Source organism: Rosa chinensis, chromosome 3 (genome assembly GCF_002994745.2).
Source record: "Rosa chinensis cultivar Old Blush chromosome 3, RchiOBHm-V2, whole genome shotgun sequence".
Taxonomy (NCBI): domain Eukaryota; kingdom Viridiplantae; phylum Streptophyta; class Magnoliopsida; order Rosales; family Rosaceae; genus Rosa; species Rosa chinensis.
In genome coordinates, this window is record NC_037090.1 from 22,055,571 (window position 1) to 22,342,415 (window position 286,845).

The following is a 286,845-nucleotide window of genomic DNA, read 5'->3' on the forward strand; positions in this document are numbered from 1 at the left end:
GCAAATCAGAAGCAGACACATGTCCAGACCGAGTCACTTTTCTGTCTTTTGCAACTCTCCATTCTTTGAACCGAGGTTGAACCAGTTTGTGAGTGCATTAGGACTAGATAGTGTATTTTCTGGTTCATTTAACACAAGAGATGGACCGTTCAAATTTTCAGGTTTTCTAGTATTTTTGCCCATACCTAAAGACAATAGAACGCAACCCTGAAACAACTATGTAAAAACTAGCAGAATCCAAGAGTAAAGCCCTAACATCTCTAAGATAATTACCAACAATGAAACTATGGTCATGATCTTGAGATTTATGAAGCCAACCATTAGACATTACTTTACGGGAAATGAATAATTCGACAAACTGATCAAAATCATCCTCGTCTCACATCTTGCATTGCTCGCTTAAGCACGCAATTGTGATACTCACAATGCAAACATACTGACACTCATCATAGAGAATGGCAATCATCAGTCCACCTGATGATAAGAACAACAATCCCAACATACCAAAGAACCAATGACCTAATACTCGGCCCAAGCCCAAACAAAAACCCAAATTTTACCTTGACCAAAATCCAAAATTCAAACCCAAATCCAGGCCCGATTTCCACCGGCCCTCTAATCACCCAACCACGACCACTTGTTGTCTTCGGCAGTAACTTGACCTAACCACGACCTCCTGCGGCTGATCGAGGAGATCAAGGACACCAATAATTGCCTGCAACCGCTTGTAGACCACCCAAAAATTACCAAGTCAACCTCCAACCCGGATTCGCTCCACCGCTTTGGCCGATCTAAAATTGAAAGGCAAGGCCACACGCCATGCTCAGTACTCACGACACCATGACCGAGATCGTAGTGCTCCTCTACCAACATGGAGGTAGATGCTAGAAACGATAGCCAAGTAGGCGGCTGCTCTATGGGAAAATGTTGTTTAATTAACGCCAAACCAGTTAAAGTTTTTCTTTTTCTTTTTTAATATTGATGTAGGTGTCATGACATGAGTGACTAATTGAGGGAGGCTTGAATGAGTAAGTTCACTCAAAGGGTGAACCTAAATATTATCCTTTCAAGATTGAAACATTTAGCCACTATAGGTTTAGTCAAACTTTGTTAATTAATCTCTAATTTTTTTTTTTTATCAAATAAACAACTCATATACAACAATTAATCTATTGTGAATCGAACTCGCAACCTCCCATTTATAAAGGGGAGACTTATTTTATATAAAAAAAGGGAAGACTTATGTCACTAGACCGAATTGTACTGGTAATTCCAGCTTGTTAAAGGAAAAACAGATTATGTGCCTTCGTCAAAGCAACTGACGGAGAGGGAATCAAAGAATCAACGATTGCCATCAATCAGCACGATTAAAGATCAATTAGCATTCAATGTATTTAATGTAATTCATATTTCTGTTGTAATTCAATCCCTATATAAAGGGACTATGAAATGAAATGAGTAGACCAATTCCAATTGTCATTTTACTTTTACACATTATCAGCATGCTCTGAGCCAATAGCCAAAGAAAACAAACTTAATTTTCTATTTTTTTCCATCGAAAAAAAAGAAAAGAAAAACAAACCCTAGAAGAAGAAAAACGTTTTCTTCTTTTCTACCGCCATACAAAAAAAAAAAAAAAATTCCTTCTTCCTCTACCAGACCGGCCTCACCTTCACCAGCCAGACAACAGCACCCATCTGGGTTCTCTCCACCGCTGTTGCATGATCCAAATCGGCCTCGTGCTTCGTCCCCGCCAGCCCACACAGGCCTCCAGCCCAACCCAGCAAACTACAGCAGCGCCTCCGCCTCTGCCACATCACAGCAGGGCCTCCGCTTTGCAAGTCCGGCGTTTGCAGTCGCAGCGCAACACACCTTGATCTGCTCTCCTCTCTCGCCTTCCGATCATCTCAATCCGGCGGTCTTCCCACTCGATCCCAGCCCTCCAGGCCGCGCTACAGCCTCCAGCCCCCGCCGCTGCAGTCTTCAGCCTCTAGCCACCACGCTTTGCAGCCGACCAAACCACACCTTGCAGCAGCCTCAGCCTCGACCTCGTCGCTGCTGCAACCTCTAGGGAGCAACCTGTAACCCAGAAAACTAGAAGAAACAAGAACAGGCAGAGAAAGAAGAAGAGAGAAAAGAAGGAGAAGGAAAAAAAAAAAAAAAGAGAAAAGAAAAAAAATATAAGGGGACTGACCCGGCCCAATATCAAAAAAAAAAAGTGTGACCGGGCCAAAGTAAAGACCCGGCCCAAATAAAGAAAAAAATCAACCCTGTGGCCCAAGAAAAAAAAAGCAAAGAAAAAAAAGGCCCTGTGGCCCAGAAAAGAAAAAAGCAGGCCAAGAAACAATAAAAAGATCTTGTGGCCCGCTACTGTAACGAAAGGAGGAAGCGGCTCAGTTTTTTTCTCAAGCACAAAAACATCGCTACGCATGCCTGCATCAACACGCGCGTGCGCTAGGATTGTTTTATTTTCTCAAAACCAAGTATGTTTTATTTATTTACTTTATTTTATGTTTTTTTAAGCATGCTCTATATTTAATTGTTATCTTTTGAGCATGTTTAGTTAGATAATTTTGATCCTTTTAAAGCATGCCACGTTATTTATGCTTTATATGATTATCTTTAAGCATAATTATATATTTTATTGTTTATATTTTATTATATATTATTTTGAGCATGTTTTGTGATTTTTATTTACGCCTATATAATTATTCCTAAGCATGCCTTTATATTATGCTCGTTAGTATTTTATTTTTTACTCATGATATATTATTGCTAATTGTTATGTGTAGCATATAATTTGTTGTTGTACATACTGGGGAGTCTCAACTAGGTTTAGCACTAGCCTCTTAGCCCCATCGGTACTCCCAGGTACTACGCCATGGGCCGGGTTCACGACCCACCATGGCGGGCCTCACATGGGATGCCACCCTGGGCCCCCAGGGCCAGGGGCAAGGCCAGCACAGCCCATCTATTTACACAACAAGAGGGCTGATATGGCATCAGAAGAACAACCTGTGTCCCACATCGAGGATAGGGGAGACTCCCTTCCCATGCTTGAGTATAAAGACATTAGCACAACCACCTTTCACGGGTAATAACTCCTTTATACACAATTTGATCTCTACATCTATTAGTTTCTCACTCAGACATCGGAGAGGTATAAACCGTCCGGTACGGTTTATCCCTCTGACGTTGTGTTCTTGATACAGGATTTAGGAGTTGATCGATGCCCCAGACGGTATAGCATTCTGTGTGAGGTACCCGGAGAAAGCCACCAGAAACATTGGCGCGCCAAATAGGGGTTCGTATCATGGATGAGCCAGAAGCGGCAGGAGAGGGTAGAAGTGTCGCCCGGGCACTGATATTCACTCCGGGAACTTCTTCAGCAGAAGCGCCGAGTGTTCAAGGATCAATGCATGGTCTCGGATCCTTGGACCCCATAGTCCCGGAAGAAGTGACTCCGGTATCGGAGATGGATTCTATGCGAGCTGGGATCGCAGCCTTCAGGGAACAATCCCGGATCGATTGGGAACAAAGGAGTACCGATAGGGAAACAAACCGCCTTGCACAACAGAGAATGCAGGATTTGGAAGATGAAAACACAGCGCTGGCCCGAGCACTGGATAGGAGGCACCAGCACAACGAGGCACTCACCCAGGCCCTGGCTAGAGCATCCTCGGTAGCAACAGGTGTGAACACTGCACCGACAACAGGAGGCCCCAGCACCGCCCCAGCACCTTTTGCGGAGGGCGGCCATCGGATAATCCAGGTACCGGTAGACTTATTCCCGGAAAGCTTGAGGCATCTACCACCACCACCGTTACCGCAGCCAGTTCACAATATCCCACCGGTAACCGACGCAAACACGGCTTTACTCGTACAAATGAGCAACTCCTTACATGCCCTGCAGGAAAGGGTACAGGCCACAGAAAATAGAAACACCTGGAGAGCTATGAACAGTTACGAGGACTGCCCGGGGCCTTTCACCCAACAGGTTAGAGGAGCCATTCGAACGAATACATCGAAACCATTGAAGATTGACTATACGGGAGTTGGAGACCCCTACCAGCATCTCCAGGCTTTCCGATCACAAACAAGCGCCAAGGGATATACGGATGAAGTGTGTTGTAATATGTTCCAGGAGACCTTGTCAGGGGAGGCTTTGAGTTGGTTCTACGAACTGCCGGTCGGTTCTGTAGGGAATTTTAAGGAGCTAGTTGACAAATTTGTCGCTCGATTCATCTTACGCACCGATGTGATACACACACCAAAGGGCCTGTTAAAAGTCCAGCAGGGGGAAGATGAAACTTTGAAGTCTTTTGTAAATCGATGGCAGGCGGCTACCGCTAAGTGCCGGGACCTTAATAAGGAACTGGCTGAGCTGGCTTTCAGGAGGGGCTTAAGGCGCGGAGAATTTCTCTACGGGATCAACCATAATCCTCCAGCTAGCTACGACGAGCTGATGGCCACTGCCATCAGACACGCCCAGGCCGAATTCGAGACTTACGGGGACAACCCCAGACCGGAGCTAAGATTCTCCTCACCGACCTCGACTGTCAGGGATGAAACACGAAAGAGGGAGTGGGTCCATAGCCATGATAGGTCACCCCATACCTCGAACAAAAGAGGCAAAGAGTCCTCGTCTAGGTCAAACAGTTACGGGACCGCCCACCCTCACAGGGAGCCGAGGGCACAGCAGGCCCCACAGACACCACCACCACCCCGGTATGAGGTGTTCACAATCCTCAACGCTTCATAAGAGACTATTTGGAACGAAAACAAGGATGAGATACCGGGACCACCCCCAAGGAAATTCCCGAAGAGTAAACTTACCCAGCAGGATACCGGAAAGTTCTGCACTTATCATGAAGATGCCGGACATAATACCAATCTCTGCGTTGCTTTAAAAAATACAATCGAGTCCCTCATCCAGAGGGGCAAGCTTCAACGATACCTACCTGCTAAGGAGATAGGAGCTGTAGACGTGTACGGCCAGATCTTCACGATCCACAGTGGGGGCCCGAAAGAGTTGCCCCCCCCAGGGGAGGAAACGAAATTCTAGTTTCGGCCGTCCGGAAGTTTTCAACTTCCACAAGGCTCCGCAGCAAGAAGGTGGCACCGGATGGACATCGGTGACATTCCTGCAGGAGGAGGAGGCCGACCTAAGGATGCCCCATGATGATCCCTTCCTAATCACGCTCCAAATGGACCATTATATAATGTCCCGGGTGCTCGTGGACACCGGGGCCTCTGTTAGCGTATTATTTCGCGATGCATACAAAGCTTTGAACAGAGGAAGGTCCAAGCTGTCACAGGATAATGAGCCCCTCATTAGTTTTTCAGGAGATATCGTCCAACCACTCGGATCAGATTACCTATCGATCACGATAGGCGAAAGTCCGAATTGTTCAACCATCAAAACAGAGTTCATTGTAGTGGACTGTGTCTCGTCCTACAATGCTATCCTGGGCCGTCCGGCACTCTGGCGTCTGAAAACCTTCATAGCAGGTCACATGTTGATGATGAAAGTACCAACCCCGGCCGGCACTGCTACGATCCGGGGTGATCAGGCCGCCGCGAGGAAGTACTATTCTCTAACTGTATCACGCGGTAAGGGAAAGTCCGAAATGTTGCACGTAGCTACTAACCCTCTGTTGGACAGGTACGAGGATCCCAGAGCCGATACCGACTCCGACGAAGAACGGCCCGGTGCCGTAGAAGACATTGAAGAGGTGGTCTTATCAAAGCAGTTCCCGGACAGGACTGTTAGGATTGGTACAAGGCTGTCTCCGGTTGTCAGGGAAGGATTGATCTCGTTTCTCCAATCTAACACATCTGCATTCACCTGGTCCTATGAGGACATGCCCGGTATACCACCAGAGATAGCCACGCACAATCTTAGTATTGTTCCTTACTCAACACAGGTAAGACAAAAGCGAAGGGCCTTCACACACGATAAGTACCGGGCTATCCAGGTTGAGGTAAAGAAGCTGATCGCCATCAACTTTATCAGGGAAGTAACATACCCCCGGTGGTTAGCCAACGTGGTAATGGTACCAAAGAAATCCCCAGGATCATGGCGCATGTGTGTGGACTACACAAACCTCAATCGGGCATGCCCTAAGGATAGCTTCCCGCTCCCGCGAATTGATCAATTAATCGACTCCACTGCTGGGTACCGGTTACTCAGTTTCATGGATGCGTTCAGTGGGTACAACCAAATTCGAATGAACCCGGCAGACGAGGAGCACACTGCCTTTACCACAGACAAAGGTCTCTATTGCTACCAGGTCATGCCTTTCGGGTTAAAGAATGCAGGTGCCACTTATCAGCGACTTGTCAACTCCATGTTTGCGGAGGTTATCGGTACTATTATGGAGGTCTACGTGGACGACATGCTGGTAAAGAGTTTAACTCCGGAGGATCATGTAGCCAACTTGTCAATCGTCTTCACCATCATATTGCGCAATGGGATGAGGCTTAACCCACAGAAGTGCATCTTCGGGGTCGAGGTAGGAAAGTTTCTCGGGTACATCATCAGCCACAGGGGAATTGAGGCCAATCCAGAGAAGGTGCAGGCTATATTAGACATGGTGTCCCTAACCTATAGGAACGAGGTCCAATCTCTTGTAGGCAAAGTGGCCGCCCTGTCAAGATTCATCTCCAGGCTGACGGACAAGTGTACTCCTTTCTTCAAATTGCTAAAAACCCAGCACGTCGAGATGATAGCCTGGACAGCGGAGCACGAGGCTGCTTTCCTTGGCTTGAAGTCATACTTGTCAGAGGTACCTCTACTCTACAAACTTGTTCCCGGAGATATGCTCTACGTATATCTGGCGGCATCGTCAACGGCTGTGAGCTCAGTCCTGATTAGGAAGGACCCCGATTGTGAGTACCCAGTGTACTACGCTGGAAAAGGTTACACTGGTGCAGAATCCAGGTACCCGGACATTGAAAGAGTGGCACTGGCTCTCCTGGTATCAGCCCGGAAGCTCAGACATTACTTCCAGGCACACTCGATCACCGTTCTCACTAATCACCCATTGAGGCAGGTTTTTCAAAAACCAGAGGTATCGGGCAGGTTAATTAAATGGGCCATCGAGCTGGGGGAGTTCGATATCAAGTACCAGCCCCGGACAGCCATCAAAGGCCAGGCAGCGGCAGATTTTATTTCAGAATCAATCCCCTCCCATAACCCAAACCAGGAATCACCAGAACCACTAGCCGCAGATCCACCTCCACCAAGCACTTGGCGATTATACGTTGATAGAGCATCCAACAAGAAAACCAGCGGAGCCGGCATCCTGCTAATTAGCTCGGACGAGCAAGTCTACAAGTACGCCCTCAAGTTTGCCTTCAAAGCATCCAACAATGCCGCAGAGTACGAGGCACTTATAGCAGGTCTGCAGATCGCCCGGGAGCTAAAGGTGCAGCACCTTAGTATCTTCACTGATTCTCAGTTAGTCGTAAACCAGGTCAGCGGTAACTTCGAGGCAAAGGAGCCCCACATGTCCTCCTACCAGGCCTTGGCGCAGGCATTAGTTCAGAGGTTTACCTCCTACATTTTTACCCAAATACCGAGGGCAGAAAGCGACAAGGCAGACGCCCTTGCAAAGCTCGCATCAACTTCTCCAAACCCTACCTATGGGGCCACCAAGGTCGAAATACTCGCGGGACCTAGCACTTCTAAGACGGTGTCAGAAATATTTGCCGTGGATCACACAGCTTCATGGATGGACCCAATTTGAGATACATGGTCGACGGCCTAACACCGGATGATAAGGTCGAGGCCAGAAGACTACAGCTAAGGTCAGCTCGATACACGATCATGAATGGCAAACTGTATAGAAGGGGGCATTGCTTTCCCAACCTGAAGTGTGTAACATCGGAGGAAGGTCACAAAATAATGAAGGACATTCACGCTGGTGTATGTGGTAACCATGCCGGAGCCCGATCTCTTGCGCACAAGACCCTAGGGGCAGGATATTTCTGGCCAACCATGTTGACCCTGGCCCAAACAATATCCAGTTCTTGCCACAAATGCCAAATGTATGCAAATATCCCAAGGGCACCGCCCATCGCCCTTTCCATCCTCCTTGCACCATGGCCGTTCTGTCAGTGGGGTTTGGACCTGATTGGTAAACTTCCCACAGCAGTGGGACAGTTCAAATACGCCATTGTTGCCGTGGACTACCAAACAAAGTGGGTTGAGGCAGAACCTCTCGTCGCCATCACCACAGAAAAGGTCAAAAGCTTCCTATAGAAGAACATTTACTGCAGGTTGGGAGTCCCGGATACCATAGTCACGGACAATGGTACCCAGTTTGACAATGATGAGTTGAGGGCTTACACACAGAACCTAGGCACTAGGATCCTCTATGCTTCCTCGGCTCACCCCCAGACCAACGGTTAGGTCGAAGCTGTCAACAAGATAATCAAGAAAATACTGAAAAAGAAGCTTGACGAAGCCAAGGGTCTTTGGGCTGCTAAACTCCCGGAGGTGTTGTGGGCTATCAGGACTATGGCAACAGAGGCTACCGGAGAGACCCCTTTCTGCATGGCTTTTGGATCAGAAGCAGTACTCCCTATTGAAACACAAATCCAGAGTCCCCAGATCGAATACTTTGATGCGGGTACCAACTCATAGGGCCTACACCTTGATGCTGATTTACTCGAGGAACGAAGAGATGTGGCACACATGCATAACTTGGCAAACAAGGGGAGGATAGCTCGTTACTACGATGCCAAGGTACAGTCCCGGACATTAAAATTGGGGGACTGGGTCATGAAGCAAGTCTACCCAGAGCCCCGGGGACTGGATCCATCCTGGACAGGCCCTTACGAGATCATTGAAGAGGTAGGTCCCGCAACCTTTTTCATCCGGGACATGAACGGGGTCGTTTCCAGGCATCCATGGAATACCCAGCGCCTGCGGTATTACTACAAGTAGCTCCGGGAGCATCTTGTCCTAGCTTTTGCTTTTTGAACATACAGCTATAGCAAGCTACCCATCGGGTACTCATTCTGTATTTAACCACCGTGTGGTATTTGAATGGAAAAATGAATTATTCAGACCATTTCTAGCATTTTTTTACCTACCCCGGACATTCTCGGACATAGCTATTGTCAGTTACTCTATTCCGGTAATAAGTGATGCAAACAAATGCTTACGGTACGAAAATCCTAGAAATTTTAATTCCTTTCTAATTCCCATTCAAAGTCAGGATGTTTCCATTCACAAAAAGCCTGGACTACTAGACAAAATAAGACAATTGTTCAAAAAGATAAAAAAAAAAAAAAATTTGTTTACAACCGATTGCCACTGGTACTCTGGGACCCACCGGCACCAGACTTGGCCGCCGCCTCCCGATCTTTCTTCTTTTTCTTCAGGAGACCCCGCCTGAATTTGGCTTCATCTAAATATCCGGCTGCCACCCACTCCTTGAACTTCATGATGACAGCCTTATCTTGGGTAGCAGCCAGCATAGAGATGAGCTCTTCCGAGGACTTGTACTCCTCCACGGCCTCGTGCCTCTCCGCGGGAAGGCGATCCTCCAAGTGGTCTACCTTCTCCTTCCATGAGACGGCAGACTCTGCAGCCTTTTTCTCGGAGTCCCGGGCGTTTTTTACCTCTTCCCGCACCTCAGCGACTTCACCCTCAAGCTCTGCGATCCGCTGCTTAGCGGCGACCATCTCAGTCCTCAATGAGTCCCGCTCCTTCTCCAGCTTGGCCTTCTCGCCATGAAGATACTTCACCTGCCCGGAGAGATTGCTAACCTCCTCCTTCAGATGAGTATCTTCCTCGCTGGCGTCAATGGCGTACACATTGAAGAGTGCTTGCAGATACACCGATTAATGCGTGTATAACAATGAAAAAAAAATAGAGAAAATACAACAAGACGTACCCGCATCATTGATTCCCGGGAAAGACGGCGATTCTTCTGGGGAGTATTATCCTTGGCCTGAACCCGGTCGAGGTCAATATCCTTCAGATCCCCAAGCATGGACCGCACGAACTTTTCATCGGCAACCCCGTACTCACTCAACAGCTGCTTGATGGGCTTCTTGGGGATTACCGGAATGGCGGGAGATAACAGGCCAAGCGAAGGCGACGACTCTGGTCCCAGGTGATCTTTCTTCTGCCTCGTCGCACCAGTACCTTGGACATCCCAGCCAGTGTACGTCACCTCCTTATCAGCCCGATGCCGATGCCTATGGGATCTCTTCTTCTCACTAGGGAGTAATGCCTCATCGCTCCCAGTGGAAAGAGAGGAAATAGGCACTGGGGCCGATACTTTTCCCATCCCAGTGTCATCGATCGTGATAACATCTGCCATGGAGGGCTGCGCGACGTGGGTCACGGAAGCGTCGGGGTCAGGCTCACCATATCCCTCGTCGGTGATCTCCAGAAGGGTTTCTTCAATTGACTGACTCGTACCTTTCGACCCTAGGTCGACTTCGATGTGAAGAGCGTCTTCTCCCTGGCCCATCAGCATGTCCATCAATTAGGCATTATCCATTCTGTCCTCCTCCTTGCCTTTCCGGGGTTTCCTCTTCGGCGCTTTCACTGCAATCAGTTCAAAGATTAGTCGAAAGTAAAAAGGACGAGTGACAAAAAAAAAAAAAAAAAACTACATATTTGTTTAATATTTTAAATCCCTTACCGGGGAGCCACCCTAGCCCTAGCCTATAAAGTATAGAGTGCCGGATGAATCTATAAGAGCTCCTCTCTTTCTCTGACCAAACGGCATATACCCGGGCTATCCTCTTCCTTTCTACTTCAGATAGAGTATAGGACTGGTCCTCGATAGCTTGGAAGGTACCGGTCAGCTGCCACTTCTTATTTTTAATCTGCCACCGCCCCCCAGCTAGGAACACTTTGTTCCTCCACCTTTTGCTCATCGAGGTAGGCATGTCGGTAACTAGTGGCTCGTAATCCCTAGCGGCAAAGGTAACCGTACCCGCACAAGACTGCTTCCTTGAGTACATTACCCGATGTACCGCGCGGAACTCGTTTATGGAAGGCCACCCTTGTTGGCACAAGTCCCACATAGCCATCATACTGTATATTTGACGAACGGCATTCGGGGTCAGCTGCCCCGGTGACAGGTTTAGCATCCGCAGCAGATACTGTAGGCACCGGGGCAGTGGTAGCGATAACCCTTGGTGGAGCTGATTCTCGTGCAGCGCCACCCACCCCGGGGCAGGATTCGCAGCCATCTCTCCATCCCTAAGGGGCCTAAGCTCCACCTCGTCCGGTATCCCCCACATCAGTCGCATGTCGATGATCTCCTTCATCGTCATACTTCTCCCGGGTTCGTTGCATACGGTCCCATCCGCAAGTGTATACCTCGGCTTCGGAATGCCCTCGGGAATGGCCACTGTGACTACTGGGGCCTCCGCGGATCCACCCTCGCTCTCACCCTCGTCGGCCTCCTCACTACTCTCTGAGAACACCCCAGTCGAGGACCCCGTGTTCTCTGCTAATTGATCTACCCGGCCTAAGTACCGGTCGATATCCACTTCAGCTTGCCTGGCAGAAGACTGGTACGACGATCCCGTATCCCCACCCCTGGCTTCTGATTCCATCCTAACTACGGTACCGGGGACCTCAAATCTTGCTATATCTGGAACCAGAAGCACAAGGGTTAGCCTAGCCAAAACCCAGAAAAAACCCAGAAATTCAAGCCAAAACCCATAGAAACCCAGAAATTCAAAGAAAAACCCATAGAAACCCAGAAATTCAAAGAAAAACCTAGAAAAACCCAGAAATTCAAAGAAAAACCCAGAAAGTGAAACAAACCCGAAAATCTAAAACAAAAAGACAACGACACTGACATTGTTCGTTTCTGTCTTTATGCAAACAGGAGGAACAAAAACACAAACAGAAAACTGCCATGGCAGAAACAGAAACAATAGACCTGGCAAATAAATAAATAAAATCATACAGGCAGAGCGAGAGATCTAACCTCTTCTTCGGCAGACGATCGATCTATCACTCCACAGGCACTCACACTTCTCCCTTGGCTCTCCCTTTCTCTTCGCTGCAAATCTTCCAAGTCTTCTGAGCTTCTTTTTCACTAAAGTGAGGGAAAACAGTTGGTTTCCCTCTTAAATTCAATCTTCAATACATCAGGGCCGTCGAAACCGAAAAGCCCTCAATCATAGGATCGCTACACGTGTCCCACGCATTCCCCCATTTCTCGAGGCCTTGGCAGGCGAAGGGACAGGCATTTATTGCACAACCCAGTCTGCCCCACGTGGCCGACATGCACCGCCTACCCCATCAGGTATCGGAGCCAAGCCCTCTCTTTGCCCCATTGGGTACCGGAGGCTCAAATTTTCTACCCCATCGGGTATCAGAGCCACGCCCTCTCTTTGCCCCACTGGGTACGGGAGGCTCAAATTTTCTACCCCATCGGGTATCAGAGCCACGCCCTCTTTGCCCCACTGGGTACCGGAGGCTCAAATTTTCTACCCCATCGGGTATCGGAGCCAAGCCCTCTCTTTGCCCCACTGGGTACCAGAGGCTCAAATTTTCTACCCCATCGGGTATCGGAGCCAAGCCCTCTCTTTGCCCCATTGGGTACTCGAGGCTCAAATTTTCTACCCTATCGGGTATCGGAGCCACGCCCTCTCTTTGCCCCATTGGGTACCGGAGGCTCAAATTTTCTACCCCATCGGGTATCGGAGCCACGCCCTCTCTTTGCCCCATTGGGTACCGGAGGCTCAAAATTTTCTACCCCATCAGGTATCGGAGCCAAGCCCTCTTTTTGCCCCATTGGGTACCGGAGGCTCAAATTCTCCACCCCATCTTATACTAGGGACTCAACCTCACTTGTCCCAGGGAGGTGGCTTACCTACAACGTAGCCCGCTCAAGATTTCTCTTCTGAGGGAACTTGGGGGACTACCTATAGGCACACTAGTGCCAAACCTTGAGACTAAAAAATAATAAGTCCCCACCCAAGAAACATCTTGAACGGGAACTTGGGGGACTTGTACATACTGGGGAGTCTCAACTAGGTTTAGCACTAGCCTCTGAGCCCCATCGGTACTCCCAGGTACTACGCCATGGGCCGGGTTCACAACCCACCATGGCGGGCCTCACATGGGATGCCACCCTGGGCACCCAGGGCCCGGGGCAAGGCCAGCACAGCCCATCTATTTACACAACAAGAGGGATGATATGGCATCAGAAGAACAACCTGTGTCCCACATCGAGGATAGGGGAGACTCCCTTCCCATGCTTGAGTATAAAGACATTAGCACAACCACCTTTCACTGGTAATAACTCCTTTATACACAATTTGATCTCTACATCTATTAGTTTCTCACTCAGACATCGGAGAGGTATAAACCGTCTGGTACGGTTTATCCCTCTGACGTTGTGTTCTTGATACAGGATTTAGGAGTTGATCGGTGCCCCAAACGGTATAGCATTCTGTGTGCGGTACCCGGAGAAAGCCACCAGAAACAGTTGTATATTTATGAAATTTGAGCATGTCATGTAGTTTATTTCTTATATATGCTATGTTTAAATGTGTTATGCTTATTTTTAGAATGCAACATATATAATATTCTTTGCCATGATAATGAAAATTCATGAGCATTATACATACATACTTACCGTGATAATGCATTTTCACGTAGCATCGAAAAAAAAATGTGACCATTACGAATCTTGGTCTTGAAATCTAATTCATATTTTTGAAAAATAATTTACGTGGATGTCTTTATGACTGCGTAATTTATATCTTCTCTCTTGTTTTATGTAGATGGCTGATCCAACTTGACCTGAGTTTGACATCTTGGACTCAGAAGGACTTGAGTACCATCGTTGGGTTTCCGATGTAGAAACTGCCTTTGTGGCAAAAGACTACACTGCCACCATTACCGACCCCAAAGATGATGAACTATCTAATAAGGTGAAAGCAAATGCCTTAATGTTTCTGAGGCGACATATTGATCCTAGCCTACGCTGGGAGTACCTTCAGTTGAAGACACCCAAAGAACTGTGGGATGCCCTTAAGTGACGTTTTGGGAACATTCATGACACATTGCTCCCAGAACTGACCGTTCAGTGGAATGAAATCCGCTTGCTTGACTATAAAAGGGTAAATGACTTCAACAAGGATATGTTGCGCCTAAAAGCACGTCTAAATTTCTGTGGAAAGGAACTCGCAGAAAATGATATGATCCAGAAGACTCTTTCCACTTTTCCTACTTCAGCAATTATACTAGCGAACCAAAATAGGCTGGAGTATGATAACAAAAGAATCATAACCTTCAACAAGCTGATCAACCTACTGCAAGTGGCTGAGAGGCATAATGAGATTCTTTTGAATAACAACGCCAGGCCTGTTGGGATAAAGAAAATTCCTGAGGCTAATTATGGCAAAGTGAAAGGTGGAAAGAACCCCAATGCAAAGGGGGTTGGACGTGCTGATCCCTACCCACGTGGCAACAATGCACTACACATGGCAAGGGACATGGGGGTCGTGATATGGGCCATGGAGGCCCTCCCAATGTATGGTGCAGAGATGGTGGTGCTGGCCCTAGTGGTCATGGAAACAAGGTGCAAAGGGCACCTAAGAACCCTTCAGTCAAACAGAATAGAGTTGGCAATAAACCATGCTATAGGTGTGGAGTCATTGGGCATTGGTACAAGAACTGCCAAGCAAGCAACAGAGTAGCAGCCAATTACAAGAGGTATAGGGAGTCTAAAGAACAAGAGGCTCACTATATGGAAGAAGGAGGCCATGACCCAGACGTCAACCTCACAATTGCAGACTTTAATGGCAACAAGGACCTTGCTCAGTCAACCGATACCCCAGATTTTGACTGATCTGCTTTATTTACTTTATTTTCCAAAAACAGTTGTGAAGGCATAATGCCTCATTTTTGATTAGACTATTACTTGATCTTAAAGTTTATTTCAATAATGGTTTGATGAATTAGAACAAGACCTTGATTTGATTATCGTTGGCTCATTAATAATTTTTGAATTTTATTCTCAAGCACTGAATTTATTCAAATTTATTTACTACACATATTTACATGGTTCGAAATTGCAATATAAAGATGTAAAGCAATACATCTAGAGAAAAAATTATTATTAGAATGAAAAGATTATCATTCTACTAAAATAGAAAAACTCTAAAGAATCTGAGATATATTTAAAGTCAAAGAAGCTCTGTATGCACCAAGAGCTAATCGAACCTTGTTAAGTTTCAAAGATATTCGTGCCAACGGTTATCATGTAAAAACACACTGTGAGAATGGAACTGAATACATTTATATTACCTCTAATGAATGTGGAAGGAAACGCATTTTAGAGAAACTTATGAGTCAATCTAATGGACTGTACCTCATTACGATTCGGATCATTCAATCTTATACTGTAACCAATAGTGAAATGTGGGACACTGACTCATACAGGCTTTGGCATGACCGCCTAGGGCACCCCGGTCGTGACATGATGATCCGTATTTTAACGAACTCATATGGACATCCCTTCTTTCGAGTGAAAAATAAAATGGGACAAAAATCCTTCACACTGCACGGTGTCGGTTCTAGTACTGCTCAAATGCAGTCATTGCCTTCTGAAGTACCAGAAGCACTACCACTCTCCCATTATGCCTCATTGACTATTTCAAAGGCACATCACTCGTTTTGCAAAGCCTGCTTTTTAGCAAAAACAGGATCAAGACCCTCCTATGCTAAAGATATAAAATAAAACATTCCATTCTTACAAAGGATACAAGGAGATATCTGTGGACCTCTCCATCCAGAATGCAGACCATTTTAAGTACTTTATGGTTCTGGTGGATACTTCGACACACTGGTCACATGTCGCTTTATTATCCACAAGAAATGCTGCCAAAGTCCTAGCACAGATTATACATTTAAGGGCTCACCACCCTGATAACCATATCAAGTCTATAAGGCTTGATAACGCTGGAGAGTTTACATCAAAAGCATTTGATGAATATTGCATGCCTATTGGGATCGATGTAGAGCATCCTGTACCCCATGTACATACACAAAACGGTCTCACAGAAGCCACCATCAAAAGGCTACAGATGGTGGCTAGGGCATTGGTTATGCGCACCAACCTGCCTATATCTACCTGGGGTTATGCAATATTGCACGCAGCTTTACTTATTCGTTTCAGACCCACAGCTAGCCAACCATTTTTTGCGTACCAGTTGGTAACTGGATATGAGCCTAACATTTCACACTTACGCATATTTGGTTGAGCAGTATATATGCCTATTACGCCCACAGCGCACCAAAATGGGTCCTCAGAGACGATTAAGTATTTATGTTGGATACGAATCCCAAACAATTATCCGCTATTTGGAAACCTTGACAGGCGATCTCTTTACCACTAAATTTGCGGACTGTTACTTTGATGAGACAGTCTTCCCGTTGTTAGGGGGAGATAGGAAAAAAGATTTTCCAAGGGAACGACAGGAATTGTCGTGGTTTGTCCCCACTCTATCTCATTTTGATCCCCGCACTTCACAAAGTGAAAGTGAAGTGAAAAGAATAATCGATCTTCAGAACGTAGCAGATTCGATGCCTGATGAGTTTACTGATATCGCAAAAGTGACGAGATCACATATACCAGCTGCAAATGTGCCTGCAAGGTTAGAAGTCCCCAACAAGGGGCACGGTGCTCCAGATAGAGGCACTGCAACCGCACTTAGTGGAGGTGTGGTTGAGGCCGTGGCTCCCCAAGGAAGAGGGGGAGGCCACTTGGTTCGATTGACACTTACCCAAGGAAGAAGAGGGTGAGTAAGGCACAAACCAATCATCAATGTATAGAATCCCTCTCATGAGATTGTCTCTGATTATAGTTATGTCCATGAATCAATACTGGAGGACGCTCCGATGTTAAAAATGATTCCAGAGAACAAAGAAATCTCAGAGGATTATGAGAGTGCGTATGAGTTGATAGAAAGATCTTCCATACACATTGATGATATATACTATTGCTCAAGGAATCATAGAGCACGATGATATCGAACCATGCTCTATTGCAAAATGTCAACAAAGAGCAGATTGGCCTAAATGGAATGAAACAATCCAGACCGAATTAGATTCTCTGACAAAAAGACAAGTATTTGGTCCGATAGTGCTAACCCCACCAAGTGTAAAGCCTGTAGGACATAAATGAGTCTTTGTCAAAAAGCGTAATGAGAAGAACGCAGTCCTGAGGTATAAGGCTCACCTTGTGGTGCAAGGTTTCTCACAACGCCCTGAAATTGACTACGAGGAGACATACTCTCCCGTAATGGACGTTACAACGTTCCGCTACTTAGTTAGCTTAGTAATTTCCGAAGGACTGGAAATGCAGCTCATGGATATGGTTACTACATATCTCTATGAGGATCTAGATTCAGAGATATATATGAAAGTGCCTGATGGCCTTACATTACCCAAGTTAAGTGACTCTAAACCATGGAGTGCGTTTGTAATTAAGTTGAAACGCTCACTTTACGGAATGAAACAATCTGGGCAGATGTGGTATACCTGTCTAAATTACTACTTGTGTAACGTCCCGTATCTTAATTTACTTGTTTACTAGTCATTTGGATGGTAAACGACAATTACTTTCACTTTTACCGTCGTTTCGATACTTTTAGTGGCCCTAAAAATTGACTTTTTGTTCGGGTCAAAATTTGAGAAAATGTTCTTCATGAAAGTTGTAGAGAACGTTAAACCGAGCGCGTGCATATGTGGTACGTAAAAATCGGAGCTCGTATGCGAAAGTTATAAGCGAAAATGTGAATGTTACTGTTCATGGTAACTTTCTATATATATAGAAAGTTACTGTGGTAGATTTCCATTTCCGGAAATCTACCTTCTCTCTCCTCTCCCCCGACCTCTCTTCTTTCCCTTTCGGATCCTTCTTCCTCCCTTCGATTCTGTGCATTCCGGCCACCAACCGGCGTGCAGCCGGTCACCACAAGAGCTCCTCCCTCCCCTCTGCACCCTAGTAGCCTTAGGTTGTGGCAATTTGGCCGAGAAACCTTGAATCGAAGCAAAGTTCCTCATAGGTGCAGTTTGGCTTTTTCCGGCAAATCTTCCATTTCCGGCCGTTTCCGACCACCAAATTGGGACCGTAGGAGCGCCTTGAGCCGGCGAACGTTTCCCCTAAGGCCTCTTGCTCCGATTTGCATCGTGGAGGTCGAATCGACGAAGAACATCCTAGGGGCCGAAGCTTGATTTCTGGGTTTTCTTCATCGACTTAATCCGAGCTCTTAAAGGTAAAATTGGGACTTGTTGCAGTTGGGAAGTTTGTTGGATTTGTTGTTTTGCAGCTACTGTCAATTTTTGGTGGCCATCGGAGGTGGTGGCCACCGGCCCACGCGCCAACACTGTGGGTGGCGCGTGGAGGCGTGTTAGGCTGTGTTGTAATTCCAGTTTTTAGCCCATTAAATCCTATAAGTATTGTGGAGCTTGTATGTGAAATTTGGTGAATTTTGGAGAAGCTTGGAATTAATTATGAATTTTTGAAGTTTAGGGTTTCGATTATCGAATTACGAGAATCCGGCCGTCGGATATCTCTCGGTTCTGCCTTGGAACCTTTAAATTAACGTATTGGTATTAGTGGTATAATTTGGGTTGCATCCGAGGAGAAGTGGAGATGTAATTATGAGGAATTGATTTTAGGAATCGTATTAATTTGTTGAATAACTATTCACGGAATATAATTGTGTACAGGACGACGTACCGAGCTATTGCTCGATGACGGAAAACGAACGCGTGATCATCGGAATAGTACTGTGAGTGGACTTTTATTTTTAAATATTGATGCATGCATTTATTTTCTTAAATAATGCTCTAGTTTTAATCATATTACTTATTGAGCAAATGATTTGATTTTCGGAAATTCGATCTCGGTTTATCTCGTGGATTTGCTCTCGATAATGAGTTTCAAAGGTTGATTATGATTTATAATATTATTTGACAAATTGCTTATTTCCGAGGTAATTTTCCGGAATTATGTATATTTCTAATTGCCGATTTAAGTTCCTGGAAGATTCTCGAGATGAGTTTCGATGGAGTTGGATTTTCTTATATATTTATCGACTTTCGGTTTTGGCATTGGGAATGCCTTAATGATGATTTCGAGATTTTTCTGGAATATTATCGGAAATGGGATTTCTTAAAGAAATTATAATGATTTATTAATTCTCGCCCATTTGTTTATGATTTCGAGACTATTTTGGCGTGCGGGGTCACGTCGTTGAATACATGGATTTTATCTTGAGAGATTTTGGAGAAGCCTTATGGATTTACGGATTTACTGGTTTTCGATGGTTTCTCCTCACCATACGCGGGTTATGTGATTAGGTCTCCTCCTCACCGACTTTGTGTTGGTGAGTGGCAGTTGAGGTAGCTTGTTCTCCTCCTCACTTACACTTTGTGTTGGTGAGTGGCAGTAGAGGTGATTTATTCTCCTCCTCACGTGGGTGGCAGTCGAGGTAATGTTCTCCTCCTCACACAATCTATGTGTGAGTGGAAGTCGAGGTTATTAGTTCTCCTCCTCGCACAATCTATGTTTGAGTGGCAGTCGAGGGTAGGTAGAGCCTGGGAGGCTCCATTACCCATATGGTGATATTTCTTCCCCATATCCTATCATTACTTGACTAGCGGGGCCTAGTCTGATTTCCGTTTTAACCAGCGGGGCTGGTCTTATTCTGTTGAGTATCGGAGTTTCCATCATTCCTTTTAGTTGTTTGGGACTAGTGGGGCTAGTCGGTTTTCTTGAGCGGAACTCCTTTTGTTTCGTTTTCCCTAAATCAGTGCATGCATCGGAAGATTTTTAATAAATTAAATGTGGGAAAGTATAAAATCTCTTTTGTTTAAAATTGTTTATTTTTGTCCACTCACACTAACGTGTTTTCAATACTTTTCCCTGGGCCTTTCGGTTTCAAATGCCCAGTTTGCAGGCGAATTAGTGAGGTCGGGCGTACACGGAGTTGAGGCATAGTCAACAACATGGCTTCCGCGTTTGCCTTTGAGTTAGGCTGTCCTTATTTACCTTTCTATTAGAATTGCTCTGATTACCCATGGGATTTATGTTTTTCAAGTTGAGGTTTGTGTTTTGTGAATTGGAGATTGATGTTGAGTTGGGGAGCAGGGTGGCTCCAGAAGTATAAGGATGATTTGATTTAGAAGTGTAAATGCTTTCTACAGGTTTTGGGTAGCCCATTTTAGGGGAAGTTCAGCCAAATTTTTGGTAGAATTTCTTCTAAGGTGGGCCCCGCAGGGCCACTTCGGATTTCAGGGTGAAATCCGGGGCAGGTCCTGTCAACTTGATTGGGAAGGGATATAAGAACGATGAAGTATGCCCCTACGTATTCATAAAGAAAACAAGTTCCTGATTTGCAATTGTAGCTGTATATGTCGATGATATGAACATAATAGGTACTCCTGATGAAATAAGAGAAACCGCGAGCTACTTCAAATCCGAATTTGAGATGAAGGATTTTGGGAAAACTCGATTCTATCTAGGCTTTGAACTAGAACACCGAGTTTGTGGAATAATAATCCACCAGTCTGCGTATGTCCAAAAGTCAGGCGATATAACATGGACAAAGCGCATCCTGCTAGCACTCCCATGATCGGTCGAAACTTGGATGCAAGGAAATATCCATTTCGTCAGGAAGATGACGAAGAAGTGTTGGGAGCTGAAATTCCCTATCTAAGTGCAATAGGCGCATTATTGTACCTAGCCTAATGTACTCGACCAGACATTGCATTCTCAGTGAACTTGTTAGCTAAATTTAGCTCAGCGCCAATGCAGCATCACTGGAATGGTATCAAAAATATTTTCGATACCTAAAAGGAACCATTGACTTGGGACTGTTCTTTCCCTACAGAGAGACAAGAGGGACCGCAGATGGAACTGCAATCCCTAAAGGAAATGTTGATGGCGAAAGCGCCACTCCCTACACCGAAACGCCAAATGACGTTTTGGTTGGTTTTGCTGATACTGGGTACCTCTCTGACCCACATAAAGGTCGTTTCCAAACTGGTTATGTATTTACCATTGGGAACACGGCGATATCGTGGAGATCAACCAAGCAAACCCTTGTGGCTACCTCCTCTAACCACTCAGAGATCATTGCTCTACATGAGGCGGTTCGTGAGTGTATATGGTTAAGAGCTATCATTATACATATTCGAGGGACTAGTGGTTTGAGTTCTACCACTGAAGAGCCTACTTGCATTTATGAAGATAATGCAGCTTGCATCGAACAGATGAAGCTAGGTTATATCAAGGGTGATAACACAAAACACATATCGCCAAAGTTTTTCTACAATTAGCAACAACAGACTCTCCTCAAGATTCAAGTGAATCAAGTAAGGTCTGAGGAGAATGTGGCAGATTTGTTCACCAAATCATCGCCTAAGGCCATATTTGAGAAACATGTGAAAAGCATAGGAATGCGAAGACTTTCCAAGCTCCCTTGATTAATGTAAGTATCAGGGGGAGGTGTAGACATCAGGAGAAGTCTAACACACACATGTCATACTCAAATGTAAAAGGTGCGTTGTGCTCTTTTCCTTCGACCAATGTGTATTTTTTGTCCCACAGGGTTTTTTTTGTTACTTGGCAAGGTTTTTAGTGAGGCAACAACTCATGCACCATTTCGTCTTTGACTTGGCACAAGGGGGAGTGTTAAAGGAAAAACAGATTATGTGCCTTCGTCAAAGCAATTGACGGAGAGGGAATCAAGGAATCAACGATTGCCATCAATCAGCACGATTAAAGATCAATCAGCATTCAATGTATTTAATATAATTCATATTTCCGTTGTAATTCAATCCCTATATAAAGAGACTATGAAATGAAATGAGTAGACCAATTCCAATTGTCATTTTACTTTTACACAGCTCTAATTTTAGTTTTTTTTTTTTTTTTTGTAAAATCAAATGCCTTTCTAATATAATTAAGGGTGAAAATTATTCTATGCACCAACGGTGCAACGTGCAAATGACCTAACACTTATATATAAGAGGATCTTCATTCTTGATATTTATAATTAATATTTTTATTAATAACCTAAGAGTGTATTTAATATAATCTAACCATCCATTTATGTCGGTGCACTGAATCCTCTCCCTTTCCATCTGAATCCTCTCCCTTTCCATATAATTAATTGTATAATTTTGAATTTGTTATTAATTGAAAATCTGATCGATATTAACGCATTGTAATACGTAGCTGGTATGATTCATCTGACCAAATTAACTTTGTAGTTTAATTGTAGGCACTTCATCCTAGACGTCTATCGAGTGTAGTTATATTCAAAGGGCATGGAAGTTGGTTATTCTTGGATCATGGGCGTTTATGGGATCAAGAGTTGGACTCAATTTCAGGTACGCAATCCCCTAAAGTTTGCTAAGCCAAGCCCTCCACTAATAATAGCTACACGTACTTTTCAATTTATTAGATTATTGAGAGACTCATTCCAAGTTCCAATTAACCAATCACTAACTTCAGAAATAAAAAACAAAACTACAAAAGTTTGAATCCAGCTAGCTAGCTGTTTTGCTGGATCAGTTCTTCAAAAACCTGAACATGGTTTCAATTCATGTGGTCTTCATAGATTTGATCATTTGAATACTTCTCGAAAATTTGCCTTCTCATCCAAAAGACAAATAATAACGTACGGCGTCATTCCAAAATGGGCCGAGGGCATCACTTGGACTATATCAACCCTATTCAGTCCTTGATCTTGACCAAGAATTGATTTCTTGCATTATTTACGGGTAGTTTTCGATACTGATTTACACGACGGAAAGTCATTAAGTGCTACAGTAGTTAATATTAAGAAAAGACCAAGAAAACTGAAAGAATTCTGAGAGAAGTTTCTGCAGGTTCTTTCTGACTTTCTGCTACACATGAATGACTATTAGGATATCAGCATCTTTTTTCAACATTAGAATTTGTCTTTGTTAATAGCAGAAGCTTCTTTCATGAGTTCTAATTTGTTAAAGCATGATTCTAACAACTCTAATAGACACTGTATAGGAAAGCAGTTAAAACATACTCTTTGAGAAACATGCAACTCATCCTCCCTTCACCCTGAAACTAACAAGGTAGTAAGGAATAGAGAATGGAGGTTTCTGCAAACCCTAGCCTTCTACAAAGAAGACAGTACAGTACTAGTACATTGGTTGATCCAACAGACCTTCAAAACTCATGTTAATTGTGGAATGACTCAACAATATATATTGAGTTACAATGTTAACAATTGGAAATTTGGAATTATATAGTGCTTAATTAATCTTTTACATATATAACAGTACCGTATGATTCGCATTCCGGATGTCAGCTAAACTGAGGGATGAATTGGTATGTGGTTAGAGTTTTGGATTATGAATCGAGCTGAGACTACAATAAATGTCCCACTTTTTAAAGGGAATACACAAAATTACACATCTGATTATGAATCAGAAGAGAAAAAAAAAGGAAGTAAGAGGAGCATTTATAGATTATTCCATGCATGATAATGATTTTCAATTTCCAGTATTCTATTCTATACAAGAGACCATGAGTAATTATATATTTTAGTATATGCAAAACAAGACTTCAATGAAGAATAATACAAGTCTTCTCTTCACATGATCATGTCCTGGAGAAAGTTCCATTACATGGTAAATCGAATAAGGGGCTCCAATTTAACAGGTTTGGATCATGAGCCTCTGATCCGAGCACAGGGGTAGGTTGCATGATAGGACTAGCCATCATTTGATCGTGAGAACTAGACCACAATACTTCTTGGTCTGGCAATGGTGGCAACCCAAAATGATCAGTTGATTCATGAGTACTACTTGCATATTGTACTAGATCACTGCTATGATCTTGATGCTTCTGATGATGATCGATTAATGGGTCTAACCCACCAAAGTACATGTGGTCATTGATGGTCCCACAATTTTCAGATAGAGTACTGTGACATCCTATTGATCCATTAAGACCATTTTCTTCCACCAACTGAATACTTGAGCCTGAGCCTGCATTGATGTTCATGTTTGCTATGCAGCTTGAAAAATCTAAACCCGGGTTTAATTCCCCAGGAAATTCTGGCAACTGATCAGATCCTGAACTCCTGGAAACTGGCTTCTGATTCAAGAAGTTTGCATAAACGACTGCGAGATCAATACGTGGTGGCGCATCCTGATTGGACTCTCCGGAGCTAGTAGAATCTGGATCCAATGAACTACTAATTCCATATGAATTATGCCCAATTGTGCCACTATTCACATTATTACTCCCGGTAGCCGTGGTGGTGTTGGTGGATAGCCTTAACGACCTTGACCCTCTTCTGTTCTTCCGGCACCCGCCTCCGACGGGGACGTTCCGGAGGGAACCGCCTTTGGTCCAGTATCTCCTACAGCCCTTGCAGAAGTACCTAGGCTGTGTCAAACTGTAGTTGTTATAGTAACAAAACTTGGTGTTAGAACAACCGCACCGGGGGCAATTCGGGCATATGTGATGATGATCATCGTTTGGCTTCCATCCAGATCTCTCCATATATCACCAGTATTGAAGGCTTCATCAAACCCTAACTCTGTCTCCAAGAATATATTGCAGAGACAGAGAGGGGGGCAAGAGGGAGGGAGGGAGGGAGAGGAGGAGAGAGATAGAGAGACAGAGAGAGAGAGATCAATGTAAATTGCAAGACTAGTCTCTCTATGTAGCTATGTAGGTGGTAGTGTAGGGTTTAAGTATGTTTTGGAAATTAATTATGCAGGCGGGCGTGCACATGATGAGTGTGTACAGGGTAATCAATCAATTAGGGTTTTGGTGCCGTTAAGTATGTACAGTTCCGTAGGCTGATAGAGGGTGTCGGTGTTTGCCACACGGAGCACAACGGTAATGGTGCAGGAAGCAAAACCCTCGGAAAGGTCATTTCAGGTTCCTTTGAGTAGCAGACAGCTCCATATATAATAATCAATTAGTAGGATTCACTAATTAAATGAATCATGGATAATACCCATGCCAAGAGCTACAGCTATTCCACGTACCTTCCAATCCTAGAAACTATAAGAATGAATAAACTTAATAACTGTAGTGGTTTATGTAAAAATCTAGTCATTTACCTAAAATCAATTGGTACTAGCTCGAGATGCACAAGATCTATATATTAATTTACAAGACTTAGAGCAAGTCTCTAATGTGAGATTCTATATAAGCCTAAAGCCAAACTCTTTTTTTTTTTTTTTGGCTTAACGATGTGACTTTCAAGCAGATAAACAGTTTTTATTAAGAATCCACTTCCCAAGTATCCTTTATATATATACATACATATATATATATATATATATAATACTTTCCAAGTATCCCTACCATATGTTTTTATGAAAATTCTTCTATGCACCGGTGGTGCAAGTGAACCAGCAGATTCAGTGAATCTCGACCGTTAATATTTATAGGCAACATTAAAAAAAAAAAAATAGTTTATGTTATCCAACCATCTATTTATATTGATGTAAGTGTATGTCGGCGTACTGAAAACTCTCCCATTTTTAACTATATAAACCTAGACCCAGGCATGCTCTTTTGCTAATGTTCTCTGGACTCTAATCCTGATATCTTGGTATTGAGCTCATAAACCAAAAAGAAGAGAAACGTACTGTATGCACAGAGCATGTGTAGCTCTGGAGTCTAGAACTTCTTAAAGTAGGAATGTCTCTTTCGTCGGTGCTTAAATAGTTATATATACAACTTCTACATAGAGAGGATCTCTTGGATCATGGGCTTCTTGGATCGGTAGCTTGTGAATTATATATATTAATTAGTTCTCTTGAATATACGACGATCATGTATTACAATTGTGAGAATGTCAATCGGAAAGTAAACTAATAGAAGCAACTGTACGTAGTCAAGTGACTGACGAAGCAACCACTCATAATTAAAACACTGCATGCCAAGCTTTGGAAACCATTGCAAAAAAGAGAAGAGAAGTTAGAATAACAAACAAAGATTCCTTCCTATATATGTTGACACTAGTTTATAGAATATTCACCGGCCAATGCTATCATTTCATAAACTCCATTTCATATCTAAGTTTGTTACTCTTTTGCCCATACTTTTGCAAATATAGTATAGGGCATTATATAGTTTTCAAAAAAATATTGGCATCTATTGATTCACAGTATCCCTGCTGCACCTGATTGTGCTTTGGATTATGTATATGACAATCAGACAATGTCTATGGGGTTGGAGATTAGACTATTGCTCAGCCATACCACTGCTATACAACTACTATATCTCTTGTAAATGTTAAACAACAGCCAATGAGGCCTGTGACCTACCCATTGTACTGATATTGTCAATATCAATTTTACATTGAGAAATAAATAAGTAAAACAATATGTTCACCACAGCAATACCAGAACAAAGTGAATTGACAAAATGCGACACCAAATGTCAACTCCTAATATCAATTCATGTTTTTTGTACTCACAAGAAAAATGACAAGTGAACTATTACAGAATTAGTATTCACTGTCTTAAATATCTTATGTAGAAATGGAGCTGATTAAAGAGCAAATGGATTATCGCAAGAAAGGGAAAATTAGCACTGTGCAAGTTTAGGCTCAGACCTCCGCTTGACTATTAATACATTTTTAAGAGAACAGTGAGACAAGTCAATCTCCTATGGGCTTTTTCTGACATAAGATGTCGTCTAAGTCCTCAAATCAGGATTTTAATGTTTCAGTTTATTTTCATATTTTTTTTTATTTAATTGGGTTATTTATTTATTTTTGACCCGTGGGTTATTTAATCTGGCCTTTTGTTAGTGCTTTAGGGTTTCTATCTTGTATATTATCATTTATCAATAAAATCAAGTTCTTCTCAATTATCTAGTGGACACTAAATTTTTTATCTTAGCATTTATTGGTTGTAAACCTTATTTACTCGGCTGCATGTTAAAAAATAATATTTTGATAATATTTTTTCTTTAGAAGAAGTAATTTTTAGTAGTAATCAAAAACTCATAATCAAAACACCTACAACGCATTGGAATGATTGGCTGCGGTCTCAACACAATGACACACATTCCTATCCTGAATTACAGTTACAGGGTCTTGACTTTAAATGGAATCATGAGCCGAATAGGCCCAACCCCTAACCAAACTTAGACAAGAAATTTTTATGTACTCCTTTCAAACCACGTGGCAATCTGACGTGGTTTGACTTAACACTTGATTTTATTTATTTAATACAATAAAATGTTCAATTATTTCTAGCCAATTTACTACCCTTATGTCATATTAATTCATCTATTCCTTCATCCAAACATTGATTAGTTTTGAAAATCTAGGTTACCAGATGACTAATTTTGAAAATTTAGGAAAGCAGATTGAATAATCTTGAAAGCCTACCGTAGCAAATTTGACGGAACGATAGCAAATTGACTAAAATAAAACATAGCGTAGCAAATTGTCTACAATAATCTTGAAAACGTAGGGTAGCAACTTGATACTAAGGTGAAACCTCGGATAGCAAATTGGCAATTATAGCAAATGCACTGGTGTACTGATTGACCAACCAATTGGAAAAGAGGCAGAAATTGATGGATGCAGCAGCAACAAATCAATAAGAGCATCTTTAGCAATGCTAACCATTTTTTAGTCAAATTTTAGCCAAAGTAGCTAAAAAGTCATTTTAGCTAGCCACTTTAGAAATACGTCTGTATCAATGCTCTCTATTATAGCTAGTTTTGAATTTATATTATTTTTTAAAGGGAGGTTAAATAGTTTAAATGTATTTAAAAATTTAGCAAATTACCACTAGGTACAATTTCAACCCAGATTTTACCACTAGCAGACCTGTTTTTTTTCATATTCCTTGCGGTACTGTAGCTTACCCATGCACAAAGGCCAAGCCCATGCGGCAATTTCCTTTCATTTTTGAATTGATTTATGTTAACGAGTAAATTACCAAATTGACCTTTACAAAGTTTTCTATAAATTTAAAGAGTTTTGGACAGTTAGTGTGATTTAACGCTACTAACCTTCAATATCATTCTGAAGGATACTTAATTCTTATCTTTGTTCTTTTCTTTGATTGTATTGTTTCTCTCTAGAGTTTAATTTGTTGGCTAATAAGTGATTCTGCATCTACATATAAGCCCAGTTTTCTCTATCCCATAAATTAATCTCTTCCCACCCATTATGACATGAAATAAAGATTGATCATCATTATTTAAGTGTTTCCAACTTGAGCTGAAAAAACTGATATTAGAAATAAATACAAAAATGGGATATACAAGCTCAAAATTTGATCATGATCAACAATAGTCAACCTAAAGTCATATAACTTTAAACACTCAACTAATAGAGCTGAACGTATAATCCTCAAAACAACATTTTCTTTAGCTTTCCCTATATCTTCTTTCCAATTGTTATTCTGTAGATGTCTATGGTAGCCCAGAATGCATGCAAATTGCATTTCTATTGTATGTAATTGGGTCTCTGCATGTGGTCTTATCTTCTTCCATTCAATTGTTGTATCCTCTTCTGTAATTGCAACAACTTTTCTCTTTTGTCTTTCGTTTGAGTACTTGTTGCTTCTTCAACAAGTCCTTTCCCCTTCCTCTTTGCCGTTGCGATTAATCTGTATATATGATATGCGAATATATGAGTATTGACCCTCAATAGAACATCATTATGAACAAATATTGACCTCAGTAGCTTAATCATTAAATACTGACCTTCAGTAGCTTTCTCATTATCCATGTATCTGATCCTAATTATGTTGTGATAGAACATGATGGACAAATTTAAACCAAAAGAAACACATTCTCAAGAATAACAATCACAAACTAATCACACAGCTTGCAACAAACATAGAGGACTAACAAGGAACACAGGCTCACTACTCAAAAATGAAATTCTTACTAGAGATGTTCAAATTTCAAAAAAGATGAGATCTTTTTCTTAAAATACGAACAGAACATAGCAGTAGTCAAGTAAAGTTGCACACATACTTCACCCAAAGCAAGCAAAGCTAAGAAGGCGTGAACACAAAGTAAAGCAAAGCATCCAAACTAAAGCTACTGACCCCTAATAGGCTACTGATCCTCAAAAATTTATTGATAATGTATTTACACTATCATGCGGTACAAAATAATAGAACTATAAGGAAATCATATAATGCATCCCACATTTTCAAAGCAATGAAATATATATATATATATATATATATATATATGCTATAAATCAACAGCTTTAATGAGATTCTGAAGCTATAGAAACACATCAAAAGAATTGATAAGATGACTATATCATATTGCACTAGCTAAACTCACAAACTGAGGCATGCCTTAGCATCAATTCAGATTTTAAAAAGGAAACTCAACTTGCCTTACAAAAAATTACTACTACGATTGCATAAAACACAGTGAATGCAGCATTCACTCAATTACATTACATTAATTATTCCACTCAAGCCTATACCATTCACTCTTTCAAACTAATCTTATAGATAATTGGGCTTTGTGATTAGGTTCTATTGACCCATAATAGGATATTGACCCTCAGTAAGATTAGTAAACCAATAATAAGTTGACTTTTTTCCATAGATAGATGATCTACAAAGGAAAATTAGTAGAGGAAGCTTAGAATCGAACCAATTCACAATGGGATTCGAGCTATATCACTGAAAATATGGTTTTCATTATGTTGAAGTAACCAAGGATAATTCAGTTCAATATATGCATCACTACAGCAAAAAATACACTCGGTACTTCAATTTTCACTAAATAAATAGATGATAAATGCAGTCCAAGACCAGAATATGACAATAAATAACAAGGATTAGCATATGAGATAAAATAATCAACTGAGATTTGAAACCCTAACTTTCTACAGATCGCAGGGCAGAAGAGATAAAGAACTAACCATTCCTGTGGGACTGTAGGTAGTGATGGTGAACTTGAGCTCGCTCCAGTAATCCTCATACAAGAGATCTACAAAATTAAACCAAAAAAAGCACAAAAATCAGAGACTATAGCTACTGACCCTCAGTAACTAGAAATTTCTTAGGTAAATGATCTTTTCTTAGGTAAATGATCTTTAAGGCATTAATCTAAGCTACTTACCCTCAATAGGCTATTGACCTTCAAGGCGTGGCTTCACCGGAGCCTCGTTTTGTAGCTTTGCCGCCGGAGCCTCATTTTGTTGCTTTGTCGTCGGAGCCTTGCTTTGTTGCTTGGCCGTGGAAGCCTCGCTTTGTTGCTTCATCGTCGGAGCCTCGCTTTGTTGGTTCGTCGCCTGAGCCATGTTTATTGCTTCACTGCTGAAATGGAAGAGAGGTTTTGATTTTGGGGAGATATGGCATTGACGAGTTTGGTTTTGGATAAAACTGAAATGAAGGTTGTGGCAACTGTCGTAATTAATTAGAATTTGTTGTGCCCTTTTATTTTTGTACAAATGGGCTGTGATTGTGCTATGACCGCATGGGCTACAAATTATAAATCTTGCTTGTGGGAAGAAACTATAGCCCATTGTAGTTAATGGTAAAAAGCTCTTAAAAATTACATAAAAAAACTCAAAATGAATCTTATAAATTATAGAAAACCTCATCTCGCTCTCTATATTTAGGAGTGAGATAGCTAAAAGTTATAATGGAGAGCCAATTAGGAGTCTGGTGCAGCTGTTAAAATATATAAAAAGCTAAACATGCTCTCTAAAATAGCTAAGGAGTCAAAATAGAGTCTGCTAAAGATGCTCTAAGAGCAAGTTCACATGTGGGTCACCAGGTCACCTATTATTCACTGCTTTTTATGTGTATTTTCACTCTCTAGGTCACTGGCACAGTGTATTTTGTGCCCTGGTGTTAACGTTAGTGATCTGTGGGATCTCTAGTTAGCTTTAGAGAGAGAGAGAGAGTGACATGAGATGTATAGTGGTTCGTCTCCCGTCTTAGCGGGAAACTACGTCCACTTGAATGTGTACTAGTGTGTCGAGCCTTGCGGCCTAACAAGATTACAAGAGATGTAATGGGATTGTGTTTAAGTGGGAGGAGGCATTCCTTTTATAGGTGAAGAAATGCTTCTCATTTACATTGTTTTCGATGTGGGACAAGCTGTAACGCCCCAAGCTGCACCTCACCAGCTTAAGCACGTCACAGTGCCGCGAGCCTCTAAAACATAAACCGAACGCTCGATTTATATTCTAGAGAACCGCTAGGCATTTTGTCTGAAAACTTTTCGTAGAAACACAGCGGAAGCTACAGATATTTTTGAGGTGAAAATAATTGAGTTGCTAAAATTTATTTCACTCATCCAGTACTTGGATAAGGATCACACGAGGTATGAATTTCAATGAAAGAGAATTCAACTAAATTTGACACGATGCTAAATAACCACAAGTTCCGAAACACGGAGTGCGAGAAATAGAATTTAGAATAAGGTACAAACGATGATTTTCCGAACTTGTTTCCGCACACCCAGCTCCTTCCGCTATTGTCCCGTCACCAGTGCACAATACCTGCATCCATACTGTTGTAGGGGGTGAGCTTTCGTCCTCGCTGCTCAACAGGAACTCTACCTCAAATAGACTCAAAACCAATAAACAAATATTTGGGCTGCCCAGTATGAAAACATATTTAAACCAAATATTTAAAAGGAACGACAAACTTTAATGTTTTTCAACTTGAAAACAGATGCATGAGGCTTAAATAAATACGGCGCCAAATCCAAATATTACCTGATGGCCGGTCCCATAGACCCACTACACGACCTTACCTCAAATTAATTTATCACCAGGTAAGCATAGCGAGAGCGTCCACTACCTAGCTACACACACGTACCGGGCTCGTTATTAAGATCGGAATACCCGGACGACCGGCGTAACTAACCCTCCGGAATTTTTGGGGATCGAACCCAAGGAAGTCAGAGCCACCCTTCGCTCTCAAGCCATCCCATTTCTCACATGGTTTGGTTAGTATGCATTGCATTTGAACTTAACCAAACCATACCAACTAACATGCATCATTTAATAACAATATAAGAAAATCACTAACCGAGGAGAGTCCTGAATCCCTACCTGGATTCCGATGCTTACTTTCACGTAGTCCGAGAGTCGCGAACCTTCCGTTCCTCAGGTAATTGGAGTCCTAAATTCTGACATTTCGATAGTTAATATCTTTTGAACAATTTTATGAAATCTCGACAACTTTTCCTGGTTTGACCAGGAGTTGACCAACCTTTCCTGATTTGACCAGGATCGACCATTTTGACAATTGTTTGACCAATCGTAATAGGTTCGATAATTGACCCAAATTACCGAACATTTTACTTAAATCACTATATCGACCATATATATTAGGTGCATCCAAATTTTATCAAGGCCACCCAATATATACACATTTCTTTTCTTTACTCACTATCATTTTTACAAAATGCTTATGCAAACCAATGTTATAACAAATTCCCAACTTCATGAACAAATAAATTCGAGTATCCTTAGCAATTTCGTCACATAGTAATCGGAATTACTATGGACACCCAACCAACCTTATTCCATTCTCAATTAAGGTGTGGGACACCCAAGATCACATTTGACCAATCTCACTCTTCACAGCCATTTCATTAATCACAACAAAACTTAATCCACAATTGCAATACCAACACAGAATCAACAACTCATTCACAAGCTCCAAACACCTAGAGTAAGACAACATGACAGATTCACACAGAGACATCAACATCACCGTACCAAGCCAAACATAAACATTTCCATCTAGAAACTCGAATTTACCTTCAGTACTACAATCTGCAAGGTTAACCTTAACTCCCTTGTAGCAGCCTTCCAAGAACTCGATGTTGAACTGGCAATCCAAGCCTCAATGTCCAAAATTCCAAGTTTCTGAATTTACAACTCCACCAAGACAATAACCCATCAACATCGTAACGAGAATCATAATTCACCAAAGCCGAAAGCAACTCGACTCACCTTGTTTTGATCTTAAACGTTTTTCGGAAACTTGACGAAGCTCGTTTGGTGATGAAGCACAAACTGACAACCACCAACCTGAAATTCCCAGACTTTATCCTCAATCAAGGTCAGCCCTCGCCTATAGGTGTAGTCGAACCAGAGATCAAGCCAGGAAGTGCCGGGGAAGTCGCCGGCATCGGTAACAGCGTCGAAACCGAGAGGAACCCAGAAACACAATAGTCAAAACTCGATCAAATTGAAAAACTAAGTAGGCTGGGCTGTAGCGTATGACGAGGAGAGGAAGTTTCATACCACAGACGGCCCAAACGGTGGCCGAAGTCGCCGGAAGTTGCAGAGATTCCCGGAGAAGTTTCGGAGCTTCCAGTCGTTGCTTCTCCGTTCATCGTCGATGCATGGACGATCTGAGAATGCAGGAAAGTAGGCGACGCCGAGACGAAGCTATTGGTGGCCTTGCACCGTCGGGGGGTGGCCGGACGTGGAAGTTCTGGTCAGGTTTCTCTCTCGGGCCGTGCTGCGTCTCGGGTCAGAGCACCCTCCTCTATCTATCTCTCTCTCTCTCTCTCTCTCTCTCTCTCTCTCTCTCTCTCTCTCTCTCTCTCTCTCTCTCTCTCTCTCTCTCTCGTGTTTTCTGAACTAATCCCCATCCTTGATCTGATCCAGGATTATAAATATCTCAACCTGAATTGTAATCAAGGGCTAGGATCAAGAGGGGGAAGCGGTGGATGGCTGGGATGAAACGGTGGTGAGATCAACGGCTAGGATTGCACCGCGGAAATTCTTTTTATTTAAATGGATTTCCATAATTTCCAAACTTCAGAAATTTATTATAAATACTTTGGGTATCCGAAAAATTCCCTAAAAATTTTCACGAACTCGTGGTGTCGTGTACTTTTTCATCCAACCCTCAAATTGAGGTTTTCACTTTATGAAAATTTCTGAAAATTTCCTCGAGCATCTTGACATTTATTGGGATCGTTGAATAATTTCTCGTACGATTTCCGCTAGGCTTGACATATTTTTCCGGGGTTCACACAAGCAACCACCATTTCTAGTCTAGAAAGCCTATTTGTGAGGGCATGTTGGCAAGGCCGGAAAGGTGGCTTCCCGGCGACGGATTTGCGACTTCCGGATACCGTAGCGCACCTTGAACATAGGGCTACAAGATGCAAGTAGCGGTTGGATCCCATGAGGGTGTTGTTTATGCTTGGTGAGGTAGCAAACTAGCCTTGCTAGTAGAGGTATCTACACCTGGGTTGCCATATGTCACCCTGGGTCACTTTCTGGGTCACCCTGGTGACCTGCAAACTGACCTGGTGATCCAAGTCTTATTGAAAACTGTGTTTGTGACTCACAGAGTAGAAATGAACACTAAAAAACAGTGAATCCTGGTGACTCAACGGGTGAACTTGCTCTAAGGCAATTCATGGGGACCACCTGCCCAGGCAAATGGCTAATTCATTGTTGGTCATTGAATCACCAGATCATTGGTGGTGGGCTCCACAAGCACATGGGTCTATTGCCAACATGCATTTTTTCTTTTTTTTGTCTGGAGGAAATTTTTATGCAATTGTTATTTAATTTCAACTGTTGGATCTAACAATCCAACGGCTGGAATTAAATGACAATGATAATTTTTCACCCTAAAAATTAATTTGGAAGGTAAAAAAATCTTAAATTTATTTTCAAAAATTCTATAAATACCCATTCCCTCACCTTAATTTCTCACACCAAAATTTTTAAAAATTCTACCTCTCCATCTTCTTCATCCATCAATTTATTCTTCAGATCATTTCTTTCAATTATCATCCAACTATGAGAGATTCAGTTCCAATTGGCAAATTGACCAGTTAATTCAATTGTGCAATTTATGAGCGAGTATGACCGTGTGCAGCCCGATCAGCGAAAAACATATAACCTCCTCAAAGTTATAGGAAAAAGTTCTTGTTGATTATGCTCAAAATTCTCAAAAATGGGCACAATTAGGGTTGCCACTTGGTATGATAATTACCAAACTGATCGAATACCAACCGATATTTTAGGTTTGGTATGTCCAAAATTGGCATGCTCTACGAAGAGACTGAATTTCTTAAACCCTACAACTAATTGTATGTGAATAATGGATCTACTGATTATCTAAATATTAACTTTATAAACTATAGTTTTCAAGACACATACATGTATATTAAGAAATAAACATAATTTTTTTTGATAATAGTATGAATATTACTACGTATACTACATTAATAGTACATGCATTTTAAATAACCTGGTCAAAGATAGTTAAATAACCTAGTTTAATTGCTAATGGCTAAAACTTGATGTCATATGTACAAAAGAAATCTATAATAAGTAGATGAATACAAAGTTTACGACTATAATATTGAGATATCTAGTATTGTTCATTCTACTTTATATTACAAAGAATTAGTTGTTCTAAAGTTGGTAATACTGAAAACCGAAATACTGATTGGTATATATAATTAAAAACCGAAAATTTTGGTTGGTAATTGGTAGCTCAATTTTGAAACCAAAAGCTTTGATTTTGAAGTTGCTAATTCCTATAACCGATTCGAACCGACCAAGTGACAGCTCTAGGCACAATGCACAAATGATATCTCGTAATGGTATAATGAGCAGCACCAATCGAATGAACGAGGTTCAATTTTTTCTACAGAATTTGAGCAGTACAATGCACAATGCTTATATAGAATTTGATTTGCTCAAAAAAAAATTAAATCTTTTTAAAAAAAAAAAATTAGTGTTGTATGATTAATCTCATTATTAATTAATTAATCAAATTATGTATATAATTATTTTGAATTATTAATTAATTTTTGAAGTGTAATAGTGGATTGGCAGGCAAATTGCCTTTATTAGTGCGTTGTATAAACTAGAGACAATTGCCAATTTTAGATGAATAGTAAATTGACAGTACCAATTTAGATGGCAAATCATAGCAATTGTTTTTGGTTCAGGAGTGCATTTTGCTCTTATGCTTTTCAGAAAAGACAACCTGAGCTCTGAAGTGTGTTCATCTCTTTGCCTCTTACTCATCAATTATACCTGCAAGTGGAATAACTCCCGGGCAAAATGAGTCTAATTTTATCGTATCTTTGAGTAATTTCCCAACTGATGCTTCGATTTTGAAATTGGAATTTGAATTGAATCTCTTAGATTCAATTTGGGTCCTTTATAATCCCCCTGATTTATTAGATTCATCAAGTTTTGGAATCCAAAGGTGAAACCTAGTAATGAGAACTCAACCCATCAAAGTTACGTTGTCAAACGCTTCTCAAATTTATCTTCATTAATTTCTCCTCTCATGGATGCATCTGCCATCTTGATAGACTCTCAGTCCATGTTTACGATTGTTAATCATTACACCGATCAAGGTTCTAAGTCTACCAACTGTATCCAAGATGCGGCGTTGTTTATCTTCAAGATGGATAAAACTGGGAGAACATTTTTAGCAAATGGAATCAAGATAATTGGACTTTCAGTTGTATTAGGATGATGGAAGTAAGAGGCGCTTGGAGGACAAACCAGAAACGTTTTTCTTGAATTGAGATGGTGGGATTCGCAGGCAAGATTGTAGCCAGTATAGAAGGCACAAAGAGACCTTTTAACCTGGTAATTTGTTTTGAGATGCAGAAACATATTACAGCAATCACTCATTCACATGCAGATACATATTAATCTACAATTATACAATTTTTCACCTTCTAGCTTTGAGTGAAGGCCATATTATCTTAGCATACATACACCAACGCCCTAAAGATCAGACATTTGCAGCTAATAAGCTGGAGCAAGCCAGAAATTATATTACAAGGCTACAAAATGGTAGATGGAAAAATATAATATAATGTACACAAAACACATTTACAGTACATTACACATTTACAGTACATGATGAACAAAATTTCAAGAGACTAAAATTCTAATGATTGATCAAACGAACTCCTGCAAACGTAGGCATCGGGAAAATTGAGTCCATTGGTTCCATGCCATTCTGCTATAGCTGAGCGCCCAACTTCTCCTGTTAAACAACGACAACCAACCAAAACTAGAGGGTCAGGAATCGGGACAGCATAGTATCCAAAATATTCTTACATTGCATGTTTCTAACTTGCAAAAAGGAAAGTTCTTGAATCTGGAATGTTCCCAGCCAATAGCAAAATGAGATTAAAGATATGGAACAGCTCTCCATTCTGCACGGGAATGGAGAGGAGCCCAAATCCAGAAAGAAAGATACCATTATCCCAGCAACATTGTATTAGAGAATATAGAAGACAGAATACAGAAGATATGGAACAGCTCACTCCATTCTATATGGGAATTGAGAGGAGCCCAGATCCACAAGATACCGTTATCCCAGCAACATTATATTAGAGAATAAAGGACAAAGGATACTAGGAAAGATATGCAAAGGCCAACAAAGCACCACAGTACTTCTAAATAAAATTAGAATTTCCCATGAAAGCACAACGAACCACATGGGAGGAGTGACTTTAATTACTCACTCTATTTAGTTTTCAAATCCCATTTAATAATTCTATACTTATTTCATCTCAATTTTCATTATTGTTGGCAAATCCAATTCCTTTCTTTTAAATCATTTCATCCAAATGGTCATCAAAACCCTAAGCTCTTTTTTCCACACTAAAAATCTAAAACCATAAAACACAAATGAAAGTTTGGATGCTAAAAAGGCCAAAAGAAAATACCTGAAGCATCTGCATTAACTTTGGATGCTGCTCCAAAACTTGACAAAGTTTTTCTCGGTCACCCAATAGAGACTGCCATATGAAAGGAAAAAATAATTAGAATGGACCAAAATCAGATTGGTCAAACACTGAAAATTTTCAGTTGATAGTTCAACAGTTCAAAAGCTGAATGCCTGAACCTTCCCCAAAAAGATATTTGCATAAAAAGTTTTCTTGAATGATCTATTCAAATAAACTCCAAAATGAAGGTTTTGCCAACATCGCTTAAAACTGAAGACAAAGCCCAAAGCCCATAAAAAGGACTTTCAGTCTGCAATAGATTGTTCTGTGCCTCCACTAATTTCCAATTGGATAATGCAAAAAATACCTGAATAGCTTCTGGGGACTTGAAATATTCCTGTAATGACATTCCTGGATCTTGTTGCTGTTGGGATGTAGCATCCCCTAATTGAGGCAAAACTTGTGGTTGAGAATGGTCAACTTGCTGCTGTATATGAGCAAACTCTTGTTGCTGGGATTGATAATAGGCCTGCATAGGTGAAACCATTGGCTGTTGCAGCATTTGCAGTGAATGCATTGGAACTGGGCTCTGCAAGGAGCCCTGTTCCAAATGTTGTGAAGCTTGTATAGGTGGCCTAAGATGTTGGGGTGGTTGTGGAGGACGCGGAAGCTGTGGGGGCTGCAGTGGCTGCAATTGACCACCAGTATGAATAGACTGCATCGAAGACTGGGGGGCAGAGAGATTCTGCACCATATTAGGGTTGTCACCTTGCAGCTGAGTTGGGACGTGTCCATAGATAGTCATAGAATTAGAACCTGGCCTACTGAAAACCATATGAGGCACTAGGGCAGGTGGTGAATAGGCATTTACTCTCGCCCCAGAAGGTGCAGTAGAGCCCTGAGGAAGTTCAGTTGTTCCAACACTTGTCTGGTTATATACTGTAGACTGGGCAATAGAAGTTCTGTTGGGTGTCATATTATATGGACTAGATGAAAAAGGAGGTGGTGTAGGAGGGAGCGGTGGAGGGGGCCTGGCACCCCCACTAGGAGAAGAGATGGAACTTCTGGATGTAGAACCATTATTGAATGCAGAAGGATAATCTGAACGAATCTGCCAAAAGCAATCAAGACATTAATATATGCAGTGCAGATAAACCAGAAAGAGAGCTGAATTTGAAATTCAAAGAACATGCCTACAGAATTTACCTGGTACGCTGTGGAGGGCTGCTGTCCCTCATTCATAGAGTTCACAAATGGAGATGATTGACTTGGAACTGAATCAGAAGTCTGAGTTATCAAAGCTGCCACTGTTGAGGGAGGCGGCATTGGAGGTAAAGGAGGTTGATTTGGAAGAAACCTCGGGTCATAAAATCCTGGAGAACCTGTAGCTATAGGCACATTACCAACATGTTGTGAACTGTTCTTTGGAAAGAAATTCTGTGGATTCATTCTTGAATCAACTGGCAACTGTGCAGATGATCCCGATGAATTGTTATAGCCAAACACAGTGAATCTAGGACTATTTGCTGCTGCTGCAGATTCAAACCCACTAGAAGCCTTAACTAGTGTAGGATTTTTCGACTCATCAGAATGCTCAAAATACTTCTTGTCCGAAGAAACACTAGGTTCTCGAGTCAAAGGCATTTCAGGACGTGAACCTGACATCCTGGAAGAAAATTCACTTTGTGTGTTCTCATCCATATTAGATGTTAATGGTGTCGAATGAATATCACTCTCCGTCTCTTCAACAATCGAGTGTGGAGAGCTTTGCTCAACAACCACAGGAGCAGGCTGCTGCAGATTATCATCTGGCTGAGGAAAGGGCAATTTGTCATCAGGTTCAGACTCCTCACCATCAAATACTATGTCAATTCCCTGAAGATCATCATCGGGATCTGCTTTCAATTGTTTAGGTTTGTTGAACTTCTCCATAGCTGAGTCATTTACAGGTGTTGCACTCTTCACCTGTATCGTTGCGTCCCCAACTACCGTTGACAATGGATTCTGGCGTTCCCTTTGCCTGGCCATAAATTCATCCACGTGAATTGAAGGAGGTCTCCCACCAGACGATCCAACTCGCTGGACTGCTATTACATTGGAATTAGAAACACCATCATTTCTTTCTCTTGCAACATAGTCGTCAACATGCATGGAAGGAGGCCTACTAGTATTTGGTTTCCGCTGCCGAAAGGTATCCCTGCGAGTAGGACCAGAGGAGGCAGTAGTAGAGCCCAAACCTCGCACAAATGCATTTTGAGTTGTAATCTCAGCCACAGAATTTTCTCCCCTGGCACGCCTATTTGGGCCATCAAGTGACGACATTTTCCTCTTACCAGAGAGATTTGATTGTGACAATCTATCTGGCAATGTTTCAGGACACTCCCACTGAAACTGATCTCCAAGTGCTCCTTGATAAAGATAATCACCAGTCATTTCAGCACCACCATCTGAGATTAGATGGATCTTTGAAGATACTAAAACATTTGGTAGTACAGGAACACTATCATTAGAAAAGATATCATCCATCTTCAACAAAGAACTCGGCTTCTGCAACAACAGCATTAATGACTTTGCGGATTCTAAAACCTGTATATTGATATTAAAGATGTCAAACACAATCATATTAGGCGAACAAATTTTGAAGCTTCTCAGAATTCTGTTATATAAATCAAAATCAGCTATACCTGATACAAGGGGATCTGAATATCAGAATCGGCAATATGGTCATCAGCTATTGTCTTCAACACACAGATTAGTTCATGAATGTAGTTCAAGTTTTCTTCTGCAACACCATTTGTTGAGGTTATATCATCAGGAAGGCCAAAAAGGAATTTCACTGCAATGACCCTGTCTGGATTCAATCTAATAAGAGCAAACCATAAGTCTAGCTGCTGACATAAATAAAGCATCATACACAATACTAGGAAAAACTGCAGACATGGAGCAAAAGAAATGAAAGTGAATATCTCCAACTCTCCAAGGCCCATGTGGAACAGAGAGAGCCTATGGGCAAATCAAAATTCCATGTAATTACAATAGTAACCTTCTGGCATAGAAGGGTGATCCTAGGACCCAATCAATTAATCCAGACTTTAAGTGTTATACTACTGATTAATGAATATCATGTTGCCATACAGTGAAAAGAACATGAGTTTTTTATGTATGATACTTTAACTTTATCAACACACTATAAAGATGTGTCACACTTGCTCACTCTTTTATAGAGCATCCTCTTAAAGGGATCCCTATAGTATAGATACATATGATGACAGTATATTCATATTCATATTCATATTAAATCTAGGAAATTACTATAAACAATATAATGATGTCAATATACACTCCCTTTGCACATTTCATGAATATGGGTATAGATCGAAGTAATGGAAGTACAAATAACAACTCCCAAGATCTATTGTTAAGTTCTTTCTTATATAGAGCATAGTTACAAAAAAAAAAACTTGCAAAAAATTTGAGATCAACTGTCTACTTGAATAATAAATTAATAATAATTGGTAAAATCCATTTTTGCCGAGTATATTTAAAACGGTATTTAAGTAATCAATCAACAAAATATATTTATTGCAACAAAGCCCATCGACACTTACACCCAAAGACAATTTTAGCCAACTTGTCTTGCTCATCATTCATCTAATATATTATATATATATATATATATATATATAACAATACAAAACAATGCAAATTGAGCGATAGTGTTGTCTAGCATATTCTTTCAATGCCCAAATAATGTTATCTCAATTAAGTGTGAAAATGCCCACTAACACACATTATCTTAGCATCAGTGAGCAACTATAACTAGTATCCCTAAGGGAAATTGTCTTTTATTGCTGTTTAGTCTGGAAGTATATGAAACTGTCCAATAAATTGCAACTAATATTCGAATACTGTATAAACAAACAAGCATAAGAAAAAAGTAGAAAGTTTTATGGTACAAGACGATTAAATGTCGGTGATACGTACACAATAATGACAATGGTAATCTAAAGATATAACAAGTCAACAACAAAAGTATGACTCTTAGCTAAATGAATAAAATAACCAGTAAGGTAAGAGAAATCACCTTTCCCCGTCAAGGCAGAACCAAAAAGATCCCATGCACAGTGCATTGACAGCATCAATTGCATAACTTGATAAACCATTGTTAGAATCAGCTGATCTTAACAAGTTTTTACAGCAACATAACAAGGGAGGGCACTTTCTCCATTCAGATTCATTAGGAAGACCACTATTGCAATTTCCATCCTTTTCATGTCCTTTATATGCTTCATGATCCTCAACAATATAGTGAGGACCATAAAAAGCAGCCGCTAAAGCACTTTGACCCTCATTACAAGAACCTAGTTCTTTGAAAGCAGTAAGGCATGCAAGTAATTCCTTTCCGGCTGAAAGAACCTGGTAAACAAGGCTACAATCAGCATAAACCAAGCATATAAGAAGTTTCAAATTTTTTACCTCCTCTAGATAAAAGTTATATTCTAAAGTTATTCTATTCACTTCTCACAATAATAATTCCAATAAGGCTCATCAAACAAGCAAGTACCCGAAAAACTAAAGTCATATGCAATGCTCAATTTTCCGGAATGTCTTCAACCAAAAAAGGAAACATAGTGCAAAAATGTTACTGCGCTCGAGCACATTGCTTTTTTCCATTAGACACATTATAAACCCAGTGGATCAATGAACTACATGAAGGAAGGTAATTAGCACCTTCATGCTCAAGTGCATTTCATATGTACCAAAGTAAATTCTCAGTTGGATTAATCAACATTAACTAATGCATATTGAACAGCAATCACAACATCAGAAGAAGCAAGTTACCTGACAAAACCTGAGGAGATATTTTAAAATCATGATAGATTCTTCAGTACCCACATTTGCGAACTTGTGCCTGTTAATCCAATGAGGTATTTTAGCAGATTTATGGCTAATCTGTATCGTATGAAATAAATACACCATGACGATATATGTACATATTATCTACTCACAAATCATTGCATAGACTTGGTTGAGAAATAAACATCAGTGAGAAGGACTTGAATACAGGGAGGCACCAACTAAGCAAAGAAAATCCAGATTTAGCTGAACTTCTACCAGCTAGGATCTGTATTTCATCTGTATCAGTGGCACCTAAACAACTATCGAGCACTCTAGTTAGCATTCGAATGGCACCCTCCTTCAACAATAGTGCCTGAAAAGGGAAAAGACAAGTATTAGAAAAGTATATGCTTCTTTACTATATAAAAGAGTCAGGGAACAACATAAATCAAAAAGAAAAGAAAAAAGTGAAAACCTTGGCACGAGGATGCTCCAATAAGCTGGCAAGGAAATCAAGATATCTATAAACCTGAAAAGAGAACATATCAGAAGAAAAGAAACAAACAAACATAATATACCAAATTAGTCCAACTATAAAACAGTTCCAACAAACTTGCCTTATAAGCATCCATATCTGATGGAGAAGACAACTCATAAGCATGATCACGAATCCATGAGAATATGGGCCGTAGAAGTACAGAACAACTTTCACTTTTTTGGCAAGCAACGCGAATAATAAAAACTCGAAGCATGTCTTGAATGACAACCAGTTCCTGTTTATAGTGATATCACCAGTTATGCAAGATGTATGAATAAGAAAGCCCATACTACCCACCCTTTTTTCTTAACGGTTCTAGCTAGAAAAAAAAAGGTAAAATAACCAGCGACTTAATTCAATAGATATAACATACAGATATAGCATAATGTTGGATAATCTGCGCTATTTTGTCCAGATGCTGTGTCAATTGGCTAAGCAACTTCTCAAGATGTGCAGGATTCAGATACCAGTTGACCTGTCTCTCCTTCTCAGGACCCAAAAGTGTCCCAACAGACAATTTTCTTAGGGCACTCAGCAAGGGCATCCCATCTTTCCAAAGCCAGACCCCTTCTTCTGGAAATAAATCATTCTTGCAATGGCAGAAAAAGAAAAAGAAAAAGAAAAAAACATGAGGGAAAGGAATAAAAAAAACATGATAGGCATCCCTTTCCAAAAAAGTTGCAATTAGTAATATCTGAGGATTCAGGCAAACGTATGCCACATTTAATACTTTATTAAATGAAAAAAATTGGAAAGATACCCATGGTAAACAATAGCCAATGTTAACAAAATAGGAGAATAAACGTGTAGTTCTAGAGCCAAATACATTCAATTCACTCCACCTTATACAAGATGAATTATCAATATATCATGATCCTCCACAAAATATTTTCTCTTTGGTGCACCGGGTACATGGAAAACAAAAACCTAGACTAGAGGTGGCACCACTAGTTAAGACTTATGGGTTCATGAGTCAAAGTAATCGCTTACAGAAAATTATATCATGCAACAAGCTTGTTAAGGTAATAGAATGGTCAGGCATGCTAAATCAGAGCTTTCTTGTATGGTCCTGCTACTAGGAAGAGCCTATGATTCACCAACATGAGTACGGGGTACGGGATACAATATGACACGATAAGTGGATACGGCAAAAAATAGATAAATAAAACAAGATACGATACATCATACAACAATTAAAATCAGATTTAATGTGTGTGTGTGTGTATTTATATAGCTCTAATAATTAAGTTTTAAATTGCAACACTGGACGCGTCTATATATTGCATTTATCTTCTCAGCCTCTTTCTATCAGAGAAATGCTCTTTTTCTCTCTACAGCAAAACAACATGAAACAAAGAAAGAGGGAAAGCAGAAGAAAAAGGATTCGACAAAATAACTGCTATGCTGATGATGCTTATCGATAATTATTGCCTCTCTTCTTAAATTCTTTGTTTTCAACTTCAATGGACACAGAAATATCTGTAGCCTCTAAGACAAGCTCCTAGTGAAATGTTCCATATTCCTGTTCCTCATCGATGAATAAAGTTCTACATGATTATCCAAACAAAGAAAAAAACACCGAAAAGAAACCTGGCATACCAGAAGGCATAGCAAACTGCATGTTTCCTTTGGACCCAAGGCCAGCAAGGAAGTAACTTGAACACTAGCAAGGAGAGAGTGGAAAAGCCCAGGAGTCCAGCCATAGACTGGCCAACAAGCAAGTGCTGAAACAAGAAGATGGCAGATAGCTCCAAACCCAAGGGCAGAATCAGGATAAGGAGAAGATAAGTCTGCAGCACATGCGGCTAGTTTTGGACTACAAGCGAATAATTGAGTCAAATTGTATGCAAAAAAAGATAACTATTAAGGAAGGAGGAAAAGGCGCATGATCCAGTTACCTTACTTCTCGGTGCAATCGTAGAAGCGCATTCAACAATTTGGTATTCCTGTGCTGCTCTTGTACCTCCTACAAATTTAAGACCACATTTTAACAGACAACTGATAAAGGATACATAGTACAAATACAATCAGTACTGAAGTCCCAAATGGCCTCAAGCTTAGAAGCCACAATGGTGTCCTGTTCATTTAACCCCGAGATTTCAAGAGTAGAATGAAATGAAAGTTCATGATTATCTAGCATGCATACACCCTAGCCCTAGCATCCTTCCTCAAAATTTAGTTAGAATCAAGGTCGACAGTAGACATCCTACAGCTATCACATAATAAAACCACTTCGTGTAATTTTCTACTTAACCACAACTATCCTCTATCCTAGACATGTAATGTGGTTTTCTGCAATCAAATTATCAACATGTAAGGATCCGGCATATGGGTTATAAGAACACCAAGATTGTAATGATTATTTACAAACTCCGTAGAACAATAATGCTACTTATCTCATTCAAATAAAGCTTCCCATAAAAGAATCAATCATATAGAGGCTAGGATATAACGAAGCAAACCTTCAATTTCTGCAATAAATTGATCAACAACACAAGAGTTGGAACCATAAGATCAACTAAACTCTGCTCACGATTACGTTCCAGCAGTAAATCTGATGTAGAGTTGCATTCTGTGCCCTCATCAACAAGGTAATCTGTTCAAGGCAAAACAAAGACACATTCTCCAAAAGTTAGGAAAGAAAAAAAAAATGGACCCTCTAAAATATCACAAAATGTGGAACATGAAGATCTTGAAACAGTATGCAGTAGTAGTGACAACTGACAACAAGTGTGCAAGACGACAAGTGATACAGTAAGTATAGTGGACACTACAGATCACCACAAAGATCTGTGATAAATATCTGTGCAGAAACAGAACTCAGAAAGTATAGCATAAAGTCATGACAATAGTTTGTTTTCTCCGGAGTCCAGAGTAGAAGACCCAGGAATGTTTTAAAAGTTGTAATTTCTAGTAGATCTCACCCTTTCAAGCAAAGAGAGTATATGGCCAAGAGGGGATCACTATCATAAATAATTCACACTTATTTAAAAGCTTCAAATGTATAGGTCAAAAACTGCATCTTAATCTTTCCTTGTTTCACTGAAAAAAAAAACAGGCAATTACTGGAAATCCCAAATATATATAAGCCACAGAGAAAAATTGCATCTCCCAAATTGAATAGAGCAATGTTTTAGAACCCAGGCCAAACCAGCCAGTCAGACCAGGTGGATCATCAATGGGTTTAATTCTACTCTAGGATGACTAAATTATGCGCTTCCCTAGTTGGATCCCATGCATGACTCAATTAAGAAAAACCAGCGAACTGGATTAAGTAACCCAGTTTGCTGTCTGCTAATTGTAAACGGAAGAAAATGCTACACACACAGTATTCTTCTTCCTTTACATAATTGTTTCTCTCCGTGTGCCATCTTCTGAAAGAGACGACACACCAAGGAGTGAAACATTACAGGATGTATCATTACTCTATGGAATAGACTTTCTCCCCCACTGACGGGTTTTGAGAGAGAGAGAGAGAGAGAGAGTTTATCAAAGGGGCCAATAAGATGACAGAAAAGAGCCAAACCAATACATAACAAAATGCAAAAGTGAATGTTATAGAATGCTAGTTTGGTGCTAAATCATTTGAATTATGAAGAAACTGGGTCAGAGCAAATTGTTTGGCGAGCAAAATTTGTATCGGAAACTGTGTGAAATTCTTATAGTGGTTTTTATAAATCAGCTCACAAAAAAGGGAAAAAAAAAAAAAAAAAAGACATACCATAACTGTTCGAGGACCTCTCAAGCATAAACCTACAGTTGACCAAAACTGCATAGATTATAGCTATTGCTCCCTCATCATATAGAGTAGCAGCAACAGTCTGCATCAACAAAACGATATGAGCCAAACAATCCATCTAATGATACGATACACTCGAAGAATAGAAAATCACATACCGAATTCTCTGAAATGAAAGCCAAAATGCGAAATGCTGTTGTCAACTGTGCTACAGAAGAGTCACGAAGAGTCACACCATCAAAAGTCTTGTCAGAGATGAATTTTCCAAGATTCTCCATAACATTAACATCTGAACCACCACAAGGATCTCCAATAACATTTTCTGCATCTGTTAGATCTGACACTAGAGGGGTGGTTGAAGTCAAGTGGGCATCTCCTCCAGAAGCTATCACAGCAGCATATCGTATAAGACCTGTAACTCCATTTTTATGATATACTACTCCAGCATCTATCCATTCCAACATCCGTGTGGGGGCATCTTTCCTATTTGACCCTGGAGAAGAGGAATGTAAAGCCCTATGGAGCTCCGTAACATGTCCAATCCAGGATCCAAGAGAAGATGCAGTTGAATCAGAAACAATAACTTCAAAGATCTCAGCAGCTGAGTGAAATATCGCAAGATTTAACGGTGAGGCTCCTGAACATCCAGAATTGTTTGACTTAGTAAAGCAGAACTAAGAACACATAGTTTTAAAATTTCAGACTTAGAGATAGAGCAAGTTGATAACCACTATTTTTAGTAAGCGGCTCCGGTTCCTTGGCAGAATGTAATGCTTCAATCAAAATTTTAACAGCCTACAAAAATAACGTACTTAATTGTCAATAAACTGAAGCATGTAAAGAAGTCAAGAACATTATGAACAAGAATAGCTCATATATGACACAATTGTTAGAATCAGTCAATTGTAAAGACGCCACACAAATCTACATTCATGTCTGCAACTCTATGCTAATTTAAAATAACATCAATCTATTGCAGCCTAGCATCGGTATAAACCTAGCAAGGTACCAGAGGCATATGTTCAAAAACTTCAATAAGAGAACTCACCAATCAGTAACCAAATTATAAGTCATTAAATATAAATATTATTACCAAACACAAAAATCACTTCAGTTGCATATGGCTCCAAAAAGACTTTTTCTTCACTTTATTCTCCTAAAAACATATAAACTAAAGTTTATGTTTTCTTCAAATTCCATTCGAGCAATTTATGTACAAAGTATTTACAACACACCCAGATCAGAGGTCTTCCCATCCAAATGCATCTCAAGTAAGAAACGGAAATATTTATATGTTTCTGCATTATTAATCATATATGATCTCAAAAGTATACTCAACAGTACCCCTAAACCCGAAACAGTACCTCTGGAAAATATCCCAAAGCCAACAGTGCCTGGCGTCCACAGTCAGACCTGCAAATCAAACAAAAAGTCGTTAAGACCATTAATATTCATTGAGTCATTAAGTGTTCACAATCAGCAAAATGCATTCAGTTCCACCTTGCAAGAGCACATAGTTCCCACAACACCCATAAAAATTCTTCAGTGTTTGGAGCCGCAGTAAGCAAACGATCTATGGCGTTAACCTGTACAAAAGCATTAGAGTTGTTATCTTAGAGGAAAGTCTGTATTAGAGAAAATAAACCGAAAGGAGAAAAAGGTACCAACCACCCTCAAATGCATCCCAACAATCATTCCAACCTCCTGTGGAATGGAAAAGAATCCTTTGGATATGGAAACAGATGCATATCGAAGAGGAAGACACACATCCTTGTTCACATTATCACCACCCCTTAGGGCATGTATTATAGTTGCGGAAAGTTCAGGGTGCTGTAGCAGGAAAATTAGGCCTGAGCAAGAAAGCATGCAATGTGATTAACTATGACTTGGATTGATGAATATAATAAAGTTGATGATAACAAGCACTTAGAGAGACCTGAGCGACAAAACAGAAGGGAAAGAATAATGGCCTCAATAGATGATGTAATTTCCACAAATAAGTCCATAGCACGTCCTACTTCTGAACGTAATATGGATGACGACAATAGTGCAACTGCTAGAGGAAGAAATCCCCGCTCCTGCATTCAAGGTAATTAAATAATTAAGCATATTGCAAAACAAATTCCTTACATAGAATAGCTAGCTACAAATTTATATTTCTGATGTAGAACCCCATGGAAATAGCGGAGAGAGAGAGAGAGAGAGCGAGCATAAGGCAGAATGATAGAGAAGATTAAAAATAAATAAAATCATTTGATGAATGAAAAAATATTTGAAATGGGAATTGAGTTGATTAGAAATTTTAATTTGAGTTCACTCCGGTTAGGGAAGTTGGAGATTTCATAATGATTAAGAGTTTAACTAAATGAATTTGATTTCATGGCTACCTATACCTATCAATGGCAAGCATATAACTCTTCCTCTTTTTTTTTTCTTTTTTTTTTTGGTGTGTGAAACTTGAGAGTCAAAATCCACAACAGAAAAAACTAAAAAATAACTTGACATGGCCAAGCCACTACAACATATCCTCTAACTAAGGCAGGTTAACAAACTTGACGGAGGGACTCCAGAACATAGTAGTACAAATCCAATAAAAGGCTGTGATTAGCAAGCATAGTATTTCTCCCTCTTTTTTCTTTTTTTTTGTGTGTGAAACTGGAGTCAAAATCCGCAACAGAAAAAACTAAAAAATAACTTCACATAGCCAAGCCAATACAACATATCCTCAACCAAGGCAGGTAAACAAACTTGACAGGGGGACTCCAGAACATAGTAGTACAAATCCAATAAAAGGCTGTAATTAGCAAGCATAGTATTTCTCTTTTACACAACCGGTCCAAGCGACCAAGCCTGGCAAAGGAGGGTGGATTGCAAGCAGAATAATATGTTATTTATCCCATCCATGAGTCCATTAGGGATACACAGATTGTCAGTATTTTGACAAGAACAAAATTTATAACAAAAGGTACGGTGTTATGCTGACCTAATTTAGAATAATAGTAATAAACAAGCAGTAGTAGAAGTGGGAGAATGCTGAGCCTAATTTTAAAGTTACTACCTTTTCCTCTTAAACCCCTTAATCCCACACACACACATATATATATAAGGGATCCCTTCAAGTAAATTAAAATGAACGCCTGATATTTTCCTTATATTACCTATATTATATAAATTAACCATATGTTAGAATCAGAGGAGAATTCTGAAAATCAAAGAGGAAGATATACCTTGAGAAGATCCAACAAATGCAAGTCGATATCCCGATTTGAGAAACAACAATTTGATGAAGCCATCAAGTTACTGGATGCTTTATATGACAACAAACCTTCAGTTTGACCAAGAATCAATTTTCTGGTTGCACGAGCAACAGGGGAAGGATCTTCAATTGGACCACGTGAAGTTATCAATTTCTGCAGTAATTCTTGTCAATAAATATGAACTACACTGACATCTAAATTAGACCTAAAATGATAAACAGGATTCACATAAATAAAAAAAGGTAAAAATAAAAATTATGACTGACCAAGAGCTTTTTAAGTTGCGATTTTGCACAGATAAGCATGTCCAAAGTATCACTTGTGACCCTACCAACAGTAGAGAGACCTCCCAATACAGACAAAGCTGCACACTGCAAAGAATGAATTACCATAAGAAACTAGTTGATTTAAGTCGCAAGTACACATGTGGAACCACAACCAGCCTCACCAAATTAAAAGTATACCTCAAATCTTGAAGTAACCTCATAAAATCTTAAGCGATGAAGGACATAAGTTGCACATGAAGCAACGTCATGACGCTGTTTTTGCAACAACAAATTCAACAATCTACTGTAACCATCACTGACACCAGATGGAATATTTTCATCTTCACGAGGCCACCAACCTAAAAATCCTTCACATCCAAAAGAATGCTGAGTAGCCTTCTCAACAACTCCAAGTAGAAGTAATGTTGTTGCGGTAGTATTCTGCTTATCACGACTGAAGACATGTACAAGCTGCTCCATTCCCCCACCACTTACAAAGTGAAAGCAGCTCACTCTTCCAGAGCACAAAAGAAGAGCCACACTCAATCCCAGCATGACATTTGTATCCTGTTATAAGATCAAAAATTGATCACATTAAATGTAGGCATGCTATCATAGGGAGACCGGGGGGGGGGGGGGGGGGGGGGGATGGGGAGGGAGAGAGAGAGATACGAGCATCTGTCATTGTTTGTATAAGTTGTATGGTTGTATATTGAAAATGTGAAACAATACACAAGTGAAGGAAACTGTTTTTCATTCACCTGTGGAAGTTGGTGATGTCCAACACTTGAAAAGTCCCTATTAAAGCAAAAGTACTGACTTAACCAATCCACCAACTGTTTGGAAGTTACTAAATCAGCCTTAGAGTCAAAAAAATTGCAGTCTTCCAATGATTCATCTGATGCATTCCCTGATTCCTCTTTAAAGGATTTATAGAGTTGAATAAGCTCTGTTCTGGCCTCACTAAGAACATTGTGTGGCTCTTCAGAGTCACTAGATCTGCCCCAGGAGCAAGTCACATAACAAGTGGCAGCTGACACTACAGTGCTAACTATTTTATGCAATGCATCCCCTAGATTGGGTAACTTACAAACCTTCAACATTAACTGTAATAATTGCTTAACTTCAATAGATAAATCTGATGCTGTAACAGGTAAAGATAAAGTATTCAGAGCTGATAGTGAGTCCTCAATTGTCAGATTAGTTGAATGTAAAGCCAGAGGGAGGTCTTCAAGCTTCCCCTCAGCAGAGCTAACAAGATTAGTTATGGAGCTATCATCAAATTCAATGTTGAATTGTCCCAGATCTTCTGCCGTGTTTCCGTATATAACCAAACTCAGACTACGGTAGCTCCCCCTTACAACCAGATGATTAGTTACAACAGCCTGCAGATAAGTATGACTCCTGTGAGCAACGAGATGCTCTGAGAAGCTACAGCATCATGAACATAATAAAAGCAAAGATGTGTGTGTGTGTTTGTGTGGATATGTCTACATACATATGACATTTAATATGGAGACAGTATCAATATTAACAACTAGGTACACCTACCAATCCAAAAAGGTTCAAATAAAAGTATTCCCTCAGAGGGCCTGTACCTCTCTATAATTCCGATATTTATTATACTAAGTGGTTTTTTTTTTTGCCACATCAATGGAAGTCGTTTCTTATATATATATATATATATATATATATATATATATATATATATATATATATATATATATATATATATAGTAGATATAAATACTTGCTATAATTACTACTTATTATGTACGACTGCCTTTTTCTCAAGTAAACAATTGATTAACTCAGATAAAACGAACAAAGAAAAGAAAGGCTTCACTATGGACGTCTTTGGCAACAGATTTTATGCGTCAAGCTTAATTCTTCTTGACTGAATAATAGTTTCTTCCTAGGGTTTCTAGGTTTTTCAGTGTATCAATTGTGCAATTATTTGCTTGAGAGACTTCTCATCCATTTTATCCGTACCTTTTCACATGTCTAATTAAGTATTCCTTTCTTATCAACACAAACAAACTGTCCAGGTATAAGTGTATTTATTATGGCATCCAGACAGGTTTAAAAAAAATGGTACAACAGCATCCACCTTAAACTTGCTAGTAACCCAATCAATCTCTTATGAAAGCAAAAGAGCCAATCAATTCAACTAAACAAAAGCCTAAACAAAATTAAATGTTCATCAGCTCAAAATTAACCATCCACCACCAGAAGGCACTCTATGAGAATAGCATCATCAGGAAAGATAATTGGGTACATAATATTTAATTACCTCTACTTCGAGCACATTTGATGATGAAGGAGAATACAGGAAAGGCTGACAGAGGCGCCTGAACCTTGTCTCTCCCTCACATTGTACAAATACCTCCAAAGCAAATGAAGGAGGTAAAGTAGCCCTGTAAACAGAAGTAGCAATTCAGAATATCGAAAGTAATGCGACATCTATCAAGCATCATTGAAGGTCAGTATCCAAAAGTTAATACCAGGCTTCTACAATTCAATGTTGCATTTCTAGAGATAAAAGCACTATTGTTTCTTTTTAAGAAATGGAAACTTCATTTTAAGAAGCCAGAAAGAATGCGCAAATAATGCTGAATGACAGAGAAGAAGTCCACCACTAATGTCAGCAATCTCCAATACAACTTAGTTTCATTCTGTTTTTCCTAATACAGACAACTACCACAGAAAACATTAGTAAAAAACTGAAGTTCATCCATTGGAAACAAGAAATAAAAAAGAGAGAACAGAAACCCAGCAAGAAAATCCACCCAAAAATACAGCAAGATACACATTATTTCCACCAACAAAATTGCAATAGTTCTTCCATAACCAAAGGCATAAGCGGGGATAAAAGAAAACATTTCCATCAGGGATAATAGGCGGTAAAGCACTTTTATTCACTGCCATTTAGGCTCCATGAAGTTAAAGTTATGTTCCAATCCAACAGATGAGGATGAGAATAGAAAATTGACAACTCACACATTGCGAGTAAAAGACGATATAAAGAAGTGCAGGACGGAGATCAAAGGATAGCCATTTATCTTTCAAAACCCTAGTTATATCCCTTTCCCAAAACCAGAGAAAAGCTTGAGAAAAGCATCATAATCCCGGTGAAATGAAGGCTTCTAAAAGGCCTATCAAGACCACATAGAATTTCCATATATTAGCATCAAGGCCATATGTTCAGATAACGACATTCGAAATGAATTCCCTCTCAAATTCCAGGCTAAGTCAACATTCCTCTTGTTTATTAACCAATTTCCGACACCTAAAACTTAACTTTTCTTAAATCCTGAAACTAATTCCCATTTCATCAACTGCTCCCTTCCCTTCTCTTTAATCCCACAGAAATCTCGCAATAATTTCTCAACTCATTTGGCCACTGGACTAGGAATTTTTTGAATAGATTAAAATGAACAGTAAACATCCAAAACCAACTAGCGACTGCACCGAATCTAAGCCTCCCAAGTCTCACCCGTTGACCATTACTGACATGAAACTTACCTATGAAAAGTAGAAAACTTTCACCGCTTACATAAAACCCAAACATTATAATCAAGAAACAATTTCAAGTGATGCAATGCGATGATCCAAAATGCATTAGATTTATACCATACATTGTTCCTACAAATAATAGGATAGGCACTTTAATCAAATAAAGAACAAAGAATGCATCCAAATGGCGATGACTACGAACGAGCTGAATCCAATTCTCAAATTGTGCCCCAAATATTGCAACTATTTGCGAATTCCGACTATACTGACTAGAATCCACAAACAAACATTAAAGCTAAAGAAATTGCATGAATTAGAATAAGCTCTTACCCCAGAAGTGGCACTGCTTGTGAAGCCGACGAGGTGTTGTGTTCAAGAAACTCGCAAGCAGTGATCACAATCGGCTCAGCAAACAATACCTAACAACCATAATCCAATTCCAATCAGTAACACTCAAATTTGAAGAAATTCAACAATTTATACATATGGCGCAGTTCAATTCATCCAAGAACACCATGGGCATAAGATTAAGAGTCAAAATAGAGCAAAGTTGGCAAACCCTAACTAGTGAAACTAAAATTCAATCGAAAAGGGAGAGGAGAGATTGACCTCGTCGACGTATTCATCGAGATGGGGGTGGTCGAAGGTGTGGGCGAACAAGACGCAGGGCTCCGGCCGACCCATTCTGGTGATTTTTCAGATCCTAAAACGCGGTTTGTCTAAGTAAAACATGGACTTGAGAGTCCCTTGGATTTGAATTCTAGGGTTTTGCAGCAATTTATATTTGAACGTTAAAAGGGGTTTTTCAGGTTTTGTCACCGACCTGAAACGAAGGGAAACAAAAATAGAGGGAGAGAAGGGTTTAACTTTTACTTTGATGGGGGGTTTTGTCAATAACTTTTTCACGTTTCTGAAGGGCAGATATCCTCCTTTCAAACAAAAAAAAAGGAGCAGATATTCTTTTTCTATTGTTAAAAGACAGATGTTATCGACAAAAAATGGTGAGATATTTCTCTTTAGGGGAAATGATAATTAAGGTCGTTATGATAAATTAGATTACATAAAACAATTTATGTTAAACACTCCATCTCTTAGTAACACTAGAAAAGGCAACCGCGCTATGCCGCGGAAATTGGATTGGTTAGTTGTTAACAATTTTTTATGTAGTGAATAATTCTTTTTGTAATTCTGATAAAAAGTATAATAGATCATAGTTACATAAATTTGAGCAATACAATTTTAGATTGTAGCTTAAGTAAATTATGGCCGATTCATAAACAAAGTCTCTATTGAAAATAAGCTGCTTGAACAGATTACACATTTGCGAGAACGACAATTACAAAAATATGATTAATGAAACTTTTCCATTTTTAAGATTTTTTTTTTTTTTAAAAAAAACTTACTTCAGGTATCATTTGTAGAAATTTACAAATATAAAACAGAATTGTTCTCATATAAAAAAAATAATTTAAAAAAAAACTGAAAAGATATGGCAAAATTGAGGGGAAAAAAAAAAAGGACAGATTGTAATTTTAGTTAAAAATTGGGGGCAAAACCGTCATTCCACTATTACATGAACAGTGATGAATAGTGATGAACAGTGTATCTGCTGGGAGGCGGAAGGGAGGAAGATAGAGAAAAAAGAACAGTGGCAGAGTCGTAAAAAAAAATCAAATGAGGGCAAAATTGTCTTTTTAATAATGAACGGTGATTAATGGCAGTTTCGTATTTTTCCATAAATGCAAGGGCAAAATAGACTGTTCACTGTGCTTAGCACAGTGTAACAGTGCATTCATGCTTTATATATGTATAATAACATGACCTTAAACGTCGGCTCCAGTCGATCACCCCAACCTTGGCCGCTGAGGGCATCCCTTCCCACGGATTCAAGATGTACAACGGATTCAAAGACGATCTTGATTGTCTCTCTACTGTGGATGCCGCACCAAACAATTCTTGGATGGCTTTGATGCGGCGTCATCTGCTTGCTGCCCAGACATCAATTGGGATTCCAGTGATGAAGGGCCGTAATTCTCTACCCATGCTTGTTGTCGTCAACCTGGTTTCGACCAAATTCAACGCTCAAGGATTTTGGTTGGGGCATTCAATTGGCGCAACTGGTTTCTATGTGGTTGCAGCAAGAAGATATGGTGATGGCACCATTGACCCAGCTAGGCACAGGCGCAGGGAGCCGAACACTGCCAAACTATGCTATGGAAATGGGCTTGGTGTTGGGCCTCTCTACATAGGATTTTGGGTTTCTGATTGGGCCTGGTTTGGGTATATTCTTAAGCTCTTTAAATCCTTTATTTAGTTTTATTTTACTTTTCCTATCACTATGTCTTTGTTACATAGTTCATAGGCTCGTTTGAATAAGTGAGCATGGGTACCGTCAAATGATTGGACCTAATCTATGTATAGTTGTGGTTCTTGCCACAAACTCTTTATCTACCTATAGATGGTAGAGGGAGAATATGTAATGGTCATTTCTGGCTTGAGTATTAATATATCAACGTGATATTTTCAAAATAAAAATAAAAATAATAGGGCATAATAATAATAACATGACCTTAAAAAGACTAAAATTTATAACTCATGTCATCATCTCTCTCCATCGTCAAAGTCTTGGGAGGCGACATTGTCACTGATCAAGCCCATATCGCCCCTCTCCCTGACGTCATGAAGACCTCGATCCGACCCGATATTGTCACCTTCGTCAGCCATCAGGCCTACATTGTCTCAAAAAAGGCCGGCAACTAGACCTCCGTCGAGTCCTCCATCGAGAACCAGCCACTGTCTCACGTATTCCAGGCGGCGAGACCTACCACGTCAAGCAGGGAGCCTTCAGGCACATGAGCCATGGCGGAAGGATGTTCATTCCAACCATGATCTAGCATCACTAACATCAGAAGACCAACGTGAATAAGAAGAAGTACACCATTATCTCGACATCAAGTAAGGTTCAGTCACCATCATATAAGAACCCGAAAAGGTAAAAAGGTAAAACTGTAAAAATAAAAAATAAAAAAAGTGGAGAAAAATGAAGGAGGGTGAAATTATAGTTAAGTTGCGTGGAGGGCAGATGCAAGAAGTTTGGTCACTACCAGGTCACGGTGCTTGTCACAAGACCATTATATGTCACAGTCAATATATGTTGCATGTGACAATGCATGTCACAGGTTCATTTTATCAGATACATGATTGATTCAGACCCATCATGCCTTAGAAATGCCGTCATAGCCACTGGCCGATGTCCTTCCTCTCCTCGCCAAAATTCGAACGGTGTTTTGATAGGTTTTGCAGATGTAAGTTACCTATCTGACCCTTATAAAGGTCGTTCCCAAACCGATTTTGTATTTACCTTGGGAAACACAGCAATATCTTGAAAGTTTACAAAACCGACCATTATCGCTACTTCTTTGAATCATGCAGAAATTATAGCTCTTCACTAAATGTATATGGTTAAGATCTATGATTGAGCATATTCGAAGTACTTGTGGTTTGAAGTCTACCAAAGATGAACTTATGAGCATTTATGAGTATAATATTGCTTGCATTGAACAAATGAAGCAAAGTTACATCAAGAGCGACAATACCAAGCACATATCGCCTAAATTCTTCTACAATCAGTTACAACAAACTCTCCTCAAGATCAAAGTGAATCAAGTTCGATATGAGGACAATATGACAAATTTATTTACTAAGTCTTTGCCTAAATCCACATTCGAAAAACATGTGCAAAGTGTTGGTCTACGGAAATTATCTGAACTCCCATAATTGTAGTCATTAAAGGGAGACGCAAACGTCAAAGGGAGATGTCTACATGTTTTAGTCTCGAAATATGAAGGGTGTGTTGTACTCTTTTTCCCCCATACTTCAAGATATGCACATGTAATCTTCTGTATAAACATGCCCTTATTATCAATGAAAGCATCCAAGCATTCTCCCAAATTCTCTTGCTCTTGAACATGAATAGTGATTTGAATACATTTGAATAGTGTATAAAGATACTTACTTTTATTAGGTGCTATAGTGGTGCAAGACTTATTTTTAAACTCATTTTTTTTGCTGTTTGATTCTACTAAGCAATGAATCTTGGTCATACAATTCAAAACAAAAGTTAAATTTGTGTGGGGACCACTATGTAGTGTGTGAATTGATGCAAGCAATAGCAGAGTATTTTGTCACATGGTTGGGGCCGGAAATTTGAGTTCAAACTGATTAAGGTCTTTCATTGGATCAAATCTGATTCAACAAATAGGTCTCAGGCATATTTGAGTCCATTTTTTTCCGACCCACTACAACCTAATTCCTTTGCTTTTGGACCCAAATCAGGGTTCCCACTGCTGATGCTCTAAGGGATCCCTTTTTTTGTCATATTAAGGAATCCTTTGTGTGACCTATTTTTCGATCACATATCAGCATCTCAACCGTTCAGTTTTTGAGACTCTATGAATATATCACTTTTGTAAAATTTCAGCCAAATTGATGACCAAGAAGGTATCGAGCTAGATTAAATAAATGGACGAACAAAATCAGTCCAACTTAAATTGTTCATGTTTATAATTGTAAATCACACTTATGGGACACCTTAACAATTATCAATTTGGCTGAAAATTTACAAAAGTGATCTATTTATGGAGTCATAAGTACTGAACGGTCGAAATGCCGATATGTGATGGTAAAGTGGGTCTCACAAATGATCCCTTAAAATAACCAAAACAAGAGAGTCTTTAGTGGAAGGGCCCTATATATATATATAAAGACTTCCTTTTTCGTGACATAGATTTTTTGGGCCTGTCAGATAGAATAGGCTAAGGCGGTAGCCTCTTGGGCCACCCTCAGGTTCAAGCCTCTAAATGGTGTAATTTGTTTGTCTTCATCTGTTGGTTCATATGGATGTGCCAAAATAAACTTATTTTTGAACAAGATGTTCATTTGCCTGTTGATCATGCTAACACTATATATTATTAGAGCAGTTGATGATCAAGTGGAGTATTGCAGGCTAAATCGACTAGCACTAGAATCTATAACGTCACTTATTACTATGTTATCCTGATTATAAAAAAATTAAAATAAAAAAATAAAACCCTCAAGTGCAGATGTTCAAATTGAATACTGATGGCAGAAGATCTTGGGAATGTGGTAAAATTTGGTGCTAGAGGTGTAACACAGAACCATTGTTAGGATTAGATTACAGGTTTTCAGATCATTCTATGCATTGGGGAAATTTTAGATGTTGTAGCGGTAGCCTTGGGTTTTATGGTTTGAAGCTTGCTCAAAAACACGATATTTTGAAACTACAGATTGACACACATTTTGCCATCTTGACTAATTTGGTAAAGGGAAATCGACTTTCCCTCCATCCTCTTGGATCTCTTCTTTCCTCTTGTCATGCATTAGGGGATATCCTTGATGATGTGAGCCTGAGCCATATTTAATGTGAACGTAACATGACTGCAAATGCTTTGGCAAAGAATAATATTGACAATAAATTTGGGATCATTATCTTTGAGGTCTGGACTGTTCAGGCCTAAATAGCTGACATTAACGAAATGCCTAGACCAAAAAGAACCGGGAGTTCTCATGCTTAGTTAGTTTTCTTGTTTTCAAGCCTAAGAGAATCTTTAGCAATGCTAGCAATTTTTTAGTCAAATTTTAGCTAAAGTAGCTAAACAGTTATTTTAGCTAGCCACTTTAGAATTACGTCTGCATCAATGCTCTCTATTTTAATTAGTTTTGAATTTATATTATTTTTAAATGAAGATTATATAGTTTAAATATATTTATAAATTACATAAAATAACTTTAAAGAAATGTTTTAAATTATAGAGAGTCTATATTTAGGAGCGAGATAGTTAAAAGTTATAATAGAGAGCCACCTAGGAGTCTGGTGCAGCTGCTAAAATAGATAAAAAATTAAACATGTTCTCCAAAATAGCTAAGGAGCCAAAATAGAGAGTCTGAAAAAGATGCTCTAAAGCCTCTTTTGTAACCCAAAAAAAAAAAAAAAATCGAGATAAAGAAAATAGTAAATAAAAGACAAGTTGACAAAATGACAAAAAAGTAAAAATAAAAAGCGGTGAGACTGAATTGGCCCCTGCCATATTGTTTTCGAAAGGAATTTAATAACCGTCTCCCTCCCTTCCTTCCCTCTCTTTTCTCTCTCAGTTTCAGTCACCCAAAACCCGTTCATTTCCAAAAGAAAGATAAACGCTGTGCTTTGAATTCTTGATCAACCAAGTTTGAAGATGGACATTCCATACCCGACGAGAAGGATTCGCTTCCAGGATCGGACTGCCATCATTATCCTCCACGGCACCGCTCACAGGCCTCACAGTCCCCTTCTTGCCCTCTGTAAGTGATCTCGAACCCTATTTTAGCGCCATTGATGATTCCGAACTTGATTTCTTTCCCTTCTTGGCCTCTGTCAGTGATCACAATAATTTGGGCCGATTGATTCAGTTTCTTAGTCCGGATCGTTCGTTTTTGGTCAAGATTTGTTGAAATTCAAGCTGATTAGGATTTTGTCTCCGCGGATAGAGGTCTTTGCGTCCTTGATTTGGTATCGGTGTCTTCAATTTTCGACGAGTAATCTAGTTTCCGCCATGGATCCATTATCTCTCTCTCTCTCTCTGTGTGGAACCTCAGTGAGTCCAAGTGCCTGCTTCTGTTATGTGTTAGATTTGTGAGTTTTCTGGATCTCACCAAATAATAAGTTCTAAATTGAGTGGTCATCAGATTGGGGATTTGATCTTATAATAGTTATAGGAGAAGTAGAGTTATGTGTCCGCTGTCAATAGCCTCATGCTTATAAAGCATGTCATTGTGGTTATCATGCAAGTCAGTCATCAGAACAAGGTAAGGGGAGAGAGGCTCTCATTTCCCATTAACACCTAGATGTCTCATTCTTCATTTTGGTTTTGCCTCTAATATCATGTTGTTAGGCTGAAGCGCCTGTTGATGAGTGACTATGCTTCAACAGCAAGTGATAAAATACATTTTCAACATTCTGTTTGTCAACGGTTGCTAAGCCGTAGATTCTTACCAAAGTGTTGAGGGCTAGGAAACCTCACAGTGGTCGCCTATCTTGTTCTAGTGTTTGTTAAAATGAGACTATGTTTGCCCAATCTATATGTGTCTGTCTATAATTCAGTACCTTTTATGGTTATCTCTGGTTTGAATGTCTTGAATTTCCCTTTGAGTTATTAGTAATGGAAGGCAGGAAACTTGCACATTTGACTCACCAGAATAATTCGAATTCTTACTCTTGCACATGATGTTATGTATCCATCAATACAGTATTCCAACTAGCAAATATTTTCTCAATTTAGTATCTCCATGGTCTTCGCTTGTGACCAGATTAGAGATTTGATCTTATCATGACGGGTGGTATGAGATAGTGATTCGTTCAAAACCATCAACTGGCCATCATGCTTACACTAAGTGAGATCGAGGCTCTCATTTCCTATATGATTGTTACTTGAATACTTTTTGGCTATCTGGTACTTCTTTTTTGTTTTGCATGTATCATATATATATCGTATTCTTTATCGGGTGAAGCCTGGTAGTAGATTCATGACATCATGACTGTTTCCAAAGCCAGGCTAATATAACTAATGTTCTTATTTAATCTAACATTGTTCAAGTTCTTATTTTTATAGGTAATGTTCTTTCTCTCAAGAACAACTTGGGGTTGAGTCCAGATAAGGATCAAGTTTCCCATCAAGAGTTGCTTGAGCTTCTTGCCTCTCGACTACATGCTGCAATTGATATCCCTGTAAGTTGTGATCTTGTTTTTTAAGTTGAAAATAATGAAGTTCTTCTTGTAGTGTAGGATGTAAGTGTAATTATCTATAATGTAGTTTGAGGATCACTTTTGAATTTTAATTATTGGCGTCTGGTTTTGTTATTTGGAAAATATATTCGAACTAAAGAAGTTACTTGGTTTTGTAGGGAAACAAGTTGAGGGGGGAAAAATATATACAAGATGCTGTTAACCTGCTTCCAACTCTTAATCAATGCCATCCAGACATTAGATTCCGATGGTATGTTGTTGTCTTTCTTTAGTAACTATTTATATTTTGGTTGTAGATAAAATTGTGAGGTCTATCTTTACCAACAATTTTTCTGACCGCAATTTGTGCACGTACTCGTGTTGAAGGTATATATTGCTGATATTGATTAAGATATTGATTGCATTGTAAAACTTAATATTTGTTATTTGTGCACCTTCTGCCATCTTATGTAGTGGTTAATGCGTCAACGCCAACATATTGCACTCATACATAAGACATGCATTTTTTACTTTATATATCTTTGTCATCCCTCAATCATGATTGTATATATTTTAATCCTAACAATGCTACCGGAGCTCGCCCTAACTAGTTTCTGTCAGTCTGTGTGAGTCAAGAATATTCATTGAGAATCTACTGTCCTTTATCAGCCTAAACTTTCAATTGCATGCACATCATTTTGCTAGGAACTTGTTAGGTTAATTATGATTCTATCTATTCAATGGTTGCTAGCTGTAGTTCTTTTTGCTCGTACACTGAAAAATGGTTGTCTTGGTAGCTTCCTACTGCCAGAAAATAGATGGGGATACCACAGATTAGATCATTGGTCTTGAGTGCTTTTGTTTTTCACATTGACTTTGTACGGAGATTATACTGGACAAGATAATCAAATTCTTTTCCTATTAATATTTCATTTCTTTCTTCCATTGGCTTAAATGAAATGCCTATTGTGATTGCGCATAACTGTTGTGATTGATTATGCCTGTTCTTGTGCACATCTTTTTGTTTTATTTTTTTCAAATGGATTTCTCTTTCCTTGTGTCCACCACATTTAAATGACTGCTTGTGTTTAGTTTACAATTAATCTCATTGTTGTCTATATCTAGGATCTCTGACTTTAGAGATTTTCCCGAGCGCAATATCTTTCGGTTGTTGAAGGTTCCCATATACCATGGTCGGATAGTGAATCCTAGAGAGGTATGCCTCTTTAGTTCTCATTCTCTTGCCTCTTTCCTTCCTTGATAAGTTATGCTTCAACTAATATGTTAAAACCTTTAATTTGATAGACTGAAATTTTGACAGTTATCTGCATTATATGAAGCAATTGGTAAAAAGTCTCTTACTGAACTTCGAGCTGAGGGTGGTGAGCTATTTGAATCATTTGTGGAGAATATCCATAATAAGAAAGTTACTATTCATGGGTATGCAGATTATTTTACTCTCACTTTTAATTTCAAAATATTTTCTTGATGCTATGATGCAATAACCATCTGAAATTTTTGTTCTTTCATTTCAGCCTTGAGCAATTATGTACTGTCTTGAATGTTGATGACCAGAACACTGATACAGTTACACTATGCACATTTGTCGTAAATGATCAATTTGTGGTGATGTCGAAGGTAACTTTATTGTTAATAAATCTTGAGTTCTGTCTTATTATAGTTGAATGAGAAGCGATGATACTTTGACTGTGCAGGTCAACAAGGTTTTGAAAATCTTGAGAGATGCTGAAAATTGGCCAGATGAGAACATGTGGATTGCTCCTCTTGGATTATACCATGAAAAATGGCAGGTAAGGAGTCTAGTTTTTTTAATGCAAGGGAAGTCATTACAGGTGCACGTGTAACATCTTCTGCTTGTATCTCAAGGTCCTAGGACGTCCTGCTGAGTATCAAGTTCTAATCATTGGTAGTCACAACTTTAATGTTTTGGCTATCGAAGCCATCACTGAAATGAACGAACTGAACAAAGAAATGATATATCGTCATTGTGAGCTGATGGATGATGCATGGCCTGTGGTTAGTACCGTTGATCTTGATTTGATTGTGGTACAACGTGGGATTGTCATAAATATGGGGCTTAAGGAATTTCAGGTATTGAGCAAAATTTTGAAAATTCGACCTAAGGAACATTTTCAATGTCTAAGTCTGAACATTCCAATTAAGTACTTGTGTGATTGTGTTGACAGGATATTTCAAAAAGATGGAGGCGAGAATTGGCATTTAGAGGGGCCATTTTTAAAAGTCCTGCGAACATTTCTTTGGCATCCGTAGAATTGGGAACTCTCATGTATGACAATTGTAAATAAAGTTGCTGACAGTTTATCAAAGCAAAGTCTGGTAATGGACTATGGTGTTGTCTACATGAACTTCCCTTCTGCGCATTTTACTGGAATTTAGCTTGAAGCTTTAATAGGCTTGTGCCTGATTGTAGCTTGCTTTAACTTGCTTTCTTCTGGGCCTACATGGGTGGCCAAAACTGATTCTAATTCTGCTTCTGAAACATGAGGTTTAGAACCAAAAGCAGTGGTTAACTTCTTGGTACGCGGAAAATGTTATTTTCTTGTATGTTCTATAACAACCAAACTCAGTGGTTAACTTTTTGGTATGTGAATATTGTGTTTCTTTTCTTTTACATTCTACAAGAACAAAAGTGCTTAACTTTAACACACGAACTAAAACACTCCAATTCGATCTTATAGCCCTTCAGATCTATAAAATAGCTAATAATCAAAAAATATTCATATATATCCAGTCAGGATTGGGCATATATATCTTCATAGTCAATAATGTGAAAAGTTTAAAATATATCGTTACATCATATATAGACATCAAAGCAAAGAAGTCCACCTAAATACATGAACTACGTACAGTTATTATAGAACTATAACTTGAGCATGAGTCTGCACTCTCTTTAGTTCTTTTTGAACAAATGCTCTGTGTTCTTCCCAGCTGCGAGCCGATCTTAAACCCTCCCACATATCCCCACCCAAATACATGTCTCCAAACGGGTCGATTACCATTATCTCAAGCTTCAATGAATATTTCAGAAGCCAAATAGCAAACTCTATCTCACAGGCATTACTTTGGAATCCCTGCATCTTAACTCTTCTCAAACAATCATGTGCGAACCCAGAAATTTCTGTTCTTTCTTGTTGGTTTTTCTCCGAGTACTTTGGATGACGTACCTACAGTAAATCAAATAGATATTGTCTAGTTAATACTCGGTATGTTCATACTCAAACAGATATCTGGTTGATGCACAAATAGATGTACTTAATATACTCAACAGATATGTTGATTGATGCACAGATGCATGTTCTCAAAGTTATTTTAACGAAGCTTTTCATATTGGTTGAAAAAATGTAGCAAGACTAACCTTTATCACAAGTTCTTCCAGAACGGGTGTAGCCTTGAGAAGATTCAGAACCAACATCAGGTCATGAACGTTGTAGTCCGACTTTTCACCCAAAACGATATTCAAGTCCAGCTGCTTGATGTATCTAAATGTTGGAATACTTTGGGGTACTTCCTGCACATACACGTTAAAATATAAAGATTAATTAAGCACGGTAAAAATAGTAAAATATGCAAACATTACTTGCCGTGCAGTCATGCACGATTGCCGGCTATAGATACTCACCTGAACAATCAATAGTTGAAGAGTCTCAAGCGCAGGAGTCGATGCAAATTGGGTTAATGCATTAGCATTAGCTATTGTATCGTTATTCAGCCCCCAAAAGTAAATTCTTGATAAACGTGGAGCTTGGATAAAAGAAATAGTGGGAATGCGTCCAGTGTACTCAAAGGAGATAAGATTTAATGCTGAAATCTCAATTCTTGATAAGTTAAAACACTGGAAAAGTTTCAAATCATTTAGATGAAGTAATGAACCAGAAACAATCAGACATGAATCCAGATGGCACCGAATCAAGGTCAAGCTCTCGAGGAACAAACAAACGGAGAACATACATGCCTGAAGAAATGTTTCACCCAGGTCGACTTGATTAAGACAAAGACTTGTTAGCTGATTGAATCTGTCAAAATGATCAGGGGAAGGTCGTAGAACACATCTGTGCAATGACAGGTGCTTCAGAGTGGAAGATTTCAGTTCCGAAAGTAACTCATAAGGAAAAACATATTTCTTTGTTCCATGGATGGGGTCTTGAAACAAATGAAGATGAAGGACCTCAACTCCCTTTCTAATTGCAAAACGAATCCAGTTATCAAGGTCGGCAGTAGATCCATCAAGAAAGAAAGCCACTTTGAAAGACTCTACCTTCTTACCACGGTAGTGCTTCAAAACTGCATTCACACGTTGTACAAAGTCTGGTGTTTTAAATTGATTTATCAAACGAATGCTATCCGATGTAGTATCAGTAAACTTGGCTCCAGCATATCTACTTCCAAAAATGTTTGGAATGTCAAATTCAAGATTGGGCCTTGTTAATATTGAATTCCACAAATGTTCATGCCACCGACGGGATACCAAGCTTGCATCCCATGCATCTTTTATGGTTAACAAGGAAAGTATGTATGAGACAATACAACTCGGCAACTCATCAATCCAATCTTTACTTTTGCCCTCCTCATCAGCCTGAGAACATAACAACACAATCTCAGTTAATACACATGTACCCCTAAATACTAGCATTATCAAGCAGGTTATAGATACTACTAGCAAGATATGCTCGTACCTATTTTGGAACAAAAGTAAAGATTGGATAAGAAAATACAAAATTTAAAAGAAAAAAAATAACAGATTGATATCATTTCTGCAAAAGATGAAAAGAGTACGTTGTCCTTTTTTTTTTGGTAGTTATTTATTTATCACCTGTGTACATTGACTAAGGGGTTTTTCTTGAATAGAAATGCCCTAGTAGATTTATGTTTTCTGATATGAACTCATCATATATGTAGATGTAATGCCTAACATATACATGCAATACAATGATATCTCTTCAACCCTAAATAGACTAGTAGATTTATGAGAAAACTTTAGTCTGATATGAACTCATGCAGATCGAATGCCTAAAATATACATGCAATACAATGATATCTCGTCAATCCCAGAGAGAGCCTTACATTTGCTAAAATTTCAGTTTGATCCATCAGCCTTGTTTTTTTGGGTCGAGAATTCATGGTCTTCTACAGCGAGATCACGTGCAAAAGATTGATAAAGGTTTAGAACAAAGCGTCAAACCTGAAACAATACAAAACTGGAATCCACCAAAATCACTGATGATGAATAATGAATACTGCAAACGTAGGTTAGTGCTTATATAGAGAACAAACCATAATGTGATAGGAAATATGAACCGACGTAGTTAACAATCGGGAAACAAATCCCTAATTCGATTTGGAAAAGATAACAGAATTTAACAAAAAGTAAACAAACGCAATCTACGTAATGAAAGCAAACCCTAAATCAATGCAAATGATCAGAAACGAAAAGCGTCAATACAAAACTCGACCGATTACCAAACCTAATAGATCGAGTTCCAATTAGAAAAGTATAAACGATGATCACCAAATATTAAAAAAACTAACCAAACGGGAAGGAAAGGAATGACACTAACCACCCATCTCTTTCCCAAGGAGCAAATCTCACAGGAACACAGATTCATGTCCAGGAAAGATATTTAAAAAGTCATATATATTATCTTATAATCCCGATACTAGCCCTTTAACATGTGCGGAGCACATGTTAATTAACTTTTATTTTTATTTTTTTAATTTTAAAAAGTTATCTCTCCTGATATTGGGGAAGTTTTTCCTTTTTTAATGGAAAGTATTGTAAATTTTTGAAATATTACATAGTCAATTGACTATCTTATCTTATTAATAGCTATATTATATGAGGACAAATATGGTAGTTCAAAAATTTAACCATTCATTTGAGAATTGGCTTAATTATGAATAACTTTTTGTTTAATAAGTAATCTTTCTATTTAAACTGCCAACTCAAAAAAAAAAAAAAAACTGCCATTGCAGTTAACAAAACGTTTAAGATTTTTTTTTTTTGGTAATTTCTTTCAATTCAGTTTGCTATTATATTTACTATTTTATCCTTAATATGTTAAATTATAAATTTTTAGACTATAATCAAAGAAGGGTAAATTGTGGGTTTATGAAAATTTAACCATAAGCCTTATTGGCTTAATTAATACTGATTATATTTACTATTTTATCCTTCATATGTTAAATTATAAATTTTTAGACTATAATCAAAGAAGGGTAAATTGTGGGTTTATGAAAATTTAACCATAAGCCTTATTGGCTTAATTAATACTGATATATATATATATATATACTTAATTATATAAGATTTGGACATTTTCTACTTATTAAATTTCCAATTTACTTTTTTGAATACTTAAAAAACTAAGTACACCTCATCAATTTTACCAAAACACCCTTAAACAATTAAATCTGAATCTTCAACCATTTTTTATAATTTTTTTTATTTTTATCTCTATCAATTCAACCAGGAAGAATTTTGTGACTAAGTTACCTACATTTTTGGTGTACTTTCAGTGACGGAACCAGATGGTGATCCTTGGAGGGCCGAACAAGCTGACAATTTTTTTGTTAATCCATTCCATAGTTTTTGTTTGTTTGTTTTGTAATACGGATGGTTCTAGAAAACACTTTGGTTCTCAAATAAATAATATATATAGATTAAATCTAATAATTTTTTTTACCTTGGATCTTAATTAGTAATAACTACACCAAAATATTCAATAAATTTAGTTTAAGGAAATTCCAAATCAAATTGTTTTGAATTTTACTCCTAGGATTTACCTTTTTGAATGCTTCAAATCACATTGAGCTTCTATTGCCCATGAAAAGAAACTTTTATACCAAAAACAAAATAAAATACAGTTATCTCTAAACATTGAGAATAACATAACAAGAACAAATACTTGGTAATTTTCTTCAAGATTGATAAAACTTAGTCAAAAAGTTAAAAAAGAACAACCAAAAAAAGGTAAAAGTTAACAACTTTGATGAGCTACTTCGTGAAGAGCAATAATCTCTACATGGTTCGAAGATATAGTGACTAAGGTCTGTTCTGTAGACCTTCTAGATATCACGGTCTCTACCCATGGTGAACACTTAACCAATTTGGGAATGACCTTTGTGTGGGTCAGAGAGATACTCAATATGAGCAAAACCTTCCAAAACGCTTATCGTTTTGGGATGGGGATAGTGGACGCAGGCTAGTGTTGGCAGCGTTCCTGGTGTGTGATGGGTCCGAATCCATCGTCTCTCTGTAGGGATAGAACAAGCCCATATCAATCATACATCTCAAGTATCGAAAGATATCTTTTACACCAATCTAATGGCTTCGCGTTGGCGCAAACCTATACCTTAGCTAACAAGTTCACTGCAAATGAGATGTCCGGTCTTGTGTATTGAGCTAAGTACAATAATGCGCCTATTGTACTTAACTAGGGCATTTCTCCCCCTAGTGCATCTTCGTCATCATCCTTCTGACTAAGAGGATCATTTTCAGGATCAAGACTACGGACGATCATGGGGGTGCTTGAAGGCTTGACCTTGTCAAAATGCCTAAGCATCTATCAACACGATGCTCAAGTTCCAAACCGAGACATAATCGTGTTCTCCCAAAATCCTTCATCTCAAAATCGGATTTCAAGTGTTCAGCGATTTCCCTGAACTCTTTAAGGGCTTCTAAAGAAGATCATGTCCAACATGAACCGCGATAAAATCTGAAACTTGTTATGGAAACGCATTGGCATATCCCTTCCCAATCAGGTAGTCACTTTAGTGAGCGTTTCAACCTCTTTGTAAAATGTGCTATGTGGTCAAGAGCCACTTGACTTGGGTAAATGAAGTTCACCATGAACCTTCATGTACATTTCGTATCTAGATCTCCATAGAGATACGTAGTGACCACATTTGTAAGCTGCATGTTTAGTTATTCGGAAATGATGTAGAACAGATAGCAGCCCAATTTGAAGAACAATTGGATCGTGCTAAAGGAGGAAAACGAAAAGTGACTAGTAGACGCGAAATGGGCTTCCGGAGTCCGATTGGGACGCAACTTACCTTACCGGAAAGGGAACCGCGCCAGAAATCAAACTCGTCGCTTTGCCACGACCTGTGGCCTTTTTGGGGCTTCCGAGGTCGTTTAGGGCCTCAAAACTGCATTTTTCTATTTTTCGGCGTTTTGGTTTTTTCTAGTTATTTTCGGGTTGTTTTCGTTTTTACCCATGGGCTTTATGGTTTCATTGTTAGTCGCCCTAGGATTTATTTTCTTATAAATAAGCCGCCTTAAGGCTGCAGAATGGATCTTATCATCTTTTATCAATAAAATTGAGATTATTCTCTTTTATCTCTGGTGGACTCCAGAATCCTTTGCTTAGGTTTATTGCTGGTAAACCTAGATATCAATCCGTCTGCGTCAGGAAACTACCAAACTGACAGGGTAGTGGAGTGCAATGACATCCATTACGAGAGAATATGTCTCATCGTAGTCGATTCTAGGGCATTTTGTGAGAAGCCTTGCGCCATAAGGCGAGATTGCCATATCTTTTTCTCATCACGCTCTCTAACGAATACCCCTTAGTCAACAGGTGTTATGTCAGAAGGTGTTGACATCATTGACTCAAAAACCTTCCTCTTCGTTAAACAATCCAACTTAACCTAGATCGCATATTTCCATTTAGGCCAGATTTCTCTACGGTGGCATTCATTCATCAACGGAGCGTGGTTCAATATCGTCTGACTCAACAAACTCATGCGCAACTACATCATCAACTATGATGGAGTTTCTATCCCACGTCTCATGTACACTAGTGTAATTTTCATAGAGCTTTATATTCTCAGGAGTAGGTTCTGACGTTGAGGCGTCCCACAACGATAACCATAATCCGGAAGATTCTCATGAGACGGATTTTGAGTCTTGATGATCAAATGATTGGAATGTGCCAAAGTATCATTCGAACCCACGGGCCTCCCACGCATCCTAGCTAGGGCCATGGCCTGTAATGCCAGAGTGCCACTCTCTTTGGCGTTGGCGCCAAGTCTACCTCCGTGTAGGGTGGCACTACGTCCTCTCTTAGGGACGTTCTTCCTTGCACACATATTCGCAGCAGATGTGTGATCTCATCACTTTAACAGGGATCGAGATGAGACATAGTGGGGACAGACCACGATAATTCCTGTCGTTCCTGCTGAACATTCGTGTTCTTATCTCCCCCTAACGACGGGAAGACTGTCTCATCAAAGTGACATCCGCAAATCTAACGGTAAGGAGATCACCTAACAAGGGCATTAACTGGCGGACAATTTTTGGAATCTCAAATCCAACGTAGTTGCCCATTCGTCTGTAAGGACCTATCATAGTGCCCTGTGGCTGCGCAATTGGCACATAAATGACACACTCAAATGTTCGTAAGTAAGATACTTGTACCCAGTCACTAGTTGTAACACAGAGCTAGATTGAGTGGAGGTGTGTCGTAGACGAATTAGCATAACTGTATGCGATATTGCATCACCCCAAGTGGATATAAGGAGATTGGTGCGCATTACCAATGTCCTGACTACCATCGTAGTCGTTTCCGCAAGACCATTTGGGTGTGTTCATGAGAATATGATGTCCAACATCAGTCCCATTGCAATATCCAACGAAAGTCTTCCATGTAAACTCTCTAGCATAGTTGACTGAATAGGATGATTCAGGAAGTGAGTCCATTGTCATATGATATGTGCTAGGAGTGTAGCATAAGCAGCATTACAAGTGGACAATGGCACATCACGTGACCAACGTGTTTGCGTGTCAATCAACATCATGAGATATTTAAGGGTCCGCAAGTTGGTTGAATCAGTCCACAGAATCCCCATCGATTCTATGTAAGAACAAAATGAGTATTTCATGTACTTTTCATAGGATGGTCTCAGTCCTAACTTCCCTAAGGAACAGGTTTTATAAAAAGAGCGAGAGGCTTTAGAAGCAACCAATGAGTATTTTGGTTGGGCCTGAGCGTTTGTAACGCTATTTGAAGCAAAGTTGGTGATTGCAGCATCACCTAGAGCGCCATCACCATGATGGGCGCCATCTATGGCGTCATGGATAGGGACTATGCCAGCCCTAGGCTGGTGGTATCCAGGAATCAACTTTGGATTCATGCTTCGTTTCGCTCGAAAGAATGGATGTTCGTGTGAAGTCTTTAGTAGACGGATCATCAGAACTAGGATGACCTGTCCTGTCGTGACAAAGCCATTATATGTCTAAATCTAAGAGATCATCTCTCATAACTTTAAAGGATTTAATAGCTCGAATAGTGATATAGAGTCCACTAGAGAGACACATAAACTTCTCTAAGATGCGTTTTTGTTAGCAATCATTAGAGGCATTGCAAAGGAACTCATTTCCGTTCTCTATATGCGTTTTTGCATGGAATCCGTCGGCTATTCATAGGTGCGATTTGCCCTAGGAGCGTAGAGAGTTTCTGTGATAGTAATCAAGGTGCCATTTGGTAAAAGGAAGTTGGCTATTCCATGTCCTTGAATTAATACTAATGGCTCAGCTATCATAGTCACAAAGTAATATGCTCATAATCAAAATAGAGTCATAATGAAAAGAACTCGAAATTTTATTTATAAGCCAACAGAGTAAATCATTGTCTCTTAACCAATAGGAGAACCTAATCCAAATGCTTGATGCGCTCGAAAGCAAGCGCACAATTTAACCCTAAAAATATCATAGTGGTATAAGCAAGTAGGGATCGTTCTATTCCGGGGATTGAGGGTACACCTGTCATTGTCAAACAATTAAACAATTAAAATTAAAACAAAGTATAATATTCACACAATATATAAACACTATTCACGAAAAAGGGGGGGATATTTTTGATTTTTGTTTTCAAAAAATAAACTAAGTTAACAAAACAATTAAAATGCAAAAACATAAAAATACAAATGGAATGAGAGAGCAAAGATCAAAACTGAAATATATGATTAAATCGATTCAAGTTCTAACATTGTTCATCAAGGTCATGCAAGAGGAGTTGATCATGTGAAACGTTAAAAGCAAACAATTTCCCATATTTTACTTTTCAATGCTAATTAATCTAAGTGAAAGCACAAAGACTAATCCTATCAAACATGCATGCAAGCCCTAGAAAGCTAGTCAAACACAACATATTCGACGCAATAAGCACCTAGAAAGGCTATCAACTCAAGTGTGCAACTTAGTATGAAAAAGTCCACCTAATTGCAATCCTCTTTGATTAAATTCGGTTTTTGCACAAAACCTTTACTACTTATTGATTCAAGAACACAAAACCAAAAAGTTGATTCATGTTCTCAAATTCGTAGCACCAATCATATAAAAACCCTAAGTGTTTGCAACCACATAAGATTAAAATACAAAAGTTATCTATCATGCAAATTTAATCAAACACTCACACAAAAGCAACCATAAATCGCAATATATGAATCTGAAATTATCAATTAATCATAAAAATTCCAGAAATAATACTTTGTTCATACATATATGTCAACTAGTTCATAACCAACGAAATTCAAAGCAAAGGTTACAAAGGAGAATCGGATTACACCGTGGATGAAGATGAGATGAACAAATTGAGGAGGTGGTCTCTTGAATCTCGAAAGCAAGCTTCAAGGATGGTGATGGAGGATGATGCTCACGGCAATTCTTCTTCTTCCTTTGGCCTTGCTTGAACTCGTGGAGATGACTAGAGGGTGGTAGAACTCACGGCTAGGCTAGAGAGAGTTTTCTGATTTTTTTTCTAAAGTGTAAAACACAAAAGAGGGGAACCTTTGACGTTGAGAAAAGGGGAGAATATATAGGGGACGTCCTCCTTGCTCTCCAAGCCGTGTGCTTCCTCTTAATTCTCACGGCAACAATGTGTTAACTCCATATAATTTCCTCCAATGCTTGCTTCCCACATAAGCCCTATGAGGTGGTCCATCCAATCACAAAATTCCAATATTAATTCCCTAAATAATCTTGCCGAAATTCCCTTGATATAATTTTTGATTTTTGTAGTTCAATTCGGCCAAACTTCCTTTAGGGGATTAAGGAATGTATCTAGACTTCTTTTGAGCTTTTCTTGGTCTCCACCTTTTTCTCTTTCCTTTTATTTCTCCCTTGAATATCTCCTTGCCGAATTCTCTAGGGTTTTCTTTTTAATTCACACGGCAAATCCTTCTTTTCCTCTTGCTTTGGACGGTAAGGAGTCTCCTAGGGATTATCTTTCCATAAAAATTTCCCTAGAAAATCTCAATCGAAATCTTCTTTATATTTTCTAATTTTCCACGTCATTTTCCTTGTTTCTCTCTTGGCTTTGGACGGCAAACTCTCCTAGGGTTTAATCATTGCGTCAGAAACCCTAATTGCATGGGCTTTTGTGGGCTTTTATCCAAATTGCCGAAAATCCAATAAGTCTTGAGAGTTCTTGGGCCTTGTTGCTTCTTATTCAAGCCTTGTCACCTTCCAACGCCATAACACTTCATTTTTCCATTTCTTTTTCATAGTAACGTTGGAAACTTCATTGGTGAGCTTTCCTCCTTTTCGCAGGGTTTCCTGGTTGGACCAGGAAAGCTTTATTTCTTCATTTCTGCTCATTTCTGTGGCTCATTGTTTCTCATTTTTACTCCCCTTGACTTTCGCAAGCTCCTCTTTCCATTTGTGAGTTCATTTCCACTTTTTAGCTCGGAGGTCCTGAAAATAGAAACTAGTAAGAAACATAGAAACTTTCCTAAAATGAAAAATGGCAACTTTCCTAAACTGAAAATGGGAAACTTTCTAAAAATGATAAATAGAAACTACCAAAATAGAAACTTTCTACAAATAGGAACTTTCCCAATCAAAGAATGGAAACTTTCCTAAACAGAGTTTTATTAAGGAAATAACGCAGAAAATGTAGGGAAATGCAGTTAAAACGTCGCATTAAAATGCTCCTATCAATGCTAGCTAATGTAAAACAAAGGTAGTCGTTTGACTTCTTTCGGTAACTCCAAAATAAATATGACCAGGTGAGTAGAGAGTTGTCGGTGGAGCAAAGCTCGCTTAAGTACCACTTATCTCAAAACCTTCCTAGACATCATACTCATTTTGGATGAGCCTCTGTGAAGAAAAACTGAACCAATGGCATTTACGTACTACAAAGTATATGGCAGTTGCCTATTACATCTCTTGGTAAAATAAAGACTTAAACAGAATTGGCGATCTATTGATCCCAGCCAGATTTGTAGTCTTCAACCCTTCAGTCTAGATCATCTTCTTGATCTTCTTGTTCCACATAGTGAGCTTCTCTTGCTTCACAATATGCTTTGTAGGCGGTGACCATTTCTTCACGAGCTCTACAAATGTGTGCCCAATGATCGGATACTCCACATCGAGAACATACATCTCTTTGCTCAGACTCCATTGATTGAGCCACTTTGAAAGCGTTATTTAGATGGCTCTTAGTGTTGGTGGCCCTACCAACATGGCCAGAGGCGTTGCCTCCCTCTCTCTTTCCACATTGACCTCTTCTGTTCTGTGTTGGCCTCTTTTGGCGGTTACCTTCCCAAGTAGAGTGATTATATGGACCAGAACGTCTAGAAGTATCCCTACAATTATGGTTTCACTCTTGGCGCTCTCTCTTAGGGGCGCGACTATAATTGGATTCCGGAATTTGCTTTGTTTCCACAGATCTCGAATTATAGTTCTTCACAAGGATGTTGTCATGCTTTTCAGCGACATTCATAGCTCCAACAAGCTCATGAAACCTTGTGATCCGTCCTGAAGTAACATCGATTCGATAGTTCTTAGCAACCATCAATGCAGAGACGGGGAAGGTAGAGAGAGTCTTCTCAATCAACATTGCATCTGTGATCTTTTTACCACAGAATTTCATTAAGGATTTAATGAGAAGTGCTTCCAAGTTGGAGTCAAGAACTGACTTGAAATCACAGAAGCGGAGACTATGTCATCTCACTTCTAGGTCAAGCTTTCTTCGAGTGAGACCCACAGCCTTCTGGGGTCTTCTTCATTCATACACTCGTACTGGAGCGAATCATCCATATGACGAGTCATTAGGATGATGGCTTTCACCTTATTTGCCTCTAAGGCTGCTTTATTTGCTTCCAAAGCTTGAGCTTGCTGAACAGTTAGCACGTCCTAGCTAGGCTCGAGAATTGTAACCAGGATTCCATCCGCCTTGAGATGCTAGCGGAAATCACGAGCCCACCTATGATATCCAGCGCCAGTTGTTCCTAATTGAGCAAAGTCTAATTTGTTCAGGTTACTCATCCTGAAAGAGAACAAGAAATTAGGGTTAGTTTCGGAGCGTGAAAGGCTACCACGAAAATATATAAAATTTCTGAGCGTAATCGCTTCCAAGAAATTCAATCAAAAAGGTATTGGATTAGATCGAAACAATGACGTAAGTAGTCGATTATAAATTCTCTACAAACTCTAAGTTTTGAGATCTCAAGAAGCTCCAAGCTTGGAGTGAGCACGAACCCCCACAGTTCGGCTTAATTAGGTCTCCCCTCTGATGAAGAAAGGGGGTAGAAGAAGGAAGTTTGCAAGTCCTAGAGAAAAAAGAAGAGAAAATAAATAAAAACTTAAAAAACGGAAACTTTTAGTAAAAAATACCTCGAAATAGGTCGCCGAAAAAATCGCCGGAAAAGTGCCCGGAAACTAGTTGGAAAAATAGCCAAAAAAGGTCAACCGGCGTTGACCGGTGCTGACGTGGCACTGGGGTCCGGTTGCTGACGTGGTAGTGAGTCCTGGATGATGACGTGGCGGTGGGTGCCCCAGATGTTGACGTGGCGGTGGGTCCCTGTACTGACGTGGCAGTGGGCCTGGGCCTCTGGGCTTCCTTCTTTTCCTTTTTTTTTTCTTTTTCTTTCTTTCTTCTGCAGGCCGGTTCAACAACTTTTAGACCGATTTTTAGAGTTATGTTTCCTGTTCCTGGATCTTGGGATAGAGACGCTGCTGGTGGCAAAATTTGGTAGCAATCGGAGGTCCGGAAGGTGGTGAATCGGTGCATGGATCCCTTTTTTTCTTCTTGGAGGGCTGGTTCGATACTGCCCGTGGCCGGTTCGGTGGTTTTCTGGCCGATTCTGGTGGTTCCGCCCCCGATTCTGGAATCCTGGGATTGAGGGCTTCAATATATGTAGCGGTGGTGGCTAGGGTTTGATGGCTACGAATTTAGGGTTTCAGGGTTAGGGCTTCGTGCTGATAAGGTGTTTAAGGAAAACTGAAATTGGGAGAGAATTGAATCGTACTTTCATTTATAATAGGGGCCTCTATCTTTATATAGAGGATTACAAGACATAGAATCAGAGTTGTACAAGGAAAGATAATCGTACAATTAATCGAATATCTCCGAGAATATCTCTAATTCTAAACCCTATTACAACTAGATCAAGTAACCTAGAGTTTGGGCCAGACACATATTCTGGATTTACTTGAACAAATGTTATATTAATAAGGGAGGTAAGAAGAGTATTTTTTTTTTTCTCTCTCTTTGCCTTTATTTATCTTTCATATTAGTTGGCAAAGTCTATTGATAATTAAAAAAAATGGAGGTCAAAATATCAAATTTACAGGTGGAACTAGAACCACTCTTTTGTATATTAGTTAAGCAAATTCACCAGTTAAAAAAAGTAAAAAGAGTAAAATAGTAAATGGGGGAGCAGTCATTACTCTGTCATTACATCCGAAGCTTGCAACAGAAGGAGTTCCTAGGAAAATGGTCCATTAGAATCTCCTACTTGCATTTGAAAAAGCAAGTGAACGTTCTAGATTTTGAAACTCGTCAAAAGAAGCAAACCAGGTACATTGTAAAGGATGTTCAACAAATTGGCTCTAAAAAGCTAAGATAAAACAAGTGCCCTATCAAAGTAAATTATTTACGAAGTCAATACCGAAGATAGAAATATACAGCATTACCCTTTTATATGCAGGAATAATATTGTTCTCCGACTTATATCTTGCATCCTCAGATGAGTTTTGTTGCTGCAAAAGTACTATAAATTTGAGAAATGTAACTTATTGTAGAGCCGTAACCAATGTCTTCCTTCTCTACAAATTATTAGATAAGTTAGCAAATATATGATAGCAGTGGGAGGCTTCATACATCTCTAACATTATATACAAAAATAGTTAAATCATCTGTTTCTGAAAAAGGTAAAACTCTGTTAATCCTTACTTCCACAGTTCCATGTGGATGAATTTTCCAAGATTCTCCATAACATTAACATCTGAACCACCAAAAGGATCTCCAATAACATTTTCTGCATCTGTTAGATCTGACACTAGAGGGATGGTTGAAGTCAAGTGGGCATCTCCTCCAGAAGCTATCACAGCAGCATATCGTATAAGACCTGTAACTCCATTTTTATGATATACTACTCCAGCCATCTATCCATTCCAACATCCGTGTGGGGGCATCTTTCCTATTTGACCCTGGAGAAGAGGAATGGAAAGCCCTATGGAGCTCCGTAACATGTCCAATCCAGGATCCAAGAGAAGATGCAGTTGAATCAGAAACAATAACTTCAAAGATCTCGGCAGCTGAGTGAAATATCGCAAGATTTAACGGTGAGGCTCCTGAACATCCAGAATTGTTTGACTTAGTAAAGCAGAACTAAGAACACATAGTTTTAAAATTTCAGACTTAGAGATAGAGCAAGTTGATAACCACTATTTTTAGTAAGCGGCTCCGGTTCCTTGGCAGAATGTAATGCTTCAATCAAAATTTTAACAGCCTACAAAAATAACGTACTTAATTGTCAATAAACTGAAGCATGTAAAGAAGTCAAGAACATTATGAACAAGAATAGCTCATATATGACACAATTGTTAGAATCAGTCAATTGTAAAGACGCCACACAAATCTACATTCATGTCTGCAACTCATGCTAATTTAAAATAACATCAATCTATTGCAGCCTAGCATCGGTACAAACCTAGCAAGGTACCAGAGGCATATGTTCAAAAACTTCAATAAGAGAACTCACCAATCAGTAACCAAATTATAAGTCATTAAATATAAATATTATTACCAAACACAAAAATCACTGCATATGGCTCCAAAAAGACTTTTTCTTCACTTTATTCTCCTAAAAACATATAAACTAAAGTTTATGTTTTCTTCAAATTCCATTCGAGCAATTTATGTACAAAGTATTTACAACACACCCAGATCAGAGGTCTTCCCATCCAAATGCATCTCAAGTAAGAAACGGAAATATTTATATGTTTCTGCATTATTAATCATATATGATCTCAAAAGTATACTCAACAGTACCCCTAAACCCGAAACAGTACCTCTGGAAAATATCCCAAAGCCAACAGTGCCTGGCGTCCACAGTCAGACCTGCAAATCAAACAAAAAGTCGTTAAGACCATTAATATTCATTGAGTCATTAAGTGTTCACAATCAGCAAAATGCATTCAGTTCCACCTTGCAAGAGCACATAGTTCCCACAACACCCATAAAAATTCTTCAGTGTTTGGAGCCGCAGTAAGCAAACGATCTATGGCGTTAACCTGTACAAAAGCATTAGAGTTGTTATCTTAGAGGAAAGTCTGTATTAGAGAAAATAAACCGAAAGGAGAAAAAGGTACCAACCACCCTCAAATGCATCCCAACAATCATTCCAACCTCCTGTGGAATGGAAAAGAATCCTTTGGATATGGAAACAGATGCATGTCGAAGAGGAAGACACACATCCTTGTTCACATTATCACCACCCCTTAGGGCATGTATTATAGTTGCGGAAAGTTCAGGGTGCTGTAGCAGGAAAATTAGGCCTGAGCAAGAAAGCATGCAATGTGATTAACTATGACTTGGATTGATGAATATAATAAAGTTGATGATAACAAGCACTTAGAGAGACCTGAGCGACAAAACAGAAGGGAAAGAATAATGGCCTCAATAGATGATGTAATTTCCACAAATAAGTCCATAGCACGTCCTACTTCTGAACGTAATATGGATGACGACAATAGTGCAACTGCTAGAGGAAGAAATCCCCGCTCCTGCATTCAAGGTAATTAAATAATTAATCATATTGCAAAACAAATTCCTTACATAGAATAGCTAGCTACAAATTTATATTTCTGATGTAGAACCCCATGGAAATAGCGGGGAGAGAGAGAGAGAGAGAGAGAGAGAGAGAGAGAGAGAGAGAGAGAGAGAGAGAGAGAGAGAGCATAAGGCAGAATGATAGAGAAGATTAAAAATAAATAAAATCATTTGATGAATGAAAAAATATTTGAAATGGGAATTGAGTTGATTAGAAATTTTAATTTGAGTTCACTCCGGTTAGGGAAGTTGGAGATTTCATGATGATTAAGAGTTTAACTAAATGAATTTGATTTCAACGAGATTTTCAGACTGGCCCAATAGTAGGCCATGATATGACATATTAGATAGTTCAATTCACAAACTAGCCTTCTTCATATATGCTCCTACATGTGCAATACTTTCTTCTTCTTTTTAAAGAAAATTAAAAAAATAAATGAGATAAAACAGTTATTGCAGAGAGAAAATAGTGGGAGAGAAAAGTGGGGGTTGTGGGATAATTTCTTTTTTATTTTTGTAATGAAAATCCAGTTTGTAATTGTCATATTTACCCTTGTGATTTAATTTATTCTCAAAGTTTTTTAATCTTTCAGGGTTAAGAACCCTAACAGATTCATTTTATCTTTTTGCCTTTTCCTTTCTTTCTCCCTCCCTCTTCTATCTATCCCAACTGATTATATTGCCCCTCTTCCCTTCCCCTTCCCTTGTCAATCTTCAGCAACTGCAGAGTTCGTATATACTTCAGGATTATGACCACTAAACTCAACTAAGCCTTGGGCCAAGGGGAGTTGGTCTTGAACGGGAAATTCTAGTGTAGTGGTGGGTATCTCATACCCACATTTACAAAAGTGAGAACAAATTTTGTTGTCAAAGTTGTAATTTGAGTTCTACTTTGTGTAATCTTAGTTCTAATAATGGTAATTACACATCTTACGACATTTTACAAGTTTTTGAACAAATTCGTTGTCAATGTTGTAATCTTAGTTCTAATAATGGTAATTACACCTCTTACGACATTTTTACAAGCTTTTGAACAAATTCGTTGTCAATGTTGTAATTTTTGTTTAACTATATGTAAATAGTGTAAATGAATATGGTAACTTTTGTTCTCAATGTTGTAATTTTGGTTCAAATACTTGTAAATTTTTGTTCAAATAGTTGTAAATGAGGGTATCTCATATCCACCAGTACACTAGCTTGTCTCCTTGAACATGGACTTTCTTCAGCCACCCAGATCTATCAAACCCTCGGTCTCCTCTGCAACCTTAGTAACATATCTTTAGGTTCCTTTCATGGCTACCTATACCTATCAATGGCAAGCATATAATTCTTCCTCTTTTTTTTTTTTTTGGTGTGTTAAACTGGAGAGTCAAAATCCGCAACAGAAAAAACTAAAAAATAACTTGACATGGCCAAGCCACTACAACATATCCTCTAACTAAGGCAGGTAAACAAACTTGACGGAGGGACTCCAGAACATAGTAGTACAAATCCAATAAAAGGCTGTGATTAGCAAGCATAGTATTTCTCCCTCTTTTCTTTTTTTTGTGTGTGAAACTGGAGAGTCAAAATCCGCAACAGAAAAAACTAAAAAATAACTTCACATAGCCAAGCCAATACAACATATCCTCAACCAAGGCAGGTAAACAAACTTGACAGGGGGACTCCAGAACATAGTAGTACAAATCCAATAAAAGGCTGTAATTAGCAAGCATAGTATTTCTCTTTTATGTTAGAATATGTGGACTCAACATTATCTTAATCACATTGAGATAAAACCAGCTGATTTAATCCTATGTAAATAACAAGAAGTACATGAATATAACTCTAATTCCAGTTTTCTACGTGGGTGTATATCTCCTAGTAGAAGTAGGAAACTCATTTGTAATCAACCTGAATTACATTAAGTGTTTGTGATAAACTCTAAGTCTCCTATCTCGATAAACATGAAGAAGTGTTGGACTCCTTATGGGATGAGTCTAACTCGTGGTTTTGGCCAATATATAAAGGGAGCAAAGTCCCTGTATTCATCACCCGTTGTTAAGCATATTGTTCAGCCCCATTCTGAAGCTTTTGGTCTTGACATACAGAAGGCTTTCTGCTCTAGTTCTATTGCTATTCATTCTCAGTTCCAGTTGCTCAAGATGTCTAACTTTGGTCAAGTTGTTTCTGCAGGGATCCAGAGCGTCAATGATCCAGGTGGAGTCCTAGTACCACTAGAAAAGCTATTCTGCAGTTTCTGTGTGGATGTTGTGCAGCTGGTTTAATTGATATTGTATATGTGTTGTATGATATGATCTTGTGTTTGATGTGTTGGTTGTTGCATCATGTAGATTTAACAATTGGTATCAGAGCTTAGGAACTTCATAAAACACATATCATGCGTTTTTTGTTTTGGTTCAGAAAATTCATATTGTGAAAACTATTTTCTGTTTAGACTAAAAGCAGGCCTTAAGTGGTTTTAACCCGGCTTTAATACTAATCCAATTCATTAAGCAAATAAGCCCAAACCCGAATCCAAAATTAATATATAAATTTAAGAATATTACCGTTGGAACATAACGGTCACTTTTGCTTTAGGGATCGGATTGAGTTAGGGCTCACTGAGATAAATTCTCGGTTATGGGATTCAAGACCCCTCTTTAGAATTGATTGGATCATGTGGAAGGGTTGAAATTGCTGCTTGTTTTCTTTTGCTTCCGCTATAAAATTTTTGTTGCAGCGCTGTAGCAGAGGCCAAGGTATGTTCATTGGGAATCCCAGAACTTGTATTTCAATTTCTGCATATGGAAAGGGTTGTCATATGGATTACTGTTTAGCATATGGAAAGGGTTGTCATAATCATATTTAGAATGCTTGATCATGCATATTGAAGGAATTCTGCATATATGGTTGAATGACTTACTGTAATCGTGTGATATGAAGTTTTGGTTTTGAGAACTATATGATTACTGTGATGGTATGATTTGATGATTTTGATTGAGTATTGGTTGCTTTAAGTATGCCATGGTTTTTAGCTGACAATTAGGAATATATCTCCCAACATAAAATCTGCAGTATTGTTATTTTCATGGCATAAAATTAATAAGTTCATACAGAAACTGAGCATATGGTTATTAATTCTAGTTTTGATATTCTTGAAAGATTGTATTGGTCATTTTTCACAAAGCAAGTTTTCATTATCACTCTTCAAGGATTTTAAGTTTTAACAAAACTGGAACTTGTGTTTCTGCATTTAAAATTGCACTTATATTTTGTCTTCCAAAGAAGTTGTTCACTGTGTAATTCTGAATGCAGAACAGCATCATATGTAATCACAACTATCTATTTAGATACCTTGAAGCTTTTCTTATCCAAAGATTTTGACTGGTTCAAGGAATGACTGATTTTTGTTAAATGCAGTATGCTGATTTAGAACTTTAGAATGTTGAGTTTTATGCTACAAAGGTGTTACTTGATGTTATTTTAGTTATGGGGTTTTATGGAAAACTAATCATGTATCTGCTAAAATTTTAAAGCTCATGACTACTTTTAAATTTTATGTCTTTTGCTTGTGTTATTCAAATACATGATTTTGTTTTAAAGATTAACACACAGATAAAATCTTTTACTGCAGAAATCTTATTTTCTTTATTTTTCTGTGTTTTTTAGGTCTAAATGTGGTCACTATAGGCCAAATTCAGTTGCTTAATGGATGGAATTATAAGAAGTGGAGAAACCAAGTTGAATTTTATCTGTCTATGCATCAAAATATGGATCTTTGCTTGATTGAGGAACAACCATTAGAGCTAGACACTGAGAGCACAGAAGAAGATGGAAAATACTATAAGGAGTGTTATAGCGCCAATAGGAAAGCCAAAAATGTGATAAGAACTTCTATGTCTGATACAGTTAGGGGCTCGATCATTGAGCCAGAGCTTGCCATGGATTTTCTAGAAGCCATAGGAGATAAATATCAGGAGAGTGACAAAGCTGAGGCAGCTAGGCTATCCAAAAGATTTAATGAGCTGGAGTTTTCAGGAAAAGGAAGTGTGAGGGAACACATTATGGAGCTAATTGACCTCAACTCGAGGCTGAGGGATTTAGACATGGGAGTTAAAGACTCTCAGGTAGTGCATGTGGCACTTCAGTCATTGCCTAACACCTATAGTAACCTGAGAACCTCCTACCATGCCCAAGAGTCTAACTGGGATTTGAACAAGTTAATTTCTATCTGTGTAGTAGAGGAAGAGAGAATCAGGAAGGAAGGCAGACCAGCTACTGCAATCAACCTAGTTGAGAAGCCTAAGTGGAAGAAATAGAACACACTTAAGGCCAAGAAGACTACCACCACTAAAGTACCTGGCAAAACTGCAGAACATAAAGCTGACAAACCTTTTAAGTTTAAGTGCTATTTTTGCAAGAAAATAGGGCACATGAAGAGAGACTGCAGTGGTTTCAAGGCTTGGATGATAAAGAAGGGTGAGTCTTTTCCAAATTCTGTCTTTTCTCTAGAAGTTAATTTTGTTAATATAGCATCTCACTCTTACTGGTTAGACTCAGGCTCACCTATACACATTACGAATTCCTTGCAGGGTTTAACAAACAGGAGGACACCAAAGAAAAGTGAGGTCCAAGTTTGTGTGGGAAATGGTTCGAGAGTAGCAGTTAAGGCCATTGGGACTCTGAAGATTGATTTAGGCTTAGGAAATTTTCTTTTTCTAGATAGTGTTTATTATATTCCTTCCTTGAAAAGGAATTTGATTTCAGTAGGTCTTTTAGTTAAAATTGGTTGCAAACTCATTATTGATTTCAGTGGAATAAAGTTATTTCAGGGTTCAAATTATCTTGGCTGTGGTGTGTTTGTGCATGATTATTTGAAATTAGATTGTTCTGTTGCTCAACAGGAAATTATGTTGATTGAAAATAATCAAAACACTATAAAGAATAACACTGTCACAGGTACAAAGAGAACATTGTTCAATAATAAGTCTGCAAATATGTGGCATAGAAGATTAGGCCATATATCCAAAGAAAGACTGAAAACACTCGAGAAAATTAAAATTTTACCTGCATTAGATTATACAGATTTAAATGACTGCATTGAGTGTTTTAAAGGGAAATTGACAAACTACAGAAAGAAAAAGGCCTTAAGAAGTCAAAACCTATTAGAACTAATACATACAGACATATGTGGTCCATTTAAACACAAAACTATCTGTGGAAATTTTTACTTCATCACATTCATAGACGATTTTTCTAGGTACTGCTATATCTATTTACTGTCAGAAAAATCACAAGCTCTAGATGCATTCAAAATTTATAAAACTGAAGTTGAATTGCAACTAGAGAAGAAAATTAAGCTAGTGAGATCTGATAGGGGAGGGGAGTTCTATGGGAAACACACTGAAGCAGGCCAGCAGAAGGGTCCTTTTGCACTATATTTACAGGAAAATGGCATTAAGGCTCAGTACACAACTCCCTATAATCCTACACAAAATGGAGTAGCAGAAAGGAAAAATAGGACTTTATTAAACATGGTGAGAAGTATGATGTGCACTACAGGTCTACCTATATTTTTATGGGGTGAGGCTCTTAAGACTGCAAATTATATTTGCAACAGATCACCTAGTAAATCAGTAGACAAAACACCTTTTGAGTTGTGGTGTGGAAGGCAACCTAGCTTGCATCATTGTCATGTGTGGGGATGCAAGGCTGAGGCAAAATTGCCAAATGCACAGACACAGAAACTTGAATCCAAAACAGTCAGTTGCCATTTTATTGGCTACTGTGAGAAATCTAAAGGCTATAGGTTCTATGCAGCTCAAAATTTTACCAGAACTTTTGAAACTCATCAAGCAAAATTTCTGGATGAAGGATTTAGTAATACTAACTTTGAAGACTTGTCCTTGGAGTTAGAAGAAATTACTGAAAACCAAAATTTACAGAATATCTTACCTTTAATTCAGTCAAACAATGCAGATAATGCAGATACAGAAACTCCAAGCCAAAATCAAGCTTTAGAAGAACCAGTAGGCTTAGAACCTCATATAGATGAACCTACGGATAATGTCCATTTAGAAAATAACCCTGCAGAAGAACCAAATCCACCTCAGCCTAGGAGATCCCAAAGAGAGAGAAGACTAGTATATGGGGAAGATAGTGATTTTGTAGTGTACCTGCAAGAAACTGATATTCTAAGTGAAGACAATGATCCTTCAAGCTTCAAGCAAGCTGTTGAGAGCCATGAAGTTGAAAAATGGCAGAAGGCTATGAAGGCTGAGATTGAGTCAATGCAGCAGAATTCAGTATGGGAATTGGTTAAACCAAACCCAAACCAAAAACCAATAGGCTGCAAGTGGGTGTTTAAGACAAAGAGAGATGCAAATGGAAATATAGAAAGGCATAAAGCCAGGCTAGTAGCTAAGGGTTTCACACAAAAGGAAGGGATAGACTATACAGAAACATTCTCTCCAGTTTCAACTAAAGACTCATTTAGGATTATAATGGCTCTAGTAGCTCATTATAACATGGAGCTGCATCAAATGGATGTGAAAACAGCCTTTTTGAATGGGGAATTAGATGAAGTCATCTATATGAAACAACCTGAAGGTTTTGTGAAAATAGGAAAAGAAGATCATGTATGCAAACTGAAAAGATCAATTTATGGACTTAAGCAGGCTTCTAGACAATGGTATAAGAAGTTTGATTCAGTAATTTCATCTTTTGGTTTTTCAGAAAATATTGTGGATGAATGTGTATACATTAAGACAGTTGGAAGTAATTTTATTTCTCTTATACTGTATGTGGATGATATTCTCTTAGCTAGTACTGACTTTAAATTGCTTAGAGATACCAAAGCCTTTCTGTCTAAAAATTTCGACATGAAAGATTTGGGTGAGGCATCCTATGTTTTAGGAATTGAAATTAAGAGAGACAGGTCACAAGGCTTATTAGGCTTATCTCAACACAATTACATCACAAAAGTGTTGAAGAGATTTGGTATGGAATCTTGTGCTTCAGGTGATGCACCTATGACAAAGGGTGACAAACTGTCCAAAAACAAAAATTCTAAAAATGGGGGGAAGATGTCTGATATGGAAAGCAAACCTTATGCTAGGTTAATTGGTAGCCTAATGTATGCACAGGTCTGCACTAGACCTGATTTGTCATTTGCAGTTGGAATTTTATCTAGGTTTCAGTCTAATCCTACCCATGAACACTGGGTTGCAGGAAAGAAAGTACTTAGATATCTGCAGAAAACCAAATCTCACATGTTAGTTTACAAACAAGTTAAGAAGCTTGAACTAGTTGGCTATACTGATTCAGACTTTGCAGGCCATTATCCAGATTCTAAAAAGTCCACATCTGGTTATGTCTTCATGCTTGCAGGAGGAGCTGTTGCATGGAAAACCATGAAACAGTCATTGATTTCAACCTCCACTATGCAGGCTGAGTTCATAGCCATTTATGAAGGAGTCTGTGAAGGCTTGTGGATCAAAAATTTTCTATTGCATACTAAAGTATTAAGTTCAATTGTTTCAGATGCATTGAAAATATTTTGTGATAATGAGGCTGCAGTATTTTTTGGTAAAAACAGTAAGAGGTCCAACAACTCTAAACACATAGATTTAAAATTCTATAGTGTTAGAGAAAGAGTGAAGCATGGTGAGATAAATGTCTTGAACTTAAATACAGAGTCACAGCTAGCAGATCCCTTCACTAAAGCGTTATCAGTTACAAGTTTTTAGAAGCACACCAAGAACATGGGAATTCTATCTGAATTGGAGGCTTGAGTTCAGTGGGAGCCAATTTTGATTTTTAGAATTTTATTTTGTGTAATAGGATTCTTGCTCCAGTTATTGTCGTTTTGTTTTTGCTTGTAATTTTGATACTGCAGTTTCTGAATAAAATGAGGTATTTCATATATGTGTTTCTTTTGGTTTCAGCACTATTTTATTTTCTGCAGTCTTGCAAATTACAGTTTTTTGAACTTTAAAATATCAGTGTGTGTTATCAAGTGAACTTTTCTGCATTGAGTAATTTTGCAGCTTCAGTTTCAGTTTTCAGTTAAGCAAATATCAGTTCACTAGTGTTTTCAGTTTTGCTGTTAAGATTTTGAGTTGTCAAAATCATTCTGTTGGACTATGAGCATTGGATTTTTGCAGCTAGATATACTTATCCAAATTTTGCTCTTATTATCACTTTGAGCTTATGTGATTGCAGTATTTGATGTTAGTGATCTTTAATCAATCTGGTTATTTAATCAAAATTGGTTTGAGGTTCTGCGTTATTTTCTGCAAATTGACCAAGCTGAATGAGCTATGAGTTTTTTGTGTATTTCAGTGCACACTTCAGTTTGTTGTCTATATGGGGTTATTAGTTCAGTTGTGTTGTGTACAGACAATGTTAGTCCAAGTGGGAGAATGTTAGAATATGTGGACTCAACATTATCTTAATCACATTGAGATAAAACCAGCTGATTTAATCCTATGTAAATAACAAGAAGTACATGAATATAACTCTAATTCCAGTTATCTACGTGGGTGTATATCTCCTAGTAGAAGTAGGAAACTCATTTGTAATCAACCTGAATTACATTAAGTGTTTGTGATAAACTCTAAGTCTCCTATCTCGATAAACATGAAGAAGTGTTGGACTCCTTATGGGATGAGTCTAACTCGTGGTTTTGGCCAATATATAAAGGGAGCAAAGTCCCTGTATTCATCACCCATTGTTAAGCATATTGTTCAGCCCCATTATGAAGCTTTTGGTCTTGACATACAGAAGGCTTTCTGCTCTAGTTCTATTGCTATTCATTCTCAGTTCCAGTTGCTCAAGATGTCTAACTTTGGTCAAGTTGTTTCTGCAGGGATCCAGAGCGTCAATGATCCAGGTGGAGTCCTAGTACCACTAGAAAAGCTATTCTGCAGTTTCTGTGTGGATGTTGTGCAGCTGGTTTAATTGATATTGTATATGTGTTGTATGATATGATCTTGTGTTTGATGTGTTGGTTGTTGCATCATGTAGATTTAACATTTTACACAACCAGTCCAAGTGACCAAGCCTGGCAAAGGAGGGAGGATTGCAAGCAGAATAATATGTTATTTATCCCATCCATAAGTCCATTAGGGATACACAGATTGTCAGTATTTTGACAAGAACAAAATTTATAATAAAAGGCATGGCGTTATGCTGACCTAATTTAGAATAATAGTAATAAACAAGCACTAGTAGAAGTGGGTGAATGCTGAGCCTAATTTTAAAGTTACTACCTTTTCCTCTTAAACCCCTAAATCCCACACACACACATATAGATAAGGGATCCCTTCAAGTAAATTAAAATGAACGCCTGATATTTTCCTTATATTACATATATAATATAAATTAACCATATGTTAGAATCAGAGGAGAATTCTGAAAATCAAAGAGGAAGATATAACTTGAGAAGATCCAGCAAATGCAAGTCGATATCCCGATTTGAGAAACAACAATTTGATGAAGCAATCAAGTTACTGGATGCTTTATATGACAACAAACCTTCAGTTTGACCAAGAATCAATTTTCTGGTTGCACGAGCAACGGGGGAAGGATCTTCAATTGGACCACGTGAAGTTATCAATTTCTGCAGTAATTCTTGTCAATAAATATGAACTACACTGACATCTAAATTAGACCTAAAATGATAAACAGGATTCACATAAATAAAAAAAGGTAAAAATAAATATTATGACTGACCAAGAGCTTTTTAAGTTGCGATTTTGCACAGATAAGCATGTCCAAAGTATCACTTGTGACCCTACCAACAGTAGAGAGACCTCCCAATACAGACAAAGCTGCACACTGCAAAGAATGAATTACCATAAGAAACTAGTTGATTCAAGTCGCAAGTACACATGTGGAACCACAACCAGCCTCACCAAATTAAAAGTATACCTCAAATCTTGAAGTAACCTCATAAAATCTTAAGCGATGAAGGACATAAGTTGCACATGAAGCAACGTCATGACGCTGTTTTTGCAACAACAAATTCAACAATCTACTGTAACCATCACTGACACCAGATGGAATATTTTCATCTTCACGAGGCCACCAAGCTAAAAATCCTTCACATCCAAAAGAATGCTGAGTAGCCTTCTCAACAACTCCAAGTAGAAGTAATGTTGTTGCGGTAGTATTCTGCTTATCACGACTGAAGACATGTACAAGCTGCTCCATTCCCCCACCACTTACAAAGTGAAAGCAGCTCACTCTCCAGAGCACAAAAGAAGAGCCACACTCAATCCCAGCATGACATTTGTATCCTGTTATAAGATCAAAAATTGATCACATTAAATGTAGGCATGCTATCATAGGGAGGGGGGGGGGGGGAGGAGAGAGAGAGAGATACGAGCATCTGTCATTGTTTGTATAAGTTGTATGGTTGTATATTGAAAATGTGAAACAATACACAAGTGAAGGAAACTGTTTTTCATTCACCTGTGGAAGTTGGTGATGTCCAACACTTGAAAAGTCCCTATTAAAGCAAAAGTACTGACTTAACCAATCCACCAACTGTTTGGAAGTTACTAAATCAGCCTTAGAGTAAAAAAAATCGCAGTCTTCCAATGATTCATCTGATGCATTCCCTGATTCCTCTTTAAAGGATTTATAGAGTTGAATAAGCCCTGTTCTGGCCTCACTAAGAACATTGTGTGGCTCTTCAGAGTCACTAGATCTGCCCCAGGAGCAAGTCACATAACAAAAATAGAGGGAGAGAAGGGTTTAACTTTTACTTTGATGGGGGGTTTTGTCAATAACTTTTTCACGTTTCTGAAGGGCAGATATCCTCCTTTCAAACAAAAAAAAAGGGGCAGATATTCTTTTTCTATTGTTAAAAGACAGATGTTATCGACAAAAAATTGTGAGATATTAGTATTAATTAAGCCAATAAGGCTTATGGTTAAATTTTCATAAACCCACAATTTACCCTTCTTTGATTATAGTCTAAAAATTTATAATTTAACATATGAAGGATACAATAGTAAATATAATCAGTATTAATTAAGCCAATAAGGCTTATGGTTAAATTTTCATAAACCCACAATTTACCCTTCTTTGATTATAGTCTAAAAATTTATAATTTAACATATGAAGGATAAAATAGTAAATATAATAGCAAACTGAATTGAAAGAAATTACCAAAAAAAAAAATCTTAAACGTTTTGTTAACTGCAATGGCAGTTTTTTTTTTTTTTTGAGTTGGCAGTTTAAATAGAAAGATTACTTATTAAACAAAAAGTTATTCATAATTTCATAAAAAATAAACAACTTTTTTATAGAAATTGCTAAAACAAATAAAAACTCAAATAAATATTGTAGATACAAATAAAGTATAAAAAAATTAAAACGGCCAATTGACACACGCTTAAGAGGCTAGTATATAATTAATGCCAATTCTTGGTTAAATTTTTGAACTATTATATATGCCCTCACATAATATAGATATTAATAAATTATTTATATATGAGGATAAGATAGTCAATTGACTATATCATATTTCAAAATATTGCAATATCTCCCATGAAAAATAGAGAAACTTCCTCAAAATCAGGAGAGGAACTGTTGTAACTTTTTTAAATTTAAAAAAATAAAAACAAAAGCCAATTGACATGTACAGAGCACATGTTAAGAGGCTAGTTTGTCTTTAGGGGAAATGATAATTAAGGTTGTTATGATAAATTAGATTACATAAAACAATTTATGTTAAACACTCCATCTCTTAGTAACACTAGAAAAGGCAACCGCGCTATGCCGCGGGAATTGGATTGGTTAGTTGTTAACAATTTTTTATGTAGTGCTTAGTTGTTAAATAATTCTTTTTGTAATTCTGATAAAAAGTATAATAGATCATAGTTACATAAATTTGAGCAATACAATTTTAGATTGTAGCTTAAGCAAATTATGGCCGATTCATAAACAAAGTCTCTATTGTGCAAGTTTTAATAAGCTGCTTGAACAGATTACACATTTGCGAGAACTACAATTACAAAAATATGATGAATGAAACTCTTCCATTTTTAATATTTTTTTTTAAAAAAAAAAACTTACTTCAAGTATCATTTGTAGAAATTTACAAATACAAAACAAAATTGTTCTCATATAAAAAAAATAATTAAAAAAAAAACTGAAAAGATATGGCAAAATTGAAAAAAAAGAAAAAAAAAAAAAGGACAGATTGTAATTTTAGTTAAAAATTGGGGGCAAAACTGTCATTCCACTGTTACATGAACAGTGATGAACAGTGGATCTGCTGGGAGGCAGAAGGGAGGAAGATAGAGGAAAAAAGAACAGTGGCAGAGTCGTAAAAAAAATTCAAATGAGGGCAAAATTGTCTTTTTAATAATGAATAGTGATTAATGGCAGTTTCGTATTTTTCCATAAATGCAAGGGCAAAATAGACTGTTCACTGTGCTTAGCACAGTGTAACAGTGCATTCATGCTTTATATATGTATAATAACATGACCTTAAACGTCGGCTCCAGTCGATCACCCCAACCTTGGCCGCTGAGGGCATCCCTTCCCACGGATTCAAGATGTACAACGGATTCAAAGACGATCTTGATTGTCTCTCTACTGTGGATGCCGCACCAAACAATTCTTGGATGGCTTTGATGCGACGTCATCTGCTTGCTGCCCAGACATCAATTGGGATTCCAGTGATGAAGGGCCGTAATTCTCTACCCATGCTTGTTGTCGTCAACCTGGTTTCGACCAAATTCAACGCTCAAGGATTTTGGTTGGGGCATTCAATTGGTGCAACTGGTTTCTCTGTGGTTGCAGCAAGAACATATGGTGATGGCGCCATTGACCCAGCTAGGCACAGGCGCAGGGAGCCGAACGCTGCCAAACTGTGCTATGGAAATGGGCTTGGTGTTGGGCCTCTCTGCATAGGATTTTGGGTTTTTGATTGGGCCTGGTTTGGGTATATTCTTAAGCTCTTTAAATCCTTTATTTAGTTTTATTTTACTTTGCCTATCACTATGTCTTTGTTACGTAGTTCATAGGCTCGTTTGAATAAGTGAGCATGGGTACCGTCAAATGATTGGACCTAATCTATGTATAGTTGTGGTTCTTGCCACAAACTCTTTATCTACCCATAGATGGTAGAGGGAGAATATGTAATGGTCATTTCTGGCTTGAGTATTAATATATCAACGTGATATTTTCAAAAAAAAATAAAAATAATAGGGCATAATAATAATAACATGACCTTAAAAAGACTAAAATTTATAACTCATGTCATCGTCTCTCTCCATCGTCAAAGTCTTGGGAGGCGACATTGTCACTGATCAAGCCCATATTGCCCCTCTCCCTGACGTCACGAAGACCTCGATCCGACCCGATATTGTCACCTTCGTCAGCCATCAGGCCTACATTGTCTCAAAAAAGGCCGGCAACTAGACCTCCGTCGAATCCTCCCTCGAGAACCATCCACTGTCTCGCGTATTCCAGGCGGCGAGACCTACCACGTCAAGCAGGGAGCCTTCAGCCACATGAGCCATGGCGGAAGGATGTTCACTCCAACCATGATCTAGCGTCACTAACATCGGAAGACCAACGCGAATAAGAAGAAGTACACCATTATCTCGACATCAAGTAAGGTTCAGTCACCATCATATAAGAACCCGAAAAGGTAAAAAGGTAAAACTGTAAAAAAAAAAAAAAAAGTGAAGAAAAATGAAGGAGGGTGAAATTATAGTTAAGTTGCGTGGAGGGCAGATACAAGAAGTTTGGTCACTACCAGGTCACGGTGCATGTCACAAGACCATTATATGTCACAGTCAATATATGTTGCATGTGACAATGCATGTCACAGGTTCATTTTATTAGATACATGATTGATTCAGACCCATCATGCCTTAGAAATGCCGTCGTAGCCACTGGCCGATGTCCTTCCTCTCCTCGCCAAAATTCGAACGGTGTTTTGATAGGTTTTGCAGATGTAAGTTACCTATCTGACCCTTATAAAGGTCGTTCCCAAACCGATTTTGTATTTACCTTGGGAAACACAGCAATATCTTGGAAGTTTACAAAACCGACCATTATCTCTACTTCTTTGAATCATGCAGAAATTATAGCTCTTCACTAAATGTATATGGTTAAGATCTATGATTGAGCATATTCGAAGTACTTGTGGTTTGAAGTCTACCAAAGATGAACTTACGAGCATTTATGAGTATAATATTGCTTGCATTGAACAAATGAAGCAAGGTTACATCAAGAGCGACAATACCAATCACATATCGCCTAAATTCTTCTACAATCAGTTACAACAAACTCTCCTCAAGATCAAGGTGAATCAAGTTCGATATGAGGACAATGTGACAAATTTATTTACTAAGTCTTTGCCTAAATCCATATTCGAAAAACATGTGCAAAGTGTTGGTCTACGGAAATTATCTGAACTCCCATAATTGTAGTCATTAAAGGGAGACGCAAACGTCAGAGGGAGATGTCTATATGTTTTAGTCTCGAAATATGAAGGGTGTGTTGTACTCTTTTTCCCCCATACTTCAAGATATGCACATGTAATCCTCTGTATAAACAGGCACTTATTATCAATGAAAGCATCCAAGCATTCTCCCAAATTCTCTTGCTCTTGAACATGAATAGTGATTTGAGTACATTTGAATAGTGTATAAAGATACTTACTTTTATTAGGTGCTATAGTGGTGCAAGACTTATTTTTAAACTCATTTTTTTTGCCGTTTGATTCTACCAAGCAATGAATCTTGGTCATACAATTCAAAACAAAAGTTAAATTTGTGTGGGGACCACTATGTAGTGTGTGAATTGATGCAAGCAATAGCAGAGTATTTTGTCACATGGTTGGGGCCGGAAATTTGAGTTCAAACTGATTAAGGTCTTTCATTGGACCAAATCTGATTCAACAAATGGGTCTCAAGCATATTTGAGTCCATTTTTTTCCGACCCACTACAACCTAATTCCTTTGCTTTTGGACCCAAATCAGGGTTCCCACTGCTAATGCTCTAAGGGATCCCTTTTTTTGTCATATTAAGGGATCCTTTGTGTGACCTATTTTTCGATCACATATCGGCATCTCAACCGTTCAGTTTTTGAGACTCTATGAATAGATCACTTTTGCAAAAATTTCAGCCAAATTGATGACCAAGAAGGTATCGAACTAGATTAAATAAATGGACGAACAAAATCAGCCCAACCTAAATTGTTCATGTTTATAATTGTAAATCACACTTATGGGACACCTTAACAATTATCAATTTGGTTGAAAATTTACAAAAGTGATCTATTTATGGAGTCATAAGTACTGAACGGTCGAAATGCCGATATGTGATGGTAGAGTGGGTCCCACAAATGATCCCTTAAAATAACTAAAACAAGAGAGTCTTTAGTGGAAGGGCCTATATATATATATATAAAGACTTCCTTTTTCGTGACATAGATTTTTTGGGCCTGTCAGATAGAATAGGCTAAGGAGGTAGCCTCTTGGGCCACCCTCAGGTTCAAGCCTCTAAATGGTTTAATTTGTTTGTCTTCGTCTGTTGGTTCATATGGATGTGCCAAAATAAACTTATTTTTGAACAAAATGTTCATTTGCCTGTTGATCATGCTAACACTATATATTATTAGAGCAGTTGATGATCGAGTGGAGTATTGCAGGCTAAATCGACTAGCACTAGAATCTATAACGTCACTTATTACTATGTTATCCTGATTATAAAAAAAATAAATAAATAAATAAAACCCTCAAGTGCAGATGTTCAAATTGAATACTGATGGCAGAAGATCTTGGGAATGTGGTAAAATTTGGTGCTAGAGGTGTAACACAGAACCATTGTTAGGATTAGATTACAGGTTTTCAGATCATTCTATGCATTGGGGAAATTTTAGATGTTGTAGCGGTAGCCTTGGGTTTTATGGTTTGAAGCTTGCTCAAAACACGATATTTTGAAACTACAGATTGACACACATTTTGCCATCTTGACTAATTTGGTAAAGGGAAATCGACTTTCCCTCCATCCTCTTGGATCTCTTCTTTCCTCTTGTCATGCATAAGGGGATATCCTTGATGATGTGAGCCTGAGCCATATTTAATGTGAACGTAACATGACTGCAAATGCTTCGGCAAAAAACAGTATTGACAATAAATTTGGGATCATTATCTTTGAGGTCTGGACTGTTCAGGCCTAAATAGCTGACATTAACGAAATGCCTAGACCAAAAAGAACCGGGAGTTCTCATGTTTAGTTAGTTTTCTTGTTTTCAAGCCTAAGAGCATCTTTAGCAATGCTAGCCATTTTTTAGTTAAATTTTAGCTAAAGTAGCTGAAAAGTTATTTTAGCTAGCCACTTTAGAATTACGTCTGCATCAATGCTCTCTATTTTAATTAGTTTTGAATTTATATTATTTTTAAATGAAGATTAAATAGTTTAAATATATTTATAAAATACATAAAATAACTTTAAAGAAATGTTTTAAATTATAGAGAGTCTATATTTAGGAGCGAGATAATTAAAAGTTATAATAGAGAGCCACCTAGGAGTCTGGTGCAGCTGCTAAAATAGATAAAAAATTAAACATGTTCTCTAAAATAGCTAAGGAGTCAAAATAGAGAGTCTGATAAAGATGCTCTAAAGCCTCTTTTGTAACCCAAAAAAAAAAAAAAAATCGAGATAAAGAAAATAGTAAATAAAAGACAAGTTGACAAAATGACAAAAAAAATAAAAATAAAAAGCGGTGAGACTGAATTGGCCCCTGCCATAAAAATGACAAAATGACAATAATTTGGGCAAAATTATTGAGCAAAATTTCAGGTATTGAGCAAAATTTTGAAAATTCGACCTAAGGAACATTTTCAATGTCTAAGTCTGAACATTCCAATTAAGTACTTGTGTGATTGTGTTGACAGGATATTTCAAAAAGATGGAGGCGAGAATTGGCATTTAGAGGGGCCATTTTTAAAAGTCCTGCGAACATTTCTTTGGCATCCGTAGAATTGGGAACTCTCATGTATGACAATTGTAAATAAAGTTGCTGACAGTTTATCAAAGCAAAGTCTGGTAATGGACTATGGTGTTGTCTACATGAACTTCCCTTCTGCGCATTTTACTGGAATTTAGCTTGAAGCTTTAATAGGCTTGTGCCTGATTGTAGCTTGCTTTAATTTGCTTTCTTCTGGGCCTACATGGGTGGCCAAAACTGATTCTAATTCTGCTTCTGAAACATGAGGTTTAGAACCAAAAGCAGTGTTAACTTCTTGGTACGAGGAAAATGTTATTTTCTTGTATGTTCTATAACAACCAAACTCAGTGGTTAACTTTTTGGTATGTGAATATTGTGTTTCTTTTCTTTTACATTCTACAAGAACAAAAGTGCTTAACTTCAACACACGAACTAAAACACTCCAATTCGATCTTATAGCCCTTCAGATCTATAAAATAGCTAATAATCAACAAATATTGATTGGGCATATATATCTTCATAGTCAATAATGTGAAAAGTTTAAAATATATCGTTACATCATATATAGACATCAAAGCAAAGAAGTCCACCTAAATACATGAACTACGTACAGCTATTATAGAACTATAACTTGAGCATGAGTCTGCACTCTCTTTAGTTCTTTTTGAACAAATGCTCTGTGTTCTTCCCAGCTGCGAGCCGATCTTAAACCATATGCGTCGATGGCCTCCCACATATCCCCACCCAAATACATGTCTCCAAACGGGTCGATTACCATTATCTCAAGCTTCAATGAATATTTCAGAAGCCAAATAGCAAACTCTATCTCACAGGCATTACTTTGGAATCCCTGCATCTTAACTCTTCTCAAACAATCATGTGCGAACCCAGAAATTTCTGTTCTTTCTTGTTGGTTTTTCTCCGAGTACTTTGGATGACGTACCTACAGTAAATCAAATAGATACTGTCTAGTTAATACTCGGTATGTTCATACTCAAACAGATATCTGGTTGATGCACAAATAGATGTACTTAATATACTCAACAGATATGTTGATTGATACACAGATGCATGTTCTCAAAGTTATTTTAACGAAGCTTTTCATATTGGTTGAAAAAATGTAGCAAGACTAACCTTTATCACAAGTTCTTCCAGAACGGGTGTAGCCTTGAGAAGATTCAGAACCAACATGAGGTCATGAACGTTGTAGTCCGACTTTTCACCCAAAACGATATTCAAGTCCAGCTGCTTGATGTATCTAAATGTTGGAATACTTTGGGGTACTTCCTGCACATACACGTTAAAATATAAAGATTAATTAAGCACGGTAAAAATAGTAAAATATGCAAACATTACTTGCCGTGCAGTCATGCACGATTGCCGGCTATAGATACTCACCTGAACAATCAATAGTTGAAGAGTCTCAAGCGCAGGAGTCGATGCAAATTGGGTTAATGCATTAGCATTAGCTATTGTATTGTTATTCAGCCCCCAAAAATAAATTCTTGATAAACGTGGAGCTTGGATAAAAGAAATAGTGGGAATGCGTCCAGTGTACTCAAAGGAGATAAGATTTAATGCTGAAATCTCAATTCTTGATAAGTTAAAACACTGGAAAAGTTTCAAATCATTTAGATGAAGTAATGAACCAGAAACAATCAGACATGAATCCAGATGGCACCGAATCAAGGTCAAGCTCTCGAGGAACAAACAAACGGAGAACATACATGCCTGAAGAAATGTTTCACCCAGGTCGACTTGATTAAGACAAAGACTTGTTAGCTGATTGAATCTGTCAAAATGATCAGGGGAAGGTCGTAGAACACATCTGTGCAATGACAGGTGCTTCAGAGTGGAAGATTTCAGTTCCGAAAGTAACTCATAAGGAAAAACATATTTCTTTGTTCCATGGATGGGGTCTTGAAACAAATGAAGATGAAGGACCTCAACTCCCTTTGTAATTGCAAAACGAATCCAGTTATCAAGGTCGGCAGTAGATCCATCAAGAAAGAAAGCCACTTTGAAAGACTCTACCTTCTTACCACGGTAGTGCTTCAAAACTGCATTCACACGTTGTACAAAGTCTGGTGTTTTAAATTGATTTATCAAACGAATGCTATCCGATGTAGTATCAGTAAACTTGGCTCCAGCATATCTACTTCCAAAAATGTTTGGAATGTCAAATTCAAGATTGGGCCTTGTTAATATTGAATTCCACAAATGTTCATGCCAACGACGGGATACCAAGCTTGCATCCCATGCATCTTTTATGGTTAACAAGGAAAGTATGTATGAGACAATACAACTCGGCAACTCATCAATCCAATCTTTACTTTTGCCCTCCTCATCAGCCTGAGAACATAACAACACAATCTCAGTTAATACACATGTACCCCTAAATACTAGCATTATCAAGCAGGTTATAGATACTACTAGCTAGATATGCTCGTACCTATTTTGGAACAAAAGTAAAGATTGGATAAGAAAATACAAAATTTAAAAGAAAAAAAATAACAGATTGATATCATTTCTGCAAAAGATGAAAAGAGTACGTTGTCTTTTTTTTTTTGGTAGTTATTTATTTATCACCTGTGTACATTGACTAAGGGGTTTTTCTTGAATAGAAATGCCCTAGTAGATTTATGTTTTCTGATATGAACTCATCATATATGTAGATGTAATGCCTAACATATACATGCAATACAATGATATCTCTTCAACCCTAAATAGACTAGCTAGTAGATTTATGAGAAAACTTTAGTCTGATATGAACTCATGCAGATCGAATGCCTAAAATATACATGCAATACAATGATATCTCGTCAATCCGAGAGAAAGCCTTACATTTGCTAAAATTTCAGTTTGATCCGTCAGCCTTGTTTTTTTGGGTCGAGAATTCATGGTCTTCTACAGCGAGATCACGTGCAAAAGATTGAAAAAGGTTTAGAACAAAGCGTCAAACCTGAAACAATACAAAACTGGAATCCACCAAAATCACTGATGATGAATAATGAATACTGCAAACGTAGGTTAGTGCTTATATAGAGAACAAACCATGTGATAGGAAATATGAACCGACGTAGTTAACAATCGAGAAACAAATCCCTAATTCGATTTGGAAAAGATAACAAAATTTAACAAAAAGTAAACAAACGCAATCTACGTAATGAAAGCAAACCCTAAATCAATGCAAATGATCAGAAACGAAAAGCGTCAATACAAAACTCGACCGATTACCAAACCTAATAGATCGAGTTCCAATTAGAAAAGTATAAACGATGATCACCAAATATTAAAAAAACTAACCAAACGGGAAGGAAAGGAATGACACTAACCACCCATCTCTTTCCCAAGGAGCAAATCTCACAGGAACACAGATTCATGTCCAGGAAAGATATTTAAAAAGTCATATATCTTATCAGTATTAATTAAGCCAATAAGGCTTATGGTTAAATTTTCATAAACCCACAATTTACCCTTCTTTGATTATAGTCTAAAAATTTATAATTTAACATATGAAGAATAAAATAGTAAATATAATCAGTATTAATTAAGCCAATAAGGCTTATGGTTAAATTTTCATAAACCCACAATTTACCCTTCTTTGATTATAGTCTAAAAATCAGTATTAATTAAGCCAATAAGGCTTATGGTTAAATTTTCATAAACCCACAATTTACCCTTCTTTGATTATAGTCTAAAAATTTATAATTTAACATATGAAGGATAAAATAGTAAATATAATCAGTATTAATTAAGCCAATAAGGCTTATGGTTAAATTTTCATAAACCCACAATTTACCCTTCTTTGATTATAGTCTAAAAATTTATAATTTAACATATTAAGGATAAAATAGTAAATATAATAGCAAACTGAATTGAAAGAAATTACCAAAAAAAAAAATCTTAATCGTTTTGTTAACTGCAATGGCAGTTTTTTTTTTTTTTTGAGTTGGCAGTTTAAATAGAAAGATTACTTATTAAACAAAAAATATGAAGGATAAAATAGTAAATATAATCAGTATTAATTAAGCCAATAAGGCTTATGGTTAAATTTTCATAAACCCACAATTTACCCTTCTTTGATTATAGTCTAAAAATTTATAATTTAACATATTAAGGATAAAATAGTAAATATAATAGCAAACTGAATTGAAAGAAATTACCAAAAAAAAAAATCTTAAACGTTTTGTTAACTGGAATGGCAGTTTTTTTTTTTTTTTGAGTTGGCAGTTTAAATAGAAAGATTACTTATTAAACAAAAAGTTATTCATAATTTCATAAAAAATAAACAACTTTTTTATAGAAATTGCTAAAACAAATAAAAACTCAAATAAATATTGTAGATCATATTAATTAAGCCAATAAGGCTTATGGTTAAATTTTCATAATCCCACAATTTACCCTTCTTTGATTATAGTCTAAAAATTTATAATTTAACATATGAAGGATAAAATAGTAAATATAATAGCAAACTGAATTGAAAGAAATTACCAAAAAAAAAAAATCTTAAACGTTTTGTTAACTGCAATGGCAGTTTTTTTTTTTTTTTTGAGTTGACAGTTTAAATAGAAAGATTACTTATTAAACAAAAAGTTATTCATAATTTCATAAAAAATAAACAACTTTTTTATAGAAATTGCTAAAACAAATAAAAACTCAAATAAATATTGTAGATACAAATAAAGTATAAAAAAATTAAAACGGCCAATTGACACACGCTTAAGAGGCTAGTATATAATTAATGCTAATTCTTGGTTAAATTTTTGAACTATCATATATGCCCTCACATAATATAGATATTAATAAATAATTATTTATATATGAGGATAAGATAGTCAATTGACTATATCATATTTCAAAATATTGCAATATCTCCCATGAAAAATAGAGAAACTTCCTCAAAATCAGGAGAGGAACTGTTGTAACTTTTTTAAATTTAAAAAAATAAAAACAAAAGCCAATTGACATGTGCAGAGCACATGTTAAGAGGCTAGTATTATCTTATAATCTCGATATTTGGACATTTTCTACTTATTAAATTTCCAATTTACTTTTTTGAATACCTAAAAAACTAAGTACACCTCATCAATTTTACCAAAACACCCTTAAACAATTAAATCTGTATCTTCAACCATTTTTTATAATTTTTTTTATTTTTATCTCTATCAATTCAACCAGGAAGAATTTTGTGACTAAGTTACCTACATTTTTGGTGTACTTTCAGTGACGGAACCAAATGGTGATCCTTGGAGGGCCAAACAAGCAGACAATTTTTTTGTTAATCCATTCCATAGTTTTTGTTTGTTTGTTTTGTAATACGGATGGTTCTAGAAAACACTTTGGTTCTCAAATAAATAATATATATAGATTAAATCTAATAATTTTTTTTACCTTGGATCTTAATTAGTAATAACTACACCAAAATATTCAATAAATTTAGTTTAAGGAAATTCCAAATCAAATTGTTTTGAATTTTACTCCTGTATCAAATCATGGGGTCGTGTATAGAAATTAATTATTTTTACTTAATTATTTTAGGTAATTATAAAGTTATATAGGTATTATTTCCGAAAAAAAATTGAATGTTGTTTAAGGAAAACTGAAATTGGGAGAGAATTGAGTCGTGCTTTCATTGATAATATGAGCCTCTTTATATAAAGGATTACGAGACATATATAGAATCAGAGTTCTATAAGGAAAGATAAGTGTACAATTAATCGGATATCTCAGAGAATATCTCTAATTCTAAACCCTATTACAACTAGGTCAAGTAACCTAGAGTTTAGGCCAGACACATATTCTGGATTTACTTGAACACTCCCCCTTGTGTCTCCCAAACGTGGTGCTCCTCTAGTTGCCTCATTAAAAACCTTGCCGGGTAACAAAAACCCGGTGGGACAAAAATAATCTCGGAAGAAGGGGAAAAAGAGCACAACACACCCTTCACGTTTCGAGACCATATATGTAGACAACTCCCCCTGATGTCTGCATCTCCCCCTTATAACTACGGTCATTGGAGTTCGGATAACTTCCACAAATGATGCTACTTACATATTTCTCGAAAGTGGAATTTAGGCAATGACTTAGTGAGCAAGGCTGTCATACTGTTCTCAGATCAAACCTAGTTCACTTTTATCTTGAGGAGAGTCTGTTGTTGCTGATTATGCTTGGTGTTGTCGCTTTTGATGTAGCCTTGCTTCATTTATTCAAAACAAACAACATTATCCTAAATGCTCGTAGGTTCATCTGTGGTAGACTTCAAACCACAATTGTCGAATATGCGTAATTATGGATCCAATCCATAAACATTGACGAACTACTTCGTGAAGAGCAATAATCTCTGCATGGTTCGAAGATATAGCGACTAAGGTCTGTTCTGTAGACCTCCAAGATATCACGGTCTCTACCCATGGTGAACACTTAACCAATTTTGGAATGACCTTTGTGTGGGTGAGAGAGATACTCAATATCAGCAAAACCTTCCAAAACGCTTATCGTTTTGGAATGGGGATAGTGGACGCAGGCCAGTGTTGGTAGCGTTCCTGGTGTGTGATGGGTCCGAATCCATCGTCTCTCTGTAGGGATAGAACAAGCCCATATCAATCATACATCTCAAGTATCGAAAGATATCTTTTACACCAATCTAATGGCTTCGCGTTGGCGCAAACCTATACCTTAGCTAACAAGTTCACTGCAAATGAGATGTCCGGTCTTGTGTATTGAGCTAAGTACAATAATGTGCCTATTGTACTTAACTAGGGCATTTCTCCCCCTAGTGCATCTTCGTCATCATCCTTCGGACGAAGAGGATCATTTTCAGGATCAAGACTACGGACGATCATGGGGGTGCTTGAAGGCTTGACCTTGTCAAAATGCCTAAGCATCTATCAACACGATGCTCAAGTTCCAAACCGAGACATAATCGTGTTCTCCCAAAATCCTTCATCTCAAAATCGGATTTCAAGTGTTCAGCGATTTCCCTGAACTCTTTAAGGACTTCTAAAGAAGATCATGTCTAACATGAACCGCGATAAAATCCGAAACTTGTTATGGAAACGCGTTGGCATATCCCTTCCCAATCAAGTAGTCACTTTAGTGAGCGTTTCAACCTCTTTGTAAAATGTGCTCTGTGGTCAAGAGCCACTTGACTTGGGTAAATGAAGTTCACCATGAACCTTCATGTACATTTCGTATCTAGATCCCCATAGAGATACGTAGTGACCACATTTGTAAGCTGCATGTTTAGTTATTCGGTAACTACCAAACTGACAAGATAGTGGAGTGCAATGACATCCATTACGAGAGAATATGTCTCATCGTAGTCGATTATAGGGCATTTTGTGAGAAGCCTTACGCCATAAGGCGAGATTGCCATCTCTTTTTCTCATCACGCTTTCTAACGAATACCCATTAGTCAACAGGTGTTATGTCAGAAGGTGTTGGCATCACTGACTCAAAAACCTTCCTCTTCATTAGACAATCCAACTTAACCTGGATAACATATTTCCATTTAGGCGAGATTTCTCTACGGTGACATTCATTCATCAACGGAGCGTGGTTCAATATCGCCTGACTCAACAAACTCATGCTCAACTACATCATCAACTATGATGGAGTTTCTATCCCACGTCTCATGTACACTAGTGTAATTTTCATAGAGCTCTATATTCTCAGGAGTAGGTTCTGACGTTGAGGCGTCCCACAACGATAACCATAATCCGGAAGATTCTCATGAGACGGATTTTGAGTCTTGATGATCAAAGGATTGGAATGTGCCAAAGTATCATTCGAACCCACGGGCCTCCCACGCATCCTAGCTAGGGCCATGGCCTGTAACACCAGAGTGCCACTCTCTTTGGCGTTGGCGCCAAGCCTACCTTCGTGTAGGGTGGCACTACGTCCTCTCTTAGGGACGTTCTTCCTTGCACACATATTTGCAGCAGATGTGTGATCTCATCACTTTAACAGGGATCGAGATGAGACATAGTGGGGACAGACCACGATAATTCCTGTCGTTCCTGCTGAACATTCGTGTTCTTATCTCCCCCTAACGACGGGAAGACTGTCTCATCAAAGTGACCTCCGCAAATCTAACGGTAAGGAGATCGCCTAGCAAGGGCATTAACTGGCGGACAATTTTTGGAATCTCAAATCCAACGTAGTTGCCCATTCGTCTGTGAGGACCTATCATAGTGCGCTGTGGCTGCGCAATTGTCCCATAAATGACACACTCAAATGTGCGTAAATACGATACTTGTACCCAGTCACTAGTTGTAACGCAGAGCTAGATTGAGTGGAGGTGTGTCGTAGATGAATTAGCATAACTGTATGCGATATTGCATCACCCCAAGCGGATATAAGGAGATTAGTGCGCATTACCAATGTCCTGACTACCATCGTAGTCGTTTCCGCAAGACCATTTGGGTGTGTTCATGAGAATATGATGTCCAACATCAGTCCCATTGCAATATCCAACGAAAGTCTTCCATGAAAACTCTCTAGCATAGTTGACTGAATAGGATGATTCAGGAAGTGAGTCCATTGTCATATGATATGTGCTAGGAGTGTAGCATAAGCAGCATTACAAGTGGACAATGGCACAACACGTGACCAACGTGCTTGCGTGTCAATCAACATCATGAGATATTTAAGGGTCCGCAAGTTGGTTAAATCAGTCCACAGAATCCCCATGGATTCTATGTAAGAACAAAATGAGTATTTCATATACTTTTCATAGGATGGTCTCAGTCCTAACTTCCCTAAGGAACATGTTTTATAAAAAGAGCGAGAGGCTTTAGAAGCAACCAATGAGTATTTTGGTTGGGCCTGAGCGTTTGGAACGCTATTTGAAGCAAAGTTGGTGATTGCAGCATCACCTAGAGCGCCATCACCATGATGGGCGCCATCCATGGCGTCATGGATAGGGACTATGCCAGCCCTAGGCTGGTGGTGTCCAGGAATCAACTTTGGATTCATGCTTCTTTTCGCTCGAAAGAATGGATGTCCGTGTGAAGTCTTTAGTAGACAGATCATCAGGACTAGGATGACCTGTCCTGTCGTGACAAAGCCATTATATGTCTAAATCTAAGAGATCATCTCTCATAACTTTAAAGGATTTAATAGCTCGAATAGTGATATAGAGTCCACTAGAGTGACACATAAACTTCTCTAAGATGCGTCTTTGTTAGCAATCATTAGAGGCATTGCAAAGGAACTCATTTCCGTTCTCTATATGCGTTTTTGCATGGAATCCGTCGGCTATTCATAGGTGCGATTTGCCCTAGGAGCGTAGAGAGTTTCTGTGATAGTAATCAAGGTGCCATTTGGCAAAAGGAAGTTAGCTATTCCATGTCCTTGAATTAATACTAATGGCTCAGCCATCATAGTCACAAAGTAATATGCTCAGAATCAAAATAGAGTCATAATGAAAAGAACTAGAAATTTTATTTATAAGCCAACAGAGTAAATCATTGTCTCTTAACCATTAGGAGAATCTAATCCAAATGCTAGCTAATGTAAAACAAAGGTAGTCGTTTGACTTCTTTCGGTAACTCCAAAATAAATATGATCAGGTGAGTAGAGAGTTGTCGGTGGAGCAAGGCTCGCTTAAGTACCACTTATCTCAAAACCTTCCTAGACATCATACTCATTTTGGATGAGCCTCTGTGAAGAAAAACTGAACCAATGGCATTTACGTACTACAAAGTATATGGCAGTTGCCTATTACATCTCTTGGTAAAATAAAGACTTAAACAGAATTGGCGATCTATTGATCCCAGCCAGATTTGTAGTCTTCAACCCTTCAGTCTAGATCATCTTCTTGATCTTCTTGTTCCACATAGTGAGCTTCTCTTGCTTCACAATATGCTTTGTAGGCGGTGACCATTTCTTCACGAGCTCTACAAATGTGTGCCCAATGACCGGATACTCCACATCGAGAACATACATCTCTTTGCTCAGACTCCATTGATTGAGCCACTTTGAAAGCGTTATTTAGATGGCTCTTAGTGTTGGTGGCCCTACCAACATGGCCAGAGGCATTGCCTCCCTCTCTCTTTCCACATTGACCTCTTCTGTTCCGTGTTCACCTCTTTTGGCGGTTACCTTCCCAAGTAGAGTGATTATATGGACCAGAACGTCCAGAAGTATCCCTAAAATTAGGGTTTCACTCTTGGCGCTCTCTCTTAGGGGCGCGACTATAATTGGATTCCGGAATTTGCTTTGTTTCCACATATCTCGAATTATAGTTCATCACAAGGATGTTGTCATGCTTTTCAGCGACATTCATAGCTCCAACAAGCTCATGAAACCTTGTGATCCGTCCTGAAGTAACGTCTATTCGATAGTTCTTAGCAACCATCAATGCAGAGACGGGGAAGGTAAAGAGAGTTTTCTCAATCAACATCGCATATGTGATCTTTTTACCACAGAATTTCATTAAGGATTTAATGCCATTAAGGATTTAATGAGAAGTGCTTCCAAGTTGTAGTCAAGAACTGACTTGAAATCACAGAAGCGGAGGCTATGTCATCTCACTTCTAGGTCAAGCTTTCTTCGAGTGAAACCCACAGCCTTCTGGGGTCTTCTTCATTCATACACTCGTACTGGAGCGAATCATCCATATGACGAGTCATTAGGATGATGGCTTTCACCTTATTTGCCTCTAAGGCTGCTCTATTTGCTTCCAAAGCTTGAGCTTGCTGAACAGTTAGCACGTCCTGGCTAGGCTCGAGAATCGTATCCAGGATTCCATCCGCCTTGAGATGCTAGCGGACATCACGAGCCCACCTGTGATATCCAGCGCCAGTTGTTCCTAATAGAGCAAAGTCTAATTTGTTCAGGTTACTCATCCTGAAAGAGAACAAGAAATTAGGGTTAGTTTCGGAGCGTGAAAGGCTACCACAAAAATATATAAAATTTCTGAGCGTAATCGCTTCCAAGAAATTCAATCCAAGAGGTATTGGATTAGATCGAAACAATGACGTAAGTGGTTAATTATAAATTCTCTACAAACTCTAAGTTTTGAGATCTCAAGAAGCTCCAAGCTTGGAGTGAGCACGAACCCCCACAGTTCGGCTTAATTAGGTCTCCCCTCTGATGAAGAAAGGGGGTAGAAGAAGGAAGTTTGCAAGTCCTAGAGAAAAAAGAAGAGAAAATAAATAAAAACTTAAAAAACGGAAACTTTCAGTAAAAAATACCTCGAAATAGGTCGCCGAAAAATTCGCAGGAAAAATGCCCTGAAACTGGCTGGAAAAATAGCCAGAAAAGGTCAACCGGCGTTGACCGGTGCTGACGTGGCACTGGGGTCCGGTTGCTGACGTGGTAGTGAGTCCTGGATGATGACGTGGCGGTGGGTGCCCCAGATGCTGACGTGGCAGTGGGACCCTGTGCTGACGTGGCAGTGGGCCTGGGAAAGATAATCGTACAATTAATCGAATATCTCCGAGAATATCTCTAATTCTAAACCCTATTACAACTAGATCAAGTAATCTAGAGTTTGGGCCAGACACATATTCTGGATTTACTTGAACAAATGTTATATTAATAAGGGAGGTAAGAAGAGTATTTTTTTTTCTTTCTCTTTGCCTTTATTTATCTTTCATATTAGTTGGCAAAGTCTATTGATAATTAAAAAAGGGGGGTGAAATTTGCACACCCCTAATTACAAACTACACACCTTTTTAATTTTCTAATAATATTTCATCTCACATATTTCTGAACTTCCTAAAATACCCTTGAAATCAATTTTTCTTTTTTCTTTTTGGGTCTTCTCTCTCTCTCTCTCTCTCTCTCTCTCTCTCTCTCTCTCTCTCTCTCTCTCTCTCTCTCTCTCTCTCTCTCTCTCTCTCTCTAATGAACTCTCAAACTCATCTCTGAGAGACTGAAACCCAGAAACCCAATCTCGCGACCAACACCCCAAATTGCTGTAAAAGTGTAAAGCCTCCTCCATCGACGTACTTGCTTCGACGTCGTCTTAGTCTAAGATGCCTCTGTCACCTGCCCCTACTGAGACATAGGATTCCTCAAAGAGATAGAGACGACGACGCTGCCGCCGACTCATCACCACCATTGTTGCTTCGACACCTCTCTATAGCTAAGTATTCGACTGTGGATTTAGTCCAGTACAGTGCATTGACCGCATTTCATAATGATTTCGATTCTTTCTTAGGAAGACAGGTATGTAGATGATTGATACTTTCTTGGCAATTCAATTCCATTTCCATTTCTAATGATGATTTGGGTTTTGTTGAAGAGAATTCCTAATAGGAAGCTCTAGGCGACTGTTAAGCCCTTGCAGTCTCTGCAGCCTTATGCCAACCCTCGAAGCAACTATCCTTGTGCGAATCATTTCTCATTCTCTCTCTCAACTATAATAATGCTCATTCATTCATTCATTAGTCTTATATATCTATATATTCTCTCTACAGCTCCAAATGAACACACCACTCGCTTCATTTACGCTACAATATTCGGTGTATTTGCCAAGATAAGTTCTTCGGTATGATTTCTCAAACGCATTCAACTCATTCTAATCTTAATCTGTATTCAACTCATTCATAAATCTCTGTTAATTTTTTAGATCTGTGTTCTGGTCACCATATCCAAGCTTCTAAATGCTACTCTTGTCATTCTAGAGATTCAAGAAAGCACTCGCTCAAAGGGCATCAGGTTAATCATCCTTTTCTTACTTTAATCTTCATTGCCTACTTTTCTAGCCTCCATTGCTTCTTACCAATATGTATCCTTTTTTTGTTCCTTTCTTTCTCAGTGCTCGTTTTAAGAGTTTCTCATATCTCAATGACGAGGAGCAATTTATTGCATCTCTCAAAAATGACTTAATCGTTGTGAAGAGCCTGCCGGATAAGGAAAAGGAATGAATTCAAAACTTTTAGACCCAAGAATTCAGCTTCTCCTACTTTTCTAGCCTTCATTGCTCCGACGACAACCTCTTCTCTCTCTGCCCGTTCTGGTAGTTAGGATCCTACACGTCGTCGTCATCCTCTTCGACTCAGAGACTCAGATCCTACAGATCGGCGTGGACGGAGATCGCTGCTCGTCTCTAAGAAGCTGGGAACCGATGGTGGTGATGAGTCGGCTGCAGCGGCTCTCTTCGACGAATCCTATGTCTCAGTAGGGGCAGTTGACAAAGGCATCTTAGACTAAGACGACGTCGAAGCAAGTACATCGATGGAGGAGGCTTTACACTTCTACAGCAATTTGGGGTGTTGGTCGCGAGATCGGGTTTCTGGGTTCTCTGAGAGACGAGATGAGTTTGAGAGTTCATTAGAGAGAGAGAGAGAAGACCCAAAAAGAAAAGAAAAAATCTGATTTTGAGGGTATTTTAGGAAGTTCAAAAATATGTTGGATAAAATATTATTAAAAAAATGAAAGGGTGTGTGGTTTGTAATTAGGGGTGTGCAAATTTCACCCCCCCCTTAAAAAAAATGGAGGTCAAAATATCAAATTTACATGTGGAACTAGAACCACTCTTTTGTATATTAGTTAAGCAAATTCACCAGTTAAAAAAAGTAAAAAGAGTAAAATAGTAAATGGGGGAGCAGTCATTACTCTGTGACTCTGTCATTACATCCGAAGCTTGCAACAGAAGGAGTTCCTAGGAAAATGGTCCATTAGACTCTCCTACTTGCATTTGAAAAAGCAAGTGAACGTTCTAGATTTTGAAACTCGTCAAAAGACGAAAACCAGGTACATTGTAAAGAATGTTCAACAAATTGGCTCGAAAAAGCTAAGATAAAACAAGTGCCCTATCAAAGTAAATTATTTACGAAGTCAATACCGAAGATAGTTCATCACAAGGATGTTGCCTTGCACTATCCCGCTGCCTCAACGCATCGTTTACTAACTTAAGATGGAATTTTTTATCATTTTATCAAAAAAAAAAAAAAAATCTGATAAAAAAAAATAAAAGACAAGTTGACAAAATGGAAAAGAATTTGTCCAGTACCATTTGGTCACTAAACATAAGTCTCTCCTTTATAAGTGAGAGGTAGTGAGTTTGACTCACAATAGACTAGTTGTTGTATATGAGTTTTTTTTTTTTTTTTTTTTGAGTAAAAGGCTGAATTTCATTGATGATTAAGTGTCATGGTTACAATCGCGTTGCACTATATCAAGTATGCAATTTGGCGCACTATGGAGCCAAAACTCCTCTTGATCAGACTCAAAAGCTATGCTAGCTAGTCTATGCGCCACAGTATTACTGTATTACAACTTCCAGGTGCATGCAGAATTTGCACTCCATGAATACTGGTCATAAGTTCATGTATGTCATCCAAAATAGCTCCAAACTCATTTAGGTCATGATCACTGCATGAAATCTCTTGCACTGCTTCAAGACAATCACTCTCAATTGTGACATTTTGCAATTGTAAAGACTTTGCATAATCCAACCCCTTCCTAATAGCAAGAAGTTCAACCTATTTTGGAGATCCAACATGATGAACAGTGTAAGCAAAAGCAGCTTGGACATGTCCGCTAGAATTTTTTAGAACACCCCGTGGACCTCTTTTTGTCAAAAGAGGCACAAATGCTCCATCAACATTTAATTTGCATTGTCCAAGATCAGCCGGTTTCCATCTTGGCTTGTTGTGCTGCACGGTGGGAGCTATTATAGTTCTGGCACTCTGAAAATCCTCTAGCCAGGCCATAGTAAACAGTAACATGTGTTGGGTAGTTTGGGAAGCATTCTCCCAAAGCATACAATTTCTGTTTCTCCATAGTGCCCATATAATCATCATAAGCTTCTCAAAGACCTCAGCTTTGAGATGAGTCGCACAGTCCAACAACCATTCTTTAAAATTAATCATAGGCAATAAAGTGTTCTGAAGAGATAAAGGAGGTGCATATAGCAATTCAGCAGCAATTGGACACTTACAAAAAAGATGAGCATTGTCCTCCAACCGATGTGAGCATAACAAGCAGCTAGTATCACCATCATAACCCTTGGTAGTCAACCTCTCTCTTATAGGTAACAGATTTTGTGCAGCCCTCCATACACATATTTGCACCTTACTTGGAACTCTGGCCTGCCAAAGTCTGTTCCAAAGCTCTTTGTAGGGATCACCATTAGTAGTAGTTAATACATTCTCAAGAACTTTCTCTCTGGCAATCCAATATACAGTTTTCACAGAAAAATTGCCTCTCTTTTCAGGAGTCCACTGAAGCTTATCTGGCAACACACGTCTGCTCAAAGGAATGGCAAGAATGTTTGCAGCAACTTCCGGGCTGAAAAGTGAATTGATAGTTGTCAGAATCCATGCACAGCTCTGATTATCAATTAGATCAGCAACAAACTCAAACTCTATATGTTGTGGCTTCTGTATTAGATATTGTGCACAATTTGGAACCCATTTATCCCTCCAAATATTAACATGCACCCCATCACCTATTCTCCATTTTACACCCGCTACAAGGACAGGTCTGCCGCTAAGAATGCTCCTTCAATAGAAGGACGGGGAGTCCCCCAACTCAGCTTCCCAAAAAGAACAATAAAGAAAATATCTAGCTTTGTAAAGTTGCGCTATAAGTGACTGTGGATTGGAAACAAGCCTCAATCCCTGCTTAGCCAACATTGCAAGATTATAGGCATAAATATTTTTAAAACCCATTCCCCCTTCCTGCTTTGTGAGACACATTTTCTCCCAACTACGCTAATGAATCTTCTTTTTTTCATCTGTATCTCCCCAGAAGAAAGAAGCAGATAGTTGATGTATGTCATCACACAATCCCTTAGGCAACAAATAACAGTTCATGGTATACAAAGGCATTGTCTGTGCAACAGCTTTAATTAAGCCCTCTCTACCTGCACAGCTAAGAATCTTTGATTTCCAACCTATCAACTTCTTGGTGAGCTTCTCTTTTATATACGCAAAAATAGCAGTTTTGGACCTCCCAACACGTAGGGGTAGCCCTAAATACCTACCATGATCGTCCACACAATTCACTTCCAGAATTGCTTCCATTCTTGCTTTCTCATTCTCGGTAACATTACCACTAAGGACAACACTGCTTTTCTGAAAATTTATTCTCTGACCCAAAGCCTAAGCATAAGTGTTGAAGATTTGTCTATATTTATAGTACTCTGCATCTGTAGCGGCTCCAAACAAGAAGCTATCATCTGCAAAAAATAAATGGTGCAATGTGGGTGCTTGAGGACACATCTTTAAATCCAAAATGCTACCTTCCTTGACTACAGTAGTAATTAAAGCAGAGAGACCCTCCGCACATAGAATAAATAGATACAGTGATAAGGGATCACCCTGTCGGATTCTTCTGGTGGGGATAATTTTTGTAGTAGGCTCACCATTTACCAAGATAGCATATCTGACAGAAACAATGCAGTTCATTATCATATCCACCCATCTAGAAGCAAAACCCAACTTGGTTAACATAGCATGCAAAAATTTCCATTCAAGGCGATCATAAGCCTTGCTAATATCAAGCTTCAGAGAGAAAAAGCCTTCTTCCTGATGTCGTAATTTATGCATAAAATGTGCAACTTTTCTGTTGCAACTAGAGTATTGTCAGATATCAGTCTGCCAGGTACATAAGCACTTTGAAGAGGAGAAATAATATCTGGTAGCCATTTTTTCAACCTGTTAGCTACAACTTTGGACAGTATTCTGTAAATAACATTACATAATGCTATAGGGCGAAAGTGAGTGGCATCAACAGGATCAGGAATCTTAGGAATGAGACATAAGTGAGTAAAGTTTGATTCTTCCCAACTCTCCCCCTTTTCCAGACAATTCCGAATTGCAGTACAAACATCCAAACTTACGATATGCCAGTATTTCTGATAAAAGAAAGATGACAAGCCATTCGGCCCCGGGCTTTTGGAGGGATGCATTTGAAAAAGTGCTTCTTTAATTTCGTCATCTGAATATGGCTTGAGCAAGTCATCATTCATCACATTTGTTACCTTCACCGTGGTGGCATTGAGAATCTCCACAAGGGCAAAATCATCTACATCATCAGTACGAAAAATTCCTCTATAATAGTCCATCAGTATACTCTTTAGTCTCTGGGTCAGACTGCCATTCACCTGCACTGTTCACCAAACCCTTAATGGTGTTTCGGCTTCTTCTGTTAGAAGCCTTCCTATGGAAAAAAGCTGAGTTACGATCCCCATCCTTGAGCCATAGAGCACGGGACCTCTGCCTCCAGTATTTCTCCTGTTGTGCTAAAAATTTGACTGAGTTTTACATGTAACAGACGTTGTTCCTCATACTGCAAAGGTGAATAGGGTTCCTTCATGATATCATTTAATTTTTCTTGCACAACACGTAATTCAACCTTTTGCTTTCCAAACTCAGTTTGATGCCAGTGAAGAAGTTGTTCACCTGTACTTTGAATTTTCCTCCCCAATTGATGTAAAGCATTACCTGTGAATTGGCCCCCGCCATGTTGTTTTCGAAAGACAAATCCTCAACACTTATGCTCAGGCTTCGGGATAAGTGTTGAGGATTTGTCTACCTCCCTTCCCTTCGGATCCCTTCCCTCCCTCTCTTTTCTCTCTTGGTTTTAGTCACACAAAACCCGCTCATTTCCAAAAGAAGGATAACACAGTGCTTTGAATTGTTGATCGATCAAGTTGAAGATGGACTTTCCATACCTGACAAGAAAGATTCGCTTTGAGCATCCGACTGCCATCATCATCCTCCACGGCACCGCTCACAGGCTTCACATCCCCCTTCTTGCCCTCTGTAAGTGATCTCTAACTTAATTCCTAATTTAGCGTTGCCATTGATGATTGTGAACTAGATTTCATTCCTTTTTTGCCTGCATTAGGTTTTAGCCATATATGGAACTCAACAGCAGTGTAAATTTAGCTTCGTGATGATTTCGTACATAATCTTGGTTCGTGCCAAAGCCAATTCTAAATTAACTGTGAAATTGAAAGGTTTATCTTTGATTGGATTCTTCTGGATCTTGGTCAGATTCTTTAGGCTGATTGATTCAATTTCTTAGTCGGGATCATTCGTTTTTGGTCAAGATTTGTTAAAATTCAAGTTGTTTAGGACTTTGTCTCCGCGAATAGGTTTGCATACTTGATTTTGTATCGGTGTCTTTAATTTTCGAAGAGTAATCTTTTTTCTTTTTTTTTTTGTTGACAAAGTGATAGGGTTCGAAGAGTAATCTAGTGTCTGTAATAGTCCTTTATATATATATATATATATATATATATATATATGAGGTGTCAGGTGTATGGAACCTCAGTGAGTCTAAGTGCCTGCTTCTGTTATGTGTTAGCATTGTGAGTTTTTGGATCTCACCAAATAATAAGTTCTAAATTGAGTGGTCACCAGATTGGAGATTTGATCTTATAATAGTTATAGGAGAAGTAGAGTTATTTGTCTGTTTGATTGCTAAAACACTGTCAATAACCTCATGCTTATAAAGCATGTCATTGTGGTTATCATGCATGTCAATCATCAGAACAAGGTAAGGAGGGAGAGGCTCTCATTTCCCATTAACATCTAGATGCATGTCTCATTCTTCATTTATGTTTTGCCTCTGTATCATGTTGTTTGGCTGAAGCGCTTGTTGATGAGTGACTATGCTTTAACAGCAAGTGATAAAATAAATTTTCAACATTCTCTTTGCCAACGGTTGCTGAGCCATAGATTCTTAGTAGTTGAGGGCTAGGAAACCTAACAACTTGGCCACCTATCTTGTTCTAGTGTTTGTTATGAGACTAAGTTTGCCCAATCTATATGTGCCTGTCTATAATTCATTACCTTTTTTCTTATTTCTGGTCTGAATGTCTTGAATTTCCCTAGTTATATATTAGTAACTGAATGACCAGAGAACTTGCACATTTGACTCACCAGAGTAGTTCGAATTCTTACTCTCGCACGTAATGTTATGTATCCATCAATACAGTAGTCCAACTAGCAAATATGTTCTCAATTTCGTATCTCCATGGTCTTCTCTTGCATGTGAGCAGATTCGAGATTTGATCTAGGCACAGATCTGCAACATTTTCTCCACCAAGGAAGAGTCGATCGGAACAATTAATGTTGCAGATCTTTGCTAGGGTTTACAACCCTAGCAGAGCAATAGAGAGAGAGAGAGAGAGAGAGAGAGAGAGAGAGAGAGAGAGAGAGAGAGAGAGAGAAATGAAAAGCTAGAGAAAGATTAAAGCAAATTTTCATACATTGACTCTTCTACGACGCAAAACGTCTGTAAATAACTAAATACCAGACAACTAGCGGCTAGCTTGCACTGGACACGTGTCACAAACCAAGTGGAGACTATTACATAAACTAGCGAAAATGTTCACCTGGTCAGTTATTGACTAAGAAAAATAATGCTCAACCACCCTTGGATGTAAATCCAATGACTGAGAGAATTATTATTAAGTTGAGGTGTTTTGGTTTCCACCCTTTGATGTAAATCTAAGGGTTATTGAGCATAAATTATTTGGTCAGCAACTGACCAGGTTAACACCACTGCATAAACTAGATAATCGTAATATTCCATTAATTTATACTAGCCTTCCTCCACACATGCTCTGCATATGCAAGTAATTTTTATTTTTTTTCCAGAAAATAAAAAAGAAAAGATAATGGAAGAAAACGGTTATTGCAGAGAGAAGTTAGTGGGAGAGAAAAGTGGGTTGTGGGATTTATTTTGTTTATTTTATTAATAAAAATATAATTTGTAATTGTCGTAATAACCCTTGTGAATTAATTAATTCTCAAAGTATTTTAATCTCTTAAGGTCATTTCTGTCAAAATTTTTGATTTTGGCTAACAAAGCCTCTTCTCTTAATAATAGTATAGATATGCAGCAAAACGATGCCTTTCAACACCCACAGTTGCACTCCTCATTAGACTAGGAATAATAACAAAACTGTTCACAACATTGCTTCCCCCTTGCTGGTTTAACTACTTAGAAGATCTAACTTTGCGGTTGCAATGTAGCGGGAACTTCAAGTTCTAAATGAAGATACTACTGCTAATTTGCAATTTGCAATCAGATTCACTTAATCTTATGTATGGTTTTCGGGTTTGGATGAAACAAAACAAAGGCTTCCTTTGGCCAATATATCATGGGTTAAACTTTGAATAGGCCTTTCACGGAGAAACACAGAGAGAGATATCTTTTAAGTCAAAACTATTTAACTAGTCCGGTAAGTTGGCATGTTAGTAATCCTATTCATAACCACGGTAGGTTGTGCCTGAGCAGCTGCTATTGTCGCCACAACAATTGGTGAGTTTCTCTAATTGGAAGTTTATAATTACTCTCAGGTTGCCAACAATATATATTCTTCTCTTTATTAATTTTATATTTGTTTGGAAGAGTATTAAAGCATGTTTGGGAATTGAGATTGCTTTTCGGAGACCCAGAGGGGCTATAATGCTCGGGTGAGTTTGAAAAGCACTTGTCAAGTGAATCTTCATCTAAAAGCATTTTTGTTAGATTTGAGAAATACTTTTCAAACGCAATCCAAACAGGCTCCAATCTAAAAGCGTTTTTGTTAAATTTGAGAAATACTTTTTAAATGCAATCTAAACAGGCTCCAAGTATTTATTAGAGGTACTGAAATTAACCCAAACAAAGGTACAAATAATTAATGACCAACATGAGAAATATACTCTACACAAAACGACGTCGACTCATGTTGAAGCCCACCCAAAAAGTAACTCCAAGCGAGAAACTAACGGCCCGTTCGGTATTATTTTGCGATACTGTTTTTTATTTTACGAATTAAAAAACTTATGTAATTTGCGTTTAGTGTATTAAATTTGAAAAACAAGGAAAATGAATTTTAGGAAACAATTCAAGAACTATGAATAAACATGGGAAATGACTTTTTGACGTTTTCATTGTTTTCTGAAAACAACCTGCCCTGCAATTAGAGAAAGTGATATATATTTTTTTTACTTTGAAGCATATATATAGATCCACAAACTCTTCTCCTCTCTTTTGATCTTTCTCTCTTTCTTTCCCACAATTTCCATTGAGACTTATTCTCTCTTCTCATGATCTCATCTACTTTATCTTCTGTTTGAACTTTCTTCTTCCCCGTCTTTTTCAATCAATTGAAACTTGCAAAATCATGCAATAGAGAAGAATGAAAGATTTAGAAAATCACTCTTTCACGTGTCAGATCTAATTTATACAGATGATTTAGCGTGAAAGCTTCGGTATTTTATGCTTCGATCAATATAATTGAATTAACAACTAAGGTTGACACATTTGATTGAATTATCTTTTTGAACTAAAGATTCAAGAGCTTGCAACTTCATATGATATATTTTATAAACAAAATTGAGGGAATTGATTCTTCTTGTTCAATCTCCTTCACAATACTCTGTTTCTTTTTTCAAATGGGAGCAGCCTAAACCGCGAAAATGGGGTTGTGGGAGAGCAATACAAGCGTCAATAACAACCAATAAAGGATTCATCATAACAAAATAGTCAATCTTTCATGATTACTGAGGAAAAACAAAACTGAGTGCTATAGATATGTTTTTTTTTTTAAATGATAGATATGTTTTTAATATTTCAAGTTTTGAAATACTTGTACTGAACATGTATTTACATCTCAAAAACTTATAGTTTAATTCTCCGTTTTCATTCTACAATCCAGTATTACAAAAATAGTTTCATAAAACGTTACAGGACACACCCAGTTTTTGAGTCACTTTTGGATTACTTGTAGACTCAGTTTACCAAAAACAAGAGAAAACAGAGGAAAAATTAAAAGTACTTTATTTCATTGATGCCCAGAATAGAGTTCCAAATTAAGATAACATATAAAGGATTACAAAAATATGTTATGATCTGAACACTGTTGCCAGCTATTCAAGCTAGAACAAAATGGGTCATTCATTTGGGCTAAACCCAATATAAGTTAGTGGTAGGAATAGGGAATGATCCTATCAATTACCTTGTGGAAGATGTTCAGGACTTCTCTTAATCATAGTAGCACCACTCACTCACAAACCGATGGCCAAACCGAGGTTATGAATCGAACATTGGGAAATATGATTCGGAGTACTTGTGGAGATAAACAGAAGCAATGGGACTACGTCTTGCCACAAGTTGAGTTTGCCTATAGCAATTCCGTATATCGATCAATTGGAAGGACTCCGTTTTCTGTGGCGTATGTCTCTCCGCCAAAGCATGTTGTCGACTTAACAAATATTCCAAAAGACAAAGGATTTAGTGTGGTAGTGGAATCTATGGCTAAAGAAGTGCATGGAGTTCAGGAAGAGGTCAAGAAGAAGCTAATCAAGCAATGGAAAATACAAGACCCTTGCAGATTCTCATAGGCGAGAGAAAGTGTTCAAAGAAGGAGATTATGTTATGATCTACTTGTGCAAAGAAAGATTCCCAGTTGGCATTTATAACAAGCTTCAACCCCGCATGTATGGTCCATACAAAGTGCTACAAAAGATCAATGACAATGCCTATGTCATTGACTTGCCGGAATCCATGGGAATTTCAAAGACTTTCAATGTAAGTGGTATCCATGAGTTTGGGGCCGATGACCACGATTCTTATCATGATGTAAACTCCAGGACGAGTTCTTTTCAAGTGGGGGAGACTGATGTAGAACGACTTGCAGAAGAGTTCGATGAGCATCCTGAGAAACGCATAGAGAAACAACATCGTAAGCAAGCATAAGTTTCCTATAATGTTTAGGTTTATTTTCCTTATCTTCATAGACTTAGAATACGTTTAATATTTATTCTCAAAAAAAAAAAAAAATACGTTTAATATTTCTATAAGGAGTTCCAGTTCCAGTAGGTTTGTTATTTCCTAGTTCTAAACTAAATAGGATTTAGTCATGAGTTAGAGTCTATATAAGGCACCCTAAAGGTTGTATTAGGCATTCAACAATTTAGATAACTCAGAGATTTATCTCACGTATTGTCCTTATATTCAGTTCAACACTTGTCTACCGTTTTCACCTTTCATCATTATAGCTTTCACTGCGTTAGCTATAATCAATTCGATGTTACTAATGTTCCATTTTCTTTTTGGAAGGTGATGAAGAGGTTGGAATTGGAGGCTACCAAGGAGCTAGCGTAAGAGGTTCTCCATGAGAGGAGACAGAGACAAAACAAAATTGAACGACGGAGGAGAAGGAGGATGCGGTAAATGAGGATAATACGGAGGTTCATATCGAATATGACGGGCGTGGCCCATACAAGACTATGACCTAGGCAAAAACCAAATTGGTTGAGGTTTTTAATAAATGTATTGAAAGCCGTACCATGGTCACCTTGGTCCCCGTTAATGCCGATCCAGAAAGCTCAACTATTGAGGGAGCTCCGGAAAATATTAAGGAGGTTGTGCGTTTGATAAAGGCTGTTCGTGAGGTATGGTTTTGATGTTAGTTGCTGTACATTTGATCGTTGCGAAACTCTTCAGACTACTTTTCTTTCTTTTGAAATTGTTTAGTTGTAATTCTATTCAATTGACTTCAAATAATTTCTGAGTACTCCTTTACTCTCATTTTCTTTTCAAATATAATTGATTTTCAACCTTTAAGACTGATGCAGAATGACTTGCAGAAGAGTTCGAGGAGCGGCTTGAGAAACGCATAGAGAAACAACGTCGTAAGCAAGTGTAAGTTTCCTATAATGTTTAGGTTTATTTTCCTTATCTTCATAGACTTAGAATACGTTCAATATTTATTCTCCAAAAAAAAAAAATACGTTCAATATTTCAATAAGGAGTTCCAGTTCCAGCAGGTTTGTTATTTCCTAGTTCTAAACTAAATAGGATTTAGTCATGAGTTAGAGTCAATATAAGGCACCCTGAAGGTTGTATTAGGCATTCAACAATTCAGATAACTCAGAGATTTATCTCACTTATTGTCCTTATATTCGGTTCGACGCTTGTCTACCGTTTTCATATTTCATCCTTATAGCTTTCACTGTGTTAGTTACGTACAATCAATTCGATGTTACTGATGTTCCGTTTTCTTTTTGGAAGGTGATGGAGAGGTTTGAATTGGAGGCTGCTAGGGAGCTAGGGGAAGAGGTTTTCAATGAGAGGAGACAGAGACAAAATTGAATGGCGTAGGATGAGGATGATACGGATCATACATGACTATCAACCTCCGGAGGTTGATATCAAATATGACCTGCGCGGCTCATACATGACTATGACCTTGGCAAAAACCAAATTGGCTGAGGTTTTTAATCAATGTATTGAAAGCCGCACCACAGTCACCTTGGTCCCCATTAATGCCGATCTGGGAAGCTCAACTGTTGAGATAAGAATTGATGGAGCTCTGGAAATTATTAAGGAGGCTGTGCATTTGATAGAGGCTGTTCGTGAGGTATGGTTTTGATGTTAGTTGTTGTACATTTGATTGTTGCGAAACTCTTCAGGCTGCTTTTCTTTCTTTTGAAATTGTTCAGTTATGATAATATTCAATTGACTTCAAATAATTTATGAGTACTCTTTAGTCTTTACTCTCATTTTCTTTTCAAATAATTGGTTTTCAACCTTTATTTCTTTCCTTCAGACCCAAAAAAAAAAAAACCTTTATTTCTTTCCAATGTTTGCTCTTGTACATCCATGGTCTTCGCTTGTGACCAGATTAGATATTTGATCTAGGCACAATGTTGCAGATCTTTCTCCACCAAGGAAGTATCGGAACGATGTTGCAGATCTTTGCTAGGGTTTACAACCCTAGCAGAGCAATAGAGAGAGAAATGAAAAGCTAAAGAAAGATTAAAGAAAATTTTCATACATTGATTCTTCTACGACGCAAAACGTCAGTAAATACCAAACAACTAGCGGTGTCACAAACTAGAGGTGACTATTACATAAACTAGATAAACCTAATATTCCATTAACTTATGCAGCAAAACGGTGCCTTTCAACACCCACAGTCGCACTCCTTATTAGACTAGGAATAATAATAAAAACTGTTCACAACATTGCTTCCCCCTTTCCGGTTTAACTATTAAGAAGATCTAACTTTGCAGTTGCAATGTAGCGGGAACTTCGAGTTCTAAATGAAGATACTACTGCTAATTCTCAATTTTTCAGATGCAAAATGTATACATTAGATTCACTTAATATAAAACTTATGTATGGTTTTCGGGTTTGGATGAAACAAAACAAAGGATTCCTTTGGCCGGCCATTGTATCATAGGTTAACCTCTGAACAGCCTTTCACGGAGAAACACAGAGAGATATCTTTTAACTCAAAACGATTCAAGTAGTCCGGCAAGTTGGCATGTTAGTATCCTATTCATAATCTTTTCTATTATTACATAATAAGAGACATTCTACCGCCGAACACTTCATTTCCTATAGAAAAATGGTTTTTACTACAAAACCGTGCTGACAGCACACAAGGAACAAAGAATTTAGTTTACATTTGAGCTATGCAATAGCTCAACCACAGTAGATACCACTCCCTTTCCCTCACTTGAGACATCCAATGCTAGGTTGTCAATCTTCCTGTTTAAAAGCCTGTACGTCAAGTTCACGCAGCAATCTCTGTAACCAAAAACAAAACTATTCAGGCCATTGTTTTGACAATGTAAAAAGTAGTGTATATGCAGCTATTGTACAGAAGTAATAAATTTAACATGAGATCCCAAGAGACGTTACCCGAATCAACTCCAAAATACTCTTTGATGCAGATGAAGGTAACCTCCAAGCATCTCAATGCCCTCTCCAGTTTTGGTTCGGGTGAGATTACCACCAAACAAAAGCAAAGAATAATCTGATATATTTGTAGAGTTGACTCTGATGTAAATGCTGACTGTCTTCACTTTTTCACTATAAACCATGTAAGGCAGAGGGAATAAATGAACGCCAGCATTGACTGATCCAGGATGGATATCAACTTTACCAACTTCTTTGGTGTAGAATGCTGTCCGCTTTCCTCTTCTTTTACACTGCACAACATTTGGGTAAAGCCCAGCACAAAGAATTGTAGACACCATCTCCAAGTCATGGCTGTATTGGTTGTAAGCCTGCACAAACATACTATGGTCATCTTGCAAAAGAATATGGAACCCATCAGCTCATGTGTTCGACCGGCATGGGCCGGGAAACTGAATGATCGATCACTGTACCCCTGTGATGAAGTATTCTAAGGGGGGTGTATTCATTTAACAGTCTATAAGATTTTTTTGTATTTTGAAAGTCTATGGGTATTCAATTGAGATTTTAAACAAATCTTGATGTATTCAATTAAGATTTTAAATTATCCATTCAAATCTGCAGATATTCAAAAGTATACGGATTTTTAAGGATTTCATTAAATGGTGGATTTTGGAGGATTTTATAGTGCTTTTTATACATATCAAAACTCAAAAACAATCCAATCACTTTCCAAGAGATTTTGATGGATTCTTTCTCACTCAAAAAATGAAGAAGCTCTTCACCAAAAAAAAGAAGAAGAAGAAGAAGAAGCAGCTCTCAATAGGTGACACTCATCCATTTTGTCTCAGACCTATCTTCCCACTATCCTCCTTTGCCTCTGCCTCTGATCTCATCTAATAATTTTTATTTTTTATCACTATAACTCTGGAAGCCTTAATCCTTCTAGCTAATTAAGCACACTTTCAATGGTATTGTTAAGATGATACATACACATGTGTGCCCATGTTTCTTTTTTTTGAATCAAACCTAAAGCCGGGTGCCGATATATATACATATATTCATCTAAAACAGAATAAGCCGTTACATACACACATGTTTCTTTTGTAAATTAGATATGAAATAAATTATGTCATTAGTTTACTACTTAATTTTTTGTGTAACATTTTAATAACCTCTGTTTTGTATTCTAAAACAACCTCTATTTTGTTTCATCAACTTCTTTTATTTTCACTAATTATATATCTTATATGACTGATAACAAATCAAAGGGAAAACGTACCTCCAGTAAGATACCAAGCACACACCATATCCACGTCAGGCAATTGAATTGGTGATCATTAACTAAATGTGTCTTGAAACTAAAACTATATGCAAAACTAAACTTCATTCTAAATATATGATGATAAATTTGCATGAAGAGGTGAGTTAACAGTGGCATGATTCAAAATTTCAAAATCAATGTGTATTGTCATTCTCACTTTTCTGATTTTGTACAAAAATGCAAACTTACCAAGTCTTTTGATTTTTTTTTTTTTTTTTGTGTGAAATTTGTAAGAGTAAGTGGTTTCACACACTATTTGATAGATTTGATCAAAATTTCAGAATATGAACAAAAACAATGAGATATTGGAGGAGACCAAACTAGAATGTTGATAAGAGAACAAAAAACATTAGACATCTAAATGGGGGAAGAAGATGGATAAGTCGAAGGTGGATTAAGTGTCACTGAACCAATATGAGTAATGTCTAAACTTGACCCTTTACTAATGGGGTAACTATTAGTATGTTGAGGTAGTTTTACGGTTATTCTGGATGTTCTTGATAAGAATAATCGTTACCTTTGTGATGACAATATATCCAAAGCAATAACATATTCTGTTTTTCCACGAACCTAGCCTCCCATTATCAAAGAAGAGGCATTGTTACCAACATTATTATTTTTTGTAGTAACAAAGAGATGTATGACTCTTCTTAATTAATGCACATATGAATGCTAGGATTGCTCTAATTAATAATATTTCCATGTGAATATGTTTCGTGCATTATTGTAACCTTTATTGATTTTTATCCACCATTGTTTCTACCTCCAAAATTTTATTCTAAAATGGTACTTTTTAGGTACACAACCTTCTGGTTGTTATGGAAACCTCCATTGTTATTGTAATTAATTGGGAAAATTTCGCAAACAGTACACCAAGTAAAGGCCACTAATAATTCTTATACACAAAGTTTCAAACCAAACATTTCGGTACATGAAATCTGAAACTCGACCCACTATCAGTACACGACGTCAATTTTTGACACCAAAATGTCCATTATACCCTCAGTTCTTTTTTTTTTTTTAAATAATTTTTTTCTGTTATTATTATTTTTCCTTCGTTTTTGTCTCTTTCTTCTTCCTTCTTCCAGGCTCACTCCCTCATCGATCTTTCGCCGTCGGGGACGATTCTGTTCCCGGCAAGGTCTTCGGCTCCGGGACCTCAATCTGGCTGAGCGGGGCCCACGAGCTTCAGTTCAACAACTGCGAGAGAGCCAAAGAGGCCCAAATCCACGGGATCGAGACCTTGATCTGCATCCCAACTTCCAACGGTGTTCTTGAAATGGGTTCCTCCGGTTTGATTAGAGAGAACTGGGGGTTGATCCAGCAAGCCAAGTCATTGTTTGGGTCGGATCAGCCCGACCCGGAAACAAGACCGCTTGAGTTCATCAACAGGAACTTCTCCAATTTTGACAACGGCATCATTGCCAGCGTGCAGGAAGAGGATCACAGCTCGTACAATGACGACAAGAAACATGTTTTTGGTTCTAGCAAGAAGAAGAACGGAGCTCCAAACCCAAACCCGGAGTTCGCAGATTCTGACTGCCAGATGAAAAGAGCGCCGAAGAAACGGGGCTGGAAACCCGGGCTGGGCTGAGACACGTCGCTCAACCACGTGGAGGCGGAGCGGCAGTGGCGGGAGAAGCTCACCTCGCAAGGGCGGCGTTGGAAGCGAGGGAGTGAGCCCGGAAGAAGGAAGAAGAAAGAGATAAAAACGAAGGAAAAAAAAAATAACAGAAAAAAATTATTAAAAAAAAGAATTGAGGGCATAATGGACATTTTGGTGTCAAAATTTGATGTCGTGTACTAATAGTGGGTCGAGTTTCAGATTTCGTGTACCGAAATGTTTGGTTTGAAACTTTGTGTATAAGAATTATTAGTGGTCTTTACTTGGTGTACTGTTTGCGAAATTTTCCCATTGTAATTTGTGTTACTAACACTTGCACATCACATAATAAGAACTCTACATTTCCTTTGTGCAAAATTTTGGTGCGTAAGATCTTAACAAGGTTACTTTCTTTTGAATGTTTAAGATGGCCATCTTCACATCTTGCAATCTTTTTAGTAACTTAATGAAAAAAAAAAAGCTACTAAAGTTTTGTGGAGTTTCATTCATGGGTTATAACTTTTTAAATATTTTTTGGCTTTTACTGTGTGACATGAAAGATGACAAAAAATTCGAGAGACTCCATTGCTGTTGTCTGTGTGACTTGTTGGCTTTCAGAAACTCTCGAAGTCCAGCAACTCGCCATTTCGACTGGTAGTGAAGCAGAAGCAGATTCAGAATAGATAGATTTTCAAAATATGAGGTATTTTTAAATACCTCTGTTTTGTATTGGTCCTCTGTTTTTCTCTCCCCCCACCGGGCGCGCGCGGGGTTAGAAAGGTGATATCATTTCACTAACTAAATGCGTCTTTAATACCATTTCAATCGCTTCACTAATTGAATGTGAATATGTGATCATACATTTGCATGAAGAGGCAACCTAATTTTCATGGTTTTAAAACTCAAATGCACGTTTCAAATGAACAAATTAAAAAGATATTGGAGTAGACTTAAAATTAAAAGGGGAGGACGCAACGATTAACCATGTTTAAAATTCTCGAAATCAAGTAAACGAGAAAAAAAAATTATTCTCAAAAAAGGGTTGAACCAAGGTTTTCTCCCTAGCCGCACAAGTTCTCTTCCACTCCAGCTGCTTCCGTTATGGCGTTTCAAGCCAAAACTAGTCCGGTGGTGGTCTGCGTCAGTGTGGCCTTTGGCTGTGCTGATTTGCGGCGTTACTGCCGGACGAGTAATGTTTCTAGGCCTTCTCTGTGGCTCTTTGGGTTGTGCTGACGGGGAGTTTTGGCAGTGGTTGGGTGACGCATCCAATTTCGCTAGACGCAAGGGCGATTGCGGCACCAAATTTCAAGAGCGGTGATGGTGGCTTCACGAGGCTGTGTCTACTCCTGGAGAGCAGCTTCGTGCTGGTAAACCCAACTCCGGTCAGGTTTTTCTGATAGGTAGTGCGACTTTGGGTGGTGATGGTGTAGGGGAGGTGTCGAGTCTTCTGGAATGGTGGCGTCGGTGTTGTGATCCTATTGCAGGTGGTGGAATGGGTTTTGGGCCGGGACGACCTTGTTGGGCCTTGGTCCTGGGCTGATACTCTCCATTGAGTTCTGTTTAGGGCTGTATTTTTTTAAGTTTTTACTTAGTATTATTTCTAATAATTCCTTATTTCTAAGGAAAGTTAGACATTGTTGTGCACCTAGAGGCTTGCTAATTTTTAGTAAGCATAAGTCTACATAGCTATGGTTTCTTTTTACACCAAGTTAATGAATCTCCTGGAGTACCGCAATTGAGTGCATTGACGAAGGGTGATTCAAGATAGTTTTCTTAGTGTACGCTGAGATTCGTAGTTGTGTAGGCTCTTCAAATTCAAGTGAGCATCATTGTACTAGTAGATGGTAACCGTATTCCCTTAAGTACTGCTTGACCACTGAGTTTGGGTACAAGTATATAGGGTTTATTTGTATGTGTCATTCTGGCTTTGGGATTAAATGAAATCTTTATTACTCTGTCCAAAAAAAAAAAAAACAATTAACCATGATTAATCAGTCGATTAGAAAAAAGATGAAGAAGGAAGAGATTTAACAAAGTTAACTTTACAAGAAGTGCAATATTAACTGCACAGTTTACAGAGTTAAATATTATTGGAGTCTAGCCATATAGGAGTTTAAAGCATGTCTTACCGATCCAATTGTGGCATGTATGTACTTTCTTCATATAAGTACAGAAACACATTATCTTTATATTTATCTTTATATAAAGCATGTATGTACTTTCTATTTATCTTTACACACATGTTTTTTCTTCTCTGTTAATACTCAGTGTCCAGAAGATCCCTATTTTTTTTTTCTTTCCTGAAATTATCTGATTACCTTGGTTTGTGTTTGTCCTTTTCTCATCAGCCCGATCTAAGAATTTTGGTTGTGGATTATGAATGTGATTTTATAGGCTTGGTAAAAATATATGATGTTCACTGTAGGTTGCTACACAGTGCACTTGTGCATTACTTTTGGATTTCAATTTGTTGTTGCATGTACTCAAGTGCTTACTTATTAATCTAATTTGCTGCATGATAGTATTTTTATGGTTCAGATTCTGTTAGTAGTATCTCCGTGTTTTAATTTTCGCTCATGGAAGTGGTTTTTTTCTTTTGTTCTTCATTACATGGGGAACAATGATAGTTCATGTTCCGTATGATTAAATGACATTGCTTTGAACTGCAGGTCTCTTTTTGTTCCTTATTTCAAATACTTGCTGGAGAATTGTGTACATTATCTTGCTGTCGGTGGAGATGCAAAGCCTTCTGGTTTAACGCGAAAGAAGAAGGCCAAGATTCAGGAATCCGACAGCATGTTCCTTGGAAACTGGCATCTTAGAGCGCTGGTATTATCGTCATTACATAAAGGGAAAATGATCCGTACAGTACCTGAACTTTGCCTCCTTATAACTTTTGGTACCTGAACTTAAAAAAAAAATATCACTTCGGTACTTGAGGTTCTTTGCCCGACGGAGGATTGGTGCATATGGACGTGAGCTCCGTTACGGAGCTTGCCAGCTGGCAAATTTACAGGGGTACTTTCGTCCATTCATATATGAATTAAATTTTTTTTCTCCTCTCTCTCTCTGTTCGTTCTCTGTTCTTCTCATCTCCTTATTCACTTCTTTTGAGGACATCGCAGCTACTTTGGAGGTGGTTGTAGAATGAAGCCATGCAATTGCAGAAGCTCCGAATCGAGTCCTCCATTTCTTTCTGACTCACACTCACTCCAAAGCCTCAATTCTTCTTCTTCATTTTTGTTGAGAGCTTGGTTTTTGTTAGCAGCTCAAATTCTGGAATGGCGAGTCGATCGTCTCCGTCGTCTCCACCGTCCTCTGCTTCCAACTCCGACCACTCCCCTACTCAACCCACCTCGACCCGACCCACCAAAAATGCGGGGCTCTCTTGCCCCGATCTTGGCCTTCCTCGCCCTCCTAATTTGCCCCTCTCCTCCACTGGGCTCACCTCCCCGCGGCCTCCACCACTTTTCTCTCTCTCCACAAAGCCTTCCTGCCGACCCACCACTAAGTCCAACTTGACCGCCGCAGCCGCCCATGTCCTCCACTGGCCTTCAATAGGACATGGGACGCAGTTCCATATTTTTGCAATGAATGTTTCTGTCCCAATTTTAATTCAATGCAAGCAATTCAACTATTTTTTCGAGCCGGGTTTACTGAAGGTTTGGGTGCACAAGAAGAATGGAAGAGTGGGTTTGTGGGTTGAAGATTTAAGGAGGATGTTTGTGGGGTTTGCGGTTTTAGCAAAGCAAAATGAGTTTGATGGGACATGCTGGGAAGCGAAGAGCCTTTGGCAGAGTCAGAGTCGCAACTGAGGGCTCAACTTCAGTTGACGCTTTGGCTGATGACTATTACTCTGTCTTGGGTTTGGTAAATGCTTCAAAACTCATCTGGGTTTTGTTTGTTTAGTTCTGAAGACGTGTTGTTTGTTTGGTTTGATGTGGTTTTGTTTGAATATGCAAAATTGAGATGGATGTGTGTTTGTGAATTTAGAGACTTCACATCTGGTTGGCAAATTGAATATCTTATAATGGTTTTCTTGATTTGTTTCTTTTTTTATATGATGTGGAATGCATGGATTTGTATATGTGATGTCTGATTATATACTGGTTGGGTTTGTATATGTTACTATAGCAGTATGGCTTCCAGATGCAACACCAGCACAGATCAAGAAAGCCTATTACAATTGTATGAAGGCTTGTCATCCTGACTTGAGTGGTGATAATCCGGAGACAACAAATTTCTGTATGTTCATCAATGAGGTCTATGAGGTGGGTTTCCCTACGGAGCTTAATGCTTTGAGCTCGAAGCGGGAGAGATGGGTGCCCAGATAAAATGTCTGGGTGCCCAGATCAGATTTGGATCCCATAAAAATGAATGGACGAAAGTTCCCCTATAAATTTGCCAGCTGGTAAGCTCCGTAACGGAGTTAACGTCCATAATCCTCGGTCGGGCAAACAACCTCAGGTATCAAAGTGATATTTTTTTAAGTTCAGGTACCAAAAGTCATAAGGAGGCAAAGTTCAGGTACTGTACGGACCATTTTCCCTTACATAAATGTTTTCTCTATGACGCGAGAAGCATGAATTTTCTTGATTCTTCTAATATTCAGGTTAGTCCATCCTTCATGTTCTAGAGAATTTTATACTTGGAATAGTTTGGGGCTAATCATGTCATGGGAATTAACAATTAGGACATGTGTGTAACTTATTTATATTTGTTGTCTTCACCCTTTGGCAATACAAGCCAGGAGAGAAGAAGTGAGGAGAAGGGAGATAGATTTGTAACTTCCTCGTTTTTTGTTGTTGGGCTGGGGCGGGGTTGGGGTAAGGAATTAAAAATATCTTTGGAAATAAATCAAATAATGTATTGAATCATTTCTGGTATGATCTCTCCATTTCTATACGACATGTGAACTGGTGTCGTTTTTCTCTTCTTCTTTTCACGGTTTCTCCCAATGCCTGTATTTTTTTCATCTCTCTTTGCCCTTAATGCAGACTGGAGTCCCAATACTTGTGTCTCTTCCAATCATTTTTTCCCTTCTTGTCTTCTATCCTAAACCGACTTTTGAAAGTTTCTTCAGTGTCGTCTGCCACTGCACTTCATGTCTTACCAAATGAAATTCACTTGTTTTCTGGATCTCTTACCATAAGAACATATTCCATTTAAATGCCGTCCAGCTATATTTCTTCCTCATTTCTGGAATCTTGAATAAATGTCTACTGGTTGGAATGCTGTAATATAATAATAATAGTATCTACCATGATCTATTTTGTTACTGATTTAGGATGCACGTATTTTCCTGTTCTACATCTAAGCCCATTGTTTCCCAACTTTTTATAGAACCTCCAGTTTCTCTAGAGGAGCATGTGACATTCCGTCTGTGGAAGAAGTTGATGAATTATTGGTTGTTTGTATCGTTCAAATGGCTGACTGCAGGAAGTGATCTTCTATGGAAGCCCTTGAATTATGAGGTGATGTTTCTCTACATAATAGTTTCTACTTGTTGATGCAGATTTTATCTTCACCTTTCCTCTTGTTTTTGTACAAATTTACGAGGTTGGACTTTTACCGTTGAATCCACGATCCGTACGAAATCCTTAACATTGGCAGATGTTTCCTTTTTAGACTCATTTCTCTGCATATTTTGACAATCCTTTTTATTACGACTCCAGTTTGCTGATGCAGACACGCAGTGACAAGGTCCATGCAAGAATTTTGGCGGAATTTTGGGCTTGAGAATTATTAAATATCTTGTGGAGCGTCTAAGAGAAGAATATCGGGTATTTGTTCCAGAAACAGATATCCCTTCTTTGCTGAGTTGCTCGAGGATGTTGAGCCTTCTGTTAAATCTCTGGCACAAGAAATCTTCAACGAATTGAGCATCATGACTGGTGAAGACCTCTCGCAGTATATCTGAATGCGATATTATAGAGTCCCCACCTGACCATGTTAGACAGGAAAGATATTGATAGCTAAATTTATAAGCTATTGATTTTCCTCATTCACACTTGAGATTGTCAATTGTAGCAAGGATAAACAAGGGTCTTTCCCGCAGAGGACTAAGGTTATAACTACTCAAAACAATGTCACAAAAGTGGAGACAGGCTATGGTACCCCCGGCCCATTTTTATTTTTTTAAATATATAACAAGTTAATATGATGGTAACCTGATGAATAGGTCATCAGGTTACCCATTTAAATTTTGACACATGGCAATTTTAAAAAATTAAAATTACATTTTTAAGCACACATTTGTCATCAATTTGTAATATTATACTTATACTTGTAAATATTGTCCTAAATTGAGTAATTACTAAAAGGTTTACCCCAATTACAAAATGGAGAACTATATTACGTGAATGAAAACACATGCTCTATTTAGTATGAATATGAAGATTTACCACTCGTACAACACATTTGTTGTCAATTTTAGATGTTATCTTAGAACTTGTAATTACTACAAACAGAACATTTTTTACAACATTTTTCATCATTTGTCCTTATATTAGTAATAATCGTTGTTAGTGATGTAATGATTATTTCAATGAGGAACATTACACAAGTTATCACCCAATTACACAATCGAGAACTCTATTACGTGGATGAGAACACATGCTCTATTTAGTATGAAATATGAAGATTTACCACCCGGACAACACATTCGTATTCAATTTTGTAAAATGGTTCATAAACCTGTAAATATGGTCGTAGACCTTGTAATTACCACAAACAGAACAATTTTTACGATATTTTTCATCATCTGTCCTTATATTCATAATAATCGTTGTCAGTGATGTAATTATTTTCTTTATGTGGAACATTACACAAGTTACTACCCAAATACACAATCAAGAACTATATTACATGAATGAGGACACATGTTCTATTTAGTATGAAATATGAAGATTTACCACCCGGACAACATATTCGTATTCAATTTTGTAAAATGGTTCATAAACCTGTAAATGTGGTCGTAGACCTTGTAATTACCACAAAGATGACATTTTTTACAACATTTTTCATCATTTGTCCTTGTATATCGTAATAAGCAGGTCAGAGAGATAATTATTTTCTCAATGACGAACATTATACAAGGTACCACCCAATTACACAATCAAACGTGAGTTAGAACACATGCTCTATTCAGTCTAAACAACATCTTCATCTTCAATTTTGTAAAGTGGTTCATAAACCAGTAAATTTGGTCCTAGACTTTGTAATTACCACAAAGAGGACCTTTTTTACAATATTTTTCATCATTTTCTCTTATCTCATTTTTAGCTCCTCTCGTCCTCTCTTGCTCTCTCAGAGTCTCTCCCTCTCTCTCATAGTCTCATCCACACACTCTCTTGGTTGCTTCACCAAAGATTGGGTAAGGTTCGAAACTTAGGCCTATCTAGTTCAATGTCTGATTGAAATTTGGGTTTCTGGGTTGCATTTTTCTGGGTTTCATAGTTTGGGGTTTCAAGTTCATATCAGTTTGCATTTGGGTTTTCATAAGAACCATTTTTGTGACATGGGCTCATCTCAATGATTCAAACTTCACCGATTTTCATGAAGATTTGATTTTGATTTAGAATTAGAGTTTTGATTTGGGTTTTAGGGTTGACAATTCTGATTTTCTTGTTTCGAGTTTTGATTTGGGTAGTTGCCTTTCCGGCTCTGGATTCCCAAGACTCTGAGCACGCTAGCTGGTGCTGTTCCCAGATCGTCGTCTCCGGTGACGCAATTGAAGAGGAAGCGGTCGGCGAAGCTTTGCATTCCGATTGTATCGACGGGATTTGGGGCTGCTCCGGGGACGCCGTCTACGGCGGCGTGGAGAGAGGTGGTGGAAGATTGAGAAGGTTGCTTCTCCGTATATTGTAAGAAAGGGGGGGAGAGAGGATCGGTATTCAGCCACTCTTAATCTTCAAGGTGATCCCAAACCAGGTAAAATTTTTCCCTTTTTTCTTACTGTTTCTATTAGTAATTACACCCGGGACTGTGGTGATTATACTGGCTGGAAGGTTTAAGGGGAAGAGAGTTGTTTTCCTTAAGTAGCTTTCATCTGGGTTGCTTCTTGTTACTGGTGAGCTTCGGTTTCTCTTAGAAAAGTATTATTTGTTTTGTTCTTTCATTTTCTGTGTGTTAATGTGAAGATTATGACCTCCTATGCACACTGCAATTGTTTGTAGGGTGGTTGGTTAGTTGAGTACTAGTTATTTATTGGGTAATACGCACTCTAAGCTAGTTGTTGTTTAGTTGTGTAAAGATTGAAAATGTATTGAAAGGACTGTTTTTTTTTGTTTTGTTTGGGAATAGCGATTGGAATAACTTCATGTAACAGTGTAGTGAGAACTGAATACTTCAATCTGCAAAAGTATCACCATGTCTTACATACATTGTTACCTTATCTAAGTCTTTTAGATGAATTTCTGGTTGGGATTATGATCTTACGTATAAATAAAATGTATGATGAAGTAAAATTCTTTGGTTATTTTTTGTAGACAGAGTTTTGGAATTGGTTTAGCCAATGATTTTCTGATTGTTTGACTTGTCTCCCTTCTGCTCCTTGCAACGAACTTATTCAAGTGTATATCTAACTTGAGTGCTATTGCAGAGCCATTGAAGATTAATGGTGTTCCTTTGAGACATGTGAATCAGTCCTATGTGATTGGCCTTCCACCAAGGTCGATATTTCTGGGGTTAATGTGGAAAAATTTGATGACAAGTATTTCGGAAAGGCTGTGGAAAAGAAGAAGAAGAAGAGGGGGGGGGGGGGGAGTTTTTTGAGGCAGAGAAAGAGGTTAGCCTTATCAACTCGTCATTTATAATTTCCTGATGAAGTTTCATATTCTCCTGTATTTAAATTGAAAAACTTAGGTGTCATCATTGCCTTTTTTTGGTTATGTAAATAGGCTTTTTTTAAGATACATGTATATCCTGTGTTGAGATTCTAATAGTAAATCCGTTTGTACAGATGTTCTGTAACTGTTAGGTTACAATTATAAGGAGGGTATCTCTCTTCTATGAGCATAAATCTCGTCAAGGAGGTGTATTGAAACATATATGTCGTCTAGGAGGGTATCTCTCTTCTATGAGCATAAATCTCGTCAAGGAGGTGTAGAGAAACATATATCTCGTCTATGAGGGCATTTATCGCTATGAGCATAAAACTTGTCAAGGAGGTGTATTGAAACATATATGTCGTCTAGGAGGGTATCTCTCTTCTATGAGCATAAATCTCGTCAAGGAGGTGTATTGAAATATATATGTCGTCTAGGAGGGTATCTCTCTTCTATGAGCATAAATCTCGTCAAGGAGGTGTAGAGAAACATATATCTCGTCTACGAGGGCATTTATCGCTATGAGCATAAATCTTGTCAAGGAGGTGTATTGAAACATCTATGTCATATAGGAGGGTATCTCTCTTCTATGAGCATAAATCTCGTCAAGGAGGTGTATTGAAACATATATGTCGTCTAGGAGGGTATCTCTCTTCTATGAGCATAAATCTCGTCAAGGAGAAACATATATCTTATTGATAACTTACAACTAATAATTATGCATGGTTGCATGACTTCATAGTAACTAGTAATCAGGGCTGTCTCTAATTATGTAATTAAATTAAGATTATAAATATAGAAATAACACCCTATTAATACCCAAATGTATTGTTGAGCAATTGGTTTGGAGGCCTAGTTTTCACTTTATGGGTATGAGGTTCGAGCTCTAGCAACGTCAATGCTTTTTGTTCATTTTTTGTTTGTTCTTCATATGTTTCATTATGATAGTCCAATTTGGTTATTAACATTAAACTTGTCAATAGATTCATGCTTTTGTGTCTTCATATTACTGCAAAGTTATTGAAGTTGCCATTAAATTTGGTCCCAAGGTATATATGGAAAACCATAAATAGATTCACCATCATTCAAACCAACAAAATATAGGTCAAGTGAGGGGAAAAAAGAAAAATAATAACAACAATGACAATTGCTCCTATGATAGAATTTACAACGTGCCTCAATCTTCAATATCACTGAGCCGTCGAAGTTTGGGTTTATTTTTTGCCACAACTCTAACTCTGCCACGTACCCTATTCTTCTGTGGGCATGTAGTTTTATTGTGTCCATAGCTTCTGCATAAACGACATTTTGGCTTTGTTTTTGGTTCATTGCTTCCTTGCATGCCCTTGCTCCTTACCCTGATAGGATCTCTTACAATGTTATTACATGGATCTGGACTATCACCTACATCTTTTTGTTGCTTCAAAACATCTCCAAGTATCGGCTCCAATCTGCTGAGTTCTTTCTTCAAAATGTCGGTACCCTCCTTTGTCTGTGAAGCAAGATATGATACCCTGCTACTTAAATAACTTAAATCTCCATGCCTGCAATGCATTAACACAAGAATTAACCAAAAAAAAAGAAGTTTCTGTACAAAAAGAGATCTTTCATTACATTAACTTATTATATGAAATAAAAAAAAATATATCACTGATATTAACAAGGATGTTTATGTCCCTGGCCAATCGTACAGCTTCACTAGGCATATTTTCCTTGGGAACTGTGGAGTGAACTTCAGATTTTGCTTGCTTTGTCCACCGCTTTAATACTAAGGACAAAGGTATCTCCCTCATGCGCTCATGCTTCATTACATTAAATAAATGAGAACATGGGATGCCTTCACATTCATAAAGTTTGCAAGAGCATACTACTCGAGGATCACTTTCCCGATGGTAATAAGTAGTTGTGCACTCTTTCTCTTCATCATTGTTATAACTAGACGTAATGTACACACGACATGAATTCAGATGCATAATCCTTGAAGTTATCAGTCCTCCAACTCGATCTATCTCCACACATATTAGTTGAAACACATTATCCGTATAAATGGTAGAGGCATGCTTCTCTAACTGTCTGAGTTGGGTAGAAAGTGCATGAGCGGAGTTATTCGATCGAAAATCTTCTTCAGCTACTTTATTTCTAAGTCGTTCCAATGCTTTATCAAGCTGCGGAATGAGTTCAATCAATTTCACTCCACTGAAGCTGAGACTATCCTTCACATACCTATTCATGCGTTCACATCGCTGCGTGCTACGCATGCGAGCGAAAAAATGTCCACTCACAAATGCTTCAGCCCATTTCTCTCGTTTATCATACATCATCTTCACCCAATTTCTATTATGAAGACCATATTTTTCCACCATAGCTCTCCATCGTTGCTCAAAACCACAAGGAGTTGTTTCATCAAACATGCAACGTCTGAACTCTGCAACTGTTTCAGGGTTGTGTAATTTTTTCTGAGCATTTTTAGAAATATGCCATGTACATAAACGATGTGGACAACCTGGAACCACTAGTTCAATAGCCTTTCTCATTGCTTCATCACCGTCGGTCAAAATGCCCAGAGGTTTTTTGCCCTCCATAGACTCTAAGAACATCTGCAAAACCCATGTGTATGTCTCAACTGTTTCATCTACCAATAATGCAAAACCAAAAATTGTAGTCAATAGATGGTTGTTTGATCCCACGAACAATACCAAGGGCTTCCCATAGTGATTAGTCTTATAGGTGCTATCAAATACCAAAACATCCCCAAAACAACAATAATCTAGCAATGAAGTTGAGTCTCTCCAAAATAAGTTGGCCAACCTGTTACTCTCATATGTGCTATACTTGCAAAATAATTTCTTATCTTCAGCTGCTTTTCCTTCAAGATAGGCAAGTGTAGCTTTTGCATCCCCTTCAAGTACAATTTCATGTTGACTCGAGTCCAATTTATTGTACAAGTCTTTCATTTTGAAACCAACATTCGCAAACCCTCCAGATATGTCAGCCATGTATTGATATGCATGACAAGTCTTAATGGATACTCTCCGCATAGATGTGGCTAAAGCTAAATGAGAATCTGGGACAGACCGATGTGACCTAAGAAAATGAGACTCCTGTGGCTGTGCAAGATCATGTGAATGATCTGTTTTGAAATCAACTACGACATACGAGTTCTTCTCCTTGAAGTACCTTACCTTGAACAAACATGGGCAGTGACACCTTGTCAATTTCTTTGGCATACGGACATTATTATTGTTGTCCATATATTTCTCTAGTCTTTCCCCCTCTGCAGAACAAACCCATTTGCGGATAGTGACTCTCCCAGTCCTTGCACTTGTTCTCTTGTCATCCTTTCTAACATCAAAACCCATTGCTTTTGCATAAGTATAGTAAAAAGTCTCTGCTGCCTCAACAGTTACAAACTTCACGCCTATAATGTCTTCTGGAGCCAACTTATCATATCTAATACCATTATATTCCAACTGATTGATGCCACTTTCAGACTCTTGCAAATTAGTGTCTGAAATCTCAGGTTGAGGTTCATCTAATGCATCCTGACTTGACATCTGAAACATATAACATGAAAATGAATATAACCACTACCAAATTGAAATTCATAACAAAACAAAATATCAGCAAATTAAATCAAAATCTCAAATGAATAAATAAAACTCCAAAATCAATGCAAAAAAAACAAATCCAAGTAAAAATAAAGCATAAACAGAGATGAATCTCACTTTTCTCCAAAACTCTGTTCTAAAAGAAACAAAAGGAACCAACCCTTCTCTCTCTAGAACAAAAATACAGTGTATCCCTATTTAGATTCGATACAGTGTGTTTCGCTTGGTGGGTTGAATTCTGTTTCACTCACCTATTTAACATTTCTAAAAGCTCGCACTAGCATTTCATCCATTGGTTTCTCTTATTTGCTCTTAGTTTGATGATTAAGATGATGTATCACATCATTCACATGGACTTAATATTATATGATGGTTTATCAGGGCTCAAGGTTCAACCTATCACCTCGAACATGATCGCCCAAACATAATGGCTCACCATCATTCCAATTTAGAGTTTGCATCTCAGGTAGTTTTTAATATTATTCTCATTTAATTGATGTTGATGTATATTAGGCCTTGACCTCTTAATCGTTACTTCGTTAGGTTATGGTTTATCTGTTCCTCTCAAATTCCATTTTCAATTGGAACCCTAAGCTATCATTTCTTATCGATTATCGATTATAGGTAATTTCTTCCCTATGAGTTTAAATTTACAATATCAATCTTTTGATTATTTGAACGTAATTGTGTAGTTTATGGTGAACTTAAATCCGTCATTAATCTGGTAATTTGCTGTAATCTGCAAAACAGAAATATGACAATGAACTTTGCTTCCAATCTGCAAGTGCTTCACACTTTTTAACTTGTTGTATAGATCAATTGGCCATTGTGCTGCATTTCATCGTTTTGTTTTGTTTGTGTTGTGTGTTGCTTGGATTATTGCTATTGCTGCAACAAATTAATACTCCATTTTTTTATTTATATATGGTTAGATTGGTAACAGGGCATTCATTGAGGACAAAATGGATTTGACTTTTGAACCTAACCAAAGTGAAAGTGCAGTAAGTTGTTGGTGAGTTTTATACTATCCTTTCTAACTTGCTGAAGGATAGTAATTTTTGACTTATTTTTTCCAATTCAAGTTGCTCTGTACATGCAATTTGTTTGGATTCTTTAATTCAGTGTTAGTGCAATGCTCTGGAGTTGGAAATTTTATATGTCTCTTTTGCTTAATTTGATGTGTTTTTGTTTAATCAATAGAGACTAATGTTTCAATTTCCTCTTGCTTAATTAAGGGTAACAATTGTAGTATGTTTTCTTCATAATATAAGATTTTCTTTATTTTTTGTTTTTATTTTTATTGCAGATGACTTGATCAATATCTATCAACTTATGACTCTAGGTAATAATTATTATAAACATCTACTCAGAAGTACATTCTAAATTTCAAGCTAATCTTTGGAGTTGCAAGGCCAAACTAGATCAATTATTAAAGTAATTCATATTTGTTTGTCTTAGAGGTTTTTTTAGTTCCATCAACTGTATATGAATGTAGACCTCACAGTTAATGTAAGACACCATCAAAGAATATGAATGCACTTACTTTTTTGGGACCAACCAACTAAGTGTGGGCGTTCTGGTGATGCATTTGAGCAAGAAAATGGTTGCTTTAATCCAACAGATGCTAGCGGCTCTACTGTATCATCAAGAAGTGATTCAAATACAAGTCTCAGTACCAGGACTAATAAACACTACAAAGCTATCTCCTAGAAATGATGGTAAGTCTACTTAACCACAAAGCATAATGATGCATAATAGTTACTCTATGCAGATGCATCGCATAAGTGGATATGGATTGGTATTAATTGCACTAGTCGCTGTTCTTCTGGCAATGGTGCTTTGTAGCATGTGCTACCTACTACGAATAAGAAAACTTAACAGAACAATCTGACCTAAACAGAACAATCTGACCTTAAGTCCTTTCGAGAACAATCTGACCAAGCCAACAACAGAAACAAGAACGCCCAAATATCCAGAATTCCAGCTTCACCAAATTTCCAACTTTGCAACATTACGCCTTTACCAAATTCCCAGTTGATATCAATAGGACATAAATAAATTGAACAATACCAATTCAAAATTACAAATTTCAATTTTCCAATTCAACCTCAGTTCAATAATTCCCATAATCCCAGATTCTCAATTTATCAGAACAAGAACATTGGAAGAAGTAAAAAACAAGAACTTACGTGGAGAACCCGTGGGCTGGAAGACTGGAGGAGCAGTGGAGTGGAGGATCGCCGCGCACGGAGACCCGACGCCGGAGGCACGGTGACGAACAGAGACGACGGCGAAGTGAGGCTGTGAGGGTGAGACAGATTGAGAGAGCGAACCGTACATTCGTGTTTTTTTTTCTAAACAGGTTACCTGCTGAATAGGTTAATTATTTGTTGAATATCCATGACCATTAGATATATTACTGATCCAATGGTCACAAATATTCACAAAACCCCCAGTATGGGATACCCCCCAGTACTGTAGAATTTTCCACAAAAGTGACCACTGTTCCTAACGAACAACAGTCGAAAACCTAATTAAAAACCTAATCTAAACTACTCAGAAAATTACGAAAATTTACAGAAATATACTAGACACACAGGGCGTCTAGCATACAAAATTTAGTATTATTCGGAATTGATTTACTATTCTAAACAAATACGAAAATATAGAGTACAGAAGCTGAAAACAATATGATGAAGATAGTTAGGGAAGATGCATCCACCCCGGACAATCACACACAAAATAATTTGTTCAATCCTAATTCAATTAATCTAGATGAAGATGCTCAGATTGGCTCGGTACGCTTGAACACAACCTATTACCCTTTCTTACTTCGTACGCTAGGCAGGAAGTGCTCTACACCTAGACTATTCCCAAGCAATGCAACCTAAAGGTACGCTTATTAGATTAAACATGCAGAGATCATTAAGGTCCAAAAGAGTTTGAGACACCACTACGCATCGCAATAAACTTAGCGCCTTGCTAAACCTAGGACTTTGTTTACTTGATAGTGAAAACTAACAATTGCTTCTCTAGAAGGTTTGAGGAGTCCAACTATTGACATAGGCATCAAACAATCAAAGCGGTAGAATCCTAACATGCATACTAAGCGTGCACTCAAAGCATACAAGCAAGCATTCATCAATGGAAAAGTAATAAACAACAGTCTCATCTTGGATTAAAAGAAAATAAAATCAAAAGTCAAATCATCTTGTTGTTCATGTCTAGGGGCTTCAAGCAGCCCCCTAACTAATAAAAACTAGCAAAACATAGAATAAACAAAATTAACTAAAGAAGGGGCGGAAGAGAGAGAACTGCTGCAGATTGATCTCCTTTTATATCCTTAGAGGTTGCCTTCATCTTTCTTGTTGTGTAGGAAATCCAAAACCTAAAAGAATTAGGGTTCACGTGCTTAGGTGGAGTTTTTCTATTGGCTCTTGAACTTGATGACTTATTCCAACCATTCACATCACCCATTAAGTCAGAATATGATGCACAAACTCGTCTCGGGCTTTTCGGTGTGATTTGGGCTTCAAAACATAAATTTCCGTTCAACCTCAGATTCACGAGCAGTCTGACCTTCTTGTACTAAATCGGCCATAACGTCTTCTAGAAAAATGATATTGACGAGCCGTAAAAAGATCTGGAAACTAGACATCTGGAGATTTCCATCAATATAAAGATTAATATCTGGTTCATTGTGAGCTGGTCTCAGTGATCTGTCGAAGTTGATTGATCTGCACAGGCAGATTTGCCTGTTTTGCACTTCAATCCCTCTTTTACTTCTTTTCTCCTTCTTTGCTCCAAGATACCTATAAAACAAATAAACAACGTAAATAACTAGAAAATATACTAAACTAACAAGGAAAGTATAGAGATTAACGCTATTAACATGTCATATTTATGCTCTTATCAGATGTCCACAGTTTTGATCTCAAATTTCTTGCCTAGAAAAAAATTGGTATTTCAGTTGCCCGAGGTGTTTTTGCAGTCTAGGTTTATAATTTTCATAAAACCAAGGGAACTGGTCGTATGAAACCAAGAGCAAGACGGAAGTATGAACAAAAATCCACTGATCTAATAGATGAATTATTTCTTTCACATCCTCTACTTGACATTTGGCGACTTGAAAAATGCGGAGTACGTCCAGGATTCAATTCGGATTCACCAAAGTATCGTGCTGTTCGACGAACATCAACTACACTAGCATTGCTGTTGGATGACACAATGCATTTACCCTAAAACATTTTAGATTTTTGATTATTTCGTGCTAATAGCACAGGTCTGCATACAAAGTTGCACAACTAAAACAAACGTCAAAGCAAGGGCTGGAACAATAGTGGTAATTTGCCATTAAAAAAAAGAGTGTGTGTGTATATATATCTATACTATTATGAAGAGAAGAGAGCTTGCTCTTCATAATTGATTTTTTTTACTAATTTACCCTTAATATATTAAAATACTTTGAATAAAAAAGAATTAATAGGGATAATAAAGTCAATTAATAAAATATAAAAAATAAAATAAAATAAAAATTAAATGTGGTGGAAACGTGGAGAGTGAAAACTCCCACTATTTTTAACTACCCAAAAAAAAAAAAAAAAATTTCCTACACACACGGTGTGTGTAGGCCAAGGCTAGTACTATTTTTTTTTCATCCATCATTTTTTTTTCTAAAAATAAAAATACATATATATGCAGAGCATGCATTTCTCTACACTAGTATATTTTACTGTTACTGTCTTCCAGGCTTTGGGGTTCGAAATCTCGGGTCGGGTCCGAAAACTCAAGATGAGGCTTTTCCCCAGAAAAAAAAAAAATGTTTATGGGGTGTAATAGATGAAGTCAGGAAACTGAAGCTGGAATTAAAAGTTGAGTCTTGGAAGCATGTTCGGAAGAAAAAGAATCAAGTTGCCCATGGCTTGGCTAGGAAAGCTTTAGACTTGGTTCAATCGATGTATTGCCAAGAGGTTGGTCCGATCCTCCTTGGCCAGTTGATTTACTTGATGCAAACTATGGTGTAAGAGATTGAAGGGGCAGTCCTCTTCTCTGGAGACTGTTATATGCTAGTATTTATAATTAAAGTCCATATTTAATAAATAAATAATAAAAAAATTCATTTATACATCTGTTTCAATTACATCCCTTGTAGGATTCGGAGTTTGAAGCCTATATAACCGGCCTGCATCTCTATCTCCACATCTTCTCCTCCGTGCTATATCTGGTATCGTTGTTTCTCTCTCTCTCTCTCTTTTTTTTCCCTGAGAATTTTCGTTGTTTCTCTTTATAGAGTATGAGTTCCAGAAGACGCCCAATGGATGACCACAACAGGTGGTCCAAGCATCTTCCTGATATATTGATTGAAATGATTGTGAAGCGTCTAACCCTAGTCGATTCAATCAGATTCGCTGCTGTGTGTCCTTCTTGGAGAAGTGTATCATCACAATGGTCTCAACGAGTAACCCGACTTCCATGGCTCTTGGATTCGACTGAGATTCTAGACTCAGAAACTGTGAATTATAGGCTCTACAGTCCAAGTGAAGACAGAGTCTACGACCTCAAGTTTCCAAGAGAAAATAATAAGTTGGATGCTTCACATAGTTATGGGATACGTTGCTTGGGCTCTATTGATGGCTGGTTGATAATGTCTGAATGGACATTGAATAATATTTCGTATGATGAGAAGTCCATCAATTATTTCTTGAACCCAATGACAGGTGATCGTATTAAGCTGCCCCAGCAGACCGAATTCATCCCAGAGACATCCGCAGCCTCTTCAGATCCAAGACGTTCTGATTGCATTGTTGCAATTGGAGAAGGGTCGAATTTGGTATTTTGCAGGCCATGTAGTCATGAATTATGCCCTTGGGAAGGGCACCAAGATTGTGATGTACAATACGTTAAATTTCATGAGGATGGCAAGTTATACATAATAGGATTGGGTGATACGTGTTGTATACTTGTTGTTCTTGTTCTTGTTTTAGATCCCTTAAATCAATGTCAAGGCAAAGGCAAGTGTGAGAAAATTATTGCTTATAGGGAAAAGACAATATCAGCTCCAGGGGATCCGTACAACGAAACCGTGCGGTCCTGGTCTCCATCATTTACTTGGTCCTCCAAAGGTGAGTTTTTACTGGTTTGGAGTATTTTCAGGGACGGCTTTCCATTTCAAGTGTTCAGGATAGATGATAAAAGTGGTTATAATCCTATTTGGGTGAACTTGGGGACGAATGATATTGCTGAAGACGAAGTAGTCTTTCTATCCGCCTTACACAGCACCTTAATGTCAAAGTCGAAGTCATTTATGACAACCATAGACGAGGCTTTTCTTGGACTTCATTGCGGAAAATTTTTCACCTACCTTCCCGATCGTTCGTCGACTTGTGACTTGAAGATTTTAGATTGGGTATGGTTTACGCCCAATATAACCAAATAAATCAGAGCCAATTACTAATATATTGAAGGAGATTTTAGATACAGGACGTCCTTTGTTTTGTACTTTGTTAGTATTAATGACGCATTTTGAATTTCAGTTTTTTGATTGAATGGCAATATTTCCTAGTAAATTTGGTCAAAATATTACTTTATTTGGACTGTAGAGTTGGAAGATTTAAGATTTAGAATTAAAATATCTTTTATGTAAAAGTAAATTGACAATTGGAATGGGTCTACTCATTTCATTTTATTGTCATTTTATATAAGGATAGAATTACAACGGAAATATTAATTACAATGATGACATTAAATGCTGATTGATCTGTAATCGATGCTGATTGATGGTAATCACTAATTCCTTGATTCTCTCTTCGTCAATCACTTTGATGAAGGCACAAAATATGCTTTTCCTTTAACACTCCCCTTTGTGCCAAGTCAAAGACGAAATGGTGCATGAGTTGTTGCCTCACTAAAAACCTTGCCAAGTAACAATAAAAACCCTGTGGGACAAAAAATACACATTGGTCGAAGGAAAAGAGCACAACGCACCTTCTACATTTGAGGATGACATGTGTGTGTTAGACTCCTCCTGATGTCTACACTTCCCCCTAATACTTGCATTAATCAAGGGAGCTTGGAAAGTCTTCACATTCCCATGCTTTTCACATGTTTCTCAAATATGGGCTTAGGCAATGATTTGGTGAACAAATCTGCCACATTCTCCTTAGACCTTACTTGATTCACTTGAATCTTGAGGAGAGCATGTTGTTGCTGATTGTAGAAAAACTTTGGCAATATGTGTTTTGTATTATCACTCTTGATATATCCTAGCTTCATTTGTTCGATGCAAGCTGCATTATCTTCATAAATGCAAGTAGGCTCTTCAGTGGTAGAAGTCAAACCCCTAGTCCCTCGAATATGTGTAATGATAGCTCTTAACCATACACACTCACAAACCGCCTCATGTAGAGCAATGATCTCTGAATGGTTCGAGGAGGTAGTCACAAGGGTTTGCTTGGTTGATCTCCAAGATATCGCCTTGTTCCCAATGGTAAATACATAACCAGTTTGGGAACGACATTTATGTGGGTCAGAGAGGTACCTAGCATCAACAAAACCAACCAAAACGTCATTTGACATTTCAGTGTAGTGAGTGGCGCTTTCGCCATCAACATTTCCTTTAGGGATTGCAGTTCCATCTGCGGTCCCTCTTGTCTCTCTATAGGGAAAGAATAGTCCCAAGTCAATGGTTCCTTTTAAGTATCGGAAAATGTTCTTGATACCATTCCAATGACGCTACGTTGGTGCTGAGCTAAATCTAGCTAACAAGTTTACTGAGAATGCAATGTCTGGTCGAGTACATTGGGCCAAGTACAATGGACATTAAGAACTTTTCAAGACATGTATATGGGATTCGGAGTGTCCAGAAGAATTTGAAAAGAGATGGTTTGAAGCATTGGAAAAAGGTCAGCAAACAAATAATGAATGGTTAGAAAAGACGTATGAACTGCGTGGCAGGTGGATTCCAGCATATGTAAATAAATACTTTTCAGCAGGGATGTCAAGCAGCCAAAGATTAGAATCTGCACATGCATTCTTCAAGCGTTATTGTGATAAAGAAAACAGCTTGATGGATTTTGTCACGCGTTTCAATAGGGCAGTTGCACATCAGAGACATGAAGAATTTGTTGATGACCATAAAGATTTGAATGAGACACCAAATTTGAAATTAGGGATGCCAATAGAGGTCCAAATGTCTCAATTGTATACCAAAAATACTTTCAGTACTTTCAAGCTCAGCTTCATGATAGTAATGGTTATATCGTAAATGCCGTAATGGAAGATGACATTCATTGTGTTTACAAGACTGAAAGGGTTTTTGCTCAAAACTTAAGGATGCGACGCTTGTACATGATAAGGTATCAAACATAGTGACATGCAGTTGTAAAATGTTTGAATTTGAAGGTATGCCTTGCAGGCATATTTTGGCTTTGTTACGACTAAAACAGATTATGGAATTGCCAAAGGAATATATTCTGCGAAGATGGACAAGGTTTTCAAGAATTCGTAGAGAAAGGTGTCAAGGGAAAGATGGTGCAGATAATTCATTAATAATGAGACACAACAGTATGTTCAAAATTGTATCCAATTTAATGATGAGGCGGTAATTTCACCAGAGGGGACTGAACTTGTGCAAAAGGCATTTGAAGGACTTATGGAGCGAATTAAGAAACTAAATCTTTTTGTTGGGCAAGCTTCTATCAACAATTCCTTAATAGGGACTTCTGAAGAGAATCGTTTCCTAGATTCTTCTCAAGTGAAGACTAAAGGTAGTGGAAAACACATAACATCATGGAGAGACAGGAAAAGAAAAGTCAGACATTGTTCTAAATGTCAAAGTACTAAACATACTAAAAAGACATGCACATTTGATAGGTGCGTATCGGTTTATATATGCAAATTCTGTGTTTTTTATTTTAAAAAATTACTCCTTTGAAGACGATATATCATTCTGTTTGCTAGGTCAGAGATTGTGGAAAATGAGGTAGACAAAGCATTAGGTGAACAAGATTACTTGGTTGATGAGTTATAACTTGTAAGTTGTTCCACTTGATGCTTGTGTGTGTATGTTTTCTTTTTCTTGGTATTCTAATAGTATGATGGTGAAATTTTGTATAGGTTATTTCTTCTTGAAAACTGAATTCATATATTAATTTTATGCAGGTAACAGACAAAACAAGCTTCAAGAAATTCGTAGTTGAGAGCATGTTTTGGACTTTCTTGATGCTTTATGCAAGTCCTGTTGCATATTGTTATTCTACCACTTGTGGAGGTCTACTTTTTGCATAGATAATTTACTTGCAGCAGATTTTTGGTTAGATATTTTACTTGTAGCAGTGGTTTGGGGGTCGCTGCCAAGCTGCTTCAACCTTCTCCCAGGTTGAGAGAGTTTGTGTATATGAGAAGGTCAAAAACATCTTGGTATCTATTTCGTATGCATGTAAACTGAGATTTGGTGAAATTTCTTTCTTTTGGCTTATGAGCAACTAGTTTTCTGAGTCCAAAAGATGAAGTGTAGCATTTAAGTTGATATATTTCAATGTCAAACATTTAAGCTTGAATATATGCACTCTATCTTTTCTGTTCTAAAAGATAACTCCTTTGAAGAAAGATATAATAGGAGATATGAACTGGTGTAAATTTAATTGGAAATAAGTAACAATTTATAAATACACTCATATAAATACACTTGTATTGAGAATTGAGATCCCAACATCTTTCAGCGGCAACATGCTCAACAAAATATACACCAAAAGTTGCCAAATCAACCAAAATAACAATGTTCAACATCCTTATACTCTCAAGTTAAAAGTAGAGTTCATCTACGGTTGGTACATAAGCAGATTGTTGATTCACTGTTTGTAAACCTATGAGGAACTGTTGTCAACACTTGGTAGTTTCAACCTGTTGAGACAAAGTTATATATCACAGACACCCCGACATCATTTGTCATATTTAGATTAGGAGACTGCATATTGGCTGGAGCTTCTTCTTGATCACCTTTTACCGTATCTTAGAACAAAGAACGCATGAACTCTTAAGTTTCAAAAAATCATAAACAACAATCAACAACTATTCCCAGCGAATAAATAAAAGCAAAATCTACCAATCATAAATAACAACAATTTCTGAAGCCACACGACCACCTCCTAACCCAAACTCAAGAAACACATCTTTAACAGAAGGCCCCTCCACATATTCAAATGTCAGGGTATGCAGCACAATGTCCACAGTGTAAAGCACCAGAGTATGCACCCCAAGCCGTCTTGCTTTCCTCATGCACCTCGCCTCCTGCTCCAATAATTTGACTCAGACAAAACCCAATTGGGAATAAACAGAAACAATACAACTCAAGAACAAAGGAAAACAGACCGCATTGAGGCGCCTGAGTGTAAGTTTTGCATCCAAAGTAGGATGCCTGTACTTCTTCGAAAACCGTTCCTTGACAATAGACCTCCTTCCCACAAAGGTTGACTCAAAAACCCTCTGAAAATAGATAACCAAAAAACCTTAAAACCCCAATTTTATGCAGTTTAACAACAATGATACAGAAAACAAATTCTAGTGTAATAACAACTTACAGCTTCAGCTCCTTGCTTCACCAGAACAAGGGAGCTATCTACAGAATCTGCCCCAACATCCATAGCAAAGAACTGGGTTTAAATTCCCTGACCTAGTCTTCACCAAAAATGATGGATTCTCAGACATATAGAGCATAACTGTAGAGCATACATACACCAACATCTAACTAAAGATACCATTTTTACTAACTAAAAAAACAACACCATCTTAAAATCTTCACAAAACCCATAAAGTTTCCAAATTTAAACCCAGTAGTTTCCAAGTAAAGCTTCAGATCTGCGCATAGAAGAATGTTAATTTGGGCTTCACGCCCGGATCGAGTTTCATCAATCTTTTGAAAAATTCTCAATTATATAAGAGATAATAAAAAGAAATGGTTCCAAAATGGAGGTGGTGGAAGCGACGGCGTAGGAGGTGGTGGAGAGCGACGGCGGGAACGAATCCGGGATGAGAACTGGGTTGTGCAATTGCTCTGGGTATTGAGAAGAGAATACGTGTTTGATATCAAATTCTTGACATGGGTCATCAAGTTCTTGACATGGTTCCTTGACGGGAACGATTTGGGTTTTGAAATTTGTTTTGGGACTGTGAGAAGAGGAGAAGACATGGTTGAAATTAAGGAAGATGATAAACTAATTTTTTTTTAAGAAACCGGAAGATGATAAAGTAATTGAAATTGATTAAATAAATGTAAAATAATATATTTTAATTCAAGTGGAGCTGATATTTCTCAACCCTTAGATTAATATGGGTCAGATCTAATGGTTGTTGAGTAAATGCTCCATGGTCAGTAGGTGACCAGGGGAACGGCACTGTTTGTTTTCGTCTGTTCGGACCCTTTTAGTTTCCCATTAATTTGTCAATCCATTAATTTTTTTGTTTGTTGACTTCCTGTAGGAATAGCAAGTAACATTATCACTTATATTGCATGGTATATATACTCTCTTCTTATTTAGTTATTTGTGTCAAAATGTTTGGTTCTATTTTCTGTTGCTGAAAGTTCCAGTTTTCTGTCAATACTTTTGACACAGTCATTGTCAATTTGTGTCCATCTGATCCCACCCTCCTCAGCTTTGTCTATTACAAATTGCTTTCTTTCTTGTTTTTCTTACTGTTTTGCTTTGCTGATATGTGTAGTTTCTTTTTGTTTAGGCTCGCTTCTTTTTCCAGCTATTCACTTAAAAATATGTGATTTACTCAAAGGTATGATTCTCTATTTCCTATTTGTTACTTATCCTTTTCTTTTAGATAATGTCTTTGTTACTTATCTAATGTATACTTTGTGTCCACACTTTTAATAGAAAGAAAGGGTGCTCAAAGCTAGTCAAGATGAACTTCTACTAGAGCACTTGTTTCTATATCAATTACCTTTATGGATTACCGTAGCTAAGCCAATCCCCTGGACTATTGTCTTTCTTGTTAGAAACTGAAGGCCTACCTGTTACCTGTCTCATAAATTTTTTTTTTATAACTCTGTGCACTTTGATGGGATCGATCCTATTAAGCTAATCATTTTTCTTTCCACAAAACATACGGATCAGATTTGCTATAGCACCTGTATAGATGAGCATGATTGATTTAGGCAATTATGTTCATTTGTATGCATTTCTTGGATCATTAACTTTTATGTATCTAATAATTGGTTGCTTTGGGATTAGAGCACTCAGTGGTTTGTTTGCTTTTGTGTGTGTTTTCCGGACGTTCAGAAGTTTTACCAACAGAGTTATACATGTGGTGGAAGAACTCATATGGGCACCTTGGCCTTGGAAAGAGTAAGACTAATGCTGCTTTGTATTGATTTTGTTTCTAAGTTGTCAACTCTGATATTAATTTCCTTATACTTTTGCTCATTTTTCCTACTCTTGTCGGTTTAGTGTGCTTTGACGTGAGTTCTTTTTGTTATGTCCTTAAACTGTTCTATGTAAATGAGCAGGTAGGCTGGTGGGTTGATGGCTACCTAAAAGATTCAGATGATCCCTTTAGAAGACTCATATGAATAACTCTTGGTGTTGGCAGATTTGTTGGCAGGACTTACGTACATATTTATATTATTGCTTTTATGAAACTGATTGCATTTATTAAATTATCTCCCATAATGAGAACTATCAAGTCCAGGATACCTTGTCACCACAATTTGCTTAAGGTATTGCCTTAATCACTGTTTGCTTCAGTTTGTAGACAATATTTACCAAAATAATTGAAAACCGCATTGAAAAGTTCAGTTCCAAACTTCTAATTAATTGAAATGCTTCTGAAAATCAATCTAGACCCTCTAGCTTTTCTCCCCTCAAAATCAGAAATACCTAACTGTAAGTGATCAAGATTTGTAGAAAGACAAAAGGAGAGAGTTTCTGAAGTGGAGGGCTTTGTTTTGGTTTGTTTACTGTCTATATATGTTGCCTTGCCTAACTGTAAGTGACTTCTATTTTCTAAATTTGTGTTTCTTTTCTTGATATTATGTTCTTGTTGTTCATTCTTGATCAATAGCATGTTGTTCCAAATGTGAGGTTACCTGGCCTTCCAAATAATTGAGTTAGTTTTCCATCTTAATGTAGGATTTCCTTGCTAGTGTGAGTGACTTTGTACTTGAAATTTTGCTTGTTATATCTCTTTCCCAGTTTTACTTTGGAATTCTTTTGGTTTGGGTTATCTGGTGGTTGGTTCTCATTGTTCGATCTATTAGTTGATGAAACGGTTTTCGTGAGATGGTGAGTGTGCAGCTGAGATGGGTTGGTGTTACTTGACTTTTTTAAATGTTCTTTAATCCTTTAGGATTTTCTTGTGTTTGAGTTGATGTGTTTCTGTCTTTATGTTTGAATTTCAGTTTTAGGAGAAGGTCCAAAGTACGTTTTACCTTTTTATTTCTTTTCTAATGGAATCCTCTTTTTTTTTGAATTCATTGCTTATTTTTTCTTCTGTTTTTTTTTTCTTTCTGCTTTTATCCGACTTACTATGATCTATCTGGTGTAGAAATATGATTCTTATTCCTAAGTACTTGTTGATGAATGTAGATCTTCTCTTTGCATTTGTGTTATTTCAGATTATTGGATTTTGTTATATATTATGCATGATTAATCTTTCTTTAATATTTTGGTCATATGTTTGGAATCTAATCATTGTGATGATAACCTACAATGTATTTGATCCGTGAGTTTTATGTTTAAGTGGTATACGGACTCAATTTTGTGCTATGAGAGACTTCTACCTGAAGTACTGTTTTATTGATATTATGCTTCTCTTGATTTTAAACTGTTTTCATTATGTTCTTCCTGAAATTAGTCTTGTGATTGTCAGGTTTCCCATCATTGAATTATGAGGTTTGGATTTAGGTGATTGCATTCCATGTTTTCTCTCCATTTGCTGCGTTCCCTTCTTCAAGCATTGAACTGGAACCATTATGGTTATGATTCAATTTTACACTTTTGTCTAGATGTGGACATAATATTGATTCATTAGGAAGCCTCTACCTTAAAATTGAAATAGGTGTACTTTCTAAGTCTGTATGTGGTGGAGGTGGATTCTACTTGCAAGATAATTATCTTCGTATGGGTTCTTTTTATTGTCATCTTGCAGTTTTGAGATTGTTATGAAATCTCGTATTGTTCGTCTCGATTGAAAATGAAATGTCATGCTATCTGCCATATCAACAGTTGACGTTTGTTTACATGATTTAGAACGTGTATAAATGTCTTCGACTCACATTATCATGTAACTGAGGCTATTATGTTTTATGTGCTGTAGGAAGCACCTGCTATAGTCAAGTCCTACTATGACAACAGAATAGTTGGATGCCCTGGTGTTGAAGGAGGTAAACTCCACCAGCTGCATCTTTTTCTTCCCGCCTGAACTTACATCATTCCTCATATTTTTAACAGTGCATAAGGGGTTCTGTTGTTCTCTTTGACAATGTTGGTGCAACTGCATTAGTGCTAGCGAGTGGGGAGAAGGAACTTGAATGAAATAGTGTCAGCATGTGGATGTTTTTGGAACAATGATATTGTATCAGCTTTTGCTATCGTTCAAAGTAATTAGCTAGAATGCAGCAACCATCAAGCTAGGAAGAATGCCTTCGTTGGTTTTATGGAATGGATGGATATATGAATGCTACCTCTTTTGGTACATTAGATTGTTGAATTAGAGTATTTCAATGCCTAAATCTTATATATTGTGCATTATTTTTGTGGAAATATTTCAGGTAAAGAATTGAAAATAATCAAATAACAGTCAATTACATTACGTTGTAAGAATATATATATATATATATATATATATATATATATCGTTAATCACACAACAAATCAATTTTAATCTCACAACGGTACCAACCAAATTTTGTTGTCTCATTAAAACTCACACAACAGAATGAATACATATTAGTTGTCTAATGTTAAATCACATAACGGTATAGAAATAAGATGTTGTATGACTTGTGAAGAATTCAACATTGAGCCTCACACATACAACAGTTACTTATGATACCTGTATGATAAGTTAACCAACAACAGCTTGTACTTACTTCTGTTATCTGAGTGTTATTTTTTTGTTGTGTGAGAAGTTAACCAACAACAGCGTGTACTTACTTCTGTTGTCTGATCACCATCGAAAATGCGCCGCATCCAATTTCTGGCATTGGCATGCGCAGAATTGGTGCAACTGTTATAAGCAGTGTGTTGTGTCTATGATATTCACACAACGGTGTTTCACCGTTGTGTGAGTGTGCTCATCACACAACATCGAGATAGACGACAGACATGGTCCACATCACACAACAGATTTCCACCATTGTGTGATGCAGTTTTTGTGGTAATGTGAGCGTCCAAGTAATAGTCATAATATTACATAAGGGATGATACCAAGGACGACTTTGAACCTGGACGTGATAGAGGATTACAACATTGATTGAACGAATGAGTCTCAAGGAGCATTTAACTTGGATATGGAGGAACTCGGCCTTGGAAATAAGAAAACTTGGTGAAGCTGCAGTCAAAGGCTAAATATATAGCTATGTTTAATTTTAAGTTTGATTAATAATTAGTCTTTCTATTTCCCTTCCTTCTCCTATAAAAGGAAGTTCTCATTTTGATTGTGGGCAGACTTGAATCATTATCAGTAATATCAATCAAATTGGAGAAGAAGTTCTTCCCAATTGTCATCTAAACTTATCATCTTAGATGGATTCCTAGAGTAGCAAGTTTCACTCTTACATTCTTGTTGGATTCCTTGGAGTGGCGGGCACAATAGCTATTGACTTTCATCCCTTGGAGTGGTGAGTTTCGTCCGCTGTGATTTCCCAGATCAGTCCTTGATGTAGAACATGTTGGAAATTTAATTAATTTAAATTAGATTAAATTCATTTGAATGAAAATTTAAATTAACAATTTTGATATATATGAAAGAAGTAACTGATCATCTTATGAAAAATGTTATAACCTTTCAAACTAAACACAACGTGGAAGTTGTAGTGTAGAAAGGTATGACCTTTCAAATAGATGCATCAGACTCCTATATATATAGAACCAATCCCACCACTTTGGATAAAATTTTTGCATCAGAAAATTCATCCAGTATTCAAAGAATTTCTGCATTTCATATTAGAGTTAAAAACAGATAAGGTTCAAACACTACATTGGTTCGCCGTTTCTTGCTGATTAAAGTGCTTTCTCAGCAAGAAGAAAGATCGTTGTATCCTGGGAGGCATTCGCCAATTCAAACCTTCAAGCACCTGTGAGGGGCGATTTGTCTTAAGGCTATAGAATCAAATTATAGCCTCGATCTGTCAAAGGTTTTTCTAAGATTTCATATTTCAGTTTTCTTATATCGTATTTGATTTGAATTATAGTGGTTTCTTATAGATATATTGATTCACAATATAGCAATTTCCTAATTATTTTTCTAACAGAACATTTGAAAACAACAATCGGAGAGCAGCTTCATCATGAAAAAGGAAAACCCGGTTTGCTGCAAATTTGGCATTTGGTATTAGAATTGTGATTGCTATATGTTTCCGAGAAAGGATCGACACCATGAACAAAACTCTTTGCTTCATCACGAGTTTTCGGGCCTCAAAACTGCAATTTACTTTTTTTTTTTTTTTTTTCTTCTGCATCTTAGGTTTTCTAGTTCGATTTGGATTTGTTTTGTTTTAACTTGTGGCCTTTAGGGTTTCATTGTTAGTTGTCATAGGCTTTCTTTTCTCTTATCATATTATCAATCAAATTGAGAGTTTTCTTATCTATCTCTGATTGACTCCAAAATTCTTGTTTTTAGATTTATTGCTTGTAAAACCTAAGGTTACTTTCCGACTGCATCAGTCCTGGTATTAGACCAGAACCTACAGCACCCTTTTGAGATGGCTGGACGTGGACGAGGTTGACGTGGGGGAGGTAGTAAATTGTTTCCGACTCGTGAAAGAGACCTTCGTGATGTTGAAATAGCTGAACTTCAAAGACAAGTACAACCAGGGGCGGATTCAGAATTTTTTTTTCAGGTAAGGCAAGTCAATGGCAGGAAGGGAAGGGAGGAAAATTAGAGAGAAGCTGCAGATTTTGGAGGCAATTGTGAAGATTTTGCCTTGGTTTTGCCATGTTTTTGTCTAATTTCTGCCATTTTCTTCCCCAATTCACCTTGTTTTGCCCTATTTTTGCCATTTTCACATCCCTTGCCTACACCAAATCAATGTAAAATCAAAAATTCAGTCTAAGCAAGTGCCCAAGCTGGGCTCTATGTGTGGATCCGCCCCTGAGTACAACAACTGCATGCAAGAACAACTTGCACGCTTTCATACTCGGGAACAAGAAAACTGTCATCAAGATTTTACAAAAGAATCCTCTGATAGTGACAATAGAAATTCCTTTTACCATCATTCTAGTGAAGAGGAGCGACTTCGGCGTCGAGAAAGGAACAATGAATTCCAGCAGCGTGGTTCCGATATTAAAGTAAACGTCCCAGAATTTGGTGATAAATTGAATGCTGAAGAGCAGTTGGCTCTCAACGATGGGAAGAGTTTTTGATTACAAAGATATTGCTGAGGATGAAAAGGTGAAGCTAGTGGCCAGCCTTCAAGCTAACCAAGCATGCTTCAAACTGGTGGGAGCACTTGAAGAAGCAAAGGGTTCGCAAAGGCAGAAGTAAAATGCGAACCTGGAGCAAGATGAAGAAAGAGATGAAGAAGAAATTTCTGCCCCAAAATTATCTGGTAGATTCTTTCCTCGAATTTCATGAGTTTAAACAGAGGAATCTGTCCATTGAAGTTGCATTTCGTCATGCTACGTACAAAAGATGAGGTCTTGGACATCCCCTGCCAGAATTACAAGGCCTAAAATGTCTGAAAGTTGCATTTCATCATGTTGCAAAATATAAGGTCTGTGAAATATTTGGCTAGCATACCCTGCTCAGACCATGATTACATTACGGGTGCACACATCATAATACTTTGTCATTTTTGTACAGGTGGTGATTCACAATATAAGATTGCCCAAGCAGAACACTGTCGGGGATGTGATTAATGTACTAAAAACGAAGGTAAGGTTCCTTTTGTTTTGGTTTTCTTATATTTCAACATCATGTGGCTTTTAGTGTTTATTATGTATGAATGTGTGTACTAAGGCCTTCGTGGATCATTTTTGAAGTCCCATTTTCGGTTTTATGTTATTAGCTCTACTTCATTAATTTTTTTTTCCTCTAAGATACCGTTCTTGTGGATCAGTTTGACTTTGACATGCTTTAAAAGTTGAGGCTGTTTAGGTTGATATGTCTGTAGTAATCTTGCAGTCATAAGTTGAGGCTGTTTACCAAGTTGGATTGTTTAGGAAAGTAGGACTGGTTCTGTGTATAAGTGTCATATGAATTGTTAATTACAATTTGTGTTTGTTTAACAAATGCACTAAGCTGTTTCAGTTACAAAGAGTTGCATATTTATCCATTTGGTCAAGTTATTCCTTTTGAGTCCTGCGAAATAACTTATTGCTAATTCATGTGCTGATTATTTGACATTTTAGTTGGTTATGCCATGTAGACAAATAATGAAATGTAAGTGGCTGAATTGGAAGCTAAACTTGGTAGTGCTTATTTCACTACCAAGTCTTCCAAGCTACTAACATTTTGGCGACCAAATTTGATTTGCTCAGCGTGATTTCTTCCCATGTCGCAGAAAAGAAAAAGGGATTATGTTTTAAATCGTTTAGAGCATGAAACCAATGACTTTTTTTTTTTTTGGAAGATAAAGATTTCATTGATAATTGCATGCCAGAACGGCACTTACAAATATACTAAAAAACGGGAATCATGCGCCATTCACTTAAGACATTAAAGCTCACTTAATCAAGGAGCCTAACAAACTACAACAGTACCCTACAAAGAGATAATTTTGTTTGAAAACTTCTTTTGACTTGGCACCAATGACTTATGAAAAAAGGAACTATTAAAATATAAAAGGTTTCCAGTAACTATTTATATTTGTTCTAAGAGTGATTGTCAATAAGAATACACAATATTCTTGTAATCCCACTGGTCTGATATTGTCAATGCATTACTATAAAATCTGCGGCAACGAGCGGGGTTCTATTTCCAATACTTATTATCATTATTAATTAAGCCAATAAGGTTTATGGTTAAATTTTCATAAACCCACAATTTACCCTTCTTTGATTATAGTCTAAAAATTTATAATTTAACATATGAAGGATAAAATAGTAAATATAATAGCAAACTGAATTGAAAGAAATTACCAAAAAAAAAAATCTTAAACGTTTTGTTAACTGCAATGACAGTTTTTTTTTTTTTTTTGAGTTGGCAGTTTAAATAGAAAGATTACTTATTAAAAAAAAAGTTATTCATAATTTCATAAAAAATAAACAACTTTTTTATAGAAATTTCTAAAACAAATAAAAACTCAAATAAATATTGTAGATCAGTATTAATTAAGCAGGCTTATGGTTAAATTTTCATAAACCCACAATTTACCCTTCTTTGATTATAGTCTAAAAATTTATAATTTAACATATGAAGGATAAAATAGTAAATATAATAGCAAACTGAATTGAAAGAAATTACCAAAAAAAAATCTTAAACGTTTTGTTAACTGCAATGGCAGTTTTTTTTTTTTTTTTGAGTTGGCAGTTTAAATAGAAAGATTACTTATTAAACAAAAAGTTATTCATAATTTCATAAAAAATAAACAACTTTTTTATAGAAATTGCTAAAACAAATAAAAACTCAAATAAATATTGTAGATACAAATAAAGTATAAAAAAACGGCCAATTGACACACGCGTGAGCGTGTGTTAAGAGGCTAGTACAGGATTATACATACATCTAATAAAGACGGTCAGCTGTTTCCAAGTGAAGTACCGTTTTTGCCCTTCATTTTAGTGTCAATTACAGTTTGATATTGGGTTGATAGGGTTGCTATGCGATGGGGTTTTTGCTGTTTACTCTTCAATTACAGATCTTTAAAAATGCTCTCTTGCGAAAGGCGATTTCACTTTTTTGGTTTGACGGTTTGCCTTTTTGTCAATCGTTGGTGAGTTTTTCTTTTTTCTTAATCGTTAGTTCGGATGATTGATTGTTGATTATTGATTGTTTGTTTTGTTGCCTTGAGCAAAACTACCTCAAAGCTCAAGTCTTTGACAACTCAAGTCCTTCATTTTCAAAAAGTAAGCCTTTTTACTGCAATATTTGCAGATTGTGAAGAAGAAGAAGCATAAAATCCAAAGACACCCTTTTTGTCTATGTGAAAAGCAAAATGGATGTTAATTTGTGACTATTACGTAAAAATTTGAGACAAAAAAATAAAAATAAAAACCGCAGCATTGCACGGAACTGTCTAATTATATACTCGAGGTTGAGGCTGACCATGATACTTGATCTGCAGCCACTAAATTGGGTATAGTACCAATATATGAAATTTGAGAAAATAAAATAAAAATAAAGAGCCAAAAACCAATAACTTTACGTTTAATAAAGTAATCACCAGGATCTTGCTATTACATGATCTTGTACTCTTATACTCACTATACAGTAATTAACATGAACTGTAAACTCATATTGTGGAAGTGTATTCCTCCATGTGGTTCTATGAAAATAATATACTGCATAATAATTTATCCATTACTGTTCTAGATCAACATCAATTATGTTTGTCCTACGCAGAGTGGAAAATTCTATCCTAGTGACCTTGTGGTATTTTAACAAGGAATAGAAAATTGAATTTAGTGGCATTTTCATATGAAATTTGTCTAAATAATATTAGGGAAGAGGGATATCTAGAGAGTCAGAATAATATATATGGAATTTCCTGATAATCAACAAGTTTGGTGGATCCCAAAAGATTAAAGACTTTTTTTTCAAAAGGAAGAAAGATAACTAGTCTATGTCCTAACATATTTAATATGCCCCATACAAGAATCTGTCGTAGACGCGCAAAATATGCTTTTCCATACTTTTGTATAACAAAACCAAACTTCCGGTAGTTCCCCCTGAAGATTACACTTCAACAGTGGTCGGACCTCATACTTCACTTCCATGTCATCCAGCAAGTCTTGGGCTTGAAATGAAGTGTTTGGCTTATACTTGCCGTTAGGACCCAGCAAATCGTCAAACTTGAGTATATTCCACAATACAGTTGCTTTCATTAAATAATCTCTACAGCTTGGTAATATATCTGTGGTACATGAACCGTGTTTTTCATATTCATACTCCCAGAATTGATAGGTAATCCTCGTATTCTTATTGTTACTAAGCCAAACCCTAGTGAGTATCGATCGTTCCCTGCCACTAAGCTAATAAAAAGAAAATGTAAAATATAATTAGATATAATTTACTAGACATGGAGTAGGTAAAATTGAATGAAATTGATTTTGAATGCGAATTCTCTTAAAAATGAACTGTTAGAGATATGCATATTCATAAATAAATAAATATATAAATGAAATGAAAAAAAGAAGAAGGAATAAATAAACAAAAACATTACCTCATTTAAATTAAATCTTTCAAATGGTGAACAATCGGTAACTTGCTTATAGTAGAAATCAGGTTCTTTTCCGGTAAGTTCGCAAGTCCAAAGGCCATGAATCGTCCATAAATCAACTTTGCTATTTTGTAAGACAAGCATTTGACCGTCATAATATTTCATTTCGCCCCGTACAGTTGAGGGGAATAGGAAAAATAGGAGGGCAAGAAAAGGAATAATTTTCATCCCTCTGTATTTGTTTTTGGGATGAATAAACAACTCTAAAGAAGATTGGCTTTTTCAGTATGTTGCTGGTTAGCTGGCTGATGCGTTTATATAATAACCTGATTGTGTAGTTCACTCATGAATTGCATGATCAACCTCTCTCTTCCAATATTTTGGTGAGCCATGCCTTCCGCATCGAAGCATTCCATCTCAACCCAACTGGGTGCTGACGGTGCCATTCATGCTTCCTCGCATGATCAACCTGTGGTCTGAAACTTTTAACTGCCAAAATATGTACTCACTGGACTCGTGTGTGTAAATGCCGCACATTATTTCGTCCAAAATATGTTTTGTCCGCATACTCTTGGTGTTGTTTTGTTGACATAGGTCCTATTTGCTGCTGGTTGTACGAATGAACCAATTATATATAGTTGTTGAGAAAGTAGATGGTGTGATATATCCTACCCAGATCTGTAAATAGATGGATATAATCCAATGTAGGAAAACTTCAGCAGCAAAATTTCTTGAACAGGCAGCGCGCTCTCCAGTTTATGCAATGATTTTGCACATTAATGATTAAATCATTTATTGTAAACTTATTTGTCTACATGTAATCTCACCTGCATGATGGACCTCTTATAAAGCATTCGTATCGGTTTTCAATCTTTCATCCTTCATATCTTCATACTCCACTCGGACCAATGTCTCTTTGTGTTGCCCAGTTGATGGAAAACTTCATGCATCTACATTTTAGTGGCATTCAGAAAATTCATCAAGGGAGCTCTAGGGTATATACCGTACTTGCAGGTTGTACACGTTATCAGCGTTGTCATAAACAAATATAGTACAAATATTCTAATCTGTATTTGCTGGCTGAGTTTGTAACTACCAACTGAAAACTATTCACACTTGAAATATTTCAACACTTTAGGCATAGTTCAGCTTTAGCTTATCCAACTTCAATGCCTTACCCCCGAAGACACCCCAAAGTTAGTTAGTTAAAACGAAGAGATTCAAAGTACACGCTCATATTGTACGCTTCACGCCAGAGACAAACATTTTCATATGCAGCAACACCACTATTCAAACGGGCATTAATCTCTTCATGAACAGGCCTTCCATCAAACATGGAGGAAAGGGTGCTCTCACACAGCTTCTTAAGCTCGCAGGTTTTTGCAAGAGCCGCTTCCTGTAATTGAAACAGGAATCAGTCCTTGAGCCGAAAATTGAATCGCCCATAACAAGAGAATGCTAGATTTTTGCTTTTCTCCGAATATTTGAAAGAACACCAGATATAGACAGGGAGCAAGAGAGCTAAGAGGCAACAGTTCAAAGTTTCTTTAAACTAAATTAATAGTATAATAAAGCTCTATTGCAGCAGTCAATGTTGGAGGGCCGGAGGGGGAAGGACAGAAACTGACAGATTAGGCACACTGCGTGCCCCATTATACGAGGGTAACCCTTTATCTGACCAATCGAGAACATGTCCAGAAAGAACTCACCTGCTTTGGCCAGGAAGAAGATAACGAGTTGTGCAGCTCCATGCGTTTGGTAGCTAAGCCCTTCAAACCCTCTTTCAACTTCACTTCGTGATGCTTCTTTTCTTCCAATGAACTCATTAGTCTGTCTAGAAATCTGAATTAAGGTTGAAGTAAGTTCAAGTATTCCACTTCATCACAAGAAACATATACAAAAATGAATAGTAATGTAAATCATTTAGCTAAAGGATAGAACTAAGTTTACTTGAATATACATGATCATCCTATACAGCTTGAATAGACACAAATTTAACATAACCCATTATTGAACTGCAGTAAACTAAAATTTAAAAGTATAAGTAGGATTGGCCATTTCTAAACATTTCATTCAAATTCCTTTCAAAAAAAAAAAAAAACAAACAAACAAACAAACATTTCATTCAATTTAACCAAGTACTTTAACTAACATTTTTTGGAAATAAAGCTAAATTTTTCTTCTAGGAAACACAAAGGGTAAACATCTGGAGGAAAAAAAAATTAAAAAAGAATTTGCAAGCACGCAAATCTGGTCCAAGTATTTGGTATTACCTTTTGGAGTTGAGAATCATGATCAAGTCCCGCGTTTCCTCGTTTTTTCAGCATAGAAATGGCCAAGCAAACATCAGATAGCACTGTCTCAATGGCATCATAAACATATTGCTGCAGCACAAAGGGATCAACTGCCTGGATGACTTGATGTTGCAATGACAAAGTTTCTTCATTCTTCAACACCACCAACCGCTGATTTAGAAAAGCTTTGAATCCTGTGATCTGATAGCATAATTAACCATATAAATCACAAGGAATCTCAACAGCAGACGATATCACGTGCGCAAAGTAAAATATATAAAACAAAAGGGATACAACCATACAACAAACTGTCATATACCTCATTCAGATCATCCAGAATCTTGTTCCTATACTCTGTTTCCAAAAGTTGGCTCCTACCTTCCTTGATTTCAGTTGTTGGGAGTTGAAGTATCAAGAAAAGACGTTTGATTGTCAATTTTCAACAACAACATTCGGCAAATTGACATCATCAATTGCATCAACTTGAGGAGTTTCAACACTAATATCCCAAGATATCTCGGACACGGAAACCTCTGGGACCTGATCCAAAAAAAAAAAAAAAAACTAAACTATTCTTCGTTAATCATAAACGCATCATTGTTTCTCTCTGCCAATCATGGTCTTCCGAAGGCTCAGAGATGGCGTTCAGGTGATGGTTCACATAAATCCGGTGATGGTGGTTCTGGGTGATTGGGTTTGGGTCCTGTGCTGTGCGACAGCGGTGGTGTTCTGTCTGATGGTGATAACGAGTTAACGACTGGGTAACCTCTTCGAGCTTGGCTGTTTGGGGGTCCTGGTTTTGTTTATGCAGGTTGGTCCGATCCATTTCTTCGCATTCTCCGACATCGCTGGTGGGCTAGCGGTATCCCAAACTGATCCGGATCCTCTCCTTGCCTGCTTTTGGGCCTTGGTTGTCCTCAACTTTTAATCTCAGCCGTAGATAATTAAAAAAGATTAATAATATGCCACATCAGCAAAATATATTAATGTGTGTATAAAATACAGAGTTTTAGAATTTCAACGTTAACACTTAACAGAACTCCCCCCCTCCTCCCTTCACAGGTCACATTCGAATCCTTCATCCTCCATTGAAGCAATTCTCTACTTCCTCTTTCATCTTCTTTCAATTAAAGGGTAAAACTCAAAGATGGTCGACTCATGGAGAGCCTACAATGAAATCCAAGTTTCACCCAAATCAAACACTCCCTCTTCCTTAAGCGAGGACGGATCAAGATCAATATATCTAAGGGCTTATTCAATAAATCGGGTTTTCTCACAACTGAAATCTTTCTGGGAAGCAATCTGAGAAGTCCGAGCAATCTTTCCGGGCTTTATTAGATAGATGAATTATTCTGTACTCGCAGACTACTGTCATACATTTGTTCAAGCCAATAATATTACTCGAATTTTATGGAGACCATGCACGGGGTGAAAAAAATAAAAAAAATTAAGAGACCAGAAATAACTATATATAAGTCATATGGGCAAATCACATTAACTCAAACCACCAAATGTACCATGATCCGGGATCATGTTATAATTTTCCTATTAAACTCGTGTCTGTCTAAAATAAGGATGACGATAATAATTAATCACGATGATAAGATTGATGATATCATTTTATTTTTCTCTCAAATGTCAATCCATGTAACAATTCTGTTTTCAATCTTATCCACCATTCTTCCATCCTTGTTTTTCTCTCTCAATCTCATTCATGTGATAAGCTTCCCATCCACTTACCCGAATCACAATCATTATCAATTTCCTCTTTAATTGACAAAAGTATAAAAACTTGTCTTGCAGTATATCTGAAAACAAAACCAGAACAAATAACTATCTATTTATCCAATTTAGTTGCAGAGAAACAAACAGGGAAGAGATGAGATTGAAGACAAATTAAAAAGACGAGAAAGAGATGTTTTTGGTCAGTGTTTTTTTTTTTTTTTTGGTTAAACAAACGTCATTTGCTTTAAAGTTGGCATTATTAGTGGGTTTAATTGACTTTTGCTGAGGTGTCATAACATTGGCCTTTAGATTTCACTAGTTACAGAGCCCGCGCTTCGTAGCAGATAATATAAATGTATCAATTGTTTTCTTTCTAACTGAACTCACATAAAAGGTACGAGTGTTCTATTATATACTTGAGACTTGAGAGTAATCCGAAGAAACATGCGTCTCTGCTTGATCTTTGCCGATATTTTTTGTGCCTTCCTTGCTAGTGCTACCTGTTCCTTGACCTAAAATAAAAATTTAAACAAGAATTTCTCAATAGTTGGGATAATATAATGAGTTCCATTTCTTCTACCATCTAAACTCTACAGTATATATCAAATCAGGCACAAAATGAGAACTAAATCAATTTCATCACCTTAACGTCATCAAATGAACCCATTCATTTAGAAGTTAGCAAATACTATAATAGCTTACTACACGTTCAGTACACCAATCCCCAACCCCAAGTCCAAATGTACACAACAAACTAACCTCATCAGATGTCAATGCAGGGTAATATCCAAAGTATTTCATGGTTGCAAGTTCATAGCACTGAAACCTGGTCTCTATTGTAGTCTCCTTCCCCTTGGAGCTCCCTGTACGATAAAAACCAATTATACAAATCAAACATCATAATCTTCTTTATTTGCTCTCTTTTTTGTCATTACTTCACTCATTTGAAGTTTAATTGTTCATTCAGAGAACAAATGCCACACACTATTTAATTTTTCATCTGAGATATGTTGTTTGAAATTTATATTAATTGCTGTTTTCTCTTTGTTTATTTGTAAGCTGATTCACATTTACAGAGACATGAAGAAAAAATAAAGTCAGATGGATTCAAAAAGTTTATGAAGCGGAAAAAACTAATTAGCAAGTATTCAAAACAAAAACTTAATAATAACAATATGTACATGAAAAACATATCTCATATCTAAAGATCATTTTTTTTTTCTAAAGCAAAATAAAGCAAGTATAAGTGATTGTGAGATGAAGTGTCATTCAGCTGCTAATGTAATCTTATATGTACATATATGGCAGACTACTGATATTGATAACCACATAAAAGTGGAAATTCAGCAATCAATAATTAATAGTGATATAAAAACTGAAGTGAAGAATATATTATTCTGGAATCAACTTAGTAATGCATTAAAAAACAGTGGAACTAATCTCTACTATTTTAATGTAAATGCAAAGTATTGATATTGAATATTGATATTGAACAAAAGTGTTTACAGAGAGACAGAGGAAAAAAAAAAACTGATTCAACAAAAATGTAAATAGCAGAACCAAGGTTTAATAATTTGATGATTCATTGAACTATAGAAACTTTTTAATTGATGCTACATGTAGTTTGCTAATTGTGTTGATTTTAAGACCAATTTGTAGTTTTAATATGTTTTGTTTTTAAAGAAAACAAAATCCAAAGTTCACAGATTCAAAAAAATTGATGAACATGGTCAAAGGTCACTTGCACAACTGCAGTTGAAAACTATAAAGAATAATATGAGCATTTGAACCAAAGTGAGACAGAATCTTGAACATTAGATCAAATTCAACTTGAACAAACTATTGGCGGATTAACAACCAAAATATAGGAGGTGTAGCTTTCCAAAAGAGAAAAAGAAAACAAAACAGTTTAAAAGCTATAAAGAATAAAGTGAAGTGGATAGAGTGGTCACTGGTCCAAAATACAAACAAATATTTTTTTTGAAAGGAAATACAAACAAATATTTAAGAGTTTGAAGTATAGTTTTTGATTAACAGAAGAAATATATTTTAAGCTATATCAAGTTAGCAAAATATTATGCATTATAGCTGTAGATAAAGAAAGGCTTTGTCAGAAAGACAATCATATAGATCATATAGCACTTGTAGCAAATTTAATGCCAGTTTTTTCCAAATTGACGTAAATTGTTATTCAATTTTTTTTCATTTGTAAGCTGATTGATATTGACAGAAAAAAAAAAACATGATTTAAAGTGAAATAGATTGAAATATAAACCTCCATAGAGCAAAATAACTGATCAAGAGCCACCAAACCAGAAAAATTTGAAAACAACAAAAGATACAGCAAAAACAGGTCTCTGGTTAAGGTTGCATCTGAAGGTTTAAATGATTTTTTTTTTTTTTTTTTTGGGATTAATCGAGGATATATAATAGGGTTCCCATTTAGCTGCTAATAGGATTCTCATATTGCAAACTAACTTGGTTCAATAGGATTCTGATTTAGCTGTTAATCTAATTTCATATTTATTTATACTTTGACCTTCTCACATTCACAGCCACACTAAATTTAAAACAGAGCAATCCACTAATGAACAATAATGTTAACACTGAAGCCAATGGTAAATGATACGGGAACAAATACAGTAATTGATCTAAAGAGAGTGCAGCTAACTTCTACGAATGTAATGTAATCGTTTTCAGAGTTTTACTTACCTTCAAAAGGCAGATGGAGCAGTTTTAGGAAGCCTTTTGAAAACTGCGTTTTGATATGAACTAAGTTTATTTTGATAATATGCACACAGTCTCTGCTGCAAGAAAACAAAAAAATCAAGATAGATGTTATACTAAAGGGATATCAGACAGAAAGAACAAAGCCAAACAACCCATATCTAATCACCACAACCTACAGTTTAAGAAGAACAATCCCAAAACATAAGATTATAAAGAGAGAGTTGTTACCAGATGCAGAAGAGACCAAAAGCTCCTTCAACCCTACCCTTTTCTAATGCTCTTCCCTTGATGCTCAGTGCATATCCTTCCAGTAAGTCTGCATGCCCATGCTAGTGTTGTGTGAAAAAAAGAACATATTCATTGCATTAAGTAACATAAGTTAGGCCCCTTATATATATATATATATATATATATATATATATATATATTCTGGTGAGCACGCAGAATCCTTTTCACAACTTATCACAGAACCCTTTATTGACAATATAGGGTTCAGATAGTGACTTTAAGCGGGCATTATAATTTACGTCCTGTTTTCCTCTATCATTGTCTCAACTAATAAACAATCAATTGATTCAGACAATATCTAAGAAGAGAGATGCCAGCTTAGATAGGTTTCCCCACATCACTAAGCTGCACAAATAGATGAAAAAAAAGAAGAGAAAAAAAACAGGCTGTGGAATATATATATATATATATATATATATATATATGTAAACCACAGTTGTACATGCTTTTCTCCATTCACTCTATCCTACCCCAACTCCAAAGCAAAGAATAAGCAAAATGTCTCCTCATTCACAGTTAAGGGAAGTAGGGTTTTGAAGGTGTAGAGTTTACTGAGACCCCTTGTCGTAGAGGCAAGTTAGGTCAGTCCATATTTGAAGTTTGATTCCTACATCCACAGCTCTACCTAAAACGCCAAAAGAGATATAGAATCACTATTCCAACTTTTATTCATCACTTGTAATACTGTCACGAATGTAGAGTACTAAACCCTCAATTAAAGACAGACAGAAACTCCATTAATTAAATTGGAACAAATGCCAGCATAGATAGACCCTGATCAAGTCCCCTATTCTTCAACCCCAACGTAACTATGATCTTAAAGAATTTCTCGGTCAAGGCCAACGCCAACCAAAAGGAGGAATCTTTGCACTCTTCCTTTTTTCATAACATTAAGCCATATGTATTTGGTTTGAAACTCTATGCTTAAGACCAAGACTGCAATTTTTCAGAACATCACACCATAAAGCACACGATTTCGATGCCTAATGGAAGATTCGGAAATAAAAACAACTTGATCAGTAATAATGAGATAACAACCAAATTGGTACTATTTCCTGAGATGAATAAAGCTAAGAAGTACCATTCTTCACTTTTTCACTATAAACCATGTAAGGCAGAGGGAATAAATGAACGCCAGCATTGACTGATCCAGGATGGATATCAACTTTACCAACTTCTTCGGTTTAGAATGCTGTCCACTTTCCTCTTCTTTTACACTGCACAACATTTGGGTAAAGCCCAGCACAAAGAATTGCAGACACCATCTCCAAGTCATGGCTGTATTGGTTGTAAGCCTGCACAAACATACTATGGTCATCTTGCAAAATCCTCCTCTTTTTAGTTTTTAGACAGACATAGGCCACTTGACCAAAATACTTGGAAGGAAAAACTGGGGAAAGAAAACAGTTAAATAAGTGCAGAATCAACAAAATCAAGCAATGGGACCCTCTTTGATTGTGAAATGACAAAACATTAAAAGGACAATATAATGAAAATATATCACTTGAACAAGAAAAACTGGGGTGTTCTGTTGGTAAGAATTCTAATTTTTGTTTCTTGTCTTGCAAGTTAAAGAGAGTAGTAGGAAAAAGAATCAGAGAAATAAAATTAGCAGCAAAGGGAAGAATAGACAAACTGAGTTCGGAACATAAACCTAAATAAACTTTTGAAATTGTTTTCAGTTTTTATTTACACCTCCCCCAATAGGTTTTTATTCCTTTTCTCTCTAACTGTCTCTCTTATTTTCTCTTCTCTCCCCCCTCCTATCCTTCCCCCTATCTCTCAATAAATAAACAAACAAAAAGGATACCAAATGAGCCCTTAAAGTTTAGGAGCTTACATAGTTACATTAGCACCCCTGGATTTGTCGACAAAACCAATGTTTGATAATAGATCTACAAACTGCACCCTCATATCCTCCATCATCTGCATGGTTACTGGTGATAAAAAGTTATCCCAACAGAATGATTTTTCTGATCCATTACAGTTTGTATCTTTCCATCCTTCAAAAACTTTAACAACTGCTATGTGATCACTGCATAAACAACAAATGTCCAGATTAGCCAGAGAACCAAGGTCAAACTTCTGAAATTCAGCAATGGCGTTCAGCGAATGAGCTAACCTAAAAGAATCACCAGCAAAGGATCTTTTTGCAGCATCAGTTTCCTCTTTCCTATCTATTGGTAGGATAAATGGGTCTCAATGAGCTAGGGCAGCAGCAATTGTTAACGTAGGATTGAGGCATTGAAAAATAGAACCCATTAGAAGCATAAAAAATAGAACCCAATAGAAGCATCTTTCCAATGTTTGCAATGGTACATAAAATGATACACACCAAGCGGAGTAAGCTCCTCCATATCATATAGTTTTGAGAAGTTCGATGGCATTTTGAACTGCAAGAGAATCTGGTGGTTGAAGTGCCTTTGCCAAAAATGATCCAACAACTCCAAGCTGCAAACTCTTTATATGGAGGCATAACTCTTGCAAGGGTGTCCAGAGAATTTCAGGTAACTGATATTGGAGCATTGCATCGTGAATCATTTTTGGATATAGTCTGTAACAAACTCCCGGTTGGACACGGCCAGCACGCCCTCGTCTCTGAAATCATCTCACCAAACAAAAAATGTTTCAGTTAGCAAAAAAGATCCAGCACATGTTTAAAAAAAAAAAGGGCAAAAAAGATCCAGCTTGGCAGGGTCTCAAGAAGTACAATACAAATAAAGCAAATGATTCGCTGCTACTCTTGGTATTATACCTGATGTGCTGAAGCCTTTGAAATACATGATGGTAATAGACAAGCCAACTTGTTTAAAGCATCATAACTCGTTTCCTTTGCCTTTTGACAGTCTATGACATACACGACATCATCTATGGTAATACTGCTCTCTGCAATGTTTGTTGCCAGCACAATTTTTCTACAAGAATAGATAAAGAAAATATAAAATTTGGGAAGACAGATGAAACAAAGTAGGGGTAGGGATACTACTAATGAACTATTACACCATGGATCGTGCAGAATAGTATAGTGATTCCACCGATGTTAGCGCACACAAATAGAATTGAACTGCAACATCTATTTTCAGTCAATCCAATGAATTGAAGCATACTCTCCACATACGATTTACAACTATACAAGAACCAACCAAAACACCATATGGCCCAAGAATTAAACATCATGAGAAAATTGATCTATAGAAATTAGATGCTAAGATCAAATGATGGTCCTCAATGCCTGAATTTAAATGAATTTTTCCAACACAATACGCTTACCTTTTGTTAGTGGGAGGACGATCAAATATTTCTCGTTGATTGACAGTAGGCATTGACCCATGCAGGGGAAGAACCATGAACTTCTCAGGATCTCCAAGGAATCTATTTCCCTTAATTAATTTTGTCAAGTAACTTTAATATATCATCCCAGCCCGTAAGGAAACAAGAACTGCTCCATCTCTCTCATATATATATATAGTGACATATATGTTCCACAGTTGCCTCCACCTACACATGATATGATGGTTACAATGCATTAATAAAGGACATAAATTCATTTTGAACATAAAAGTAGTCTTCACTATCATGACAAAGAATCTTCAGTAAGAAAGACATGCATATTGGACAGTCAGATGCGACAATGCACAAAATTCTTCAAAGATGCAACAATGCACAAAATTCTTCAAAGTAATAAAACACCAGGATGGCCCTTCAAAAAAAAAAAAAAACAAAAACACCAGGATGGTGATAAAGCAAGTGGTTTACCAAACCCAAATCAAGCTGTGAACCAGACCAAGCTTCTACAGACTTTCATGTAGATGTGCTGTAACTTTTATAGCGAATATCAATATCAACATCCTGCAGAAATAATGTCGGAACTGCTGAAGCAATAAACCGGAAAACCTTAAGGATCTAAACAAGGTTATCTAAGGATTTTTGTGCACCAAGAGTGGTACAATTTGTCAATACATAATTTTGTATGCAAGTTTTAAAATTGATTTGGTAAGAAACTTAGAATGATAGGAAAGTAAGATTGCCTCAAATAGTTAACTGTTCTTGGAGTCTTGCTGTCTCCTTCTCCTGAATTTCCCCTCTCCATCTTGTCGGACTCTGACTTGACTATATAATGAGTTTTCTCCAAAACATCTTCTAGAAATAGCTCTGCCACAGGGAACCCTGCCATTTTGAAAGAACGCAAAAGCTTATAAAGAACATGTGTTGAAAAATCTCAAAAGACAAAAGTCTTGTTAGAGGATTATATCAATAGGGAATGATCCTATCAATTACCTTGTGGAAGATGTTCGGAACTTCTCTTACTCGTAGTAGCCGATGGTCAAACCGAGGTTACGAATCGAACATTGGGAAATATGATTCGCAGTATTAACCGAAGCAATGGGACTACGTCTTGCTACAAGTTGAGTTTGCTTACAACAATTCCGTACATCGATCTATTTGATGGACTCCGTTTTCAGTGGTGTATGTCTCTCCGCTAAAGCATGTTGTCGACTTAACAAATATTTCAAAAGACAAAGGATTTAGTGTGGCAGCGGAATCTATGGAAGTGCATGGAGTTCAGGAAAAGAGGTCAAGAAGAAGCTAAGGCCCTTGCAGATTCTCATAGGCGAGAGAAAGTGTTCAAAGAAGGAGATTATGTTATGATCTACCTGCGCAAAGAAAGATTCCCTGTTGGCACTTATAACAAGCTTCAACCCGATGTATGGTCCATACAAAGCGTACAAAAGATCAATGACAAAGGCATTGTCATGGACTTGCCCGAATCCATGGGAATTTCAAAGACTTTCTGATATCCATGAGTTTCGGGCTGATGCCCACGATCATGACATAAACTCGAGGGCGAGTTCTTTTCAAATGGGGATACTGATGTAGAACGACTCGGAGAAGAGTTCGAGCAGCAGCTTGAGAAACAGCGTCGTAAAAGCATAAGTTTCGTCCTTATCTTCATAGATTTAGAATACGTTTAATATTTATTCTCAAAAAAAAAAAAAAAAAAAAAAACGTTTAATATTTCAATAAGGAGTTCCAGTTCCAACAGGTTTGTTATTTCCTAGTTCTAAACTAAATAGGATTTAGTCATGAGTTAGAGTCTATATAAGGCACCCTCAAGGTTGTATTAGGCATTCAACAATTGAATAACAATAAAATAACTCAGACATTTATCTCACTTATTATCCTTATATTCAGTTCGATGGAGAGGCTTGAATTGGAGGCTATCAGGACGCAAGCGGAAAAGGTTGTCCGTAGATGGAAACGGGATCGAATGGCGGAGGAGAAGGAGAAGGAGGATGCAGTAAATGAGGATGATACGGAGGTTCATATCGAATATGACCGGTGCGGCCCATACACGACTATGACCTTGGCAAAAACCAAATTAGCTGAGGTTTTTAATCAATGTATTGAAAGCCGCACCATGGTCACCTTGGTCCCTGTTAATGTCGATCCTGGAAGCTCAACTGTTGAGGTAAGAATTGGTGGAACCCCACGCAATATCAAGGAGGCTGTGCTATTGATAGAGGCTGTTCGTGAGGTATGATTTTGATGTTAGTTGCGGGACATTTGATTGTTGCGAAACTCTTCAGACTGCTTTTCTTTCTTTTGAAATTGTTCAGTTGTGATTATATTCAATTGACTTCAAATGAGTACTCCTTTACTCTCATTTTCTTTTTAAATAATTTGTTTTCAACCTTTATTCCAATGTTTGCTCTTGTACATCCATGGTCATCGCTTGTGACCAAATTAGAGATTTGATCTAGGCACAATGTTGCAGATCTTTCTCCACCAACGAAGTGTTTTCATACATTGATTCTTCTATGACGAAAAATGTCTGTAAATACCAGACAACTAGTGGCTAGCTGTGCACTGGACACGTATCACAAACCTAGAGGAGACTATTACATAAACTAGATAAACCTAATATTCCATTAACCGTGCAGCAAAACGGTGCCTTTCAACACCCACAGTCATGATGACATTACCTTTAGTCTCCATGAGAGACCAGGTTCTTATTTTACTCATGCTTATTGTCAAGCCAACTTTGTGGCTCACAAATTAGCTAGATTTGCTCTTTCTAGTTTTCAATTTTCTTCTTGGGGTGTTGTGCCTCCTTATTTTGTTTATGATGTAATCACAAAGGAGAGTTCTCCTAAGTTTAATAAGAATTGTCCGTTCCGTTCAAAAAATAAAAATAAAAACACCCACAGTCGCACTCCTGATTAGACTAGGAATAATAACAAAACTGTTCACAGCATTCCTTCCCCCTTGCTGGTTTAACTACTCAGAAGATCCAACTCTGCAGTTGCAATGTAGCGGGAACTTAAAGTTCTAAATGAAGATACGCTCATTCTCAAATTTTCAGATGCAAAAAGTATACAACAGACCTACTTAAATATAAAACTTATGTGTGGTTTTCCCGTTTGGATGAAACAAAACAAAGGCTTCCTTTGGCCATTATGTCATAGGTTAAACACTGCATCGGCCTTTCACGGAAAAACAGAGAGATATTTTTTTAACTCAAAGCCATTTGAGTAGTCCGGTAAGTTGGCATGTTTAGCGATCAAAATTTTCTATATTTTCTATTATTACATAATAAGAGACAAATTCTACTGCCGAACACTTCTTTCCTATAGAAAAATGGTACGACTACAAAACCGTGCTGACAGCACACAAGGAACAAAGAATTTAGTGTACATTTGGGCTATGCAATAGCTCAACCACAGCAGATACTACTCCCTTTCCCTCACTAGAGACATCCAATGCTGGGTTGTCAATCTTCCTGTTTAAAAGCTTGTCGAGTTCACGGCGCAATTTCTGTGAGAACCAATAACCAAAAACAATACTATTCAGGACCTTTTTTTTTTAACCCTGTAAAAAAATAGTGCATATGCAGCCACTGTACAGAAGTAATAAATTTAACATGAGATGATTGAGATCCCAAGAGGCGTTACCCGAATCAACTCCAAAACACTCTTTGATGCAGAGAAATGAAGGTAACCTCCAAGCATCTCAATGCCCCCTCCAGTTTTGGTTGGAATGAGATTACCACCAAACAAAAGCAAAGAATAATCTGATATATTTGTAGAGTCTCTGATGTAAATGCTGGCTGTCTTCACTTTTTCACTATATACCATGTAAGGCAGAGGGAATAAGTGAACCCCAGCATTGACTGATCCAGGATGGATATCGACTTTACCAACTTCTTTGGTGTAGAATGTTGTTCGCTTTCCTCTTCTTTTACACTGCACAACATTTGGGTAAAGCCCAGCACAAAGAATTGCAGACACCATCTCCAAGTCATGGCTGTATTGGTTGTAAGCCTGCACAAACATACTATGGTCATCTTGCAAAATCCTCCTCTTTTTAGTTTTTAGACAGACATAGGCCACTTGACCAAAATACTTGGAAGGAAAAACTGGGGAAAGAAAAAAGTTAAATTTGTGCAGAATCAACAAAATCAAGCAATGGGACCCTCTTTAATTGTCAAATGACAAAACATTAAAAGGACAGTATCACTTGAACAAGAAAAAATGGGGTGTTCTGTTGGTACGAATTCTAAATTTTGTTTCTTGTCTTGCAAGTTGAAGAGAGTAGAAGGAAAGGAAAAAAAAATCAGAGAAATAAAATTAGTGGGAAAGGGAAGAATAGAAAAACTGAGTTCGGAACTTAAACCTAAATAAACATTTGAAATTTCAGTTTTTATTTACACCCCCCTCAAGGCCTCAATAGATTTTTATTCCTCTTCTCTCTAACTGTCTCTCTTATTTTCTCCTCTCCTTCCCCCTATCTCTCAATAAACAAACAAACAGAAAGGATACCAAATTATCCCTTGAGGTTTAGGAGCTTACGTTAGCACCCCTGGATTTGTCGACAAAGCCAATGTTCGATAATAGATCTACAAACTGCAACCTCATATCCTCCATCATCTGCAAGGTTACTGGTGATAAAAAGTTATCCCAACAGAATGATTTTCCTGATCCATTATGTTTTGCATCTTTCCATCCTTCAAAAGCTTTAACAACTGCTATGTGATCACTGCATAAACAACAAATGTCCAGATTAGCCAGAGAACCGAGGTCAAACTTCTCAAATTCAGCTATGGCGTTAAGCGAATGAGCTTACCTGAAAGAATCACCAGCAAAGGATCTTTTTGCAGCATCAGCTTCCTCTTTCCTATCTATTGGTAGGATAAATGGGTCTCGATGAGCTAAGGCAGCAGCAATTGTTAAGGCAGGATTGAGGCATTGAAAGATAGAACCCATTAAAAGCATCTTTCCAATGTTTGGATCCAATGGTAGTGTACAAAGATGGCGACCTGATAGGAGATATTTTTCAATCAACTATGGCAATGATATTCTGTAAAGACGTAATTGCATAAAATGATACATACCAAGCGGAGTAAGCTCCTCCCTATCATCTAAAGCTCCAATAGTTTTGAGAAGTTCGATGGCATTTTGAACTGCAAGAGAATCTGGTGGTTGAAGTGCCTTTGCCAAAAATGATCCAACAGCTCCAAGCTGCAAACTCTTTATATGGAGGCATAACTCTTGCAAAGGTGTCCGGAGAATTTCAGGTAACTGATATTGGAGCATTGCATCGTGAATCATTTTTGGATATAGTCTGTAACAAACTCCAGGTTGGACACGGCCAGCACGCCCTCGTCTCTGAAATCATCTCACCAAACAAATAATGTTTCAGTTAGCATAAAGGATCCAGCACATGTTTGTAAAAAATAAAAATAAAAATAATAAATAAATAATAATAATAATAAGATCCATGATGGTAATAATAATAAGATCCAGCTAGACAGGGTCTCATGAAGTAAAATACAAATAAAGCAAATGAGTTGCTGCTACTGTTGGTATTATACCTGATGTGCTGAAGCCTTTGAAATCCATGATGGTAATAGACAAGCCAACTTGTTTAAAGCATCATAACTCGTTTCTTTTGCCTTTCCGCAGTCTATGACATACACGACATCATCTATGGTAATACTGCTCTCTGCAATGTTTGTTGCTAGCACAATTTTTCTACAAAAATAGATAAAGCAAATATAAAATTTGGAAATACAGCTGAAACAAAGTAGGACTAGGGATACTGCTAATGAACTATTACACCATGGATCGTGCGGATAGTTTAGTGATTCCACCGATGTTAGCACACACAAATACAATTGAACTGCAACATCTATTTTCAGTCAATCCAATGAATTGAAGCATACTCTCCACATACAATTTAAAACTACCATACAAGAACCAACCAAAACACTGTATGGCCCAAGAATTAAACATCATGAGAAAATTGATCTATAGAAATTAGAAGGTAAGATGAAATGATGGTCCTCAATGCCTAAACAACACAATATGCTTGCCTTTTGTTAGTGGGAGGACGATCAAATATTTCTCGTTGATTGATAGAAGGCATTGACCCATGCAGGGGAAGAACCATGAACTTCTCGGGATCTCCAAGGAATCTATTTCCCTTAACTTTGTCAAGTAACTTTGATATATCATCCCAGCCCGTAAGGAAAACAAGAACTGCTCCATCTCTCTCATAGCGACATATATGTTCCACAGTTGCCTCCACCTACACATGATATGATGATTACAATGCATTAATAAAGGACATAAATTCATTTTGAACATAAAAGTAGTCTTCACTATCAAGACAAATAATCTTCCGTAAGAAAGACATGCATATTGGACAGTCAGATGCGACAATGCACAAAATTCTTCGAAGTAATAAAACACCAGGATGGCCCTTCAAAAAAAATAAAAAAAAATAAAACACCAGGATGGTTGTAAAGCAAGTGGTTTACCAGACCCAAATCAAGCTGTGAACCAGACCAAGCTTCCAGAGACTTTCTTGTAGATGTGCTATAACTTTTGTAGTGAAGATCAATATCAACATCCTGCAGAAATAATGTAGGAACTGCTGAAGCTATAAACCGGAAAACCTTAAGGATCTAAACAAGGTTATCTAAGGATTTTTGTGCACCAAGAGTGGTACAATTTGTCAATACATAATTTTGCATGCAAGTTTTAAAATTGATTTGGTAAGAAACTTAGAATGATAGGAAAGTAAGATTGCCTCAAATAGTTCAGTTAAGGGATCCTTCTTGGAGTCTTGCTGTCTCCTTCTCCTGGAATTTCCCCTCTCCATCTTCTCGGACTCTGACTCGACTATATAATGAGTTTTCTCCAAAACGTCTTCTAGAAATAGCTCTGCCACAGGGAACGTTAATCCCTGCCATTTAGAAAGAATGCATAAGCTTAGAAAGAACATGTGTTGAAAAATCTCAAAGATAAAAGTCTTGTAAGAGGATTATACCGGTATATGTATTGTTGGGGCATTTCCAAAGTATTTGGAAAACAAGTCAGCATTGATGGTAGCACTCATTAGAATAAGTCGTAGATCTGGACGTCGAGGAAGAAGGTCTCGCAAAATTATTAGTAAAAAGTCCTCGTTCATGCCTCTTTCATGGATTTCATCAACCAACAAATGGCTCACACCAGTTAACTGTGGGTCTTGAACCTGTGTAAGTTCACATCAAACAAACAAACATTGTCAGGGATCATGTGTAAGTACAGGTATCGATAAGATTCCCAAAATATCACTATTATAATGAAGTTTTTTGGTAAACTAGTACCAAAGACTTGGTGCGTTGGTGTACCAGAGTCTTGATACTTGTTAAGACTGTACAAATATAGAAGTACCTTATACACAAATTTTTTTTCTATTATTAATTGTCCTGATGAGAAACAAACTTAATTAAAAAAAAAAGAATAGAAATTACCAAAATATGGGGTTAAGGGGTCCACTTAAATCTCTAGCAAACCAAAAAACATCAAAGTGAAGCAGTGAAACAGTAAAACACAAAACTTTGTTCTTCGTTTTTCTTTTGTTTCTTGCTGTTGTGACCTTGTCCAAACCTATTGTTTCTTGTTTCAGTTCCTCTCTCAACACAAATAAAAAATATAAGTAAACAGTGAAACAGGAAAAGAGGATTATAAGAGCTATCTCTGAATCTGGAAAAGACTAATCACAACAACACTCTCATCTAAAAAGAAAGCCTGAAAAGAGCTATTTAAAACTTTGAACAAACTGATGCCTAAACGAAGCCGAGTATTGAACTTTTTCCCACCAGCGATCAACCTCCTCAACCCTAGCTTCCTCTGGAATGCCAAATCCCAAGCTAAAGGATAGGAAGGATCTGCACATAATCTAACAATGGGACCACTGTGAAACCTGGATAATCTGTAAGCGTGGAAAAATGTTACAAAAGGTTGTTTCCTCCGCCCAATACCCTTCCCAGTACCTCACACTTCCCTCATTTCCCGCTCAAAAGACACAAAAAGAAGCTGAAACTGAAGCCTTGAGAAATGTCTTTCCAAGGGCATCAACTTGAACCTCTAGTCACAATATTAGAATCCCATCCATTTTGATGTAGGTTGCACTAACTTTTGATGACAGTACACCAGAGGCAATGTCTCTCCTGTTAGAAACACCACAGCCACTTCAATTAAACTTCTTCTTCTTAGAGTATACTATTTGTCCTTGGGCTGCCAAACCACTAAACAAAATAATCCTTTTCTCCTCCAACACTCCTTCCCACAAAAATTTTCTCATTAGATTTTCTGTCCTTTCAGCCACAAAACAAGGAATCCAAAAATGAGACTGGCAAGCTGCTTAAGTCAGTTATGTTATCTAATCCCATCTTGTCAATTTGTAATGTCAATATAAACTCAAATGAATTAGTGTTGGCCTCCCCACTAGACAGAAAAGCTTCAATCTATCCTTCTAATCTCTTCCCCCTTTCCACCACTGGATCCCAAACACTTATAGCACTGGATTACTCACAAGAGGCAACCGTAGATACCTCAAAGGGTAGTTTCCCACCTCACACCTCTAAACCTCCTTTTAACTCCTCAGCCTTTTTCACTAGCATTTATCCTCACAACTTATCATTTACCTCTATCTATCTTCAGTTCCAAAATGAAACTACCACTTGAAAGCGTCAAAAAACTTCTCAGGTTTTGATCCTCCCCAAAAATGGTAAATAAATATCGTGTCGTCCTCAAAATGTAAGTGTGTAATCTACACTTCTTACACTTTTCACCAAATTAGTCTAGTTATCCACCACAGAAGTAAATCGAAAGCAACAATTGGATCTCTGTGCCTTAATCCTCTTGTAGATCTAAATTACCCTTTGGCTTCCCATTATTAAAATAGGTAAGTCGACTGTTCTAAAACACCCTCTAACTGACTTCCTCAAAACAGACCCAAAACATTTTTTCTCCAAATAAAGTCCAACAAATCCCAATCAACATGATCATTAGATTTCTCAATTTCAAAAACTACATTTTGTAGTCTATTTCCTCACTTCATCCATCACCTTTTTTGCTATTTAAACTGCATCAAAAATCTGCCTCCTTTTGACAAACGCCCCTCAAGCTTAGGGAGTATCTCCTAATACCTTCTCAACTGTTGGGACAATGCCTTGGCAATGATTTGGTATGTATGTGAAACCAAACTAATTGACCTAAAATCCCCGACCCTTACAAGTATAACAAATGGGAAAATGGGGGCAGTTTAGCAATCAAGGTAGCACTCTTAACTAGAATAAGCTGATACAAACCAAAAAAAACAAATTGAATAAAAAAGAGGTTATGTATTTCTTTTCCAAATGAAATTAGTTTGCGTCTTGAAAAAGTATATTCACAAAAAAGGCATAGGTTTACTAGAAAATAGGAGGGCAGAGAGAGAGAGAGAGCTTAATTTCTAAAAAGAAAAAAAAATTGTGAGTTATTTCACTAACAAATGTAACATAACATTAAATAGATGTATATGCAGAATAGTTTACAAACTAACATTTCTTTTGGGTACCACATGACACATTATGATCTCCTAAAGTACGACAAACTCTATGTGTATACTGATGGAGATTCAAACAATTATCTTAAGGACTTGGAACCAAGATAAAGTCCAAGGATTGAATCAAGCTACACAGCAAGTGCATGTCCATTAATTCAAAAGCAACACATTGATGTGTGTCAGGCATCTGGGTGGAAAATAAATATACTAGATACTATAAACATAATGGAAAAATAATATTACCAACTGACGAAGTAATACTCCAGTTGTGCAAAATAGCAATCTTGTTTGAGCAGAGCGCTTTGATTCCAGTCGAATCTGATAACCAACAGTTTCACCAAGATTCTCTCCCCTTTCAGAGGATATACGAGCAGCAACAGACATGGCAGATATACGACGAGGCTGAGTGCATATTATGTTGCACTCAGCACCATGCAGACGTGAAATCTCATCTTCTAGAATAAACTGAGGAAGTTGTGTTGTTTTGCCACAACCTGTCTCACCCGAGACTACCAACACCTATTGTATACAAGACAAAGATAAATAATTTAGTTCAGCATTTAAGAGAATGTCTGATTTACTAAAGAATTTAAGGGTATCTCTCATTTTGAGATATTACAGAATTACCTAGTAGTCAAGTACTCAAATAGCAAAAGTATCACAAGCCTCTCAAGATGCCAGACCAAATTACTGCACCCCTACTATTCCACAACTAAAATACATGAACCTCTAGTCTGATGTTGAACTATCCAATCACAAATTTATCATCACTTTCATTTCCACCTTCATCCTTTATCCTTCCCTTAGAAACGCCTAAAACGTGTTTAAAATTTATAAATATATACATGCATATGTGTACATATGCGTAGATAACTAGATGTCATATTCTTCATTATCATAAAAATTAACAGTTAAACTATATTCATTTGTAAAACTGAAAACACAATGGGTGATTCATGCACATTGGCAATAAGACTCATTAGTCGTTATCATGCTATCTCAAGATTGCATCATTTATTATGTATATATCAGTTGAACCATGAAATACAGTGAATGATCAATCAAATCTACAGAAACTTGCAAAATGTCCCCATTAGATTAATTCATTATGAATATAACATCTGTGTGCATAAATACAGATAATGCGCAAAGTTCTTGAATTGGAGTAAAAACTAAATTTATCAATTCCTAAACTAGTTCAATTTGCACAGGTTCCTGATTAAAGACAGAGAATCTAATTTTGCATCAAACTATCTCACGGTTCTCACCTGATTTTCAGAAACAGCTCTCAGGAACTCAGACTTCACATTGAATGCAGGAAGCTTTTCTCGGAACGTCAGCATTGCTTTCAGACTATTACTTACCTGCATACAAGTAACCGGAAAAAAAAAAAAAAAAAAAAAAATCAATTTCACCACATCAAAACAGCAACATATAGAGTCAAACTTCAAATTTCATAGATGTACCTTCATTTTTTCCTGCAAGTCCTTAAGTTGAAGGCTAAGTTTCTCTTTCTCCTTAACAGTATCAGGTTCCAAGCTGGAGCTGGGTTTGGTTGTATTTTCACTAACAGTTGTTAGTTTGTTCCCCTGGCCAGACCCAGACGCCACTGAAGCAACATTACCAAAAGCTTGCTTACTTCCCTGCCCCTGCGAGCTTTGCAAAAGACTCCCGACTCTCTCTGCAGTCTCTGTAGACATCCGAATCTGCGGAAACCAAAAATCTTCAATACTCGGGTACAAATTTAAAGTAACACAGTCAGCGAAAAAATAAATAAAAAAATCATACCTCTTTTTGTGTGGAACCATGAACATCATCAAGGTCTGCCCGATAATCTGGCAGAGGAACCTTGCTGACCACAAGAGCCTTCCCCTTATTATATGCATGGCTTCCTTTGCACAAGCACAGATAAAACACAAGACATGAAAGAAAAGAAAAATGGCAAACCACAAATACACACATTGTTTAAGTTCTTCGTTGAGATGCTTACAAGTGAAGCCCTAGTTCATAGGCCATTTCATATAGGGTTTGCTGATCATGCCGACTAAAATTACGTCTTATTATCATCTCCTGCTCCGCTCCGCTTCTGAACTGCTCCATCTTCCCCCAATACTCACTCGCATCAAGAACTTCCATCTGTTTCATATCATCATATATTCGAATTCAAAACGCTCTCGAGCTTCTATTAACCAAATCAAGAGATAGTATTGATCAAATTTACCTCCGCGGCTTGTTGCCTCAGTCGCTCGGCTCGCCACACGGGGTCCCACCAGCGCTGTTCGCCGCCTCGGCCGCCGCCGCCGCCGCGTCCTCCTCCTCGGCCTCCACGGCGAGCGCCGCCGCGGGAGTTAGGGCCGCCTCTGCTGCGGCCGCCCTGGAAGTTGGAGCGGCTGGACATGGCGAGAGTTGAGATGGCAGAGCGAAAAGTGAGGAGTCGTGGAGCGGCGAGGAAGTGAGTGGGGAGAAAGTGGTTGGTGGTTGCGCGCAAAGTTAAGAGCAAACAACACATTAGTATTGAACGGGGGAGGTTGGTGCGTGCGCCTCGCGGGAGTAACCGTTAGTTTGTGTAATGGCACGCGTCCGAACTGATATCACGTTTCCTTTTTCTTTGTTTTGAACAAATTTTTGATATGAAAAATAATAGAGCTCTTCAACTAGTCCTCAATTTAGTGGTTCTCGTTAAAATGGTTCACTATGAAGTAATTTCACGTATTTTTCAGCTAGTTCAAACAGTAAGGAAATATGGGAATTGAGTTGAGAATAACATGTGTTAGTTTTCTTAGAAATTTCATGAGATGCGTTTTTTTATTTTTGGCAAATGCTCATGAGATGTGTTTGATTGTTTTCCTTTGGTCAAGAGACGAGTTTGATTTTGTTATAGCTTAAAGATAATGGAAGGAAATGAGTTGGGATGTGATTGAGTTTGGGGATTGAGAGATCGATTATTGATCAATATCGATCCATACTAAAGGGCAATTTCTGCTCTAATTTAAGGAGGGGTAGAAGGTAATCGGACCCTTCACGCCTGCGCATGACTCTTATGTTGCTGCAAGGGGCTGTGACGGTCTAGTCATTTAAGTGAGGTTGGGGATGCCCCACGTCCATCCGCTACTCTTATAGATAGAGAAATCCTTGATTCTAATCGAAGCTTCCATGGGTAGGTTCCTTCGGTCCAATCCTTACACTTTGCAGCGGGGGGACAATGTGAAAAAAATAACAAGCCACACATATCATCAAATTGAATCTAGCCCCAATCTTCCACTAGCAGAGGGGGGATTGATGAAACAATGCTTGATCTTTCTAGTCTAGAACGGCAAAAGCCATGTCGTCTAATAGAGGGGCATGAACTTCGTACCGTTAGGGTTAAGACATTTAAATTTCTAAGTGTCTTTTCATTCTCCACTCTTAAATTTAAATCCAACAGCAGATGAGCACAACTGAATAAATAATTAATTAAGTTGGTAAACATGATTTTGACTATATTGAGCAACATGTTTCAACTCTTGTGTCCGAGCTTTCAGCCATCAAAATTGGTCTAAAAATGGTGTGGGAGAGGAGACTGGTAGGGGTTGTGGTCGAAACATATTGTCTAAGGGTAGTTTAGATGATCAGTGTGCAAGAAGCATGTATTATTGCGGCAGAGGGTATTATTGTGGATGAAATTATGAAATTATTATTGTGGAAGCCTCAACATCTCTATTATTTACCATACATCGAGGGATTGTAATCAAATTGCCATGCAATTGCTCACTGTGTAGCCCGAGAATGTGGGCAAGTTTTATGATTAGAGGATGGACCTTCTTGGCTCATGTCCATCATCGGTAGTTAAAGCCTATAACCGATGTTAGTGAAAGAGGCATGAGTAGTTCATGCATTCCATGTTTTATGGGAGGCGATGAGGCCGCACATTAGGAACGACTCTGACTATATATGCATATGTTTATAAAATAAAAGTTCTTTATTATTCTAAAAAAAAAAAAATTGTGACTTAATATATAAACTGTTGGATTCAAATTATAAGAAGTCCAAATAAGTACTTAGGAGATTTGAATCGAAATTGGCAGTGTCTAACATCCTTTTTTATTTTTCTTTTTTTGGTTATAAATAATGAAAACGTTAAAAAAAAAAATCAAACAATGGGCTTTTCACCGATAAACACAAACCCAATAAGCCCAAGAGTACCGACCCAAAACAGGCAGGTCATTGACAACAGTCCATACAACAAAACGAAGTCGTCCCGTGTTCTCAGAATCCCTCCCCTTCTGGCTCTCATTTCCATTGACGCCTGGGATCTAAGAGACCCAAACCCCGAGTCACTGAGTGGCATTGAGCCCGAGTCTGAGAGGGCCGTCGTCGCCGTCGCCGTCGCCGCCACTTAGGGCATTATTCAAACGAGGAAGACGACCATGGTGGATCCGGCGAACACGCCACTTGGCAAAATGCTATTGGAGGAGATCACTCCGGTCGTCATGGTGCTCCGCACGCCTCTCGTCGAAGAAGCTTGCCAGAAGAACGGCCTCACCTTCGTCCAAATGCTCAGGCCCTTCTGCGTCTTCAACAACTTCGACGGTGAGCAAAAAGCCCTCCACTCTTTCTCTCACTGATTCTTGTAATTCAATTATATGTTAGGGTTTCTGAGGGTGAATCAGAGTGAATTTTGAGTCGTTTTGTGTGGTCGTTTTGGCGCAGTGCCTGTGCGGACGGCGAGTGATCAACCTTACAGGCTTCAGAAGTTCAGATTACGCTTGTTTTACGACTCTGATGTTCGGCAACCGAATTTGGAGGTAGATTTTTGATTGTGTTTTATGATTGATGCGAAAGAAATCGGATCCTTGGAGTTTATAATTTTCATTGAAACCTTTACTTCAGTTAGGACTATAGGCTTATAGCTGTGTGGCTTAGTTAAGAATCCTAGAGCATGTGCAGTGGCATCAAAATATTAGTAACTTCACTGAAGTCTTTCGGGTTGCTAATTTACTAGTGGATAATTAGTCAATTAGTAGGTTGCTCTTGGTAGCATTTTTACTTTGAGAGAACAAAGAATTATAAAAGATATTAGAAGGGAAAAACAATCGAAGACGTCATAGTTGTTAGATATTTGGTGCAGAGAGCTTGAGTGGTTAGAGATTTAAGCTCTCCTCGAAACCATCACAAATTCAACTTGTTAGATGTTATATGTCCCTCGGTGGTTGGTTTAATCTATCAGTGCGCCGTGTTGCTGTGATACAAATGGGAAGGAAGTATCTTGTTTAGGATTAGGAGGGTTTCGGTATTTGAACATCAGCTGCATTGTGTATATGTTGTTTTATGGCTCAGTTTAATTCAGTCTGCATTGTGCATATGTTGGAGAATGAGATATATTGTTTTAAACTTAAAATAGGTATCAAAAGAACGGCTGAAACAAGTCATAACCCAGGCTGGGGAGAAAGATCTTTCGGAGTTGTGCTCGGAACTGCCTCAAATTAATAATGCACCGTGCAGTAAGTACATTCCTCATGTTGATTCATGCAAACAGTTTCTGACTTGAAATTTTGTATGAATGAAGATATTGATTTTGAGATTCTCCATGTCAGTCCAGATAGCATTGACATTCTGCTCTCAAGGGAGTCATATTGCACCTAATGTATTATTCCTGTTTTAGAAATGTACTGCATGATTTTATATTTATAACTATCCTTTCCATCTGAAATTTATTGTATACTTGGAATTGCGATATTTCTTGAATTTTGTCAGATAGGCAGTTTTAAGAGTGCTACATGGTTTCTTTGCAGGACCAGAATCTGAAGCTCTACCATCATGGTTTCAGTTTTTCAACAAAGAGCTTGTACATACAGTCTCTTTTTCTGACCACGAAGCTTTTGATCATCCTTTGGCATGTAAGGTGTTGAAACTTGTGAAGTACCGATTCTTTTGCGATTAATTACAACATGCTCTCAAGGCTTATCAACTCTGGTCCATGCTATTAGTCATGGTTCATAAAATGATTTTATTTGATTTATTGATTGGATTCTGTTGTGAGTTTGTTTCTTTTTTGCTTGTTAGGTCTTATTGTGGTTTCTTCAAAAGATGATCAGCCCATCAACAGATTTCTCAACCTCTTTAACTCGAACAAGTTGCCGTCCCTGCTGAACAGTGGGGCAATGGACCCAAATATTTTGAAGCATTATTTACTGGTGCATGATAATCAAGATGGTTCTTCAGAGAAGTATTTAACTTTCCTTGGTTTCTTAATCATATTACAATTACTAAATAAGCTGCATGGTTTTAAAATGCTATATTTGCTGGTCAGAACCTAGCATGCATTAGCTGTTGTCTACATATTATAAAGAAATGTGGTAAATACATGGAGGAGGCAAGAAACTAGGCGTATGTTTGGATCACTGAGGTACCTGTTGTTGAGACGAAATAAACTTGATAATCTAGGTAACCATTTTTAATACTTGGAAAATTAGTTACAACAATAGGGTTGTTGAAGATCTCAGAACAAACATGTTCAGTGTTATGGTCAGTATCAGTTTTGTCTTGAAGTAACTGTCTTGGAGTTAGTTCCACAGTCAATGAATAGACTCTGACTTATTGTCCTTTGAGGGGAAATTTGCACTGTCTGGGTCCATAAAAGTCATCAAGCATTTGAATGGGTAGTGGAGAGAGAACTTGTGACCATTTGGATTCACTATTATTGCTGATGTATTGACGGTGGAGAGAGCAAAGAGGTGCAGGCTGCTTGAAGCACTAGGAAGGGAAGGAGTAGAAATGTTATATTTACAATTTGCGGGGTGATAAATCGTTTTTCTTTTGAGGCCTGGTCAGACTTTGGATAACTAGTAGCAGGATAAAGTGTTCAATTGCTGGGATTCATACCCAAGAAAGAAGTGTGGAGGAGTTAGCACCTGTTTTGGGATGGAGAGGGGAGGTGGCCATTAAGTATTTTAGGTTTGCCGCTTGGTGGTAATGGTAGCCCAAGGCCGTTAAGTTTTTTTGGGATCCAGTGGTGGAGAAGGTGGAGAGGATTAGAAGGTTGGAACAAAGCTTTCTTATAGCCTGGAGGCAGAGTAACTTTACATATTTCGGTATGAGTAATCTGCCAATCTGTTAGTCTCTTTGTTTCAAATGGTTTTCCGTCTGGCTGAAAGGATTGAGAAGCTGATTAGAGAGTCTCTTTGGGTGAGGAGGAAAGAAGGCTCACTTATTCAACTGGGAAATACAAATGAAAGAAAGAGGAAGTTTGCGCGCATTACTTTGGAAGGGGATGTGGATGTCCAGAAAAGGATGCTGTAAACAAGTTCTGTATGATATGTTGTCATTATATATAAACAGGGGTTGCAAAAAAACTGCTGGGATTCCAATATTGTGATCTGAGGCTTGAGTTGAAGCCCATGAAAATCGAAAGATCTAAGTGGCAATGCATCATCTCATTTTTTGCTTGATGTAAATTGATAGTGGGTAATGGGGAAAGGGTGAAGTTTTGAGAAGAGAGATGGGTTGGGGAAATATATAAGTATTAGCTAGGGTGTGCACTAATTCCTCTATTCTTCATGTGAGTTCAGACATTAGGTTGGAGGGAACTTTAGTGATTCGGAAGTTGGGGCGTTTCATCTAGAACAGACAAAAGAAAGTGGATGCTGGAGTCATCATGCGAATTCTCTTGTAAATTATTCTCATGGCATTTAATGGTCAATCCCTCCTTTTTTCAATTCATTCGTACTTCTGTAATATGGAAAGGGTGTTAGTTTGGAGTCCATGGGAAAGGTTAATGCATTTGCCATGGTTTATGTTTCATGGTTCAGAGGACAAGACATGATGTTTCTTTTTCCCCTAATTGGTTGCAATATGTTAAGCTGATTCTGAATATGTGAGCCATTAGATTTTACAATGTCCAGTTACTTTAATTCTTGGAAAAGGGTATTTTACGGAGTCTAGTTTGAGTTGGGACAATCTGGTAGACTTTGTGGCCTTATAGAGTGAAAATTACAAGTTCTTTTATCAGAGGAAAAAAAGGGATTGGTGCTGGTCTGATGTGGTGTAATGGCTGTATTTTGGGTCATTTGGATAGTTGGAAATAAAGAGTAGTTTTGAGAATTTAGATGTGGGAGAAGCTGGAGTTTTTGTGGGAAACGGTTTGCTTATGGGCATCTGTATGGGCATTGGTTTCCTCAGAATTTGGACATAGTTCATAACATGCTGTTCTTCATTATTGCAACGCTGCCATGGTTTAGTTATGTTGCTTTTTGCTGTAGGTTTGCATGATGCTATCTTGAGTAGTAGTCTAGATCTTTGTTTCTTTTTTTTCTTTTTTTTTGGTTCACATGTTTTCTATATACCTATAAGGGAATAGGAGTTCTAGAAAAACAGACATCACAAAAAATTGAGTGTTTTTTCTTGTTTACTTTTGCAGGGCAACTAAACGATTAACTGAAATGAGGAGCACCTTTGGCTCTGATTGTCAATTACTATGCATCAATTCTTCTCAAGATGGTGCAGTTGAACATCAAGATAATCCTTGGGTGCTTTATGTAAGTTAATCTTAAGGACGTACTAATACTGGTTTTCAGATCAATATCATTTGGCAGCAATGCTATCTGAAATTATTAGATAAAGTTACACTAAGGTTGTATCCTTGTGTGTTTAAATGACAGAGTTCTGAAGACTTACCTAGTCAACCTCTTCGTTGTTTCCTTAACGTTGATGATTTTAATGAGGTAAACTGCTTTTCTAAGTCATTAGCTACTGTTCTTATAATCCTATGTAGGGTTGATGATTCAAATTTTTTGCTTACGTCAGAATTTTGACCATGATCTCCAATTTGTACAAACTGGGAACAGATAAAAGATCTCATGCAAGATTTTTCATCTAAGCACATCATCCCTTACATGGAGCAAAAAATACGTGTGCTGAATCAGCAGGTATTCATCTCCATATTGTATTATATAGTAGGGAACCTTTTTACTTCTCAGTCTGCATTTGGTTTCAACTCTTCTTATACAGATATATATGATTCTAAAGTCATATTCTTTCCTTCTCCAGGTGTCTGCAACAAGAAAGGGTTTCCGGAACCAAATAAAAAATTTGTGGTGGAGAAAAGGGAAAGACGAGGTGGTGGATTCACCCAGCGGCCCTACGTATGTTATACAAAAGATTTTATTTCATTGTTACTGTGTGTTCCTTATTTGTCTCTGTTCTTCTAATATGGCTTTTTAATTCCCTATTCAAGGTATACCTTTAGCTCCATTGAATCTCAGATTAGAGTTCTGGGTGATTACGCCTTCATGCTACGTGATTATGAACTTGCATTATCGAACTATCGCCTAATATCAACAGATTATAAGCTTGATAAAGCCTGGAAACGCTTTGCTGGTGCACAGGTGGGTTTAATGTCTTCCGGATTGTTTCCAATATATAATACAAAATACTAAACAGATCATGTACATATTTAAGTGACATGATGGGGGAAGTTTCATGTGGCATCCAAACTTTGTTTAATATTCTGTGGGATCGTTTGCTCATCGATTTCAAATTTTATTTGGTCTCTAGCGTTAAAATGTCACATTTACTGCTCATCGCATGGTTTAAATAATGTAGAAAACAATGTGGCCTCTTTTAGATTATCCTTTCCAAATTTTATATTGTCTTTTTGAAGTTTGTTTTTATAGATCTGCTTTTAATTCCTGTTTTGATCTCTGTAGCCGAGCTAACTTTTGTATTTGCCCTTGCAGGAAATGATGGGGCTTGCATATTTCATGTTGGACCACTCAAGAAAGGAGGCAGAGAGTTGCATGGATACTGCATTTACTTACTATCTAGTACGAATTATATATTCATTTTCCATGTTTTTTATTTTTTATTCTTTTTCAAAAGAAGTAATAATTTTGCGAAGAAAAACATCTTTTGCACAATTACGTCTATTCCTAATTTACACAATACATTTGTCTTTTAACTCCTTGCTATTGTTGGTAGGAAAAAAAAAAACACCGTCTTCAGAAACTATAATAATTTGCAGAACTACATGTCATCCAAATATCTATTTAATAAATTGTCTTGAGAATGAAACATTTGAAGTGGCATTAAATAAATTGGCATTCAAATTGGAAAGGTTGGATCATCTTACCTGTAACAACCCAAGAACCTTGGGAAACTGTTGTAGATAACCAACCAACCCAAGGGGCTTGTCCCGTCCATAGGAAGCAGTGCCTTCATAAATTGGACACCAATGAAACCATCTACCTAAAGTTCATCTCTCTAATGTGTAGTATATAACCTATTTAAAACAGCTGCATACCTTGTTATCAATTCCATCTTTGCTGTCAACAAGTTTCCTAGTTATGATACTATATTCTTAGAATTGAGCGGCTTAGTTGGGAAGTTTTTAAGTACAATTAAATCTTATAGTAATTTCATACTTGTAGCTTCTTCCCCAATCTCTATGTTGCTTTATATATGTTTAAAACATGTTTGTATTCTTGCAGAAATATGCATTATCTAGTCAGCAGAACGCAACACGATGTGGTCTTTGGTGGGTAGAGATGTTGAAGGCAAGATATCAGTATAGAGAGGCTGCAACTGTTTACTTTCGTGTTGGTGCTGAGGTAATGGCCATTCTTTCAATATAATACATAATGAAAATTCTCTTTCTTGCTCCTGACTAATTCTTTCTCAGGAGCCTCTACATTCTGCTGTAATGCTTGAGCAAGCATCCTATTGCTACTTATTGTCCAAACCACCTATGTTACACAAATATGGGTTTCATCTTGTTCTTTCTGGTGATCGTTACAAGAAATGTGATCAGGTAGCTATATCTCGAGTAATTAAAAAGTTAGCTCGTTAATTGCTGCATCTTATGAATTTTTTTCCTGTACTACCCTATACTCTCCAGATCAAACATGCAATTCGCACATATAGAAGTGCCATGTCTGTATATAAAGGAACTACATGGAGCCATATTAAAGACCATATCCATTTCCATCTTGCACAGTAAGTTAACTCGAGTTAGGTCTGGCTTGTATGACTTGTTGGATAAATTGTAGATAGTTTCTTAATACAATTTCTGTGATTCAGGTGGTATGCTCTTCTGGGGTTGTATGATTTGGCTGTCTCACATATGTTGGAGGTTCTGGCGTGTAGGCATCAGTCCAAGACAATGCAGGAGTTATTCCTGAAGGACTTCCTTGAAATTGTTCAGGTTGGCACTATTCTCATTCTGTGCTTGAGAGGAGGGCAAATTGCATGTGTTTGTTATTTATTTATTTATTGTATAAAAAGTGGGCTTGTATTTTCTACCTCTCCAGAATGTCTGGTTTGACATGACATTTTAGACCCGTTTTGCACCCATAATGAGTTTGATGTCTTGTATCTTTTAGTATATATAATTTTTTAATACACACACACATAGATATATGGCGTCCTTTGTTATCCCAACCCGGTGTCCTTTTGAAGGCTCAAAACAACCCAAGAGTCTGAAAAGTTAAATATGATCTTGATAGAAACAAACAAAAAAAACTCTGGGCTAGACATAACTGGTGGATAAGTTCTTTAACTAATACTGTCAAAACTAATTATCACTCTTAGGTTGTCACTTTCTACTTTCATTCTTTCTAATTCAAGCAATGTAACTGATAACAAAAGTGTATCCCCAATCTAGCTGTTACTGGAACTTAACTGAGCTTTCTCTTGGATCCTACAGAAAACAGGAAAAAAATTTGAGGTTTCAAAGCTTCAGTTGCCTGAGATCAATATTCCATCTCTTCGGGTCTTCTTTGAAGATCATCGAACCTATGCATCATCTGCAGCTGTAAGTTGTATCACTTTTTCTAGAAATGTTTTATTTAATGCTCTCTCTCTCTCTCTCTCTCCTTTTTTTTTGTTGGTTTCTTTCTCGTCAGTTTTATTACTCTCAGTTGATGGTCCTGCTTAGTAGATACTTTTCATGGGGTCCTTGTAGTTGATGTTATCTTTTATTTAAAACATTTCAGGCTTCTGTTAAAGAAAGATTATGGCGTTCTTTAGAGGAGGAAATGGTTCCATCTACGTCAACTGGCAGAACTAATTGGCTGGAGTTACAATCAAAGCTTATCCCAAAGAAGTTTAAAGAATCAAATATATGTGTTGCAGGAGGTATGAAGATATGTTTGAGTATTACATTAAGTTGCGTGGTCGATATATATATCAAAATTTCCATGACAAACCTTCAAGGATTGTATATCAAAAGAGCATGAGATTTTTCTCAGGATATCTTTTGCTAGTCCTAAATTCCAAAACAGAAGTAGGGCAGTAATAGATACTGCAACCTATACTTGTTATATGCTTGACTACTATGGAAGAAGATATAGATGGGCTTTATTTCGACCAAAAAAAAATTAAAAAGCAAGATGTAGTTGGCTTAATATCTGGTTCATCACCCAATTGCAGAAGCAGTCAAGATTGATATTGAGTTTAAGAACCCTCTGCAAATTCCTCTCCTCCTATCCAGTGTTTACTTAATATGTGAGCTTTCTGCCAGCACTGATGAAATGAAATCCGGTAATTACTCACCTTGCTTCTCTTTTCAATTAATTATCTGAGTAACATAAGTATTACATTTACAATATGGCTAATCATTCTGTGATGATGCAGATGAAAATAATTCATTGGTGGGCGTCCAAAATAATGATGAGTCTACCAAATTAAACCACAGGTGTGTACATTATTTTAAGCAATTGATTTCTTTTTTGAAGGCATTAGTGAGGTGTCTGTCAGGCAATTTAATAAATCGCAGGCATTCCTTGAGCCTTTCTGCTAGGGCATATCCCAAATGATAATTTTGGTATGGATTTGTTATTTTTAAGAAGAAAAATAAAATAATAATCAAAATGAAAAGAATACCTCCACTTATTTATTATTCAAGCCAGACTAAAGGCACAAAACCAAATGGCTCCTTCTGAAGCATAATTTCATTGATTTTGGCCTGCACCATGGACATCTAAAGTTGTGGCATGAATTTGTTCCATTTTTGATTGAGCCATAGACAATTACATATGATTTTATTGTAAAAAGTTTTAGTGTCAATTGCTTATAGAGTTATACTTATATGCCTTGAACTTTGCTTGCTAACGAATTTTTTTTTCTATTGATGGTTATGCTTTGCCTTGTGGGTGAGAAAACGTCTCATGTCACACTTTTGTCTTTGGAAACAGTGATCATGACTATGTTGTCTGTTTGCTGTAAAACATGATAGCATTCTTGCAGTAAATTCAGTTTCTTTCTCCAATAAGAAAATATGTGGCCATGTTTGCAGTAGCTAAAGTGAATATTTACTTTGAGTTTTGCAGGGATGTGGACTCTGAGACATTGTTTTCTTTGTCTGATGTGGACGTTTCAATGGGAGGAGGTGAAACAACTCTGGTAAGCATTTCGTTTGATTTGTGGATGTAAATGCAAAATGAAGTAATCAAAACAGACTACTTTGTTTTTCTATTATAAGACATAATAGACTTCTTGTCTATAATGTGTACATATTTTCCTTATCGAGACTATCGTCAATTCTAAAATATATAGAACCTAGGATTGACATGCCTTTTCCTTCTGCAGCTAGGATGTTTTCTGCTGATTATAACCCTAACTCCGTCCTTGCCATCTATATCTTTCTGAATAGATCTCTTTCTTCTATATCAAAAAGATGTCACTACTGCTGATGCCTGATGGTAACTGCAATTGAAATATATATGAAGATGCCCTTAGTTATCCGGTTAACAAAATTGACAAAATTTATATCTGGACTTTACGCAACAACTCTATCAAAAGTTATTTGAACTTGGAAACCCTAAATGACATGAAAGACTGTGAACAAATTATGATAACAGCTACTTCAGAGGTCAACCAGAGATTATAATGACTTATTAGAAAAGAGGTGTCTATTAGAAATTTCCTTTGGGGGTAAATATTGAATAATTTAAAGGAATTTGTTGCAAAATTTAAAGGGGAGTGAAATTCACACTCCCTATATTACAATCCACACTCCATGTTTCCTTTTTTAGTATCTTAAATTTTATCTTTTTGTAAAGAAAAAAAAAGTGTGAATTTCATTCTAAAAGAGGAAAGGAATGTGAATTGCAAAATTAGGACTGTGAATTTCATTCTCCAATTTAAAATAAGTTGTTGGTATATCTCTCTTCGTTAAGGCAGTGTGATTCAAAATAGTGGCTTCTGTAAACCTAATGGCAATCATTGGTTAGGTTGGTACTGGAATTTAATACATGCTTCGCCACATATATCTCTTAACCAGATAGAGAATGCAGGTTAGAGTAATTAGCATGATTAGCTAATCGTATGCATGACTTATATAATGGTATTTCTTTCCTTTCCGGGTAATAAGAAATTTTGCAGTGTTAATTCTATGTATATTTCCTGTGTGTATGGGTTTTCACTCTGTTTTACATATGGAAAGAACTACCCATCTCTTAAAAGTTACATTTTTATGTCTATTCCCTAGCAGCTTCAAAGAGAGTTCAACTTAGTTTTCAGGTTCTCATGATTTTTTAACACATAATGCTCACACCTTATAGCTTCTGGATTTCTCATTGTCAATTTTTGCTTCTTCCAGGTGCAACTAACAGTTACTCCCAGAGTAGAAGGTGTTTTACAAATTGTTGGCGTAAAGTGGAAATTATCAGATTTTGTTGTTGGTTTCCATAACTTTGACACTAGATCTGTGAAGATAATCGGAAAGCAGAGACAGAAGGCCAATCATCCTCTAAGTATTAATTTAAAGTTTGCAGTGGTTAAGGTGAATGCCCCCTCTCCCTCTCTTTCCACCACCAGATTTTACCGCGTAGACCAAGTTGGGCATTTTCTTTTTTCAATTAACTGTGTTCTCTCCAATGTCAGAGTGTACCCAAGCTTGAAGGTGTCATTCATTCACTACCTGAAAGGGCGTATGCAGGGGATGTACGGCACCTTGTGTTGGAGTTGAAGAACCAATCAGAATTTTCTGTTAAGGTATGAGCTTTTGCATTCAATCATCTTTTGGTAGTTTTGTCAATGAAGAGGATGTTGCCATTGTGGGGACTTTTATGGATTTGTTAGTTTACTTCTTGAATTTTGGAGGTTGAGTCAGCTTGAACTCTTTCTGATCTGGGATTCTCAATGTCATTATTGGTGTAGTGATGTCATTGCATGAGCTAATGATGTAAACATTATTCTATCCATGCTCTTGGGCAGCAGATATAGCCAAGCTTGCCTGTATGTCATGTCAGGGGCTGTGTCTGGATGTATCTCTGTGTATTAGTGTTAATATATGAACTGATGCAGTTTATAGCCAAGCTCGGCTATATGTCATGTCGGGGGCTAGCTTTGTGTCTGGATGCATCTCTGTGTATTAGTGTGATTATATGAAGTTATGAACTGATGAAGTTTATTTTCTTACAGAATCTGAAAATGAAGATTAGTCATCCTAGATTCCTAAATGTTGGGCAACGGGAAAGTTTGAACTCAGAGTTTCCTGCTTGCTTAGGAAAGAAAACATCTCAGCATTCTGATATACGTTCCGACTCTGACGTGTCTCATTCTGTGTTTCTATTTCCAGAGGTCAGTATCCAATTTCTCCCCTGGTGTTTTGAGGTATTATTTTGAGAATTGTAACTGGTGTTTTTCTGACGTTTTATTTTATCCATCTCTTTCCTTCAGGATACTAAAATTCAAGGGGAAAAACCATTGCTGTGGCCTCTTTGGTTTCGAGCAGCACTACCTGGGAACATCTCGTTGGACATATCTATATATTATGAGATGGGAGATGTGTCAAGCGGAATTAAATATCGCACTTTACGCATGCATTACAATCTACAGGTGTGTACATGATATCAGCAATGAAAATTTCTTGACTTGATTGACTTTTGAAGAAACAAATTGATAGTTTTTTTTATTAATGACTTAATGTTGATGTCTGAGTTTATATGGTAATACTTGTGTCCTTTCTAGATTAATTTCATCTTTTCGAATGACTGCCAATCTTCAACTATGCATATAATCAAAACCTGATCAGTGAGCACTACTAAATTTCATTGACATAGGTATTGCCATCGTTGGATGTGTCATTCCAAATCAGTCCTTGTCCATCAAGATTGCGTGAGTTCCTTGTGCGCATGGATGTTGTCAACAAGACCAGCTCAGAGAGTTTCCAAGTTCATCAGTTATCATCTGTTGGTCAGAAATGGGAGGTCTCATTACTTCAACCTGTCGATGCCATCTTTCCTTCACAATCTTTAATGGCTCATCAAGCATTATCATGCTTCTTCATGCTTAAGGTTGGTACAGCAGCTCAAACTGAGAGTCCATGTTTATATATAGAATTTCTTTCTATATAACCTTCATTTGTTGTTTTAAGGTTTTTCGTAACTACCTCAGTATTGCAATTTTGGTTAAGGTCTGAAGGTCTTTTTCTGATATTCTTTATGTATTATTTTGTGGAAGCTGCTCTACAATAATATAAGATTAGGGCTTTAAGTTTTTTTTTTTTTTTTTTTTTTGTATTGTTTAAACTCTCCCTGTTAAGTGTTTAAGCCTTAGAATCTCTTTGGTTGCTTGACATTTTGCATCATTGTCCACCGGGCTGTGATAAAAGGATTGCTGGTGTATGTTACTATCTTGTCATCTTGTTTGACTTGGTTTGTCTTCACCCTTTTTTTGGTTGTAAAGTGCTACATTTTTGTATTCAGAGTCGTAGCAAGCCATCAACTTCTGAAGATGAGACATCCTCTTGTTCCCCGCTTCTGGGAAGTGATGTGACATTGAGTACTGAGGGCAGCTGTGGACCACTTTTCGATATAGCCAGCTCGCCACTGGCGGATTTCCACCATTGTGAAAGACTGCAGCAGGAAATTTCACATAAGGTTGGTTCTTTTCTTGCTACATTGTTTCTGTTATTTGTTTTGTTCAGTATTCCTCGTTGTATTTGGTTGTTGACTTCTGAATCTCCATGTCTTGAATGGTAGTTGGGCTTGATTATTTATGTTAATGTATGGACCCAATATTCTATGTGCATTATTTTGTATTTGTTAGAAGGTTGTAAAAAAGGCAATTAAGGGGCCAGATAATAATTGGTCTTCTCAATCATTGATAAAGAACATCTTTGATGAATCAGCTTATGCTTTTGCTAGTGTTGTTGTTTCTCAGCATTTAATGATATTGAGCCTTCTATTTGTCAGGGAGACGTGAATACAGTTGACTTCATATTGATCTCTCGGCCTCTGAAGAATGATGCTCACCCTGTGGTTTCTGATCTACCACATCTTTTTTCTCATCATGCATGTCACTGCAGGCAAGACTTGCTTCAATAGCAACAGTTTGATTAAGAATCCGAAATTTATCTTGTTTGTTTTCTCTTGTCTTTTCCTGTTTTTATTTCTCAATTTTCTGATTTTGCTTAAAAGTGTTTGGTTACACTAACATCTGCATGGTGGTTAAATTTACAGTATCGAGAGCAGTAGTCCCATATTGTGGCTGGTGGATGGACCTCGAACCTTGTATCATAACTTCTCAGCTTCTTTTTGTGAAATAAATTTTCACATGACTATATACAACTCATCAGATGTCATTGCATCTGTATGCATTAAAACCTACGACTCCAACAGTGATAATTTGAGTGATGCAATTCCAGTTCAACCTGCCACGTCTTCTAGCAACCAAGATGGATGGCATGATCTCCCACTAGTTAATGAAATTAGAGTGACTTCTGATGTCGTTGGAGCTCGGACTGGGAAGTCATCGTCAGTGGAGAGTGTTACCCCATTTATTTGGTCTGGGTCAAGCTCTACTAAAGTCGAACTGGAGCCTAAGTCAAGAGCTGAGATTCCCCTTCAAGTTTGTGTATTCTCTCCCGGAACATTCGATTTGTCAAATTATGTTTTGCATTGGAAACTTTTGCTTTCTAATGGTGATGGTCTACAGTCTTCTGGGGCATGCCAGGGATATCCTTATTTTCTTACCGTGCTCCAGTCTGCCTAAAGTTTTCTTTCATTTGCTGTTTCATTCTCCCCTCTCAAATTAAAGGTACTGTTGATGTATCACGGCTTTGTATTTTTGGCCTGTAAATCATTATATTTGCAATGTAAGGCTTAGTGTAGTTAGAGTAGTAGTTAGAATAGTAAATGAAATTGTTTTTGTTCATTATAATAATAGAAATGAGTGTTAATCGTTCTCCGCCAATTGGATACACGAATGTTACATTTTGAATAGATATACATACTTTTGCGTTAATATACTCGACTGTTTTGTCAGTTGTGCAATTTGCTTTTGTTACTGTTTGCGATTACAGTATTGCTAGAGGGATTGCCGCTAATAATATATTGTAATATTTTTTATTTTGGTTTTTTGTTTGGAAGAGTGCTATAGCATGTTTGGGAATTGAGATTGCTTTTAGGATACCCAGAGGCGCTATAATGCTATAATGCTCGGGTTAGTTTGAAAAGCACTAGTGAATTTTCATCTAAATTAGTATTTGAGAAACACTTTTTAAACGCAATCCGAACAGAGGCCCCAAGTATTTATTAGAGTTTATCGGAATTAACCTAAATAAAAGTTTAAATAATTCATGACCGACATGAAAATTGAAAAGAACTAGCAATTAAGGGAAATGTCTCTAAATTGTAATTTGAAATTATGTAATTTTTCACAGCCTGGCCAACTGGTATGAAGACAGAAAAAAATGAAAAACCAAATACAAGATTACAAAATCTCCCCCTGATTAAGACGATTCTATCTTCGCGACTAATTGCCTAATTAATTACATTCCGTATGGCACCTGCAAAACCAGAGCAGAAACCAATAGCGAAAGTGCAGAGAAGAAGACAATACCCGAATAAGAAGCGACCGAGTCCAATTTAAAAACACACGTTTCCCGATAATATACATATACGTAGCAGTTATCCCAACTCTTTACACTAGGGGAAATAAGAAAGCCAATTTTTCTCTTTCCGTCACGCGTTTACGGAAGCCCAACTGGTACACGGCCCAGTCACTTCCTCCCTCTTTCTTCTTTCTCATACAAAAGAAGACCGCGTCCATCATCAACTACGTCGTTGACTAATCTCGCTCTCAAGCCACCAGAAGAAGAAGGCCACCACCCTCTCCTTCTTCTTCTCATCTCCAAATCTTCGTTTCCGCATTCAGTCTCTCTCCATTTCTTCTCATCAATCCGATCGACACTCCGGTAAACGATGAACGACCTGTTTTCCGGCTCCTTCTCCAGGTTCCGCAGCGAGCCCGACAACAACGACGAGCACGTCATCGAGATGTCGTCGGCGGCGGCGTCCGGCACCGGCGCCGGAGTCAACCTCGACAAGTTCTTCGGCGACGTCGAGTCCGTCAAGGACGAGCTCAAGGAGCTGGAGCGCATCCACCAGAACCTCCAGTCCGCTCACGAGCAGAGCAAGACTCTTCACAACGCCAACACCGTCAAGGACCTCCGATCTCGCATGGACGCTGACGTCACTCTCGCTCTCAAGAAGGCGAAGGTGATCAAGGTCCGCCTGGAGGCGCTGGACCGGTCCAACGCCGCGAACAGGAGCCTGCCGGGCTGCGGGCCGGGGTCGTCGTCGGACCGGACCAGGATCTCCGTCGTCAACGGGCTGAGGAAGAAGCTCAAGGACTCCATGGACAGCTTCAACTCCCTCCGCCAGAAGATCTCGCTCGAGTACAGAGAGACCGTCCAGCGCCGGTACTACACCGTCTCCGGTGAGAATCCCGACGAGAAGACGCTCGACCTCCTCATCTCCACAGGTAAAACCTTCAATTTAATTTCTTCTCCAAACTCGGGCAATGGCAAAATTTCGTCATTTCAATTTGGCTGACTGAGATTGTGATTTCGATGATGATTGCAGGGCAGAGCGAAACGTTTCTGCAGAAGGCGATCCAGGAGCAAGGGCGGGGGCAGGTGCTGGACACGATCAACGAGATCCAGGAGCGGCACGACGCCGTGAAGGACATGGAGAAGAATCTGCACGAGCTGCACCAGGTGTTCCTGGACATGGCGGTGCTGGTCCAAGCCCAGGGGGAGCAGCTCGACGACATCGAGAGCCACGTGCAGCGAGCCAGCTCCTTCGTCAGGGGTGGGACGCAGCAGCTGGGGAAGGCCAGGGTGTACCAGAAGAACACCCGAAAATGGACTTGCTTTCTGATCATACTATTGCTTGTGATTGCTTTGATTATCATTTTGAGTTTGAAGCCGTGGAATTGGGGCGGCGGAGGAGGAGGCAATAACCCCACGCCAGCACCACCATCGCCGGCATAGACGAGTGTTGTTCATACTATTATTGATTCTGCTTACATGGTACTAGTAGTAATGTGAGTTATTTTACGTACTATATTTTTTGAACTGGGATTCTTGAATTTTGTATGTAATTAGATTGCAACCCTGTTCGGGTTGCTTTGCCTTTTTGCAATCTTTCACCATGCACCTTCTTTTTCACCGTTTGAGTAACAATAGAGCTACTTTTTACCACATTTTGAAGCCAAGTTGTAGCAAAACATTGGTAACATCCACTGGTTCTCATTAAGAGTGTCGATGGTAACTTGGTAAGTGTTCGACTATGTGGGTTACTGAAAAGATCACTGACGAGGGTCTCCCATAGCGTTTAGGAGATCTTCTTGGATCATGTATCTTCTCAAAAGTAGTTGATTATCTGGTCAAGTCATGCGTCATTCTTCAGAATTGAACATACACTCAAAACATGTGTTTAATTTAGAGGCTATAAGCATTAGTTTTTCACCTGTTTCTTTTAGAATGTCTTGGGAAAAAAATGACTATTTGTCATACGTATAATGAATCGACATTATAGAATAATGTAATTGGACGAGTCGCAGTCGAAATCATGTAATACATTAAAAGATAGTCACTAAAAGAAAGTTTAAATTTTAACAATCAACTTTTTGTACGATGACACCGTGCACAAAAGATGGTAATTGTTACCAATTAACCGCATCGCCGGAGGTCATGGTCATTGGTGTTACTCGATGTGGGTAGCGACGGGGTTGTTGCAAATTGAATAGGGATGTCTAAGGGAGATGGGGTAGGTGGAACAATGCAAAGTTAATTTGTATTGACTAATACGGGTCTAGTGGGCAGAGCATTATTGACTTGCAGACTTGGATGTTACATCCGAGTATTCGAGTGAAGAATGAATATTCGATTATAGGAAAATAATCGAGTCAAACACTCAAACGTACCGTGTCTTTTGGGTTATAACTTATATGATCATCCTTATACACTTGGCTTTTACTAAAAACAATTGTTCAGAGTGCCCAACTTGCAATAGGTTTATCACATGTCCTTTGTCAACCAAAGTTATTATTAGTAGTAATCTTTTTTTAAGGAGTGATTACAATAGCAGCACTACTATCTGACATGACAGCACCAAAAACTACTAAACAAGAATTAGAAGATCATGATTAAAAAAAAAACAGAAGATTGACATTCGATAAGTTCAAATAAGTAACACATATGGGTCCTTTCAAAACAAAAACAAAAAAAAAACAAAAGAAAGAAACACATATGGGTACAATTAGTCTTTGGATCAGAATGAAAATGAAAATTATATGAGCGCATTAGTTTGATTAATTCGGGTGGCTAATGGAGGCCCAACTACGAGCCCAAGTAACTAGTAGTTCCAAGTCCATCAAAGTTGAGGAAATGGGCAGATCCAAATTTCCTATCAAGCCCAGCTCAGCCAACCTAACCACCACCATCCGCGAGCGGAGTTCACTTGGGGTTGAGCGTGAGAGGTGCTGATAGCCTGATAGAGTAGTGTACACAACGAGATTACAACGTCTTAAATGACAAACAATTATACATATAAGGACATAAAAACATAACGACACCAAAATTAACATGGTTCAATAACAGCCTACATGCACAGGGCAACAAACATCAATTAACTTTTACTATTTACAATTGCAAACATGCGAGAGTAAATAACTTCAAATATAACACACTCAAAGAAAAACACTTTAGATCAGAAAATCAGAGCTTTTGCTTGCGGATGTTGAGGATGGCATGGGTCTAAATTATTTCCAACTTCTAGTCACTTTTATTTATTTTTTAACACACATCGAAGAGATTTCATTAATGAGTGATTTTTAATACTTGCACAATTTTGAGATAAATTTTCACCCGTATAAGCTACTCTAGCAATGTAAACATGGCAAGCTATGCTAATGATAGTACATCTTTTACCTCAAAAAAAAAAAAATCAATCTAAAAAAATAATTTCTATAGGAAACATGCCGTTTCTAGAAGAACATATCCAAATAGGTTCCGGAGGAAAAACGTCTTCCAAAGGCTGCTGAAGTAATGCAGAATCTACTTGGTAAAAGGGGGATAGGTTGGAACTCTTCAAACTTGAAGTTGAAAGGCGCGTGCGACTTAGACCCCCAAGTCAAGAATGACTGCCTCAACTCCATAACCATTCTTTTCTGTAATCTGTATAACTTCTCCAATTAACCCCCAAACTTAGACCATCAATCTCTGAATTAATTTCTATCACACAGTTGATTAATCATGAACGACTTGTTATCCAACTCCTTCTCCCAGGGCTCGCCGGACCACCATGTCATCGAGATGACCCCCTCCGATGCCTCCAGCGACCTCAAGAAGTTCTTCGAGGACGTCGACTTGATCCAGACCGAGCTCAATGACTTGCAGAAGCTCAACACCAGCCTCAGGAGCGCACACGAGCAGAGCAAGACCCTCCACAAGGCCAAGGAAGTCAAGGACCTCCGGACACGGATGGACGCTGACGTTAACCATGCCCTTAAGGCCGTCAAGCTCCTTAAGGTTCGGTTGGAGGCACTGGACCGGTCCAACGCCTCCAGCAGGAGCTTGCCTGGGTGCGGTCCGGGGTCGTCCTCGGACCGGACGAGGACGTCTGTGGTGAGTGGGTTGAGGAAGAAGCTTAGGGATTCTATGGAGAGCTTTAATGACTTGAGACAGAAGATTTCCTCCGAGTACAAGGAGACCGTTCAGAGAAGGTACTTTACGGTGACCGGAGAGAAACCGGACGACAAAACCATTGACCTTCTCATATCTACTGGTAAGTCTTTTTTGATGTATAATGTTAGGTTGACAATCTTTTTAGTTCCATTTTCTCAAAAAATTTAGTCACGAAAAACATTGAACTATTTAATTGTAGTCAAAGACATTGATGGGCAGATTTGCTCACCTAAGGGATAGTTTTAAGGGACTGTGAGGGACAAATGCATTTTAACCACATGTATTAAATATAAAAGCAGAAATTATAATAACTTAAAACTGTGCATTTATTTTCAGCCGTCCGATTCACTTGTTCCTCACAATTCCTTAAAAACTGTCCCTTAGGCGAGCAGACCTTCGTTGATGGGAATTCAAAATGTTTGTGATAGACACTGAAGTAAACTTTAGTAATCAAATAATCATTCGCGAGAATTAACTAACATTACCCTGGCACCATGGTAATCAAACAACTAGATTATTGGTATATATGTTGGTTCGTTTTTAATTAATTAGAGGATTAGGGGAGCGAAACTAGGGCCACTTTTTATATTAGTATTATTATTATTTTTGAAATTTTTTGCTCATAGTCTTTTAAACTTAACGTGAGGTCAACCATTCCCAACCTTGGGGACTACATTCCCAAAAAAAAAAAAAAAAAAAAAAACTCTTGGGGACTTGAGTTTAGCCTAAGTAGTAAAGGAGGGTGTGAGGCCGGAATTGGATTTAGTACCCTCTAAAATGTAACAAAGAAGGTCAATTTCACCCATCTTTAATCATGCAGATGAGTCTGAATTATAAACCTTAAAAACAGAACTGATTATTGCACTTGACAATGCAATTTTCATATTTTCCTTTTAATAATTTAATGGTTAATATTAGGAGACTACAATTATGCTTCAAGCTTGGTCTAAAATTTTGTATTTGAAAATTAATTTTTATGAATTGAGAATTAATCTTATAAATTTTCACTGTACATGCATATATGAGATATATGAAATAATCACATCGACTCCGCCCAGATAACAACCGCTTTTTCTTAATTACCAATTTGACAGCCTCGAAACTGAAGTAAAGTTCACTCAGAAGACAACTTGTAAGAAAACTATGCATATAAAGGCGAAAGTTTCATAACTTTATTACTTGAAACACTCGCCAAAAACAGTGCAGAATTACAAATGCGAGTAACATTACCCTAGCTAATTCTATAGACATACCACGTATGCAGGCGAAAGTGAGACATTTATGCAGAAGGCAATCCAAGAGCAAGGAAGAGGCCAAGTCCTAGACACTATAAACGAGATCCAAGAGAGGCACAATGGTGTAAAAGCCATGGAGAGGAATCTGAACGAGTTGCACCAGGTGTTTCTGGACATGGCAGTCCTGGTTCAAGCTCAGGGTGAGCAGATCGACGACATCGAGCGTCACGTAGATCGAGCTAGTTCGTTCGTGCAACAAGGCACCCAGCAGTTGCAGAAGGCCAGGTTCTTGCAGAAAAACACACGCAAATGGACCTGTTATGGTATCCTAATCTTGCTCATCATCACCGGAATCATATTGGCCTCCACGCTGACTTAAGGCAGTCAAATGTCCTGTGGACTATAGTTAGTTACACTGTCAGTGCATATAAAGTTTTGATCGATTTTATTTTTCTTCATGTTGGCCCTGATTTTGTAAGTACATACTTCTTTCTTTCTCGGTTGGATTGGTTATTGTGTATTGTTGTACAATTTGTTTTCTTTTGACGAGGTCTCTAGTTGTTTTAAAGAAACTGTTATATATATACATACATGGTTGGTTAGTCTATCATCATTTGTGACAACTTATTGAAGCACATAAGTTGTTCCCGTTTTTTAGTTTTGGCTTTGATTTTTGAATTTCGCAAATTTAGTCTTTATTCTTCTATCTTTTCTTTGACATAAAAAAAAAAATTCTTACCATATAAAGATTAGAGAAGTTAAAAAAAAAAAAAAAAAAAGATTAGAGAAGTTGAATGCATCAATTTGTACTCTGTGCATGTATTCTTCACTAGGTATTAATAGGTGTTTTTAAAAGGGTATTTAACCCAAAGCACCAAAATTAGACAAAATTATCTCACTTACCCCAACAACAGATTTTTATTCCTCATTACCCAATTTAAACTAAATTGACAATTTTGCCCTCAGCCTAATAAAAAAAAATACATTGATGCCATGCTCCTCTCTCTCTCTCTCTCTCTCTCTCTCTCTCTCTCTCTCTCTCTCTCTCTCTCTCTCTCTCTCTCTCTCTCTCTCTCTCTCTCTCTCTCCCCCTCCCTCCCGGCCCAGAGCCTCGGTGCCAGCCACCTTGTCGCAGTCGTCGCTGTCTTATTCGGTCACCAAGAATTTCCAGAAACTGACCGACGTGGTTAACCGATTGGAATTCAATTACAGACAGAGGACTTCAATGCCGACGCCGGAGGAGGAGTCGTGGATGAATTGAGGTAGAGGGATTCAACACCGGCGCCGGAGGAGGAGTCGTGGACGAAACGACGTAGTCTGGTGCTTTAGAAGGTGAGGCGAAAACGATGAGTATGGTTTCTGATAGCCTGGGGGATTTGGTGCAACAAGAAGTGAGGGTTCCGGTCAATCGAGGAGGAAGAAGATTGGGTGCCCAAATCAGATTTTTTATTTTTTTTTAAGTAACAAGACAGAAGGAAAGAAATTTTTTTTTGAATGTCTATTGAGGGGCAATAGACGTTTTTAAATTGATATAATTCTTCGTTTTTTTCTTTAATTAAAGTTTTATTTGTCTAATTTTCGGAAGATTAGTTCTCATTCTCGCTACCAAAAGTTCCATTGGAGGGCAATAGACGTCTATTGGGGGGCAATAGACGTTTATTGACCCTCTATTGGGGGGCAATTGACTTCTATTGCCACTAATAAATGTCTATTATAGGGGCAATAGGCGTTTATTGGAGGGCAATGGGGAGCAATAGACGTCTATTGGGGTAATAAACCTTTCTAGCAACCTATGAAATCTCTGACGACCTCTTTGAGGATCTCTGACAAGGTTTTTAGAAAAATTCGGGGGGCGGCGACCTGTGACCAGAATCCGGTGAAAGTTGGTCGAAATCCGGCGGCCGGTGACCGACTTCGGCGAAGTCTCCTATAGTTTCTCTCTCTCTCTCTCTCTCTCTCTCCAAGTAACAAAGGGGTGAGGGTCAAATCGTATTAAAAAAAAAAAAAAAACTTAATGGGTTATTAGAGAATACCTCCTTAGAGTGTTTTGGGTAAAAAGGAATTAAAAAAAACTTAATGGGGTAAGTGGGAAAAAAATCCCTAGAAATGGGGTAAATGGACAAAAACCCTTTTTAAAAATCCTTTTGAGCAGTCGCCACTGTGGCCAACCACCCCGATTACTCTGGGACTTTGGGCGCTGTCCAGATTCTTTTGGTCAAATACTTGAAAAAACCTATATGTAAGAGCAACTCCGACAACTTCCCTATAATTTCTGTATAATAGGGAAACAAAAGTCAAAGTTATAGCATCGTTTTCTTCTCTAACTCCAATAGATTATCTATTTTGCAGCAATCTCTAAAATCTCCATATTCTTCTTTAAAATTTTAGAGATTGCTGTAAATATAGGGAATTTAGTTTTCTCTTTCCTCACTTTCCCTAAAATAGGGATAGTTATAGGGAATTTGTAATCTGTTGGAGCAAAAGAGGCTCATTTTTCCTTAAAGTAGAGAAAATTTAAAATATGGGAAAGCTGCTGGAGTTGCTCCAAGTACTGATTATATCAAATTTGCTCACCTAAGGGCAACTCCAACCATGGGGTGCCAAACCAAAATTTTGCCAAATATAGGACTTTGCTTCTCCAACCTTGTATTTTTGGTGGATCTGGTCCTATTAATATGAGACTTGGGCTCATTTGGAGTCTCATATTTGAGACAAATCCAAGACCAGGACTCAGAACAGTGAAACGGGACCACAGGTTCTGATTTCCCAGCCCAACAATTGGAGTGACGCGCTGGAAGGCTTGGGTGGGCAGCACGCGCAGAAGGGAGAACAGGGGAGAAGGAAGACGCGCCCACTTGCGCTGGAGAGAGAAAAATCACTGCAGGTGGTCTGCTCGCAAGGCGAAGGTTGTCTGCTGCCGACCGTTGCGTGTCCCAACGGTCACTAAATGCACGGCTGAGATCGCTCCATTTTGAAAATGGACGGTTTGATGTTGGCTTTTTTTTTTTTACTGAACGGATCTATTTCGATCTGATGGCTCAGATTTGAGGGAAAAAAAACTTATCAACGGCTCTTATTAAATGAAAGGTTATTATTTCATTTTTGTTCCAAAAAAATACCAGAAAATTGAGGGGAAAAAATATATCCGTTGGAACAGTAAAATATAGGAAATTCTATAAATACCAACCCATTATTTTCTATTTTCTCACACCAAATATCCTCCATCTCCTTCACAATTTCCCATTCATTAACCCATCTTCTTGTTCTTAAATATATCTTTTTTTTTTTTTTTTTTTTTTTTTTGTGTTGGAAAAAATGGCTCCAAGAGGGGATTCTTGGAGGCACAATGAAGAAGTTATTCTTTGCCAAGCTTGGATCACCGTTGGGGGTGATGGTTGCGTCGGAAAAGATCAAAAGTCAAACTTATTGTGGAGTCGTGTGGCGGAGGAGTACAATGTTCACAAACCGGCCGGTTGCATGGATAGAACACATTCTAGTTGCCACGCTCGTTGGAAGAAAATAAGTCCGGCATGTATGAAGTGGCGCCAAGCTCTTAACAAGGTCGAACACTTTCAACGAAGAAGAGGTGAAAATATGGAGGACGAGGTAATTATATTGAAATATGTTCAATAATGATTATTATTTTTATTTCTCATGTAGTTGTTAAAAGTAAAATGTTGTTATATAGTTTATTGATGGATTTATACTAAGCCAATTTTTTTTAATATTTTATTTACTTAATATTATATGTAGCTCATGAATGTTAAATCAACGTACTACGACTCGGAAGGTTGCGATTTTGTGTTTGAGCATTGTTGGCAATACTTGAAAAATACCGAAAAGTTTGGGAAAACGCCATCAATGGAAAACACCCACTTTAGTGTTCCTAATCATGTCAACTTGGATGACGATGGATCAACCACTACTGAGGATGAGCTTCCATCATCAAGAAAGGCACGTCCTCAAGGATAGAAAGCACAGAAGCTAACTAAGAAAAAAGGCAATAAGCAGGATGCGGATGGCCTACGAGTTCAAATGCAGAAATGTTATGAACAAACCGAACACGAGTACCAACAAAGGCAAAGACAGTTTGAGGAAGGTCAACTAATTGAGCAACGCGCTGAGGATGGATCCATCAATTTTCACCCTAAGAAAGAGGAGTTATTGGGAGAGGAAGCAACAACAAATAATTGATAAGGAGGCCGAAACTTCAAGCATCCCGGAACAATCTGAAGATCCTACACCCCCTGAAGGAGACAAAACAGGATTGACCACTTATGATCCACTTGGCGAGACATCTTGGATGTAATTAATATTGTTAGTTGCTTTGAATGGTTTGTGTTTTAATTTATGATAATAAAAATTATTTTGTTGAGTAGATCATCTTCGTAAAAAAGCATTGAACTTTTATTTTCATAATAAAACACACCACACAAATTAAAAGCACACAACACAAAGTAAAAGCATACCACACAACAATACAACCAAAGTAGGCCATGACCACTTATCATGACAACATGACCACTTATTGAAAGCACCAAAAAAAAAAAAATGCTCACTGGTGGTTCTGATAAGCTTGTAACTTCATGGTCCATAGGTGATCGACTAGATCGTCTTGGAGGTTTTTATTCATCACTTGACATCTAATCTCCCTATAACGATGCAAGAATTGATTTAGTTGTTGCGGATTGCGGTCAACATCGGTGTCCATTACTGGTTTCTTATATATCTCTGCTTTCCTTAGTCATGTTGGGATATCATCTGGATCAAATGGTTGCGCTGCATCTTCATCATGCTCATCTTCAACAATCATATTGTGCAAGATAATGCACGTCATCATGATGTATTGAAGATTCTCCTTACTCCACCCACGAGCTGGTCCTCTTATAATTGCCCAACGAGCTTGGAGAATACCAAATGCTCTCTCCACGTCTTTTCTGTATGCTTCCTGCATCCTTGTGAAATGTTGTGTCTGCGGCGACCTCGGGTTTCAGATTGCTTGTACAAATGACCCCCACTTAGGGTATATGCTATCAACTAGGTAATAACATTGACGATAATGCCTATTATGTACCTGGTAGTTCATTTCAGGGGTTTCACCGGTGCATACGTCATTGAACAACGGTGAACATCCAAGGACGTTAATATCATTCAGGGAACCTGGAAGTCTGAAGAAGGCATGCCACATCCAAGTATCGTAGGAGGCCACTGCCTCTAAGATGATTGTGGGTTTCCCCTTGTAGCCAGTATACTGCCCTGCCCATCCGGTGGGACAATTTTTCCATTGCCAATGCATACAATCAAGGCTATCGATCATCCCCGGGAATCCCCGTTCTGTAGCCTTGTCAAGCAGCCGTCGCAAATCTGCCGGTGTTGGTCTGCGGAGGTAAGTCTCATGGTACACATTCCAGATTGCTTTTGTGAAGTGCTCAAAAATCTCAATGGCAGTGGTCTTCGCAATATCTAGGTAATCATCACAGAAATCAGCTGTGATGCCATACGCGAGCATTCTCATGGCGCATGTCAGCTTTTGTTCAGTGGATAAGCTGAGTCTCCCGCAAGCATCTCTTGTTTGAACAAAATATGGGTCGTAGTTGGCCACGTCGCACATCATCTTGTCAAAGACCCAAGGTTGCATACCACTGCAAGATCCTTAGTACCTGGTTTGAATCCAATAGAATAGGACAGTGATATGAAGTAACCCTTGTAAGAGCTATTTGCCTGACAGGAAATTCCCCTTCCGATTTAGTTATATAGAATCTTCTTAATTAATAAACCTGCCATTAGCAAAGAAGCATAAAGAAATTTGTCACCAAAACAGAAATATAAAAATAAAGGACCTGATACTAGAAATTTTGTGGGCAAAAGAGATATACCTGAACTAGACTTAATTCTTGCAGGGATGGAAACTGGAAAGGACATTGTAAGATAATCAATTAAATAGTATTTGCTATCCTTTGGAGGAGAAACAAGAAGGATTAACTGTAAAGAAGTAGAAGTAGGCCAAATCTTTAAGTAGAAGTAGATCTTATATTTTGACTTACAAAGATTTGGTGCAATTGAGTCTTCCATTATTGACTGAGAATAGGTGAAGCAAGCTTTCCGAACACATAATAAGAAAAACAAAACGAAGATTCAATTTGACAATCAAAACAGTAGAACAAGTATCAAATCAATAATTTAGCTTTTTAAAAGAAAAATATAGATTCAATCATTTCTGGCACTTTGTACAAAACCATTTGCTACTTTGCTAGCACTCTCTACAAAACCATTATTCCATTTTCATTTTACAACAGATCATCCAACTATATTACAACTAGGTCAGTCCACTACAACAAATCAGCAGAAAAAGAACAAATAGCAGTGAACAATAGAACAAAGAATCAGTAAATGCGAGAAATATTGACGAATATGAGGTGAATACCATTTGGAAGCATTGACAATAAGTAGAACATTCCCCTTGTACACACTAAGATCCACATTGTTGCCATTAGCATCCTGCATTAACAAACTTAACAAGTCAACCATCAAAGGGACTGCAAACTGATTGAATATGAAGCTTTACTTTGACAGTGAGATCATAAATTGAATATCACTAGTCACATCATTCCTCATTGTCTAATCCTAGAGTGGTCGCCGATATTTCAGGTTCCCTCCTGCTCATAATTTGAGGAAAGCAAATAAATTAGATCAATTCGGGAATAAGAACCTAATCTGAAAGAAACAAGCATAGCTCGATAAAATGACGCATCTAGACTTTTCTAACTCGATAAAAAACAGCAAAAAAATAGAGATATTTGCGGTAGAGAGAGAGAGAGAGAGAGAGAGAGAGAGAGAGAAACGTGGTAGAAGCACTAATTACATCAGATGAGGCCTACATCCTAAGCTGATGATGCCATTATCACATGATCAATAAAAATCTTGAATCCCAGATTCCCACGATTCCCACGATTTTATAACCACTCTTACACACATGTTTTTTAAGAGGAAAAGGGTGGTTGATCAACGGGGATAAAACAAATGAAAGAAAGTTGGGAGATGGAAAAGAGAGACACAGAAGCAAAAGGAGTAGGCATATATAGCTTATGCAATTTTGTCAACCAAATGCTCATCACACGAATTATGACTTCTTCATACAACCAATTTAACCACGAGGTTAGCATTAGAGATCCAAGCACAATGAAGAGCTTAACATAAATAATAGACTACGAATAAAGTGTTAGCATTAGAGTCTTCCCTAATAACCTTAACCTTAACACAAATAATAGACTACTAATGGCATGTGTTCTGACATACGAATAGCAGGGAGATGAATGCAGGTTTTCACAAATTGGGTGGGACTCAATGTCTTCATTGCTTGGTACCCAATAAGATCTACAACTTCCCCAACCTAACCCAATGCCACCTAGTTGACTAAGAGTTCATTTTAAAACAAGCTAACAGAAAATTAATACAAATCTCTTAACTTACAGATATCACAAAGTTTACCACTTTCAATCTTTTGATGATGCTATCGAATTGAGTTGTATAAAATGCCCTCTAGTTAGGCTTCTCTACACCAACACCAGATAATGATAATTTTACTGAGCTAGTAAACTGTAGGATGTTGTTTAAAGAAGGCCCAAGAGACAAAACATGAACAACTTGGGCATAAAATTATTTAAGTTACCAAAATGGGATATAAGATGTTAAAGAAGTCTGACAGGAAATTTCAGCTATGCATTTCAACAAACCCCTTAGGCACAAGAAACCCAGTGTTCTATTTTCCAAGAAACTGAGATAGTTTAACACCCAGAAAAGTACTTAATGTTTGCAGAAAATTATGCTGCAGAAATCCTAATGCATAGAGCTAACTTCGTGATGACATAAATCCTTCGTACGAACTCCAAAAAGAGCAAGACTGATTTCATTTGAAGGATGGGAATGCCTACTTTTCAAGTACTGGTGCTTTCAAGAAAGACTGGATGTAGAAAACTACTAAAGAGACCGAAATTAAAAAGACAGTATTGCTGTGTACAGAAATTCGTGCAGTAGACCTGCAACTTTGAAAAATCATAAGTAATTCTAGAAAAATTGTTTTTAGGAGATTCTAATTCTGAAACAATCTTTAAGATGTCTATTGCAATTTGTAAGAAGATAATAATTTCAAGTTCCCAACCGAACTGTACAGTTTTCAGTAAAAGTTCAACTGGGTTAGAAACTCAGAAACACAAATTCACATTTGCAGAACCTCTTTTCTACCTTCAGTTTTAACCAATGAATCCTAAATAGAAGAGCTGGAACTTAACAAAAACAAACCAAAAGACTCAAAATCAATTGAAAGATATTACCAGTTAGACAAATATAGCAAGGACTTTGGAAAAGAAGGAACTTATGGATCTCTCTGCCCTGCTCTACCAAACCATCCATCTTCATTCCCATATCAATCGATCTCTCTCCAACTTTCAACACCACAGAACACAAACTAGAATTGAAAACAAGATTGTTGTAACTGAATCCTTCTAAAAGCAAGGTAAATTAACAATTAATGGAAGTGCTTCCTAACTGAGGAGATGTCATTTGTGACTAGAGAAACGAGAGAAGAAGTTCAATTATAAAGCACGCACCTAGAGAAACAAGAAACCCCCAGAAGCGAAGACGACGCTACAGCTCCACCTAAAGCACGCACCAGCTAAAACCAAAACACAACGAACCCAATTCTGATTTCAGCATAGTCAAAACAAGATGAACACCCAACACATAATTGAATATCCAAAACAAATAAAGGTAAACCTTCTCAATGTTCATAATCAATTCTCACTGTATTAATAACCTAACTTAGACGAAGGTGTAATCGCTGTCAAACACAACAATGAATGAGAACAAAGAGAGTGGATAGTTTGAAGGAGAAGGAAGACACCCGAAATTGGTTCTGAAGGTTTGGAGCTATTGCTTCGGAGGCGGCAGTGAAATTTGCATATTACCAAAACTGGCACATACACTTAATAACATATTACAGATAGAGAAATAAAGCAGCATACCAACAGTCCAAAACTAGCAGCACGCCATCATACCAAAACAGATGCTTGATTGATATTATTTTCATACCAAACCAGATGCAAATTTCATCTCAATTTATACAATGAACCATTTGTCAATTCTGTTAAACACTTAAACAGCAAATAATATGTTCTGGGGCTTTGAATGCAACTATGATTTCAAAGCAACTACTGATACACAGTTACACACACACACACACAGAGATAACAATAACAACTATGAAGAAAACTGGAAAAAGCATAAATTATCGCCGCTTTAGAGCTCTGACATTGTAGAAAAGATATGAGATGGAGGTAGTAAAATAATGGTCCTGTGGGATGCAAATCATGCAATTTGAATCAAGCTTGAAGAAAGCCGAACCAAGTAAGTGAGTAACCAAGCAAGTTACCCAAAAATCCCGAAATTGAACCCAGCTTGAAGAATCTGAAATCGAAAACTGAAATCGAAGTATCGAACCCACAAATCTGCTTGAGCCTTGAGGACATTTGCTTTGCTACTTGAATTCGAGGCGATTGAAGAATTGAAGACTGAAAATTGAAAATCCAGAAAGTATTCAAAGTAAGAAACTGATCAATTGATGGATTGAAGAGTGAAAAACAGAAACCCATAAACTCAAAGTAAGGGACCAGTAGCATCGCGGCTTAGAGGGTCGCGTGCAGAGGTAGGAGTCGGTGTATGGCGGTGCTGGGCTTGGGTTTTGATCCTATTAAGGTGCTGGTTCGATTGGTATGTGGCGGTGTCTTGAATTGATGGCTAGAAATGGTGGTCTCCAGTGATGGCAAGGAGAAACGGAAGGGAGAGATAACAGAGAATTGCACGTGCGGCCGAGTAAGAGAGAGTGTGTGTTGGGTTTCTAGGGTTAGTCGCTATCAAAGTAAAATTTTGTCGAACTAATGGAGGGAAAGAGTGAAAATTAAAAATTTGGCCAAGTGTTCAATATAACTAGGGCGCGCAAACACATTTGAACCCTAAAACTCAGACAACAGCAATTTCAGTATATTGTCTGAAAGAGAGTTGCACAATAGACAACTGAAAAACTGTTGTGTGAATCAAAACAATCAGACGACATCTTTTCAACCATTGTATTAATGGAAATTGCACAACAGAGAAGTAATAACTGTTGTCTGATTAAAAACAATCAGACAACATCTTTTATCAACCATTGTACAAATGAACCTTGGACAACATCACGTAATAACTGTTGTCTAAATTGACTCATTCAGACAACATCAAAAAAATCAACCATTGTCTGAAATGCTTTTGCACAAGAGCCAAGAAAAAACTGTTGTTGGATTCGAAAACTTAGACGACAGAATATTTCTTGCTGTCGTCTGATATGTGTTGTCTGATTCCAAAATTGGTGTAGTGGAATTATCTTTTTGAACTAAAGATTCAAGAGCTTGCAACTTCATATGATATATTTTATAAACAAAATTGAGGGAATTGATTCTTCTTGTTTAACCTCCTTCACAATACTTTGTTTCTTTTCTCATAACAACCAATAAAGGATTCATCATAACAAAATAGTCAATCTTTCATGATTACTGAGGAAAAACAAAACTGAGTGCTATAGATATGTTTTTTTTTTTTAAATGATAGATATGTTTTTAATATTTCAAGTTTTGAAATACTTGTACTGAACATGTATTTACATCTTAAAAACTTATAGTTTAATTCTCCGTTTTCATTCTACAATCCAGTATTACAAAAATAGTTTCATAAAACGTTACAGGACACACCCAGTTTTTGAGTCACTTTTGGATTACTTGTAGACTCAGTTTACCAAAAACAAGAGAAAACAGAGGAAAAATTTAAAGTACTTTATTTCATTGATGCCCAGAATAGAGTTCCAAATTAAGATAACATACAAAGGATTACAAAAATATGTTATGATCTGAACACTGTTGCCAGCTATTCAAGCTAGAACAAAATGGGTCATTCATTTGGGCTAAACCCAAAATAAGTTAGTGGGCTAAAACAGTGAAAGCCTGGTAGGAATAGGGAATGATCCTATCAATTACCTTGTGGAAGATGTTCAGGACTTCTCTTAATCGTAGTAGCACCGCTCACCCACAAACTAATGGCCAAATCGAGGTTATGAATCGAACATTGGGAAATATGATTCAGAGTACTTGTGGAGATAAACCGAAGCAATGGGACTACGTCTTGCCACAAGTTGAGTTTGTCTACAACAATTCCGTATATCGATCAATTGGAAGGACTCCATTTTCTGTGGCGTATGTCTCTCCGCCAAAGCATGTTGTCGACTTAACAAATATTCCAAAAGACAAAGGATTTAGTGTGGTAGCGGAATCTATGGCTAAAGAAGTGCATGGAGTTCATGAAGAAGTCAAGAAGAAGCTAGAATCAAGCAATGCAAAATACAAGGCCCTTGTAGATTCTCATAGGCGAGAGAAAGTGTTCAAAGAAGGAGATTATGTTATGATCTACTTGTGCAAAGAAAGATTCCCAGTTGGCATTTATAACAAGCTTCAACCCCGCATGTATGGTCCATACAAAGTGCTACAAAAGATCAATGACAATGCCTATGTCATTGACTTGCCCGAATCCATGGGAATTTAAAAGACTTTCAATGTAAGTGATATCCATGAGTTTCAGGCCGATGACCACGCTTCTTATCATGATGTAAACTCGAGGACGAGTTCTTTTCAAGTGGGGGAGACTGATGTAGAACGACTTGCAGAAGAGTTCAATGAGTAGCCTGAGAAACGCATAGAGAAACAACGTCGTAAGCAAGCATAAGTTTCCTATAATGTTTAGGTTTGTTTTCCTTATCTTCATAGATTTAGAATACGTTTAATATTTATTCTCAAAAAAAAAGAAACGTTTAATATTTCTATAAGGAGTTCCAGTTCCAGCAGGTTTGTTATTTCCTAGTTCTAAACTAAATAGGATTTAGTCATGAGTTAGAGTCTATATAAGGCACCCTGAAGATTGTATTAGGCATTCAACAATTTAGATAACTTAGAGATTTATCTCACTTCTTTTCCTTATATTCAGTTCAACACTTGTCTACCGTTTTCACCTTTCATCATTATAGCTTTCACTGCGTTAGCTACAATCAATTCGACGTTACTAATGTTCCATTTTCTTTTTGGAAGGTGATGGAGAGGTTGGAATTGGAGGCTACCAGGGAGCTAGCGTAAAAGGTTCTCCATGAGAGGAGACATAGACAAAACAAAATTGAACGACGGAGGAGAAAGAGGATGCGATAAATGAGGATAATACGGAGGTTCATATCGAATATGACGGGCGCGGCCCATACAAGACTATGACCTAGGCAAAAACCAAATTGGTTGAGGTTTTTAATAAATGTATTGAAAGCCGCACCACGGTCACCACGGTCCCCGTTAATGCCGATCTAGAAAGCTCAACTGTTGAGGTAAGAATTGATGGAGCTCCGGAAAATATTAAGGAGGCTGTGCGTTTGATAAAGGCTGTTCGTGAGGTATGGTTTTGATGTTAGTTGCTGTACATTTGATTGTTGCGAAAGTCTTCAGACTACTTTTCTTTCTTTTGAAATTGTTTAGTTGTGATTCTATTCAATTGACTTCAAATAATTTTTGAGTACTCCTTTACTCTCATTTTTTTTTCAAATATAATTGATTTTCAACCTTTAAGACTGATGCAGAATGACTTGCAGAAGAGTTCGAGGAACAGCTTGAGAAACGCATAGAGAAACAACGTCGTAAGCAAGCGTAAGTTTCCTATAATTTTTAGGTTTATTTTCCTTATCTTCATAGATTTAGAATACGTTTAATATTTATTCTCAAAAAAAAAAATACGTTTAATATTTCAATAAGGAGTTCCAGTTCCAGCAGGTTTGTTATTTCCTAGTTCTAAACTAAATAGGATTTAGTCATGAGTTAGAGTCTATATAAGGCACCCTGAAGGTTGTATTAGGCATTCAAAAATTCAGATAACTCAGAGATTTATCTCACTTATTGTCCTTATATTCGGTTCGACACTTGTCTACCGTTTTCATATTTCATCCTTATAGCTTTCACTGCGTTAGTTATGTACAATCAATTCGATGTTACTGATGTTCCATTTTCTGTCAGGAAGGTGATGGAGAGGTTTGAATTGGAGGCTGCCAGGGAGCTAGCGGAAGAGGTTCTCAATGAGAGGAGACAGAGACAAAATCGAATGGCGTAGGATGAGGATGATACGGAGGTTGATATCAAATATGACCTGCGCGGCTCATACATGACTATGACCTTGGCAAAAACCAAATTGGCTGAGGTTTTTAATCAATGTATTGAAAGCCGCACCACAGTCACCTTGGTCCCCGTTAATGTCGATCCGGGAAGCTCAACTGTTGAGGTAAGAATTGATGGAGCTCTGGAAATTATTAAAAAGGCTGTGTGTTTGATAGAGGCTGTTCGTGAGGTATGGTTTTAATGTTAGTTGTTGTACATTTGATTGTTGCGAAACTCTTCGATCAGACTGCTTTTCTTTCTTTTGAAATTGTTCAGTTATGATAATATTCAATTGACTTCAAATAATTTTTGAGTACTCTTTAGTCTTTACTCTCATTTTCTTTTCAAATAATTGGTTTTCAACCTTTATTTCTTTCCTTCAGACCAAAAAAAAAAAAAAAAAACCTTTATTTCTTTCCAATGTTTTCTCTTGTACATCCATGGTCTTCGCTTGTGACCAGATTAGATATTTGATCTAGGCACAATGTTGCAGATCTTTCTCCACCAAGGAAGTATCGGAACGATGTTGCAGATCTTTGCTAGGGTTTACAACCCTAGCAGAGCAATAGAGAGAGAAATGAAAAGCTAAAGAAAGATTAAAGAAAATTTTCATACATTGATTCTTCTACGACGCAAAACGTCAGTAAATACCAAACAATTAGCGGTGTCACAAACTAGAGGTGACTATTACATAAACTAGATAAACCTAATATTCCGTTAACTTATGCAGCAAAACGGTGCCTTTCAACACCCACAGTCGCACTCCTTATTAGACTAGGAATAACAAAAAAACTGTTCACAACATTGCTTCCCCCTTTCTGGTTTAACTATTCAGAAGATCTAACTTTGCAGTTGCAATGTAGCGGGAACTTCGAGTTCTAAATGAAGATACTACTGCTAATTCGCAATTTTTCAGATGCAAAAAGTATACATTAGATTCACTTAATATAAAACTTATGTATGGTTTTCGGGTTTGGATGAAACAAAACAAAGGATTCCTTTGGCCATTGTATCATAGGTTAACCTCTGAACAGCCTTTCACGGAGAAACACAGAGAGATATCTTTTAACTCAAAATGATTCAAGTAGTCCGGCAAGTTGGCATGTTAGTATCCTATTCATAATCTTTTCTATTATTACATAAAAAGAGACATTAATCTACCGCCGAACACTTCATTTCCTATAGAAAAATGGTTTTGACTACTATTGTTACATTTTAATATTTTATTTATTATTGAAATTAAATTTGGGTGAATTTATTTTGTATTTAAAATCTGAATTTATTTGTGTGTTTAAATTCAGAATTTATTTTGAATTTTATTTTGTAACTCTTGGTGTTTTATTTTGATTTATTTTGGGTTTTAATTCTTGTAACCTATGGCTTTTGGTTACTACCCTATTAATGGTAGGGAGTGTCCTAAGAGCCTATAAATAGCACCATTTGTTGCATGCTCAAACACATCATTGCTTTTACGTAATATTGTTACGAAACACTACTATTCGCCCATCAATTTTCTTTCCAAAATCCCCCAAAGCGTCTTGTGTGTTTTTTGGCCAAAGAAAGGTGTTCTTTTGGTGGAGCTTTGGGTTCCTCCAATTTGTGCAGATTGGTATGAGTCACACAACTTGTTGGGCTGTTGTATCCTGGAGGGGACAAGTCAAGAGATTTCTGGTGCACCGACATTGTTCCGCAGAGGGCTTGAATCTCCTTAAAGAGAGCGAGATACCCGCGCCTCAGCCTTTTGTCAACGAGTTTCTCATATAGAAATTATAATTTTATTGTAATTTCACCAACAACTACAAAACCGTGCTGACAGCACACAAGGAACAAAGAATTTAGTTTACATTTGAGCTATGCAATAGCTCAACCACAGTAGATACCACTCCCTTTCCCTCACTTGAGACATCCAATGCTAGGTTGTCAATCTTCCTGTTTAAAAGCTTGTGAAGTTCACGCAGCAATCTCTGTAACCAAAAACAAAACTATTCAGGCCATTGTTTTGACAATGTAAAAAGTAGTGTATATGCAGCTATTGTACAGAAGTAATAAATTTAACATGAGATCCCAAGAGGCGTTACCCGAGTCAACTCCAAAATACTCTTTGATGCAGAGAAATGAAGGTAACCTCCAAGCATCTCAATGCCCTCTCCAGTTTTGGTTGGGATGAGATTGGCCACCAAACAAAAGCAAAGAATAATCTGATATATTTGTAGAGTCGACTCTGATGTAAATGCTGACTGTCTTCACTTTTTCACTATAAACCATGTAAGGCAGAGGGAATAAATGAACACCAGCATTGACTGGTCCAGGATGGATATCAACTTTACCAACTTCTTTGGTGTAGAATGCTGTCCGATTTCCTCTTCTTTTACACTGCACAACATTTGGGTAAAGCCCAGCACAAAGAATTGTAGACACCATCTCCAAGTCATGGCTGTATTGGTTGTAAGCCTGCACAAACATACTATAGTCATCTTGCAAAAGAATATGGAACCCATCAGGTCATGTGTTCGACCGGCATGGGCCGGGAAACTGAATGATCGATCACTGTACCCCAGTGATGAAGTATTCTAAGGGGGGTGTATTCATTTAACAGTCTACAAGATTTTTTTGTATTTTGAAAGTCTATGGGTATTCAATTGAGATTTTAAACAAATCTTGATATATTCAATTAAGATTTTAAATTATTCATTCAAATCTGCAGATATTCAAAAGTATACGGATTTTTAAGGATTTCATTAAATGGTGGATTTTGGAGGATTTTATAATGCTTTTTATACATATCAAAACTCAAAAACAATCTAATCACTTTCCAAGAGATTTTGATGGATTCTTTCTCACTCAAAAAATGAAGAAGCTCTTCACCAAAAAGAAGAAGAAGAAGAAGAAGAATAAGCAGCTCTCAATAGGTGACACTCATCCATTTTGTCTCAGACCTATCTTCCCACTATCCTCCTCTGCCTCTGCCTTTGATCTCATCTAATAATTTTTATTTTTTATCACTATAACTCTGGAAGCCTTAATCCTTCTAGCTAATTAAGCACACTTTCAATGATATTGTTAAGATGATACATACACATGTGTACATATGTTTTTTTTTTTTTTGAATCAAACCTGAAGCCGGGAGCCGATATATATACATATATTCATCTAAAACAGAATAGGCCGTTACATACACACATGATTCTTTTGTAAATTAGATATGAAATAAATTATGTCATTAGTTTACTACTTAATTTTTTGTGTAACATTTTAATAACCTCTGTTTTGTATTCTAAAACAACCTCTGTTTTGTTTCATCAACTTCTTTTATTTTCACTAATTATATATCTTATATGACTGATAACAAATCAAAGGGTAAACGTACCTCCAGTAAGATACCAAGCACACACCATATCCACGTCAGGCAATTGAATTGGTGATCATTAACTAAATGTGTCTTGAAACTAAAACTATATGCAAAACTAAACTTCATTCTAAATATATGATGATAAATTTGCATGAAGAGGTGAGTTAACAGTGGCATGACTCAAAATTTCAAAATCAATGTGTATTGTCATTCTCACTTTTCTGATTTTGTACAAAAATGCAGACTTACCAAGTCTTTTGATTTTTTTTTTGTGAAATTTGTAAGAGTAAGTGGTTTCACACACTATTTGATAGATTTGATCAAAATTTCAGAATATGAACAAAAACAATGAGATATTGGAGGAGACCAAACTAGAATGTTGATAAGAGAACAAAAAACATTAGACATCTAAATGGGGGAAGAAGATGGATAAGTCGAAGGTGGATTAAGTGTCACTGAACCAATATGAGTAATGTCTAAACTTGACCCTTTACTAATGGGGTAACTATTAGTATGTTGAGGTAGTTTTATGGTTGTTTTGGATGTTATTGAGAAGAATAATAGTTACCTTTGTGATGACAATATATCCAAAGCAATAACATATTCTGTTTTTCCACGAACCTAGCCTCCCATTATCAAAGAAGAGGCATTGTTACCAACATTATTATTTTTTGTAGTAACAAAGAGATGTATGACTCTTCTTAATTAATGCACATATGAATGCCAGCATTGCTCTAATTAATAATATTTCCATGTGAATATGTTTCGTGCATTATTGTAACCTTTATTGATTTTTATCCACCATTGTTTCTACCTCCAAAATTTTATTCTAAAATGGTACTTTTTAGGTACACAACCTTCTGGTTGTTATGGAAACCTCCATTGTTATTGTAATTTGTGTTACTAACACTTGCACATCACATAATAAGAACTCTACATTTCCTTTGTGCAAAATTTTGGTGCGTAAGATCTTAACAAGGTTACTTTCTTTTGAATGTTTAAGATGGCCATCTTCACATCTTGCAATCTTTTTAGTAACTTAATGAAAAAAAAAAGCTACTAAAGTTTTGTGGAGTTTCATTCATGGGTTATAACTTTTTAAATATTTTTTGGCTTTTACTGTGTGACATGAAAGATGACAAATTTTTTTGATTCGAGAGACTCCATTGCTGTTGTCTGTGTGACTTGTTGGCTTTCAGAAACTCTCGAAGTCCAGCAACTCGCCATTTCGACTGGTAGTGAAGCAGAAGCAGATTCAGAATAGATAGATTTTCAAAATATGAGGTATATTTAAATACCTCTGTTTTGTATTGGTCCTCTTCCCCCCCCCCCCATTATCAAAGAAGAGGCATTGTTACCAACATTATTATTTTTGTAGTAACAAAGAGATGTATGACTCTTCTTAATTAATGCACATATGAATGCCAGCATTGCTCTAATTAATAATATTTCCATGTGAATATGTTTCGTGCATTATTGTAACCTTTATTGATTTTTATCCACCATTGTTTCTACCTCCAAAATTTTATTCTAAAATGGTACTTTTTAGGTACACAACCTTCTGGTTGTTATGGAAACCTCCATTGTTATTGTAATTTGTGTTACTAACACTTGCACATCACATAATAAGAACTCTACATTTCCTTTGTGCAAAATTTTGGTGCGTAAGATCTTAACAAGGTTACTTTCTTTTGAATGTTTAAGATGGCCATCTTCACATCTTGCAATCTTTTTAGTAACTTAATGAAAAAAAAAGCTACTAAAGTTTTGTGGAGTTTCATTCATGGGTTATAACTTTTTAAATATTTTTTGGCTTTTACTGTGTGACATGAAAGATGACAAATTTTTTTGATTCGAGAGACTCCATTGCTGTTGTCTGTGTGACTTGTTGGCTTTCAGAAACTCTCGAAGTCCAGCAACTCGCCATTTCGACTGGTAGTGAAGCAGAAGCAGATTCAGAATAGATAGATTTTCAAAATATGAGGTATATTTAAATACCTCTGTTTTGTATTGGTCCTCTTTCTCCCCCCCCGATATCATTTCACTAACTGAATGCGTCTTTGATATCATTTCAATCGCTTCACTAATTGAATGTGAATATGTGATCATACATTTGCATGAAGAGGCAACCTAATTTTCATGGTTTTAAAACTCAAATGCACTTTTCAAATGAACAAATTAAAAAGATATTGGAGTAGACTTAAAATTAAAAGGGGAGGACGCAACAATTAACCATGTTTAAAATTCTCGAAATCAAGTAAACGAGAAAAAAAAATTATTCTCAAAAAAGGGTTGAACCAAGGTTTTCTCCCTAGCCGCACAAGTTCTCTTCGACTCCAGCCGCTTCCGTTATGGCGTTTCAAGCCAAAACTAGTCTGGTGGTGGTCTGCGTCAGTGTGGCCTTTGGCTGTGCTGATTTGCGGCGCTACTGCCGGACGAGTGATGTTTCTAGGCCTTCTCTGTGGCTCTTTGGGTTGTGCTGACGGGGAGTTTTGGCAGTGGTTGGGCGACGCATCCAATTTCGCTAGTGGCAAGGGCGATTGCGGCACCAAATTTCAGGAGCAGTGATGGTGGCTTCACGAGGCTGTGTCTACTCCCTGAGAGCAGCTTCGCGCTGGTGAACCCAACTCCGGTCAGGTTTTTCTTATGGGTAGTGCGACTTTGGGTGGTGATGGTGTAGGGGAGGTGTCGAGTCTTCTGGAATGGTGGCGACAGTGTTGTGATCCTATTGCAGGTGGTGGAATGGGTTTGGGCCGGGACGGCCTTGTTGGGCCTTGGTCCTAGGCTGATACTCTCCATTGAGTCCTGTTTGGGGCTGTATTTTTTTAAAGTTTTTACTTAGTATTATTTCTAATAATTCCTTATTTCTAAGGAAAGTTAGACATTGTTGTGCACCTAGAGGCTTGCTAATTTTTAGTAAGCATAAGTCTACATCGCTATGGTTTCTTTTTACACCAAGTTAATGAATCTCCTGGAGTACCGCAATTGAGTGCATTGACGAAGGGAGATTCAAGATAGTTTTCTTAGTGTACGTTGAGATTTGTAGTTGTGTAGGCTCTTCAAATTCAAGTGAGCATCATTGTACTAGTAGATGGTACCCGTATTCCCTTAAGTACTGCTTGACCACTGAGTTAGGGTACAAGTATATAGGGTTTATAATTAAATTCTGCTTACTACCTTGTACTTTCAAGGGTTCATCAGTTCAGTCTCTGCACTTCTAATTTAATCAGAAAAGTCCTTGCACTCTTCAATTTCATCAAATCGATCCAATTCGTCACTATTCCGTCAATTTTCACTGTTAAAATGCTGACGTGGGATTTTCTCACAAGAAAAATTCCCAAACTACCCATCACTAGGCAGCCCGTCGACGCGTCAATGTTGTGAATGCAGATGGGTAGTTTGGAAATTTTCCCTGAAAATTGATGGAGTGGTGACAGATTGGATCGATTTGATGAAATTGGAGAGTGCAAAGACTTTTCTTATTAAATTAGAAGTGCCAGGACTGAACTGATGAACCCTTGAAAGTACAGGGTAGTAAGCAGAATTTAGTCCTAGGGTTTATTTGTATGTGTCATTCTGGCTTTGGGATTAAATGAAATCATTATTACTCTGTCAAAAAAAAAAAAAAAAACAATTAACCATGATTAATCAGTCGATTAAAAAAAAGATGAAGAAGGAAGAGATTTAACAAAGTTAACTTTACAAGAAGTGCCATATTAACTAAAAAACGAGGAAGTTACAAATCTATCTACCTGAACTTAAAAAATATAACTTCGGTACTTGAGGTTTTTTGCCCGACGGAGGATTGGTACATATGGACGTTAGTTCCGTTACGGAGCTTGCCAGCTGGCAAATTTATAGGGGTACTTTCGTCCATTCATATATGAATTAAATTTTTTTTCTCTTCTCTCTCTCTCTCTGTTCGTTCTCTGTTCTTCTCATCTCCTTATTCACTTCTTTTGAGGACATCGCAGCTACTTTGGAGGTGGTTGTAGAATGAAGCCATGCAATTGCAGAAGCTCCGAATCGAGTCCTCCATTTCTTTCTGACTCACACTCACTCCAAAGCCTCAATTCTTCTTTTTCATTTTTGTTGAGAGCTTGGTTTTTGTTAGCAGCTCAAATTCTGGAATGGCGAGTCGGTCGTCTCCGTCGTCTCCACCGTCCTCTGCTTCCAACTCCGACCACTACCCCACTCAACCCACCTCGACCCGATCCACCAAAAATGCGGGGCTCTCTTGCCCCGATCTTGGCCCTCCTCGCCCTCCTAATTTGCCCCTCTCCTCCACTAGGCTCACCTCCCCGCGGCCTCCACCACTTTTCTCTCTCTCCACAAAGCCTTCCTGCCAACCCACCACCAAGTCCAACTCGACCGCCGCCACCGCCCATGTCCTCCACTGGCCTTCAAGAGGACATGGGACGCAGTTCCATATTTTTGCAATGAATGTTTCTGTCCCAATTTTAATTCAATGCAAGCAATTCAACTATTTTTTCGAGCCGGGTTTACTGAAGGTTTGGGTGCACAAGAAGAATGGAAGAGTGGGTTTGTGGGTTGAAGATTTAAGGAGGATGTTTGTGGGGTTTGCGGTTTTAGCAAAGCAAAATGAGTTTGATGGGACATGCTGGGAAGCGAAGAGCCTTTGGCAGAGTCAGAGTCGCAACTGAGGGCTCAACTTCAGTTGACGCTTTGGCTGATGACTATTACTCTGTCTTGGGTTTGGTAAATGCTTCAAAACTCATCTGGGTTTTGTTTGTTTAGTTCTGAAGACGTGTTGTTTGTTTGGTTTGATGTGGTTTTGTTTGAATATGCAAAATTGAGATGGATGTGTGTTTGTGAATTTAGAGACTTCACATCTGGTTGGCAAATTGAATATCTTATAATGGTTTTCTTGATTTGTTTCTTTTTTATATATGATGTGGAATGCATGGATTTGTATATGTGATGTCTGATTATATACTGGTTAGGTTTGTATATGTTACTATAGCAGTATGGCTTCCAGATGCAACACCAGCACAGATCAAGAAAGCCTATTACAATTGTATGAAGGCTTGTCATCCTGACTTGAGTGGTGATAATCCGGAGACAACAAATTTCTGTATGTTCATCAATGAGGTCTATGAGGTGGGTTTCCCTACGGAGCTTAATGCTTTGAGCTCGAAGCGGGAGAGATGGGTGCCCAGATCAGATTTGGATCCCATAAAAATGAATGGACGAAAGTTCCCCTATAAATTTGCCAGCTGGTAAGCTCCGTAACGGAGTTAACGTCCATATGCACCAATTCTCGGTCGGGCAAACAACCTCAGGTATCGAAGTTATATTTTTTTTAATTTCAGGTACCAAAAGTCATAAGGAGGCAAAGTTCAGGTACCGTACCATTTTCCCTTACATAAATGTTTTCTCTATGATGCGGGAAGCATGAATTTTCTTGATTCTTCTAATATTCAGGTTAGTCCATCCTTCATGTTCTAGAGAATTTTATACTTGGAATAGTTTGGGGCTAATCATGTCATGGGAATTAACAATTAGGACATGTGGGTATACTTATTTATATTTGTTGTCTTCACCCTTTGGCAATATAAGCCAGGAGAGAAGAAGTGAGGAGAAGGGAGATAAATTTGTAACTTCCTCGTTTTTTGTTGTTGGGCTGGGGCGGGGTTGGGTTAAGGAATTAAAAATATCTTTGGAAATAAATCAAATAATGTATTGAATCATTTCTGGTATGATCTCTCCACTTCAAAACGACATGTGAACTGGTGTCGTTTTTCTCTTCTTCTTTTCACGGTTCCTCCCAATGCCTGTAGATTTAAAATGGAAATTTTCATCTCTCTTTGCCCTTAATGCAGACTGGACTCCCAATACTTGTGTCTCTTCCAATCATTTTTTCCCTTCTTCTCTTCTATCCTAAACCGACTTTTGAAAGTTTCTTCAGTGTCGTCTGCCACTGCACTTCATGTCTTACCAAATGAAATTCACTTGTTTTCAGCTGGATCTCTTACCATAAGAACATATTCCATTTAAATGCTGGAACCATCCAGCTATATTTCTTCCTCATTTCTGGAATCTTGAATAAATGTCTACTGGTTGGAATGCTGTAATATAATAATAATAGTATCTGCCATGATCTATTTTGTTACTGATTTAGGATGCACGTATTTTCAGGTTCTACATCTAAGCCCATTGTTTCCCAACTTTTTATAGAACCTCCAGTTTCTCTAGAGGAGCATGTGACATTCCGTCTGTGGAAGAAGTTGATGAATTATTGGTTGTTTGTATCGGTCAAATGGCTGACTGCAGGAAGTGATCTTCTATGGAAGCCCTTGAATTATGAGGTGATGTTTCTCTACATAATAGTTTCTACTTGTTGATGCAGATTTTATCTTCACCTTTCCTCTTATTTTTGTACAAATTTACGAGGTTGGACTTTTACCGTTGAATCCACGATCCGTATGAAATCCTTAACATTGGCAGATGTTTCCTTTTTAGACTCATTTCTCTGCATATTTTGACAATCCTTTTTATTACGACTCCAGTTTGCTGATGCAGACACGCAGTGACAAGGTCCATGCAAGAATTTTGGCGGAATTTTGGGCTTGAGAATTATTAAATATCTTGTGGAGCGTCTAAGAGAAGAATATCGGGTATTTGTTCCAGAAACAGATATCCCTTCTTTGCTGAGTTGCTCGAGGATGTTGAGCCTTCTGTTAAATCTCTGGCACAAGAAATCTTCAACGAATTGAGCACCATGACTGGTGAAGACCTCTCGCAGTATATCTGAATGCGATATTATAGTCCCCACCTGACCATGTTAGACAGGAAAGATGTTGATAGCTAAATTTATAAACTATTGATTTTCCTTATTCACACTTAAGATTGTCAATTGTAGCAAGGATAAACAAGGGTCTTTCCCGCAGAGGACTAAGGTTATAACTACTCAAAACAATGTCACAAAAGTGACCACTGTTCCTAACGAACAGCAGTCGAAAACCTAATCTAAACTACTCAGAAAATTACGAAAATTTACAGAAACATACTAGACACACAGGGCGTCTAGCATACAAAATTTAGTATTATTCAGAATTGATTTACTATTCTAAACAAATACGAAAATATAGAGTACAAAAGCTGAAAATAACAAAAACTGGTTTTAAGATGGTTTGAAAACAATATGATGAAGATAGTTAGGGAAGATGCATCCACCCCGGACAATCACACACAAAATACTTTGTTCAATCCTAATTCAATTAATCTAGATGAAGATGCTTAGATTGGCTCGGTACGCTTGAACACAACCTATTACCCTTTCTTACTTCGTACGCTAGGCAGGAAGTGCTCTACACCTAGACTGTTCCCAAGCAATGCAACCTAAGGGTACGCTTATTAGATTAAACATGCAGAGATCATTAAGGTCCAAAAGAGTTTGAGACACCACTAGGCATCGCAATAAACTTAGCGCCTTGCTAAACCTAGGACTTTGTTTACTTGATAGTGAAAACTAACAATTACTTCTCTAGAAGGTTTGAGGAGTCCAACCATTGACACATGCATCAAACAATCAAAGCGGTAGAATCCTAACATGCATACTAAGCGTGCACTCAAAGCATACAAGCAAGCATTCATCAATGGAAAAGTAGTAAACAACAGTCTCATCTTGGATTAAAAGAAAATAAAATCAAAAGTCAAATCATCTTGTAGTTCATGTCTAGGGGCTTCAAGCAGCCCCCTAACTAATAAAAACTAGCAAAACATAGAATAAACAAAATTAACTAAAGAAGGGGCGGAAGAGAGAGAGCTGTTGCAGATTGATCTCCTTTTATATCCTTAGAGGTTACCTTCATCTTTCTTGTTGTGTAGGAAATCCAAAACCTAAAAGTATTAGGGTTCACGTGCGGGTGGAGTTCGGTAACATTACCTCAGTGAGTCAATTTAAAATTGTGCATTTATTTTCAGCCATCATATTCACTTGTCCCTCACAGTCCCTTAAAAACTGTCCCTTATAGGTAAGCAACTCAAAATCCTTCCCAAAAACCCATTTCCCATTACCCATACGGGTTCCCCATTTTTTTAATTTTTTTGTCAACCAGGGCATTTTTATAATTTTTCTTATTCCCCATAAGGATCTGACAGTTGGATCTTCGTATAATTGTGAAAAGACGATTCAAAAGGAGATCCGTGAGGATTCGATCGTTGGATCGTCGTATAATTTTGTGAGGATGATTCTAAAGGCGATCTTGGAAGATCCAACCGTTCGATCTTCGTATAATTATGCAAAGATGATTCAAAAGGCGATCAGTGAGGATCCGACCGTTGGATCGTCATATAATTTTGTGAGGATGATTCTAAGGGCGATCTGGGACGATTCAACCGTTGGATCTTCGTATAATTTTGAGAGGATGAACCTAAGGGCGATCCGTGAGGATTTGACCGTTGGATCGTCGTATAATTTTGAGAGGATGAAACTAAGGGCAATCCGTGAGGATCTGACCGTTGGATCATCGTATAAATCGATAAAGATGATCCTCCAGGTAATCCGACTGTTGGATCATCGTATAAATTAGTAAAGATGATCCTCTAGGTGATTTGTGAGGGTCCGACCGTTGGATTGTCGTATAATTGTGATTTGTGAATTATTTTTTGTCAAAAGAGGAAAGGAAAAAAAATCTAAAAAGATAGAAAATAAAAAATTTCAACGGAAGTTAAAAAGATAGAAAATTAAAAATTTCGTCGTATACATAAATCTTAATTGGTTTTAGTTACTTTGATAAAAAGTTAAAAAAAAGAAAAAAAAAAAGTTTACGGGTCTTAACGGGTTCAAACGGAAAACCCGCAAACCCGCCGGGTTGGACCCGCAAAACCCGTTAAGCTAACGGGTTCTTACCGGGTCGGCCCGTTAAGAACCTGCACCGTACCGGCACTATACCCGCACGTTGCCAGGCCTACGTTAAAGTATCCGCTGGTAAAAAATTACTCTCTGAGCTAACTTTCTCGACAGTGATAACACACTTTCCCACCATTTTCTGAATGAGACCACAGTTTTGCTACTAGATGACACTTTAAAGTCCTGAAAAAGCAGCAGGTCTTTCTTCCTGTCTTCGCTATCAGTTTGGCCATGGCGACAGTCCGCATGATAGGCAAGTAACTCTTCCACAACCTCTTTCTACAATTATTCTCACCTCCTCAATACTAATTCTCTCATTCTCCGCGATTCCGGTGACTTCAAATACAGATATAGCCGTTAACTTCACAGGTCAGTCAGTCAGTCATCTTCCACACACTTTTGTTTCCATTTCGAATTCAATCTTGATCCTCAAATTTTTTGAGTGCACGAAAATCAGATGGAATGTTCAAAGGAATCTACAATGGGAAGCAGTGCCACGTCTCCGATATACCCACCGTTTTGACCCGGGCTTGGGCTGCCGGCGTCCACCGCATCATCGTAATAATTCTCCTTCTTTCTTTTGCTATACTGCTCTAGTTAATTTTGGTTTAGTGCGCTCTGAAATTAGAATTAGGTTTGGCGATTGTGTAGGTCACTGGTGGATCACTTGAGGAATCAAAGGAAGCTTTAACAATTGCACAAACTGATGGTTTCTCTCTCTCTCTGTTTTGTTTGCTATCACTGTATTACTGTGTAAATTAATTTCAACAAATTGGGGTTGCTGTTGGTTTTTTGCAGCAAGGCTTTTTTGTACTGTGGGTGTGCACCCAACTAGATGCAAGGTTTGCCTTTTTTTTATATTTTAATTATTATTATTATATTTTTTTTCTTTGGGGCAAAATGTATGTTTGATGGTGTTGTTTTTGGTGAAGTTTGTAAGTGAATGTGGTTTATTGCATGTTTGGTTCAGGAATTTGATGACAGCGGGGATCCAGATAAGCATTTTCAGGCACTTTTGTCGTTGGCCAGAGAGGGGATAGAGAAAGGGAAGGTATGTTCATACCTTTAGCATATTGCTTTATCATTTCTTGTGATGCATTTATGTGTTGAAAACATTTGCAACTTGTTCCAACGAGTGGTGTGTTCAGATCTCAAAGCAACTAATTATGTACCGCTTATGTTCTCCTATTATGTTTTTAAGGTGGTTGCAATTGGTGAGTGTGGACTGGACTATGACAGGCTTCAGTTTTGCCCGCCGGAAATTCAAAAGAAGTATGTTTTCTTGTTTTATACTTTCTATCGCTTGCACATTTCTAATTTTCTTTCCATCAAATGATGCATTATGTGGTTTCCATAATATTTGTATTGTAAATTTAGGTATTTTGAGAAGCAGTTTGAATTGGCACATGCCACTAAGCTGCCCATGTTTCTGCATATGCGTGCAGCTGCTCAAGATTTCTGTGAAATTGTAGAAAGAAATAGGAACAGGTGAGATTTCTGGTCACTGTAGTTTCACCATCAAAATTTGCTCCCAAGATAAATAAGTAAGTGACATTCCAGTTACATCTTAGATTAGGGAAATTCCAGCTCCAGATAATTAGTTTTCTGATGAATATTTGAATTTGTTAAAAGGGAAAAATAGTGGATTCAACCTTTTCTTTTCCTTTTCCATTTTAGAGTGGGCATCACGGGACGTCCAGTAACTGTCTTTTACTTTTATCTGATAGCATTGTGCAATGCTTGTGGGCATGAACTTGATACCTTCCTCTTCTATATCACAGATTCACTGCTGGCGTGGCCCATTCATTTACTGGTAGTTCAGACGATTGTGATAAGCTTCTTTCCATCAGCAACGTGTATATAGGTGAAATTTGTTATAATAGAATATCTTCTAATACTTATCTGGCTTTCAGAAGAGTTTCTAATTTTTATGTTTATAATGTTCTTAAAAATGTCTTTAAATATAGTATTATTATATTATGAATTGGATGTCAAATATGGAACCAGAATGATCTAATATGCCTAGAGGAATACATTAAGTGAATGTCTTTTTTTTTTTGGTCTGGAAAGTGAATGGCTTTTGATTGGTCAGGTTCCTGCATTTTTTTAGTCCACTTCATCACCCTCCTAGGGAAGGGGAAATAAATTGCACCGAATAACACAATTAAGGTCCTTGTAGTGCCCACTGGAATTTTCATTTGCATATTGGGAAAAAGAGTTTGGGGTTTCATAAGAGTAAGATGACGCTAATGCATGTTTAAGTAAATTTCCATTAATAAAGATGAATGATTTTAAGAGACATGCTTCTAGATTGTTTATGGCAGAAAGTTAGTTTCGATGCTTTGGAGGTGATTTGATTTAACCATTTACTTTTCCTGGGATAGGAAAGGGCCATCGTTTGTCTAACCTATCCTGGTGTTCTATAGTACCAATTGTCTTCCCTAGTTAACGAATAGCTGCAGTTACATATTAAACTTTTCGTCTTGGTTTTAAGTGGAGCTCATGGATATTAGCCTTTTGTTACTTACAGGTGTGAATGGTTGCTCTTTGAAGACAACTGAGAATCTTGATGTTGTGAGGGGCATTCCTGTCGACAGAATGATGATTGAAACAGATTCTCCATATTGTGGAATCAAGAACAGTCATGCTGGGATTAAATTTGTGAAGTCCACATGGCCTTCTAAGAAGAAAGAGAAGTATGATCAAGAGTGCATTGTTAAAGACCGCAATGAACCTTGTTTGGTTCGGTAAGTTGAAATTTTTTCTTCCACCATATCATGAACTTCTTCTTTTTATTTTTTTTATTTTTATTTTTTTATAGTGAAAATACAAAAACAGAGTATTGAACCTGTATGAAGAGAAGTCTTGTAGTTTGACATTGAACTATAAAACTTCCCATGAATTCTATTTTCAGTTTTTCACCCAATTCAAAGTAAAATAGTACTCTTGCAAGAAGTCCCAGCACTTATAAGGTTTACAGTATGATATCTAACTATCATATGTCACAAGATATCATCCCTGTATGAAGAGAAGTCTTGTCTTGTAGTTTGACATTGAACTATAAAACTTCCCATGAATTGTATTAAGTTTTTCACCCAATTCAAAGTAATATAGTACTCTTGCAAGAAGTCCCAGCACTCATAAGGTTTACAGTATAATATCTAATTATCATATGTCACAAGATATCATGTAGGTTTTTGTGTGTGCGTGTGTGACGGTGTGACCTGTCTAACGTGGGAATTGTATTTGTCAGAAAATAATGATTTGTGATGGTTGGCCTGTCTCTTACTAAATTATCTCCGGAACGTAGTGTATGCAAGTTGTTAGAGAGAATATATCCATGGACTCCAACATCTATCACAGATATGCATTTATCTTTGTTGAGATAACAACCTGTAGTTAGGAAGCATAACACTTTTAACTTTTGTTTGCCTAAACTTGATATTAAGACACCAGTGAACTTTTTTCCTTTTTCATAAAACTTGACATTAGTACATGGAATTGAAGTGGTTAATTCTTCTTTGAGAAGTGCCCCTTGCCCTCTGACGGTTTCTGTTTTAGCTCATAATTATGTATCTGCTTCTTCATTCAACATGACTTTCATTTTCAGGCAAGTTCTTGAGGTGATAGCTGGTTGTAAAGGAATCAGTGATGTAGGTCAGCTGAGCAGGACACTGTACCAGAACACTTGCAGGTAGCTTTTCTGGGTCTTCTTGAAGTTTCTTCAACTTGTCTGTCTGATTTTGATCGATGTAGCTCTCTCTGATGGAACTCCAAGTCATATATACTATGGCTTTGATGAATTCTGTCTGTGCAACCTGAGCATGATCAGGCCAGAATTGTTTCATTAGGGTATCTGAACTTTGACTCAGTAAGAATCTACGTTTGTGTAGGGTTTTCTTTCCTCAAGACTTGGATTCTGCTGCAGATTCTTTACTTGCTGGGCACGACCCTCAGTGATGCAATTAAGTTCCTTCTTGCCAAAGGTCATTCAGTTCCTTTTTTGCTGTTGTGATATTCTGCGTCATCTTTCTTCTTCTGAAAATGTCTTTCAGCATAGGTGGTGGATAGTAATCACAAGAGTTGCATTACATTTTGAATTTTATTTGCCTAGAGCATCAATATCTGAAAATTGTAATTCATTTTGTTCTTGAGTTGAGGGGGGATATCTTGTTTAAGAGTTCAGATTCTTTATCTCAAGCTGCATCAAGTTCTAATAAAAAGTAAACCATTTTGATTACTCGAACGAGAACTCTAGGCTCAAATGCTATCAATATATAGAAAATTGATATAGTTACATGCCTGACAAAATGAACGAAAAAAAGTCCCACCATGTTTAAGGCATGGTACGAGGACTCATGCCACAAGCCATTGCCAGGCATTAGGTTCAGGGTTTTGGGTCAACTCTGTATGCACCGATACTTAAATGGGAATGATAGCAGTAAACAATAACGAGCCTGATTAAGATGGGCTGGACCAGACCTCCTTTTGACATCCTGTATAGGTTGGTCGAATAGCAGGTCGGTCTAGCATTCCCATTCAGACCCAAAAGAGGAAGAAGCAAATGGCATTTCCTTTCTGATGCATAAATTCATTGCATTGAGCGCTAGAAACCTACGATCACGACCTTTTGCTTTGATGAATACCAATTTGGGCAATTCGTATACAGCGTTCAAAACGGACTAAAGTTGTGTGGAAAAGACTAAAGGTGTGAGTAAGAATAAACTAGTAGCAAGGAATTTGCTAGTTACTTTCACAACTCTATAGGGGTTCCATCAAATAGCACATTCAAGCAGCCACCCTCACTCCTCATACTCACATTCAGATGCTAACACTGGAAATCAATTCACTGCTGTCTGCATCTTCTGCAGTTGTTTCTGATGCTGGGGAAGAAACCACTTCACCACTGTCTGTAGTGTCTTCTGCAGTAGTTTCAGATGCTGAGGGAGAAGCCAATTCACTGGCCTCTGTGTTTTCTGTACTAGTTTCCGATGCTGGAGGTGGAGTAACAGTTACAATCCTAGCCCTTTCTGAAGCCATGTTTAGTCGCAAAGCCCGCCCATCAACCTCCTGTAATGCAATTTCACAGACAAGGACACAGATTATTATAGAATCACATAATTACTTACAATAATCATTTGGCACAATTCACTCTACAAAGAAAATGTTTCTTACCACTCCATTCATGGCAGTCACAGCAGCTTCTGCAGCGGCAGCAGTGTCGAAAGTGACGAATCCAAAACCTCGAGATCTTCCTGAACCCCTCTCATAAATGACCTTGGCACCCAACAGCCCTGGCTGGCCTTCAAAGGCATCTTTAAGACCCTGGGAAGTCAGGCCCCAACCAAGGTTTCCCGCATAGATCTTATTAGGGCTATCTATGTAGACCTTGTAGCCAGGATTCCTTATCTTGGGTCCCAAAATTTCCCTTTCACCCCCTCTCGGCACTTCTGGGAAGTTTACCCTCACAGTTCGGCCGCCTACTTGCTGTCAACCATTGCACCATCACCAAAAGAAAAAATTAATCACTGCATTCAAAAATCAAATAACACACAGGTGGTAGCAGAAAACCCCTCTAGCATAGGATCTCGGATTAACCCTCATTCGAAGTTCAAAGGGACACCGAATGTTGTGCTTGCCAGGGACTATTTGACGATCAAGTCAGATAGGGAGCAATGCTTTAGGAAGCAAGTATGTTGAGAATCAGGTATTGATTCTTGCTTCTTAAGCTTCCATCACTGACTTGACTGTCAAAATGTCCCGAGATTCTTTGCTATTGTTGTTTTCTACTGCCACAATAATCACATATTATTGACACTTACAGAACCATCGAACATCCGAATGGCCTCTTGAGCTTCCTCAACGTTCGACATTGTAACAAACCCAAATCCCCTGCTCCTATCAGTAACTCTATCATAAATAATCTACACCAAAATTCAACCAAAAACAAAGTCACCAACAATTCCACAAACCCATCGAGGAAAACAATGTAAACACCAAAGAAGATAAAACTCAAACCTCTGAATAAGTGACAGTACCGGCCTCGCCGAAAATCTCAGACAACTGGGTAGAAGTCATAGAATAAGGCAAGTTCCCCACATAGAGCCTCCCAGCGTCACTTCTGTCAGACCCTGCTTCCTTTGGCTCTTCTTTTTCTTCTTCTACTTCGTCTTCTTCAAGCAATTCTGCTTGTGGGTCCTTTTGTTCTTCTCCTTCTTCCTCCGAGCTTTCATTTCCTTCTTCGACTTCGAGGCCGTCTAAGGCCGAAAAGGGGCGGCGGAAATGGTGGAGAGATGAGAGACGAGAGAAGTAGGAGAAATGGGCTTTCAGCTTCAGGGGTTTAAGGGGTTTAAATTGAGGTTGTAAGTGGGTGGGGATTGGGGTGAGTGAAAAGTTAGAGATTTTGTTGCAAAGTGAAGAAGAGCAAGTAGTACTTGTGGAAGCCACTGATAGAGAAGAGGTCGACATTACTAGAGGAATTGGTAAAGAAATGTTTTTGGGGAAGAAGGTTGAGCTTCGTAAAGAGGTGGCTCTCATGGGCATGGATAATGTTTGCTTTTTGGATTTTCTTTTAATAATTTTTATCCAATGTTTTTCTGAGGAGAATAATGGATATTTAAGACTAAACGTATATGTGGGTTTGGTCTTGCACCAAAAAATGGTCGGGAGCTAAGAAACAAAAGTCAAGGTCACCTTCTCCTTGGAATGTTCTTACAGCAACTCCAACAACTTTAGCTTATTTTTCTTCTCTAACTCCAACAGATTCCCTATTTTACAACAATCTCTAAAATCTCCATATTCTTCTTTAAAATTTTAGACTTTGCTGTAAATATAGGAAATTTGATTTTCTCTTTCCTCACTTTCTCTAAAATAGGGATAGTTATAGGGAATCTGTTAGAGCAAAAGAAGCTTATTTTTCTCTGAAGTATAGAAAAATCAAAATATAGGGAACCTGTTGGAGTTGCTCTTACGGAAAGTATTTAATCTCATTTTGTGCGAATTTTATAATGATTGATTGTTTGTATTTTCTCATTTCTAGGTTCTAACCTAACTTTTGCTTGTTAACTTCTTGTTATCATGTCACTCATTTCATTCGAGTACCTGTCAAAATTGTCAACATATTTTTACCAAAATATAGCAAGCAAGATTACTAAAACAATGCGTGGTTTGGATGCTTCTGTGACCACACTCTCTTGGGGCCTTGGGGCCCTAGACCCTAGTGTTGATTTTTCGTATCTCAAGTCCACCCCATCAAGGAAGACTTGGAGTCCCTTAAGATGTGTGTTTAGATTGAGCTTAATTGGAAGTGAAAGCACAGAGATGGAGAGCAACATAATGTTGAAGAACCAGAATCTGGATGCCTTTGATATTCTTAGAAAAGCTTTTGTTATCTCTTCCAGAAACATTAACTTCTTTCTCTTCACTATTTTCGCTTCCCTTCCTCTCTTCTGTTTCTTGGTTTACTATCAACCTTTTCTACAAATATTCCAGGATCAAGTATCAGAAATTCTAAAACAACCGGCCTTTGTTTATTATTTTGAGGACTACATGTTTAATTGGTCATTACCATTTGATGCAACCCCGGAATGGAACAAAGGGTTTCCTGGTGAGTTGATTCAACAAGCACTTCTCTATCTGGTGCCTTTCCATCTCCTAGAGCTCATCACCATGCTTGCAATTGCTAATTTGGCCTCGAAGATATATAAAGAAGAGAGACCAATGAGTCTGAAGGAGATGGTGCGTACACAACCTTTCGACAAATCTGGACTGAAAGCCTTTTTCATCACATCTGTCTATGTTCTCGTCTTGTCCACCTGTAGTGAGCTACTCGGATTTGTATGGTCAGCTGCAAGCTACTCTTTTGCATTCAGGTACTTTAACCATGATATACTCTTAGCTTTATGGTGTTGTATAGCAAGTGTAGCACTGCTAACAATGTATTTGGCATGGAATGTGATATGGAATATCAGTATTGTGATTTCGATATTGGAGGGGATACATGGAACCAGGGCATTTGGTCTAGTAACGTATCTAAGCACTGGCAACGAGTGGGGAGGGTTTCTTTTGATGTTGATTTTCTTTGCTTGGGAAGTAACTTTAAGGTTGCCATGTCTCTATTTTGGCTGCAAAGGAAGGGGGAATGAAATGTTTGTTGCACAGAGTAGCTTGTTGTGCTTAGGAAATGTGTTCAAGTTGGTCGTCTTTGTTATATATTTCCACGATTGCAAGAACCGGGTTTTAGAAAAGAGGTTGATGATCAAGGCTAAAAGAGCTGGTTATCAGAGCTGTGTATGAATAGGCACCACAAGCAAGTACATTGATGTGATCATCATCAGAAAACTCTGGTCTACGCATACAACATTTTAAGGTCGTATTTAATAAATGATTATCATTAAATATGTACAACTTCAATGTTTTCATCTTCGCTTTCATGTTTTGTTTGTTGTATTGAAAGGGATATAAACCTTGAACTGTTATAGTTCTTTTAGTTGGATATCCCTTATCAGGGTACTTGACAGTCATATTTGGAAAATGTACCATTATTGACACCCTTGAAAGTAGTGTTCCTGAGATGGCTGATAAAAATATATAAGGCTTACATTATTCTTGCAAACTGTCAGATTACAACACAAACATACAGTTTGTATATTAGTACATTACACCAGTTGAAGAGGTCTAAAATGCAGATACTTAGATCCTATTAGGTCACAAACACATACAAATAATTACCGGACTCTCATGTTCTTATTCTGATTTAAGGGAAGAGAGCCATATAGATATAGTCTACTTAATTAATTTGTGATGCATTGGGGGGTTTTCACTAGCCAACCGAACAGCAGAATTGCTTGGAATGGAAGTAAACACCCCCGTCTGCACACGAGCCACGAATGAGTTGCCTTCTGATAGAAACCAAATCGTGGCAGTACAATCCTGTGAACCAAAACCTGTTGCGATAACCATAACAGCAACTGCAAGTCTGCAACTAAGCTTCTCCATTTGGTCACAGAAAATATGGGGTTAATGTAACAAGTTTGCACCAATCCCATCTTTCCCTTGCTATCAGACTTTGAGGTTGCAGCAGTTATCCAATGCTGCGATCCATTTTGTGGGCATAACCATGCCACGACCGTCCATCATGTCTGACAGAGAATGTACAGAGGGCCCGAGAGTTGATGATTCATCGAAAAACGATCAAGATCTCCCCTAGAGTACGTACTGGTCACCTCTGAGCCTGATATATATGTTGGAACTGCTGCCATTTGTTTTTGATGAGTTCAAAGTTCCACTCTCAGATTGCAGGACTTCAGAGCTCAGAGAACCGGAGTGCCTAAACAGCTGCACATCACCAACCTGCTTCATTTCATTTCCACCTTTCCCATTGTTTCGAAGTCTTGGTGTTCAGAAAACGACCACCACATCCCCTTGGTCGGCGCATGGCATGTAGATGGCGTATTCATGCATATAGGGCTGTATAAAAAAGAAAGATCATAGGTCATAAGTGACTCTTTTCAAGGACCCTATGACGATCAAGTCAAATAGGGAGCAATGTGTTGCGCGGAAGCGTCAAATATGTATGAAGTATCAGAAATATGTAAAGATAAATTAATAGAAAAAATCCAGAAGACCAAAGATTTACGTGGTTCACCTCAACATTAAAGGGTTACATCCACGGGTGGAAACGGTGAGGAGATTCCACTAATATCAAAAAAAGATTACAAGGTGTTTAGCACTCAAACCTAAAACCCGAATACACTCACGGAAAGAGAAAGACCAAATAGAATTAACAACTACCTCAAATATATATTGTCACTCACAAGAACAAAAGCAACAAGGCAAAAGTTAATTTTCTATAGAACCCCAAAACTGCGGCTACTTCTCAATAACCCTAAATTGCGGCTTTTTCTTTTCTCTCTCACACCTTAATTGGTGACAAAAATCATATATTTATATGTGCATGAGGCATACTCCAAAACCTAATAGAATTAGGTTAATCATGTGGGCTTAGTCCAAAAGATAATTGATGGGCTTATTAATTTAAGCCACAAACCAACAATCTCCACCTTGGCTTAAATTAACTAAAATCTCCAAAGTAAAAATCTCCTCCAAATGATGGAGGACAAACCCCAAAGGGGTACTAAATGCTAATAGCAATCAAGCCCAAGCCAAGCTTGAACTTGCAAACAGGAACTGGCTTGATCAAAATTAGATGACTCTGACGAAGAGATTGAATTTCTTCATACAAAGCAACCTTGTAGAACTGAAGTTGCTTCTCTTCAATATCACCAACAAAAACAAGCATCTCCTGACTAGGCTGAATAAAAGTGCAGTCTAACACTTTATTTGAAGCTTGAACAAGCTCCACCTGCTTACTAACACCGTGGCCTGAACTTGCATCAATAGACTCTCCTCCAAATAGCATGGCATACTCTTCAAAGTTCATAACTTGGCCGATTACAAATTTGGGTGACTTAGATTGAACACACCACAAGTTATAATTATTCACCCCATATGCAAATCCATGGAATTTAAATTTTGCCCTCCACTCAAGTTTACCATCACTCATATGAGCACCAATAGGACAACAAATATCAGAATAATCAACATAAGTACCAAACCATACCTTAATTGGAGTCTTCATACAAAATGCGGACGATGAAGACCAATTAATCAAGTAGCAGGAACTAACATATTCAACACCAAAGTCCTTAGACTTATCCAAGTTACAAAGCATGCAAAGTGCTTTCTCTATGAGGGATCCACAAATATGTTATGCAATTTTTATACGTGGTGTCTTCAAAATAGTGCGGTGTCTCACTATTTGATCTTCACAGAACTGATCAAATTGGCCCTCAACAAATACACTTGTACCAAAATCTGTATATGGACTTGATGAAGAGGCAATTGATGAAGCACCAATAATTATGCTACCTTGAAGTACGTAGAGGTTATGGCAAATCAACTTTCCCTGAATCACAACAAGAGCACCCTTACTAAATCTTAAAACTCCACCTTGAGACGAATACTTATAGCCTTGTGAGTCAAGAGTACTTAAAGATATCAAATTTTTCTTCAAATCTGGGACATGCCTAACTTTTGTCAAAGTCCTGATAATACCATCATGCATCTTAATTCGAACTGTTCCAATCCCCATGACTTCATTAGGAGTATTATCCCCCATAATGACAGACCTTCCAACCAATCTCGATTGAAGCACATATGGTGCGAGCAACCCTAATAAAGCAACCAGGCATTAACAGAAGAATCACGAGCAAATAAGGCAAAATCAAAAGTAGTAGACTCATTGTAATGCCCCAATTTGCACCTCTCCAAAATTGGTTACGTTACAGTGCCGCGAACCTTTAGAAGCACAAGCTAAGCAAGCTTAACTCATATCCTAAAGAGACGCCAGGCAATTTCACTAAAAAAAAGAAATGAAATGGCAAGAGTTGGCGAAAAACGTAGAGTTTAAAGTGAGGTGAAATTGAAAACTTTATTCTTGTTCTATAGTAAAAGAACATTATAACTAAACGATGTCAAGAGAGACAGTACTACTCAATTGACACAAAACTAAAAGGACAACATTGAAAATAAATTCTAGTTTGGTTCAAACCATAAAGTTAACATTCACCTCAATCAAACAATGACAATTTAGTAGAGGTGAAAAAAATGTGAAGATAAATATACTGAAGAGTCAAGTAAAATAAAATGTAACACCCAGCTCAGTCCCGAAATCCTCCTCAATCCTCGCGCACAGTACCTGCAAGACCAACTATAGTAGGGGTGAGTTTTCGTCCTTGCTGCTCAAACATCAACCCTAGCTAGGTTTTAAAACCAAATAGTAATTGGCGCCAGTTGAGTAAAATATAATAAAATTAAATAAAGAACTCCTGATGTGAAACCATATGAAAACGAATGAGTACCCGGGTAAAATCAAACCTGACGATCGGTCTAATACTAGCCAACTACATCCTCACCAAAGATTTAAATCTTCAACAACAGGTGAAGAGTAGCGAGAGTGTCCATTCACGCCGTACCACCTAGATCTAGTGTCACACCTCAAAGGATGTCAGACACTATCCCGTCTGTACAGCCCCTCCGGAGGTTTAGGGAATTGAAACCCAAGGAAGTCGCTATGCCCCGCTCACTCTCAAGTCATCTCATGAACTCAAGTATTAAATCTTAAAAACAGCTTCAAACCATAAAAACAATGTAGGAAACATAAGAGCACTAACTAGGGTGAAGCCCCCCTACCTCGAATCAAAGTGCTTCGAATGTTATTCCAGGTCAAGCAATAACTCTGCCTTTGGCTTGTGCAACCAGATTCCATGCTTCATCATCCTATTACCAAGTTGGATAAATCATCAATTCACTTGACCGGTCTTTATAATTCATCTCCAACTTAAATTTTTTTTTCAAAGTAGTACTAACTTATCGAAACATGAGATAAGTTGATATAAGACTCCACATACGTCGGCACCTTTGAGAATCAATTAAATAGCCCTTAAAATTCAAAAGGCGAATGCAGATACAAGTGAGTTTGAGGTAGGAACTGATGATGCTTGGAGATTTATTAGAAATTCATCTGAACAGCAGTGAACTTGAAACTTTCCATAATTGAAGCTGACATATCAAGGTACAACATACTAAAATTTCAAGAAAATTGGCGTTAACGAAGTAGGGGAAAAGATGGATGCAAACTGCCTGAACTGTTCAGTTTTCTTAAAAATTCCAGCTGCATTCTATCAACTTAGAAAATTTGTCAAAAATTCATTTCGACTCCGATTGACATCAAACCAGTTGGTGATGGATTCTTGACATGTCTAGGTTTATGAACTAAAATCTCAGCATAAACACAATCAAGAGCCATATGGATTTGATAAGTAAAAGTCCATAAGGTCAGGTTCTGATATGAATGAACTTTGATTATGAATAAGCCATAACAAGGTTTTGATATGAGATAAAGGGAAAGACTGAGTCATAACAGGTGCAAATGGTAAGTTTAAGTATCACAAAACTTAATGAATATGAGATTCTATAAGATATTTTAACTAGAAAAGATCAAATTCAACAGATTGGGACAAAACTTACCAACTGTAAAATCAATTGTGTGAACTCAAGATGGAGATGTAAACTTCATGAAATTAACTCAAATGTCGATGGAGAAACATGACCCAATCTGAGTAGAAACTGAATTTGAAAGAGGATTGGACATGCAAACACGAATTAGAATCAAATATCAGTGGTATCTTAGAACAGGATTTTCACTGAACTGTAAGCGGTCTCACCTTGATTGGATTATCATGGTTTTGGAGCAAGGTATAGAAGACGCAATTTCGAACAACTTTCATGAAGAAGTCGTACTGATACAAAGGCTCAAACTTGCAGTTTTTGGCCATCAAAGTTGGCTGACAGCAGCAATTCGGGAAGAGGTCAGAATCTCCCTTTTTGAAGATGAACTTGCATGCATGCATTCTCCATAGCAGCTGATAGACTCTAACGTAATCATTGTACAGAAACGTTGGCATCACTGAGACAAAAATCTGGAGACTAAGTTTACAGTGATCGGGCTCTGGACGACATAGATATGAAATGGTAAAATCGGTGGATCAAGTGGGTCGGTGAATGATCTGATGTTGATATGATCAATGTGGTCTCACTGGTCTTGAATATAAGCTACTGCAAATATACCCATTTGCCCTTGAACTTTTCTAACCCGTAACTTTTTCGTCTAACTCTGTTTCATGAACCGTGTACGTGTATACGCTAGCGAAATCAATAACTTTCCAACAATGTAAAACTCACATCTTTAATTTCAATCTCCATAAAATATTTGGAAGGGCCCTAGCAAGTATATGGTTATCGAAAGCTAATTTCAGAAAATAAATCTGAAAGAATCATTACTAATGCTCCACTAAGTAAATGGTGCTATCACTTCCTCCTGTCCTTGGGGACTAGGAAATTTCTCAATTATGTCACTGAAAACTTCAGGGTCTCACACTCATCATCCACATAATTCGCATCATCACCAGAAAATTTTTCAGAAGACTTACCTCTATCTTTGAGTTTACGGCATTCAGGTTTCCAATGACCTTCTTTGTGACAATAATGGCATGTACCTTTTCTAATTTGAGACTTAGATCTCGAACTTCTTCTATTACTGCTTTCTTCTCTACCTTGAACTACCAAACCATGATCTTGATTATCATTCAAATTCTCTGACACTTTCTTCTTCAGTTCTCTAGAACTCAAAGATGCTTTGACATCTTCTAAAGAGATAGCCTCTCTTCCATACAACATGGTGTCAACAAAATTATCAAAAGAAAGAGGCAAAAGGCATAGAAAAATCAAAGCCTGATCTTCATCATCAATTTTCACATCCATACTTCTCAAATCAGATATAAGCTTATTAAATTCATCAATATGGCTTTGAACAAGTTTACCTTCAGACATACAAAGAGTGTATAGTCGTTGCTTCAAATATAGTTGACTGGTAAGGGATTTGGTCATATATAATTTTTCTAGCTTTAGCCACAATCCAGGTGCAGTTGTCTCATCAACAACTTCACGCAGAACCTCATCAGATAGACATAACAAAATTGCATTATGTGCTCATTCTAACATGTCTCCTTTTTCTTCTTCTGACAAAGTAGTTGGCAAAGCATTCACACCTTTCAGCGCCTTTAAACTAATAGGGCTCGCATCTTCAAATGCCAAAGGCTGAAATCATTCCTCCTGTTAAATTTATCAATCTCATATTTCATCGAAGAAGCAGACTTCATCATTGAATCAAATAGCCTAAGCATAGCCTGAGCTCTGATACAACTTGTTTGACGCTTCCGCACAACACAATGTTTTAGGAAGCAAGAATGTTGAAAATCAGGTATTGATTTCTTGCTTCTTAAGCTTCCATCAGTGATCGTCTGACCCGAGATTCTTTGCTATTGTTGTTTTCTGCTGCCATAAAATCACATATTGTTGACACCTACAGAGCCATGGAGGTTGAAATTGAGGTTGTAAGTGAGTGGGGATTTGGGTGAGCAAGCGACTGAGAAGTTAGAGATTTTGTTGCATAGTGAAGAATGCACTCACCCTTTCCCATCACTCTGAAGAGCTTCTACCACCTATTGTTTCGATGAGCATCATTTCTACACCACTTGAGAAGGATAAGGCAAGGATATTGGCTCCTAGAAGAAAAATTGAGAAGAAGGGGAAGATTAAGAAGCTACACTTTTGGCCACCAATTGGAGTATTCTTATGTAGCTCTTGGTCTTGTCTCTATGATACATCAATGAGTCCCTTAGCCCCAAACAATAGGGTGGTTGTACTTGAGAAGTATCCACCTTGACAAGATCATGTTCTATAGACCGGCAATGAAGTCCTTAAACAAAGCGCTCGCTAGGGATGCAACCCTAGCACATCATCGGTAGTATTTCTTTCTTTAGTAGTTTAGTTTGTGGTGAATAAAGCTTTTTGGCCATTTTTGGAAGGATAGGAGGTGTCCGAAGTTGGAAGTGTGAACGAGAATGAATGTGGCGGTGAGCATTTTCTATCCAGAATATTCGGTTGACTTTGGGCAGTTATATTTTCCAATCCATATGGTTATTTGAGCTGAATTTTACGGGAGCTATTCTTCTATATGTCTACTCATGGTTATCCAAATTTTCAGTTCCTTTGAATCTTTGGAACTCAAGTTACTTAGTAGTTAATTAAAGGAGGTCAGAATAGAGACAGCTACTATAGAGTGATTTTGGGAAGCTACACCCTCTACATATTAAGTTATTTGGAGCTCAAATTTTCCAGAGATGTATCTTCACATGTTCTCTATATGCTGGTACAACATTTTTCCATTTGAGCCTCTCTAATTTCAGATATGGTGTTCTAAGCAACAGGGGCCAGATCAGGGCACTACAGAAACTGCAGAACAGATCAGTGAGTTTGGAGGCCAACTATTTTTGACTCAGAATTGATTTTTCAGTGTAATTTTACGAGAAGTTAGCTTCATGAGTCTACTTTCATTTCCAGTTAGTCTCACCCTCTTTTTACCTCTGGAGGTTCAGAAACTGCAGTATTGGTGACTGAGGGTCAGTAGCAGACTTCATTACAACCTGGCAACTTTGACCAGCTTTAGTTTTCATCTCATTTGGAGATAGGTGGCTTAGTTTATATGGATAGAAAGATCTATGAGTATACTTTCCATTCCAAGTGGTCTCACTTCTTTATCTTTTTTTTGAGTATGAGATATGGGCATTTGAAAACATAGAGGTCATTGCTGGAAATTTTCTGCACTCACTAGTTTGTGTTCACTCGGGTGGTTGGACTTCTTACACTTCAATTCTTCAATGGAGGTTATTATCGGCAGCTGTGAGTTATGTTGGAGGTGGTAAAGCCCATGATATTAATGGAGGACCTTGTCCTTATTCTTTGGTGGCCTATTTGTGACGCATTGCTCTTTGGACACTATATATTTCTCAATGGAGTCGATCTTTCTTGAGCACCTTGAGCTATTATGGAGCATACGTTAAGGAAGTCAAGGCCTTGTGCCTTGAAGTTGGTGTCTTATTTTAGTCTTCTCCGAAGGTTGTGAGCAATGGAGGGTCAACAAAGGGGGTTTTCGTATCTTTTCTCTGCATTTAAATTTTCATTTTCATAGTTAGTGTTTGTGCCTTCGCCCGAACTTCACTCTCATGCCTAAATTCGACATGGATTTTAGCTTTCAAGCTCACTTGACAACATTGAGGACAATGTTGGTTTTAAGTGTGGGGGAGAGGGCTCGGGTACCTTATTAAAAAAAAAGATAGCTTTTTGTAATTATATTTTAGTGGTTAATGCCTTTTTCCAACCCCAATGATGAGACATGGACTTAACTTGTTATGATTGTGAATAGATTGAGCATGATCTAGGACTTTGAATTTGTCTTGTAATTGAGTGTATATGTGATCTATGTTTGACTGTATGTGTGCATATAGCCTAAAGTTAGGTTGGTTCATCACTTCATCATAATTAGAGAAGCATATAGGTGATTTGATTAACTTGCATGCCTTATTTGTGAGATTTTGAGCCTAATATAGTGTATGCATTGTTCATTCACTTTTTATTTCATGTGTGTACAATTTCATGGCATTGCGTATCTAGAACTTACTTGAGACCTCTCGAGGCTACTTTTAGCTTGCAACAGGATAGAAAGGATTGAGGCAATTAGGTTAATACCACCATGACCAAAGAAGCATGTGCCTAAAGATATTTACCACTAGATTGCCATTTTGAGCCTATTTATATATTTTGCCTTTTTATTGATTTGCACCACAAATTCTTACCTCGCCTATACACTTTTATCTTACTCTTCCATGGTAGTTGGTGAAACGATTCGAGAGAATGACTTTATGTTTGAGTGCTTCAAAAGAAAGAAAAAGTCAAAAGTGTGAGGTTACAAAAGAATAAGAGTGGGGGTGAGTGATATGTATAGAAAAGAAAGTTCTCAAAAAAAAAAAAGATGAAGAAGAAGAAGTTCAAAAGAAAATAGAAACAGGAGAGAGAAAGAAAAAGGTGAATGAAAAAAAAAAAATAGCTAGTATTATTTTTGTGGGTTGTATATTGGGTTTTAGAGTGAGTGAGTTAGCATTCGAAAGCAAAAGTCATATATCTCTACAAGAGAGAGTCGCTTTACGGGCTTACATGGATTTTGTATTCCTTATCCTTCATTTCTATTAGCCACTTGCCCTTAGCCCCATTACAACCAAATAAAGACCTCTTGATCTTGAAAGTTGTGAGCTACCTAGCGGAGATGAGATCGAAAAGGAAGCATATGGCGCCGCATGTTGTGAAATTGCTTTGAGTGAAACACATATAGCCCCTAAACACTTGAGTGGTAATATTTAGTGAACCTATATATGTGAGTTTAGTGAGTTATATCGGGTCTTCTATGTGCCTATTTGATTATGGTGGATTGACTTGACAAATGGATATCACATGCATATACTTGAGCAATTCTCATATGTGCATCTTAATTGCCTTAGAAATTCATAATCCTATGTTGTGATTTGTCAACCTCATGGTCATATACATAATTAGTTCTCCGAGGGTTATGGTTGGAAAGGCTAATACAACACTATGTTTCTATTAATGCTCAAGTCCGACGGTAGCCGACTCTTCGTTTAACGCGGGTCCGGTGGGCGGACCACTACTGCGAGGATAAGATGACTTCCGCTTGCTGCAACACGAGAGACAGGGCGTCAGAGGGAGACCGCGTTGGGCGGTCTTCACTTCTCCGATGCCTAAGTCAGTCACTGTATATGGGTAGCATAGCAATAAATGAGTAGTAAATGCGTAATTAATGAGGAGAGAGGAGAGAACCTTTTATAGGTGAGGAGAAAGTTGATCTTCTTCTTGTTTCCTATGTGGGACTGATGTGCTTCGATTCCCAGCATCTGGAGCTTCTGATGCTATCTTGACGCGGCGCGTGGCGGCGCGTCTTCGGGGATCTGGGGGCGATCCAGGGCTCGAGCGGTAGCCCGCCTGGCCGTGCCTTCACAAGTCATCCCTTTGGTGGGAGTCAGTACCTCTAGTGGTGCAATGAGCGTGGCTCATTATAGCTAATTATGCTCGTTCGGGCACATGTAGGTGCAGTTTCTATTTGTGAGTTAGTAGATTTTCAAATTATTTTTCATTTAGTTTGCTTGGGGACAAGCAAAGTTCAAGTGTGGGGGTGTGATTACTTGTATTATACGCATAATTACATTCTAAATACTAGAATTAAGCTAATCTCTAAAGCAATTTTTATATAATTAATTATTTTTATATATTTTGTAGAAAATAAGTGGGATTATTGAAATCGGCAAAATACGATGCAAAAACGATATTAATGGGAGTTTTCGACTAAAAACGAAGCAGGACAACAATGATTAATGTTCAAGACTCCAATTATGGTTGATCAGTTCACATAATTTACTAAAGTGCATGGTGAGGTGAAGTCATAATGGTTAATTAGCCACGATCTCTGTAGATACCTCTACTAGCATGACTAGTTTGCTATCTCACCAAGCATAAGTAACACCCTCTTTGGGACACCCACAAGCCATGGTGAGGCCCAACCGCTACTTGCATCTTGTAGCCCTATGTTCAAGCTATGCTACGGTATCCAGAAGTCGCAAATCGGTCGCCAGGAAGCCACCTTTCCGGCCTTGCCAAGTTGCCCTCACAAATAGGCTTTCTAGAGTAGAATAGTGATTTTAGTCATCCCACATCTAAGAAAATGTAAAGGAGATGGCTTCCTTCACTTATAAAAGGAATGCCTCCTCCCACAACTAAAGGGATCCCATTACATCTTTTGTAATCCCCTTGGGCCGCAAGGCTCAACACACTAGTGTAAACATTCAAGTGGACGTAGTTTCCCGCTAAGGCGGGAGATGAACCACTATACATCTCGTGTCACTCTCTCTCTCTCTCTCTCTCTCTCTCTCTCTAAAGCTAACTAGAGATCCAACGGATCACTAACGTTAACATTGGCGCCGTCTGTGGGAAGCCAACACATTGGCTTCGTCACCTACCATGAGCTAAGTCTGCTTAGCAGAACTCAAAGAAATTCTTCCCTCCTTCTTTGAGACATTTGAAATTCATTGGTCACCCGTTTCTCTTTAGTCATTCTTGAGTTTTCATTGGTTCCTAGTGAGTTCATGTTTGAATTTGTGTTTCTTGGCGGCAACTTTTGCCAAGGCATGATCAAACACTACTCCAGCGGTACAATTAGAGCAGAAATGTGCAGAAACTTGCACCAACTAAAGGTTGGTCAACGCCCAACTCAAAGGTCAACGCTGACCTACACAAAAAAAAAAAAATTTGTGCCAATTTGCTATGGACACCCAGAAAACTTCTCTGGGCACCCATGTTCATTCTTCGAATCATGCATCAGCGGTACATTTCCCGCCAGCTACTCCCAGCAGAAGCAACCTCCACAACTTCTCCGCTGACCGAGTTATCCTCCGCATGAAAGACATCCGTCAACTCCACCAGTACACTCTGCTGGCCCAAGCTCCATTTAACGAGCTCCACACCATCAGCGGTTAGCCAACCCGCTAGCCACCTCCATTGGTCAAAACCCCGCCAGCCACAACTTCCTCCAATCATGGCTTCCTCCGTTGGCCACCACCGCTAGCGAAAGCTCCGCTCCGCTGGACTACCTCAACTAGCCCTCCTCCGCTAACGTCCCTCCACGGATAAAACTCCGCTAGGCACCGCCAAAGCTTTACTGGAAAAACCAGCAAGCTTCGCTGCCGGCCACAAAACATCAAACTGCAATTGATATGGGTACCCACGATCAACAATCATCCTCTTCGTCAAGCACCAGCACCACCGGAAAAATAGCTCCGCTCCGCTAGCCAATCCTGCCTCAGCCAGCCAAACGCTCCGCTCAGCCAAAATTTGGAGCTTCGCCGCTAGCTAAAAAACACCGCCAGCCAGGCCTCACCGCCAACCACAACCAGCTGCTAAATCACCGCTGAACACCACCGGCGGCTTTGCAGGCCTAACGACCATTCTCCGCCAGCCTAGCTCTAGCCATGACTTCCTCCAGCTACCTACCACCGGCGGCACCGTTAGCTCCCATCACCAGCAGCGGCAAAACCTCCGCCAGGCCTTGCACCTCCGCCAAGTTCGGCAACACCTTCCGCCAAGCGACACCCTCAACTGCCCACTGACCAAAACTCCACCTCCGCTGAGCACCAGGTCACCGCGGGGCTTCCCTGCAAGCGACAGTCTCGCTGAGTAGCCTCTTCTGGATGCGCCGTCCTCGTTCAGCGCTCGGCATCACGACGCATCCTCAGCATCACGAATAGCGAGTCACCGTCGAACACTCAAAGCACAGCCTTAATGATCAATTAGCACTCACTGCCCACTCTTCGGCAGTTGCTGCACTCCCATTTCATCAAATTAAGCTTGAGGTCCTCTCAGTTGATCAATCAGCCCTCAGCCATCCCTGCAAATCTCTAGTGCAAAGATAAGCTTCTTTGACTTGTTACTTGTTCGTTTATCAATAGAACTCACCACGTGCTACACGTATTAGCTGTTTATCATAGAACGTGGATACACATGCACACTCGTGCATACCTTTATACTCTTATCCATGGTTGTGTTGCACATGTGTTCACTAAATTAATTTTATGCCCCATGCATAAACTCTCAGTGAAACAGCTCATGCATGCACACAGTTATAGTTTTCAAAATTAGAAACAACGCACCGACTCCGCTATCTTGTCTTCTGCTAGAAGCTAACTTGATTGTGTCACCATACATATGTCAATATATGAAAGACTTGGCTACCGCTAAGTTTTAAAGCTCACCTACTTTCTACGCATTTGACATGGCATCATTTGTGACCACACATGTAATCCACCTATTCAACCATACCCTTATTCTTCCAGTAAGAATAAGTCAAAACTGTCATAAATACTTGGTTCAGATACTTAAATTGTTTGTTTAAAGTACTTGTCAGTATTTGACATTCATAAACGATCAATGTCATTCTACTACATGGTTTTTTCATTTGCTTCATTAGTGCACCGGTCAATACTAGGCATGCAATTATATTTGTGGCCTTTTGTTGTTAGCGTGGCGAATGTTCAAATCAGGCCCATTGCATCTCACACGTATGCTCCTACGACCATATCTCATTGTCCAATACATATATGCACATTTGACATGTTAAACTCCATCAAAAATTATTCTCTACGATTTCAGTGCCAAAATTGAAATTCATGTTAGAGGTACACAATCAAATATGTCATTTGATGTCAACTACAATATTGCTTATACACTTTGCTTAAAATTTTATCAAAGTACATATGCAAATTATTTATGTTGATTTTACAAATCTACATATTAATCATCTATTTTGTTTCAAGGAAATTCAACTATTTCTATTGAGCATTCAACCACAACTATGAGTTGACGTCCATTATCAGAATACTTTATCCGCCACAAGCAATGGACCGCCATGCTCGGCCAACTCCGCTAGCCTCCAAATCGGCATAAGATAAGTAACTATATCTTCCTTTACGCTCTTTCAATTTGAGCTAGTGCAATGCCAATGCCATGCTTTTACTACTTCTAAGCATGCCTATAATATATCACACTTGATATGCTTTTACATGCTTCCATAAACTTTTGAGCATGCCAACAACATTTCGTAGATTTGGCAACACTTTCTAGACCTCACATGTTAGATATGCCATGCTTCGTATACCGATCTCAAACGATCTCTAAGCGAGTTTACAATAATACAATGTTATTAGCATCCACTTTACAAGTACATGCTATACACATATGTCATGCTTCTATTTTAATTGCAACTCAATTAGATAAATATGGGTCACTCAAACAAAATTTTATTACTTGCTTTATTTGTTTGTCATGTTTCATACAAGTACAAACTTTACGAGTCTATGGTCACCACCAAGCGGTAAGGCAACGACTCATAATGACAATGACCGCTACGCGGCATTGCAGTCAAGTTTCTCCTCCGAGAAATAGTAAAGGGACTAGTTAACACAGCCCACGATAGCCATTGATCCGGCAGTTAACCCCGATGCTTGGGTACCAAAGATTGGGCTCGCTACCTAACACCTTATGCTCCGTGCAGCTCCCCCTCAACAAACAATTTACCGACCATCCGGAGGTCCGTCGTGGATGGGGAGTGGGGGATTCCCTGGCGGGCCTAGCAGGGGCCCACCCGAAAGGGCAAAAGCGTTCGCTCCAACCAATTCTAGATGGACGACGCACTCGCACTAATTATGCTTGATATACGGTACAAAACTACGCTTTGGTATCAACCCGCGAGCACACCCTCCTTGACTGGGGACTTCGGGGACTTGTACATACAGCTCAGCATAATTAGCAACGGTCACACTCATGCCTCAGGGCATCACCTTCGAGCTACCCGTTAAAGCCTCAGCGGCATCCACGAGCTCTCACGCTCTCGCCGCAGCGGTACCGCCGAGATGTCATGCTCTCGGCTCAGCGGCATCCTCGAGCTCTCACGCTCTCGCCGCAGCGGTACCGCCGAGATGTCATGCTCTCAGCTCAGCGCATCCTCAAACTCTCGGGCTCGTGCCTCAGTGGCATTGCCGACTTTCGCCCTTGTCCATTCGCGGCACCCTCGAGCTTTCCGTTCACGAGATTTCCGCTCGCGAGCCTATCGCTCACGCCTTCGCGGCACCCTTGAGCTTCCACTCACGAGCTTTCCGCTCGCGAGCTTACCGCTCATGCCTTCGCGGTACCCTTGAGCTTCCGTTCATGAGCTTTCCGCTCGCGAGCTTACCGCTCACGCCTTCGCGGTACCCTTGAGCTTCCACTCACGAGCTTTCCGCTCGCGAGCTTACCGCTCACGCCTTCGCGGCACCCTTGAGATTCGGCTCACGAGCTTTCTGTTCGCGAGCTTACCGCTCACGCCTTCGTGGCACCCTTGAGCTTCCGCTCACAAGCTTTCCGCTCGCGAGCTTACCGCTCACGCCTTCGCTGCACCCTTGAGCTTCCGCTCACGAGCTTTCCGCTCGCGAGCTTACCGCTCACACCCTCGCGGCACCCTTGAGCTTTCGCTCACGCCTTCGCGGCACCCTTGAGCTTTCGCTCACGCCTTCGCGGCACCCTTGAGCTTCCGCTCACTAGCTTACCGCTCACGCCTTTCCGATAACCCACGAGCTTCCGCTCAGGCCTTCTCGGCAACCCCCGAGCTTCCTTTCATGTCTTCCCGGCACCCCCGAGCTTCCCGCTCATGCCTTCCTGGCAACCCACGAGCTCCCGCTCATGCCTTCCCGGCACCCTCGAGCTTACCGCTCATGCCTTCCCCGCACCCCCGAGCTTACCGCTCATGCCTTCCCGGCACCCCCGAGCTTCCCTTCATGCCTTCCCAGCACCCCCGAGCTTCCGATCATGCCTTCCCGGCACCCCCGAGCTTCCCGCTCTTGCCTTCCTGGCAACCCACGAGCTTCCGCTCATGCCTTCCTGGCACCCCCGAGCTTACCGTTCATGCCTTCCAGGCACCCCCGAGCTTCCGCTCATGCCTTCCCCGCACCCCCGAGCTTCCCGCTCATGCCTTCCCGGCAACCCCCGAGCTTCCGCTCATACTTTCCCGGCACCCCCGAGCTTCCCGCTCATGCCTTCCCGCACCCCCGAGCTTACCGCTCATGCCTTCCCTGCACCCCCGAGCTTACCGCTCATGCCTTCCCAGCAACCCTCTAGCTTCGGCTCACGAGCTCCCGCTCATGCCTTCCCGGCACCCCCGAGCTTACTGCTCATGCCTTCCCGGCAATCCTCGAGCTTTACACTCATGTCTGCTCGACACACTACACGTTAATGGAACATTGAATTTTTCTACCATTTGTCGCTTGCGACAAATTGAATTCTTTTCGCGTTCCATTAATACGAGCGACAACCAAACAAACACAAGCGTTCACGTATTCATCATTCATGAATTACAAACGTTTACCTTCGCAGCGCTCATACAACGTACATTTATCATATGCAATCCATATGCTCACACAACCATACGCGTTCTCGAGTTTATACGTCATAATCGATCGTACTCGGCACCATTCGCGTGTATACATCAACATGTATCACAGACCCCATACGTTCATATATGCCAACGCATATCAGTGCAACTCACATTTGTTGCCCAATGCAACGAGCATCCTACATATTCCTGTTTTTTGTCTTTGTTTTGCAGGTTAACGAGTCCCTTCTTGCTTACGGAGTTCGGGGACTTGTAAGGGCTCCGTGCCGCCCAGTTACTTATGCTTGATGACTTCATGATTATAACTCCCCAACCAAGAAGCTCCTCTTACTTGGGGACTTCGGGGACTTGTAGATACCTCTACTAGCATGACTAGTTTGCTATCTCACCAAGCATAAGTAACACCCTCTTTGGGACACCCACAAGCCATGGTGAGGCCCAACCGCTACTTGCATCTTGTAGCCCTATGTTCAAGCTACGCTACGGTATCCGGAAGTCGCAAATCCGTCGCCGGGAAGCCACCTTTCCGGCCTTGCTAAGTTGCCCTCACAAATAGGCTTTCTAGAGTAGAATAGTGATTTTAGTCATCCCACATCTAAGAAAATGTAAAGGAGATGGCTTCCTTCACTTATAAAAGGAATGCCTTCTCCCACAACTAAAGGGATCCCATTGCATCTTTTGTAATCCCCTTGGGCCGCAAGGCTCAACACACTAGTGTAAACATTCAAGTGGACGTAGTTTCCCGCTAAGGCGAGAGATGAACCACCATACATCTCGTGTCACTCTCTCTCCCTCTCTCTAAAGCTAACTAGAGATCCCACGGATCACTAACGTTAACAGTCTCTTTGTATCTTGGTACGTCAACATGGGAGCCAATGATTTCAAGACTTGATAGATACTGATCACGTGGCACTCACACCACCCTTTTGGTTTCAAAATCAAATAATTATGCTTCACTGTGTCTCTTGTCCAAGAGATAATCCAAGCACAAATCAAGAGGAGCCACGTGTCCTAATATGAATGGAGCTGCACCTTATGTTTTCTGCACACCACCGAGACCAAGAGATATATAATGTATAAACTCTCATTCATTCTCTCGGAACCTAGAGCGCTGCAACGCAAAGGGAAGGGCTCTGCCCTTTCCCATTAGACCCACTTCTCCCCTTCTTCCCACAACAGACTACCACCATTCTTTCTCTTCTCCTATACCCACCAAGACCACAACCTCACACCCAACCAATTTTCATCATCTTCTCCAAGGATTTAGGTTAGGTATAGAGAAAGTATAATTCCAAGCTAGTCATGCTCACTCTCTAGTGTTGTTGTGACTAGTGTTGGTTTCTCTTTCTCTTCTCAACTCTATACTCTCTTAATTTATTGTAATTTGATGGATTTTGTTGTGGACTTGTTGATGGATTGTGAGTAGTCTATTAGGAAACTAGGGTTTGAACCCTAGCATGAATTTTATGTAATAAATATGTTTTGATTTAATGGATTTCAATTTTGTGTTCGGCATATGTTCTATTATATAATATTTGGCTTAGATGCATGCTTAGGAGCTTGATTAATTCTTGAATGTGTAGATGAGCATGTCTAGAGAAAATTAGGGGACCCAATCACTTCTCTAATTTATAGCTAGGACACTTGTTTAGAACATGGTTAGTTACAATACCAATTTCGATTGCCGTATTGGTTAGCTTGGGAATCTTGATTCTAGGACTCTTCGCCTTTTGGTGCAACTAAAGGCCCTACTAAGGCTATAGATTGTCCCAATTAAGTTTCTACAACCCTTGATCCGGAGTAGGAATACCCTTTAAGGAATCTAATGATCCATGAGCCTTGAAAAGCCTTGGGTACGGTTCTTGATGCCAGTATGAATTGTTTGACCATTATCGAAATAGATTTGTGCATTCAATTGCTAGGAGGATACCCTAGAGACCTAATTTCCATTTCTTACTTTTTTTATATTTTTTATTTAATTTAGTTATTAGCTAAAGTTTTCATTTAAATTCTTGTAATTTAATTTTTAGAAAATTACAATCACAATTTCAAATGATAATTTCTACCTCATTGTAAATATCCACCACTAGGCTCTTAGTTTTGATTAGACTTTGGTGAAAACTAAAGCCAAGCATTGCTAAGGCTTGGTGCCTTAGAGTAGCATTTTTATTTTTTTTCTTTTTTTCTTTTTCTTTGTGTGCTAAGTGTCTTTATTTCCGATTAACCAAGGATTGTGGGTTAGCCACTAATCCCCGTGGTACGATAACTTTGGGCATAATAAATATTTCCCTATCTTGACAATGATACGTACGCTTGCGTAAATTGGTATCAAGTCACAGCCACACAACTTTTATTTGCGTTACAGCTAGTGACTGGGTTCGAGTCTAATATCTCGTACTTATACATATTTGAGTGTGCGGTTTATCTGCCAATTGCACCGCCACAGCGCATCAACATGAGTCATTGCAACGAATGCATATATATATATATATATATATATATTTGTGTTGGACATGAGTCTCCAACTATTAGTCTGCTATGTAGAACCCTTGATAGGCGATCTCTTTTTTTCATTGGATTTGAAGATTGTCACTTTGATGAGACAATCTTCCCGTCGTTAGGGGGAGATTAGAACGTCAACATTCAAAAGGAACGACAGGAATTGTCTCGTGGTCTGTCCCCACTATGTCTCATCTTGATCCCCTAAACTGACGAGATCACATATACCTGCTGCAAACATGTCTGCAAGGATTGATGTCCCCATAGGAGGACATGGTGCCACCTAGAGGAGATGGGTATGGCACCACTACCATGGATGGTGGTATGGTGACGCCACAAGGTGGCATAATGGTGTCATAGGCCATGGGTTCCGCTAGAGATCGTAGGAGACCCAGAGGTTCGATGGATTCTCGCCCTAGGAAGAGAGCGAGTTTGGCACAACTTGATCCATTGATCATTGATACTCAAAATCCGTATCATGAGAATATTCTGAGTTGTGGTTATGTCCAAGAAACATCTTTGGGGGACGCCTCAATGTTAGAACCAATTCCTAAGAATATAGAGATCTCTACGAATTACAATAGTGTACATAAAGACATGGAATTATTGAGAACAATGACATCGAACCTTACTCCGTTGAAGAATGTCAACGTAGAGAAAATTGGCTGAAATGGAATGATATGATCTAGGTTGAATTGGATTCACTAACGAAGAGGAAGGATTTCGGGCTTGAGATGCCAACACCTCCTAACATAAAACCCATTGACATTAATAAGTCTTCATTAGATAGCGTGATGAGGAAAAGAGATGATAATCTCGCCTTATGGCGCAAGGCTTCTCACAAAACGCCCTGGAATAGACTACGAGAAGACATATTCTCTCGTAATGGATGTCATTGCACTCCATTACCTTGTCAGTTTGATAGTTTTCAAATAACTGAACATGTAGCTTACGAATATGGTCATTACGTATCTCTATGGAGATCTAGATACGGAATATAATAAAGGTACTTGTGGACTTTATTTACCCAAATCAAGTGGCTCTTGACCACGGAGAGCGTTTGCAATAGGGTGAAACGCTCACTAAAGTGACTACTTGATTTGGAAGAGATATGATGAACTATGCCCCTGTGTTTTCATGACAAGTTTTGGATTTGCAATTATCACGGTTTATGTTGATAAACATAATTGGAACCCTTGAGAGTTAAGGGAAATCACTGAACACCTGAAATCCGAGTTTGAGATGAAGGACCTTAGGAGAACACTGTTTTGTCTAGATTTAAATCTTGTATACCGTGTCAATAAATGCTTTGCATTTTGATAAAGTCAAAGATGCACTCCCATGGTCGTTCGTAGTCTTGACCCTAAGAGGGATACGTTTCGTCCCAGAGATGATGACAAAGACGTGTTAATTGGCAGAAGTGTCTTACCTAAGTGCAATAGGCGCATTATTGTACTTAACACAATACAAGACCGGACACCTCATTTGTTATGAACTTATTGGCTAGATGTAGCCCTGCTCCAACGCAACGCCATTGGACTGGTATAAAGACAATCTTTGGTTACTTAAAATGTACAATAGATATAGGCTTGTTCTATCCCTGCAAAGAGAAAAGAAGGACGGAAGAATGAGAACGGATCTCATAAGCCCAAGTGGCACCGTCCAAGACGCCGTGATCGGCAAAGCTGCCGCTCACCCATCCTCCTCCCTTACATCAAAACGATGATGATGTTTTGATGGATTTTGCTGATGTAGGGTATCTCTCTGACCCTCACAAAGGTCGCTCCCAAACGGATTATGTCTTTACCATGGGAAGCACTGCGATATCTTGGAGGTCTACAAAGCAGACCCTTGTTGCTACTTCCTCAAATCATGCAGAGATTATTGCTCTACATGAAGCTGTGTGAGGATGCATATGATTTGTAATTAGACATATTCGAGGAACTTGTGGTTTGAAGTCTACCACAGATGAACCTATATGCATTTGTGAATTGAGCAAATGAAATTAGGTTTCATCCAGGGCAACAACACCAAGCATATATCGCCTAAGTTCTTTTACAATCAGCAACAATAAGCACTTCTAAATATTGAAGTGAATCAAATATGATCTAAGGATAATGTAGCGGACTTATTTACTAAGTCGTTACCTAAATCCACCTTCGAGAAACATGTGAAAAGTATCGGATTAAGAAAGTTATCCAAACTCAATCCCATGATTGTAGCAATCAGGGGGAGATATTGACATCAGGGGGAGGTATGATGTCTACATGTTCGATCTTGAAGAGTGAAGGACGTGTTGTGCTCTTTTTGTCCTTCAACCAGGGTTGTTTTTGTCCCATAGGGTTTTTGTTATCTGGCAAGGTTTTTAGTGAGCCAATGATCAAAGCGTCATCACCAAGTTTGAGCGGACAAGGGGAGTGTTGAAGGAAGTCGACATCATGTGTGTCTCTTCAAACTAGAGTTTAGTCTTAGAGTTGTAATAGGAGAAGGTTCTAGATTTCCTAATTATGTTCGGATTCTATTACATTTTGTGTACTCTGTAAATCCCTATATATAGGGCTCCTATTATCAATAATACTACTACAATTCTCCCATCAATTCTCTCTGCAAATCATACTTTCCTTAAACAGTATTCAGGTATTTCAACCGTGAAATATTCTTATCTTTATGGTGTTGTATAGCATCTGTAGCAATGCTTACAATGTATTTGGCATGGAATGTGATATGGAGTATGAGTATCGTGATTTCAATATTGGAGGGGTTACATGGAATCAAGGCATTCGGTCTAGTAACGTATCTAAGCACTGGCAAGTGGCAACGGGTGGGGAGGGTTTCTTTTGATGTTCATTTTGACATTTTCTTTGCTTGGGAAGTAACTTTAAGGTTGCCATGTCTCTATTTTGGCTGCAAAGAAAGGGGGAATGAAATGTTTGTTGCACAGAGTATCTTGTTGTGCTTCGGGAATGTGTTCGAGTTGGTCGTCTTTGTGATATATTTCCACGATTGCAAGAACCGGTTTTAGAAAAGCTGTTGATGATCAAGGCTAACAAAGCTGGTGATCAGAGCTGTGTATGAATACGCACCACAAGCAAGAACATTGACGTGATCATCATCAGAAAACTCTGGTCTATGCATACAAGATTTTAAGGTCGGCTTTAATAAATGATTATCATTAAATATGTACGACTTCAATGTTTTCATCTTCGCTTTCATGTTTTGTTTGTTGTATTGAAAGGGCTATAAACCTTGAACTGTGATAGTTCTTTTAGTTGGACCAGCCCTTATAAGGGTACTTCACAGTCATATTTGGAAATTGTACCGTTATTTTCACCCTTGAAAGTAGTGTTCCTGAAATGGCTGATAAAAATATATAAGGCTTACATTATTCTTGCAAACTGTCAGATTACAACACAAACATACAGTTTGTATATTAGTACATTACACCAGTTGAAGAGGTCTAAAATACGGATACTTAGATACTATTAGGTCACAAACACATACAAATAATTACCGGACTCTCATGTTCGATCTTATTCTGATTTAAGGGAAGAGAGCCATATAGATAGTCTACTTAATTAATTTGTGATGCATTGGGGATTTTCACCAGCCAACCGAACAGCAGAATTGCTTGGAATGGAAGTAAACACCCCGTTGCCCACGAGCCAAGAATGAATTGCCTTCTGATAGCAACCAAATGGTGGCAGGACAATCCTGTGAACCAAAACTTGTTGCAATAACCATAACAGTAACTGCAAGTCTGCAACTAAGCTTCTCCATTTGGTCGCAGAAAAGATGGGGTAAATGTAACAAGTTAGCACCAACCCCATCTTTCGCTTGCTATCAGACTTTGAGGTTGCAGCAGTTATCCACTGCTGCAATCCATTTTGTGGGCATAACCATGCCATAATGCACAGAGGGCCCGAGATGATGATGATTCATTGAAAAAGGATCTCCCCTCGAGTACATACTGGTCACCTCTGAGCCTGATATGTTGGAACTGCTGCCATTTGATTTTGATGAGTTCAAAGTTCCACTCTCAGATTGCAGGACTTCAGAGCTCTGAGAACCGGAGTGCCTAAACAGCTGCACATCACCAACTAGCTTAATTTCATTTCTACCTATCCCATTATTCGCAGTCTTGGTATTCAGAAAACGACCACCACATCCCCTTGGTCGGCGCATGGCATGAAGATGGCGTGATTCATGCATATAGGGCTGTATAAAGAAGAAATATCATAGGTCATTTTAACTGAGTAGTCCCCATACAACAGAAATATATGTTCATTAGATGTTCATTTTTGTTTTAAATCATATATCGTACTGGAAATTTGGTCAAAATCTCTCTAAAATAAAAATCTATCACATCAAAAGCTGAAGAGAGGTTTGTATCAGAAAAAGAAATGAAGCAGGCAAACTTATATGCTTGAAAGCCAAAGAAATCCTAAATTAAAGAAACCAAATGGTTAATCAACTGGCTGTTATATAGGGTTAAATGCCTAATGAGAAGTCGAGAATTTTAGCCACCTATATTTGTCTCTTAAGATTTCATGTAAAATTCAGCTTTTCCATCCCAAACATTTGCAATTGATCAACTTTTGAAATACCTGGTAGTTATTTCGCTGGTACAATAATGAAATTTCAGATATCATACCTTACGGTGTCTAGCTGCTCTATTCTCCATGACTGCCTTTGCACGGGATTGTCGGCGCCGGATGATTCCGTGGTATTGCTTAGCATTGACATAAATTGGTCCTTCATCTGTAGTCAAATTCAGTGGCAGCATAATACGTCCCTGATCCAGTTGCAAATGGACAAGTATATGCATCAGTACAGTTGGCTAGGCTTATGAGTTGAGAACATATCATGCATTACGAGAGCAACAGCCAAGCTACTGGAAATACCATGGCTCAAGAGTAAAACACACTCAAGAATATAAAACCAGCATAGGAAATTATTAGGTGGAGTTTCATTTTCAGTCCTATACAATGTCACGTCCCAGAGTATAAGTTTTGTGAGAAAATAGAGATCAGCAAAAACTTCATTGGATAAAACTTACAATTGAATAAGTTCTCATACTTCCATTTTGGAATATACTAACATGAAGTAAGCAGGTAAAAGAAAAGTTGCTTTGCAGGAAAAACATGAGTGCAATTATAGTAGTTCCACATATATGTGAGCTAGGAGGTATGATGGAAAACTCACCGGAACTTGAGGTCCATATGTTGAGAAGAGTCCATAGCATTGATCCATGTATGGATATTTTCCACAAATCTACAGTTCATGTCCAGAAACAAAGGGATAATTTATAAGTAGTAGACAGAAATACCATATTCATTATTTCAAAAATGTTATCCAAACAAAAAAAATTAAGATAATAAGGAAAAAAAAGGACTTACCATAGGTTGGCTGAATCCCAGCTCAAAATGACCACGATATTTTGGTGGGGATGATTGCAGAGAGATCGCTGGCTGAGATTTTTTCCCATCCCCTGTAAATTAAAAATCACCAGAATGAGAAACTATTTGTCTGGTAAACTATAATTGAATAGAGCTGACCAGCATATGAAGAGTGGGATATAAATTATAGCCTCTCTATATGCATGTGTTGAGTATCAAAATCTGGTTTCTCAAGACCATAATCGATGATGTTGGCAACTGCGAATTCATTTTAAAAAATGGAGGGTGCCAATTAAGAAGAAAGTCATTTTGAAAGAATTGTGAAATAAGGATATGTGAGCTAGATGATAATCTACTGGATAAGGGCTTGTAGAGGCGGAAGTTCCAGTAATCTTTATCCTGCCTACTTAAAAAATGACACACACACACACACACACACAGATATATATATATATATATATATATATATATATATTGAGAGAGAGAGAGAGAGAGCCACAGAAGGTCAGAAAACCAAGTGTAAATAATTCCTGTCAACATTCATTGTTGAGTTTAAAATCTATTGCCCAAAAACCCAAAGTATCACTGACTAACTGAACTACTGATACTTCGTGACCTTAGAAAGAGAAACCACTTTCACTTATTGTGGATTTCTTCCAATTGGTTGCGCAGGAAAATTATATATGTTTCTTTACTGCAGATTCTCATACATACTGACAGGACTATTTATCGTGTGAATCTTCAAGCGCTTCTGCACATCATCGTAATAACAGCAATTCAAATTTGTTTTGGACACTTCTAAAAATCTGTTTTATATTTTAAGCCAATAATATTCGAAATGACCTGCAGAATAAACTTCTAAAGTTAACACTCAATGTATACTAACTGATCCCAAGTAATGCTGAGAGTTTTTCACTTCATAAAAATTATTTAGAGCAGTATTTTCAGTTAGAGATTACCTATTTTCCATCTCAAGGTCCATTAGATAATCAACAGAGAAATGTTATTTATTACTGTTATTATACTACATAAAGATTCTTCCTTATTTCAGTAAGAATCTCAGTAAGAACTAAAAAAAAAAAAAATGGAAAAAAGAAAGAGTACTAGAAAATCAGTTTCCACTAGAAGCCCAACACCTTAGTGCTTATACACAGATCATCAAAGCATGATAACTGGACTGCGGTCCCAGAAGGAATATAATTCAATATGGTCCCCAAAAGAAGTTTATTTGAACATACAATGTCATAGTTAATTGAATCATAAGGTTTCTTCCTACCACCCCAGTTCTCATATTCCACAAGTCTCATAACTAGTTCAACTAGTTCTACCTGAACTTGTTCATAAGTTGTTCAGTTTTATAACTTTTTATGCTGTTTCAGCAAACTTCTTGACTAGCCTACATTAAGCAAGTTTACCATGAGTGAAAACATAGAAAGTTTCTTATAGCAGCCAAAACCATCTATTGATTATCACTCTGTTCACCGTATATGACTTTACCTTTACTTAGCACATGTGATTTTGGTACTGATAGCTAGTATCCTTGAATTATTGGCAAAATGCTATATCTATGAACATATTATTGATAGAAAAACTTTTCCTGACCCCACATTGCAGCTTAATTTCAATCACTATTGTGAAAAAGGAAATTTATATCATACAAACCTTAATTATTTCTAGAGATATAAAGTGAAACGATGATAAAGAAGCGAGAAAAGTATTTCCTTTCCCTTTTGGAGTTGCAGACTCTCTTGTTATAGACATAAACAATTAAACTAAGAAAAGAACTATCTTTTCAAAAGATATCACATGAAAAGCAAAGGGAAGAAGATTACCAGGGAAGATAGTGAACTGATTTGTGTTCCCTTTATCCAGTCCTTGTTCAGTGCCCCGCCCGGGTTGCTTAGGGGCAGTGAGTTGGTCTCCACTATTGGGAAGCTCCATGGTAAAAGGTTTTGACTGGCCACAGGATTCGCCATGAACTTGTTGAGATCCAAAGGCAGTACCCCACCAAGGTAACACTGATGACAACTGCCCAAGTCCTTCATGTTCTTTGAAATAAACAGTTTGCATAGCCATTTTCTTCCTCTTATTAAAATGATCTCAGAAACAAGTCTTGCTTAATTCGAATTCGTATGTTTCATCCAATGCCCCTGCAAAAGAAAAAGGCATAGTTTAGAACACCAACTACAGCACTGGGCTATCTTTAGTAAAAGAGAATGTCATGTGTCTACTGGGTAGCATCCCCCAAAGATGGTAGCTTTGTCTTGGGGTGAAAATATCAGAATTTTGGTTCATATAAATGTAATTTAGCCAATTCAGGTAACTTTTGGTCAGTTTACTGTGCATCAGTGAAGGGTGACTTAATTAGCAATGAAAGAATTCAACCAGAATAGTACGCACTCAAAAAGACTATTAGAAGATGAAGATAATCACTTTTCCAAAAAAAAAAGTAAGGCATTTTAAAAAAAGGAGTGTCCAACCATCCATATGAACTTCCTTATAAGCTGAAGAAAGCGGAATTTAAGAAGGGGGGGGGGGGGGGGGGGGGAGAGATTTACAAGGAAAAAAGACTAAGCTGGTAAAACCCGGCTGGGAATTCAACAACAGAAAATCATCAAGCAGAGCTCAAAAGCACCAGAACCGAGAAACGAACCAAACAAAGAGAATTACAAGAGATACCAGCAACCCAGAAACACAGAAGAAGAAATCACAGCCACAGAAAAGAAAGCAAGCATGACAGCAAGCCGATAAGCTAAAGATTCTGAACTGACCCTTCAACAGTGAGGTTGATGAGGAAGAATCCAATTGCAATAACTTGTGGAAGAAGTGGAAGCAGAGCTTAATAAGTGAGTTCTAAGCAGAAGCAGAGAAACCCCATTTGCTCGGAGCCATGTCGGTACAATTACAAGCAAAAGAGTGGGGAGAGGGAGAGAGAGAGAGAGAAGGGGGAAGAGAAAGACGGCAGAGAGCGATGATATATGCGCACAAGTGTAATGGAACTACACGCCAGTATCCAATAAGCTTTGGCTTTCATGCAAGAACCCTCCTTTTGTATTATGTGCCATTGTGCCAATACTACTGCCAACACTAAACAAGCTTTACACCCCCATATTCTCTCTCTCTCTCTCTCTCTCTCTCTCTCTCTCTCTCTCTCTCTCTCTCTCTCACCTCTTTTGTTTATTAGTTTTCTAATATAATATTAGTATTAAAAAAATGCTTGGGGCTATTGTTTTCTAAATAGTTGCCAACTTCAAAACCTTAGATCTGTGGTGAGAGGGTAGTGGCCATAAAACAACACTAGCTATTGACCCCAAAAAGATAAAAAGGGCTGATGGTGTGTACAGTACCCCAAATCACCTACATGTGTTTTTTTCTTCTATAAATTTTAACAAAATTTTTAATTTTTTGTTTTCTTTTTTGTTTAGTGTGAGCCATCATCTATAAGGGGAAAGTGGTGACACTATTCACAGTTTTCCTTTATTTTTAGTAATTAACAAGTGCTTTACACATAAGTAACTTAAGTTTGAGATAGAGATCGGAGATAAACTAGGATGTGTGCCTAGGACTTTAGGGCTGGTTTTTGTCCCTAAGGTTTCGGCTAACTCACTGTTTTTACTTTTCTAGGTTGGCCCATCAAGTCATTGGAGGGATGGATTGATGATATGGAGATTCTTTTTAGGTTTTATTTTGTTGATTTCTTTTTATATCAACAATTTAGGGGTACTGTACTTTTTTTTAAGATTGCTTTTAAATAATAAATTAAAAGTGTGAGAAACTCGTTAGAGCATGTTCACCCGTTGGGTTATCGGGTCACTTACTATTTACTACTTTTTAGTGTATATTTTTATTCTCTGAGTCACGAAATACATTATGCAGGTCACCGTGGTGACCCAAAAAGTGATCTAGGGCACGAAATACACTGTACTCGTGACTTAGAGGGTGAAAATAACACTAAAAAGTAATGAATAGTGGGTGATCCGGTGACCCAACGAGTGAACTTGCTCTTAATTTTAATATTGTATAATTGTTCATATCTATAATTTGTAAGTCTAAACTAGTCCTAATTTTGATCCCTAGCTAAACCATATATTTTTTCGATAGTTTTAGATGATTAGATGACTTTCGATTTGATTGATTATTCACAGAAACAAAACTTAGATAGTGTTTACATAATAAATAGTTCTGATAATAACGCTACAATACATGAAAGAATTCAAGAGCTGTACATAAGTGTCCCAACTCATGACAAGATTTTTATCCTTAAAAAATGACTATATTGCATTAAATAAACAAAAAGATTATGCAAATGAGAAATGTAAGTGGAATTAGTCTATTAGATAGTCTTTATTGTAAGGGGTGACTAGATGATTGCAACTTTTGAGAACCATAAGTATTGATCATATCGTATCTAGTATTAAGAGGTTTCCAAATTATATCTATTGCTAGTTTGCTACTCTTTCTCTCTCCCCGCCCTATTGCTCGTTAGCATATCTTTTAACGTCTTCATAGATGCTTAACTTCATTTTAAATTTTATGGTTGACTTCAAGTTTCAAACTGACCAAATTACAAGTCTTCAAACTTGCGCGTTGTCCTTCGTTAAGATGAGAACGGCCAAGTGATATTATCAAAATTCGGTATAATTTATTTCTTTATAATATAATTATTTTTTAATTTTGGTTTAGCTTATACACTAATTAGGAAAATGTTGTTAGTCAAGTTTCCAATTGTGTATTTTAACTTTTTAGACAAGATTATATATATATATATATATATATATATAATGATTTTATCCGGAGCGAGGCATCGTTTTGAAATTTCAGAGCGAGATTAGGGTTTAGCGTCACTTTTTGGTCTCATATCCACATCTCGACCGTTCAGTTTTCAGGTACTAATGTATAGATCATTTATGCAAAATTTTAGTCAAATTGATTATCTTTAAGATATCTAACTCACTCAAACAATTGGATGAACTGAATCTATCCAACCTAAACCATATTAACTTTAAGGCAGTTATCAATGCTTTAACGATCATCAATTTGGTTGAAATTTTGCAGAGATGATCTATACATTAGTAACTAAAAAATGAACAGTCGAGATGTGGAAATGGGACCGAAAAGTGACCCTAAACCCTAACTTCACTCTAAAATTTCAGAGCGAGGCATCACTCTGGATAGGATCTGCATATATATATATATATATATATATATATATATATATATATATATATATGCATTTTGAGATGGTTTCACTACATGTTAGATACCCAACCAAAATATATACACTAAAACCCTAGCCACACACGGTCAGGTAGCAAAGGCAGTGCGGGAACTCAAGAATCTTCTTCTCGTCCGGTGGCGTCTGTTGTCACTATCGACACTTGCCTCGCCGACATTGGGAGGCTGCTGGATGGGAATGGTTTTGCTATTGCCCTTGGCATTTGAGATTGCAGTGTTTGGGGTTTAGACAGTGAATGGGCGGTTTTGCTCGAATTCGAAGCTTTTCTGATTTTAAAGCAATTGTGGGCACTGCTTCATGGGACAATGTCAGCAGCGCAGTCTAGGTTATGCTCGGCAGCGGTGATGACGCTTTTTCAAGGATCTACTAGAGGCTTAGAGCGTTGGGACCAGGGGCAACCCATTTTGGATTTGGGTTTGACCGAGATGTTCCAACTTCGTTTAGTGTCTTCTAGATGGCGGTGTTGTGATGGTGATGATGTTTCCTTGAGGTGGGGAGGCGAAGGTACGCTTGCGGCAATGGTGGCGTCAGAGATACACTTCGATTTCATGTGGCGTTCTGGGAGGCTTGAACAAGGCCGAACTAGTCAAGTTTGGGCTTTGGGTGCTGCTTTTCTCTGAGCCTTATGGGTTGTCAATTAGTTAGTTTTTCATTCTTTCATTTCCCTATCTTGTTTAGGGAATCCTATGGTAGTAGTTTAGTCTATTTTCATTAATTCGCTAGTGTTTGGGGAGCTATGCATTTTTATGTGCTTTTAGCAAATTTTCTAGAAAAGTAGCTAAGGAAGAGACTCGTTTTTCGATGAATTTGATGTTTAATGAGTGGAACTAGTTCTATGTACAACTGTGGGTACTAATACATCTTCTCGTCTGTTTATAAATGATAGTGGAATGGTATGTAATGACCATTCTGACTTGAGATAAATGATATCACCGCCCTTATGAGTTTGATTAAAAAAAAAAGATACCCGGCCCAAATATATTACCTAGCTCATGTACGTATGTATATATATTTTTTATTATAAAAAGATGACAACATATCAAGAATAAAAATTATACGTACATGATGTCACACTTTTTTTGGTACATGACAATAAGAGACACTATCATCTCAGTAACTTCAGCTACATACTCTAATTCGTATTTGGTACACCTGTTGTCACTTCACTCAATCCCTTCTCCAAGAATAAGAATTGTTGATAAGTTGAGCTCAATGCAGTATTTCCTCTTAGGGCAAGAATTAATGTTGGCAACTTGACTTATAACAAAATTAACGAATTCGATTAATTTGAATGAAATTATCTTTTCCTTAAAAAAGATTTCATTGGTAGGGTATTACTACGGAATTGAAGAAATAAAATTCAATCATGTTTTAGGGAAACGATATTTGAGAGAGAATTGTTGTGTGTTCTCATTGATAATAGGGACCTCTTTATATAGAGGATTACAATGCATAGAATATGAATTGTACAAGGAAAGGTAATCATACAATGAATGGATATCTCTAAGATATTCTCCGAGTAAGGCACTTCTGCCTCTAGCACATCTTCGTCATCATCTTTCAGACGAAGAGGATCCTTTTCAGGATCAAGACTAAGGACGATCATGGGGGTGCTTGAAGGTTTGACCTTGTCAAAATGCCTAAGCATCTATTAACACGATGCTCAAGTTCCAAACCGAGGCATAATCATGTTATCCCAAAATCCTTCATCTCAAACTCGGATTTGAAGTGTTCAGCGGTTTCCCTTAACTCTTTAAGGGCTTCTAATGAAGATCATGTCCAACATGAACCGCGATGGAATCCGAAACTTGTTATGGAAATGCGTGGGCATATCCCTTCCCAATCAAGTAGTCATTTTAGCTAGCGTTTCAACCTCTTTGTAAATGCGCTCTGTGGTCTAGAGCCACTTGACTTGGGTAAATGAAGTTCACCATGAACCTTCATGTATATTCCGTATCTAGATCCCTATAGAGATACGTAGTGACCACATTTGTAAGCTGCATGTTCAGTTATTCGGAAACTACCAAACTGACAGGGTAGTGGAGTGCAATGACATCCATTACGAGAGAATATGTCTCATCGTACTCGATTCCAGGGCGTTTTATAAGAAGCCTTGTGCCATAAGGCGAGATTATCATATCTTTTTCTCACTACGCTTTCTAATGAAGACCCATTAGTCAACATGTTTTATGTTAGGAGGTGTTGGCATCACTAGCTCGAAAACCTTCCTCTTCGTTAGAGAATCCATCTTAACCTGGATCGCATCTTTCCATTTAGTCCAAATCTCTCTACATTGGCATTCATTCATCAACGAAGCGTGGTTCGATATCATCGGACTCAACAAACTCATACGCAATGAAATGCGCAACTACATCAACAATTATGATGGAGTTTCTATCCCACGTCTCATGTACACTAGTGTAATTTTCAAAGAGCTCTATATTCTCAGGAATAAGTTCTGACGTTGAGGCGTCCTCCAACGATAACCATAATCCGGAAGATTCTCATGAGAAGGATTTTGAGTCTTGATGATCAAAGGATTGGAATGTGCCAAAGTATCCTTCGAACTCACGGGCCTCCCACGCATCCTAGCTAGGGCCATAGCCTGTAATGCCAGAGTGCCACTCTCTTTGACGTTGGCACCATGCCTACCTCCGTGTAGGGTGGCGCTACATTCTCGCGTAGGGACATACTTCCTTGCAGGCATATTTGCAGCAGATGTGTGATCTCGTCACTTTAGTAGGGATCGAGATGAGACATAGTAGGGATAGGCCACGACAATTTCTTTCGTTCCTACTGAACATTTGTGTTCTTATCTCCCCCTAACGACTGGAAGACTGTCTCATCAAAGTAATAATCCTCAAATCTAGCGGTAATGAGATCGCCTTGCAAGGGCATTAAGTGGTGGACAATGGTCGGAGTCTCAAATCCAACGTAGTTGCCCATTCATCTGTACGGACCCATCATAGTGCGCTGTGGCGGCGCAATTGACACATAAATGGTCACTCAAATGTGCGTAAGCACAATACTTGTACCCAGTCACTAGCTATAACGCAGAGGTAGATTGAGTGGTAGTGGATCGTAGACGAATTAGCATAGCTGCATGCGATATTGTATCACCCCAAGCAGATAGAAGGAGATTGATGCGCATTACCAATGTCTGGACTACCATCGTAGTCGTTTCCACGAAACCATTTGGGTGTGTACATGGGAATGTGATGTCCAACATCAGTCCCATTGTAATATCCATTGAAAGTTGTCGATGTAAACTCTCTAGCATAGTCAAATACAGTTGACTGAATAGGATGATTCGGGGAGTGAGCCCGTTGTCATATGATATGTGCTAGGAGTGTAGCATAAACAGCATTATAAGTGGGCAATGGCATAACACGTGACCAGCATGTTTGCGTGTCAACCAACATCATGAGATATTTAACTGTTCGCAGGTCGGTTGAATCAGTGCACAGAATCCTTATGGATTCTATGTAAGAACATAATGAATATTTTCATATCCTTTGCATAGGACGATCTCAGTCCTAATTTCCCTAAGGAACGGGCATTGTAAAACGAGCGAGAGGCTTTAGGAGCAACCAATGAGAATTTTGGTTAGGCCTGAGCGTCTGAAACGCTATTTGAAGCAAGTTAGTGATTGCAGCATCACCTGGGGCGCCATCACCATGATGGACGCTATGCATGGTGTCATGGATAGGAACTATGCTAGCCCTAGGCTGGTGGTGGACAGAGGCGGTACCCTAGGCAGCAGCGTCGGTCACACTTAGTCTAGAGATCAACTTTTGATTCATGCTTCATTTTGCTCGATAGAAAAGATGTCCATGTGAAGTCTTTAGTAGACGGATCATCTTATCATGACCAGGATGACCTATCATGTTGTGACAAAGCCAATATGTATCTAAATCCAAGAGATCTTCTCTCATAACTTTATTGGATTTAATAGCTCAAATAGTGACATAAAGTCCACTAGAGAGACACATAAACTTCTCTAAGATGCATCTTTATTCGCAATCATTAGAAGTATTGCAAAGTAACTCATTGTCGTTCTCTACATGCGTTTTCGCATGGAATCTATTGGCAATTCATAGGTGCGATTTGCCCTGGGAGCGTAGAGAGTTTTTGCGACAGTAATCAAGGTGCCATTTGGCAGGGATAACTTGGGCTATTCCATGTCCTTGAATTGATATTGATGACCTAGCCATCGTAGTCACAAAAGTAATATGCTCAGAATCAAAATTGAGTCATCATGAGAAGAACTCTAAATTTTATTCATAAGCCAGCGGAGTTACATCATTATCTCTTTGACCAAAGAAAATCTAATCCAAAATGCTGGCTAATACAAAACAATGGTAGCCATCTAACTTCTTTCGGTAATTCCAAAATAAATGTGACCAGGTGAGTAGAAAGATATCGGTGGAGCAATGCTCGCTTAAGTACCACTAATCACAGAACCTTCCTAGACATCACACTTACTTTGGGTGAGCCTACTTTGAAGAAAAACTAAACGATTGGCATTTACTACGAAAATATATGGCAATTGCCTATTACATCTCTTGGAAAAATAAAGACTTAAACAGAATTGACGATCTATTGATCCCAGCCAGATTTGTAGTCTTCAACCCTTCACTCTAGATCATCTTCTTGATCTTCTTGTTCCACATAGTGAGCATCTCTTGCTTCATAATATGCTTTGTAGGTGGTGACAATTTCTTCACGAGCTCTACAAATATGTGCCCAATGATCAGACACTCCACATGAAGAACATACATCTCTTTGCTCAAACTCCATTGATTGAGACGCTTTGAAAGCATCATTTAGATGGCTCTTAGTGGTCATGGCGCCACTAACATGGCCAAAGGAATTGCCTCCCTCTCTCTTTCCAAGTTGACCTCTTCGGTTCCGTGTTCGCCTATTTTTGTAGTTGCCTTCCCATGTAAAGAGATTATATGGACGAGAACGTCCAAATGTATCCCTAAGATTAGGGTTTCGCTCTTGGCGCCCTCTCTTTGGGGTGAGACTATAATTGGATTTCAGAATATGCTCTGTTCCCACGGATCTCGAATTATAGTTCTTCACGATGACGTTGTCATGCTTTTCAGCGACATTCATAGCTCCAATGAGCTCATGAAACCTTGTGATCCGTCTTGCAGTAACATCGATTCGATAGTGCTTAGCAACCATCAATGCAGAGATGAGGAAGGTAGAGAGAGTCTTCTCAATCAACATCGCATTTGTGATTTCTTTACCATAGAATTCCATTAAGGATTTAATGCGAAGTGCTTCTGAGTTGTAGTCAAGAACTGACTTGAAATCACAGAAGCGGAGGCTATGCCATCTCACTTCTAGGTCAGGAAGCATGGAGTCACTGACGTTGCCAAATCTTTCTTAGAGTGAGGCCCACAGCCTTTTGGGGTCTTCTTCATTCATACACTCGTACTAGAGCGAATCATCCATATGACGAGTCATTAGGATGATGACTTTCGCCTTATTTGCCTCTAACCTGCTCTATTTGCATGCTTTCAAAGCTTGAGCTTGCTCAACAGTTAGCACGTCCTGGCTAGGCTCGAGAATCTTATCTAGGATTCCATCGGCCTTAAGATGCTGGCGAACATCACGAACCCACCTGTGATATCCAGAGCCAGTTGTTCCCAATGGAGCAAAGTCCAATTTGTTCAGGTTACTCATCCTAAAAGAGAACAAGAAATTAGGGTTAGTTTCGGAGTGTAAAAGGCTACCACGAAAACATATAAAATTTCTGAGTGTAGTTGCTCCTAAGAAATTAGGAATTTCTGAGCGTAATTGCTTCCAAGAAATTCAATTCCAAGAGGTATTGGATTAGATCGAAACAATGACGTAAGTGGTCGATCATAAATTCTCTACAAACTCTAAGTTTGGAGATCTCAACAAGCTCCAAGTTTGGAGTGAGCACGAACCCCCACAGTTCGGCTTAATTAGGTCTCCCCTATGATGAAGAAAGGGGGTAGAAGAAGGGAGGTTGCAAGTCCCCGAGAAAAAGAAGAGAAAAGAAAAAAAAAACTTAAAAAACAGGAACTTTTAGTAAAAAAATACCTCGAAATGGGTTGCCGGAAAATTTGATAGGAAAAAGTGCCCGGAAATGTCACCGGAAAAGTTGTCGGCGGCCGCCAGAATAGTGGTCGAAAAGTTGACTGGAAGTGGTCAACCGGCGTTAACCGAGTTGCTGACGTGGCTGATCTGTTGACGTGGAGGATATGATGTCAGTTGGCTTTGACTCCTTCTCAGTGGTTTGACCTTTGGGCTTTGACTTCTTCTAGGTTTTGACTAAGGGTGTGGGCTGTATGTCTGCCATTTTTTTTTGACTTGGGCCGTGTCAGCCCCTTTTTTTTCTTTCTTTTCTTTTTCTGGGCCCGTCCCTTTTTGTTTTTTCTTTATCTTTCTTCTACTTTTTTTTCATCTCTTTCTTCTTCTGCGGCCTGTGCCCTTTCTTTTCTCCTTTTTTTTTTTTTTTCTTTTTTTCTCTCTTTCTTTTCTTCTGCCCAGCACGTGGGCGTCTCTCCGTCTTTTTTTTTTTTTTTCTTTCTCTTCAGCCTTTGACCAAGACCTTCTTCTTCCTTTGATCGCTTTGACCGAGACCTCCTTCTTCTGGTCTCCTTTTTTTTCTTTTCGGACTGGGCTAGCCAGAAGCAAGAGTAGGAAACTGAGTTGGTCGGTCGGTGACTATGCAGCCGGTTCTGGGCTCTTGGGTTTGGAGGCTACAAGGTGTGCTGCGGTGGTTCCTTTGATTTAAGGACTACAAATTTAGGGTTTCAGGTTTAGGGTTTCGTGCTGATAACGTGTTTTAGGGAAACGATATTTGAGAGAGAATTGATGTGTGTTCTCATTGATAATAGGGGCCTCCTTATATAGAGGATTACAATGCATAGAATCTGAATTGTATAAGGAAAGGTAATCATACAATGAATGGATATCTCTAAGATATTCTCTGAGATTCTCTCTAATTAAAACCCTATTACCACTAGGTCAAGTAACCTAGAGTTTAGGCCAGACACACAAATAGGGGTTTACTTGAACAAATCATAATTATTCTTATTATGTTGCAAAAACTAAAATTAACCACGATTGTAGATAATATAAAATTATAGTTAGGAAAATGGTTACCGTCTCTTGGCGCCAAGTTTGTGCTCCTAAAGCTGAGTCTGGGCTTGGTTTGCAGGACCTTCAGACTCTTAATAGGGTTGCTCTCTTGATCATGGGATGGAGTACTCTCACTTGGAAATCTCTATGGAGTTCTTTTGCTTGTACGAGGTTCTCAATCTCCCGTCATATGAATTATCGGTATTTTGGTTCGTCATTATGGTAGGGGTTGAAAGCTACTCTTCCAATAATTTTCCAACACTCAAGATGGCTCATATGAGATGGTAAGTCTGTTCTTTTTTGGTCTGATCAGTGGCTTGATGCTTCTCTTCTTGATAAGCTGCAGGTCAATCATTTCCCTAAGCCTTTAACAACTACTGTAGCTTCTTTTATTTCTGGTCAGCAATGGAGTTTGCCACACCATTTTTCTACTTTATTTCCATCTCTGGTAGATGAGATTCATAGTTTGCCTCTTCCTATTGTCCCTGAAGATGATATTTTGATTTGGGAGGATTTGGATAATGGGGTTTTCTCCTTTTCTAAGCAATATAATCTTCTACGTCCACACTTTGCTATTAACAGTCCACAAGCTCAAGTTTGGAGGCATTTTATTCCACCACGGTTCTCTATACTTGTTTGGCCCATCCTCCATAAAAAGTCACCCACCGATGACCAACTTCAACGACGGGACATCCCATTGGTTTCGGTATGTCAGCTTTGCTCTTTTTGCACTATGGAGGATTCAACTAATTTATTTGTTTCTTGTTCCTTCGCTCAGCATGTTTGGCAATGGTTGTGATGCTGTTTTGGTACTTCATTACCAACTCATGGCTCAATTGGTGATTCATGGCATACAATTGTTGGTAAACCGTTTTCTCCTTAGCTAAAAATTTATGGCTTGCTGGTTGTCTGTTTGGTTTCATGGCTATTTGGAAAACATGTAATAAGTGTTGAGAATATTATGTAATTAGTTGAGAATATTATGTAATTAAGAATATATTTCTTGTATCTTTTGTACCTTTAGGAAATCCTGTACATGAGAATTATGGCATTATCTGTATCCCTAGATTATAGAGTTTCCTTGTTGATCAAGGTTGCATATCTATATATATTGATGATTATCAATAGAAGGAACATCAATTCAATCACAATTATAATTCTTTATGGTATCAGAACAGGCAACGTCCTGACTCTTCTTTCTTCTGCAAATTCTTTTGTAGCCTTCGTCCTTCTTCGTTTTCCCTAACCTTTCATGGCTGGAGACTATATCTTTTCTGAAACTCCCAGCGGCACCAACGGCATCCCCTCTTATGAATATGCAAATCCGTTATTCCTCCATCATTCAGACCATCCCGGTCTTATCCTTGTCTCTAAGAAATTGACAGGAGACAATTACAACTCATGGTGTCGTGCCATGAGGATCTCCTTGAGTGCGAAGAATAAGACCAGATTCATCACCGGTGCAATCAAAGAATCCTCTGTAATCAAGAAACCAGAGGAACATGCTCTATGGCAGCGATGTAAAGACATGGTCTTGTCCTAGATTCTCAATTCTCTTGAACCAGACCTTGCTGATTCGGTCCTTTACTGCACAACACCTCATGCTATTTGGGAAGATCTCAAGGAAGGATTCACCTTGGGAAACGCCCCACTTATCTTCCAAGTTCAAAGAGACATCTACAAGATTGAACAGGGCCAGTTGTCAATCGCTGCTTATTATACTAAGTTGAAAGCACTTGTGGGGCACAAAATTACAGCACCAAACTCATGCAATTCCTTATGGGCTTGAATGAATCTTATGCAGGTACTCGTGGTCAAATTTTGTTAATGAACCCATTACCTTCCATGCGACAAGCCTATGCTTCAGTAACTCAGGAAGAGAAGCAGCGAGAACTTGGTGTTGTTGCCCTTGCTCCATCCAACGTGGTAGCAATGGCATCCGTAACAATCCCAGGCGCAATCTTTTAATCCGGGCAATCAAGGCAGCAGTTCTCGCAATCGTACTCCAGTTCAATGCACCTATTGTAACAAATTTTATCATACTGAGGAGACTTGTCACAGGAAACATGGCTTTTCACCTGGTTATCAGCTCTATAAACGCAATCAACAACAAGGAAATCGACCTCCACCACGCAATGATGCCTCTGCTAGTCATGTTGATTGCACACCTTCATTTAAGGTGCTGCAAGCCACACTTCCCAACCTGACTGAAGATCAATATACTCAGATTATTACTGCATTGAATCCTATGCCACCAACTCCTCAGGCTAACGCCGCTTCTGCTACAGAGTTTGCTTCAGGTTTGTCTTTGATGGATCCTAATCGATGGATAATCGATAGTGGAGCAACTCACCACATTACTAATTCACCACATCTTTTTACTAGCCACAAGAATGCATCTTTTCCTTCTGTTTCTTTGCCTAGTAGATCCAAGGCAAACATCACTATGAAAGGGTCAATTACCATTAATAATGCAGTTTTGTGGGATGTGCTTTGTGTTCCCTCATTCGATGTTAATTTGATGTCTGTTGGACGCACTGTAGATGATTTGCACTGTTTAGTAACCTTTTTCCCTACTTGGTGTATTTTGCAGGATTTGGCTACGAGGATGATGATTGGTGTGGGTAAGAGATGTGGAAATTTGTACTATCTTGTGGCGTTGTCTTCCACCATTCCTACCACACATCCCTTTGTCGATCATATTACCATCTCATCTGATCTCTGGCATCGCCGCTTGGGACACCCCTCTCCTGCTTGTTTACAATTTCTAGCCAAGAATTCTCTTTCTTTTGTTGTTGATTCTAGTCATAAATGTGCGGTTTGTCCTTTAGCTAAACAGACCTGCCAACCTTTTTCTTCCAGTTCAATAAAAACTTCTCGATGTTTTTCCCTTATTCATTGTGATATTTGGGGACGTCATAAGACGCCTTCTCTTAATGGTGCTCATTATTTTTTTACTATAGTGGATGATTTTTCTCGTTTTACATGGGTTTTTCTCATGCGTCACAAAACTGAGACGCAACATTTACTTCAACATTTTTTTGCCTATGTTAAGACTCAATTTAATACCCATGTTCAACAATTTTGTTCTGATAATGGCGCTGAATTTCTTGCTTTATGCAACTTCTTTCAAGATCAAGGAGTCATTTTTCAGCATTCTTGCGTTTACACACCTCAACAAAATGGTGTTGAGCGCAAGCATCGACACCTCCTAGAAGTTGCTCGAGCTCTTTGTTTCTAATCTCATTTGCCTCTTCAATTTTGGGGTGAATGTCTTCTCATTGCTGCCTACACAATTAATACGCTACCCACTCTTTTACTTCACAAGAAAACTCCTTTTGAGGCACTTTACAATAAACCTCCTGATTATTCTCGAATGCGTGTTTTTGGATGTGTAGCTTTTGCCACATCTGTCAATCCTTCATCAAAGTTTTCTCCACATGCTCATAAATGCATTTTCCTTGGATATTCGATTGGTCAGAAAGCATATAAGTTATATAATCTTGAAACCAAAAAGATTTTTACAAATCGTGATGTTATCTTTTTAGAGGATACTTTCCATTTTCAGTCTTCTTCTCAAGGGATTTCGTTATCTTCTCCTCCTTCCTTGCCGCTTCCTGTTCCTATCCTTGACAACACCATCTCACCTCAACCATCTCCACCACCTCCCGCTCCTACCTCTTCATCTCTAGAACCTGCACTGCCCAGGATTGATACCTCGTTGCAATCCTCTGATGAACCAACATTAGCCTCCCCTCCTTCTTCTCCTCTTCCCATCGAACAACCTGCCCTTGAACCTCCTCCTTCGGCTGACCAAGATCCCGTCCTGGCTCCGTGACGCTCACAATGTACCCATGTTCCTAATGTCCGTCTTAAGGACTATGTCTGCTCGCAAGTGATTTTGCCTCCACCCACTTTGTCATCTCCTCAGCCGAATCCTCTTAATGGTACATACACGCTATCCTCTCTGCAATTTCATCTCCTATCAGCGTTATTCACCTCTGCACCTATCCTATGTTGCTGCCATTAGCAGGGATGAGGAGCCTACCTCTTATGCTCAAGCTGCCTCTGATCCTAAATGGCAAACCGCCATGGATGCCGAGCTTGCCGCTCTTGTTGCCAATAATACTTGGACTCTTGTTCCTCTTCCTCCTGGCAAATACCCTATTGCTTGTAAGCGGGTATACCAGATTAAACGTAAAGCATATGGTTCTATTGAGCGTTATAAAGCTCGTCTGGTTGCCAAAGGTTTTACATAGGCTATAGGTATCGATTACCATGATACTTTTTCCCCTACTGCAAAGATGATAAATGTCCGTTGTGTTTTTGCCCTTGCAACCTGTCAAGCTTGGTCCCTTCACCAACTTGACGTTAATAATGCCTTTCTTAATGGGGACCTCCATGAAGAGCTGTACATGTCACCTCCTCCTGGTCTTCGGCGACAGGGGGAGAATTATGTTTGTTGCCTCAACAAGTCCTTGTATGGTTTGAAACATGCATCACGGCAATGGTTTGCTAAATTTACTGAGGCTATACTTTGTATTGGATTCACTCAATCAAAGGCCGACTATTCTCTCTTTATTCAGAAGGTTGGTAATTCCCTTACAGTATTGTTGATTTATGTTGATGATATTCTCATCATTGGGAATAATCTGGACTCTATTAAGGCTCTTAAACAGTTTCTGCATACCCGCTTTAGAATTAAAGACTTGGGTGATCTTAAGTATTTCCTTGGGATTGAAATTGCTCGTTCAGGAAAAGGTATATATTTATCCCAAATGAAGTATGTGTTGGAAATTATAAAGGCTAGGATATTGGTTTTTTTGGTGCCAAACCTGTTGAGTTTCCAATGGAAGAAACAAAATTGTCAAATAAGGGAGAATTGCTTAAGGATCCGGCAGCATATAGGAGTTTGGCTGGCCGCCTCATATATCTCACCATCACCAGACCTGACATTACCTATTCAGTTCATGTTTTAAGCAGATTTATGCATGAGCCACGTCTACATCATATGGCTGCAGCACTTCGAGTTGTCAGGTATTTAAAGTCATGTCCTGGTCAAGGTCTTCTTTTGCATACTAGAAACGATTTAAGTTTGAGAGCTTTCTGTGATTCTGATTGGGCGGGTTGTCCCATTACTCGTCTTTCTACCACTGGCTATTGCGTGTTCTTGGGAAAATCTCTTATTTCATGGCGCACCAAAAGGCAGAAAACAGTCTCTTTATCAAGTGCTGAAGCTAAATATAGAGATATGGCAGGTACATGTTGTGAACTTACTTAGTTGCAAAACTTGTTTGTTGATTTGCACATATCGATTGACCTACCATGTTATATTGTGATAATCAAGCAGCTTTACATATTGCTGCAAATCCAGATTTTCATGAAAGAACTCGTCATATTGAGATGGACTGTCACTTTATCCGTGACAAGATAATTGATGGGTCCATTCGCACTAGATTCGTTGGAACCTTGCAGCAATTGGCAGACATTTTTACAAAAGTGTTGGGCAAAGAAATATTTAAGAATTTGTTGCACAAGTTTGGAGTTCTTAATAGCCACTCTCCAACTTGAGGGGGAGTGTTAAGAATATTATGTAATTAGTTGAGAATATTATGTAATTAAGAATATATTTCTTGTATCTTTAGGAAATCATGTACATGAGGATTATGGCATTATTTGTATCCCTAGATTATAGAGTTTCCTTGTTGATCAAGGTTGTATATCTGTATGTATTGATGATTATCAATAGAAGGAACATCAATTCAATCAAAATTATAATTCTTTAATAAGCTTTGTTTTAATAATAAGAGGCCTTCTCTTATGCGTATTTTTGGCTTTATTAAATCTTGGTTGCGGTTTGCTGCTCCTCATTTGCCTGGTTATTCCCTCGGTGTGTTAGACTCTCAGTTGCTAGTAAGCCTGGGAATCCAACCAGTTGCTCCCAAATCAGTTGCTCCCCGGTTGGTTCTTTGGCATCCCCCTATTTTCCATGGATTAAGCTTAACACTGATCGGTTAGCTAAAGGTAATCCTGGCTTTGCAGCTTGTGGTGGTGTTTTTCGGGTTGCAAATGGTCAATATTTTGGAGGTTATTGTCAAGGTTTAGGTCAGCACTTAGCTTTCTTTGCCGAGTTAATGGGAGTTATAATTGGTATTGAGATTGCTTTTCGAGTGGGTTGGCATTGTATTTGGTTGGAGAGTGATTAGACGAGTGTTCTAGCATGTATTACCTCTACCTCATTTGCACCTCCTTGGTCACTGCGCATTGCTTGGTTGAATTGTTTATCTCGCATTCGGTCAATGACATTTCACTGCTCTCATGTTCTTCGCGAAGGCAATTTTGTGGCAGATAGGTTAACAAATTTGGGTTTGGCTTATGATAGGAGCAAAAAAGTGTGACAATATTATTGATTATGTGCCTCATTTTAGCCTTATTTCTCCCTTAGTTTAGTGTTTTGAGTCATTAAGTCATTCTGAGTGTCTTGTTGAGTGTTTGGAGTGAAATAGGCGGAAAAGGTAAAATTCATGAAAAATCCTAGCTGGATCAGGATTCCTAACTGTCAACTGTTTTTGTGGTCTTTACATTTTAATTCCCTTTATTTTCTCTAGAAAATTCTGATATTCTCCTGCTTGTTGTAGGAAACCTTGCCTAGTGGAACTCTTGGAAACAGCAATGATGGAGTCATAAAATAAAGCAATTAAGATATTTGACCAAGCAATGAAGAAGGGAAATAAAGGAGAAAGATGTTTTCAGTTGGGGAATAAAGGAGAAAGACGTTTTCAGTTGGGGAATAAAGGAGAAAGACGTTTTCAGTTGAGGAATAAAAGAAAAAGATGTTTCAACTGAAAAATAAATAAGAGAAAGACGTTTCAGTTTGGAAATTAAAGGAATTGCCCCATTATGAGAGGAGTTAAGGCCATAAAGGAGACGTTTCAGTTGGGAAAGCCAACCAATGCTCCCCTATAAATAGGCAACATCCAGAATATAATTTGCATCACTTCCCAGCCAAGATAATTCATTGCCTATCACTTCCTGGCCAAAAATCATTCCAAGACTGCCCAATTCACTCCTCAAACCTCCATCTCCTACAAGACCGTGACACCATCCATCCATCAATCTACGAAGCTCTTAGGCGCTGAGTCAAGGACGCTCCACCACCATTGTAGAGACAACTTCATCACCTTGTTGCTAAGCCATTGAGGAAAGCTTCAAAGTGTAACTATGACTCTACTTATAATTTTGGTTTCGGTTTTGTGTGTTTTAATTTGCGAGTTGTGTAATTGGAGACACGAAATTTTCAGAATATTTTTATTAATATTTTTGAGATTTTTAGTTTATTATTGAGTTAATTTCGAGAATTCTTTTATGATGCATGTTACAATATTGTGCCCTTTTACGTGTTAAGGTAATTTTCAGAGTTAGGTTAATAAGTTTGCATGCTAGAATAACGGTGAGAGTTCTTGTGTGTTTTCTTGATTTGCCAAGAGTAATTGTTATTTGTTAAGGCGTTGAGTTAAACAAGTAGCAATTAATTCTAACGGGTGGTTAAAACTATGTTCAATGGTTAAACGATTCTGGAAATTACGTGTTAAATTCTATGTCTAATGGTTAATTTGCACGCGTGAGTTGATTCGAGGGTTAGATAATACTACTAGTTAAGAGAATTACGCTGAGTGTTTTCAAAAATTAGTAGTATTAGGCTTGGTAAGGACTTTTCCGATCCAAGCCTACATTAGAACGAATCAGATAAATGGATTGATCCGCTGATGCTTTTCATTTGAGCTCTTATCTAGGCATTTAAGATGGGCACATTTTTGTAGCATGTTGAAATGAATTTTCTGTTTTTATACTTAGTAATTTCCGAGTGGTATTGGTCTAGGTTAGGGAAGTCGATCATTGTATATAGTTTTATTTGTTTTGTTTTTATTTTAAATAGATTAGAAACCAAATTCAAAAACCCCCCATTTTATTCTTTTATTTGTTAACTGACCTTTTTGTGTAGGTGTACCCTACAATCCCCGGACTGAACGATCCTTGTTTATCCTATACTGACAACTACATTTTGCAGGGTTAAATTGTGAGGCTATTTTAGCCGCATTAGCTTCTTAATCTCTGATTTGGCATGCCTCGCCTCCACCTGAGATCTCTCCATACTTGAGAATGGATGACCAGGGATTCCATATTCTTGTGTTTCTTCTTGATGTTGATTTGGGCTTCCTGGAGTTTATTTCTTTCTTTTTCTCTATTCCAAAGACGGAAATTTTTTTTTTTCCATCTTTTATTTCTTTCTCACATCTGTACTTTTGGGGTTTGGCTTTTGTGCTCCCTTTTTTTTTTTTTTTTTTTGTATTTTTCTTTATTATTAATAAAAAGAAGGGACGGGCGACGATGGGCTCTCAGAGTATGGTAGACCCTTCACCTTCGAGTTTGAGGGTGGGACTTGCTCCCTAAATCGTCTACTTCCGAGGAGCTAATATCGCCTCATCCCTTATTTTAATTATTAAAAAAATAATTAAGGACCTAAAATAGAGAACCTGCTAAAGATGTTCTAAGTAATGTAACACGTTAGACTATTTGATAAAGTCGGAAAAAAAAATGGATGAGACTGGCATCATCACTAAATTTTTTATTTGTCGGTGCATAGAATAATTTCCATTGTTTCAAACAATTACCACTTTTGTGTTGATATTGGTAATTAGGGAGTCATAAGTGTCATTGTGGGCCGATAGTAGATGTGGCACCTTTCATTACCTGTCCCTCTCAATTTGTGTAGACTTGAGGTTGTATGTTACGCGACAGAAACAGAAAGACATAGTTGATAGTTTGATACGAGTCGTGAGTGTCACTGTCATAAACAACGTTTGTACATACTACGTACTTAACCCTATTTAGTATCTAAAAGTTAACTTCTATTTTATAAACTCTACATTATTTTTAATTATTAGTTTTGTCTTAAAATTGTATCTTGGCCTGCAAGCTTAAGCTTAATTTACAGTCCAGTCCTGCAAAATTTTTCTCTTCATTTTTGTTATTTTCCTTTAAAAAAAGGTGATTCTAGTTGGACCTCCAAATTTGCTATTTGAACCTCTCATACTTAGTACACCTCTAATTTACTTTTTAGAATACTTGAAAAGCTAAGTAGACCTATTTATTTTTACCAAAACACCCTTGAACATGAGATACAACAATATGTTACTCTACTTTTTATATGTATCTTCAACCACGAGAAGAATAATGAATCAAAATCACATGATATTGCTCTCTTATGAGTAGGTCTCTCCTCCACCAAAATTAATCAGAGGGTTGGTTCTCTATCTTGATATGTTGCTGGAATCCCTTTGAATTTACTAAAAGAAGTCTTTCAAGGGTTTAGGGTTGGAAGATCAAATAATAACTATATCATAATATTCACTGAATTTAGTTTAAGAAAATTTCAAATCAGATTGTTTTGAATTTATTTTTTGTATTAAATAGATGAGCCATCTACATAAATCATTATTTTTACTTAATTGTTTTAGATAAATTATAAAACTATATAGGTAATATAAGGAAATTTCGGGGAAAAAAATTAATTGAATGTTATATTTGGGAAGGTAAGAAGAGTTTTTTTTTTTTCCCTTTTTTTTCTTTTTGTCCTTATTTGTCTTTTCATATGACTTGATAAAGTTTATTAATAATTGAAAAAAATTGGAGATCCAAATATTAAATTTAGAGCTCCAACTAGAAGCACCCTTAAAAAAAGATTTTTTAGTTGTCAACTTTTCAATTTAGGGATTACAATTTGAAAGTCTTAGCTTTTTTTTTGGGTGCCAAAGCCATATCCTCAATTAGTTCTTACACAATTTAAAGGTACGTAATTTCACAACAAATATTGTATTTACGGTTATTTGCTCAATAGTGTTAATTAGTAGCTTAATGAACATTGGAGACTCTAAGCAACGGTTGAAGTGATCATGTATATACTTATTACAAATGTCTTGAACATGCCTTGTTGGCTAAAAGTCTAATTCCAATTTCGTTATCAAAAGAATTAGAGAAATGAAAGAAAAATTAATCATAAAAAGAAGGATGAGACATGTGCATTTGTATGTCATACGCAATATTTATAAATTAATACATGAATAAATATGTTTTTACCTTGTTGTGTACTCATTATTTTGAAAAGAGTGTTTCTAAATGTACCCAGCAAAGTTCTTAATACACCCAGCAAATTTATTTATTTATAAATATATATAATTAAACCACCTAAGTTCCCAAATTAACCTTATCTTATACCCAGCAAAAAAAACGCAGCGATTGAAAACTTCCCATCGTAGGTACTGTAGGTGAGAGAGATGATGACGATGCACGATCTGGTAATTCCAGCGTTTCTGTGGGAAAGTACCCTGTGAAAGGAAGCTTATCTTCCATTCTCCAGTCAATCTTTGACAAGTACGATGATGTAGCAGCAAGCTGTCAATTTGAATCAATTGTCATTCGCTCTTATTACCTCTAGTGTGTCTATTATGTGGTTCAAGAGTTGAAACTCCCTTCCGTGATGCAAATGAGGAAGTCAAAAGTCAAAGAATTGTCGGCTATGCTCAAGGATGTAGAATCTTTAGGAATGGATGTTGATTGGCTTCGTCTCATGCTCGAATGTGCAGAATTCATTGATCTCGTGAGTCAGCATCGAGCATTCGAACTAGAAAAGGCCAACTATGATAACGACAATGAATCATTAAGGAAAGAACTATGATCCCTAGCCAACTCACCTTGGAGAGCACAATTGTGAGACTGTGAGATTGCTCTTAATAAATGAGTTGGGTGTGTTCTTTGAAGAACACCCAAATTTGTTGGGTACAAGGATATTATGGGGAAGTTAGCTAGAAATATATAAAAATACTTAAAATAAATTAGTTGTTGGGTATGTTAAGAAATTTGCTGGGTACATTTAGAAAGACCATTTTGAAAATTGTGTAGTTTTTTAAATCCGGATATATCATGTCGATATGCAACCGAAAAGTGATACTAAATTATAAATCTGCACTTTAATTTTAAAGCAGAGCTCTGCTCTGGATATATATATATATATATATATATATATATGTATACAGATTTTATCCAGAGTGAGGCTAGGGTTTATGGTCACTTTTTGGTCTCATATCCACATTTCGACCGTTCAGTTTTTAGGTACTAATGTATAGATCATCTATGCAAAATTTCAGGCAAATTGATAGTCTTTATGGTATCTAACTCACTTAAACCAGTGGACGAACTGAATCTGTCCAACCTGCACCGTACAAGCTTTAAAGCAGTTATCAATGCCTTAACGACCATCAATTTGGTTGAAATTTTGTAGAGATGATTTATACATTAGTAGCTAAAAACTGAATGGTCGAGATGTGAAAATGCGACCGAAAAGTGACCCTAAACCTTATCCTCACTCCGGATAGGATCTGATAATATATATATATATATATATATTATATATATATATATATATGTGTGTGCGCGCGCATGCCGGCTATCATTCCTATAGATTTTATTGTTCTTAAGTTAGTAATCACGATTTCTTTTTCAACAGTTGTACTTAAACTTGTCTTACTTCCCCCGTGTGCTTGGGCCGGTCATGTACGACCTAGGATTTTGTGTTGAGGAATAAGGACGGGTCTATATTATATGTAATTTATTTATTTATTTATTTATTTATTTCCACTACTGTCATAATAGCATATTCAATACATCTTTCATTTTCCTTTTCCTTTTCCTCGTTCTTTGCTTTACTTCATAACTTTAGACCATATATGTGGCCGGTAGGTAAAGGTTTGGATTAAACCCATGATTTGAGAGAAAAGACAAAGTCCATTGTCCCATTGTATTTGGCAACAGGAACCCTACCTGGAATCCCGAGAAGCTTCGTGCCTTCGACACCAAGGTTTGTTTGTTTGGTTCTAGAATACACCGTAGTTTAGTTCAATGGTTCATTGTCTTGTGAAATGAGAGGTTGGTTGGTAAGACGGGGAGCCAAGAAAACCTATCAATTCAAGCTTTTAAGGTCTCAAATAATATCGATCTCTATATTCTTCAAATGATACTATAACTACCTAGTTCGAGGTCAGTTTAGTTAAGCTTGTAGCCTACTATGCTTTCAGTTTATTGCCATACTTTGTGTCTTTGGATAAGAGCTATGAAATTATTTCTGATTCGAGTATATCCTTGCATGAGAGATAGAGTTGATGGGGTACCTTCTAAATAATAGAATCTTCATAATAAAATAGACATTTCAGTTTATCATATTGCTAATAATATAACCCCTGATTATCAATGATTGTTTGAGTTCACTACCTTGGCATTGTTGCTGTATCTGTTAAGGGTAAAACTGTATTTTTCCAATTCAAGTTAGATATATATAGGTTTTATAAATACCTGTACTTGCTTGACAGTATCAATACAATTGAAGCCTCTGTATTGCATTTCGTTTTCCAGCTTCATCTCTATTCTTCTCTGCTTTTCTTCATTTTTCAGAGAACTCTTTCATGGCATCAAGAGCCAGGTTCTGATCGGGACCGGACTTCATCATCACAGTACTGGAATCATAGTTTATAGGCTCTAGATCCTGATAAGCATCTCGCTGCGTTGGTTGTGGTGCTAAGCAATGGTTTTCGACGTTTTCGCTGATGTCTAATCACGATTCCGTTCAAGCTCTCATCTCACACTGAGATTTTGGTGCTTTCAAGAGATTGGATGCTAAATTTTGGTTCAGTCATTTCGTCGAACACATCATCTGCATCTTATATTTTCTTCAAGAGTTGGAGTTTTTCTTGAATTGATCTTCTTCGAGTTCAATGATTTGATCATTCTATGTTCCTCTGGTTTTTGTGCGCTCGAATTTTGGTATCTTCTTTCCTCTACCTGAATCTAGGTTAACTATTCTTGGAAATTACATGTTATTTGGACGTCTGTGATGCTCTTATCTATCTTCACTTCTTTGTTGTGCGAGTATCTCTCAGAAATTTGCATATGAAATCCCACGAAGGGTGTTGAATATACTTGTTATACTTGGTGGAACCTCTGATATTTTGCTTTGTGAATCATATACATATCCGGCGAGGGGTTATGTCTGCATATCTGTATATTTGAAGACGTAAATCCACAAAGGGTCATATATACATCATTGTTGTTTACTCTGGCCTATAATCTACAATTTAGCTTGAGCAGAATTTTATTCTTGGGGGAATGAGAAAAAGAAGAACTGAACTGTGAAGGTCTGTGAGTC

The 286,845-nt window shown here is 38.2% G+C and overlaps 21 protein-coding genes, 3 long non-coding RNA genes and 1 pseudogene across 32 annotated transcripts; 10 read left to right on the top strand and 15 right to left on the bottom strand.

Annotated features, from left to right (window-relative positions):
- Positions 1 to 23,657: 23,657 nt before the first annotated feature.
- LOC112194294 (dof zinc finger protein DOF3.5) lies at positions 23,658 to 24,566 on the bottom strand. The gene has a single exon (XM_024334543.1). It carries the CDS (start codon positions 24,564 to 24,566, stop codon positions 23,658 to 23,660), a length of 909 nt encoding a protein of 302 aa, XP_024190311.1.
- Positions 24,567 to 32,203: 7,637 nt separating this feature from the next.
- On the bottom strand, positions 32,204 to 33,583 carry LOC112191275. The gene is made up of 3 exons (XR_005808610.1): positions 33,295 to 33,583; positions 33,001 to 33,121; positions 32,204 to 32,913 (listed from the first exon to the last, which is right to left on the bottom strand). It is a non-coding gene; the product is annotated as an uncharacterized LOC112191275 (long non-coding RNA).
- Positions 33,584 to 36,659: 3,076 nt separating this feature from the next.
- LOC112195369 (protein virilizer homolog) lies at positions 36,660 to 54,752 on the bottom strand. Of its 2 annotated transcripts, none has more exons than XM_040517266.1 (28): positions 54,492 to 54,752; positions 54,213 to 54,301; positions 52,660 to 52,783; positions 51,128 to 51,751; positions 50,565 to 50,933; positions 50,367 to 50,471; positions 50,071 to 50,253; positions 48,780 to 48,921; positions 48,512 to 48,693; positions 48,344 to 48,429; positions 48,208 to 48,256; positions 47,575 to 47,638; positions 47,002 to 47,480; positions 46,826 to 46,925; positions 45,567 to 45,700; positions 45,003 to 45,070; positions 44,704 to 44,920; positions 43,478 to 43,693; positions 43,184 to 43,339; positions 43,042 to 43,095; positions 42,737 to 42,939; positions 42,570 to 42,639; positions 41,812 to 42,143; positions 40,412 to 40,589; positions 38,934 to 40,313; positions 38,095 to 38,838; positions 37,728 to 37,799; positions 36,660 to 37,039 (listed from the first exon to the last, which is right to left on the bottom strand). In XM_040517266.1, the coding sequence occupies exons 1-28, from the start codon at positions 54,564 to 54,566 to the stop codon at positions 37,016 to 37,018; spliced, it is 6,519 nt and encodes a 2,172-aa protein (XP_040373200.1). In that variant the 5' UTR covers positions 54,567 to 54,752; the 3' UTR covers positions 36,660 to 37,015. The 2 variants fall into 2 exon arrangements, with proteins under 2 accessions (XP_040373200.1, XP_024191549.1); XM_024335781.2 differs by having other exon boundaries at positions 47,572 to 47,638.
- Positions 54,753 to 60,032: 5,280 nt separating this feature from the next.
- On the top strand, positions 60,033 to 64,254 carry LOC112194295. The gene is made up of 9 exons (XM_024334544.2): positions 60,033 to 60,239; positions 61,547 to 61,662; positions 61,839 to 61,930; positions 62,785 to 62,875; positions 62,981 to 63,099; positions 63,195 to 63,297; positions 63,375 to 63,470; positions 63,547 to 63,771; positions 63,867 to 64,254. The coding sequence occupies exons 1-9, from the start codon at positions 60,134 to 60,136 to the stop codon at positions 63,984 to 63,986; spliced, it is 1,068 nt and encodes a 355-aa protein (XP_024190312.1). The 5' UTR covers positions 60,033 to 60,133; the 3' UTR covers positions 63,987 to 64,254.
- A 160-nt stretch (positions 64,255 to 64,414) lies between these two features.
- LOC121052001 (putative F-box/LRR-repeat protein At3g58880) lies at positions 64,415 to 67,288 on the bottom strand. Of its 2 annotated transcripts, none has more exons than XM_040515812.1 (5): positions 67,257 to 67,288; positions 66,763 to 66,896; positions 65,321 to 66,274; positions 65,057 to 65,209; positions 64,415 to 64,865 (listed from the first exon to the last, which is right to left on the bottom strand). In XM_040515812.1, exons 2-5 carry the CDS (start codon positions 66,817 to 66,819, stop codon positions 64,554 to 64,556), a joined length of 1,476 nt encoding a protein of 491 aa, XP_040371746.1. In that variant the 5' UTR covers positions 66,820 to 66,896; positions 67,257 to 67,288; the 3' UTR covers positions 64,415 to 64,553. The 2 variants fall into 2 exon arrangements, with proteins under 2 accessions (XP_040371746.1, XP_040371747.1); XM_040515813.1 differs by having other exon boundaries at positions 67,228 to 67,288.
- Positions 67,289 to 78,053: 10,765 nt separating this feature from the next.
- LOC121052373 (protein virilizer homolog) lies at positions 78,054 to 79,710 on the bottom strand. The gene is made up of 6 exons (XM_040517219.1): positions 79,573 to 79,710; positions 79,305 to 79,486; positions 79,137 to 79,222; positions 79,001 to 79,049; positions 78,372 to 78,438; positions 78,054 to 78,280 (listed from the first exon to the last, which is right to left on the bottom strand). The coding sequence occupies exons 1-6, from the start codon at positions 79,640 to 79,642 to the stop codon at positions 78,069 to 78,071; spliced, it is 666 nt and encodes a 221-aa protein (XP_040373153.1). The 5' UTR covers positions 79,643 to 79,710; the 3' UTR covers positions 78,054 to 78,068.
- A 3,802-nt stretch (positions 79,711 to 83,512) lies between these two features.
- LOC121052287 lies at positions 83,513 to 84,061 on the top strand. Its single transcript, XM_040517001.1, has one exon. It carries the CDS (start codon positions 83,513 to 83,515, stop codon positions 84,059 to 84,061), a length of 549 nt encoding a protein of 182 aa, XP_040372935.1.
- A 5,102-nt stretch (positions 84,062 to 89,163) lies between these two features.
- On the bottom strand, positions 89,164 to 90,370 carry LOC121052288 (protein virilizer homolog). Its single transcript, XM_040517002.1, has 4 exons — positions 90,219 to 90,370; positions 89,676 to 90,043; positions 89,478 to 89,582; positions 89,164 to 89,364 (listed from the first exon to the last, which is right to left on the bottom strand). The coding sequence occupies exons 2-4, from the start codon at positions 89,955 to 89,957 to the stop codon at positions 89,164 to 89,166; spliced, it is 588 nt and encodes a 195-aa protein (XP_040372936.1). The 5' UTR covers positions 89,958 to 90,043; positions 90,219 to 90,370.
- A 6,878-nt stretch (positions 90,371 to 97,248) lies between these two features.
- Positions 97,249 to 100,118, bottom strand: LOC121052004 (putative F-box/LRR-repeat protein At3g58880). 2 transcript variants are annotated; one of them, XM_040515819.1, is made up of 5 exons: positions 100,062 to 100,118; positions 99,571 to 99,704; positions 98,125 to 99,078; positions 97,861 to 98,013; positions 97,249 to 97,669 (listed from the first exon to the last, which is right to left on the bottom strand). In XM_040515819.1, exons 2-5 carry the CDS (start codon positions 99,625 to 99,627, stop codon positions 97,343 to 97,345), a joined length of 1,491 nt encoding a protein of 496 aa, XP_040371753.1. In that variant the 5' UTR covers positions 99,628 to 99,704; positions 100,062 to 100,118; the 3' UTR covers positions 97,249 to 97,342. The 2 variants fall into 2 exon arrangements, with proteins under 2 accessions (XP_040371753.1, XP_040371754.1); XM_040515820.1 differs by having other exon boundaries at positions 100,033 to 100,064.
- Positions 100,119 to 122,099: 21,981 nt separating this feature from the next.
- Positions 122,100 to 170,461, bottom strand: LOC112193836 (annotated as a pseudogene).
- Positions 129,413 to 131,422, top strand: LOC121052197. The gene is made up of 3 exons (XR_005808384.1): positions 129,413 to 129,882; positions 130,614 to 130,744; positions 130,946 to 131,422. It is a non-coding gene; the product is annotated as an uncharacterized LOC121052197 (long non-coding RNA).
- Positions 135,184 to 140,070, bottom strand: LOC112194297 (protein FAR1-RELATED SEQUENCE 5). Of its 4 annotated transcripts, XM_040516535.1 has the most exons (4): positions 139,896 to 140,070; positions 139,618 to 139,723; positions 139,250 to 139,342; positions 135,184 to 137,652 (listed from the first exon to the last, which is right to left on the bottom strand). In XM_040516535.1, the coding sequence occupies exon 4, from the start codon at positions 137,650 to 137,652 to the stop codon at positions 135,709 to 135,711; it is 1,944 nt and encodes a 647-aa protein (XP_040372469.1). In that variant the 5' UTR covers positions 139,250 to 139,342; positions 139,618 to 139,723; positions 139,896 to 140,070; the 3' UTR covers positions 135,184 to 135,708. The 4 variants fall into 4 exon arrangements, with proteins under 4 accessions (XP_040372469.1, XP_040372470.1, XP_040372468.1 ...); XM_040516536.1 differs by lacking the exons at positions 139,250 to 139,342; positions 139,618 to 139,723 and having other exon boundaries at positions 135,184 to 135,642; positions 135,790 to 137,652; XM_040516534.1 differs by lacking the exon at positions 139,250 to 139,342.
- LOC112193837 (EKC/KEOPS complex subunit TP53RK) lies at positions 147,790 to 148,414 on the bottom strand. Its single transcript, XM_024334080.2, has 3 exons — positions 148,284 to 148,414; positions 148,075 to 148,188; positions 147,790 to 147,993 (listed from the first exon to the last, which is right to left on the bottom strand). The coding sequence occupies exons 1-3, from the start codon at positions 148,344 to 148,346 to the stop codon at positions 147,805 to 147,807; spliced, it is 366 nt and encodes a 121-aa protein (XP_024189848.1). The 5' UTR covers positions 148,347 to 148,414; the 3' UTR covers positions 147,790 to 147,804.
- Positions 160,300 to 162,442, bottom strand: LOC112193839 (CDK5RAP3-like protein). The gene is made up of 4 exons (XM_040516537.1): positions 161,864 to 162,442; positions 161,524 to 161,745; positions 160,960 to 161,092; positions 160,300 to 160,646 (listed from the first exon to the last, which is right to left on the bottom strand). Exons 2-4 carry the CDS (start codon positions 161,541 to 161,543, stop codon positions 160,452 to 160,454), a joined length of 348 nt encoding a protein of 115 aa, XP_040372471.1. The 5' UTR covers positions 161,544 to 161,745; positions 161,864 to 162,442; the 3' UTR covers positions 160,300 to 160,451.
- A 2,253-nt stretch (positions 170,462 to 172,714) lies between the features above and the next one.
- LOC112192770 (DExH-box ATP-dependent RNA helicase DExH1) lies at positions 172,715 to 181,720 on the bottom strand. The gene is made up of 16 exons (XM_024332639.2): positions 181,385 to 181,720; positions 181,154 to 181,299; positions 180,952 to 181,051; positions 180,630 to 180,869; positions 180,432 to 180,527; positions 179,407 to 179,682; positions 176,620 to 176,823; positions 176,380 to 176,535; positions 176,108 to 176,200; positions 175,661 to 175,875; positions 175,160 to 175,319; positions 174,680 to 174,953; positions 174,412 to 174,604; positions 174,138 to 174,324; positions 173,241 to 173,609; positions 172,715 to 173,103 (listed from the first exon to the last, which is right to left on the bottom strand). The coding sequence occupies exons 1-16, from the start codon at positions 181,670 to 181,672 to the stop codon at positions 172,975 to 172,977; spliced, it is 3,126 nt and encodes a 1,041-aa protein (XP_024188407.1). The 5' UTR covers positions 181,673 to 181,720; the 3' UTR covers positions 172,715 to 172,974.
- A 1,671-nt stretch (positions 181,721 to 183,391) lies between these two features.
- On the top strand, positions 183,392 to 197,405 carry LOC112192382 (trafficking protein particle complex subunit 8). Of its 3 annotated transcripts, XM_024332094.2 has the most exons (28): positions 183,392 to 183,732; positions 183,853 to 183,947; positions 184,544 to 184,643; positions 184,935 to 185,039; positions 185,206 to 185,368; positions 187,559 to 187,676; positions 187,800 to 187,862; positions 187,986 to 188,066; positions 188,188 to 188,282; positions 188,375 to 188,525; positions 188,877 to 188,963; positions 189,627 to 189,746; positions 189,818 to 189,946; positions 190,034 to 190,131; positions 190,216 to 190,339; positions 190,841 to 190,948; positions 191,130 to 191,271; positions 191,566 to 191,676; positions 191,770 to 191,830; positions 192,465 to 192,537; positions 193,736 to 193,918; positions 194,020 to 194,130; positions 194,560 to 194,718; positions 194,818 to 194,976; positions 195,201 to 195,434; positions 195,846 to 196,019; positions 196,335 to 196,447; positions 196,602 to 197,405. In XM_024332094.2, the coding sequence occupies exons 1-28, from the start codon at positions 183,570 to 183,572 to the stop codon at positions 197,131 to 197,133; spliced, it is 3,852 nt and encodes a 1,283-aa protein (XP_024187862.1). In that variant the 5' UTR covers positions 183,392 to 183,569; the 3' UTR covers positions 197,134 to 197,405. The 3 variants fall into 3 exon arrangements, with proteins under 3 accessions (XP_024187862.1, XP_024187863.1, XP_024187864.1); XM_024332095.2 differs by lacking the exons at positions 183,392 to 183,732; positions 183,853 to 183,947; positions 184,544 to 184,643 and having other exon boundaries at positions 184,937 to 185,044; XM_024332096.2 differs by lacking the exons at positions 183,392 to 183,732; positions 183,853 to 183,947; positions 184,544 to 184,643; positions 184,935 to 185,039; positions 185,206 to 185,368 and adding an exon at positions 186,782 to 186,810.
- Positions 197,406 to 198,071: 666 nt separating this feature from the next.
- Positions 198,072 to 199,594, top strand: LOC112192000 (syntaxin-121). Its single transcript, XM_024331508.2, has 2 exons — positions 198,072 to 198,906; positions 199,008 to 199,594. Exons 1-2 carry the CDS (start codon positions 198,345 to 198,347, stop codon positions 199,415 to 199,417), a joined length of 972 nt encoding a protein of 323 aa, XP_024187276.1. The 5' UTR covers positions 198,072 to 198,344; the 3' UTR covers positions 199,418 to 199,594.
- Positions 199,595 to 201,524: 1,930 nt separating this feature from the next.
- Positions 201,525 to 203,956, top strand: LOC112192001 (syntaxin-121). Its single transcript, XM_024331509.2, has 2 exons — positions 201,525 to 202,214; positions 203,379 to 203,956. The coding sequence occupies exons 1-2, from the start codon at positions 201,683 to 201,685 to the stop codon at positions 203,726 to 203,728; spliced, it is 882 nt and encodes a 293-aa protein (XP_024187277.1). The 5' UTR covers positions 201,525 to 201,682; the 3' UTR covers positions 203,729 to 203,956.
- A 2,723-nt stretch (positions 203,957 to 206,679) lies between these two features.
- Positions 206,680 to 207,587, top strand: LOC112191942. The gene is made up of 2 exons (XM_024331432.2): positions 206,680 to 206,955; positions 207,103 to 207,587. The coding sequence occupies exons 1-2, from the start codon at positions 206,827 to 206,829 to the stop codon at positions 207,319 to 207,321; spliced, it is 348 nt and encodes a 115-aa protein (XP_024187200.1). The 5' UTR covers positions 206,680 to 206,826; the 3' UTR covers positions 207,322 to 207,587.
- Positions 207,588 to 208,093: 506 nt separating this feature from the next.
- Positions 208,094 to 208,963, bottom strand: LOC112194298. Its single transcript, XM_024334546.1, has 2 exons — positions 208,424 to 208,963; positions 208,094 to 208,321 (listed from the first exon to the last, which is right to left on the bottom strand). The coding sequence occupies exons 1-2, from the start codon at positions 208,961 to 208,963 to the stop codon at positions 208,094 to 208,096; spliced, it is 768 nt and encodes a 255-aa protein (XP_024190314.1).
- Positions 208,964 to 223,856: 14,893 nt separating this feature from the next.
- On the top strand, positions 223,857 to 226,818 carry LOC112193897. Its single transcript, XR_002934070.2, has 3 exons — positions 223,857 to 224,676; positions 224,922 to 226,286; positions 226,488 to 226,818. It is a non-coding gene; the product is annotated as an uncharacterized LOC112193897 (long non-coding RNA).
- Positions 226,819 to 228,951: 2,133 nt separating this feature from the next.
- Positions 228,952 to 233,223, top strand: LOC112193135 (putative deoxyribonuclease TATDN1). The gene is made up of 12 exons (XM_024333172.2): positions 228,952 to 229,085; positions 229,181 to 229,201; positions 229,290 to 229,390; positions 229,484 to 229,541; positions 229,631 to 229,674; positions 229,803 to 229,883; positions 230,034 to 230,104; positions 230,210 to 230,320; positions 230,614 to 230,696; positions 231,363 to 231,579; positions 232,443 to 232,526; positions 232,726 to 233,223. Exons 1-12 carry the CDS (start codon positions 229,064 to 229,066, stop codon positions 232,790 to 232,792), a joined length of 960 nt encoding a protein of 319 aa, XP_024188940.1. The 5' UTR covers positions 228,952 to 229,063; the 3' UTR covers positions 232,793 to 233,223.
- Positions 233,224 to 233,447: 224 nt separating this feature from the next.
- Positions 233,448 to 235,406, bottom strand: LOC112193134 (33 kDa ribonucleoprotein, chloroplastic). The gene is made up of 4 exons (XM_024333171.2): positions 234,851 to 235,406; positions 234,655 to 234,756; positions 234,008 to 234,319; positions 233,448 to 233,902 (listed from the first exon to the last, which is right to left on the bottom strand). Exons 1-4 carry the CDS (start codon positions 235,373 to 235,375, stop codon positions 233,654 to 233,656), a joined length of 1,188 nt encoding a protein of 395 aa, XP_024188939.1. The 5' UTR covers positions 235,376 to 235,406; the 3' UTR covers positions 233,448 to 233,653.
- A 716-nt stretch (positions 235,407 to 236,122) lies between these two features.
- Positions 236,123 to 237,437, top strand: LOC112193524. Its single transcript, XM_024333706.2, has 2 exons — positions 236,123 to 236,703; positions 236,803 to 237,437. The coding sequence occupies exons 1-2, from the start codon at positions 236,153 to 236,155 to the stop codon at positions 237,125 to 237,127; spliced, it is 876 nt and encodes a 291-aa protein (XP_024189474.2). The 5' UTR covers positions 236,123 to 236,152; the 3' UTR covers positions 237,128 to 237,437.
- A 21,736-nt stretch (positions 237,438 to 259,173) lies between these two features.
- LOC112193147 (nuclear transcription factor Y subunit A-10) lies at positions 259,174 to 264,323 on the bottom strand. Its single transcript, XM_024333199.2, has 6 exons — positions 264,001 to 264,323; positions 263,062 to 263,379; positions 261,230 to 261,321; positions 261,036 to 261,104; positions 260,485 to 260,625; positions 259,174 to 260,048 (listed from the first exon to the last, which is right to left on the bottom strand). The coding sequence occupies exons 2-6, from the start codon at positions 263,303 to 263,305 to the stop codon at positions 259,674 to 259,676; spliced, it is 921 nt and encodes a 306-aa protein (XP_024188967.1). The 5' UTR covers positions 263,306 to 263,379; positions 264,001 to 264,323; the 3' UTR covers positions 259,174 to 259,673.
- Between the last annotated feature and the right edge of the window lie 22,522 nt (positions 264,324 to 286,845).

Excerpts from the sequence above, each read along its gene's own strand:
- LOC121052004 (XM_040515819.1), bottom strand. The coding sequence starts at position 99,627 with ATGAATTCTCGACCCAAAAAAACAAGGCTGACGGATCAAACTGAAATT. Across the intron at positions 99,079-99,570 it reads AAACTGAAATTTTAGCAAAT|GCTGATGAGGAGGGCAAAAG; the intron begins GTAAGGCTTTCT and ends TTATGTTCTCAG. Across the intron at positions 97,670-97,860 it reads TGGAAGAACTTGTGATAAAG|GTACGTCATCCAAAGTACTC; the intron begins GTTAGTCTTGCT and ends GATTTACTGTAG.
- LOC112194294 (XM_024334543.1), bottom strand. The coding sequence starts at position 24,566 with ATGGAGAGATCTGGATGGAAGCCAAACGATGATCATCATCACATATGC.
- LOC112193837 (XM_024334080.2), bottom strand. The coding sequence starts at position 148,346 with ATGGATGTTGGGGCAGATTCTGTAGATAGCTCCCTTGTTCTGGTGAAG. Across the intron at positions 148,189-148,283 it reads TGAAGCAAGGAGCTGAAGCT|AGGGTTTTTGAGTCAACCTT; the intron begins GTAAGTTGTTAT and ends ATCTATTTTCAG. Across the intron at positions 147,994-148,074 it reads CACTCAGGCGCCTCAATGCG|GAGGCGAGGTGCATGAGGAA; the intron begins GTCTGTTTTCCT and ends TTATTGGAGCAG.
- LOC121052287 (XM_040517001.1), top strand. The coding sequence starts at position 83,513 with ATGGATCTTTGCTTGATTGAGGAACAACCATTAGAGCTAGACACTGAG.
- LOC112191942 (XM_024331432.2), top strand. The coding sequence starts at position 206,827 with ATGGATAGAACACATTCTAGTTGCCACGCTCGTTGGAAGAAAATAAGT. Across the intron at positions 206,956-207,102 it reads GTGAAAATATGGAGGACGAG|CTCATGAATGTTAAATCAAC; the intron begins GTAATTATATTG and ends TATTATATGTAG.
- LOC121052288 (XM_040517002.1), bottom strand. The coding sequence starts at position 89,957 with ATGGAGCAGCTTGTACATGTCTTCAGTCGTGATAAGCAGAATACTACC. Across the intron at positions 89,583-89,675 it reads AGGTTACTTCAAGATTTGAG|TGTGCAGCTTTGTCTGTATT; the intron begins GTATACTTTTAA and ends CATTCTTTGCAG. Across the intron at positions 89,365-89,477 it reads CGCAACTTAAAAAGCTCTTG|AAATTGATAACTTCACGTGG; the intron begins GTCAGTCATAAT and ends GAATTACTGCAG.
- LOC112192770 (XM_024332639.2), bottom strand. The coding sequence starts at position 181,672 with ATGTGTTGTTTGCTCTTAACTTTGCGCGCAACCACCAACCACTTTCTC. Across the intron at positions 181,052-181,153 it reads TATGAACTAGGGCTTCACTT|CCATGCATATAATAAGGGGA; the intron begins GTAAGCATCTCA and ends GTGCAAAGGAAG. Across the intron at positions 174,954-175,159 it reads CAAAGGCTTCAGCACATCAG|AGACGAGGGCGTGCTGGCCG; the intron begins GTATAATACCAA and ends AGATGATTTCAG.
- LOC112192382 (XM_024332094.2), top strand. The coding sequence starts at position 183,570 with ATGGTGGATCCGGCGAACACGCCACTTGGCAAAATGCTATTGGAGGAG. Across the intron at positions 194,977-195,200 it reads GCATGCATTACAATCTACAG|GTATTGCCATCGTTGGATGT; the intron begins GTGTGTACATGA and ends TCATTGACATAG. Across the intron at positions 195,435-195,845 it reads CATGCTTCTTCATGCTTAAG|AGTCGTAGCAAGCCATCAAC; the intron begins GTTGGTACAGCA and ends TTTTGTATTCAG.
- LOC112194295 (XM_024334544.2), top strand. The coding sequence starts at position 60,134 with ATGGACATTCCATACCCGACGAGAAGGATTCGCTTCCAGGATCGGACT. Across the intron at positions 60,240-61,546 it reads CAGTCCCCTTCTTGCCCTCT|GTAATGTTCTTTCTCTCAAG; the intron begins GTAAGTGATCTC and ends TTATTTTTATAG. Across the intron at positions 63,298-63,374 it reads AATTTGTGGTGATGTCGAAG|GTCAACAAGGTTTTGAAAAT; the intron begins GTAACTTTATTG and ends TTGACTGTGCAG.
- LOC112192000 (XM_024331508.2), top strand. The coding sequence starts at position 198,345 with ATGAACGACCTGTTTTCCGGCTCCTTCTCCAGGTTCCGCAGCGAGCCC. Across the intron at positions 198,907-199,007 it reads CGACCTCCTCATCTCCACAG|GGCAGAGCGAAACGTTTCTG; the intron begins GTAAAACCTTCA and ends TGATGATTGCAG.
- LOC121052001 (XM_040515812.1), bottom strand. The coding sequence starts at position 66,819 with ATGAATTCTCGACCCAAAAAAACAAGGCTGATGGATCAAACTGAAATT. Across the intron at positions 66,275-66,762 it reads AAACTGAAATTTTAGCAAAT|GCTGATGAGGAGGGCAAAAG; the intron begins GTAAGGCTCTCT and ends TTATGTTCTCAG. Across the intron at positions 64,866-65,056 it reads TGGAAGAACTTGTGATAAAG|GTACGTCATCCAAAGTACTC; the intron begins GTTAGTCTTGCT and ends GATTTACTGTAG.
- LOC112193134 (XM_024333171.2), bottom strand. The coding sequence starts at position 235,375 with ATGCCCATGAGAGCCACCTCTTTACGAAGCTCAACCTTCTTCCCCAAA. Across the intron at positions 234,757-234,850 it reads GTACTGTCACTTATTCAGAG|ATTATTTATGATAGAGTTAC; the intron begins GTTTGAGTTTTA and ends ATTTTGGTGTAG. Across the intron at positions 234,320-234,654 it reads TTCGGATGTTCGATGGTTCT|CAAGTAGGCGGCCGAACTGT; the intron begins GTAAGTGTCAAT and ends AATGGTTGACAG.
- LOC112193839 (XM_040516537.1), bottom strand. The coding sequence starts at position 161,543 with ATGATTCTCAACTCCAAAAG. Across the intron at positions 161,093-161,523 it reads ATGATTCTCAACTCCAAAAG|ATTTCTAGACAGACTAATGA; the intron begins GTAATACCAAAT and ends ACCTTAATTCAG. Across the intron at positions 160,647-160,959 it reads CTTCTTCCTGGCCAAAGCAG|GAAGCGGCTCTTGCAAAAAC; the intron begins GTGAGTTCTTTC and ends TTTCAATTACAG.
- LOC112192001 (XM_024331509.2), top strand. The coding sequence starts at position 201,683 with ATGAACGACTTGTTATCCAACTCCTTCTCCCAGGGCTCGCCGGACCAC. Across the intron at positions 202,215-203,378 it reads TGACCTTCTCATATCTACTG|GCGAAAGTGAGACATTTATG; the intron begins GTAAGTCTTTTT and ends CCACGTATGCAG.
- LOC112193147 (XM_024333199.2), bottom strand. The coding sequence starts at position 263,305 with ATGGCTATGCAAACTGTTTATTTCAAAGAACATGAAGGACTTGGGCAG. Across the intron at positions 261,322-263,061 it reads TCAGTTCACTATCTTCCCTG|GGGATGGGAAAAAATCTCAG; the intron begins GTAATCTTCTTC and ends TTTAATTTACAG. Across the intron at positions 261,105-261,229 it reads TGGGATTCAGCCAACCTATG|ATTTGTGGAAAATATCCATA; the intron begins GTAAGTCCTTTT and ends CATGAACTGTAG.
- LOC112193135 (XM_024333172.2), top strand. The coding sequence starts at position 229,064 with ATGGCGACAGTCCGCATGATAG. Across the intron at positions 229,675-229,802 it reads TGCACCCAACTAGATGCAAG|GAATTTGATGACAGCGGGGA; the intron begins GTTTGCCTTTTT and ends TGTTTGGTTCAG. Across the intron at positions 231,580-232,442 it reads AATGAACCTTGTTTGGTTCG|GCAAGTTCTTGAGGTGATAG; the intron begins GTAAGTTGAAAT and ends TTTCATTTTCAG.
- LOC112193524 (XM_024333706.2), top strand. The coding sequence starts at position 236,153 with ATGGAGAGCAACATAATGTTGAAGAACCAGAATCTGGATGCCTTTGAT. Across the intron at positions 236,704-236,802 it reads AGCTACTCTTTTGCATTCAG|TATTGTGATTTCGATATTGG; the intron begins GTACTTTAACCA and ends ATGGAATATCAG.
- LOC112194298 (XM_024334546.1), bottom strand. The coding sequence starts at position 208,963 with ATGATGTGCGACGTGGCCAACTACGACCCATATTTTGTTCAAACAAGA. Across the intron at positions 208,322-208,423 it reads CCCCTGAAATGAACTACCAG|ACACAACATTTCACAAGGAT; the intron begins GTACATAATAGG and ends AGGTCGCCGCAG.
- LOC112194297 (XM_040516533.1), bottom strand. The coding sequence starts at position 137,652 with ATGTCAAGTCAGGATGCATTAGATGAACCTCAACCTGAGATTTCAGAC.
- LOC112195369 (XM_024335781.2), bottom strand. The coding sequence starts at position 54,566 with ATGGGTCGGCCGGAGCCCTGCGTCTTGTTCGCCCACACCTTCGACCAC. Across the intron at positions 44,921-45,002 it reads CGATTGCACCGAGAAGTAAG|TCCAAAACTAGCCGCATGTG; the intron begins GTAACTGGATCA and ends ATTCGCTTGTAG. Across the intron at positions 38,839-38,933 it reads AGCCCTCCACAGCGTACCAG|ATTCGTTCAGATTATCCTTC; the intron begins GTAAATTCTGTA and ends TGCTTTTGGCAG.
- LOC121052373 (XM_040517219.1), bottom strand. The coding sequence starts at position 79,642 with ATGGACTTATTTGTGGAAATTACATCATCTATTGAGGCCATTATTCTT. Across the intron at positions 79,050-79,136 it reads GAACTATGTGCTCTTGCAAG|GTCTGACTGTGGACGCCAGG; the intron begins GTGGAACTGAAT and ends TTTGATTTGCAG. Across the intron at positions 78,281-78,371 it reads GCCGCTTACTAAAAATAGTG|GAGCCTCACCGTTAAATCTT; the intron begins GTTATCAACTTG and ends CTGGATGTTCAG.